Source organism: Melanotaenia boesemani, chromosome 15 (genome assembly GCF_017639745.1).
Source record: "Melanotaenia boesemani isolate fMelBoe1 chromosome 15, fMelBoe1.pri, whole genome shotgun sequence".
Taxonomy (NCBI): domain Eukaryota; kingdom Metazoa; phylum Chordata; class Actinopteri; order Atheriniformes; family Melanotaeniidae; genus Melanotaenia; species Melanotaenia boesemani.
This window is the reverse complement of record NC_055696.1, coordinates 9,139,624-9,357,600: the sequence shown is the minus strand read 5'-3', so window position 1 is coordinate 9,357,600 and position 217,977 is coordinate 9,139,624. Positions and strand designations below refer to the sequence as shown.

At 38.2% G+C, this 217,977-nt stretch overlaps 10 protein-coding genes across 18 annotated transcripts; 7 read left to right on the top strand and 3 right to left on the bottom strand.

Moving 5' to 3' along the window:
* Nucleotides 1-357: 357 nt before the first annotated feature.
* On the top strand, nucleotides 358-15,203 carry zgc:100829 (uncharacterized protein LOC445149 homolog). The gene is made up of 8 exons (XM_042009303.1): nucleotides 358-425; nucleotides 1,142-1,673; nucleotides 4,998-5,142; nucleotides 5,332-5,434; nucleotides 6,154-6,192; nucleotides 6,287-6,328; nucleotides 7,660-7,951; nucleotides 14,050-15,203. Exons 2-8 carry the CDS (start codon nucleotides 1,487-1,489, stop codon nucleotides 14,262-14,264), a joined length of 1,023 nt encoding a protein of 340 aa, XP_041865237.1. The 5' UTR covers nucleotides 358-425; nucleotides 1,142-1,486; the 3' UTR covers nucleotides 14,265-15,203.
* Nucleotides 15,204-59,689: 44,486 nt separating this feature from the next.
* Nucleotides 59,690-84,230, bottom strand: cxxc5a (CXXC finger protein 5a). 5 transcript variants are annotated; one of them, XM_042009348.1, is made up of 4 exons: nucleotides 83,845-84,230; nucleotides 83,154-83,311; nucleotides 71,622-72,631; nucleotides 59,690-60,987 (listed from the first exon to the last, which is right to left on the bottom strand). In XM_042009348.1, the coding sequence occupies exons 3-4, from the start codon at nucleotides 72,414-72,416 to the stop codon at nucleotides 60,943-60,945; spliced, it is 840 nt and encodes a 279-aa protein (XP_041865282.1). In that variant the 5' UTR covers nucleotides 72,417-72,631; nucleotides 83,154-83,311; nucleotides 83,845-84,230; the 3' UTR covers nucleotides 59,690-60,942. The 5 variants fall into 5 exon arrangements, with proteins under 5 accessions (XP_041865282.1, XP_041865283.1, XP_041865285.1 ...); XM_042009349.1 differs by having other exon boundaries at nucleotides 83,879-84,230; XM_042009351.1 differs by lacking the exon at nucleotides 83,845-84,230 and having other exon boundaries at nucleotides 71,622-72,434; nucleotides 72,529-72,631; nucleotides 83,154-83,647.
* An 8,560-nt stretch (nucleotides 84,231-92,790) lies between these two features.
* ppp3ca (protein phosphatase 3, catalytic subunit, alpha isozyme) lies at nucleotides 92,791-125,836 on the top strand. Of its 2 annotated transcripts, XM_042009128.1 has the most exons (14): nucleotides 92,791-93,067; nucleotides 97,990-98,190; nucleotides 106,678-106,802; nucleotides 106,903-107,014; nucleotides 107,426-107,571; nucleotides 107,655-107,794; nucleotides 114,018-114,095; nucleotides 114,232-114,326; nucleotides 115,716-115,841; nucleotides 115,949-116,026; nucleotides 116,757-116,841; nucleotides 117,057-117,154; nucleotides 121,034-121,084; nucleotides 122,885-125,836. In XM_042009128.1, the coding sequence occupies exons 1-14, from the start codon at nucleotides 93,013-93,015 to the stop codon at nucleotides 123,061-123,063; spliced, it is 1,569 nt and encodes a 522-aa protein (XP_041865062.1). In that variant the 5' UTR covers nucleotides 92,791-93,012; the 3' UTR covers nucleotides 123,064-125,836. The 2 variants fall into 2 exon arrangements, with proteins under 2 accessions (XP_041865062.1, XP_041865063.1); XM_042009129.1 differs by lacking the exon at nucleotides 121,034-121,084.
* A 1,199-nt stretch (nucleotides 125,837-127,035) lies between these two features.
* Nucleotides 127,036-134,379, top strand: dnajc18 (DnaJ (Hsp40) homolog, subfamily C, member 18). Its single transcript, XM_042008559.1, has 8 exons — nucleotides 127,036-127,529; nucleotides 128,245-128,413; nucleotides 128,653-128,798; nucleotides 130,811-131,017; nucleotides 131,104-131,216; nucleotides 131,486-131,595; nucleotides 131,715-131,887; nucleotides 132,726-134,379. Exons 1-8 carry the CDS (start codon nucleotides 127,403-127,405, stop codon nucleotides 132,848-132,850), a joined length of 1,170 nt encoding a protein of 389 aa, XP_041864493.1. The 5' UTR covers nucleotides 127,036-127,402; the 3' UTR covers nucleotides 132,851-134,379.
* Nucleotides 134,380-136,838: 2,459 nt separating this feature from the next.
* On the bottom strand, nucleotides 136,839-147,333 carry LOC121654138 (bromodomain-containing protein 8-like). Its single transcript, XM_042008083.1, is given in 21 exon segments — nucleotides 136,839-137,962; nucleotides 138,176-138,220; nucleotides 138,849-139,131; nucleotides 139,254-139,322; nucleotides 139,437-139,529; nucleotides 139,684-139,949; nucleotides 140,066-140,109; nucleotides 140,201-140,654; nucleotides 140,778-140,938; nucleotides 141,206-141,355; nucleotides 141,571-141,661; nucleotides 144,174-144,365; nucleotides 144,595-144,734; nucleotides 145,052-145,082; nucleotides 145,084-145,117; nucleotides 145,234-145,314; nucleotides 145,424-145,546; nucleotides 145,619-145,668; nucleotides 145,782-145,851; nucleotides 146,419-146,515; nucleotides 146,913-147,333. Coding segments are annotated over 21 exon segments (2,577 nt in total). The 5' UTR covers nucleotides 146,956-147,333; the 3' UTR covers nucleotides 136,839-137,902.
* A 3,882-nt stretch (nucleotides 147,334-151,215) lies between these two features.
* Nucleotides 151,216-153,169, top strand: gng8 (guanine nucleotide binding protein (G protein), gamma 8). Of its 2 annotated transcripts, none has more exons than XM_042008085.1 (3): nucleotides 151,216-151,516; nucleotides 152,141-152,263; nucleotides 152,599-153,169. In XM_042008085.1, the coding sequence occupies exons 2-3, from the start codon at nucleotides 152,180-152,182 to the stop codon at nucleotides 152,725-152,727; spliced, it is 213 nt and encodes a 70-aa protein (XP_041864019.1). In that variant the 5' UTR covers nucleotides 151,216-151,516; nucleotides 152,141-152,179; the 3' UTR covers nucleotides 152,728-153,169. The 2 variants fall into 2 exon arrangements, with proteins under 2 accessions (XP_041864019.1, XP_041864020.1); XM_042008086.1 differs by having other exon boundaries at nucleotides 151,501-151,585.
* Nucleotides 153,170-153,315: 146 nt separating this feature from the next.
* tmem45b (transmembrane protein 45B) lies at nucleotides 153,316-156,529 on the top strand. The gene is made up of 6 exons (XM_042008084.1): nucleotides 153,316-153,445; nucleotides 154,207-154,406; nucleotides 154,487-154,699; nucleotides 154,812-154,996; nucleotides 155,175-155,317; nucleotides 156,297-156,529. The coding sequence occupies exons 2-6, from the start codon at nucleotides 154,217-154,219 to the stop codon at nucleotides 156,406-156,408; spliced, it is 843 nt and encodes a 280-aa protein (XP_041864018.1). The 5' UTR covers nucleotides 153,316-153,445; nucleotides 154,207-154,216; the 3' UTR covers nucleotides 156,409-156,529.
* Nucleotides 156,530-156,624: 95 nt separating this feature from the next.
* On the bottom strand, nucleotides 156,625-165,746 carry nfrkb (nuclear factor related to kappaB binding protein). Of its 3 annotated transcripts, none has more exons than XM_042008080.1 (26): nucleotides 165,642-165,746; nucleotides 165,035-165,179; nucleotides 164,737-164,938; nucleotides 163,847-163,974; nucleotides 163,571-163,742; nucleotides 163,206-163,310; nucleotides 163,051-163,124; nucleotides 162,895-162,976; nucleotides 162,614-162,809; nucleotides 162,388-162,499; nucleotides 162,173-162,299; nucleotides 162,005-162,082; nucleotides 161,831-161,907; nucleotides 161,630-161,676; nucleotides 161,452-161,512; nucleotides 161,191-161,365; nucleotides 160,978-161,084; nucleotides 160,663-160,786; nucleotides 160,304-160,383; nucleotides 159,918-160,114; nucleotides 159,534-159,804; nucleotides 159,262-159,441; nucleotides 158,364-159,095; nucleotides 157,747-157,853; nucleotides 157,438-157,576; nucleotides 156,625-157,143 (listed from the first exon to the last, which is right to left on the bottom strand). In XM_042008080.1, exons 2-26 carry the CDS (start codon nucleotides 165,158-165,160, stop codon nucleotides 157,006-157,008), a joined length of 3,837 nt encoding a protein of 1,278 aa, XP_041864014.1. In that variant the 5' UTR covers nucleotides 165,161-165,179; nucleotides 165,642-165,746; the 3' UTR covers nucleotides 156,625-157,005. The 3 variants fall into 3 exon arrangements, with proteins under 3 accessions (XP_041864014.1, XP_041864015.1, XP_041864016.1); XM_042008081.1 differs by having other exon boundaries at nucleotides 157,438-157,573; XM_042008082.1 differs by having other exon boundaries at nucleotides 159,918-160,111.
* Nucleotides 165,747-167,017: 1,271 nt separating this feature from the next.
* Nucleotides 167,018-214,058, top strand: LOC121654588 (ryanodine receptor 1-like). The gene is made up of 107 exons (XM_042008798.1): nucleotides 167,018-167,062; nucleotides 172,021-172,140; nucleotides 172,237-172,359; nucleotides 172,707-172,781; nucleotides 172,879-172,957; nucleotides 173,046-173,158; nucleotides 173,237-173,336; nucleotides 173,426-173,522; nucleotides 174,025-174,099; nucleotides 174,175-174,332; nucleotides 174,415-174,587; nucleotides 174,700-174,821; nucleotides 174,968-175,136; nucleotides 175,274-175,409; nucleotides 175,540-175,635; nucleotides 175,786-175,904; nucleotides 175,989-176,122; nucleotides 176,216-176,457; nucleotides 176,643-176,835; nucleotides 176,958-177,174; nucleotides 177,390-177,494; nucleotides 177,585-177,688; nucleotides 177,772-177,855; nucleotides 177,979-178,138; nucleotides 178,283-178,430; nucleotides 178,541-178,746; nucleotides 178,821-178,995; nucleotides 179,078-179,286; nucleotides 179,384-179,742; nucleotides 179,839-179,968; nucleotides 180,143-180,303; nucleotides 180,383-180,545; nucleotides 180,628-180,714; nucleotides 180,832-181,058; nucleotides 181,147-181,585; nucleotides 181,676-181,907; nucleotides 182,145-182,257; nucleotides 182,335-182,535; nucleotides 182,715-182,826; nucleotides 182,931-183,074; nucleotides 183,237-183,510; nucleotides 183,606-183,720; nucleotides 183,890-184,019; nucleotides 184,078-184,208; nucleotides 184,295-184,430; nucleotides 184,556-184,716; nucleotides 185,191-185,316; nucleotides 185,397-185,517; nucleotides 185,705-185,874; nucleotides 185,980-186,200; nucleotides 186,283-186,373; nucleotides 186,474-186,614; nucleotides 186,695-186,858; nucleotides 186,955-187,033; nucleotides 187,185-187,274; nucleotides 187,361-187,502; nucleotides 187,607-187,668; nucleotides 187,746-187,821; nucleotides 187,905-188,028; nucleotides 188,320-188,435; nucleotides 188,533-188,600; nucleotides 188,692-188,813; nucleotides 188,949-188,998; nucleotides 189,203-189,263; nucleotides 189,357-189,483; nucleotides 189,599-189,710; nucleotides 189,799-189,880; nucleotides 189,965-190,095; nucleotides 190,188-190,508; nucleotides 190,600-190,840; nucleotides 190,976-191,063; nucleotides 191,154-191,246; nucleotides 196,092-196,262; nucleotides 196,374-196,433; nucleotides 196,550-196,684; nucleotides 197,033-197,145; nucleotides 197,228-197,324; nucleotides 197,414-197,523; nucleotides 197,642-197,693; nucleotides 197,788-197,862; nucleotides 200,118-200,217; nucleotides 200,301-200,380; nucleotides 200,479-200,555; nucleotides 200,664-200,737; nucleotides 201,413-201,430; nucleotides 204,726-204,806; nucleotides 204,912-205,000; nucleotides 205,181-205,309; nucleotides 205,387-205,491; nucleotides 208,480-208,561; nucleotides 208,669-209,990; nucleotides 210,323-210,405; nucleotides 210,630-210,789; nucleotides 210,891-210,977; nucleotides 211,087-211,108; nucleotides 211,187-211,359; nucleotides 211,464-211,594; nucleotides 211,677-211,719; nucleotides 211,796-211,929; nucleotides 212,019-212,079; nucleotides 212,164-212,310; nucleotides 212,392-212,526; nucleotides 212,617-212,773; nucleotides 212,935-212,999; nucleotides 213,088-213,188; nucleotides 213,268-213,319; nucleotides 213,421-214,058. The coding sequence occupies exons 1-107, from the start codon at nucleotides 167,018-167,020 to the stop codon at nucleotides 213,514-213,516; spliced, it is 14,928 nt and encodes a 4,975-aa protein (XP_041864732.1). The 3' UTR covers nucleotides 213,517-214,058.
* A 958-nt stretch (nucleotides 214,059-215,016) lies between these two features.
* LOC121654702 lies at nucleotides 215,017-217,595 on the top strand. Its single transcript, XM_042008935.1, has 4 exons — nucleotides 215,017-215,506; nucleotides 215,772-215,805; nucleotides 216,282-216,456; nucleotides 216,559-217,595. The coding sequence occupies exons 1-4, from the start codon at nucleotides 215,346-215,348 to the stop codon at nucleotides 216,897-216,899; spliced, it is 711 nt and encodes a 236-aa protein (XP_041864869.1). The 5' UTR covers nucleotides 215,017-215,345; the 3' UTR covers nucleotides 216,900-217,595.
* The last annotated feature ends 382 nt before the right edge of the window (nucleotides 217,596-217,977 follow it).

The following is a 217,977-nucleotide window of genomic DNA, read 5'->3' as shown; positions in this document are numbered from 1 at the left end:
TTAATGCCTTTGTATTTGCTAAACATGCCTTTTCCTTTAGATGGCGCGTTTTTGGTTTAGTTTTAACCAGTGTTGGTGAGCTTGACCTCTCTGGGCCACCTTACATGGTATGTCAACTCTATGTATATTTACAACGTACTTGAAGTGTGAGATCAACTTCCTGAAGTGAAGTTTGGGTTCATATATGTGTGTGTGTGTGTGTGTGTGTGTGTGTGTGTGTGTGTGTGTGTGTGTGTGTGTGTGTGTGTGTGTGTGTGTGTGTGTGTGTGTGTGAGAAAGACAGAGAGAGGGGAGGGAGTGAACCATGGAATGCTGTGATGTCATCAGCCCAGTCTCACACACACACACAAAGGAGGACCCACAGGCACTCTGACTCTCAGCTTAGTTAGCACACACTGCTGTGGAGCGGCTGCCTACATCCTACTGTGAGTACTTCAGCATATGCTACCTTTTTTTTTTTTTGTGACTCCCTTTTAGTTTCTTTTTGTATCCTTCACTTTCTCCGCTCACTTTCCTCCCTTTTTCTTTGGTTTCCTTCCCTGCAGACTTCAGTGTGTGGCAGACAGCGATCTGTATCCCACTAGTGATAGTCTGAGACAAGCTTTCTTCCCCTTCAAGTGCTGCTTATGCGGTAGCCATTGTTTAACTTACCACTGAAGCCAGAGGAGCCCAGTTCTGTTAGCCTTGTTAGAGAAACTGCTTCACACTTTTAAAAGCTTTGACCCAATTATTATTTTTTCCTTTTTTCCCCCTTAAAATCTGCCACTGGCCATGTCGGGAAAAAAAGCTATTATCTTGTGGTGCTACAGAGACGAAAGAAACATGGGTTTTTGAATGGGGTGTGAAGTGGGGAGGGGAAGAAGTGAGGTCGGGACTGATGACAGAAACAGTCCCATTCCTTTGGAATCTCCTCCCATTCTTGACCACAGTCTATCTGTCAGTGCAGGAACAGAAATTAGGCTCTTCCCTGTCTGTGAAAAAAAGCACAAGATGACCAACTGAAACATGTATTTATAGGAATGACCACAAGCAAAAACCAATTTCTATGATGAAGCTGGGTCTAGAAATATATATGACATTATATATTACTAAAGTGGCAAGGCATAACCTTTCAAATGTCTCTGTGTGTGTTTTCTTGTAGATTAACTCAAAGATGGCCTCCAAAGTCAAAGTAAACTGACATCGTAGTGGGGCGGGAAGCAAAACACAGAAAGGAAACAGGATTTTGAGTGTTTGCCAGTGTGTGTGTCTTTGTGAGATTATACAGAATGTCCAAAGGTGTATGATATTCACACTGATTCATAAAGGTAACTATATAGGTGAATAACATTAGAAAGAAACTGGGAGGATCAAAAAACATGAGGCTATAAATCAGGATAAACCGTCCAGTTCAAGAAGCTGCTGGCTGGAGGACACTACCACCTCCTTCCAACTGCTCAGAGTTTGGCCTGGTGGTACCAAATTGACCCACCACTCAGTTGCCAACATGCTCCAACAGATCTTAAAGGACATGTACATCGAACCTGATGTACTCAATGCTCTTAATGAAGAGCAGAAAAAGACTCTTTTCCTGAAAATGCGTGAGGAGCAGGTGCGGCGCTGGAAAGAGCGGGAGGAGAAGCTGGAGAGGGAAGGGGGGGACACTGAGTCCAAGAGAACAAAGCCAAGAAAAGGTAAGCATGCTGCCCCATCACCTCCACTTCACCTTTGTTAACTTTTCTTTTTCCTGTCAATCCAGACTGACAGGGTGCAGCTTCTGGTTCCTCAAGCATACAAACTGTCACATGTTTAACAACGCTTATGCTAGAAAACCATCTATTTTCTTTCTTTTTTCTTCTTTTAGCAGAGCTGCATTTTGTCTCCTTGTAGTCAAGATGTTTGCACAGCATCCTGTGAATCACCTGAAAGACAGCTAGAAAATAAGATTAATGAGACATATGTACATTGGTAGTGATGGATATGGAGAACTACAGGATGTGCTTTATGCTGCTTTAACTCAAGTTGCTCATTATATCATACACAGAGGATTTATACATGAAATATTATTTATATTTAAAGTCCTCAACAAGTAATGATGAACGATGATGCTGATAAATCAATAACATCACACTCACAAATTTAACAAATAACAAAAGCTGTAAATATTTAGTGTTTTATAAGGGACATGCAGTAAAGCAGATCTCTAAGGGTAAAACATGGGCACTGTTCACAAGCACAAACTTTGTTTTCAGGCTCTTAACTTAGATCATTTGTTCCTGGTCACACAATACAGTGTGAGCCTTAGAGCAACAGGAAATGCTCAGAGATTCCACTTATGTGTGGAACGTTATAGGAAATAGATGCCAGATGATAACATTGGCATGAGATAGGCAACAAAAAAATAGATTTAGAAAAATTCCAGCAAATTGGAAACTTAAAAATACTTTGATTAGTAAACTTGTTTATTAGAAACTGGCTTCTCAAAAGTAACAGTTGGAGTCTACAGTGTGCATGGAGCAAACAGAACAAAGCAGCCAGAAACTCAGGAAGCCACAAATCAGTCTTAAGACTGGTTTGACGTACACAATAGAATGCTGTCTGTCTGCATTTTCTCTTGTGTGTCCTAATACTAGTTCCAGTCTAAGCATGCATTATGTGACAACTCTGGTGTCAGAAACTGTTCTATTTTATTTTAATAAAAACACTCCTAGATTATGACACAACCCAAAATGTCAGAATATGACTAAAATCCAATTAACAACAAGTTGGAGTATGTGCATTAACTCTGGCTGGCATAGTAATTTGATTTGTCTTGTCTTAGTTAATCACAAAGCACTTACTATCAACTGTAGTCCAGAGTGAGAGAACAGTGCCTTTTCTATCTTTTAATGACCAATGCAGCTGTCTTTAGGGGGCTGCTTGGAGATTGCAGGCAGAGATCACATGGTTACAGCTTTTCCACACAAGTTATGAGTTATTTTTAACTTAATGTTATTATAATAAAGAAAAATAACAGGAAATGAGTCAGGACTTAGTGCTTTAAAGAATCAGCAAAAGGCAAAACAGGAAGTGTACAGGAAGTCTTTGTGTTTGGATGAAACCAAAAGAGACTTTTTGATTTCATCCAAACAGCCTTCTGGAAGGGCTAATGATACTTTGTTTTATTTTTTTTATTTTTTTATGTCCACCAAATAAAGCCAATGTACTACTTGTCTGGTTTTAAGAGCTCACTTTTTGCCATAAGACCTCTCTGATCATGGGAGTTGCAATGGTTAGCTGACTTCATGGTAATTATTGTTTATGTGCTGACTATCGCTGAGTTCTGGTGTGTCTCTGTGTTTATATTGTAGGCAGACTGCTGATGAGGCAGAGGAAAAGTATCTAGAACTTTGATCATCTTTTTTCTGAATCAGAAAACAATTGTCATTTTATAAACATTACTCTCTGGTGGCTGAAACAATTTTATCCACAGCTGATAGTGACGCTGTCAATTTCTGTTAAGTGTCTGTTATGCTCTATCTGCTGGTTGGAATGCAATCTACAAGGTTGACTGGCAAAACCAGTTCACTTTGGAAGTTTGTTTCAACCAACGTGTTCTCGCCTAGGGCCTCGTCAGCTGTGTTGTCTCGACAGACGACTTCTCTGCACATACAAACATAATCACAAGGCAGTGACACATGTTTGTGCACATCTAAGCACGTGTGCTTTTGTGATCCAAATTCCCCCAAAAACAGAAAAACCAAAAAGTGGCAAGATTACATTTTTTAAATATAGGAATCTGGGCTGGATTTAGGGTATAAAGTGATACTTCCATGACTTAAATGACAACACAGACTAGGTCAGGGTAATAAGAATTTTTTTATTCCATTTGTATTATCTGCATGAGCACCCTTTCATACATTTGTGTTGTGCTTGGACCCAAACTGTTGATTTAATACTTGGTATTCTGTAAAAAATTCAAATAGCTCATTGAGTTGATCAGATTCACCAATGATGAGGTTTTTTTTTTCTGAATAATACAAATGATAAACTAAAACATCAGAGTACAATAGCAATTAAAAGTTTTCTTATTTCGACAGTTCTTTTGTCTTTTGAATAACTGTGTCTTCAAACTTTTGACTGATCCTATAGTATAATTTTAGTACTTTTCATTTTTTAAGTATAAGTTTAAGACACATGTTGTAAGACTCTAATCTTAGGGAGTATTGCATATCACACATTTTAAAGCAAAAATCCAACTGAATTCTCTGGATTTCTTTTCATTATAATGAAAAGTATAAGCCTATGAAACACTAGGCATTTAACAGTTTCACTCTTTATGTTTTTAACTTCTGTTCTTTCACAGACTTTGCTGTGGTGTTTAAGTAGAAAAGCTTTTATCTCTGTACTGTATAAGACATTAATTAAAACAGAATTTGCAAATCATTCATACCCTATTAACAGAAAATTATCCAGACAAGGGATATCAGATCTGCACATATATATATATATATATATATATATATATATATATATATGCAGAAGAAATCTCACTGAAATTTTAAATAAAGTATAAAAATTAATAACAATAATAATAATAATAATAATTGAATCAATAAATAAGATAAAAAGCATCCCAGGTTTAATTAGTCAAAGGTAAAGATAAGCATAGGTTTATGTCTTTTTAAGGATTGAAGGATGAAAAATTCAAGGATGAAGTTTCTCAACATAACATTACCAGAGATGTAACTTTATCCTCACTTATGGCACACTATATCTAAAATGTTAAGATTATCCAGAAAAAAATATTCTTGCAGGTACAAGGAACACTGAATGTCCACAATTTGCTCAGCAGCACTAATTAAAATCATTTTAGGTGAATCATGGATTCTACATCCTGTTTTTTAAAGAAGAGAGGATAATCTGTGTGGTTATCAGCGCACAGTTCAAAGCTAACATCTGTGATAGAATGAAGGTGCATTAGTCCACATGCTGGTATGTATATATAATTGGAGTACAATAACTATGTTTTTCAACAGCCAACAGTAAGAGTGTGAGCTGGCTCCTCGGCCGTGATGGTGATGTGTCAGTCAATGTGATTGGTGAGGTGGATGAGTTAACCTCCAAATTTATCTGCTCTGGACTTGGAGAAAACAAGTCACCCAATCTCCAGAACAACACATGGTAATTCTCTTGTATAATATAAAAACCGAGATTTATTTATTTGGATTACAAACACTAAAATTTATGACACGTTAAACAGATTGATTAGAACACCAGTTTATTAGCATTAATTGAAATTCATTCTGTTGTTGTTGCATATGATTACTTTACTCTGTGAGAGAATACTTAGAACTTGGTTGTATTTTATAGCCATCAAACTATCCTGAAGAGCAGGAAAATTACCGATGATGTCAGAACTGAGAGAGAGAACCTGCCTCCCAAAACGCACCCTGGAATATCCTTGAATTTTAAGGTATGTTGCTGTTTTGTTGCTTTAAAAATGTGATATTTGTCAAAAACACAAAATCAAAGACAGTTCAGATGATTTTATCATATATATTCAAGGAGGTTAATATGTTGAGTGATCTTATATGTCTTTAACATAATCTCATCACCTTTTTTAATAATTCCGTGGTATAAAAGATATCAATTACACTTGTGAACATAACTCCATTAAATAATCAAATCATTCTAATTTGGGCTTCTTTTTCTGTCATAGTAAGAACTTGATGGAGATGATGTCTGGGTGTGTGATGTTTTGATTGTGAGTGTAATAATTTTTGAGAGGTGTTGGTTGTGTTGCGGGAGTACCTTCTTTTTTTGTGCTATCTCAATAAAAGATTTGCTGTGTTGTCATGGTAACCTTGTGCACACTGAACCACACTAAGCCAGGGTGGATGGTCTCATCTGGCTGACCATGATGGTTCTGAGCTGCTTGCTGATCTCTCAGTGGAAACAGGGATATCACTACCAGTTTACTGGGGTTCCTGCCGACATGTCATTCCAAACTCTGAGCAGACTTGCTTTCAAAATTCTTAAATTCCTGTATTATTAGAAGAGTTGCTGGATTTTTATGCCCGGTCTGGCACCCTTTTTTTCCCCCCTTACTTAGTCCAAATACTGAATTTAAAGTTAACAAGGATGACGTGTCATCTTTTGTAACAATTAACATGGTATCTTCTCTCACAACAGGGTAAATGTGAGGTATCGAGTACTGTACTCCCTCTGCCGGTGAGTTGAAGCAACTGCTTTCCTTACTTGAGCTGTGCACTCTCAGACTGCATCAGGGCCTGGAACTCATGTAGTGTCTATGTTAAACCCACAGGTGTCAGTGAGTGAGCATACACCAGCCACAGCAAAAGAAAAGGTATTTATGAATCTAAGCAACTATAATTTTTTTATGTTTTCTGAAATATATTATTATTATTATTATTATTATTATTATTATTATTATTATTATTATTATTATTATTATATGTGGCTTGTAAAGCAATTTTTTTTTTTTTTTTAAATGTATTCAAGTCTGAATAGCAGAGGAAAAAACTTTCAAATTCTAGAGTAATGTTATTAACATTATAATAATCCACTCCTTAGCTCTTTAAAAATGTGGATTTAGAATGCCTGTGTGTCTTTTCATGGCAGTCCCACCCCCCATGAGTAACAGGAAATGGTGGTTAGGGCCAGCTGTCCCCTCACTCCCAACCTCTCTGCAGATCGTCTTTCTCTCAGCATTTCCGTCTTTGTGCTAAGGCTTGTCTGAGCTGCCACACCCCTTAATGGCTTGCTCTGGTGTTTTTTGGAGAAAATGCTTTCTGTGTTCCTTTGCATCCTTTTTGTTTTTTGTGTTTATGTGCAAGCAAATGCATGTGTGAGTTTCTGAGTGCAGGTGACATGCTCTGCATGAACAACTGAATCACAGACGCAAGGCAGGATTTCTGGACTGCCCTACAACAGATGGTTGATGAACTTGATCAGGGAATTAAAACGCCAGAGATAGAGAATGCGTCAGTCGCAGATGGATGGGATTGTGGGATAGTCTCCTGAGGTTTGGGCGCGTGAGCTCTCCTCTGTTCTCTGTTTTCCTCTTCTCTTTGCCACAGAAGGAAATGGCTCTCCTTCACATCCCTTAAATCTGTACCAACCTCCCTATATTGCAGGCCCAGCACCCTTGCTGATGTGCCAATGAACATCCTCCACCTTAGGAGGTCTGTCCAATCTGGCAGCCAAGGATTCAAAGCATAAATCTCCCTATGAAATTACTCTGTTAAATATCTCTCTTGTAGACTGAATGATTTGTTACCAGGAACAGAAGAGGACTTGGTTTTGGTGCTGTAGGCGTGGCTGTTGCTGGCGTAGGTTTTCTCCAGCTGATTCTGTGAGGAATGGAGTCATTCTGTGAGAGGAGGTGGGAGTAAGACTGTTGATTAAGAAGGCGTAAGATCAGGATGGAAGATTAGCAGGGCAGCTTGATTTTTAAGTCACCTTATAATTTTCTCCCTACACATCCTTAAACTCTTAATCAGTGGTCATAGTTCTGAGTGTTTAATTATGGAACAGCGTTGTCATTGGAGAACTGTAATTTGGTGAATCATTTATCCATTGATTTAATCAAACATGACAGTAATTCCAGTGTATGTAAATTAGTTGTCAACACCGATTGCACTCCTCTGTCCTCTTTTTTTATTCTTCACTCTGCAGCTCGACTTGAAATCAGCCAGCACCACCGAGGAGAAGTCGGATACCCAGTCCTCCATCTGCTCCAGGCCTCCCATGAGAGTTAGCCCTGTCAACGTTAAACCAGCTTCTACAAACGCAACACTAGGCTGTGTCAACACGAGACCTGGCCTCACACATCCAAGGCTGGCAGCCACCACAACGTCCTCTTCCATCAGCAACACTGTCAAAATAGTCTCTGGATCAACGTCTCTCACCCAAGATAGCCTGTGCTCAAAGGAACCCCAAAAGCCTCACGAGTCACAGGGTGGGAAAGGTGAGTGAGCATGACATCAAAGATAAGGGTAAATGTTGGGTCAGATGTCAAATTAAATTTAATGTAAGATTGTTTTGGGCCCTGAATGTGAATGACAAACTGCCTTGGGTATGTCTGACCTTTTTTTCAGATGATATACCAGACCTAAAAGTATATACTAAATATTTTTAAAGTTCCTGGAATATCCTTCTTCATGTATGTTTACATTAGATACTATAAGAGACAGTCACAATTCTGGTGTGAGCTGAAACTGACTCCACAATACTGCAGGCAGTCAGTGCAAGCCATTGAGCCAAGAAGAGAATCCCTTTCTTCTCTACCTCTACTTTTTCTTTAAGAGTAATAATGGCTGTGAGAGCTGAGAAGAACCAGTCTGGACAAAGTTCACACTAGACAGGTTTCTCATTGCTGCAGTAAGGAAGAAGGATTTATTTTCCCCAAACCCAATGTGCTGGCCAAATAGTACCTCAGCTCCTTGGAATCTTTATGAACTGGCAGGGAGAAAAAGACCTGCCTAGAGGGGAAAAAAAGCTTATGTGGCTGAGAGTTGGTCCCTGGTACCATATCCCTCCTGCAAACCTACGTGTTCGGTAGCTTCTTCATTGTCTTGTTAGCTAAGCAGAGGTGCATGGTAATACAATAAGATCAAATTTGCTGTTTAACAGATATTTATTATCAGGCGCAATATTATATTAATTTTAATTTGAAATGGATTGAATGAGTAACAGGAAGTCAGTATTTAATTATTTGTTATATTTAACATGCTATGCATGCTGCATTTACTCAAAATGACATCCTGAATCAGCATAGAACTTATACAAACTGCATTATTTAAAGAAAAATACACACACTGATATTTATTGTTAGATGATGTTGTTATGGCTATCTTTGCAGAGATGAAACCAGAATGAATGAGCAGGTTTGTGATGAACTGGTCTAATGAGAGAGCAGTAGCAGCTCGTTAAAAAAATGAATAAAGAAAATAAGTAAATAAGTAAATATATATATATATAGAAATACACTACCGTTCAAAAGTTTGGGTTCATTTTGCCATGGGATTCAATAGGGAAGTGACCCCAAACTTTTGAACGGTAGTGTATATATATATATATATATATATATATATATATATATATATATATATATACACTGTATATTATTTGGTAGATGGTATATTATATTATTATTTTAATTGGTTGGTTAATTTTTCAAAGATGAACTCTCTCTCTCTGATATCCTGGGCCTTACTAACCCTTGAAGGGTTTTACTGATTTTTATTTTATTTTATTTTATTTTATTTTAATCTTGTTTAAACTCAGCAAACAGTTTTACAAACAAATTAATTTCTTCAACAGTGACTTGCTTCTGCATAGAATTGACCAGAGTTGAGGTGAAGTTAGCACCATCCAGTGGAAATCTATGATACTGTAGAAAAAAAGTCCTGTTGGAGAGAAAAACTCATTTCCATAATATCCCTCTGCTGGAAAAATGCTCATCCTGCAACACAGTCTGTCCACCAACATGTTGCAACAGATCATGGTTGTTAACTTGCACATGGAAACAGCTAAGAAGAAACAAACAAAACTAAGACAATTCAATGATTTTGCCATTGTAGAATATTTCCCTCAGAAAAAGTCAGCCTTGCAGGAGCCTCTCACAACTTAACAGATAGCTCCTCATGACTACGTGTTGGCACATTCTTCTGTCTGCATTTTTTAGCACTTGATAAAGTCAGTTTAATGGGGAAAAAATCCTTAACGTATTTGTTGCTTTCCTTCACTTTTGTTTCTGGTTCATTTTGGACATTCCTAGCAATTCATTGAGGGTAAGACCAAGCACAAGAGCATGCACATAATATTATCATCTAGAGCAATAAACTGTATGAAGACCTTTTCACAGATATTAAATGTTTTTACGTGGACTGAACACAGCATATTATGTTCAAATGATGTTCCAAGGAATTTATGCTGTGCTACTGTCAAGGCAGACATTGCAGAGCTTTTATGATGTACCAGTTTAAACTAGAACAGTTTCACAGAACATAAATGATCAACATCTGAATACAAAGAAGAAAACAAATGTCCATTTCCAATAAAATGTAGTAGCAGGGGGTATGTAGTTCATGTGCGTTTGTGCTTCCACCCACATTAGCAGCTGGATATTAGATCACTGGACGATTCCTGGGCAGCGAATTACAGATGAATGTAGGGAAGAGGAAAGGAAAGGCAAAAGAACAGCTGGTGTAGTGGGAGTTGAGGTGGGCTGAACACAGTGCTGAATGAATGTGCCTTGTCTCTGGACAAGTGTCTGTCCTTGACAATGGCAGGAAGCTTGCTTCACCAGGAGGAGGGTAACTCAGGCTCATGCCTCAGCTGTTTTCTTTCAAATGAGGGTAATGACACAGATTCCTACTACTCATGAACAGGAACTGTGGCCCACGCAACACTTGTAGTAATCTGCATTTGTGACATTAGTTTGTGGTTCATGTTAAAGCTGAACTTAGATTAATTCCGAACTCCTGAATCAAACATTTAAGAAATTATAGTAGGTAATGCAGGAAATTGAATTCATAGCCAAATAGCTTTGGTTAAGTCGGTCTGGGACAAAATAAAATGTGTCCCTTAACTGAAATCAATACATTTTATAGAAGAAAATGACGAACTGTTGTGGATGGTAGACGATGGAAGGTTATTTAATCTGTTGTGATTAATACTATGCTGGATTATAACTAAGTTTTTTTCAGTATAAATGAGGATCATTGAGAATAAAGAACACAGCATGGGTTTAGTGCAAATCTAATCCCAAATCAATGATTAGATTGATTTATCGGTAATAATGTATTATGAAAAAAAAGAGAGAGAAAACTATAGTGGATATTGAGGCCATAAGTGTTTTTGTTTTTAGCTGTGTTTTGAGGATAGGTGCATGAGCAGTCTTCAGCAGCTGGCAGTTTGCATGCGTGTTTGTGTTTATAAACCTTACTCTCTCTGTCCAACGGCTTCCTCTCCTCAATCTTCACCTTCAGAGCAAAGGACAGGCATTCCAGCACTGCTTCCCAACTCTAGCCTTGGGCGACTCTTAGCCAGAGCTGATAAGTGACAGGGGCCCCAGCCCCCATTCAGGAGCCAGCCCCCTCCACGCTTCCACACACATGCATACACTCACCTACTCTTCTCCTCTTCCCTGCCCCTCAGTCCACAGACGTGCTCAGGAATTCTGCCCCAGTTTACCACGACTACCACCACTAACCTTCACTCCCAGCCCTCCCAATCCATCCCTGCCTCTTTTCCAGCAAGAGATGTGGAGGTCTTTAAGGAGATAGATTAGCCTTTGAGTTTTGTGCTAGCATGCTCGTTGACACTGCATCCTGCACCTTCCTCCTTGTCTTCCCTGGGATGAGATGTGATAGGTGCCACCAGAAAGCTCAAATATAGAAGATTAATCAGTTCTGGAGTGTGATTTAATGCATGCATTGTCTTTTATGTCAATGACTGGTTTTACAGGTAGCCTTAATCCGTTTCTGTAGAAAGAGTTTAGGGTGCAGCTGCTGACAAGAGTTCCAGGCAGAAAAGGGTGGAGTTCAAGCATTTTTTGGGTGTGTTAGGACAGGTTCGTCAGGTTTCCCATGGGTTGTGTTAAATTTTATAGTTAATGCCCATAACACCAATACCTCTTCTCCTTCTCCCTCTTCTTCTCTTTCTATCTTTCCATCTCTATTAAGCATTCCACTCAGACCTGCACCAAGGCTCTGAGCAAAAAAAAAAAAAAAAAACCACTCTGACCATGAATGTGTATGTGCCTGTGTTGTGCACGCATCTGTGTGTGCGTGTGTTTGGTGCGTGCCTGAATGTGTGTCAGCCTCAATTGCTGGAGCCTGTCCAAGGTTTCCGTGGTGACCACACAACACAACGAGACAATCAGAGGCAAGCCCACGCAGCGCGGTGAGAGGACATTAACACAGGAACCACGGGTCAGGGGGCAGGAGAAGGCAAGGGAAGACAGGCGGGGAGGAAGATGAGGAGGAAGGTAGAGGGAGGTGTTGGAGCCACAGAGAGATAGGGACAAGAGAGAATAAGAGCAAGAGAGAAAGGAGGGTAAACAACAATAACCAATAAAACAACCTTAAAGGCTACTTTAGGCATCTTCCTTTCAAGCCTGCAAGACATCAAGAGCTTTAAAGGTTTCCTGGCCCCAAGAGTGCCCGTGTGGTTTTGGCTTTACCCCACCTCTATGTGTGTGCTGTGCTGCGGTATTAGTCAGAGATGGCGGCATGCGTGACTGAATCTGTGAGCAGGAGGGGTGTGTGAGGGTGCGTGTTTGAGTTTATGTGTGTGAGAGCATGCACGGACCTCAGTGTAATGTGAAAATGTGCGTGTCTTTTTAAATTCAACTGTTAGAAATGGTGTGTGCGTGTGTGCATGTTTTCTCTTTATTTTCTGTATGTGTGATTTTGTGTGTGTGTGTGTGTGTGTGTGTGTGTGTGTGTGTGTGTGTGTGTGTGTGTGTGTGTGTGTGTGTGTGTGTGTGTGTAGAAATGTACGCGGGTGCTCTCACATATCTCTGTCCCCCGGGGATGACGCTAAAAATATGTGGCTCCTCAAGCCTTCTGGTGTCTGAGCAGCGTCTGTCTGCTCTCCATTGCCGTCCCTGTGGCCCTCCCTCCCCTTCGTTACTCCTGTTCCCTCCATTCCTCCCTCAATTACACCCTCTTCCAAACACAGTACCTCAGCAAGCACGCACACACACACACACACACATACATGCACACACAAACAAACTACACCCAGCTGTCTCCTTACTACACTTCCACTGAGGATGACCTCTGCTCAGCCAGAGTGGGGTAAAGGGAGGCAAATGAACAGGAAAAGAGAAGATAGAAAATAGTAAAGAAAAAATTTAGGTATTACATCTGGAGATGAGGGATAATGGGATTAGTTGAGGAACTAAGTCCTGTTATTGCAACAATAACTTACATGTTTGTTAACATTGTTTACTGATTTGTTGAGATGCATATATGATCCCATGATACTTTGTATCATCAGATCTGTTTGACATTCTTTGTTTTTCTGCTTTTTTGCACTTGCTTTTTGGATGCATGTCTAAAGCAAGGCTGCTTGCTTAGATTTACTGTAAGACCAGAGCTGAGTAAAACAGCTTTTTCACAAGCTAAATTTGGCTTGTTGAACAATGATACAGATGTACACAGTTTATTTTAACCTAACGTGTTAAAAACTGCTGCTCAAAGCTTCTTCTGGTTTTACGTTGGAGCTCATCTGTGTTGATCAGCCTAGTCTCACAGAAACATGCGAAATTACAATCATGACCTCTTAACACAGCATTACGAGGTGAAGACACATACAGTAATGGGTTAAAATTGTGTGTTGGTGACATAAAAGGCAACTAACTTCTTTTCTATTGACTCAATTACCAGGGTGACAAGTTCAGGTGCAGGCGGTGGTGACGAGAACAATAACTTTGATGAAAAGTTAAAAAACTTTGTGTATTTAATTCACAATCAAAAGTCAACTGATGTTGTGGTTCATTTAATTTCAGACTGTAAACCATTAATGATCTTTCAGCAAGTTGTGTAAATGCCTTATCTTTTGTTTTGTTTTAACTTTTTAAGTCTGACTATGTTGCTGGTGACACAAAATGAAACTGCCAGTCATTATTATAGTACTTAAAGGGTTAATAACCGAAACCTAACCAGAAAGCAACTTAAACTGAAAACCTCACTAAGACCGGAAAACAGCTATTCCAGTCTTTGTGAGGATTGGTTGGTTATAAGCAATATTTGCCTCAATAAGTACAAGTAGCCTAATTCCATATTAATAAGAATGTGGATTATGGTCACTTATGAAGTCAGTCTGGTTGGGCTGGGAGTCAGTCATTTGTTGACTTAATCCATTTCTAAGCTAACATTAGCAAGTGCTACACATTCTTGGCATTGTAAGGAGAAGCACTGAGGCAAGGCATATTCATGAAGAGTAAAGCTTCAGAGTTAATTATCCCTCTCCATATTGCTTTATCTCACATAATAAGCTCAAGCTTTTATGATGATCTCTCTCTCTCTCTCTCTTTCTCTCTCTCTTTTTCAGATGTTGGTGTTTTAGAAACATCTCGGACCTCTGCTTCAGGGGAGGTTGGGGCATCAGGGAGGGCAGCAGTCTGTACAGGACGTGGCCGAGTGGCTCAGCTCATGAAAACCTTCAGCGCTGATACCCCAACACAGACCCCTCCCCGTGGTATTAAGCCACCCCTTCCTACCAAGCCTAATCATTTGCATGTAGTGACAACATCAACAGTCAGGTAATCCTTAAACGATGATGGACAGTCACAAAGCCCACTCCAAGTGTCTGTGCTTGGAATAAAATCACCCAAGACGATGTCAGACACCTAATATGGAGCACCAGTTGGAAATTTAAGGGGATAAAAGACTGTAAAGGGGGCTCAGAAATGGTAATTGTTGGTATCTCTCCCAAAGCACAGTGATGAAAATGCTTGAATTCTTTAGTTTTTGGATGCTGCAGTACTGTACTGTAAACACTCTTTATGGGAGAGAAAAATCCAAACCAATTAATTGTATTTGAATATTTGGTTTTATAAGACACAAAAACATAAATTCACGTTGATGCTTCAGTCTTTGTGTGACAAGGAAAATATACTGTTTTTCTAAAACAGTTTTATGTCTGATTTACACAACTTGTGCACACTTTTTGTAGTATTCTAATCAATTATAAAACAGTTTTCATTGCGCACACAGGCACACGCATAGCTGTTTTTTTTTCTTAATTTCTGTCTTCTTGAACAAAGTAGGGCATGGGCAGGCAAAGGGGTGAAGAAGGTACAGAAGGGTCCTCCATCCTTTTTGCTGTTTCTTCCCAAGGAATAATGTTGGGTTTTTTTATTTGTCACAATGCAATGTATGTCTGTCTCTGCCACCTGGCAGGAGTCTCGCTGCGACCTGTTGTGGACCAATGACAGTGCCAAATACACACTCATCTGTCACTCCCAGTGGATCAAATCCTGGCAAGTTAGACAGTCACTGCCAAATAATCCAGCTCTGTGTTGCTGTTCCTATTTTCAGTCTTGTATTTGAGATGAGTGCCTGGATGCTGTTGTTGCTTTTGAATTTTCTATATGGAGACACATTCTTTAATGGGACATTAAACAATCTTATATGATAGACAAGTTTATCCTTGATATCAAGATTAAATGGTGCAAGGAAAAATTAAACAGCTAAACTTGTGAAGTTTCTTGAATTTCTTTGTCACAGTTTTTATTTTGTTTCTGTTTGTGTAGTTAACTTTCACAAAGCCAATTTTCCTAGAAACCTTTTCACATCTTATAACTTAAAGACAACAACTGTTTTAGATACTGATTAGTATATTATTTATTTTACTGTCAGTCGTGATAACTTGCATGTCATGCAGATTGTACTTACTTTAGAGCCAAAGTATATATATTTTTAAATGGCTAGTCTCAGCATATAGACCTTCATGCTGACCAGGGTCAGTATAAAATTTTAATTACAACTGCAGCGCAGCTTCTTGACCATGCTTTTTATTGTTCACATTTTTTTTGCTTAATGTCTAGTAATGCTCTTCAAGCCTGCAATAAGGCTTTAAATCTTTGCCAGTGCTAAAACAGAAACATATTTTTACACATTTATGTGCATTATTTTCATTACAGATAGCAGTTACCTTGGCAAATGTTTGGCAGCTGGTTAATCTGTTTAAAGAAAATCCCCATTATGATAACATCAGTTTGTATTTACTCAGCTTGCTCAGTCGTAATCAGTTGACAGATGCTCTCTTCTTCACTGAAGCAACACAACAAATTCACTTAGAAAGGTGTTTTGCTGATCTGATCTCAGGGAACGTGAAGTCCAATACATAAAAAGAACCGTGTCTGTGTCACAGGAGCCATGGAGGTAAAATAGGGTAGTTTAGGATCAGTGAGTTTATTGTATTAATGAGTAATGATATTAAATGAGCAATTCCACATTGCATAATCTCTCGCTCTGTGGGTAGCTGACATTTTAATGGCCATAAGAATGGAAGTCTAATCCATGCCTACCTACATACTGTATATACATATGTACTCGTATACTGTATGTGCAGAAAGACAGGGAACATAGAAGCAGTATATATGAAATGCAATGCAATGATACAGCATACCAGTGTGCAGTAGTCTCTGTATCCTCTGTAGGGAAGAAAATGCAAGTGTGTAAGAGCTTAAATCACTGTTTTGTAGTTGTTTCACAGAAGTTCAGAGGCCAATGATTCATCAAGCCTCTTTCATTTCTCAACAGGCTGTATTCATAAAAACAAATCCATATTTTTGCTAGTACCCTCAATACTTTTCTGTCTTTTTCTTTTGGAAAGATTTTAAGAAATATCATTACCAGTTATTGTTTCAATTGAGATGAATGAAGTGTTTTGCATCAAGGTCGAAATGGACCACAACTCAGCACTGAAATCAGACATCAACTTCGTTCTAGAAACTGCTACACATGGTTTGCAGCAGCTTTCATTTACTTACATTTAGATTATCACAATAACTGAAGCTGTATCAAAACCATGTGAAACCATTTGCATAAATGCAATCATTTGTTATACAGAAAGGAAAGAAAAACATATTGTTGCATTGTATTTATTAACTGTAAAAAGTTCTAAATCTTTGAATTTCTGAAAATTTGCAAACTAAAAGTGTGAGAATAGTTGCAAAAAGCATCATAACCTAACACATCTCCCAGCACAGAGCATATATTTCAAAGACAGAGTGCCGATGGCTTTGATTAGTAAATTTTCCCTATGTTGCAATATGTTAAGGCAATGCTCAATCCTTTCCAAAACTGTCATTTCACAGCCAAAGTAAGAAGACCTTGATGGGAAAAACATGTCTTGGAAACAAAACTCTGCTGTCCAGATATTCTGTATGATCTTGGATCTTGTATCTGTGCAGGCCCACATAGAGGACAGCAGCAGTACAGTGAACAAAGCACATTGTGATTTCTGCAAGTCATTTACAAGTGTTGTTCACAGTGAAATTTACAGAAGGCTACTCATCTTTTACAACATAAGACATCGTGAAATATATAGCTTCTATTGTGCACACTAAGTTCTCCTGCAACACACTGGAAATGCTGAAGCACGCAACTGTGCTATGCCGCCTAGATCTCCATCTCCAATGAGCCCAACAATGGCTGTAGCTGTTCTCTGATGCGCAGAGACATCGTCGAGCAGTTTCCAGGAGATATCTGTGGCGGGTCCCTTGGTATGCCTCCCTCCTCTTCCTCCCCACACACTTCTCCTCTTCATCCAGCGAGCCTGGCCACTGCCACTGTCAGGGCCCTCTGACGGGAGATAAAAAAAGAGGCTGTTGTTGTCTCCTTGCAGGAGAGATGGACGCCTGCTTCTCTCCCTTTTTTTTCATTAGCTTCAGACTCACAGAAGGGAAGAGAATTGGCGGGGGGGTCAAAAGAAAGAAAGCTATACTACGTGCTGTGGCGTTCCACCACACCACCAACACCCCCCAACACCAGCCCCATCCACAGCACCCCCAGTAGAGAAAAAGAGAGAGGAGAAAAAGAGGGGGGTCGGGGCCATGTGATACGGAGAGCATGCGGGCACAGCTTCACCCCCAGGCAGAATGAACGGGGGCCTGCTGTGTCTCTCCTGCATGATTAATCTGGCTGAGGGGCAGGAGGATTGCCACAACCCTGCCTGCATTAACTCCCTACTCTCCAGGTCCACATTAACACACGCACACACACAAAGTCAGACCAGCAGTAAACCCGTGGTCACACACAGGTCGATGCAGTGTGTGCTTGTGTCTGTGTGTATTATAACTAGTAAAGAATGGTAACTGGCACCAAAATGGATTCCTATCGAGGTATCAGATCCTCAAAGTTTGACTTTAATCTTTTGCCAAGGGCAGCATTTCACTGTCATTTATGCACTGACACGACACTAATCCTTCTGCATGTCGCCAAACTGTGAGGATCTCCATGATGTGAGGTTGTTCAATAGTCTTGGTTTCTAGGTAGTTCTGGGTTTCTCTGACTCATCCTCTCATGTGACCTCTGTCTCCCAGGCAACATTGCGGATGTTTCCTAATGTCGGTCTTCTCTTTTGTGTAATTCATATGAGGCAGATGGTCCAGGAAATGTGGCTTACTCTTCAAAACTCTCCCAGACAACGAGTCTCTGGCATATGATGGTCAAATTTTCAAATATCCATGACAGCTTCTGAAGATTGCACAGCAGGCCTGTCACGTCATATCGACTCACAGTATTGCTCTCTGCTAATGTCAACATCATACAAGAAAATAACTTATACTGTAACTGTCTTCCCCAAAGTATAGAAGATTTAAGCAATGACTTGCAGTAAATCAAGAAGTGCTTTGAGGGATGGGTATAGTGTGAATCTAAAGACCAAGAAGCAAGAGGCAGGCAGAGGGTTAACATCCTGCAGTCCGCTCCACATTAACTGGAAAGGAATGAAGTGTCAAGCATGTTTTCACCACTGTGAGACGGTCAAAACCTCCTCCTCCTCCACCTCCCATCAAGCAGTCACCCCTCAAACCTTTTCCCCGACGTCACCCACATGCCTCCCACTCCCAACAACCTCCCACAGCCATGACCAAATTATTTTCCAGCCTCCCGAGATTTGCCTTGCCAGACAAAAATCTTCGCCGCAGTCCCTGATTCAGTGCACAATCACACTCAGCCTCCCTTGTCTCTCGTTGCCTTTATGCTTTCACCAAGAAAACAGCTCTTTTCCTCACTTTGTGTGGGTTTACTTCCCAGATGTAAACAGCTTTCAGAACAACAAGTCCACATCCTGTGTTTCTAGGTTCTTAATGTGAACATTGACTTGTTGATGCGGTGGATGGTTTTAAATGAATATATCTTTACAGGTATGGTACATACACAGGTGTTCTGATTTTAAGTGTTTGAATGAAAGTATTCAACAGAGACAAGGTGGAGAGGGAGGAAGCACAAGACAGGGCACTCAATGACTGAGAGAATACGTGAAAGGGGGAGTAGAATGAGAGTGAAGAGAGACGGAACGAGGGAGAGAGAAAATAAGCCCCACCAGTGAGCAGGCCACACAGCCCTGCCAAACTGCTTGAAAAAAAGCCCCCTCTGTTTTATTTATAGTGCGCTGTATCCATGGCAACCAGAGAGGTCAGGCAAGCTGGGCCTGCGCTTCACCCTGCTCTGGGGATTAGGATTTCACAGAGGTTCTCAGATGTGAGGAAGGTGGGCTAGAGCAGCTCGCTGCTCGCCAACGCAGCCCTCCTGCTTTTTGGTGATCAAGTCTGGGCCCTTTGAGGGAAGAGGTGGGGGGAGCAGCAGAGAGTCACGGGAATACTGTGGGAACGGCTGTTTGCGGTGATGGAGCTGGAAGCGGTAGACAAGCATAGAGGGGAAAAATACACACATGAAACAGTTTCATGTTACAGTTTTATATAAGTACCTCCTTTAACATTAAGTTTGTTAGTTGTGTTTTTCTTTTTTCTTTTTTTTTTTTTTTTTTTTTTTTTTTTTTTTTTTTGTTTTTTTAAGTCATTTTTAACCTTTATGCAAGTTAATGGGAAGCATGCCTGAACCAAGACACATAAAGTGTCATGCATTAAATGTGTCTGTCAAGGAGTTGTCATAACATATAAGTAAAAGCTAAAAAAGAAAAAAAAACATAATAAGGACAAAAATATTAATTAAACTCAAGTAACAACTGTTAATTTTGGATCTTTGTTTTCGTTCTGTTATGTCTCACTTTGCCAAGCCATTTCTGAGGGCTCGGGCTAATTTTCTCCCCCCTCTTTTGTAAAATATTTTGGGATTGTTGTTTTCATCCCAAGAAAGACTCTTTCCAAAACAGCTTAGTCAGTTGGAATGAAGCATTGTGGACAAAGATATAGGATGAGTGCTATAAGGAGTCAGAGAAGAGATAAGGAAAAAGCTGATTCCCCTTCAGGAAGTGCTTGGTGTGACTATTGTAGAGACCTCCAGATTCCTCATGGGGCAGAGGACCTATGTTGCTAAGAGCTGGTATTTGGGCTGGAGTTGCCATTTGTTGATGTTGTTGCCTGCCATGTTCTGATGTGCAGGAGAATAAGGATTTAATGAACTTTTAGCAAGCCTGTGCAAAAGGATACTGAGGGCCCGCCATAAAAATAAATAAATAAATAAATAAATAAATAAAAATCTGTGCTTCATAATTATCATCAGGTAATGACTTCCCCTGTCTCTAGAGGGCACCCTCAGCACCTGAGTCACAGAACCCCAGAATCCCCCCTTGCAATTGAGACCAATCCAGCTTCTGTGACAGCCAAGAATTGATGTCACCATTCCAAAATCATTGGAGCCTCCTGATACGTGGTCAGTTCATCCACCTTAGTGCAGCGTGTGGCTCATGAGGATGATGGAGGATGAGGAATTAAGGTGCAAAAAAGGCTGCATTGATGTCCTTTAAAAATTGGCTATTCACTTTGAGCCTGGTTGCTGGAGAGAAAGCAAACGAGGCATGACTGAAGTACAGTGAGTCAGGTTTATGGTTTATTTGATGAACAGTTTAAACCTCTGACTGTTTAAAGAGCTTAAAAATCAGGGATCAATAACTGGAATATACAAAAAGCAAAAAAAAAAAATTCTTACCTCAACTTCTGCATAAATATCTGCACAGAGATTATGCCATGCAGAATAGCTCATTTAATGAAAAAAAAAAAAAGATGACATTTCTGCAACTCCAACAACAATGGTCCTCCCACTTATTACCCCCCAAAAATATCTAATAGCTTCCACATTAGATCTTTCCTTTGCTTCAGCTTAGCATTTTTGCATACTTTAATGCATTCAACATACATAAAGCAACCAGCAACTTACACTGAAACAGCCTTTAGTTGAAACTGCATTTGAGCATTTAAAAAAAAGAGAAAAACCTAAAACATGGGAAAAAAAACACCAAATTGATGATTAGAGCTTCTGAGACTGAAAGAAATCTCTATTATCCCCCTATTTGTGTTTGAGCTTTACCATAGCCCTGCTTCACATAATAAGGCAGCAACATAATTACAACAGTGTCATGTTTACAAAGCTCCTATAAGGTGAGAGGTAATATTCATTTGTTTGTAGAGCATCAGACAGCTTGGAGCTAATCTATCCCAAACAAGTAGCAATGCAGATACAAAACAATGCTTAGAGCAGCAAGATGATTATGTACTATGGCTTCTAATGATATTTACACTTACACAGGCTCATTGGAATCAAATTGTATTGCACATTACTCCAAAGAGGTTTTCAGTGAAGTCAGTGTACTGGAGTTGGTAGTGAGACAAGTTCCTCAACCAGAGCAGCCAGGTTCAATCTCCTCCTAGGACTCACAGCCCACCTGGCCTCTTCAGAAAAAAACATTTTACTCTATAGTCATCTAAATTAATTCATCTGGTGATGTAGATTGAAACATAATTGATAAATTACCAGTAAAAGAAGAAGAAAGCAAAATAACAGAAAAACAACAGTTTAACTGAAATCAGTACAAAAACTCAGCAATAGCACTGAACAAATGCCCAAACTGTTTTCCTAACACACATCAGTGAAAACAATAGTTAAACTACACCTGGTTGTTTTAGCTTAGTGGAAACAAAGTCCTGTTTATCCCCCTTTTTACTCAGTGTTTCTAAGAAATACTGGACAGGTTGACAGTTCTATATGTAAATGCTCAGGCTTACAGGTAAATGAGCCATGGGTTTGGTCGTAGGGGCAACAAGGTGAAGCAGATCCAATTACTGAAATACACACAGGGACTTTTGTGCTCTGAGCCTTTCTGATAAGCAGACCTTTTAACATCTGCACCTAGAGAACACACACACCTCTGTAGAAGGAAGCAACCTGATACAGATACGGTCAGAAGTGACTGATTCTCCGCCATAAGCAAAAACCAACCCATCAACAGCTTTTTGATCACTTTTCATTTATTTATTTCTTCCCCAGTAAGCAACTATCATTTGCAAGTTTTTTTTAAATAGTTTTAGTATGTGTTTGATATTTTTAATAATTATAAATAATAAATAAAATAAGTAAAAAAAAAACAAATGTATGGACACAATTATTAGCATCCTTTTAATGCGATTAAATTAGCTCCTCAAACACACATGTTTACCTCGTTTCTTTTCACATGACTGGTATTACCCACTAAAGTAAGCATTGTCTGTTTGTTACCAGTTTTTTATTTATATATTTTTGGTTTTCTCTCAGAGGTTAAGAAATCAGAGTCTCCTAGCACTAGAAAGGCTATTATTTAAAAAAGGGAATCATTTAAAGGCTAAAACACATCAATACACTACAGGCGGTGTTGCTAATAGGAAACCCAGTGGTGTAGCTCTGTGAAGGTGGGTGTGCAAACAGGCAAGACATCTAAAAAGCTTCAGGCTGACCCGAAGCAGTCCTGAGTATTGGTTTTACTCATGCAGGACTGAAGATAAACACCAGAGAAGACAAAACTACTCGAAGAAACTCACAAAGAGGCAAGACTATTTTTTTTTTTCTTTTTTTTTTTTTTTGTTGTTGTTTATAGGCAATCATTCGGAGCTTATTTTACTGCCTATATTAAAACTTGGTGGAGGTTTTATCATGCTGTGTGGCTGCTGCCTTAGGTAGTGAAGGCCCTGACTGTATCAAAAAAAAATGATGAAATCTAAAATTTAACAAAGCATTTTAGACAAAATGTGTCAAAAAACTGGGTCTGTAGTGAAGATTTTGTTCCCTGCTGAAAGTGGGACAACAACCTGGTGCACACATTCAATAACACAGAAACTGTGGCTGAGAAGGGAAGATGGAGCTGTTTCTGAAGATTTTTCAGCCAAATTAGCAACTGGTTCTGATCATATAGTTGGGTGCTGCAAATTCTGACAAGCTAAAGCTGAATCATTTGCATTTATTCCTAATGATACTTTGGATTCTGTGGCAATTATTTGGGATGTCTGTGTTTCTGACTGTATTCTGGACTGTATTTAGATATTTATTACATATTTATCTGACTTTATTTCCAGCCAAAGAATTCAATCAAGCATCCAGAATTTTTGCCTAATTACTTCACTGACCTAAAAAATAAGGAAAATAAGTAATTTACAGATTACTTGGTCACAGTTTTATGTCAAATCAATCATCCTGTCGCTGCACAGCTTTGAGTGAAATGTTCCATTTTTCTGTTGTGGTCTTGGCCACATTTTTATCTTTGCATTTCAAAAACTGCATTGTCCATCTCTCTCTCACACTGGTACCATCCAACCAGTCTGTTGATGTCTCTCTCTGTTTAGCTCATTTTTCTTTTTCCTCTCCCAGCACAGGGTGACTTGGGACTTGTGTTGGTCTGCGGTGATGGGCTGCAGCCAGCACTGTGAGGGACATAACTCAGTTCTCCTCTGGTTCTGGTGCTGGCTGACCAGCAGTCTCTTGCGGCTCAAGCCCAACTCCAGGACAGGCAGTAGTGGAACAGACAAAGGACTTCATTCTTTACAGGGGAGGTGGGGTGGTGGTGGTAGGATGAAGGGAGCGTTAGGAGATGAGGAAAGCAAGAGAGGAAGAGAGCTGGCAAGCCCAGCGCGAGGGGTCTTATCCTCCCGGCTCAAACACATGCCACCAGCTGCTGCCCCCTTCCTGTGCTTTCATTAAAAAGCCTCCCTGTGCTTCACTGGGTAATCCACATGCTTTACTGGAAAAGTGTGAGGTAAATACAGTATGTCTGCCCATTTCGCTGCCTCTAACTCTTCTGTTTTGCCATCTTTCTCCCTTCTATTCTCCTTTTTTCTCTCTTTCTATGATGTGCTCTGCTGGCCAGTGGAGAGCAGACCATTCTCTGCATGTGTGAGTGAGAGTGTGTATATGTGCGTATGTGTGTGTGTGTGTATATACCTGCATGTGCACCCACAGAGTCTGTCAGACTCTCAGCATTTCCAGCACTCAGCCCAGAGCCAAGGCAAGCATTGCCAGAGGGAGTGCCTGCAATGTAGGGCGCCCAGTGAGCTGGACGCAGGTAGAATATCAACGCCACACGGCAGACACTCCTCCCAGCAGCCCACCTGCTGACTTACGTGATCCAAATTTGAGGAGGAGGGGTTGTTTAGTTGGAGAGAAGGTAGTGGGGGGAGGTTGGACAGCAGGAAATTGCCAGGTAGTTTCCAGACCCACTTCCCTGCGTTGCGCCCAATTAATCAAGGCTACATCTGTGTTGGATGGACCTCTACCCCAAAGGGGGGGGGGGGGGGGGGGGGGGGGGGGGGGGGGGGGGGGGCAGAGACGCTCGTGTTTGTGTCTGCTTATATGCACACACATTTCATGTCTCTGTGCATTTGTGTGTGTGAATGTGTGCACGCTACCTGTGAAAGTGAAGGGGATTTTGTGAGGGTTTGCCAGCAGAGACGAAACAGACAACCTTTTCTGGACCACTTTGGTCCTCCATGTCCATATTATTCCTCTGGTTTCAGTGTCAGCTACATGCCTGACCTCCTCTTCCCCTGATGCATCTACACACATAAACAAACGCACACCCATCCATACGTACACACACACACACACACACACACAAACTCCTCTCTACTATACTGGACCTCACTAGGAAAAGGATCATTTTTCAGCACCTGTGTAGCTTTGTGGCTTTATGTTTACCTCGTGAACATTCTGGCACACCTGGACCTGAGCTTCCCCTCCTTCTTTCATCTCTCCTCTTTAGTTTTTTTTTTTTTTTTTTTTTTTGTTATTTCTTCTCCCGTGTTTTGGCTGTTATGTCTCAAAACTCTTTCCAGTTCTATTCATATGACTAACAAATAGAACAATATGGACCAATCGGTGTATAAATTTCTAGAAAAAACAGAAGCTGTTTTCTGGTGCTCCATGTTTTCTCAGTCTACTTGGATTCACACATGATCTTATTCCAAGTTTATTTTAATTATTGGTAAAACAGGCCAAGCCACTCTGTCCTGACATCTTGAATAGTAAAATATTAATTTAGTTTAAAGCATTAGAAAGGTTTGAAAAGACTGAACTGTGATAGTTTAACAAGATGGATATATGAGCTCATGCCACTGCAGGTTGTTTATAGTTGTTAAAAATCTTACAACCTTCATGTCTATAAGTGTACTGCATTTAAACATAGTTTTTTAGAAGATAATGTCTTCAGTTTTGGTTATTTAGTGATCAAAATACTTTCTTAAATCTCTAGCATAAACATTTTACCCTTTTTTAAGTAAAAATATGGTGACATCTCCCACCTTGCCTTCATGTGTATTAATTCAATTGTGTGTGTGTAACTAACTATGGTGTGTGGAGGCCTGGCATAGTGTGGTGCAGTGCAGAGTGGAGAGGAGAGACAGCTGCCCTGACAGATGCCGGGAGGCAGGACCCCACTGGGAAGCAGAGGGAGGGAGCTGGCACTGTCTCACCCCAGCGGAAACACCACAGGCTGCAGAGGAAATGGGCAGGGGGACAAACCAGGGGCTCAGTGTGTGTGTATGTGTGTGTGTGTGTGTGTTGCTGTGTATCTGATCTACTTTAAGAGGACCTTGGCAGTTGGTCATATATGTATATGTTTACCTCTGATGCACCAGTACATACATCCAACCAATCAGGCAGGCCGCACACTTCAAGCTGTGGACATTTTAGGCCAACTGTTTTTAATCAGTAAAAAAAGAATAAAACAAAACATTTGTTTACTCATAGACATACACAGACAATGAATAACCCATTTATAATTGAATGGGCCTAAAAATGTGGAATTCCTGTTTTGCTTAATAACGCTTCTTTCTTAAGACAACATGAAGTATGTGTTCACTCAGGAATTTAAGGTGGGAAACAAAAGCTTAAGCATTCATCAGTTTCCAACAGGTGGAGTTTCCCCTTCAACCTGAAATGATTCCCCACACACAAATATGAACATATTCACTGAGTGCACACAGTGGATTGACGGGCTTTTACAAGGGATAATGAGTATATAGCTGTTCACTTTAATGCGACATTTTGTGTAACAGAAACAGTTTCTCTTCTAAAGTTATTATAGCATTAAAGACATTTTCAATCTACTGTAGCTAGAAAGATAAAGAAAGCAAACTGTATAGTTTTCCTTATACATTCACTGACTTGTAAAACTTTGACTCTCCTATTCTCTTTCAGTGTGCGGGAAAAGCATATAAATTGCATGAGAAGTTACAGGAAAGCAACAATCACAGCCACCGATTCCCAAATATTATAAATGTAAGATAATATGAACAAGACTTAATGTATTTTAGGTAAAGACAACTTTTAAATGCCAGCACTTAAACAACTAACACTGTATTCCTATACATACATGATATATAAATCAATTCACCCGTAAATACAGTAAACATTCTTTCCATTTCCCCCAGAACCAGACATCTGTTTTAGTTCCTGCTGGTTTGATTAAAAAAAAAAAAAACGTAAACTGTTGCTTATTAAATACTATGTTGGCTTTTTATTCTGGATTTGTTTCCAAACTTGTAAGCTGAGGTAGACAAGCTTCCTTTAATTGACAGTGACTCTTTCTACAGCAGAAATTTTCAATGGATTTAATATAAACTGAGTGTTTCAGCTGATTTGAGGCTTTCTGGGAGTTTGTTCCAGACATGTGGAGCATAGAAGCTGAATGCAGCTTCTCCATGTCTGGTTCTGACTCTGGGAACTGATAAGAAACTAGATCCAGATGACCTAAGGGTTCTGGTAGGTTCATACTGGGTCAAAAAGGTCGCTGATGTGTTTTGGTCCTAAACCATTCAGAGCTTTATAGACCAGCAGCAGAACTTTAAAGTCTATTCTCTGGCGAACAGGCAGCCAGTGTAAAGACCTCAGAGCTGGGCTGATGTGGTCCACTTTCTTGATCTTAGTAAGGACTCGAGTTCTGAATAAGTTGCAGGTGTTTAATTGATTTTTTAAGGTAGAACATGTAAAAACACTGTTACAATAATCAAGCCAATGAAAGCATGGACTAGTTCTTCCAGGTCTCAGGGTTTGTGTTGACAGTAGCGAATAGGGCTCGAGCATTATGACATTTCTTGCTAATAATGTCAAAGAAAAAGGACTTCCTTATCTTCCTCAGTTGTAAATTATAAGAATGAAGTTTCTCTTTATACATGTCATAATGAACCTGTAGATTTATTTTTCTCCTTCTCCACCCGGCTTTCTGACTTTCTTTTTTTCATTTTTCACCAGTGTGGAAGTTCTCCATGGAGACTTTTTTTTCTTCCACAGACAACCTTCACCTTCATAGGAGCAATAGCATCCATAATATTTGACATGTTAGTATTAAAACTAGAGACAAGCTCATTGACAGAACCCCCTTAACAGGTGTTAAAGAGAAGGAGTGGTTTAACATCCCACTCGTGTTTTCAGTTATACACCGTTTAGAGATCCTCCACAGATCACAAATGCAGAGGTTAGGCTTTGAGAATGGTCAGTAATCATATAGGATCAGTATCTTTACAAAATTAGAATACTTATGAAATCTGTTGTTACATTTTAACATCTGAAGGTTAACAGCTTAGTTAAATTATCATAAAAAAGTATTCTAGATAATAATCTTCACAGTTCTCATCCCCAAATAAAACGGCATCATATTTTCAGTTGGATAATTTGGTATTTGAACAAGCTACATGCCTGATATTTAATACAATTTTACAGTAGATATAGTTAAATTTATATCTGCCCGTCTGCAGTGTCTATGAAGGGAAACACAAAAATGCAAAACGTTCCATGTGTGCTTCAGTTTATAAAAGTCCCTGTTTTGTGGCCGTAAAAGCTACAGATACCATGATGCATTCAAATGGACTGAAATGTTTGGTTTGCAATTTATTGCACACCTAAAATATCAGTCATGCCTTTATATAGTTTTACTGTATATATTATTACTTTATATATTTTTATATTTTATATATATAAATTTCTTTTTTTATAAATATATCGACTATGCATTGTACAAATCTGTTCTAAACTACTTTAAAACTACATACTTGTCTTTAGTTTCAATAATATTATTAATATTGGCAAAACAGATTCAACCTATAGTTTCTTCAAGTAAACAAGGCATTGTATGATCAGAAAATGAAAGTTTTAACTATGAATTCTTTTATAATTCATTTATTGCCACTTTCTGAGTTGATAAATCTAGCTATGTAATATACAATTTATCTAATAAAAATAAAACCTTTGCACTTCCTAATTAATCAGCAGCAGAATTAGTCATTTTAAGAAGTAGCGCTGTATGTGTTCAGCACATGTATTGTCCCTGGTGAGTTGTCAGTTGTGGCTTTTGTCATGTGAATGCTGAATCTAACTTTTAATATATCTTTTTCTTAAAATTATTGTTATGTTTTATTTGATGCACAGTTTTAAGAAACCCTAAACAGAGGGCATATAAGTGAGGTTAACATTCATGCATAACATTCATTATATGGCATCTTAACAAGAGGGTGTTGATGTATAGTGGTTAATACTCTGGGTTGTGACCTCAGCAAACCTCAGTTCAGCTCCAGGTCATGGCAAACCCAGTCCAGTTTTAATTATTTAAGTTGCTACTTAATGTACTCCAGCTTCATTTAACATGAACTGAATGTGAACAAGTCAGGCATATTTTCCTCCATGAACCCACTTATTTTCCAACATAGTGCGATTTAGCTGCCAATATAGTTAAGGACAGTTTGGTAGGGACATGGTCAAAATGAAACAGCTCACTTAAATAAAATAAAATTTAAACAAAAATATCATTCTAGGAAATAATGCATGAAACCAGATGTACAGTAGGTATCCAGAACAAGTAAAAAAAAAAAAAAAAAAAAAATCAAAGGAAGCTATTTTCTACTCAACATGCTTACAAGCTTACATGTGCAGGTGCAGGGCACACCATATGAATTTGAAAACACCTCTATTATGTAATACATTCAGAAAATTAAAACCAAGTAGATATTTATCTTTTCAAAATGTATAGCATGCTGAAAAAGAAGAAAAAACAGATTATAGAATGTTAATCAGATTTTTATATGCAGATATATTGGATGAGGTTAATTTGCATTATTCAGTCCAAGTAAAATAGTTAAATTTTTTAATTTGAATTACTGTTTGTTTATCTAGACACAAATCAACAGCAGTATAATATTGTACAGTCACTGCAATGCATCACAGCTGATCTGGTAAAATATGCTTTTGAGCAGGATGCAAGATGACATAGCATAGCGTGTAGCAACAATAGGTGTCACCACAGCCAAGTGACTTTAATGGCGCCAAGACTCATAAAGATGTTCAAACACGATCTAAAGGAGCAGATAGATTATAATGATTTTCTGGGCACAAAGCAGTGTGTGGCCTTTCTGGTCTGCAGAGGCAGTGGTGTGGTTTTTGTCATCAAATATATATATAAAAGAAAAAAAATTAAAGTGCAAAGAACTGACACAACCCTATATTATTTGTATACGTTTATGTTTATTTTCTTTCTTTTTGTTTTTCTCTTTTCTTTTTATAAACTAATGTAAATTGATGCAGCTGTTTGGGTGTGATTGTTTATGAGAGGGATGTATTTCTGGATGTGCAAGCACTCTTCAGTGGGTGTGTAAAGGATGTTGGAAATTGGGTTTGCATGCAGTGTGCAGAAAACTAATGCAGCTGCAGGACCACACAGTGTGAAGTGTTGCCATGGTGAGCCTGAACATCGGGACCAGAAAAAGACCATCCTCGCAGTCCCTATGGTCACTGCCGCTGGATTGGCTGGTAATGCGAGTACCTGTGAAAACATGTGGTATTGTACCACTGTGAAAAAGTACAAAAAAAAAAAAAGAAAAAAAATAATAACGATTAAACTCATACAACAAAGTAATAGTTGCAGTGGTAATGAATAGATGTGTTGGCTACTTGAATCCGTGCTCCATTCTTTCCCCTTTTCTTCAGAAACAGCAGCTGACAGAGTCAGACATCCTCTGAGATCATGTCCGCTGGGACCAGTGCTGCAGAGGCAGAGCCCGCAGAGAGGCACAGTGACAATGTCCAAGTACAATGTGTCTGCTAAAGTCATCCATGTGTGACGAGCTAAGGAAGGGGGATATTATGAGGTGTTTGTTACTCAGAAGGGCATTGAAGAAGGCAGAGTGCTGCACAAATATGTGGAATTCCTTGACAATTTGGTTAATCTTCTCAGAAATAGGCACATTTGTATCCCTGTAGAAACTAAGAGGAGAAGAATGATTCTACTGATGTCTTTGTATGTTAAAGCAAGAAGTCTTTTATCAGTACCAAGCAAAACGATTGGAAACAATGCCAAGCCTAGCTCTGTGGACAGGTAACAGATTTATCTGCCAACACTTCTATAGCCCACTCAGTAACCTGTTATAGTTGGTTTATTAAATTTGAAAATCACATGATTTTATAACATTTTGACTATGCCAACTGTTTATTCTTCACAATAACACTTAATGTGAAACGAAACTGTCTGGATGCTCGTTTTTGTTTTATGAATATCTTTGGAGGTAAAAGAAAATGTATAATTATCAAAATGTTAAATGATTAAAGAGCCAGTGAGTAATGATTAGGTTGATCATTTGGCAGAAATGAATAAGAAAATTCATACCTGTGTTTGCATAAGTGTATCACATGGAAATTAAAATAATTGTGGATGTTTTTGTACATTAGGATAAACTATGTATGCCTCCAGGCAGCATGAATCCTCCACTGGGCAGTCAACCATGTTTATACAGAAGCCTGGAATGACTTAATCAACATTTGTATTGGACTGTATTTCAGTAGACAGTTCAATGTGTTCTATGAACTTTGAAAGGAAGGCTGAAGTGATAAACATCACTAAATTCTGCATAAACTTCAAGATACAAGTTATTTTTTAAGCTATAATGATAAAAGTTTACGCATTATTCCAAATTATTCTGCATATGCTTCAAATAATTATGCATTACATTTGAAAAGACATGAAAAGAACCATGATGTACATGAGAACCATGATGTACATGAGAAGATGTGTCTGTCTGACATCTATTATAAACCAATAAAAACTGTGGATGGATCATTGAATGCATCCAGTTCACTGTATATGAAGAGTGAATGCTAGAGTGGAGAGGATTTTGGGGTGATTTCTGCTTTTTTTTAAAAAACATAAGCTCATTTGTGTCAAAATATAAAAGTTTTATTTAAACTTTGAATGATATTACTAGGTGAAAGCAGGCTTGAGCTGTAAGTTTCAAAGTAGGTTGGGTTTTTGGCTCATGTTGGTCAAATCCCACTCATTCCTATGGGGGAAAAAGTTGAACTTTATTGCAAATTAAGTAAACACTGCAATGACTTTTGTACATCAAAAGTCATAACACAATAATCACAATCAAGACGCAAGTTTTGATATAACTTTTGTGGGGGTAGAGTTGAAGCTGCAGGTGGAGTTAGACACTGAAAAAGCAATAGTAGTAGTGGATAGTAATGCTTTCAGCACCCATAATGATATTTTTAAAGATTTTAACTTTGGAGCATGATTACGATAAACACTCCCTCCGCAGAATGTGACAGAAATTGTGATGATTTCAAAATTTTATCCAGTGTTACAGGCCAAGAGTCTAAAGCTGCACCAACGAGGAGGTTGTGACTGACAGCAGGGAGCACTGTGTGTCAAAACAAGAATAAAAGATATGAGAAATGAGAAATGAGAGTTTTGCTGCATGTTTGCACAACCACACATGGCCACATACACTTTGTGAAACTTTGTTAATCCATGACTACTGTCTGAGAACAGAGCTGTGGTACATTTTTGGCAGGTGTTATTGATATTTAATTACAAGAAAATTACACCCACCCAACACACTTTTTAAAAAAAATATATATTGCCATTTACCACAATATGCTATCATCCACCCAGGATGCTCTGTCTCTATATCCATTTAGCTAGAGCTGTGATGTGAAGCTCTGAGGTCACATGAAGTGTCTGACCAACTGGCTACCAGCCAAGTTTTCTGATGCATAAAAGTCAACATGGCAGTACTGCTGCCATTGGCAGAAATCGCACAGTGAGGTGCAGTTGGATGGAGAACAGGTAATGGCTCAAGATTCATCTTCACTGAGGAACATTAGTGTTCACACATAACTGTTAAGCTCAGGAACGTCTTTTTAGTTTCATGTTAATGTAAGCTCATTTAATGATAGATAAGGCATTTTTTTATTAAAGCTTTTTTCAGGAACTGTCATTGTAGAACCTGATCAAGTGGTCAAACTGATTGCAGTGACTCATTTAATTTTAGTTTCAGCCACCATACAGCACAGCTATTATAAAGCAATATTTTCTCCAAGGCCAACATTTGTCTTGGCAGCATGTTGTAACAAGTGGACCCAGTGTTTTCCGTTTTTAATTTAATGTTTATCGTCATTTCAAACTTCCAAGACCCACACTTTCTAATCCCAATAACCCACTGTCAAATTCCGAATGAAGTGCTGATAAATCATTGCTTAGATCTGAATATAAATTCTTGGTTTAAATGACAATTGAAGCTGACTCTTTAAACATATCTGTCCATAGCCTAAATTAAAAATAGGCATTGTATAGTAAAGTACCAGCTGTTATCCTCTCCTATAGAATGGTTTTTATGCAAAATCTTAACAGCACACAAAAAGTTTGTCACCCATTGAAATTTCATACAACCCTGTTGCAAGAGTTAAAATAAACATTGTACAGTAGTGGGCATTGTAATGCACTGTAGGTGTGTGTGTGTGTGTCTGCAGTATTGTTTGGTCCGTTATTAGTGCATCTTCCTATAAGACATTTTATAAGAATGAATGCATCTAGTTGGTATGTGTTTTCAGACAGAATGAAAACAAAAATGAAAACACGAGCAGAACTATCCTGAAAAAAGACCCATGGATGGGTTGAAGTTACTGAATTTGTTTTTTGATATTTTATGACTCGGAGAACTACATCTGTTGTAGGCCTATACATAAGAGTTTTTATGGATCTCAGGGAGTACTGCAGCATATATTTAAAACTCACTTGGGTCAGTATCTGCTGGAGTTTTAGACTACATAGAAGGAAATCTTAGAGATGGGAGTTGGGAAAAGAAAAGCTAACTCAAACTCTGCTGTACTCTCCTCTTCTCTGCTTGAGGCTTGAGGCTACATTAGCTTCTACAAGCATAACACATCTGAACTTAGCTGTAGGTGGTCAAGCAGCGATGTGGGTAATGCATGACCCAAGTTTTGATAAGATAGAAAAATCACATGGAATAAAACTACAGTATCTTTAATTCTTCTGCATTGATAATGCAGTGAAATTAGTGAAGTTCCCTTTTATTAAGCAGTTTAAGGATTGTATCTCATTACATCATATACTTTTCAACATTGTTCCTGGCCTGCTCCTGTCAAACAAAGCCAATTACACCCTGCTGGTAGTCTTTTGAATTAATAGTTTAGACACTTTTGTTTGCAAAAGGCACATTTGTATGCTTGTGAATACATATGCTGCTGCTAGAGAGGACAGACTGCAGCAAAAGTATTGTAGGGACATTCGCACACATCTCCTCCCTGCACTCCTGGGGGAGGATCCATTCCCTTCCAAACACACACCATTGCCTGAGGGGCAGAGTGACCGTTCAAGCAGTGCCTATCTCAACACATACAAACACACCCACGCGGAGACACAAAAATGCATATGTGCACACACAGGCACATTCATGCTGTGCCATTGCAACACTTTGGACAATTGATTAAACAATACTGAATGCCAAATCAAGAGACCACCAATTAATGATCAGCAGCAAACCAAGAAATGTGTGAGATTTCCTGCTCTCAAACAAGGATGACTTGAGTTGAATTGCTGTACTTCTTACTTTTTATTTATTCTTTTGGCATCACAACATTACGCTTATATTCCTCTGTTGTTTACGCCTGTTAAAGTAGGACCACAAGCTTCTTTTGTCTTGATTTTTTTAACATAAAAATAGTAGCCTCACCACTCTCAAAAGCAAAGATCCACCCCAAACTGGCTTTAAGAAGATATGCTTCTCTGCAGTCTCTTAGTGTCCTGCTATCTAGCCTGTGTGTTTGTCTATGCCTTGTCCTTTCCCTGCTTCCTATCATTCTCATTGGCTTCTTCCCTTCTGTCTCCCACTCTTTGTGGGCCCCTGACCCACACCTTCCCCAGCCCTTTGACATGCTCCACTTCATGTTACGGGCATCACATGCTCTAGATTGTGTGTGTGTGCGTGTGTGTGTGTGTGTGTGTGTGTGTGTGTGTGTGTGTGTGTTAGTTGAGAGGGAGGGGGACTATTTTCTGCAGGAGGTGAGTGTGAAGAAAGGATAAGAGAGAATGAACAAGGAAGGAGAGTTTACACATGTAGCCTGCATTTGTTAATAATTAATGTGTCACAGGTTTGTAAAATTGCCTCACGCTCCCTCTGCTCAATCCTCCCTTCTTCCTCACTCCCTCTGGCTTTCCTTTCTCTTGTTCACTCTGTCTTCTTTCTCAACCTCCCTCGTGGCTTGGGCTCCTTCACCCTCTCCATCTCAATCTTCCCCTAAACACAGTGCTCACTCTTGGTATTGCTGCTTGCGTCAAGGGAAGATGAAATGCTAATATACTCATGGGGAGATCAGCAACAAGCATCCAGCTGACGTGTTCACCATGGCTCTATCTTCATGACCAGCATCGTGGGCAGTCCTATTGAGTGTCTGCTAGAATAGTATAGTATATGATTTATTTATTTATGTTTTGCAACATTATCAATGAGAATTTAGTTGTTTTTTCCTGCTTTGCATGTCTAAATTTTGTAGTCTTCTGGTTAAATTTAGACACAAAATAAACCATTAATTTGTGTAAGCCTATAAACACAAGTAAATGTAAGACTTTATGGTCTCCCCACCTCTCCTCCTACTGCAGTGCCCATCACTATGCCAGCCGTCTAATGCTTCAGGGTGCTGGACTGCGCAGGCAGCAGGTGACACGGATTTCAATAAAAGGGATTATAGCTGTGAGGACTGCAGAATGGAAAAAACAACATGTCCGTGTATGAATTTGGGGTAAAACATGATTAGAAAAGGTGGTTTCGACATAGAAATAAGCACTTTTGAGTAAAATTATATCAATATTGTTTTACTGAGACAGCAAAAAAAAAATGTATACACAATCTGATTTGATAATGCAACAAAAGAGTGGCGTTAATTGGTCAAACTGGCACATAATCAGGAGCACCTGTTGTTTGAGTCACAATATTATGTCTTTTGTTCACAATATTTTCTTTTGTTGTCTTTCCGGAAAAAAAATAAATAAATAAATAAAAGATGTCTTCAATCCACAGTGCCAAAATTTTTTATTTAATTATTTTATTGTGCTATTATTCTAGTAATACACTGTCTAAAATACAATTTCACTTCACATTTAATTGACTTCATGAACCTATCATTTAGTTTTATTGTACTATTATACTTGTGCAAACAGTAGGCAAGTGACAGCTATTTAAATAAGAGCTTGTCAAGCTCTTCTTATAATAGCAAGCCTTTACAGTGTGTCCCCTGTCAGCTGCTGGACTTATGTGTCTCAGTAGGTGGACAGAAGACCGCAGAGTGACCTGCTCAGGACAGCTGCTGACATAATGAGGCCAGTAAACAAGCATCTGTCTCCCGCACTGAAACGCAAGCCCACTCAGGCCAGGCCATTTCTTTTCCCTTCTCCCTCACCGTGAGGGTAAGCTGCATATGGTAACTATTGGCCATAAAACCATAGAAACTCCTGGAAGGCTGTGATGGATTTGCAACAAATGAATGTTATTCCTTATGGCTGAGATAAGGCAGATATCTCTAGGATGGATATGGATGATTTTTGTTTTTTGTTTTTTTTTTTTGTTTTTTTGAGCACACACACACACTCACACACACATACACATGCACATATAAGTTAAAAAAGAAGTAAAAAATTCTACCACAAGGGACCTTTTCCTGTTAAATGGTTACGCTTTCAGATAACTCACACAAAGGAAATCAAATTATTACATCTTTTTTTTAACATTCTTGTTTTTAAAACAGATTATGAGTCAAATTATTCGCAAAACATTATGTTTTTTTTATCTGTATTTATATCATAACATTGTCATATTGCTTTGCATCCCAGTTTGCATCATATTTGGGGTTTTGTTTTGTTTGTGTGTGTGTTTTTTTAACATAAATAACAAATAAAAAACAGAATAGTGAAAAAAATAACAGCTATTTTGAAGTCTGAAAAGGAGCAGGATGAAGTAATACATTATTTATTCCTGCCCCTAATATTTCTACTCTTTAAAAATAAAAAGATACCATATCAACATGTGTTATCGCATCACCTGTGTTGCCAGCAGATGTTCTTAATGGCAACGTATGGAGGCATGCGCGCCTGTTTTGAAACAGCTCATTTTAATTGCACATGGGTGCTTTTGCGTCTCAGTGACACCACCCTAGCCGACAGAGGTTGACTCATGGGGTAGCTCTTTTGACCTTCAGCACACATATATGTGAAAGTAGGTGACATTTAAGAATAAATAAAGTAAATATGCACTATACAAATACAAAGTGATTGCACCACTGATCACCCAAAATGAATCAAGTGGAGGGAGGCTGAACTGAAGAGATTTACTGCTGCATAGGACAGTAAAGGGGTTGAGGTTGCAGGGAGAGGGTAAGAAATGTTGGGTTTTTTCATGTAGAATGAGTCATTGCTGGCAACCTTGCTCTCCAGTCTGATTGCCTTGTTGAGCTCGGTTTTGGCTTGGTAAAGTTCTCTCTATATCCTCCACTGCCGAACGCCTGCTCCATAATATTCATGAGGTCTCTCTCAAGCTCTCTACTCATCCTTGTTGCCACAGCGATGAAAGTCACATTCTTCATGTTTGTAATATAACAATTAGCTAATAATCTACCATCATATTATACTTTTAATGTAGTTAGAGTTAAGGACTGGACATCTGCAGAGGGTAGGATTTGAAATTCAATGTGAAATATTTCATATTTGAGCAAGTTAACTTAGTTCATCATGTGAAAGACAAAATAAATAGAAGTATGAAACTGAATAATGGAAAAAAAGATACTGTTTGATGCTTTGGAGATAATGGACTCATAAAAAATGAAGTGTAAGGCAAAAAAGAGAGAAGAAATAAATCTTTTCAGAGTAGATACAATACAACACAGTCTTTGCTAAGACAAAATACGGGTAGTGTCTGCTGCTCAGGATGTAGCGGGAAGGTCATTAAGCATTTGGGAAGCAGGGTAGAAGAGCTAGGGCTAGGTGGAGTGCTGACCAGAGAGGAAAGGGCCAGGCAACAGAAAGAAGCAGAGCATGGCGTACGAGCAGCGTGCAGTGCTGGAGCATTGCCTGGAGGTATGGGGGTGCGGCTCGCTCAGCAGCACTGTATGACTGCACCGGGATTTACAATTTATTACAAACACAGACATCAACAGCACAGCAAGCAGCAAGGTCTATGTTTAATGCAAAATGGGGTTATGCCTTTGCTTTACATGAGTAGGTGTAGGCATAGAAAAGCAATGGTTTCTCTAAATGTGGTGTAGTTTGTAGGCTTATAAGGCATTTGTGACAACTATCCAACTGGTTCATCTATTACATTTATGTGAGATGTAATTTTCATTAATGAATGTGACGATAATCACTGAATCTTTGTTTTATGCTTCTTTTAATTGACATTACTGTTTAAATAAGCTTTAAACTGCACAGTTGATTAAGACCTCACAAACTCACACACTTCTTGTTGTCTTTTTTTCATCGGTACTTCTCTTCCTAATATGCAAGAGAGCAATATGTTATTGCACGAGAAGTTCAATGTTCATACCTGGACTTGTGAAGCAAGCCGTGTTTTTTCTGTAATTCTATAATCTATATTCTATAACTACTTTATAGCAGGAATGCACGAGAAGCATTGTCTCTGTTTAGAACTGAAGGCTGTATTCTGTTTCTCTTGTGTTCATAAAGCTTCACATCATTTCTTAATTATAGGTGAAGATCAAAACCATTGAAATAGTATCATCTCAAGAGTGAAAGAATGGGTTAATGAAATGAAGGTATGTAGGTCTATTATTGCTGTTCATGTACAATGTATTTGTCAAGGTTTGTGTCTGAGATTGCTGTCAGAGAATAACACAATTTACTCATTCCGCAGGTTCAGACGCTTTACTTTATTACTTTAACTTGACAAAGTTGCCAATACAAGAGTAGAGTAACATGCTGTTTGTCTCATGTCTACATGAGAGACCCAACAGAGCTGCTTTTCAATTTTCAATGCAAATCTCACTATACTTATCTTGGTAGGTTAATTATGTTCACACATTTGTCCACTGAATCACATTCATACTCAACATCTTAACTTGATGCAACAGATGCGGAACAGAGAAATTAAGAAGCATTTGCATATTCTCAGCATCTGTTGTTTTCTTATTCACAAACTTTACACATACAGAATTTAAAAAAAAAACTGTTGAAACATCAATTAAATCTTTCATTTTTTGTAAATAAAACTGAAATACAAACTCACAATCTTAACATCTCTTATCAAATATTGTATCAACATTTTTGCATTACACTCGTTTCAGGTTGTATCTTTCCTTTACTCTACACAGATATCCAGGTGTTGGTTGATTTTCACCTGAGTCAGTCTGTGTGTGAGAGAGATGCTGTTTGACACCATTTTATGCTATTAACTTACATAAAAGGTGTCCTTTTCTGCTTTTCATTACTTTGTAGCATGTTATTCTATCCCATCTGCACTGGCAAAGCATGTCTTCTTATACAGGTGCAGACTGTATTTGGGATGAGGGGTGCACTATGTTGTTGCTGCAAAAGGTGGTTTACATATTATCAAAGTCTGAGATCCACTTAGTTTTCCCCTTTTTTTAATGACAGCTCTTAATATTGTTCATCTGTCTTAATATACAAAGCATAGGATTGAAAGAATATTTACTTTCTTTTCTACGACTGGCATGCTTATGTTTAAACTGATCACAGTACACTATAACCCCTTTCAGACATCCATCATGCCAACACATTAACAGACAGGATCTCAATAGCATTCATTTGGTAAATGGTCTGTACTTATATAGCGCTTTTATCCAAAGCGCTTTACATGTACGACACATTCACCCATTCACACACTGATGGCAGAAGCTGCCATGCAAGGCACTCAACCACGACCCATCAGGAGCAATTAGGGGTTCGGTGTCTTGCTCAGGGACATCTCAACATAATATCTCCGGGCCGGGATCGAACCGGCAATCCTTGGGCTACAGGATAACCACTCTACCCACTGAGCCATGCAAAGTATTTCTGAGGAATCTGGCAGATGAAATAATTAAATGGACATATACATAGCAGCATTCAGCATGTTTTATTCAGCATTTTGGACAAAAGAATGAAAAAATAACTGACTGGCAGTATCTTCCACGGTGTTCCAAAGATAGCAGGTCAGTGGGGCTCGACAACATTCAAACAATGTGGAATTAGTTATTAGTTAATGTTAAATAGAACAATATGACTTATGATTTGTAAACAAACATTTTAATATATGATGCTAGTCTCAGGTGTATAAATGAGGGTTGTATTCCACTTTTGCATCTCTACGAAAGCAAAACTTTCTCCAACTGAAATGCAGTCCTCATTAATACATCTTTGCTTGTCCTATTTCAAGTCTAAATGTCATCACAATATTGAAGACATTTAGGGCTGCATTATATTGTTTAATATATTGTGCAATCCTTATGTTTAGCAAGGTAGGTAGAAATCTCAGGTGCAGTGAAAAATAACATTTTTCTAGAGCTGACAGTTGTGCTCGTTACTCTAAGTGCAATAAAACAACTGCAGGTGTCCCTGAAAATGAAATATACAAAAGTGATTTCCGCTGGTATGTTCTACAAAACCACTGCAAGCTTATGGCCAAACTCAACTATTAGGGCTGTGTTATATGTTTAAATCTATTAGTACTCTGGCAGTATACCGATAGCTGATGAGCTGTACAGTCTTAAGCAAATGACAGATAAGTCAAGTGCGTGGCAATGAATATGAAAAAGTTCCTTCAGTCTGAAAGCGTTAAATCACACATGAACTTTACTACTGCTGTAAATACATTGTCTTTTGAAAAGGTCACACTCTAATACTTTGTGTTGGACCACTTTAGCTTTAATTACAGCACTCATTTGCAGTACCGTTCTCTCAATAAGCCTATGCAACATAATTTTTTTTCTGTGCATAGTTGCAATACATTTTCCCCAAGTTTTCGATTTTATGATCTGAGACTTTAACTACTATGTAAAGTAGTCTCCAACACATCCCAAAGATTCTCAATGGGATTAAGGTCTCAGCTCTGTGGTGACCAATCCATGTGTGAAAATGATGTCTCATGCTTTCTGAACTACTCTTACTCAATTTGAGCCTAATGAATACAGGCATTGTCATTTTAGATTATGTCTGTGCCATGAGGGATAAAAAAAATCTATGGATGAACAAAACCTGGTCATTCGGTACATTCAGGTGCTGACCTCTTTTTGGGCACATAACACTTGTAACTTTTTGTCTGTTCACAACAATGCCAACTACAAAAAAGACTACAAAACTATGGAATAAATGAAAGTTTGGAACATTTTTAGGAGATTAGACTTCAATATTTCATGAAAAGTAACACAGTTACTTATTCAAAGTTAACACTAAAGTCAGTATTTAATATGTTTTCCATGTAAATGAAGCATTAACCCCCATTACACACCAATATAATTGTAAGAACACAATGAAAACTGTAGATTTCTCTTTTTGTGATCCCAACATTTAAGCTATCATTGTAGTTTGGGAAAGTACTAAGCTGTTGGTCTGCAACAACTTTATTTACACTGATCTTATACAAGAGGATGTAACACAAAAGTGTTGCATTAAGGGCTGTTTTTAGCCTTGATTTTGAACAATAGTGTCTTCAGAGGCATTCATGCCTTTAAGTGTAGACTTAGCCAATTTTATTTTATTTTACATAACATCAGGATATATATATATATATATAGATATATTTACAACTGCTGCTGTTTTTATGTATTACATGTATTACAGATTAATGTGTTTTTCAGTTAGAGTTTACCATTAAAAAGAGTGTATAAAAAAATCCTGCTCTAAATCGGAAAAGCCAGACCACAAGCTTTGCTGAAAACCATGCTCTTCTTGTCCCTGCTGATCAAATTGACTGAAAATGGTTCTTAGCAAACAGGACTTAAGAAGTCACAATAGTCATGGGATGCTAGTTTCACGCCTCAGTCACAATCAGTGTTACCATTGCCAAACAAAACCTTTATAGGTTATTCTTAGTGAAAGTTGCACTGACATCAAGAGGAGGCCAGAGATGCAACCCAGTGTTTTCCCATTTGACCAAGACCTGGAAAATAAGTCAGACAGAACAAAAAAGAAAACAGTGGACGCAAGATAAAACAGAGTTGAGAATGATAAGACACACAAGGGACAGGATGTGCAGCAGGATGTGTGGGGGGGCAGCTCATCGGGCCATAATTGTCAGTCTTAGTGGAAGGGGGCCCTTGATTTAATAGGCAGGTCTGGTGACTAAACCACTGGAGTGCAAACAGTGAAGAAAGAGCTGTGGCAGATCTGGAGTTTTCGAGCCAGCCACCCCTCCCCCAATGTCTCTGCAGACAACCCGACAACTGGCTCACAGCCTGTTTGCCTGACTGCTTGCCCTCAAGCCACACCACATACCTCACACACTGTGGACAGAGCTCACTGCTACACACATTCACAGCACAGCAGCATTATCTACTCCTTTGCATATTAAGACACCATCTTCTTTGCTAACATGATGGAAAGCTGATGAATAAAATTTCTCTCTGAGCTCTGTAGATTATGTCAACTCACTTCTGATGACTGACGCAGAGCTGATGCTTTACTCGGCTTTTTGAATCAGTGCTATTTATTCTCACCTGACACCTGAGCACACATCAGTTGTTGCACACAGAAACTTATCTGAAAGGAAGTTTCAAAATCGCATACATGTTAAAGAGGCTTGGCAAAAGAACAAAGTTTGAGTACTTGTGGATGATAAGCTGCCCCCAAACTGACCTGGTGAGGTTACAAAACTCAAGCTTTGCTACATTCAACCTCTCTTACCTAACTCATGGATTATAATGAGTGATGTTGTGTCATTGATATATTACACCTTTTGTTGAATCATGTACTTCCCAGGGCTTAAAGTACTATCAGTACTACCTGTAAGTTTTCTATAAGAGTACTATAGCTGCTTCAGGTTATCTCTATATTGTGTCTTGACGTGCTTTGCTGCATTCAGAATTTTAAGTGTTTAAACCCATTTTGCCATCCGGTGCTGCCAGGAAAAAAAAGGGAGCTAAAAGGTGAAACAGGGAGAATGTTGGTGGGGATGTGTGGAGATAAGGGGTGGCAGGGCGTGAGGCTGCGTCAAAGCTATGGTTAGCACTAACCAAGCTACGCTCTTATTGATTGGCACAGTGGAGACACCGGGCTGCCTTCCACCACACTCTAATGAGAAGCCCTGACCTCCACTCGTCAGCAAGGTCACCAAATCCTACTGTAATTGCACTTTCTCTAATGGCGTCAGTCACGCACGCACTCCAACCCCACTAATGACAATTACCATAATGTCACTGGGCTCCACGGGGGCCTTCCAATCATCCGTCATTTTGGGAGATGGGATATTAGTCAACTGCCGCAGGAGATTAAAAGGTTGCAACACTGTGTTTGATTATGATACCTTCTCATACTGAAGGCTGTTTCTTCATCATCATGCTGCAACAGATTTTATACCACACACAAACACACACACACAAGCGGAAACCTGCACTACTAAAGTGGTTTCTGTATGGGATTTTCAATCACACTCTGCTTACTCAAGGACACCATAAAAACTTTATTAAGTGCAGCTAATTATTTTCCCTCTACATTACTTATTTGGTTTTCTCTTTTGTTGAGTTTCCTTCTTTCTGTGACATTGTAAGTGCCCGCCCAATGCTGGACAAGCCTTTTTCATTTTGTTTGTTTGTTTTAAGTTAAAACCTAGTATCTAGTGCTTCCTAATCTTGTTTACACTGGTTTTGATTGAATGCCCGCAGTGTAGAGGCTCAGCTCTCTTACATTTTGCAGGATGCAGGATTCTGATAATAATGCCCATTTAAAAAATATCATAAACTCTTAAGTGTTTTATCGTATAGCTCATCAAAGAGGACTCGTTTGTTCAACTAGCTAGTGAGAAAATCCCAGCAACATCAAGCTTTTTAGGGTCTCTGCATGTTTATTTCATACAAAGACTTGTCGCCTTAGCCGCTGCTCACAAATTATCAGTTTATTTTGTTTTAAGTAGTTTATTTTTAATCAAGTATCTTTTATACTGTTACAGTTTCAGAGGAGGAGAGAGCCATGGGCTGCAGTGAGTTCTTTATGCTGTCCAGTGTTGGAAAAAATCATTTGTTTAAAACTGCTTGACCACAACCAAATAGACTGGAGGAAAAGCTATGGGTTACAGTCTCATTGAAATAATATTAAAATTACTTAATTGTTTTAACTTCTTGTTGAATCTTGATTGAATCTTGTGGTTGGGTTGTGCAGCAAGCCTCTTGATTCACAACATAGTACGGCAGCAGGGGGTTATAATTGTTCTCCTCAAACTTACCTCTAGTAAAAACTAATGTGTGTTACATGTGCTAATCTGTGCTCTTTTGGTCCTTCAACAGGAGAGACACTTTGGGCTGCAGCAACTGCAGTTTTAATTCCTGCATTTCACCACTCTGGCCAGTACAGATGCTGCACCTGTGGCAAAGCTGAGGTTAAAAAGTTTAGTTGAAGGTGATTGGTGACAGTATGATGGGATGGTGAGTGACTTCATTTAAAATGTCAGTTTTAATAGCACTAATAGCACAAAGCAGGGGTCATATGATATCAAGACTTGCATTAGCGCCCTAATGGTCTTCCTGTCATTATATAATTCTTTCTGCAACCTTAATGAAATGAAGTTTGTCTGCAACTGCAACACCAAAACAAAAAGACGGCGTTTGCTTTACTTAGTAGCTATCAGGTTGTTTTGGTGTAGTTGAAATGCTAGTTGAAAAAATTGGACCTAATGTAAAGACTCTACCCTTCAATAACGCCTCTTGGTCAAAACAGAATAAGAAAGAGGGAGAGTGATAGAATGAGATAAAACAAGATTTAACCTCTGGGCTAATCATTAAACAGAAACGTTGAAGACATATGTTACCACCGTGGCAAAGCCTTTTCCCAAGAGGTAAGTGCTTATTTCAGAAGCACAAAGCCAGACCTCATTCTGCAGAACTTACACAAGTATGGCTTCACTCAGTGTGTGTGCTTTACTGACCCACTTGCAGTCCAGTTCTGTCAACTACTGAAAATGTTTGGTACGTTATGAGGAGAATCAGACAATAATAATGGACTGTTGAGGAATAAGCTGATAAAGATGATAGATGGATTGATGGATCTATAAGTAAATCAGTCTTAGACTAACAAGTGTTTGGAATAAATACATTGAGCATTACTGTTCACACACACACATACACACACACACACACATGTCACAGTAACACTATCACCTGATGAACATTGTTTGTTGCTGCATTTTAGAGCTTTAGGTGGTTGCTATTAGTTCAGATTATCACTGAGGAGTCAAATTTGGTCAACATACAGTTTTTTGAAAGTTTGTTTGTTTGTTTATTCCCTCTTGATTTTTTTTTGTGAAGAATATTGGATTTCCAGCCAAACAATGCCAAATGGCTCTGTGGGTGTTTTTAATAGCTTACTGTGTTTAGCTTGTGTTTGCTATTCAATGTTGAAAAATCAATGTATCTTCTTCCTTCTTTTTTTTTTTTTCTTTTTTTTTTCTTTTTTAGTTTTCTCTCTTTTGCTTAGTGAGCTCCGCCATGCATCATAATCATTTAGTTTGTGTATCAATTAAAAACTTTCGGGGCCCTAATATAGGTAATTTAAATTCAAATCTATAGTTGGACCCTTGTTTAATTGTGCAAAACACAAAAACGGTTTCCTTATTTTAAAGCAGATGCCAGATCTTCAATCGTTATTAACACACACATATACATTATATGTTTTTATTTATTTATTCTTTTTTTCCAGTTTAGAGTTGGTAAAGTTTTATTTGGTTATGAAATTGAATAAGCCCATACAATTTCTGTCATAATAATGTTTATATTCATACAAGTTATATGCTACATTTATATAAGTTGGCTAATTTTTCAAGCCAGGTAGCATTATCTGGCATGGCTAACATTAAACTATTAAATGTTAGCATCAACTAAAAGTGCAACATTCATGTAAAAATGAAAAATATTTCTCCAGCTATCCCAGCTAGAGCCATTTATTGTCATGGCTTTGAAACTCGCTCTTTTCAGCTTCAAAGGTCAATGTTGACTGACCAGAAAAATAGTGATGTTACTCTGCAGTCTTCTACCTCAGTAGAAGATAATGAGCCAACTCACTAAGCATAATTAGGTTGGTACTGTGCTAATCATCTAACCAAGAATCATTACAAACTTGGCTTAGCTAATTAGCATGTTTTAAATATTATTATGAACATTAAATATCTAAGAAATTTGAATTTCACCAAATAAACAAACGTTACTTACATGTGGCTCAGAGTTCGACCTCTCATGACCCCTCTCCAGCCAGGCAAGAGTGAAAAGAGCAAACGGATGCAGTAGTCAAAAAGGACAAGACCATTTTTATTTGACTTGGAGTGTTTTATGTAGTATTGTATTTGTGTTTTGTTTTTATCCAAAGCACAAACATGCCCTCACACCAGGAGATAACACATGGACAATCTTTCCAGATTAAAAAATTCAGACTGACACATACCATGTGTCAAAGTGCTATTAATACAGCCATTTGTGTCGTTAATAGTAGTATTATAGTAGTATCTCCAATTATGATTAATTTTAAGTATTTGACAAACCATTATTCCATGTCGATAATCCATAATGCTGCTTCAACACAATACTGCTCCTACATTGGTCTCCAGGATGGAAAATAGCTGGTATGTATGTAACCTTAGGTCTTGTTTACACAACAAGTGGGAATTTGCCATGATGATGTTAAACTGGGACCAAACTGTATAACCAAAACTGTGTTACTGTTTAGAAAAGTACAGCTGTTGCTGATTTGGGAATGTCAGTAATAATTATTGTGCCTGCAAGTTTTGGATCTAAATTAATTATAATGTTGATATATTATTATTATTATTGTTATTATTGTTATTATTATTATTATTATTATTATTAAATTTTAAAATGTTTAAATTAAGTATTTTCTGTCTGACAGTCAGTGATTCGTGCACTAAGGTGTAACATATTGACCCAGTTCTCTGCATTCAGGAAAGAAAACACCATGAACTGTATTATTATTTCAAATTTCTCTGTGGGTCCAGATGGGTTTGGATAAATGTTAAAAACTTTTAGATAAGTTATGTTAAGAACATGTTTTACTGATCTGAATAAAAATTCTATGTTCATCTACAGCTTTTTTGTTTTATTTAAATACATTTAAGCAATTCAAGAAATTTTCCAGAGAAGAGGGACAGACTATTTGTCAGTTTAAGCTAAAGATCAGTGCTGGTACAAAATGCTGGTAGATAAAGGGTGATTTTAAATTCCTTGGATATTAAAATGCAGTCTTTTAAGCAGACCAGATGGCAGATTATTCCTTACAGCTAAAAGTGACTTGAGATTAGACTTGGACTTGAATTGTAAGTCTTGAGACTTGACTTGGACTTGCAAAAATGACTTGTGAACATCTCTAAGAGTATAAAAAACTTGACTAAAACTCACCAGACACCTTTTCAGGCATTAAAAATCAGACCCAGTGCAGGAGAGCAATAGCAGCAGTGGAAAAGTGCTGCAGGAATGAGTGTAAGCCACCTCGGCTTAAACAGAACAACTTATTGTCAGTCTGATAGTAAATTGCCTGCTCATGGTTCAGCTGACAACATGCATGACTATATAAACTGACACAAGCTCCATTCAGAGCTTTCCAGTTCAGACTTTTTAAACTTAATCTAGCCCCACCTACAGGTGATATGAAACCTGTTTAAATGTGTAGGGACAGTGTTCAACTTCCTACCACTGTGATTCATTGTTTCTTTCTGGGGTGAGTGGGCATTATTGTTTGTATTTATGCTAATCACACAGATTAAAACACATTTCCAGCAGCAATAGGCCACTTCACTTACGTGCATCACAGATGATGGGTTGAGGCTTTACAGTATTTAGCAGAAAATCATGCACTCTGCCCTCAAATTCATTGCAACAACTCTCCAGTTTCAGGAGGTTGATGTATTTAACCAAGACCTCTGGGTCATAAAAAACAGATTGAGAAAGAAAATGTAAAAAAAAAAAAAAAAAAAAAAAAAAAAAAGATGGCCTGGGTAGGTGGTAGCTAAATCAGTGAGAGCACAAAGAGGCAGGCGTCTGAGAGGTATTGACCCTCCATTGATCGGTAGAAGCTGTGTGGTGGTATTGACCAGATAGAGGAGAGACCCAGGGAGGCAGCACACAGTTCCACTGCTGAGAAGGAGGGGGGGGGGGGAGAGAAAAACAACCATATACTCTGCCTACTTTGACCTTGTGGGCCATAGCTGTCCTACAGCCCACGCCACTCTACCCCCACCTCTCATACGGAAATATATGTGTGCGCGCATGTTTGTAAGAGAGAGGCAGAGACCCCTGCAGAAAAGCATGCAGGAAGCTCAGCGTTATCTTATTGAGGACATTTCCTATTGTGTCTTCTATGAAGCTTCACAGCAGCACCAGTAAACCCTGCAGCAATTAACACAGGGCATTCTGCTTTCTCTGCTACACATGTACACACAGATACTTCTTGGTCAGTTTATTTGTTATGGCAGTCATTTGATGACCCATTATCTTTCAAACATGTGATTTCATGCTGTAAATAAAAAAAATCAAACCTTCTCCAAAACAAAGCAGTGTTTGTCCAGCATAGTCAAAGATTAACTCAAGGATCTGTCAGCCTGACAACAGGTGTAGGAGATTTTTTCTCAAAGAAAATGTGCCACTCACACAGTAATTGGCAGGAAACACAGGTAGTAGAGAGCTGCATCACCGATGGCAGCTATGGTTGATTGTGGAGGTGGAGGAAAGTGCTGTTGTCTGTTCACAAAGAGGAAACGGAAAGTCATAAAAGGAAAGACAGTATTTTGTCACTAACAACAAACAGCAACAGACTTTTTTTATTTGTGTGAATGCATGTGCAAATATGGAAGAACACAATGTAGTTGCAGGATATTCAGCTTGCACCAAATCTAGGAAAGTCATAGAGTAAAAGATGGGGAGGGGGGGGTCATTAAAGTGAAAACCAGGAGCCACATGGGAGGCAGAATTTTAAATGACTCCCCTTGTAGCAAGACCAGCCCAACAGAAGGACTGAACCTCACTCCATCTCTCTCTATCCATCTCACTCTCTCCCTTGCAGAGATGCAATTAATTCGGATAGAGCGTGCCAAGTGCGCAGAGATAGAGGGAGTGGGATGCACCTTCACACATGCCAGAGGGAGGACAGTTTCACATTCCCCAGAACAAATACAGATTTTGGGATTTCGATCGAGCACAAAGTCACCAAACCTTATCTCATCATTTCCACCTTGTCTCTTCGAGATTTTTGGCAAGTGTTCAATCCTTTAGCAGGTCTTACAGACAAAAAAAACAAAGAAGGAAAGAAAGAAAGAAAGACAGAAGGAAAGAAAGAAAGAAAGAAAGAAAGAAAGAAAGAAAGAAAAAAAAAACCCTCCCATCCCTCTTTAGTGCTGCAGTAACACCACCCAAACTTTTTTACACATATCGCACTCACGAGTCAGCCAGTCAGTGATAAAATACTGCACTAACCCAGATCTGAAAACAAGATGGAAGAATTTGTGTTTTTGAAATACTTCCTCAAGAGGACCGAAACCCAGCTGTTGATATTTCTCAAGGCCAGGATCGGAGGACTGCAGGTGGTGGAGCCGGGGGCTGGGAGAGATGGGCTGGAGTGTGCATCGTGTCATGGTACACAAAGCACGTATCATGCAAAGTGCAGGAGGGACTGTAGCTCAGGGCCAAAGAGGCCATCGATACCAGGGAAATTGATCGTAATCAACCAAGTTACAGAGGCTGAGCAGAGATTGGCCAACCCCTCCACCTCACCTCCTCCTCCCCCTAGTCCCTCCTCCTCTGCCTTTTCCCTCACCTTCCTCCTCCATCTTATACAGCATATCCTGATTCAGTTTTAGTCTAGACTGAAGAGAATTAACTCAGCAATTAAATACAATATGCCATGCTTTGTTACCACTCTAAACAATTTACCATGAATATACATTTCTTAGCCCTGGTGCATAATTTTTGTTGTTTGCTATATCCTAACTTGCCCTAAAAAAATATTTTTGGCCCTATACACTCTGCAAAAGTGTGCTGGATCAAACAAATTCAGCAGAAACCATTTGGGAAGAATTCTTGAAAATTGGTTGCATCCTCTCTGCTGTGGCTCCACTGTAATTTCTCATTTGTACACGCCGGCATACCTGGCAGTGCAGCTGCGCCGTTAGAAACGCTGCCCCAATTATAGCATAACACCTAGCTCCTACGGTTTCCATGGCTGCACGACGCATTTTCCCGCAGGACGCACCGTGGAGAAACGAGTGTCTTATCAACCATCACCTTAGTAATAACACTCCCTCGAGCCTTTGCCGCATGTGTCAGACCTTAACAAGAACCCTGGCTGAAATCTCTCTCTCTCTCTCTCCCAGTCCAGCCACAACCATTGATTTGGACTTAATCTGTTAGTATGTGTCTGCAAGACAGTGTGTCTGTGCGTCAGAAAGCACCTAGTTTGGGGTGAAAGACATATAGAAAGCTTGAGTGTATATCTTTGGGTCTGCTCAAAAGTGTGGGTTTCAATGTAAAAGTTGAATTTTTGTAAGACTAGTGAATGACTGTAACATATATGCAGTTTTGTTATTATACTTACTAAATTATATATTATATTATATTATATTATATTATTGTCCCAATTAGATCAGCTCTGTGTTTTGACCTCATTATACCTGCTATCAGATGACATCAAATGATGTGTAATTTTGAGTAGTATTTTAAGCTAAGGAAGGAATTTCATGGTCTTTGGTTATGCCCTTTTTTTTCACAATGATTTGCAGTTAGGTCCATGAATACAAAATGTATTGCTGGAAATGTTTTCTAAAATGCGCCATAAACCTCTGTCTGAAATTTGTTTTGTTTATTCAACAAATTACATTATTTAGTGTCCTCAATGACTGACTTAATTCTTTTTTTTTAAAATATTAGCAACATCTGCAAATCTTTTAGTGTTCTGGAAGATTATACACTCAGCAGATTAATTGGTGAAAGGTGAGGGTGCCTGTATTAGGTATAAAAGCAGTTTTACCTAAAAGAGTCAGAGCAAAGATGCTGGCTGACTCCTTTCTACCAATTTTGGTCAGAGAATCATTAAGAAGTTAGAAAAGAAAAGTAAAGAACTTTCAACATTTTTCGGTGTCTGTATCATCATCATCATTATCATCATCATCATCATTATTTTATTTATAAAGCACTTTAACAGCTGAACAAAGTGCTGAACAACAAAGATATGTAAAAATTATATAAAATTTACAAGGAGTCTAAAGAAATCTCATGGCATTAAAGTGCTGAAAGTGAGATAGCGCTTCCTCACTTCCATTATTCCATTGCTCTTACATGTATGTGTATGTGCGTGTGTGTGTGTGGGGGGGGGGGGGGGGTGTGTGGGTGTACATGTATCTGTGTCAAGTCTTTTATTTTCCTGTTTTATTTGGATTTTCTTTTATTTTGTAAAACATTTTGTGCTGAATTCTTTTGTATAAAAGTGCTACAAAATTAAAGTTTATTGTATCATATTACAGTGACTAATCTTTCCAGGTGTGTTTTCAGGTGGATGTGGTAGATCTATCATCATGGTTTTTTTTTTTTAATAACAAAGATGTTGCAGTTTGCTGCTCCCAAATTGGTCCCTTTTTATTATGTTTTTAAAACTCAGAAGTTACAATGGCGCTGCAGCAACAGATGTATTCACCGATGCTGCTGTTGCTTCAGTTGATGCAGTTTGCATGCAGACTTGTGTGTGTTTTTGTTTTGTGACATCTAGGAAAATGACAGTTCACAACACAGACAACAGACAGAAGATCAGACAGAGATTATGAAAAAAATAAAAAGCATAAAAAAAAAAAAAGATTGTTCATGAGTCTAAAATTATAATTGAATCAAGTTTCAAGTTTTTTGAGTGTGAGTCCAAGTTGAGTCTGAAGTCACTGGAAATGCAATTTAAGTCCAACACAAGTTCGAGTCCCAGACTCGAGACCCTATCACTGATATGAATAATAATAAAAAAAAATAAGAACAACAGTCTAATGCCCAACAAGGGCTTGACTCTGACTTTCATGACCATCAAACTGCTGTAGTAGAAATCCCAAACAACAGGAGGAAGCCATTTATCAAATCTGCATGGAAATACTACTAAGTTCTTTGTGCACAAACTCATCCCTAATGGACAGAGGCAGTGGACATGTGTTTTGTGGTCAGATGAGTCCACATTTCATCAGCAACATCTTATCCACGTAGATGAGCAGTTATAAGCTCTACAAGTTAAAAGTGTAACTAAAAGCAAAGATGATCTAACATGAGTATCATGCCTCTTTTCAAGCTTTTAGGAATGTGTTGTAAGCCTTTTGTTTGCTGGGGTTGTTCTTATTATTTATTTTTTGTATTTATTTATTTATTTATTTATTTTATTTTATAATGGGGGTTTATACAAAGATGTTGGTCAATGAAGACACTGAGAATATTTTTTTTTGTTTGTTTATTAAAGTCTCAAACAAATGAACAAATAACATATTTAAGTCTTAAAACTTGCCAATTTTTCTTGAAATGGGGTCTATATTTAAACACTTTTACTACGGAGTCATCCAATTGCTTTTGCTTCACACATGAACAACCTATAATTTTTAAACCCTCCATTGTCTTTAGGTGCAAATACCTTGAAATAAAATCTGACCCAACTTTACAAAAAATCATTTAATCTGATTGACAATATCTAAAATAGTAAAAATAGAAATTCTTCAGTATATTCAGGCCTGTATTTTAAATAATTAGGTTTGTCATGATCCATCTCATATAAAACTCACTTTTAAACTTTTGATTTTTTCAAACTGGTCATTTGTTACGTCAGAATTAATTATTATCTAAAGAGGGTTTATTGATAAGGTTTGACAGTGTTACATTAATGTATTATATGGTATTTGACTATATTGTTGTATTTATATCATTGATTATATCTACATAATATCTACATACATCTACATAACAGTACAAATCTGATTATATCTTTAGAGAAGACGTTATGAGTTAGAGTTGGTCGACTGTAGGTTACAATCTGAAACAGGAAGTAGTCCTGCAGCTCTTCACAGCAGCAGCTTTTGTTATTAATTCAATGGAACGGGTGGCATTGACAGCTAATCATTTTTTAATGTAAAATAACAGCCTCCACTTAGAAGTAGAAGTTAAAAATACTGACAGTGAACAGCTCTCCACTAACAGAGACCCACACTAGCTCATATTTGAGCTGAATTTTGTATGAACACCCACAAACGACTGATTCTACCTGTTTAGTGGTTCAGGTTAAAAAGGTGCAACAGATCTTCATGTGAGAGCTCATTCTATCCCTTGTTAAAGACAGATTGTGATTTTTAAATCTAATGTCTTTAAATGAAGAGTATGAGAACTAGCAGGAAAGACCATCTTTCTCCAGTTTATGCCTCTCTTCACTGGCTCTCTGTTAAAACTAGGATAGAATTTAAAATTCTTCTCCTCACATATAAAGCTCTCCATTGTATATCAAAGATATCATAGATCCATATATTTCCAACAAAGCACTTGACTCTCAGACTGCAGGTTTACTTGTGCTTCCCAGAGTCTCTAAGAGTACAATGGGAGGCAGAACCTTCGACTATCAGGCCCCTCTTTTATGGAACCAGCTTCCAGTTTGGTTTCAGAAGGCAAATACCCTGTCTATCTTTAGGATCAGGCTTAAAACCTTCCTTTTTGATAACTCTTACAGTTAGGGGTGATCTAGCCATCCCTTAGTTTTGCTGCCATAGGCTTAGGCTGCCATGTTGCACTTAACACTTCTTTTTTGTCTCTACTCCTTATTTTCCATATGTAAACATATGACAAATATTGGTATCAATAACATATTTCTCCTCTCTCAGCAGGTCTTCCTGGCCAAAAGTTGCAGCGTCTTTTGTTTTCTCTTTTTTGTCCTCTCCACCCGAAACCAGTCGAGGCAGATGTCCTCCCTGAGCCAGGTTCTGTCGGAGGTCAAGATTTGATGCAATCGGTTGGTTTTCCTTAACTCGGTTGTTATTTATTATGAATTGGCTTGAAGTGATTTGTCTGTAAAGTGTCCTGAGATGACATTGTTGTGAAGTGGCGCTATACAAATAAAGCTTAATTTAACTGAAATAATGTACCTTCTGCTCCTGCTGTAATGCTTTAAATGTTTCATGCAAAGCACTTTGAATTGTCTTGTACATGAGATGTGCTATACAAATAAATTGGCCTTGCCTTTACACACCAGCAACCAAAAAGTGTTTTAACTCTTTACATCTCAGCAGCTATTAGAGAGAATGTTGATATTTAGTTTTGTGTGCTTCACAATGCTGTATTTCTATCCACTAAAAATATCAGCTGATCAATAAATTAAGCAAATAGTCACTGTACATTGCAAAATCCCTACACAGTGTAATCTTAATATTACAAGTATGTAAGTGAAGGTGCAAAAGAAAAATTAAATGATGAAACTAAAAAAAAGCAGAGAAATTAAAATGTTAGTGCAGTACATATGCACCAAAGCTAAAATCTTAATTTTGGTGTAATAAAGCTGACAATCAGATAAAGGTAGGTTGTGTTGTGACTTCCAGATTATGTTTCTTTAACATGTAATGAGAGGACATTTATTACTGGAGAAATGATTAAGACACCAAAACCGACAGAGTGAAGGGGGCATGCTGGTGTGTATGGCATAATTAGCTCAGATAAAGTCCATGTTTGACCCCACTGGTAACAGATGTGGAATAGTTGGTTGCAAGCAAAGATGACAGAGTTGAGCCAAGGGGGCAGAGTTTACAAAAGTGGGGCAGAGAGTTCATATTAGTCTTTTTTTTTCTGACTAGACACACCTGAGAGCAGCAGAGGTCTTTGTGTGGTGGAAATTCATATTTGGTGAGGATGAACAGGCAAAACAGTCAAGACAGAAATAATGCCTAATTAGAATGGGACTCCAGCATGAATTAAAATATTTATTATTGTGCTTTGAACAGTTTCTCAGTCACCTGCAAGTCTTGAATGGGAGAAGAGGGCACCTGTGGGTCTGACCAGGTAAATTTATTTCTTTTATTTAACATGTTTTACAATTTAAGTTTTTTCTTTTGTTGTTTAGTTTTTCTTTGTCGTAGTTCTTTTTCAGAAGAACATCAGAGGTGCTAACCACTGTTTTTCCGCTCTTGCAATTATCATCATTTAATGTTTGTTTTTCTTTTAATTCCATGCATGATAGTGATTCAATAACATCACCTCAACAAGGATACAGTATTGACTCACTTTGTTGTTTCTTTTTGTCAATTTCTTTGTTCTGCCAAGTCCATCTAAATCAAAATACTATCCCACCCTTTGTAGAATGTCCAACTTTCAGACCACTGTTTCAAGTTTTTAAAGTATTTTATTCTATCGCAAATAAATTGATATTTTGAACACAGTGGTATCTTGTTCTAGTTTACTGTATTCAGTTTTTTTTTGTGGGGTTTTTGTTGTTGTTGGTTTTTTTTTTTTGTTTGTTTGTTTGTTTTTTGGTGGGGTCATACAAAGGTACCATTAATATCTCCTGCAGCTTGTACAATTGACCATTAAAAAGAGAAGCCAGATTGGGTGTTGTATTATAAATATTTTTTCTAGGTTTTCTTTAGATCTAAGCTGCAGCTTTCTGAACAAGCTCACAATTTCTAGCAGCACAACTAGGAATAGAAAAACGCATTTAACTAATCTACTCGGGATGATACATTGATGACAAATGCAACAATAGAATAAGTTGGATTTTGGCAATATTGTATGAAAAAGAAATTCAATATTAACATTCAATTTTCACACAACTGGTCATATTTGGTTAGTCAGGGGGTGAATTATCACCATAACTAATCCTGATTTTGATTTTTGATATGATGTGAGGCTAACATGTACATGAACGTGATTTCCACTCCTCTTTGTTGACATGAATTGAAACATACTTACCCCCTATAGTCATCTGCATATAAAAATATGTTTGCCCCATAACTAAATAAAGCTTATGCATAAGATTGTTCCCTAATGTCTACTTGTTCTCTGGTATTTGCTATTTTTGCCCCGCCATGTTTTGTAACTTCCATTTTCTGACAGTGCTAAACTCACTTCATTCTTAATTCTGCCATCATGATTCTGGTCTAATCATCTTCTTTCCTGCTGCTTTTCAAACCAGTCTTTCTGATCCCTGTTCTTAAAACTCTCTTTTGTTATGTCATTCCCCTCCAGGCTGACATTTGTGCAACCCACCTCCTGCCCATCTCCAACTCTCACCACAGAGGAGCCTCTGCTAAAGTTTCTGCCACCTCCTGAATTTGTTCCTCTATCTCCAGTTTATAGAGTACAGTGGACCCTATCCTATTCCCCTCATTTGTTCATGTTAACACTCCATGGAAATCATGCATCAGAGTCTGATCATCAAATGAATTTTTTTCAAATTCTATTTTTGTTAAACATTTTCAGTTTTTCTCTTTTTAACTCAATAGGCATAATAATGAAACATACTGGTAAAGAACAGAATGTTAGTGGTTGCCTTTTTCTAATCACAAACAGAAAAATAAATTGCTGCATAAAAGTTGGCAAAGCTATTTGTTAGCTTCTGTTACAAGTAAAGGACCCAGTAAAAGGGAAGGATAAAAAACAAAAAATAAATAAATCATATTACATAGAAAAGATAGTGCACATTAGCTCACACAAAGACAAGAGTGAACAGCAGCAGCAACTTACTCACACAGAAGTGCAGATCACGGTATGCTTTTTTTTTTTTTTTTTTTTTTTACAGACTTTGGAATCATTGTGCAGGGTATAAGATAACCCTGTGACAGATAATTAGAAATTACTTAAAAAATTTTCCAAGGTTCTTCTTGACCACAAACAGCTAAAGGTATTTATAGCTCCTATAGTGTATTGTAGGAGTTAACAAGAGGCAAAATTATAAAAACAAATAAATAAAAATTGCCATACTGCTCAAGCTCTTTGAAATTGTTTTCACTTCTATATTTCATGTTGCCTCTTTTCTCACTTCCACCTCATATCGGGATTACATCACTCTATAAATGTGAGTATGCATGCTCTGAAGAATGTGTGTGGTGCATTAAAATTACCAGTTGGCAGTATTTTTTATAGATACCTGTTTCTGAGAAGGCAAAGATGCATGCATGTTTTGTTGTGTGTAGCATATACATCCAACCTCAGGAATGATTTTGTCAGCCATTATCCAGATATATATTAAAAGGTATTCATGGGGGTATATTTTAAAATCCAATTCGTGCAGATCCTTCAACAAAACCCTCATATTACCTTCCCACTGGTTTCATAACTCTGACCTGCCATTAGAATTGACTGTAAATAAATTTTGTTACCAAATGCAATAAATAAACAAATAAATAAATTGTGATTTAATTTTATTTATTTTTTATTATTCCCATTATAGTAGACAGCTAATCATGAGCACTGCCAGTCATTCGATTTTCAGTCTTGGGGCAACTCCTGATTAGCTTTGCACTCATTATACTGTAACTCCAAATACTTTTTAATTATTGTAATTATTTTGGAATAAGGGTCCGTTTTCTCCTGGGAAAAGTGTCATCTGCTTTCAAGAAATATTTAGGTAATGCATGTTTACACTTCATTTTTACCTGAAGCTAAGAAGCTAATGGCTTTTCTTTGTACACAATATGTGAAGTGTGTGGGGGTTGGTAAATGCAAGCTAACGTTGCTTGAGCTAATGACGCCACATTTCTAAGTGGTTGCAGAAGCAACTTTTGGATACCCAGTGAACTGTTAGCCCTCATGTTGACTTTCAACTTGTTGACCCTAACTTGTGATGTTTGAAATGAAATCATGCACTTAATGCTAACACAAGGTTAGCATCTGAAACTGTTTCACTTGCTGCTTGATGTTCGAACCCTTTAAGTGCTGGAACGCTGACTTCAGTCTTGTTAAAAAAGTATGCATTTTACTGGGACTTATTCATAAGAATTACCGTCTGTGAAGGGTAGATTACTGGATTTATCAAGGTCGCTCAAAATAAAAAAACCTCTTTTTCTCTCTTTCTATCTGCATCTCTCTCTATTTTATTTTTGTAGCTGACATTTAAGATGATAAAACATGTTTAAACTCTGCACATGAAGACATGCACAACATGGGCAATTTAGGATTTAACTGTGTCATCTTTGGTGACTCAGTAGTATATTTATTAATCAAGTAATACCAATTATCTAAACATACTTACATATTTCCCCAGAAAATTTTACAAACTAAAACTAAAATTTAAAACTTAGTATTTCATTAAAAATTTAGTTGCAACTTACAAGACATTAATAAGAAATGGAGTATTAACTGTATTTTTCTGAGTTTTGTTAAATTTTTTTTTTTTTTTTTAACTCAAACCATGCATAAATAAGAGCAATAGAAACAGAAATTTTATAATAAACTTCAGGATGGAACTTATGGAATAAATAATACCTGCTGCTTATCTACCTGCTGCCTATCTTGTGTTTAATTTGTGAGGAGGGGTCTTTATTTACTAATAAAAATTCAACAGAATTCAACTGAATTGTTTTGACAAGACTAATGGGGTGGTAGTGTCCTGTTTGGGCAGTTTGTGTGGCTTTAGGAAGCCAGGGTTTCCTAAATCATGAAATTTCTGATTGAGAATGTGCTTTATAAAAATCTTTCAGAAAACTTGCTTTTTTTTTTTAGCATATACCACCTTGAATGCATCATTATCACTTGGATTCCAAGTAGCTGTCATATAGTAAAACTCGGGTTTCTCCTGACTCTTCAGTTCTGTGCTGTTGACTAGCTTTCAAGGCTTGTTTTTCTTCCTGCTACTCACATTTTACAAGCAACATTCCACCCTCCTCAACAATTGAACTGCATCAGTTCCTGCTATCTCCCTGCTCGAAGAAGGTGGCGACGGAGCTGCGAAGGGGCCAGCCTGTGCAGGGGCATTTGGATGGGGGGAAGGGCCATGTCTGCTGGCAACAAGGGTGAGTAGATCAGTGCAGCTCAGTGTCTGTGAGGCGGTGATAAGATTCCAGGATTTTCCCAGTGTGACAGGCCTGCTCACCAGCCATACACCCCACTGAACTGGAGAGAACCAAAACCACCACCACATGACCCCTCCCTGCCTTCTCAACCCCCCTGGGCTTCTAAACCTCAGCAGGAAGGATCCACAGTCACCTGCAACCACACCCAGAGCCTCCACAGTCATTCTGAAGATCTCACTCTGGAATATTCAAACAGTTTTAGAAAAGTGTATGAATCACACTCACGTGCTTCTGTTACACTATACTGGTCATCCTGTCTTTTTCTGTCTCTCCAGCTCACTTCTCTTTCTTTATCTCTGCCTTCTCAATCCCCCCCTCCACACACACACCCCCACCTCTTCCTCTCCCTTGGATGGCAGGTCAGGCAGTGAGCTGTGCAGGCTCTGAGGAGGTAAGGATGCCGCGGTGCACATTAATAATGAAAGGCCTTAGCCACCACCCCCAGACACACACACACACACACAAACACTCCCCCCATCGCCATGGCGATGGCACTAGCCCAGCGCTGTCACTGAGGGGGAGGTGGGGGTGGGTGGTGGGAGGCTTGTGTACGAGCTGATCACAAGCTCTTACACAAGCCCACCGTACTGGGCCTTCTACCGCGATGGTCGCTAATAAAAAACCCCTCTGCTCTTTGACTGTGGCAAAAAATTTGCATCTGCTTTCCTACCTGGACAAAAAAGCAAGTGACCAAACAAGAAAAAATCACTGAGCGTCATCACTCAGCAGGAAGTAGTGATTCTTTCTCATGTCACAGGCCTGAGTTGCTGGAATCATTAATTACATATGAGAGTGACCACATATTTGAGAGGTTTTAAAATCACTGCGGCTTGTACTTATCTGTGTCTCCATCCAAACTTTGCCACACATTCAACCCCAAACACTCAGACCAGGGTTTTTCTTCAACAGAAGTAGTGACACAACTTTCCATCAGTAATGATTGACTATCACTAATATCATGCTTTTTATAGCATGTGTTTTCTAACTTTAAATTTAAATTTAAATTTACTGAGTGGCGTGTGTCTCAAAGATCTCAAAGAATAAGGATTTTTGGGAGCTTTCATGCACTATGAAGATACACCAATCAGAATTGTTCTAATTCAAACATTTTTTAAATCACTGATGTTATATTTTAGCATAGTATAGCTCCGTCATTCCAGTATAGAAGGATAGTACATCAGCACGAAGTGAGAGATCTCAGTCAAACCAAGGACATCCATACCACCACCTGCTTTACTTTTAATGACTTCTGCTGGAGTAGGAATTTTTCCATAGCATCCATTTATAAAAGAAAAGGGAACATGTCTCTTAACCAGTGGGAAAATGTATACTTAATATTTTAGTCAGTCAAAACAGCTGTTTAAAAAAATACATGCAGATAGACAACTAGACAAACATCAGAACCTTAAATTTTGACACAAATACATGCATTCCTTTTTATTCACAAAACCAGTCCAATTTTCTAAACAAATACAAAGATTGGTTATTTTTCAAAGCTGTAGCTACCCAGCAACATAACAAAATCATGAAAATATAACAAATAAACAAACAATCTTTTAAAAAATGCAATCTTTTCTCAGTGCGTTCAGTAGGGTAGACTCAGCGCAAGTGCTGTCTCTTGGTGCTATTGCCCTGAGCAGTATTGGCACTTGCTCAGTAGGGCCACAGTAACATAAGGCTGCCAGTTTCACTAAAAAGGGAAAGTTTAGAAATGCAGAGGAGGGCTTATTGAGGAGATTACAGTAGTGACGGCTCTGGCAAAAAGCAGCTTCAGCCCAGTGAAGGCTCGCTGGAGCTCTGCCCATTAATAATCTTGTGTTGCATTTCAATCTGAAATTGACAGCATCACAATTTGAAACATTTTCCTGTCTTTCAAAGGACATCCACTGATCTGTCAGGAAACTATACCCTTCGACAGAATAATCATAAAATAGACAAGGGTTTAAGTAACATAATGGTGAGGAATTACAATAACGTTTGCCATTAGCCACTAGTTTTAAAATATAGCTGTAAATTTACATTCTCTACACAAGTACTGTATCTTTCCACACATGAACAACATTAACACCAAACACAGAAATAAGTTGATTGTCCACACTCAGTCCGTCATTTCTGTTTCTGGCAATGAGCAGTTCCATGTTCAAGCGACAGAAAAAAACCTGCTGGGGAAAAGGACAAAAAGTACCAAAATGGAAACATAGAAAAGGGAATGAAAGTTGCCATAGATGCTTTTCTTAACGCTTCATTTTTGGTTCAAGGAATAAGTAGGTGCATCCATTATCTGATTGATTTTTTTACTGCTTTGTTTTCTTTTTTTTTTTGTGTTTTGTTTTTTTGTTGGTTTTGTTTTTTTCTATAATTTTATTTCTTGCTATTTTGTCTATTAACCAGTGTCTGTTCCGGACACAATCCAGGAGTTGGCATTGCACTTGATGGCAGAGCTTTGGGTAGGGAGTGGAGGAAGAGTCCTACTGGAACCACCGGAACGCCGCTCCTGTGGGAAGCATCACCTTCTTGGAGAAACACAAGAAAACAAGGGAGAGGAGGGGAGGAAAGACGAGAGAGAGGAGAAGGTTGTGCTTGTTAATGAAAAGTTTGTGTTTGCAAATCTAATTCTACATCGAGTCCTTAGCATAACTTGACAAACAGGTATAAAGTTAAACTGCTGATCCTACAGTTAGTTTATTTTAGGGCTACAACTAGCTGGGTGCTTAATGTTTAAAATATAAGGTTTTCCTGCTTGTCTTGTTCAATCAATTAAAAAAAAAAAACAAAAAAACAAGCACTTTCAATTTGTAACACAATACAATAACAACAACAAAAAATATATTGAGAATGTGTTAACATGAGGAATTTATAGTGGACAAATTAAATAAATGATTAATGTCAATCAACTAATGAATTAAATAGCTAATCAGTTCAGCACTAATTGTATTCGACTCTTTGTCCCCAGGTGAGCATGTGTGAAACCACTATAGAACAGACTTCAACCCTTGCCTCACAGAAAACCCAATATGCCACATTTATTATTTAGCGCCACACACGTTGCTCTCCCACACCATTGTCAATGGCTATGTCGCTTTCCGTCCCCCACCTCTCTATTGCTGTGGTTATCAGTGTGCCTGGTTGCACTGAGAAGGAATAGCACACATGCATGCAACTGCAAGGCTCAGCAGTAGCCTGCCAGTCAGGAGATAGAGAGCAGCTCAGGTCCCCAGAGCCGCAGCAAGGATGGCGTCCTGCAAAGTGCAGCTCGATTCTGCAGCACAGATTCTTCCTTTGCCAGCTCTGCCTGGAGCGAGGCAGGAGGAGCTCGGCAAACATTTATGCACCCACACACACTCTCACACCGAACCAATATGTATTCAAGTGCAGTCACACACCTCCACACACAGTCGCATGTTAACTGACTCTCTCAGTACACCCCCAAAATCACACCAAAATGTGAGATTGAAAACTAAAATCCTCATACACACTGGAATCAGATTCAGTTTTATACCAATTCTAAACAGCTGAAGTTTTAATATGAAATCATAGTGTGAGTGCAAACAGGTACAATGCACAAATCCATATTGCCACCCCGAAAACAGAAGGCATTGACATTAAACTTATATTTAATTTGCTCTGAGCCGATACTTTTTTTTTTTTTTTTTTTAGGTGAATTGTTGCACAGCTCTCTAATGCAGCTGGGGTAAAATTATCATTTTTCCACAAAGGCAGTTCTGAGTCATAAGGCCAATTATTTCAGTGAAGTTAGTTAGAAACTAAAAACAATACCAACCTTAATTACTTTTTCAGGCCCACTTTAACTATTCATCTACTCTTGAATCAACACAACAGTGTTCTTATGGCTGCTATTGTTCACATCTGGACATGAAACTGAATGACAGCAGGATTCAAGCTCTGTGGGTTTCATTAACTTTCATTCTGAAAGTTAACTCCTGCTGACAAAAATAAAACATTTTTGTTCAAAGAAAAAGCCATCGAACAAGGTAACAACTCTACTCATCAGCACCAAACATAATTCATTGGTGCTTTATTTGTTAAATTGCCTCAATCAGGAATAATCTGACAGCTAACACGCTGAATACCACAGTGCTGTTTGTAGTTTCTATGCATGTGCCAGAATATGTCAATAGTTCAAATGCAGCAGTTTTTTAAAGATGTTTAAAAGATGTAGATGTAGAAAGTGTGGATTTAATATATTTTGCTGGTGCTGCTAAATGAATTACTTCATCTCACGTGTCGTACATAAACAACTAAAGCTCTTCATACATTGTATGTTCTAAAAATAAATTTTTAGCTCAAATGACCCAGAGGTTAACAGCCAACATACTGCCAAGTTGATTTGACAGTCTGTGTTAAGTTGTGGTAGCTTCTCATCCATCTCTGCGATGACCTTTCTGCAGCAGCACTCAGCTGTTAAGACAGTCAGAGGACGGCAACATCTGCTGCTGCCGCAGATGTTGAAAAGCTGGTAAAGGCTGGACTGACCATGACGTAATGTGTGGGAGGAAAAACAGCACAACTCTTGACTGAGCAGTAATGCTGTTTTTCCTCATTATCAAACATGTGCAATCAATGGAAAAATGGCAGCATTTCAGGAATAAAAAACCTCCTTCCTTCACCAACACTGATTGCAAGAGTTCACACAGATGGGATCTGTGGGTGTAAAGTGGCCAATCACTAAAATCAATGGTGTTTTTTTTTTTTTTATTTATTTATTTATTTTTAACAAAGGCAAGCACATTTGTTTTAGCATGCTACAAACCTTTTCTGGGTAATACACAACAAAAGGAAAGAGCATGTTGTTAGGTGTTAGTGATGCAAGTTCCTGTAAGCTACTTTAAGCCATCCTGAATTTGGCATGTGCCTCAGGGGTCCGCTCAGCTTTTTGCTTATTGTGTTCATGGAATTGTCAGGATTCCCTAAAAATAAAGAAATAAACACAAACCAAGACAATGAACTCAAAGCATCTTCAGATACAGTAGCGTATGTGGGATGTAACATGATCTGCTGTTCACAAAAAGAAAAACAAAAGCAACTGGATCAAACCACCAGTGACTTCCAGCTGGCATAAACTTTTGATATTTATTTGCCAAAGCGCTCTGATACCTTTTCCAAAGCTCGTTCTGTCCTCCAAGTGTTATCTGTCACTAATATTTTATGTATTGATACATTTTATCTTACTTAAACACATCCAGCCAGGACAGAAGGCAATAATATGCATATTCTGATCCATTCGTTTGACCCATACATGCTTAATGGCATAAGTAGAAATTCAACAAATATATTATTTTGCCATTGTTTCACCTCCCTGTTGTTATGTTTTTATCTTCTTTTGTTTGTTTGCTCATTTTGGCCATGAAATATAAAAGCAAACTTAGTTTCAGAGAAGTCACAGCATGTCTTTAATTTTCTCATTTCATCTGCTTTCATATACATAGTGAAACACATGTTAATATCCATCCATCCAGTCATTATCTAGACCCACTTATTCCAATGCATGGTTGTATGTTAATATGTCACCAAAAAGAAAAGAGAAAAAACACAACTGGAATCAGAAAATGTTCACTAAATGGATGATTAGTTATCTAAATACTTTCATTTTCTGCTGGTCAACTAATCCATTAATGAATCAGGTGAGAGAGCTCTAGGCGTAACTATGACAGTAATGATAAAGATATCTGTACACTGATAAAAGCTAAAAGCTACAAGTCCAAGCATTCCAGTCTAATCCTTGATATTTATGCCAAGTAACAACTGTTTTATAGACATGAGGTTGAACACTGAAGCAGATGTTTTTGTAATAACTGTCTTTAAAAACTACAGCATGTCAGGGGTTTATGTTTGTTGAAATGCTGTGAAATGCTTCTAAACCTACTGCTGTGTTTAACATAGGTGTCTGAGAGCTACTCTAAATCAGTTTGAATATTTTTTGAAAATGCCCAAACCAAATTAGGTTTGAAAGATGATTCAAACCTTCAACGTTTTATACATGTAATGCAAAAGCAAATTTGTTTATGTTTACGATAAACTGTGTGTCATGCTGCTCTCTATAAGGAAAGATATATCATTCACATGTAGATGCTTCCCTTAACTAGATTTTTTTCCTGTTTCATTTTTGCAAAATTAATTTTATACATTTAAAAGTGTCCATTTTATCTAAAAATAATATTTTTTTGCAGGCATAAGCAGTTGCCTGTAATACCTTATTAAATAACTTGGTGACATAAGCTGTCACTAGACGTGAATAGCCTTTTCCACCAGTGAATTACCAAATCAGTTTATTATTTTTTTTTAATGAAAAGTCTTACTTTTTCTGTTCAGGTAAGTATACAGTGACAACTTGGGAACCACAGTGTCATCTCGCTCTCTGTCTGTCTCCTTTAACCTTCCCTGTTCACTTCAACTTGTCCCTCTGTCTGCCCAGCAACTTGCCCACACATCTCTGTATCTCGGCGTCAGTCTGCATGCCTGTCAGTTTGTATGAGTCTCCGCTGTCCTGACTGTCTGGTGTACAGTGTCTGGAAGGCAGCAAAGACCATGAGGGAATACACTGCTCCCATATCAGCATCTGACGCTGGCAAAGTGGGTCTCAGGGGAAAAGAGAGTGTTCAGGTGTTAGAAGTGTCTAATGACAAACAAGCAGAGTCGTGAACACAACCTATACATTTAATAGTAAAATATACTACTTTATGTAGGCAAACCTCAGCTCTTGTCTTATTGTATAATATCTTTATAACGTGTATTAGCCACCCATCAGAACATCCTCAAAGTACGGTGACATTCAGGTAAAAACAAGGTAGAGTACGACTTCCAAACCTTGACTTTCCTTCTTTCTCTGCACTGAACAGCAGTGCTGAGACTGACACCCCTGGAGGGTATTCAGACATAGAGCAGAAAGGAACTGCCTTCCCACTTATTCCGCTCAAATGTAGCATTCCCAGAATAAATCCAGACATCTTCAGCCAGTGAGCTATGAGGTGGCAAAGGCCTCAGCATGCTAACTCCCCCTCACTTGCCAATTTTACGCTCTTCTTTGAGCTGTCGTGAGCTTTCAATGGAAACCATCAACATCCTTAAAATAAGCACACTGCTGCTGGACTGCACTTGTGTACCAACGTGCATATGCTTGCAGACTCGTATCAACAATTGAGGGGAAAAAAAAACTTTCAATGCAAATACAGTAAAAAAATAAAAAGAAAAGGAAAGCTGAGATATTCCTTCATGTTTTCTGACTAACAACTGCACATATATAGATATGCTGAAAAGCAGCCGAAACTGTCCAGCAAACTGACCACGAGACACAGGTTGAATAGGAGATCATGCCCCTTTTAAAAGTGCACACTGAGTATAATAGTCACAACAGATGGGGATGTACCCTTCCATCTTTGATTGGAGGGAAACATGACACTCAGGGGCTGTCTTAGCTACAGCTGCGACTCACTGCAGTTCACTGTGATTCTGAGAGCCAGGAGATCTTCAGCTTTGGCACAGGTGGTGCCTAAGTTGCACTGAATATGCATTAAACCCGTTGATAGGAAGCAGAAAACCTTCAAACATCATGTTTTTAGACTAAATAATGATAAAGAGCAACCGACAGGTGAATTGTTAACGTAATAAGTTTATCAGTTTTGGCATTTGTGATTTACAGCCGATTTTCTGCTCTTTGCTCTCACTTTTGACATTGCTCATTCTCTATAAATCTCACCCTCTGACATTTAGCGTGCACAGATGACATCACATTCGCTAACAGTGTGGCCCAAACGCCTGTATTCTCTGATCTAATCACCTGCTGAACAAGAGCTGTTGACGTAATAAAGCCTTTTAAGACTGCTACTAGATTATTAATAGAGTTCATAACAGGAAAAATAAGGTGGCAAAATTGAAAAATTTCTTTTCCTATCACAACTCGTTTGCAGAGAATGGAAGCTGCTCCACTGGTTTACTATCAAATCACTGCAGATTCCTGCCTGATAAAGAATATACATTCCACACTAAGTTACACCCTATTTCTAAACTAGGATTGTAATAGATTTTATCAGCTGACAAATCCAATCTTTAAAACAGTCAAAATTAACATTCTAAGACAAAACAATAACAAAAAGAAGTTGTTAAAGACATATACTGTATATATATATATATATATACTGCAGGTGACTGAGGTTAAAGCCTGGTTCATGCATTAGGTAGATGTTCAGGAGTGGCCCACACTGGTTTCAGTGTTGTTCACCTTTCTCTTGGGAATCTCATGCCAAAAACTTTCATTGTATCTGCAGAATTACTCACACCTCCAATCTGGCACTCTATCACTTCCATTTAATGCCCCATTTAAATTATTACAACGTTACAGTGCTGATCTGGTACTTCACTTGTTTAATATGTTATAGATAGACCTATTCTAGCCTAGCACAATCCACTTTCAGCCAGATAAAGATAATAAAACCTCAGGTGTCATCTTTTTTATTCCTTGATGGATTTATTATATGAATTAGCAAGCAGAGGAGAGTTTGAAATGCCAGGAGAACGAAATCTGCCATGTTATTACAAGGCATACACTTACCAAAATCGGCATCAGTAATAAGACTGCTATTTTAGCTGAAGGCTTTGAAAGTTAATACTTGAGTTAATATTATATGAAATGGCCTTTGGCAACAAAGAAGCTCAAATCCTATAAGCAGCATAGGCAGCATAGTGACCTGTTTAATTGTAAACTTTCATGAATATGAAGAGCGCTTTAGTCTGGCATCACTGTTATGAACAACTGCTTATGGGCTAACTGCCACAACAACATCAAATGCAAGTGAGTGATTAAAATCAAACACCTTTCTATCACAGATATGTAGTCATACCACCTGTAAAAGACACTTTTTACCATTCTAGTGAATTTTTAACAGAGACAAATAAAGTGCCTTATTAATTTGCTACTCATGAGTACAACACTGTTCTAATTCTTAGCAAGTATGAGAACAATAATATTTTCTATGTATGCTATATAAGAGGGTTATGCATTTCAAGAAATACTTTCATCCAAGGTTTCAGTATATTTAGTATATGAAATGGTTTTTAGGGCTATCACTTTGTTACAGTCAGCCTTAAAAAAAATAAGTAGGACGATATCTGTGATTTGTACATTTTTGAGTTCTTAACATTCATTCTGACAATCAGCTGCCACAAACTTCTCTAATTAACTGCACGTCCTTGGTTTTGTAATGGATGCCCACAGAGAAAATACAAGGTTATGAGAAGTTAGAAAAGCGTATTCAGGTTGCAGTTTCCTTGGTTAGTATTAACACAGGGCATAGAAGTTGAATGTGTACCACCATTAGTGTCTGTAGTGACTGGGGGCCAATGCGTGAATGAACCTTTAGTAAACTCTGTTTGACTCATTTACTTCTGTCTCTACCTCATACAACATTACACAGCATTACTCCATTGTGAAAATTTGGAGAGCTTAATATCACTTGAGAGACGTAATGAAGTTTGAGGCAAGCTTTCTGCCTCATGGTGTCACAAACTTGATGTTCATTTATTTTAAAAATGCAAACACTTGCAAATATTGTCATATAATTGATCAAGTTGTACACGTTTATCACTATAAATGAAGTTTTAATAATGATTTATAGATCTTTTAAAGCAAAAAAAATGACCAAGTGGAATGCTGAGTCATGGTAATTACAGACAATCATATAATTGCATAGCATCATTCCCACAACAGACAGCAAAACTGGCTCTGAAAAGCAGGTTGAGCACAAACACAGAAACAGATTTCAGAATAGAAAACTTAACGCATTAGCTAGAGAAGAAACCAAAAAGAGAAGACAATATAAGGACCTGTCTGCTGAATCTAAAAGGATTTAACAGACCTCTTTGCAGATAGTCACCTGTAATGTAAGTCGAACCTGTGTTTTGTGTTAATACAGTACTGCAGGCTGCAGCCTCGGTGTAAACCATACTATTGTTTGCATGTAACTCCAATGTCACCAACTCTGTTCTCATCTGTGTCACGCACTGACAGTATGTATGGTTTCACCTGTCATGATGCACCCACTCCACAGTTTGTCAAGCACACCAACATGCTGTCGTTTGGTTTAGTGATTTGTTGAAGTAACCTTATTTTTGTCTGGTTTAGTGAGATGACCTGGATGTCTCTGGACCTCTGCTTGCTTATATTCTTTTTTTTATCACATGTAATGATGACTGACCACTGTTAAGACAAAAGGCAAAGAGAACGTAGCTGAAGACTGAAAAGTAAGAAAACTAAGACTTTGTATTTTCATGCATTGTAATTAGGAAGGCCTATTTTGAACATCTCAAAATCAGGTCCTGGCTCATTATGTTTATTGTATTTACACACTGACAGAATTAAAAGTAATCGTGGAGAAACAGTTAAAGTCTGAATAGCTAAAAAAACTCCTCATCGGATTGAGAGAGAGGCAAATGAAAACCTAATCTAACTCTGCAAGACTGTCAGAAATACTGATCAGATGTCGCAGTGTTGGTACACAGTTCCACTGTGCAAATCTGAAAAACATATATATACAGAAGAAGCATTAGATGGAAAAAAAATCTGTGTTCTTACTACAAAATTAAATATCTAAATACGCCTGAGGCATTTTGGTAAAAAAAAAAAAAAAAAAAAAAAAGAAAAGTCCTGCAGACTGAAAACAATATTTTCTGAAAAAGAAAAGACAAAATGAAAGATTGCTGGATGGCTTTCTCAATTAAATATTAAAATATTCTGTTGATCTGTGCATCCAGAGGAATGTGTGTTACGAAGTGACAGCGTAAACAAAATTATCCAGCCAGTATTAAAGAGTTTAAGACCTCTGTGAGCAACTATTAATCAATCTACATAAACTGTGCTACTAAAGCATTTAAAATCTCAATAAATCTTTTGTTGAGGTTGAAAGAGGCATTAAAAAAAAGCCTGCCTTACTTAAATTCATCTAATAAACACACTGAGAAGTATCTCATTATGGAAGGCTAAACTCAGCACATTGGGACTGCACAACTAACCTTTTAGCTTGCAAACATGAGGCCAGGCTGTCACTCTCAATCAACATCAGAAAGAGATCGTAGTAAAGCCATTAGCAGTTTGAAGTCTAGATCCTGTTTGTGTCAATTACACCAGCGGCCTCTCCGCTAGTTTATGTTCACACAGTGTTACATGTCTATCAATTTATTATGTAATGACAAAATTACACTATTATGCATAAAAGTTTGTTTCCTTTAAGATGGAACATCTGCTGAGATTGATTTCATGATCGGGCAGCATGTCACCACAGCCAGGGTTAGTTAGGCCACAGAGGGTGATGGAGGTAACGGACAGAAAGTATGGAGGGCCATTTAGATGAGCAGGAGTGTCAAAGAAGAGAAGGGCAGCAGAGGCAAAAGGGGGAGTGGGGGAATGAAGGGGGGGGGGGGGTCCATGTGACACACTGACACCTGGTGCTCCAGATGATGCTCTGTAGCCAGATGGACCCCATTATATGCACACACATACACACATACTCACACATAAATACTAACATACAAGCACATACTGTACACATATATGCAATTACTGCCACTCTTCCCCAACACAAACTTTTTTCTTTAGATTTCCTTTAAAAAAAAAGAAGAAGAATGCTCAAGGAGGTCTCAAAATACCACTATAGAGAGCACGTCATCAAATGGTATCATCTTTGGAAAAGTACAGACTTGTGTTTTAGGAGATGAATCATCATTCCAGTTGATAGATGTGGCCGCGGTGCATGTGTGGTCATGTGGTCAAGAGACCCTATCATGTATCCTGAACATACCCACCAATATAGACTAATCCGGGTAAATACCGTAATTAGACCCTCCACCATTGCTGAGACATATTTTGTGCATGTGTAAGCAGAACAGATGAGAACTGGACGATTGTCTAAAAAATGTAAAGGAAATGTGGAAGGACTTGTGCATTTCTTGGCTGTTTGAACTGCAGTGAAAAACTATAATTATGGTAAAAAGTGAACACGAAAATCACAGCTGTTTGTGAGACTCTGAGGGGGGCAGTAGTTTACACTCTTTGTCCATTGATGGCAGTGTATTTGCATCGAGGAAGAACACCAGACATACAGACAGCAATGGAGAAATTACATACTGTCATGGCAGAGGAAATACTGGATTTTATTCCAGCTTAATGTGGAGCAACAGGTAGCGTTTCTTATGCTAGTTAATGTTGCTAACGGGTTAAAAGACAAGAGGTTGCAGTGTTGGTGAGTGTAAAGGACTAATTTGGGAGATATTGTTTAAATGTAACATTATTCTTTTCAGGGGAACATTTTGACCAGAAAATAAAATTCATTCAGTCAATAACTGGTAAATGTCTGACAAAATACTAAACTAACAGCCTTTGCAAAAGTTTGAAACGATGTCTTTACCAACTTTTGATCACGTATAATATTGAGATTTCTTTTGTTATATTCCAGTGTGGATTGTCAGTTATCAAAATCAGGTTCTTTCAGATGAATCATATTTTTTATTAATGATGATGATGATGTCTAACTGATATTAAAAAAACAGAATAACTTTGAGATCTCCAGATAACATACCCATATTAGTAACTGTCTGACACTAACGCGACTAACTGACACTGTCTAGCGTTATTAGTCCAGATATTCATACTGCTGTCTGTGTCGGCAGATATAAGGTAATTACAACTTGCCACCTCAGTAATGGTGGCGCCGCAAGATGGAGCAACACACAAAATAGCTGCCAGATTTGCCTATAACTCACCAAGTTTGCTTGTGCAGTCCCTTCACCAAAAGACACCCTATACTATTTCCTTTAAGTGAGAACAACATGCAGGTTTCCAATTTGTGCTTCCAGGTGGTAATCTTTGTTTTTAAAAGTCCAACATATTCAGTCCTTCCTTTTAGATCTACTCAACATATTGCATATACAACTTAAAGGGAATTTGTGCTTGTGATGAGACCCAACAGACATGATGCAGTCATACAGAGGTATGGACAATGCTGATTCTTCTGATCTAGGAAAGTTGAGGATTGAACAAACTTAGAATTAAAAGAAGCACTAGCCACTATACACTATACATAATTAAACCATACAGAACAGTTCACAAAGTAATAGCACATCAAAATGGCCATATTCTTACCTCCAGAGCAGCAGAAGGCTTCTTCTTCAGCTCCTCACATTTGCGAAACTTGCAGATCTGGTGGCCCGTTTTTCTATTCCGGCAGCTGCTGCATTGCTCGCAGTTAATCCGCCTTCGGCAAGGTGGACACATGCCGCAACGTTTTCGTTTCTTTTTACCGGAGTTGATAGCAGAGGCCAGCTCACTCTGTGCTGGATATTCGGCAAGGCCGGCCATGTGTAACGCGCTGTCCGCCAGAAACACTCCAGCCGGCGTCATGATGAAAAGCCCTGGGTTGAAGGGGAAGCCACCTCCTACTCCATATGGGAAGTCAACAGGACCACCTACGGCGTCCGTGACAGACGTACCCTCCAAGTCGCTAGCCCCCGAGCCTGCCTCTCCACCGCCAACTCCCACCCCCATGCCCCCAGGCAGTAGCATGTGCTCCATACCGGCTCTCTTTAACAGTGCTGCTGCCTGAGCAAAGTGCAGCAGGCCATTCTGTCCCTCCAGAACCTGCTCCAAGGTTCGGTCCAACTTGGCTGCTGTCAGTGCAGAGACAGTGGGTTGGGGCGGTGGGGGTGGCTGAGGCTTAGCCGAGTGGCTTTTAGTCGCATTGTTGTCCGTGTGTCCATTGGTGTTAGCAGAGGAGACTGCTGTGTACTGGGATAGGGTACGAGAGTTCTTAAGGCTCTTACTGAGGGGCTCGCTGATGATGCCACTGCGATTCCTGCGCTCTATGACAGGAGAGTCCTGTTTGCAGCTACTCCGCTCCAGGTCCTCTGTCTGGCCCCCTTCCGACAGCCCGTTAGACATGGTCCAGAGCGTACGTGCCTGGGTTGGGGGTGAGGGTAAAAAGGGGGCAGGGGTAAATGTGGAAGGACTTTCTCCCGGTCCGTTCTGTGCCCCGATGAGAGAGGTGTCTCACCTGAGTGGACCAATCAGACAGCCAACGACAGGCAGGCCCCGAAGCCTTCTGCCCCCTCTACAGCTCAGCCCTCATCCACGCTTTTCCATTTGCCATTAGGAAACTTTACACATAGAAAAAAGAAAAGAGTGTATGTTACACATTAATGATAACTGATAAAAGAAAAAAATATTTTTTTGACCAAAATCATCTAATTCTAAGCATAACTAACATTCATTTCATCATGAATCATGGTTAAGGATTTACTAGGGATTTACACACTTCTAAACTTCAAACAGCATATTTAAGTGCATAATGCAATAGAATAGAATAGAATAGAATAGAATAGAATAGAATAGAATAGAATCTTGTAAATCTTTGCAGCTACTGCTTACTCAGTGGTACTATCGAAACGGACCAGTTCTCTAACTGGTGTTTCCAAGTCAGTTTTTACATCAAGGACCATTTCGTTTACGCCACAGACACCATAATGCTTAAACTGGAGGTTCAACAATGATAAATAAACATACAGAACCTATAACATTAATCATTTCTAAAACTTATAGCCTATCTACATCCGCGAAACTGGCTAAAAAACTGCTAGCACTTATGTGTTCTAACTCTACTGCAGCCTCCAACAAATGATCAGATCCAGAACTGTCGTTAGCGAGAGAAGAGATAGGTATTCTATTCTATTCTATTCTACATTCATTTAGCAGATGCTTTTATTGAAAGCGACTTACATTTGAGAACACAAGCAAGGATTTAAACAAGATGGGACATCATAATTAAGTGGTAGTCAGACTGCTGTGGGTCCAGTTGGACCCGGGTGCTGTCATGTAGCATGCTGCTGTATACATTAGAATACATTAGAATTATGATTGAATAACTGCTGTGAGTCCATGACATCACTTTAAATAAGAGTCTGCAAAGTACCCATAAAGTACATATAAACATAAATAATGTTTGCTTTCATATGAGCTGCCAATGTGTGTTCACCATAGGTCACTGTGGCCAAAAACTACCGAGCCAGCAGTGACACTGAGTACCGCCTGGAGCTAGGACGCTGCTGTGGAGCAGAGGGGAAGGCAAGAGAGAAATATTTTAATAAAACGTTTCAGTATAAAGTTTTCTGCATCCTTCCTTCATTTTCACAAATGCACATTGCACAAATGAGGCCTTTTAAAGGCGTTTGATAGCATAAAGTATGATGACGTGCAAAAATGTATTATTTTGGATTTAGAGTTTGGAAGAACTTAGATGGACGGATTGTCCCTGAAAAGGTAGTAACAGAGCTGGGCTGCCATTAGGCACGCATGTAGGACCGTTATATTCCATTGCCATACATTCCAGTGCAATCACGTAATTGCGCTGATTGAGACACACCCTATGTCTTCCTTGCTTATAAAATCTAAATGAGCTTTTCTGCCATTAGGCAGCAAGCAGTTGGTGTACAAAATATTTTTAGAGCATTTGACTAAAAACTGCCTCATATATCTGAAAAAAACATTATCTGAATGATGAGAATGAAAAACACTTCAGATCGGACATTATACAAGCTGTAATTCAACATGAAGGTTCATAAAATTGGACAAATGTAGAGATTAATGGAGCATGTCTAAAGGTTCACTAGTAAACATGTTTCCAATGCCAATTTGTTTTACAGTTTAAACGTCCAGTAATTCTAAGGGCTTCAAATGTTAAGACTCATAATCAGTCATTAAATAAGTAAAGTTGGTAACCCAACAGTCCAATCTAATTAAATACATTTGACTAAATTTATATATAATCTGAATGCATCTTGTTCATCAGAGAATCTGTCAGTTTAGCAGGCCTTCAGATACCTGCAATTAGCATTTATTGAATAATAAATAATAGCATTTTAATATGAACATAAATAACTGAATGATTGAATGACTTATAAAGGGTGTTTCAGTATCCAACCAGTGACTCATTTATGAACACAAAGCCTTAGAAAATCAGTTTTTATAATAGCTGTAATTCTTTCCTTAACACATCAATCCAACAATCAAACTTTATACACTGCTAACTCTCAAAGCAAACCCTGTTCCCCGCAGGTTCTATGATTGGTTAGCAAAGTAGTAACAAGGTGGGGAGCCAAATCCCTGCTATAATAAAATTTAATTAATTAAGTTGTAGTGAGGGCAGAAATTTCTTTGGTAAAAGAAAATGTGCTACAAACTACAGGGTAATGTCTGCTGTGCATTCTCACCTGAAAGTCAAGTTACAGCTATGAATACATGAAATTATCTATTTAAATTCTTTAGACAAGTACACATTCATTTAAAATTTGGCTATCCAAACCTTTCACGGGTACAGTAAATCTTTTTCAGATTAACAAAATAAGGGCTTTTATATTCAAACACTTTCATTTGTTCACATTAAGGTTGAAGTAGACATCTTTGACCTCTCCAGTTGTGTGCTATGGGTCTCTGTTAGGTGCACCTCTGTTGAGATTTGCCATCCATCTCTCTTGGGTGTAACTTGACATGGCATCAATGCCAATTAACTGTTTTAAACTGAATGCAGTTCACTCATTTGAAAAAAAGGTTGTATTTATTGAGTACCAGTTTTATTCTCATTGATTTGATTATAAAAAATATGATAGAATATAAATAAATGTCCCTCATTAAACTCTCAAAAAGTCATTTGTGAAGCCTACTGACACGTCACCTTTGGTTTGATTCAGTTGCTCATTCATTAGATTGTGTCAGTCATTTGTTTTTCTTCCTTCCTTCTTTTTTTCAGTTTTAAAGACCAAAGGGGCAGCACACCTTACTTTGGACAAATATTAAATGGGGTTCTTGGGAATATGAGGAAGTCCCAAAATGAGCGAAAAGTGAGAGAGATAATGTGCATCAGCGTGTTATAGCATAACATCCCTGAGATTACTATAAAAAGAAAAACTATGTTGTTATTCTCTTGACCTGTCCATGTTCACAAACAAGCACCCCACCTCCCACAGAAAAGCCGAGGAAATGGCCGGGCAAGTCCTTATAAGGGAAACAAAGGGAAAGGGAGGGGAAGAGGATGGAGGGGGGTGAGGGGTGTGTGTGTGTGTGTGTGGTGGTGGTGGTGAGGAGGGGTGTCTGTGCAGTGTGTGGAAATTGGAAGGCCAGAATTAGTGGGAGGTAAAGCTTCAAAGGCAAGAGAACAGCCCCCACATTCTCACCAGCTCAGGGGGATGTGGCGCCAGCGAACCAGAGCCAGCTCCGCAGCCCCTCAGCCCCATAGTTTCAGTTTCTCCCACTGCAGCAGTGACCAGGGTCCGATTTCCCAAAACCATCTCAACGGTAAGAGCATCTGTGCTCAGTTGTGGGTGAACAGCACTGGAACCCATCACAGTGATACGTGGAAGCTTTGTGGTTTCATGGGATACAGGATATGAAAAATCATTCACCTAGTGGTTTACTGATTTCATAAATGTAATGTTATGTGTTGTCTCAATATAATTCTATAACTTTTATTAAATCAGAGCTTAATACTTGTAAAAATAAATTATTTTTTGGTTAATCGCAACCTGAAAAAGGATCTAACTGCTTCATCAATGCTCTAAATAGAGCAAATATGACAAATGACTCAAGTATCCCACATAATTAATGAACTGCCTCATTATCAATTGTTAGAATAAATGAGTTCTCAACAGCTCATGAAAACAGTTTCAAGTGTATGGATGATTAGCTGTAGTATAGCGATTCAGGAAGAACACCATTATCCTGTTCACATTCAACAGCTGACCTGCTGATGACACCAGTGGCTTAAAAAATAAAAAGATCAACTTTCAAGTAAAGATGTTGATGGCATTGATGGCACTCAGTACTTGACATGGATATTTCTGACTTCTTTGTGTCAGTCCTCAAGCAGCCACAGTATAATACAGTGAGACTTGCATTTCTTTTGTGTCTTCACTAAAATATTGATGTTTAGACAAATTGTTGGGATTTTAACAGGACTATTGTATAAACACTCCTTTGACATGCATTTTTACCTATCAAGACGCACTTTTACTCAAAACATTATCACTCCAAACTCATTGCATATTGTCATTAAGTAAGGAGCCTTCAGCATCATTTTTCAGCATGCAGTGCAGTAATTTACATCAGCATCATTTAATGAGCAACTATGACTTCATTTGGTTGGTAAAAAAAAAAAACAAAACAGAGGGATTTATACCAGAAGGTTTAAGTTTCAGTCCCATCATTATATTTCAAATTATTGTGGTATTTCTGTTGTCAGCTGCTGCATTGTTAGGTTTAGGCAGCAAAGCTAACCTGCCTAGTTAGGTTTCAGAAAATACAGAACTATCCAGTCAGGAGGAGAATATGCACTTTCGTGTTTTTGGAAACTGCAAATATTTGTTTTATACAGTTTTTTGTTTGTTTTTACATTTACCTAGTATCTACATGCCTGATCAAATTTTTCAAATATACTTTGTTTTTTTTTACTTATAGAACACATACACAACTGAATGCCAAATGGGGCTTTATTAAGAAGTAGGATGGGGGTTGCAGATGGTTTTAGTTGATAGACCCATGTTTGACTCCATGAATCTAACTGCTCTTCTCCTCTTGTTTAAGGTGACAAAAAATGCAGACAAAATGCATGTGTTAAAAAAATAAAGAAATAAAACACCAACATACAGAAAAACATACATATTGCACATATCTCTGGTTTCAAGAAATAGAAAATAGCAACATATTTTCTGGCGTCTGGGCTGGAAAGCACTATAACTTTAGATAAAACAGACTTTTTGACAGTTATAGCTCTGAGTTAGAAAACAAAACCTTCCTCTCTCCAACTAAATGTGCTAAACGTGGAATGGATGAAAAGGGGTTGATTTTGACCATCTTCACCCAAACTGTGACATAGACTCTTCAGTCCACTACATCATATAATATCAGCTTAAAAAATTGTGAAAACTAAACATCACTGTTTAATTTCACTATTAGATTGTTTAACTGGGACAAGACAATATGCATTGAGTAGGAGTCAAATGTTTCAACTTACAAAGCCATTCCCTTAAAATAAAGAAGTAAATTTTAGCACAAACGTTTCGTTATTTCCTTTTATCTTAACCCTAAACAAACATTAGCTGCAAACAAAAAGTGTAAAACAAAAGTCCAATCTAACTGACCGTAAACTGGCCCCAGCCTCCTGTGTGACCTAAAACTGACAAGCTTTATTCATAGTTCATTATTATAAATTCATGCTTTGTTTATTAGAGAAAACAAATTTGAAAACAAGCATTGTATACGTCTTAGAATGGACAATGGATGTCCTAAGTTTTTTATGGATTATTACTATAATTATGTGCTGGATATCTATGTAGTTTTTTATCAAATGAAAACTATGGCACTTGGGGTTCTTAAGTTTTATGGTCAGTCACTTCTGCTTGGTGTACATCTTCCTTAAATGCGTCTCCCTTTTGTCACATTTTCATAAATCCTGAGCATGTCATGCAGTCTTTGGCAAATCACCATCCTCTACTTCAAGCATCATGGTTTCTCAGACTCATTCACATCATACAGAAGGTTTATGTCCTCATGTGAACTGTCTCCTAAACCACAACTGCACCTCTGCGAGAGTACTGATGTCATTCTGCTGAAAACAGATCACTGATATTATTTACTCCTGGAAGAGTGTTCACTTAATTTCTTGTTATATATAGACAGAATGGAGTGACTAAGAAGGCTTTACACTAAAGGTTTCTGCAAATTAGCCAAAGAAGTCCCTGTAGTTAGTGATTACATATTAAAGTCAACAGTCTGTTGACAGATTTATTGCACTTTAAGGTGCTTCAGCATAAAAACAGGTGTAAATATAAGATGTATTTGATACTCCCCTAGGTCTTTCATGTTTTTTCTATCAGCACACATGTTACACAGGATTTGTGAACAGAGATAAAGACAAAGGTATAAAAGGTCCAAAAGATCAATATAGTCCAACAACTGAAAGTGATGCATTTAACAGGCATAAAATAGCATAGCTCAATTTTAGATTGTGGAACACAGATTCATCCTGATAACCTATAATCAAAGCATCCACAAATATAATTGATGTTCTCTTTTTTGACAATTCAAATCGCAGCAGGGTAAACTGTCACAGTGTAGAGGTGTGACTTTTTCTATTTTTTTAAGCCTTACCATCATGACAGACAAAGTCTTTGCACTTTAAATGAAGCACACAAAGAAAGAATAAAGTTTAGTATGACTACTTCCATTTTATGGAAAATAAATCAGTGTAATTAGCAAACTATGCTGCATAATGAAAAACGGTGCTACAGTTATAAATGCTGCTGGTCATTAGAACAGATGGTTGGAGAAAATCTCAACATTGACTGAAGCTAGTCTTGTTGAATTGGCAACAGGGTGTCAACTCACTTACATACAATGAAGTTGGTGTCAGTGCATGCACCAATCTTTTGAAAACAATCTTATGAAATGCAAAACTGAAAACAGCATATTTCTTCAATGTAAATCATATATGCATGATATATGTATATTTTTTCCCCAGACATTGCTGCGCTACAGAATACTGAGGAAACTAATTCTTCTGTCTTTGGCTACACTGAAATTATTCCTCACTGCACTGTGTAGGTTTGTATTAATAAAATAATTTGCATGAAACTTGCAGCTTAGTGTCAGTGACCTCTGATTGGCATACAGTCAAACTAAACATTTTATGAAGTTAGTTTCTTGCATTAAATCGGAGAGTTAGATGATAAGGTCAATTATCATTTATGTGTGCTAAATAAGAAGCTACAGCAACAAAATGTTTAGCTTAGCATACAGGCTAGAAACAAGAGGAAACTGTTAGCATTATTTGATCAGAGATCCCTTATAAGCAAAATATTTGCTTATTATTTATTTTATCTGTACAAATGGGTTTTCATGCTCCATACTATGAGTTAGATCAGGCATGTCAAACTGGTCCAGCAAAGGGCCGTGTGGCTGCAGGTTTTTGTTCCAGCCAGCCAAGAGCACACAGTTTGACCAATCAGCTGTCTGAAGACTGAGATCAGTTGATTGAATCAGTCAAATCTGGTGTGCTGCTGCTTGGTTGGAACAAAAACCTGCAGCCACACGGCCCTTTGCTGGACCAGTTTGACATATGTGAGTTAGATGATAAGATATTTCTGCTTCATGCTTAATATTAAGCTAAAGCTACAAAACTGTTAGCTTGGTATACAGGATGGAAACATGAGAAAACTGTTAGAATTTTTGTCCAAAGCGCTCTTCTAGGCACAATATGTGACATTTATTCTATCTGTAAAAACAATGTAAAACCTAACCACAGTTAAGTTCAGTCAAACGAAAAATTTCATGCTTCATACTGAGTTAAATGATAAAATGTTTGTTAAAGATAAAGCTGAAGCTAGGTTACTATGAGCTTAGCATACAGGTTGGAAACCAGGAATACTGTGTCAATTTAGTCTAAAGCTCCCTTATAAGAACTGTGCATGACCTTTTTTTTTTTTTTAATCTGTAGAAGAATGTAAAAACATTATTGGCTAATATATCCATCACCTTTTGCTTTTGGTTAACTTGCCAATTCAAATTATCTCTGAAAAGATTATTAATGTAATCAAGCTGTAAAAATCAATAGAAATTACTTCACTATAACACATTTTTCCACATCATTGATGAGAAGTTAAGATTATCTTGAAAAAAATATATAAAATAAAAAACAGGGGTGCAGATGAAATAAAAATGGTCTCATCGGCCATTTTTTTAAACACTCCATGCCACCCCACAAAACGTTTTTTTCTGTTTTATTATTGGAACAGAAAGAAGAACATCATGACCTCAAGGATAGATGTGCAGAAGAAGGTGTGAGGATTAAAGAAAAACAATCAAGCTGACACTTCCTTGCCACATGGGTCTGCTGGTGAAGCTACAAGTGTTTCAAATATGCACTACAAGCACATTAAAATACCTTGGCTGTTTTAGGCATGCTCTTTCAATCAATCTCTATAAATCAAAACAACTCTGTGAAAAGATTTCTTTTTTTAATCTAGGAAAAAAACGTTACATAGAAATTACATATGGTGGTTGTCACATTATGACTCATATTTATCCTCATGTCCTCACATTTATATGCTTCCAATTAGTATAACTGTTCTTAAGCCATAAAATCATGCAGCTTACACACATCAGTAGTGATGAAACTATGAACGAGAATAATTATAACTTTGAAAGAGGGATGACACATTTTTTTTCTAGAAAGGATGCTTCAGTGTGTCCTTGGCTAAAGGAAATACAAAAAAAAAAAAAACAAGGAATCTTCTTTCCTCAGCATTTAGACTTTTCACCCCACTTTAGAAACTTCTGACTCACCTCACTCAGTTAAAAGTCTTTTTATACATAAAAAAAACTTATTTGAGCACACATTAAGCATGTCCTAGTCTGCTGTTTCTCCTTCAGGCTGTTTGCAGTGCATCTCCCTATTTACACATTAATTTGCACAAAAAAAGTTGTCTATTTGCACATGTGTATTTTCAGCCCAGCTGTTGTCAATATACAAAGCCTATTAGAAGTTTATTTAATCAATAAGCTAGAAATCTAGTATGAGCAAGTTTCTTGAGTACATTCACAAAGAAATCTTATATAATCAACAGTGTGAGTGAATTTAATAGCTGTAACACAGCAGCCGTATTATTAATTCCAAACAGCCACACTGCTGGTAAATGTTGTTCAGTACTCATTCACACTCACATGCTGCTGTTATCCTAATATATATTTAAACCTGTCTTGTTATCGTAAATAGACAATCAGATGTTTTCTGTTTGATTTAACACCAGTTGTTGTGCCTGAATGCCAAAGAAAAATTTGTTTGTGTACAAATGAATGTGAGCCCACAATATAGTGACAGCTGACTGATGGATGGTTGGTTAGCTCAGTCATCGATTTTAGTTTAATCAATAGCTGATGGAGGAAAGAAGGGGAGCATTTAGGACCACTGTACGTTTACTCTTTCACTTTGAGCGTGTAAGCCTTTGCCATATTCAAAACAAAAACTAAAAACTAGGAAAGAAAAAACACTTGACATAAATCTGGGATGATATGATCGCTTAATATTCAACAAACATTGAGTTGGTCCCAACAAGTTTGACTCTTCAGGACATTTTTCCCCCAATAAACTATTATTCCTCGATTACTGATGTGAAAAGTCTGGCTAACTGAAATCACAGCTGAGTCAAATAAGACAAAATTGGGGGGAGAAAAGTGTCATGAGCGTTTGTCAATTAGGCTGCTTTCAAATGTCAGGTGAATGAGTCCATGTGTGAAGTCTTGAATCAGTTTCGACACTGACGTCACTTCATGCGCAGGTGCCAGGTAACAGCTTTTTTTTTTCTTTTTTTTTTTTATTAACAGACGTGTGTGTGTGTGTGTGTGTGTGTGTGTGTGTGTGTGTGTGTGTGTGTGTGTGTGTGTGTGTGTGTGTGTGTGTGGTTGTGGTGGGAGGGGTGGGGGGTGTTGCCTGATTTGCTGCATGCTTGTGAATCATTTGGTCCGGAGCAGCTGACAACACCTCAAGAGACGCGAGAATACCAAATGCATTAGTTCACGCGATGCGAATCTGAGGCGCGTTGCCTGCGGACTTGGTAATTGTCTACGGTGAGCTCCACGTTCACTGATCCTCCAGCCAGCTTCCAGTCGACTGACGCGCGCACGCACAAACGCAGAGGAGGTTAGAAAGCCTGGTGGCAGTAATTAGATTCTAGGCTTCATCTTTTGTCCATAACCTGCTGCGTCTTCTTCCCCCCCTAATTAGGCTATGCACACAAAAAGTTAGAGTAGAAAAACAACCACGCCGTGCATACTGTGACTTCAAATTATTCGCATACATTTAGAGCACTTGGAGTTGCTATAGTGGTGGAGGATTGCAGAGGGGAGGGGGGCGAGAGTAAATCTGCGGGTAGCGCGTCTAAAGCTACCTGGCAACTTTCTAATGATGCCCGGTGGGAGTAAAACATATAGAGAAGGGGGGGAAAAAGTATTTTTCTACTTGCATGGTAACCCTTGGTCAACCGATTTATGTTTATGTGTAAGGCACCATAGTAAAAGTTTCCATTATAACGTAAAAAGGTTGCTCGACCTCATGTACGTTAACCCCGACGTTAAATGAAAGCGTAAACTTGAGTAATTAACAGATAATTCGTTTAAAAAGAAGAAAAAATACTGGGACTTTTGGTCTCCTTGCGATCTGTGCTTGACTATATGCGTGTAACAATTTCTCTGAAAAGATGAAGAGCATGAAAGACATCCTCACCCCCGCACACAGCAAAAACATCAGTGCCTCTAGACGACGGTAATCGGTAAATGTATAAGATTTTTTTTTATTTTTAATTTTTATTTTTTTCCCTCCCTAGTTAGAATAAGTAGATCAAAATAGGAACTGGGCTGGAGCACAGTAGCCAATCTGCCGTACCAGCATGGTCTGCAGTTGCACATTTCTGAATACACAGATGCACCCTGCTATAACTTGATCCTATATGAAGGTGACATCCCAACTTTCAGCAGACTTCAACAAAGTATGATCCCCCCCTCCATTCCAACCCCTCCTCCCTCCTCTTCCATATATCTGCATATTTGCAAACACGAGCCAATTTTATTCGCACCTACCAAAGCTGATCCGAGCAGAGGGGAGGGCTCCCACAGTCCGAGCGGTCCGTCTCTCAGCCTGCCGTGCCGAATGGTGACCAAAAAAAAAAAAGAAAAAAAAAGAAAGGGGCAGGAAAAACAGCTTCTCCTCTGAGAAGACAATCCTGTAGAGTGTCTGTCTGGTAATGACAAATGTAAAAAGAAAAGAAAAAGAAATTACCGTCAGTTATTTTAGAAAAGCGTACTTTCTCAGAGGCTGAACGCGTGGGTTCCCAGAGCTTTCTCGGTCCTTGCAATCCCACCTCTACATCCCCGCTTGCAGAGGAACATGCAAACACATTTCATAGATTTTTGGAGCTTCGCAGAAAAAGCGAACTGGATTTTTGTGTTAGGCGCGCGCTTCCATGAGTGTGGTTCAGACTGATTTCTGGACAGCTGGAAAGGATAGTGAGCTGCTGTTTCAAAGTGAAACAGTGGGACGACAGGAAAAGAATGTATAATTCTAAAGATATTGACGTTAGAGGCTATTGATCATACTTTGTTTATTATTCCGACTGCGTGAGCCACACAAAACTGCCTGGATGAGGAGCGATGATTTAGCTTTCTAAATACAAAGGTAAATGCTTGTGAATGTGTTATATGTAAATCAATGGCCTCTTCGTACAGACCGCTGCAGCGTGGTGGAGGATAAACCCAGGTAAAGCAAGTTTACCCATCAATGTATGCGGAGAATGGAGGTTATTTACGATGCAAAGGTTACAAAAAATATCCGCCTCAGTCCCGGTTCCGCCTCCTCTCGCTCAGTCCTAAAGTCCACTCCATTTCTTTCGACTGTCCTGTCTGCTGGCAGGCGGCCAACCCAAGTGTGTGGAAATGACACCGCCAGGGCGGCAGAGATTTTCCTTCATTTCTCTCCTTCCCGATCGCAGACTGGCTGACATTGGCTAGAAAGTGGAGCAGCTCGTCAGGGACAATCAATGCGAATCGATCGAGCTGTGCGGTTGAGGCTCCAGAGCTGGAAAATATCGCGGCAGCTGAAAAGAGAAAGAGAGGGAGAGGAGGGGGTGTTCAGCCAACTCTGCCCGTAGCCAGCCAAGCTCCCTGCAAATAAATGCGCTCTGGCTTTCATAAACATGACACTCACTTCGTAAACACTGAAGTCAAAAAGCCACCAAATGCGTAATTACGCACGGGTTTGACTTCCGTACGCACAATCAGTGAAGGCTTATTCCTTATTTGCAGGCGCATTTAAAACCACGACTTCGATAAAGCATCTTAAAATAAAATCAGTATGTTTGAATCAGCGTTCTATTACGTATTCCACATTTAATTTAACAATGTATGAACAGGTGGCATTGTACTGAAAACGTGACTTATCTCGCGAACAAAACTGGAATAACCTGGTTCATATTTAATTTATTTTTAATTTGCTTGCTAAATTTATTTTGGACACTTATGTAGGCTAAGTGTGTATTAGAAATAGATACCATCATAAGATACTGATGATAGATAATATATTTTATCCTAAGACTTGAAGAAATATGTTAAGATTGCATCTTTTACTGCAAACAATAATAACAAAAATTTATCCAGCTGTATAAAAGAAACTCAACCTTTTAGTTACATAGTTCAAAATCTCACATCAAGTTGTAAATGAGCACAGAGCAAAGTTTGACGTTTATTATATATATATATATATATATATATATATATATATATATATATATATATATATATATAAATAAAATGAAGAGTGAATGACCACTGAATACAATGTTAACCACTTTGAGTGCCTTCAATAAATCTAATCAGTTATTATTATAATGTTGTATTCTCTGAAATCACCACCCAACTGTCCTGACATCATCACAACCAGGAAGTGTTAGGCACAAGCTAACAACAAGCATTAAATATGTGATTGAAAGTCAATAAATTAATTACGTTTACATTAGATCATTATCTTCAAATTTAGCTACATTTTAATTCATAATATTGTTTTAAATATATTTCATACAAAAATTGAAATCCTCTTGTATAGATATAGACATCTTGTTCTTGTTGCCTAATTTTTGTGTCATGATTTGAGCTTCATCTTCTGCTTTAAAAATACAAATGTAAAATGTAGACCATTCCACTTTCATACACTCATGAAGTGAAATGATGTGACCATGTTCTTGTACTCTTTTGGTGCATATGTCTTTTTAACCTTCTTAAGTTTCCTGTGTCAGCACTAGTAAAGGAAGAATATTACATTGCTGCCTGCAATCCTACGTGCTTTTCTCGGGTTGAAAAGAGGGTCAGAGAAAAAGCGGGGCAGAGAAGGAGAGTCATGCATGGATAGATGGGTAGGAGGGAGCAGCAAGCTGTGACTCTTGGACATGTTCTGGTGGGTGCACTGAACCCCACAGGCTGCAGCCACACTCAGCCCTTTGTTGTTTTCTTTCTGCAGAGGGAGGCAGGGTACTTTCCTGAGCTGGGGAGGAGGATTAGCGTTGCATGGCCTCCATCCCTAGCTGCACACATGACCAGCACTGTAGGAAAGCCCCGCAAGATGGCCCAAAAAAATGGTACGTAAGGAATGATGGAAGCAAGGAGAGACATGAAACATCAGTTTTCGCCAAAACTGTAGAAAGCTGCAAATACTGCAAACTTTATAGACTTTCACAGTAAATTTAGAAAAATCTGTCTATTTTTGAGATGCTTGTTAAATTATGTTACTTTATTTTACTATATTTTACTTTATTTACTTAAAAAAATTAGCCGCAAAAACAAAAATTCACCTCTTAACTTTCAATAGTTGTCCATCTTTAAATGTCCTCAGGTCATCTTGTCAACTATGCAAAAGTCACAGAGAAAAAGTTGTTTTTTTTTTATATAAGAATTATAAGTCTTCTCCAGACCATTACTTCGGTGTTAGTATGGGTGGTCCTCTAATGGCAAGGTTACTGGTTTGATCCTCAGCCATTCTACATTCTGAAGTTTCATTGGACAAGACACACTGCAGTGATGCCAGTGATGAGAGAGCGCCTGGCAGAGCTCTGCTACCACTGATGTGTGACTGAGTGAATTGGAAACACACTGTGTGTTTTAGAGAACCAAGTTAAAGTTTTTATTTTCTTGTCATTTTTACATTAATGCGCTACTTTCTTGTGCTATTTCAAAAGGGTTTGATTATCTTATTAAAATGTAGTAATTGTTGTCTTTGAGTGAATATTTGGATAGTTGTATTGGCATCTTTACATCTTTACATTTGTCCCTTACTTAAACAGGCATTGCAACCATGGTCTGAAGAATAAAAATAAAAAAATTAAACTGAAATGACTTTGTTTGATTGTTTTTTTTTTTAATAGTTTTTTTTTCTCTTTTCTATTTATAAACCTTTTTCTTGATACCAAAATTGATAACATTTCAAGTGAATAATTCTAAAACTTAAACTTACTTAAATTCATAGATTATTAAATATACAGTTACACAGTTAAAGTTTTTTAAGTTTGTTAATCACTTTGTGATCAGAGTATTATGAAGAGAAAGACAGGTTTATTTAAGTTTCCATATACTTAAATTTTGTATTAATGAAGTGCAACATTTTTCTATGATATAACTGATCCAAATACAATATAGCTTCCAAATTATGTAGGACCTTAGAAATAGATGAGCTACAGTAAATTGTTTGAATCGGTCCTTTAGTGGTGCTTTTTTCCCTCCCATGTTGTGCCAGAACAGTATGCCAGTAAAAACGGTACATAGGAGTGGTCAACAACTATGACAGCCAACAGGTCATTCCCACTCAAGAAATACTCTGCATAAAAAATAAATGAGTGCATCTTCCTTTAAAACTTGTTTTGCCTGTTTTTCCTTATGTAGTAGCTCTGACATCACCTTCAAGAATATGTCATTTGAAGGCTATATTTTTTGTGGTAATATGTGTAATACATCATGGGAGCTGACCAACAAATACTTTACTAAACAGAGAACAGAAGCATTGACAGAAGTTTGCCTCAACTTTTATCGCCACTTACTGGTTTATCGTTCCTTGCAGCATTGGCAACTTCAAGGCCAGACCACAAGCACATGGGATGGGTGTTATCACCTAAGTCTCTGAAGTGTTATGGATTTTTGTGCTGTTACAGGCAGTACCATGGAATAGTCCTGTCCCAATGAACTGCCTTGATTCAGTCACACCTTGTGTAGGCCTCACAGCTGCAGAGGCTTACAGTCTGATGAGCAACAATGGTTCCATTTCTAGAAATCTATTACTCACCTTGTCACTCATAACATGTTCAGCTTTATATGTCGGCACGGAAGTTGTTAGGTTTTACAGAATGACAGTACGAGGACAGAAAAGCAAAAGCACATGAACCACTGTTTGTACTGCCAAATGAATAGTGTCACTGCCTTCTCAAATGATCATGTCTCACTATGTGAAGTAGCAAACACTGCCCTTCATGTGGCAGAACCACAGACCAGCTGTTGCTGCTGCTGTTACAGTAATATCAAGGTTAGGTTGCCATCTTGTGGCAAGTCTACGAGCATTGCATGTTTTTTGGTAATGAAAATTACTTGGTTGTCCATCTTCATAAAAAAGCAGCCAAGTGGTTTCTAAGTTGATGAGTTTAAGTTCAAGTAATGAACTGTGTTGCATCAATACTTACTCAGTTCAAAATGTTAAAAATCTGCAGGCAAGCATGCGTATGAATTTTTTTTTTTTTTTTTTTTTTAGCTGCCCAAAAATATCCAACCAGCTAACCTGCTGCCTTTGCTCCAGCCACCACGTTACATTAAATAGGAACATTCAGCTCCAGTTTATATCTGTATGTTGGTTCAGCATCAAGTTTCCTTTCAGCTGTGTGTAACTATCTAAATTTGTCTGCTTTGGTTTGCTCACTATCTTTACCGAAAAGTACATACACTGATTTTGTCATTACTTTCCCTTTTTGCGCCAGCTGAAGTGAGCCTGTGGTCCCAGTGTCTGCTGCTGGTTTAAATTTCCCCTCAACTACTTCAAAAATAGATAAGGAAAATTTGACCGAACGGTTTGATTTTCAATTTTCTTTTCTTGTTTGTGTGTGTGTGTGTGTGTGTGTGTGTGTGTGTGTGTGTGTGTGTGTGTGTGTGTGTGTGTGTGTGTGTTTATAAATACAAAGTTCTACTTGTTGCAAAAGAAAAAAATTCCTTAATCGATTTTAAGAGCTGTCCAAGATAAGATAAAGCAGGGGGAAACTTCAGGAGGGCAGTGCTGCGAAAACACGGGGTTCTAACTTTCACAAAAACAGCTTTGTGATAATTGCCAAGAGCAATAATAAAGATAAAAAAAAAAGCCACCAAGCATCACAAGTGCTGAAAGAAGTCATTCCCTTTTTTCACACCAGCTGTCATGTGACTGGAAGTTGAGATGATGCAGATGGACAATTGTAACACCAACTTAGTTCAATCAGCTGAGGGAACAGTTGTGCAAAAGTATGTTGGTAAAAATTAATTCTATAGATGTCGTTGTTGTTTTTTGTTTGTTTGTTTTTTGTTTTTTGTTTTTTTTAACATAAGGAAATGATGGGATAAAAAAAATGGATCTAGCTTTTAAAAGCTCTGTTGACATGATTGTGTTTTATGGAAAGGGCACATGCTTGCTGGAATATCTATTTAAAGGAAAAACAAAAACACATCATTGTTGGGTTTGTTTCCTTATTTATTTTTTATCAAATTAATTTTTTCATGAAAATCTGGTCCTATACTCATAGTAATGTTAAAGATAAAAACTGACAGCAAATAAAGATTTTTCAATAATAATAATATTAATAAGAAGAAGAAGAAGAAGAAGAAGAAGAAGAAGAAGGACAAGCAGATAATGACATCTGATATGACAGACAACCTATATTGTGGATATAACATAAAACAACCCATGTACAAAAATATGTGGAACAAAACCCTGAAATCACTCCAAGTCTGCATCTGTAGGGGAGAACATAAGCCACATCAGAGGGGAATAAATGTGATGTTGCTGTTTCATCAGTTTCTTTTCAATATTCTGACTTGTGGGGCCACCATGTCTCTTTTCCTTTCATAAAAGATCATTCGGTGGAAAAGGAGATAATAAAAGAAACATTAGAGCTCCTTCTTGAAACATGTAGAGAATTTAAAAGAGTGCTGAAATTTACCCTTGTTTTGAAATCTACTTATTTCTCTTTATTTTCACCCCTAAAAATGATTATGGGTTTAGAGACATAAAACTTTATGATGGTCCCAAACTAGCCCCACCTCTCCAAAACTTTAGCTACTGCAAAGGTAGTGCGCTATTAAGTCTGTGACAATCTAAACTCAAAATTCATTAATCATTCCTTCATCCCTGTATTCTTTCTCAGTTGCTCTTGTTTTTAATATGGTCTCTGAAAAAAATTTCTTCACCCTCTAGACAACAGTTTTCCATCTCTTTGTCAAGAACTGATGGAAAAACCAATGCCATACTATGTTTGATATACACATTTACTGCAGCTGAATTTCAATTACCTTAAAACAATTAACCTGCAAATGGGTGTAACTGACAGGCCGTAGAGAAGAGACAAGTCAGGATGTTCTTACAAAGGTAAATTACATAATTATTATTTTTGTGTAATGAGTATTATTTGGACAGTAATTGTAGTTTACGTATTTAATGTATTTCCAATTAATTTTAATCACTTTTAGTTCACTGGGTAACACTTTACAATAAGGGCTGCAGATTGTGCTTAGTTACCAAGCAACTAATGAGGAACAAATCAAGGCCCAATGATTAATTAACAATTACCTAAGCTTTTGCATTCCCATGAAATTTGATAAATAAATTAGCCAATTGTTACTAAATAATTAGTTAATGGTCAGTTAGTCAAAAAATTACCAGAAACCTATATTGAAATAAATTGCTAAAATAATAATTAAATAGGTAATGATTAATGTTTCCTTAATGATGCATATCTTATCTCTTTTCCAGTGAGTGCTTCAGATTAACCAGCTGGTCAACACTATGAAATCTATAACAACTCCTTCTTACTATTCAGATCAACAGTAGTTCTGCAGTACTTCATCGGCCCCTGAAGTAAAGTGAAAACCCATACAGAGTACTTTATTGAAGTGAATCATTTTTTTAAAGTCAGGAGCAAATTCCAAACTATGTACATTATAAAAAATTTTTATCAAATCAAAAGTGGGGAATGAGTCAGCTGGTGTTGGTGTAGATGCCACAGCCTGAACCTGAAGCTACAGCATGTGCTGGGGTGCTGCTCATTGAAAGTCTGGTAGTACCTTTACAGTTTATGAATGTTTTTCTACCTGACTCCACTCGGTTCAAGGTTTTCTACTAAGGGTTTCCGGGGCTGAGTAGATACCTTCTTGACCGAGATTCAAACAAAAAGTTGTTGTTACGTGTTGTGCTGTGCTTGGACTTAAGTTGTGCTTGTATTTTGTAGTGTTAATACAATTAATAATAATAATTTAAAAAAAAAAAAAAACAGGGCACCACCTTTTTTATAAGGAAGATTTTTATAGCTTATATAATTAAATAAATCAGTCTCACAGACTACTTGTAAAGTTCTCATTCATCTGCCTTGCTCAAGGACTGCATGAGCTCACCTGCTGCTGCTGCCCCACCAGCTGTAGCTTTGACACTGACAGCAGTACAGGCTGCGGCTTCAGAACTGGAACAGATACCTGCACCGTCAACACCAACTGAAGCCGCTACGCCGGCTGACCCATTCTCCATTTATGATTTTATTTATTTTGCATAATAGTTTGGAATTTCCTTCTGGCTTCAATTATTCACTTCAATCAGGGGCCACAAAAAAAGCTAACTAATGGTTCAAGGTTCAAGGAATTTTTATTATCCCGTGAGGGCAATTTGTTGTACAGCCAGCAGTCAAAAAACAATCAGTCACAAACACACAATAACACATGTTTAAAAGGACTATAATAAAAAAATAATACGTTTAAAAAATAAATAAATAATTAAAAATTAAAACTCCTTATTCAACAGGGCAATGGCTGCAGTGACAAAAGAATACTTGTGTCTGTTAGTCCTACATCTTGGTAGGATGTACCTGCGCCCTGATGGAAGTAGCAGAAATTCATGAGCCAACGGGTGGCTTTGGTCTGTAAGGATTAAAGAGCCTTGGAAGGTTAAAGATGGTTAATGATTACTCATTAAGTACTTTGTATGATTTTTCACTTTACTTCAGGGAAGGGCTGGGAGATATGAACCAAATTTGATATCTCGATATTTTATCTGAATTACGATATATGATATATATTTTGTTATCATTTTTAAGTAACCAAAGAGACAGTTCTAATTTACAGCCTTGAGTGTTTATTAAAGATCAGCAGCACATGTGCATTAAAACAGTTGATTGAAATTAAAGTAGCTGTATATTGAATTAAGTGCTCTTAAAACAAAATGAATGAAGAATACTTTTCACTGACCATAACAAAGATACAGCTAAGCAACATGCCAAAAGAAAAGATACTTTTAACTCAAAACAGTTTGTCTCAATATAAATCATTTTCCCTCATATCGCATGTGAAAAAGTCTCAATATATTTAAAAATCTCAATATATTGCCCAGCCCTACATCGGGGGCAACAAAAAGGTTAACTAATTGTATTCCCTGATTATTCCCTGATTAGTAGCTGAGCAACTAGGCTAATTTTGTGGCCCTTATTGTGAAGTGTTACCAGTGATTCTTAGTGTGTTTATTTTAGCTTTTACATCCATCTTTTCTTCTCAGTCTCTGATTGTGCTTAAACTCAAACTCAAACTCAAAGCCAAATTAAAGAGATGTTCAGAAAATGTCACCCAAACGATGCAAACATTATTTTCTCTGCAGAGATCAAGGATGAGAAGTGTTTGCATTTTTCAAGCTTTGAGGTCCACAAACGCAAATGAAGTTTGTGCTGAACTTCCTCATGTGTTGTGAGAAGGAATAGTGTGTTGCCCCATCAGGTTAACGTTCTTCAAATCTAAGAGTATTTTGGGTTAGGGATGCTTCTTTTTGTTAGCTGAATTAATCTTAAGTGAAGATCATTTCTGACGACTGGATTACAACTCGGTTCGTGTAAATTTGACATTTTGTTTTATCCATGCACAAACTGATTTGGGTAAAGAATGGTCATCAAAAATGCCTTTACTGACGTTCCCTGTGGCACAAAAAAAGCATAATTACATCCTTATGTTCTTAATATCAAAACATTGTCTTGGAAAATGTCTGCAAAATGCTCACTTTTCGCAGTTCAGTTTGAATAAAATCTAATGGTTTGTCGCCACCAAGTGAAATTTTTCTGCCAGCAATGCAACAGTCTATAATGCTCGCGTGCAGGTGTGCGCGCGATCAATTAAAACCTGCCTGTCTCCTGTAACTGTTATCAACCAGAACACTTCCAAACTGAGGTCCATGCGCACTCATCAACAGGCGTAACCAAATTTCCAGAATACCAAAATGTGGCGCGCCGTGCGTGCGTGGGGGCAACCCCAACTCAGCCTCCATCTGATGGCAGCATCAGGCAGTCCCGTGAAACATTTGCGTGGGAGTTCCCTCCACCGCCATGTCGGGATAGTGCACATCTCTCTCTTTCTCTCTCTCTCTCGCTCTCTCGCTCAGTTTCTCTCCTTCTCCCTCTCCCTCTCTCCGCGCATCCTCCCCCACATTAACAGCTTAGCACAGCAGAAGCAGCTCCTACTGCATCCAGCAGCCAGCATCCATCCCTGCCTGGGGAGCAGCAGTCCTACCCGGCGCAGCACCGACGCACGGAGGGGGCGCATCATCTGAGTGATGCCACAGCATCAGTCGCATTTCGACGAGAAACACTGACAAGATCCAAAAGGAGGAAGAAAATCGCTTCAGCCTCGAAGACAGCAACTGCTCATGAAGATGTCTAACGCTGACATCGTCTTAAACCCCACCGATCGGGTGGTAAAATGTGAGTTAGCCTACATTTTCAGCTTGGTTGTGGCTGTATTACATAACATCTCAAGTGTTGCAGTTTGACAGAACGTGGCCTTTTTGGTTTTGTCGTGCTTTAATGGTGTATATGTGGCTATTAAGTTGTGTTCGTGGTGATGATATTGGGTACCTGAAGCTTTGATGTTGATAAACAATCCGGTTTTCTCTGCTGCACGGCCCCCACGGAGAACAGACAAAAAGCTTAGAAGCAGCAGCAGCATACAGGGAGATGTGCGGCGTGTGATTTAATTGTGCCAATTTATACATGTATTAATCTTGTTTGGGTCGATTTGACTGCATCTTGGCTTCGGCTACAGTAGGCATGAGAAGTGAGAAGGAAGAAAATCTGAATTGCCGAGCTTTGTAGCAGAAGCGGGGCAGTGATGCAGCAGGATTTCATGGGCTTTGACGGGGCCAACAAAAGAGGAAGGCGGCATGAAATTGACATTTAGTGGGGTGTACTTTACCGAGAATGAGTCAGGTTTTAATTTGATTAGAAAAAGGTTTATAAGGAATTGATCAGCGTAAAATGATGATGTAGGCTGCTCACAGTTGCCATAACTCACTTAACCCTGCTCATTCTGACCATGGATCAGCTAACTGACAGCACTGTGACTGAATATTTCTACAATTAGTGTATTATTATAATGGCTGAGCAACTCTGTCCTTTAGGCCCCAGAGTTGGAGAAACATGAACAAATCTGCACTGTGTGATATATTACATGATACAACTGCAGGTGCAGTAGATAAACACTTCTACACTTGAATTAGCTTAATTTAATATTTAAGGATAGTTTGTCAGGATTGAAAATTAACTGTGATATATAAAAAAAAAGTAGCCATTTTCCTTTTGTACGCCTTTATAATCTGTTCTTTGTTGAAGCGCTTCTGGGGCAACTCATATTTCATTGTAACATATCAAATACTGTGCATCCTAAAGCATGTTTTTTTGGGGGTTTTTTTCGCCTTGCTGACATTTTATTGTCACCAGATCATCCCAACACTAGCCTGTACATATGCTATACCTATATCATACAAATATTCACCTTAAACTGTTCTGTGCATCCATTTGATGAGCATTTTATCATTTGAAAGACTGTGGCATCAGTAGGAAAAGAAAGAAACTGGTTAAAAATGACATTACAAATATATCTAAGAATTTACAGAGTTGAATGATTGAGGCTTTTCTTGGCTAGGCTTCATCAAAGAATTAAAAAATACATAAAATAGAAGGTTCATATCAGAAAGGGTAACACAGCCAAGAATTCTGACTCAGTTTTTTGCTTTTGTAACATGATCATGTAACACCAAGCATTCAGGAGTTTGAAACATTCATAGTGTTATGTATTTGTTTCATTTCTGTTGTTCACTTTGCCTTAGGCTTAGTATATTAAAAACCTTATTAGATAGACTACCTCTAACATTAAATATACGTTTCTTTAATCTCTTAGGCTATTGAAAATAGGTTATCGTTTCTCCAAATACTCATTTGTCTTGTTTGCCAAATGTTCTTATTTATGCTAATATGGTTCGTGAATGCTTGACAGGTATATGGATATTCCTTTTTGTCCTTTTTATTTGTTTTCCTATTTTTGTACTCTGCTTTGAAAGGGAAAGTCTTTTTTTACAATCCCCACAGGGCTGAAAAGTGAAAAAATAGTAATGAGAAATAGAAACATGCAGCCATCAGGTGATCAAAAGAAGCTATCAGTGGCAGTGGCAAATTTGATGCTGAAACTGAGATTTCCTGCAGTTATTGTGTGTCTCATGTACCAAGCACTGACACTACAAACTACTCCAAGCTATTTTTACTCCTATATACATAGCTCTAACCTAAACCATAGCAGGTTTCTCTTTAGTTATTTTTCTCCTGCATGTTTTGACCTGACAGAGCAAAAAAAGGTACAGTATCAGCTGGCCAGAGCAATTTGTTTTCCACCGCACTGTCAATACTGTGCTGTAAGCATCAAGAGGCATGAGGCCATAAAGCCACCTGTGCAGTGTCTGTCTGTACCCTGAGACTTAATCTGTCAGACCCTGTGACAGCCACACTTTCCTTCATGCTCCAACAACATGGATAATGACAATGTTGTGTCTTGCTGCAGAAATGGTGATGTGTGACAGAATAGACTTGGCTTTACAGAATCCATACATTGACATTATTCAGAAGGTTCAAACAGTAACAGATCTAAAATCTTACACGACAGATCATAGCAGGTAGAGGATTTGTGTCAGTATGATTAAAAGCTTGACACATGGGCCTGCATATTTTAATTGGGTTTCCTGTTAAAACACAATGCATTGTGAGTCCAATCAGGTGAAGCCATCCAACATTTCCTGACAGAACCCAGGGTTGCTTGTTAGCACAATAAACCAACCATGCACATAATTTTGTCAACCCTTCAGAGTGGAAGCTTGCCTTAAGAGTGTGTTGGGTAGTTAAAGAAATACAGTCTGACCTTAATTCAGAGACCTCTCAAAATATTTAGAACGGTTTAAGCATGTGTAAAACATTACTGTATCTATGTGAACCTCCAATGCAAATTGCAGTTTTCCAAGGCACCACTGGCTAAACTCCAACAGTCAGCTACTGCTGCTGTTGCCCGGCAACATACAGCATTTCATAGTTCAGCTGAGCTCGATGCTGAGCAGTAGTCAGCTTTTCATCTCTGAACCATACACCTATATCGGTTTGCTTTACCCTGTCTGTGTCAACATGTTTCTTTAAAATGTGTAGCAGAAGATCGTTTTTAAAAAATAGGTTTGTTTTTTAATCACCAGTGTTGGTAGCATTACTATTTAGATGTAAGATTACAGTTATCCTGTTAAAGATTAACTTTTACTATTACATAATCACATTTAACTACTTTATCACTTCTTCTCTATTTAGTGTTTTAAATTGGGCCCTAAAACCGTATGCTAGTAATCAAGATTTTCACTTTCCAGGACTGCTTGAGCCTTTTTCTGATTTTAGAAGGAAAATAAGACAATTTTTTTTTTAATCCACTTTTTATCCAAAGACACAGCCAAATTATTTTGTGTGGTAAATTAGTCACATTTGAGATTCAGTTAGATATTTGGTAAACTTATTTCCAGAATCTTAAATCTTGACACCTGCTGACCCAGAAAATCCAAACTAATAACTGAGACTGTCAGTCTCACTAATATGTTTTATGACAACTTTATTATTGCATGGCAACAAGAATGGATGGGTCTCAGTTCCCAGCTTCCCTCAACATATCTGATATCTAAACCTTTTTTTAAACTATCACTCTGTTTAAGAAAAAAAGAAGAATCATAAAAAGAAAATAAAAATTCAGTCCACATGTAGAGATGATTACTTTAAAAACATAACAACTCTGACAGAATTGCACTCAAAACTGATGTCTGGGAAAGTTCTCATTCAGGTCTCATTGAGGTCAGGGATCTCAAACACTGTCTTCCAGGTTTCATATGCTTCCTTTCTCCAACACAACTCATTCTAATTAAATGGATCCAACAGTTTGTTCTGACAAATATTGTTTTCTGACCCACATTACCAAGCACGCTGACCAAAAATGTATTATCTCCATTACTGTTACCAAAAAGAATACATAGAACCCCTTTTTGAAATCAGCCAAATTTAATTTAACCTGAAATTTTCTCAGTGACTGCAACTGATTACAATTATTTTTAATTTGGTAAAAGGGATTCTTCAATGGTTACTGAAAAGGCCAAATATTAAACATTTTCAGTCGACATAGACATGGTAAATTACTAGTTATTTTAGTGTTAAAATTGTGCTGACTGCTTAAAATCAGCTAAAAGATCACTTCCACAGTCATTTCCATATATATATATATATGTATATATATATCAACCAAGGTCCGTTTACGTCAGGTCTACACATTACCTTTTGGTAATTGGCGAATATAAGACACTTTCACACAGTGTTGTTATGCCTCGTGAGTTAATTTACTTTCTCTTCATTCTGACAGTGCTGAGTTTGTACTTGCTGGTTAAGTGTCAAAGCACACATCACCATCACACATACACACTGCGCTCTGTGAAAAATTTTAGTCGCATTAACTACACTCTCTGGGGCTTGCCTCATTATCCCAGGAGCAGCGACTTTGAGATTTTTCTAGTCTAGCATTCATTATTAAAGAGCATCTTGATCATGTGCAGTTAAAGACTCTTCCTTTGTCTTCTCCTCATTTGGCACTGCCGACTGGACCTGTTTGCTATATGCACTGCACGAATCTGGCAAGCATGCCCTCACTCCTAAGTATAATTCTGCTGTCAGCTTGTGTTATATGTGCATGTATAAAACTGTATGTGTGTTTGTATCTAGGTTTTATATAGCGGAGAATTTGCAACTGGACTTGATCTGATTTTTTTTTTTTCTTCTTTTTTAATGTGAATTATTTAAAGCTCAGACACTTACAAAAGAGTTTTCTAGATTAAGCAAGATGATCTGTAGATAAACGTCAATTCAAGGGCCCCAAAAGCTTGTAGTCATAGCACACAGAGATCAGCACCAGATCTGAAAAATAGCCTTTGCTGCCAAAGAGGTAATGATCTGTGGTTGTTTTTTTTTAGTTTTACAGGTCGTCTGGGGGTAAGTGACTGGTGCATTTTAATAGCTACAGCCTTAAGCAATTTGGGGAGAGCGAACAGATGACTTTGATGTTTTATGCAGATTAAGAAAAAGCAAAACTTTAAATTTCAATGGAATGTTATTAATTGACAGCTCTGGTAAAGCAAAATGTACATTATGTATAAGTTATTTTTTGATACTTCACTAAAGTCGCAAAATACTGCCAAGAAATGGATTCTTGATGACATTAATGGGGGCACAGTTTCTGTAATATCCCTAGTGTTTAAATGTAATTAGGTGCCTTTGTGCTCTGTCCTCAGCTGTCCCCTTCCCCTTGAGCCACCGCCTTACAATGAAGGAAGTGTTTGACTGTGAAGGAAAACCTCGTGTTGATCTCCTGAAGGCTCACCTGACAAAGGAGGGCCGCGTGGAAGAAGCCGTGGCTCTTCGAATCATCAACGAGGGAGCAGCCATCTTACGTCAGGAGAAAACTATACTAGACATCGAAGCCCCAGTCACAGGTATATAATCCTTCAGAGGGATTTACATGCCACATAAAGTCCAATAAAGGACAGTTCTGAAGTTTGATGTTTCCGTGCTGCATATCATTCATTTTTTTAATCAATTATTTACATTTTTTTTCATTAAAAGCTACAATAGCAATATATAAATATATACTTATGTCCGTTTTAAACATAACAATAATATAGAGCCTTTTATTAAAAAAATCAAAGTAGCAGCAGCAGTTACATAAATATCAATGGTTTTGACAGGAATTTAGCTTTCACCACATAAAAATAGATGTCACAAAATATATTTATTTTCTGATTTGGTAAAATAGTCCAAACATTCTAAAGGTTGCTTACATCTTAGTAAATGAATATAGGTCCAATTATAAAGTAGCAAATAAATTTAACTTTATTGGTCTAATATTCAAAAGGGACTAAGTAAAATGATTGCTTCTTTTCCCTAAATTGATCTTTTTCTGATGCATATGTTAACTTTATTCCAGTTTCTACAACTTTATGAGTATTACTAATCAGTTTATGCTATCCATAAGCCAAAATTGTGGAAAACTGAAAATGCTAGCTCAGCTAAAAAGTCACTATTCAGTAGGCAGATATTCTACTGTATTCATGAATACATATGCCAAAATATGATTTTCATGATGATTATTTTTCTCTTAAAAAGAAGATGATGGTGATAAAGACGCATTGTGCTCAAGAAAGTGTGAGAGGATACGGGTTTGCAATAGTGTCTTTTACAACAGGATAAAATAAACAAGAAAAATTTATATGAACACAGCAAGAAATTGTCACTTTCAGACTTATTAACTTTCCCAACTGTCCATCCAGTGGCTATATCTACTTATTTCAATGTACTAGGTGAGAGCCATGGTACAACCTGGACAGGTCACCAGTCAAAAAGAAACTCACTCTCACAGGGAGAATTTAGAAACGTCTGTCAACTCATCATGCATGTTTTTAGACTGTGGGATGATGCCGAAGTACCCAGAGAAAACATGCAAACTCCACACAAAACATAGCTGTGAGGGGATGATGCTAACCAGTGGTGTAGCAAGCGTTCATATTCTTGCAATGCTTTGTGTTTCATTATATTTGCCAGCCATATATGTTACATTTTATCCTTTTTTACATTTTACGGTAAACTATAAATTCTTCACAAAGGACTAAATCCATGTCAACATATCTTTAGGACACTGCTTCTTCCTCTTTCTCAGACACATCTTGTGTCCCATCATCATCATCATTATCAGCTCGGAGAGCTTCAGGTGTGGAAATGATCTGATGTTTTCAGATACTTTCAAGGCAAATGTATTTGTATGGCACATTTCATGTACAAGACAATTCAAACTGCTTTACATGAAACATAAAAACATTACAGCAAGGTGCAGGGGAAGGAAAAAAATACAAGTGCATTAGAAAAACAAAGATTAAAAAAGATCAAATTGATTACATAAAAACAGCAAGAAAAAGCTCAGATAAAGAAATAAAGTTAAGATTTTAGTGTAAAAGAACCAAATGCAGATCTGGACTTCTAAATAAAAACTAGTGAAATGCAGCAGAGAACAGGTGGGTCTTTAACCTGGATCTAAATAAAATGTTTGATAAAGTGTTTCAGCTGATTTGAGGCTTTCTGGGAGTTTGTTCCAGACATGTGGAGCATAGAAGCTGAATGCAGCTTCTCCATGTCTGGTTTTGACTCTGGGGACTGATAAGAAACTGGAGCCAGATGACTTGAGGGTTCTGGTAGGTTCATACTGGGTCAAGAGGTCACTGATGTATTTTGGTCCTAAACCATTCAGAGCTTTATAGACCAGCAGCAGAACTTTAAAGTCTATTCTCTGACGAACAGGCAGCCAGTGTAAAGACCTCAGAGCTGGACTGATGTGGTCCACTTTCTTGGTTTTAGTAAGGACTCGAGCAGCAGAGTTCTGAATAAGTTGCAGGTGTCTAATTGATTTTTTAGGTAAACCTGTGAAGACACTGTTACAATAATCAAGCCACACCTTTCAGTATGATGGCGCAGATGAACAAAAATCAGGATAGAAGACAGCTTCTTTTTCTAGTTAAATAAAACTTCATGTAACTTACCTTACTAAAGCACTCATTTTGACATTTGGACAGAGGATTTATAACTCTGAATGTTAGAATGGAAATATAAACATTGGCAAGGAAAATCGTGTTACAGTAAGACCCTGAAGTGTCAGCATATGCAGATATATGAGTTTCATTTTCTTTTAAAAAAAGGAACTACAATATGTTGTCGTTATGCTGTACAACCAGACAGTGTCCAGTAAGTTATTTTCTGTATTCAGCCATAACGTCCCATCAAGACAAATTAATCAAATGTATTTTAAAGGGCTGCTTGATTATGGAAAAAATCCTAATCACTGCAGCTCACTGAGAGTAAGAATGATACACATTTTCACATCATTCTCCATGAGTCTCCAACTACAACTGAAAAAGTCACTTGATTATCGCTAGTTGCTTTTTTGAAGCAGAGGCAATAGAGGGGTCTGAATAGTTTCTAAATAAAGCGGCAAAGTCGCTAAGTTGGCAACAGTGACTGCAGCAATGGCGGAGAGTCTACTTCCGGTATTTTCCCAGATTCCCCTTCGGAAGCGGCAGAAATGTGCTTGTCATTCGGAACACATGACAAAATAGCAAAAATATTTAAATAATGGACAATTTTTGTTGACATTCCTGTTTATGTGTTAATTTGGAGCGGAAATAAAACATTTGATATATTCCACAGCCCTAGTATTTAACCTGCTAATTTTTCTGTAAACCTACTAATTCAAACCTTTTTTCAAAAGAAAAGGTACTATTACAGGTGGATAGTTATCTTTTTTTATCTATACTGTGTGAAACACATTTTAGGTTAGGAATGCCAATGTTGGAATTTTAATTCCTTGTCAAAATTTATAGCTGTGTAGTATGATTTGTGTTGATGTACAAACCAAAAGGAGCTGCATGGTGATGCGGTGGCTAGCATCCTTTCTGGTTGGAGTTTGCATATTCTCCCTGCACATGGGTACTCCAGCTTCCTTTCACAGTCAAAAAACTTGTATGCTGGATCGATTTGTGCTTCTAAATTCTCCCTTGGAGTGGGTGTAAGTGATTCTTTCTTCTCTGTGTTGGCCCTTTGATGGACTGGTGACCTGTCCAGGGTGTACCCTGCCTCTTGCATAATAGATGCTGGGATAGAATGATTGATAATAGAGTATAGATGTTATAGAGTCAACATTGCAGCTTTAAAGTAGGACAATCAGTTGTTATCAGGCATAGCTCCATTGTCCAAGACAAATCAACTGATGTGGTGCCATATGGGGAGTAACACAGGTGCAGAAGCTAGACTAATCTACATTTTTGGCAAACATAGAAAACCAAGACTAATGCACAGTACGTACATGGCATTCGTGCGAGGTAACTGTCTTCACTGGAGTCTGTACCCAAAGCTCACTGCAGACTTATTTATACCAGCCTGTTACTCAGAGTAGATAGCAAACTACTGAGCCTTCTTGAAAGGTGGTCCAAAAACTAGAATTAAGGAGAGGAGCGCTCAGATGGATATTATAATACTGCAGTCCACCAGATTTTTTTTAAGAGTTGTGTGTGTTAATCCTTTAGTTGTGGTTGGAGTGCATTAATAATAAGGGCTGAAGCTGAGAATTTTTTTGAATTAACATTGTTGATCATATCTATTTGCTATATAAAGCATGAAAATATCTTAACATGACACTTTAAAAATTCCTTACAGTAGCATGATATAAAATCAAGAAAGTTGTCAATAAAGACTAAAGGTTTAGGTAAAAATAATTTTTAAAATCTAACTTTATTAAATCGAGATATTGTCCCCAGTGCCCTAATAATTCCAGATACCTGTGTACATTATTGAACTAGCCTCTATGACGTTGATTGTGTACACAGAATAGACCATCCAGCTATCCAGAACCGTTAGTTATTAATCTCAAATGATTGGTACTTTAATGTCTCTGCTAGTCTAACATGAACACAAAACAGAAAATGTGCATTTTCATTTGCTGTATCTGCAAACAATGTAAACTGCAGCACCAGTTTTAGTAAAAGTCTAGCTTTGCATAACCAGATCTCCAAAGCTGTGTTGTAGCTGGAAGATGACTTCCAGCTGTAATACTGGTTAAGACGGAAAAAGTACTTTAATAATTCTGTGAGTCAGACAAGAAAAAGTGTGGACTCAGTGCCCTGGCAGGCAAGAGTTGATGAAACTGCTTCCTTGACATTGTTTGGGTAGATGCTGGTATGTTAGCAAGGTCTAGTATAGAGAAAAACAAGTCATGTAAAAGCACAGAGACATCAAATTTGATTTACTGGAAACTTTACCTCTTCTGAAGCAGTTTAAGAACAGTTACAGAGCAGTTACAAAAGGTAAAGCGCACTGCTCAGAAATCCAACTTTTTTCCATCTAAAATTTTCCCTTTAAAACTTGTAAAGAATACATACATTAACTTCCAAAAGAATAAATACTCCATATGTTTACTGTTAAGTTTAGCTACAATTATAATTTGACCAGACTATTTGATTTCACATTTGCCCTTGGCCCAATATACAAACACAAGATGAAATTTGGTATTAAATATTTAGCTGGTGGCGCTAAGGAAACCTCTGAGGAGTTAGACTGGTTTACAGCTCTGTGCACTTCACACTTCTCTGCTTTTTAATTCGACAATGAGATTTTTCAGCCTGCTTTTTCTGCAACGTCAGTATTTAAGCTGGTGACAGAAACATCTTGGCCAGTTTAGGTCCAACTGAACGTATACATGCAGGCGAAATTCAACTAACAGCAACATTATCCTTAATATGTCACATTATGTGCTATGACTTATTATATTATATGACTTTGTGACATGATTTGAGGAGGAAGTGGACCAAATGCAGGACGAAAAGGAATGAGGCAGATGATTGCAGGAATAAAGGTTTTAATTAACAGAGGAGACATGACGGATGATCTGACCAAGAGTAACAGCAACCAAGGGGAATATATATTGAGGATAACTAGTACGGAGCAAGTGAAGCAGATGAGCAAATCAAACCTGGTGTACGAATGACAGGAAGCGGAACAAGAAACAATACACAATGGGAATGAACTACTAAACAAAACAGGAAACCAGACAAGACAATGAACCCATCTAAGCCAAAAACACAGATCTTGATATTGTAAAATTCAGTAATGTAAAATATTAATCAACAAAAAAATATGCAAATATTTTTAAACTGCAGTAGTACCTTTGTCCATTTTTCTCAAAAAGTTATGTTTTAAGAGATTCTGGTGGTTTGCTGCTTATTACTAATAGTATTTTATATTTTTTTTAATCACAAAATTTGTTCCCTTCGAAAATTTGCTACACAACATCTTTCTCTTTCTGTTTTCTTTCAGTGTATTTTGTATTTTTAGCTAAATCAATATGCTTGACATGACTGTGCGTCAGTGTACATTTGGCTAGCTTAAGAATTAAAATGCATTATTATGATTTTTTTTTATAATTATTGTTTCAGATATTTTTTAGATCTTTTCTAAATACATTGCTGTGTGGACATTTGATACGATCTCACTCCCTGTGTTAATTCTTTGTTTACTTTTGCATCTATTTAATAACAGAGGCTGTATAATATGAAATATGTACTAACCAGTATGCATTTAATTAGCATCCCATTAGCTTAACTTTAATAACAGACAGCAAATGGCATCTTTAGGTAATGGATAGATGAAAAGTACATTGACCTGAGTAAAGGTCTCCGGCTCCTTGTCTAAATGGAGGTTTTAAGTATTGAGTATGAAATATGTACGATGAACTAAGCATTGTATATGGTATTTGTACATTTGTTTTGTATCTTTGTCAGCTCGGGTGATGTGATGCTCGGGTGAATGTCAATGCAGCTTGCATGCATGGATTCCATGGGTGTTTGTGTTCGCTCTTGTATCTATGTGCGCATGTGTGCATTTGATTGCTTTAGTCACACAAGCAGTCTCCCACTCACATTGCTCTAAGCTTTGAGTGGGCGAAGGCCACTGTGGAGCTGATAGGGGAGACGGAAAAGCGAGAGGAGATGGAGGATGAGTAGGAGAGAAGGAGACAGCGAGAGATGATAATGAAAAATTGAAGGCAGCAAGGAAATGAGATGTAGGTTTCCACTTTAGAGCCATGGTGCTCACTGTGAAAAGTATATATCTCACCAGGGGCTTGAGATTCTTCTACCCCCATTGAGGTGAGCGCTTCTAATTTCTTTGAATCAAAGGACAGAGGCCTTTTAAACAAAGACCACAGAAATATCTTATTACTATTCTGAAAACTACCACTTGCATCTGAAAACCACCACTTGCTGTCTTGACACCCTGCCAACCAGGTTTTTAAAGAATGTTTCAGGATGCATGGCCTTAGGTATCTTACAGACTGTAAACACGTCTCTGCTTTCAGGTGTCTTCCCTCAGTCCCTAAAAACAGCCTTCATCAAGCCACTAATGAAAAAGACAAAACCACTCATGAGCAGCCGATATCAAACCTCTACACAACTTCCTGACACTAAATAACTGTTTTGATGTCTACCTGTCAGGTTTTTGGCCACACCACAGCACTGAGACTGTTCTAGTTAAGGTCTTTGAATTGCACTTTGAATTGTCTTGTACATGAAATGTGCTATACAAATAAATTTTCCTTGCCTTTCCTTTTATATTCTCAAAACCAATTGCTCAAAGTACTTCCATTATTCTTCATTTTTTATGGTTTGTCAGCTGGTTAAATCATCCTTATACTACAGTCAACAGGCAATGGGATACATGCAAAAACCCAGCTTACTTCATTGTGTTAACATGGCAGTGTCATCAGAATGAATAGTCCTTTTGTCATTGTTTGTCATCATGGTTAGCCATGTTGTAACAAAATGATACATGTATCATGGGTATTGTGTGTGAGTGATTGTTTGCCAGAGACTGAACATTAACATTTACATTTAGACCTTTACTGTTTGAATTGCAGTTTGTTGGCAGCCCATGTCGGTGCATTACAGAGGAAAAAGACAAAGTTTTTTTTTACAACACATCGCACAAAGGGAATGTAATCCATCACAACAGAAGCCTGCAGAGGATGGATATGGCACTCCTCAAAAAATATTCCCACAAAACATTGCAAAGGAAGACTGCCTCGTGATGTGGATGAGAATCTATCACCCAACAAACAGAAAGATGAAGAGGTGTATACGAGAAAGATCGCCTTGTAATTTGCTTTACAACATTGCATGTGTAGTTCTGCCTCAGAAGCGTTTCCAATGTTTAATTTTTTTTTTTTTTACTATTTTTATGCTACGATGTGCCATAAAACAATCTCAAGTGTTGCTTTTCTGTGTTGCAAAGAGACACGTTTACAAGAAGAAACTAACAGAAATGGATGGAAAAGGGTATACTCGACAGAGTATTGCAACTAGTTCAACCACAGTTCATTTCTTCACTTCTGCAGTGAACAAAGGTGTCATGCAGTGAGATGGCTTAACAGAAAGACTGTTTGATGCTTTTTCTTGAATCAGTATAACAAAGTTGCTGATAGAAGTTATTGACAGTGATTTGTGTAAATGTGCTGAAACATTTCTTTGATGGTGTACATGTGTGTCGATGATGGGGAAGTTTTTCAAGTGGTTTTGTGAACTTTGATTCTGGTTTGAGAAATGTACCACTAGCAAACACCAAAATACTTGGTACATACATTTGATTGTGAAATAGATGTGGGTTCTACAATCCAGTCATGTGACAGATTATAAAATGCATGCAGTGGTCCAAGAAGAAAATGTAGTGGTACAGTAGTTCCATTTTCCTTCTTAAGTTCTCTAGTGGAGCTCACTCCGCATGACTGATGACATTATCACTCCTGTCACCACTTAAAAGACAACGACATTTAGAAAATACTTGTGTCAGCAGTTGCTGCTATTGTCTGGCATAAAATTCCAATGTTGGGGTAAGAGTAGCCGGTGAGTGAAATCAAACTTTTGCCTGTATTTTTTTGCTTCTGCTGTATTTCCATACCACATTCTAATGTTTATAATTAGGGCATGGTTTGAGTCCATGTACATGATTAAGTTTAGATATTCATAAATACACAGTAAGGGTTACAAAACTACATAGTGTGACAGACAAGGTTGACACTGGCTGGTCACAGTTCCAGTCACCTGACACAAAATTACAACTGCCTTCCAAAACATATTGTTAAATTAATATTTTAATTATAGACACAGGGATAAATGTGTGCTTCTGCAGAAATGTTATTTTCAAAACTTAAAATGTCTTGCTGACTGTGCAAGATGAAGTGCATCTTTTCTTTCAACTGACACATTTTATAACATCTAAGAACTTAATCATAAAAATGAAAACAGAAAGTGACACTGTTTCTAATTAAACATTCTGAGTTGTAAAAAACAGTAACATGCATGTAACACCTGTTTTACTTGGTTGTTTTCCAGTCTGTGGAGACATCCATGGGCAGTTTTTCGATCTTATGAAGTTGTTTGAAGTGGGAGGATCACCAGCCACAACAAGGTACCTGTTCCTGGGAGACTATGTTGACCGTGGCTACTTCAGTATTGAGGTAAAAATATCATTTTTTTTTTTTAAGGAAGGAAACAAAAAGCAAAATGCAGCCTGTATTCATCATAAGTAATACTGTGTTTGTGTGTTTATTCTTACAGTGTGTTTTATACCTTTGGTCGCTCAAAATCCTCTATCCAAAGACACTATTTTTACTTCGTGGAAATCATGAATGTAGACATTTGACAGAATATTTCACCTTCAAACAAGAATGTGAGTACCTACCATCATATAGCATTGTGTTTTCTTGTTGTCATGTGTAGCTTTGAGCATTTCTGATTCAGTTCAAATGTAACTCATCCATTCGTTGGCTGCCAAGTTTAACATGTGTGATAACACACATCACTATTTTCATGTTTATCATATTGAAATGAGGTGTTCTTTTAATATTTTTTTCTCTCTTATTTGCACAAGCCCTTAAAATAAATGAAGAGGATATTTTATATTTTATACAAAAACTGCAGTGGACTTGTAAACATTTTAATATGCTTATTTGTGATGTTAATGTTTTTGCATTTCAAATATGACATAAGAACAAACTGGCATGTTAAACCATCTTATATGCAAACATATGTATCAACCACGAGCGCTGATGCAGTGGTTCATATTTCTATCTCCTGTCAGGTAAAATCAAGTACTCAGAGCAGGTGTATGACTCATGTATGGATGCATTTGACTGCCTTCCCCTGGCTGCTCTCATGAATCAACAGTTTCTGTGTGTCCATGGTGGACTCTCACCTGAAATACACACCTTAGATGACATTAAAAAGGTATCAGCCACTGAACCAGCATATAGCAAACTTCATAACCTTTGTACTATATCTAATTCAAGTTTCTGTTTCTTCATTTTAAGTTGGATCGGTTCAAGGAGCCACCAGCTTTTGGGCCCATGTGTGACCTGCTGTGGTCCGATCCTCTGGAAGACTTTGGTAATGAGAAAACCCAGGAATATTTCAGCCACAACACAGTGCGAGGCTGCTCCTACTTCTACAGGTGAGCTGTTTCTTTTCCATCCTGCAGCAACATCAGCTTTCTGGATTGTATTATTTTGACTTAGTTACTATCTTTAGTTATTTGCTTTGGTAACTGATGATCTCATACATATAGAGACTAAAACTTTGTGTTCATGTTTTCATGTATGTGGCTCATTGCATGTCGAGGGCTGAAGCTTAAACTACGAATATCTTTACAATAAATCTCAGCAAATACAAAAGGGTTACAATGGAAACAAACACTGGCTAATCTTAAGAGGGGTGGCTAGTTATCAAGTTTGATAGGAGAAAGAAAAAGAGTGAGAAAGGGAGAGAGAGAATGACGTGCATATAAGTTAAACACTAATTAGATCTCATTTAATCTATCAAGAGAATTTGACTGTTACGCAGAAGCTTTTCAAACAAGCACTTGATATCAAAAATAGATGTTAAGATCATAAATTATTAATAGATATCAGACATTTGTTGAGGCCTGAGTAAAAATAAAAAAGAGCAAAAAGTAAAAAAAAAACAGAACACATAACGCAGAGACTGTATGATTCAGTGTATGAAAAGGTAAACATCCATAGAACTGTATATATTATAATTTGTGTGAATGTGAAGTTACAGCAAGGCAAACAAGAAGTGAGCACTGTCCCAATACTGTTGTGGGATGGAAGAGCGCTGTGGAAGTAGGTGGTGGTGAGGAGAAAAGATTAGGTGGCAGTTTTAGTGAGAGTTTTCTTAATGAAGGCTCAGAACAGCACAGACCCCTGCGTGGGAGCTGCACTTCTGCTCAAATCAGAAAAAACTCTGAACGACTTACAGTATTCCTCAGCAGAGCAGGAAATGACATTATGGGCATTGCGTGCAGGGTAATTGTAGCTTAGAGTCACATCACCACTCAACCGTAAGTCGCATGTCTGTGTCTTTGAAAATGCAAGTGAAAGTGTCAAAGTGTCATTTGTTTTAACTTCTATTAGATGAAATACTTCCACTAAAGTGTTGCGTGCAGTGGAGACCCAAACATGCTGACAGCTATGCATATTTTAGCCAGTTAACTTCTCCATGTGCACTGCCCATAGCTGTTCCGATCTTTACCCAAAGTATAGTGTTCCGCAATGTGATTTTATACAAGCTGATTTAGTTACCAAACTGAAATGAATTAAAACTTAGAAAATGGTTTTCTAAACATTAAAGTATTGAGTTAATAAAAGGCAATACAGATGCTTAAAAGTGATTAAGACAGTCTCCTCTTTCACTGTGAAATGGCCACCGTTTGCTGCTCTGTGAAATAGGAGCTCAGTGAGGATTATTCTGTGTATGTGTGGAGGATGCTGCTATTATAGTCATCTATCTCCCTGTGGCTTTGTTCTGCCTTCACTCTTAAACTTACCTTTCCATCATTATGACTCTTGCCAACCATACAGAATGCATGAAGCACAGAGTACCACATTCTCCTGGGGTTTTCTGGGAAATGCAAGAAACTCTACAGCAGGTTGAGAGATAGATGGACACTTAATCAAACGCAATACTGTTATTTGATGTAAAGCTGCACACTGGTGGTGACTGATTTGTTGAAATGCATGCATGCAAACACGAACTAATGTAGTGGGCAGTATTATCTGTTTTCTTAAAGATGTGTTTTTGTTTTTTGTTTTTTTATTTAGTTATGAGTATTTTTGTAAGTAACCATAAGGGTAATTGTCGCTCTGAAACCAATCAGAGAATCAAGAGCTTACACATGTTTGTAAAATAAATTCTAGGTGTGCCTAGCTGGTATATATGTGAAACCAAGAGCAAGATATCTGCCCTCTTTCATTCCAGTTACCTGTTTCTCCATGTCTCTTCAATGCTTTCAGTAAACCCTGATCTCTGTGCTGCAGGTCTTCTTCTTCTTTAAATTTTTTGACGGTTGGCAAAAACATTTTTCCAATTCCATGCACCCCCTCTGTCATACCCTGTTATAATGAAGCTGTCGAATCAATCCAATCATATCTCAATCTGTTTTTAATTCTCATAATGAAATATTAAATAATGTTCAAGAAAAAAATGTTATGAGTTTCAGTATTGTAAAATCTACAATGTACACGCACTGCTACATGTATTTTAAAGTATCATAATTAGGTTACTTAAAACAATTTGTCAAAAATCTATTGAGGTTGTTAGATTTCGGCACAGTACTAGATTGTTAAGTAGCTCTTTGGTGCAAATAAATTACACCCAATACAGCCATCTTATTTGCTCCTTTTTTCTTTCACCATCTCTTACAATCTCTACTATGTTTGACTGTTTATGGTTAAATTACAAGAAAACAACAAAAACACTATTAATTGATTTTAAAAAATAGAAAATATTACCAGGAAACAGTGGTTGTAAATGGGAGCAATGGGAGAGCATTCCTTACAAGCAGGGATTCCCATCCCAGCACTTCACTTCTCCATAGCAACAAATCATGGACAAAGTCATCTTTGGGTACTATACAAAGATATGAAACAAGATCAATTCGAGTCTGATTATTCATGTTCAGTTCAGTTTGGATTTAATCCAGTTCGTTCCTGCTCAGGGCAAATTCAGTCAATTACATTTGAATTTAGTCATTACAGTCCAATTCATCTTGATAGAATTGTAATATTTATTAATCTAAAAACAAATCTCTTGTGATAAAATGAATGAATTTCTTCCTATGAGAAATATAGAAAAATCCGTAGAACCTACACAGTATACACCATATAGCATTGACTTGGCAAATGATCCTTTTCAGTAACATCTTTTATTGTTGCAGACTTAAATACATGTAGCTTTGCATTAGTTCATTTTTCCTTCATTGCTTATTGCCTCCTTTGCTCAGGTTTGTTATGAAGGTATTGAAACGATACGATTGATTAGTAATAGGTTTATTAGTTTTTATATTGTGGAAATGATAATCCACAAGCTTCACAGAAGGATTAGCCTAGGTGAAAGAAAAAAAACCTCTCAGCTTCACACTCACAGCACAGCACTCCCATCCTGCTCTGTCTCTTTCGCTCATACTCACTTGTCAGATTCCTCACTCATTCTCACTCACAGGCTCACGGACACATTATTGTGCGTTTTCACAAAGGAGAGATGGAATGATCCACAGGCAAGCACCAAGTGTGCACTGTGTTCTCTCGCTGTGATCAATAGATGCATTTAAACCTGAGTACAATAGCATATGAAGGGATGTTTATCTGTGTATCATTACATGATATAGACTGTGAAGCAAAGTGTGATGGAAAAGTTGTACTTTTGTCTAAGATAGAAATGCATTGTAGATGTTTTTAATAGCAACAGTTACATAATGTCTTTTTTGAGAGAAGCATTCTGCTGTGCTATTAGGTGCAAATGTCAATACTGTGGAGGAAACTGAGCATGTACCTACTCCTGTAATTTGCAACAATACTGGCCACTAAGGAAAGATTAGGCATGTGGTCTATATAAATGAGAAGGGTAGCACAGTTTTGCCAGGTGCTCGGGGTACAGCGGTCTCCTTGTTTTTCTTCCAGCACAAACCTTTGAGCACTTAAATATTTTAAATGCTTCTGAAAGTTTGATGGGTCCAAGGATCGCAGTGACTGCAAGGAAGTGCAGGAAGAGAGGATTGTTGCTGGGGAGGCGTCACTGGGTCTTGCTGTGGGTTTAATCATAACTTTAACTTGGTCATTTAGTTGCAGTTTTTTAACTGTAAACTTTTTTGTTTGTTTTAGTTCACTGGTGAGTCAATTGATTCAAATTTCAATTTAAAGACATCACCATAATCTTTGGGAAACTATGATGAATATTTTTATAGTAAAACATTTAATCGTATTATAAAAATCATAAGTGAAACAAAAATATAACTGACAGAAGAACTGATAAAATAATCGTTAGCTTCAGCCTTAGATGCAACCCTTTAATAAGAAAGAATGGGAAATTGGTAAAAATAACAATAAGAGATTGATTATTATTGGTAGCAATGATATACAAAAGTCTCATTAAGATCATAATTTGGGTGTTTTATTCCAGCAGAATTTCAAGTGTTTACATTGAAGTTTTGGACATGTGAGATTTTTATTTTTTATTCGGTGCTTCTCTTTTATCTCTTACCGTTGTCATTTATGCCTACTTTAATATAATTACCAGAGACACAAAGCAGTGAGCTGTCAAAGCGATGGGATATCCTGTTAAGACAGATAAATAAATTACCTTATAAGAAAACTTTTTTTGTATAATAAACAAAGTAATCACAAGCAGTGTTTCAAAAGTCATAGCATGTAGTAAAGTGACAGACTAAGGTTGTGTTTTTTAAAAAGCTAATCGAACTGTAATCTTTTTAAGCTTACAAACAATGGAGTTTCTGCCTGACAAGACAGCCTTCTAGGCATCTCTTAATAGTTTTGATGAGAGCTGCTATATGCTACCCCACAATGCCAGGTGGACTAGAGGACATTATTTGTCTCTCTTGCATGACACATGTATGATGTTTGCTGTTCGAAAATCATATGTGTTTTTTTTTCTTTTGTTTGTTTTTGTTTTGTTTTCTCATAAAACATGCTGGTCCAAATTAAGTTTCATTTGTGATTTGTGGCTAAGCAACTCTACTTTAAACTGTCACAAAATAATGTTGCTTTTATGGGGCCGCTCATTGTTTATCTGGCCAGAAAAACCAACATGGAGGACATATACGGTGTGTAGGTGGTTCAGGAAAAACAAAATTACAATTAGTCTCTGAGAAATTATTCTGGAATATGCAGCAGCACAGAAGTTGCACTACAGTTAACTCAGTGACTGGAACAAATTAGCATCTTTAATAATAAATAGTTATTTACATAAAGTCTACCCATTTAATATTCTGCTGGTTCTTAAGGTGCTGCAAGAAGAGCTCTGTCCTGCAGAAGCATAGACTTCTCAAGACTTCTGTCACCAATATATTAACAGCAGATTTTTTAGCCTTACACATTGCAAGCTGAGGCCTGTACAGATATGGATTTTAGATTAACTACTAGTCAAAGGTTTGGTGATATTTTCCCATTTGATTTATTGAGAAAGTGTGTCTAAACTTTTGACTGGTATTGTACATCTGATATTAATTTTCAATGCTTTATTGGGGTATGGTGGTTCTGATAGCATTGTGTCCTGGAGCTACCCACATCCAACAAGTTGACTAAGAGAAGTAGCACATTGTTGTGATTTAAAAAAATTTTTTTCTTAACCAGATAAAACCCATTGAGATCATAATCTCTTTCACAAGGGTGACCTGGCCAAGAGGTCAGTAGCACATGTCAACATGAACAATAAACACCCATCCATCCATTTTCTATACTGATTAGTCCAATTCAGGGTTGTGGGGAAGCTGCAGCCTATCCCAGCGATTAGCAGGTGAGAGGCAGAGCACACCTCGAACAGGTTACCAGTCCATCGCAGTGAACAATAAACAATAAAGACATTACAACCAGTAGACAAGAGTAACAAATTAAATGGTTAAAAACAGAAGCACTACCCAATGCTTTCACATTGTCTGTAGTTTAGGATTAAACGTAAGGCTTCAAGTGAATCAGTTTAGACAACTCTGAGTCATTTTGTAGTCTGTTCCATGCTGGTGGGGCGGCAAAACTAAATGTTCTTTTTTCAAGCTCAGTGCACACACAACGGACAGTCACACTACAAAAATCACAAAAGCATAATGGCTTTTAGTCCTGTGGAAATATTTTCCAAAATAGTAAGAAGAGCTTGAAGTGCTTTGTATAACAAAGATAGCCGATGTGTTTCCCTGCGTACATTTAAAGATGGTCAGCCAGTTTTGGTATATAGATCACAGTTGTAAGGAAAATGCAACTTTATGAAACTCAGAGCACAGTTATACACAGAGTTTAAAGAGTATAGATATGTTTTTAAAGTCCCTGTAAAAATTATATCACCATAATAAGGGAAAGGCAAAAAGGTTGTAGAACAGTTGTATTCAATTTTTGATGCTTTCCTTGATATGGAAGATGTGAGTGAAGTTTGTTCTTTTTTTTTTATTTGTTTATTTGTGTTATGAAATCCTACTTCAGGTGTTATAAATCACCTAAAAACCTTTCTTTGTTCCTCGAATTTGTAGATTTAAAAGTTTTTGCAGCAAAAAAAAGACAATAAAGTTATATTGTGTTTCTGTGATTTTCATTCTCTTATGTTGCTCTTCTCTTCTGTTTACAGAACTTTATAAGAATTGTGTCTAAACAAAGATTGTATTTACTCTTTTACAGTTATCCAGCTGTATGCGAGTTCCTACAGAGCAATAACCTATTATCAATTATCAGAGCACACGAAGCGCAAGATGCTGGGTATGGTATCACTACAACACGCATAATTAGACACACCAATTGACTCAAACAAAAATAAATATATATTTATAATTATAGATTAAAAAAATATATTTTTTTAATTTTCTGCCTGTACCTTTACCCAACTGCCTTGAAGCTACCGGATGTACCGTAAAAGTCAGACCACTGGATTCCCATCCCTCATCACCATCTTCTCAGCGCCAAACTACCTGGATGTTTACAACAACAAAGGTCAGCAAAGCTCTTGTTTCATTTGTTCATTGCAACTCTTTGCAGCTCTCCCTGTTCTTTTTTTAATAGCCTAGTATGATGAAGAAAAAAAAAAAAATATATATATATATATATATATATATATATATATGACTACAGTATTAATTTATTGTTAAATTAACTGTTAAAACAATAAACAGTGGAGCCTGGTGATGTGACAGAGACGCGCCTCATCCCACTGTTCTAACATCTGTAACCCTGGAACTAAAAGTTACATATCAGAAAATTGAAAACATGTTTTCAATGCAACTGTTTTTAAAGCACAAACTTGTGTGCACTAGTTAATGTAAGTGCATTTAGCTGTGAGCAGGCATAAGTAAGCATCAGGGAGCCCCCGTTTGTTTGTGTTCTCAGATCTGTGTCTTGGTTGCCATCGGCTATGAGAGATGGGGTGCGTGGGAGGGACTGTCAGCATTGCTGACTATCTCCATGTGGCTTTATCCCTTTTGATGTAACAGTGTCAGCAATCTCTGGCCTCAGCTGGGCCACCTAGTGGTAAAATATCACATTTAGTCTCTTCCTGTTCATGGTAGGGAAAAAATCAAAAAGAGTAATGTCACTGAACATTAAAACATTTAAATAGAGCATATGACATGCTAACTAAATGACTATGATCCACAGCTGTATACTGTCTCTTTAAGGATCACATTATCTTTTCGAACCTACCATAACAAAGATAACATTCTATTAAAATTGTTCAGCTGTGATCCTTTTGCATCTGGAAATGTAATAAATAATGTAGCCACTGAGGCTATTCAGAGTTTATAAATGTTTCTACTACAGGCTTGTTTAAATAAAATAAAACAAAACATTGGAGTTTTTGTAAAGAGTCAAAACTAAATACCTCCAGTCCAGCCCTATTAACTGAAGTCGAAGTGTCAGGATTCTTCATCCTAGCAGGTCCTGAAGTGTCTGTTCCTCTATATTACAGGTCAATGCTTTTTCATCGTAGTAATTCTGTTGTGTTGATGTAATTGCCAGTATGCATGTATAGAATGCATCATAATGAACCATCATTTGTTTTAAATAACAGATTTATTCATTTCAACCTCAGTTCATGATGCTGTCATGGCTCATCAAGCAACAAGAAAGACTTGTTTTGGCTCTATAGACATGTAATGCTTTAAGTTTATCGGATACAGCAACAAGTTGCTAAATATGTGTTTTCCTTCACTTAAACTATCGAGTATTTTACACTTAATAATTATAAACAATTATTGAAGAATATATTAAAACCTGTATTTCATACAAAGCTTTGTCTAAATTCATTGTGTGACTATAATATCAGGCTATAAAATGCAGGCAGAATTAAACAGTTTCATTCTTCTGTCTCCGCTGTTTCCCCAACAGCCGCTGTGCTGAAATATGAAAATAATGTCATGAACATTCGACAGTTCAACTGCTCACCACATCCCTACTGGCTTCCCAACTTCATGGATGTCTTCACTTGGTCTCTGCCATTTGTTGGAGAAAAAGGTAGAAAGCCCTTTGACATCTGACAGAAGATTTGAAATTCTTTATCACACCCTGATTTATTCTATCCACTGTTTCCACCTGTTTCCTCCACACTTTATCCTTCACAGTCACAGAAATGTTGGTGAACGTGCTAAGCATCTGCTCTGATGATGAACTCATGAATGATGAAGATGAGATTTTTGATGGTGAGAACTCTGCAAAGGACATTCAACAGTTCACTAATTACTGCATATTTATCATTGGTGTATTGTGGGTTCAGTTGACCCGCCACACTGAGCTAGATCACATTCATATCTAAACTTTGATGAGAAAAACAAGTCAGGAAAATCTCTAAGAGGATTTTGTGTGTGTGTGTGTATTACAGCGGGGAGGTCTTTACAATCATTTTATCACTAAACATAAGACTACTTACACAACTTTAATTACAACAGAGAAGTCAGTAAGGGCCACTGTCCTACAGGTTTTAGACTTTTCACTGCTTTAAAACACCTTATTCAAATTAAGGGTCATTGTGCAGAACTTGATAACAAGCTGTTGTTGTCAAGTTCTTTTTCTTTTCTTTTTATTTGAATGGAGGTGTGTTGGAGCAGGGAATCAAATAACACATGTAGGACAGTATGGAAGACAAAGGACCGGATTTTCAGATCCCTTATGTAGACTATAATGACACTATGTATTGTATATAGTCCAATGGGTACAATATAAAATTCAGTGGCTTACATTAACGATCCATTGCAGTTTATCACATAAACACAGTATCCTCTGCACATACTTACACACATCTATTTTATATACTCTAAAACACTACAAATGGTTTTATGTTTAAATAGCTTGTGAGAGCATATGTAATTTCTGAAAACTTGGGATGCCTTTTTTGTTTGTTTGTTTGTTTGTTTGTTTGTTTGTTTTCTGCAGCCAATGCAGCTGCAGCACGCAAGGAGGTGATTCGAAATAAGATTCGTGCTATTGGCAAAATGGCCAAAATGTTCTCAGTTCTCAGGTAAGTTTTTTTATTTGTGTACATATGACTATGTCTAGGTGTGACTGCATGGTATATTTTCAAACTGTATAAGGCGTGTGTGTGTGTGTGTGAGCGTGTGTGTGTGTGTGTGTGTGTGTGTGTGTAGAGCAACAGGCACAAAGTGTTTTTCTTTGGTTTGATAAAGGTTCGGCTCAATTTTCCAACCCGTTTGTATGTCTCTGGTGTTCCTGCAGAGAGGAGAGTGAAAATGTGTTGACACTTAAGGGCCTGACGCCCACTGGCATGCTGCCAAGCGGGGTTCTTTCTGGAGGCAGACAGACACTGCAGAGTGGTGAGTACAGGGCTCAGACTAAGCCTGTTCTCTACAATTTATTCCCTTTTTTGTGTTTCTCTTCCTCATCACCATCCTTATCTGTCCCTGTATGTCTAAAGTCCCTTTCACACAGTCGCAAATTTCTATTAACCTTGTGGCAATTGAATGTGTTGGTGTTACAAAGCTCCTCTCAGTACTTTTACATAACATTTTGAGACTGTAATTTGACTAATTGACATGATACACAATTTTCAACATGGCAAAAAAGTAAGTGCTGAAGTCACATCAACAGACACACACCAACAGGGGTGGGTTCACTTGATATATGATCAGTTATTTAGGGGAATCAGGAAGGTACCGATATCAAAATAAATAACAATGCTGTTAAAACTGTCCTTTTCCTCAGTTTTACCCTGTGCAGCACCAAATAATTTTTATCTAAATCTGAGCCGTATAAAGTGTTTAAATTAAAGAAGCTTCTCCTCTCTATCTGAATATGTATCAACTGCTCCCATCCACTGCCACTTTTTTTTTAAACAATGCTCTGTTTTGTTTTGTTTGGTTTTTTTGTTTGTTTGTTTGTTTTTTTACACTAACACAGTGCACTTGGCAAGCTTTAGCTTCATGTTAGAACATGGATTTTTATGGCAATGTGATGTGTTGAATTCAGTAAACTGTGACTATAGTATGATATACAACATTTCACATATTGTCCAGTCTTACACAATGTGGGAAATGGGCTTATTTTTCCTCCCTGAATTATAATATATTATCGCCTGCCTCTTATGACTATGAGTTTTAGCTTTTCCCTGGTGCTTCTTTTGCATCCTACAGTAGGACCTGACCAGCTGCTGGTTGGCAGAACTGTCATCCAAGATTGCAAAACCAGACAGACAAGCCTGTGCACTGTTTGGATTGATTACAAGGAAGCCTTCACTGGAGAGCTTTCATTGAAAACCCAATGAGGCTATGGAAAACCACCCTTGAGGCCAACTTTGAGGCAATTGCACAAGTGTCCATCAAATGTGGCATATATCAAGGAGAAATGCCTCTGTTCTGCATAGGCCTAGACCCCCTTAGTTAATTAATCAACAAGACTCAATATGGATACCAACTCAGGAATGGGGCCACCATCAGTCACCTCCTCTACATGCATGACATCATGCTGTATGCTGAGAGCAAGTGAAACATCGACTCACTGATCTACACCACCAGCATCTACAGCAGGGAGATCAGAATGTCATTTGAACTGTAGAAATGTAGCCAGCTGATGACAAAGAGAGGGACGGTAGTCCATACGGAGGGCACTGCACTCCCAGCAGACAGAATAGAAGATGTTGAGGAGAGCTACAAGTACCTTGGCAATACCACAATACCACAGGCAAATGGCAACCATGAAGAGGCCACAAGGGAAGCTGCAACAGTTAAATACAGTATCTGAAACAAGTAAGGCAATTCCTGAGAAGTAAGCTCAATGGCAAGAACAATATCTGGGAAATTAACAGCTATGCCCTGCCTGCCAGTGATCAGGTACCTGCTGGGATAATAAGCTGGCCAAAGGAGAAAGTTTAGACCACAGATGTTAAAACATGAAAGTTGCTCACCATGCATGGAGGGTTCCACCCCAAATACAGTGTCCAGAGGCTATTCACTAAGCACAAGGAGGGAGGCAGAGGAATAGTAAGCATTGGAGCCATTGTACAAGATGAAACATCCAAGCTTCATGAATACATCAGGAAGATGGCCTCAAGAGATGAAGCACTTTGTAAATGTCTCAGGCAGTGGAAACTGGAGTGAAAGAGTTGGAGGAACCATCATGGGAGGAAAAAAACCTGCATGGGATGTATCACCGACAGATAGCTAAAGTGGCGGATATGAACAAGTCCCACCAATGGCTAGTGAGGGCTGGACTGAAGGACAGCACAGAGGAGCTAATCATGGTGGCACCAGAGCAAATCTTGAGCACAGTGCAAAGAAGCCCCTAAAACAATCCAGCACATAACAACAGGGTGCAAGATACTGGCAGGAAAGGAATACATGAATAGCCATACCAAGTAGCCAGCATAGTGTTCAGAAAAAAGAATGTCAGGAAAAAAGAACATGAGAAACTGGAGAAAGCCTGGAAGGCGAAAACGACCATAGTACCAGTGGTCATCAGAGCACTGGAGGCCGTGTCCCCCAAACTGGAGAAGTGACTCCAACAGATACCTGGAGAAACATCAGACATCTCTTCACAATCATAGGAACTGCTAAAGCTCTGTTTTCACCACTGGGTGCAAGTCGGGGCAGGGCGAGCCAGGACACATTTTTTAGTGTTACCACACGCGAAAACTGGGAAGGGTACCCTAATGTCCAACCCGACACGTCTTACTTTGTTGGGACACTTCTGTTGGGGTACCATTCTAACCGACCTGACAAGAAAGAGTGGAGTTTGACACATTGCAATCAGTTGATTGGTTGAGACAAAAAAGTCACGTGGCATAAAAACAAAGCAGAAATAGTTCCTTGATAAGCAACACATTTCCTTTTTTTTTTTTTTTTTATTAAATCTCCATTTATAATGGCGTTACGAAGCACCGCCAAGAAGAAAGAACACAAACAGTTGGATGACCGCCATTCTCCTCCTTTGTTTCTGAGTCATGTTTTGGTTCCACTAAGGCTTTGTGCCATGATGACGCCATGCTATTACATAGCTGAGGCATCTATTACTATTCGAAAGATACTCCACCTCTCAGGTAAGGTTACTGTTGGCTGTGAAATGCAACAAGATTACAGTTTACAAACCATATCCACACCCTAACCATCCCAACCTGCTCCCAGGACTCTGGTAGAGGAAAACGAGCTTGAGAGTGGCTCAGTTGGTAGAGCGGACTGTCCAATAACTGGAAGGTTGGCAGTTCGATTCCCACTTCCCCTAGTCATCTGTTGTTGTGCCCTTGGGCAAGACACTTCACCCTACTTGCCTCCAGTGTTGGCATCACTGCTGGTATGAATGTGGATGAGCATTCGGTGGTGGTCAGAGAGGCCGTAGGTGCAGATTGGCAGCCATGTTTCCGTCAGTCTGCCCCAGAGCAGCTTTTGGGGCAAATATTGTTAAGTGATTAAAATGTGTAAAATATAATTTATTTAACCTTTATTTTACCAGGAAAAAAATCCCATTGAGTTTAAAAACCTTATTACAAGGGAGTTTATATATAAATAACAAACAATTATGGAGTGTTTTATGCTCATTTACACATTTGTAATTTTTAGTTTTATTTACATGCTTAAATATTTAAAACAGACACACAGATGCACACACACTGTTTTCCCAAACTGTACAGTACTGCAGCATCTTTTGGTATTTTCCTTCTGAAAAACTGTTTAAGCTCTTGTCTTGATTGACTGCTCCAAAATGACTTCTTTCTCTATAGAAGGTAGTTCATGGTGATGCCGTTAGGTAAAGAAGAAAGTCGCAGATAATCAGGAGCAGACATTTTCAGTACCAGAGTGTTGCACATGTTAAAACAATAAATTAAAAAAATAATTAAACCTGTGTGTAACACAGAGAAACAAAAGGAAAGATAAACCGTGGGAAGTGCCAGTGCAAATTATTCTTATTATTTTTGTGGTCTTAACTAAAATGTGTCACTCATGTCAGTCCGCCACTCCTTCTCATCTCATATCTCTGTTATTTCTTCTTGTTGATTTTCCTTTGTTATCTTTTTTTATGAATTATCTAACCCCAGATGCCAATTCTCTCAGTATTAACACATGGCGCTCCTCTGAGTTTGGCTGCATTGACAATGAACATCTATAGCTCATCTGACCAAAACATGAGTTGCCTTCTCCCTGGGGCTGCATTGAACATTTGCATGGCTTTATCAGGCGTAACCTGCTCCCCTCCTCCCCCTTCAGCCACCATTGAAGCCATTGAAGCCATCGAGACGAATGATGAGGACAGAGAAGGTAAACTGGTGCTCCTTCTCCCACCTCTATCACTATGTTTTCAGGGTATCCTGCTGTAGAGGCCCCATGTGAAGTTCATGGACAGTTCACACAACAATAAGCCCACTCTTTGTACGCTTTTAGTTCAAGACACATTACTTTGCTGTACAGCAGTAGAACAAAAGAAACCCAAATAGATAATCTGATTTTAAATCATCTTTAAATAAATAAAGTCAAATATACATAAAGAGGATTATTAAGGAACAATTTTCCAATGGATGTTTAGGTGATGAAGAGGAAAACATATCACAACTGGGGGTAAATGCATTGTGGAAATATGGTGTGAGATCATGTTTTTATTACTAGCACTCAAACTGGAGGGAACTAAGAAGGTGATATGTCAGCTTGATGCAACTCTCACTAGCATCTACAGCCTAAACCAAAATGAAAATGCTTTTGCATTTTAAGGTATCAAGGAGTGTTCATAATTATTTAAAATCCTGCAAAGTGAAGTGCTGCTACAAGATGCATGACTAAAGCACATTGTTTTGGGTCTGACTTGTAAATGGCCTCCATCTAGTTCAAAAGATTGTTGCATGCACAAGAACAAGAAAAAGTCCAGAGCATCAACATTAAATACTTATTTTGACTGTTTCTGAGGTCATTTATACTCACGAATCATGAAGCTGAAGTTTGAGACAACAGTTTCCAGCACAAGCAATCTTTTTCTATATGTATCTACTATTTATTCATGTGTCCTGTTTGGGAGACAAGTAAAGCTATGACATTGTGTAGAAATGTGCTTTGAGTAATTTATAAAAACTAAAATTAACACAAAACCCCTACCTCATAAAGCTACTAGACTATATAGGCATCATTCTTTTTTATTAATATATTTTTGGAGGAAACTGGATGCTGGAGGGACGTGTATATTGCAAGACTACCATTTTAGTCAATGGGTAACTTTACTTTATGGGAAACAAAAGAAAGGCGGTGGTGGAGCTGGGCATCCGATCCACCAGATTATGTAAAAGGGTGCCAAATATGTGTACAAGACACATGCACAATTCTTACTTCAGTAAGTTTATACACATTTAATCACTCATTAAATTGTTGGCTAGTTTAAAATTAAAGTCAAAATCTACCTTGATTTTAATTTGTTAATTGTTCTTTATTTAACCACTTTTAGTACTTCATAAAAAATACATCATTTAAATTTTCCCATAAATAACTTGGAAATTCCCACTTCTGAGTTAAAAAAAATGACCATCATGCTGCATTCTGGTCCAATCAAAACTACTACATCTATGTCTCAACACAGTACCAGCTGCTCACTTTTAAATACAACAACTCAAATTGTTTCCTTTCTTGTTTTATTTCCCCACAAGATGTAAACACATATCACCTTAGTTGTAAAAAGTGCTTAAAGTACCGAAGCTCATCATTTTTACTGACTGTAAGGGGTCAAGCCATCACTGACTGGGAAAGGGCACTTCAAGGGGCAGACAGACTTGAACAGGGGCCAGTGCCCTACTGACCTTCCACCTGGATGAACCCATGGCTTTTGTGTTACATTACTGTGTTACAACTAATGTCCCAATTAATACTTTGAGTTAAATGATAGATGTTTCTATTTTAAAAAGTATGTATGAATGATATGTGATCATGAGGACTTACAGACTGAAATCACGTGTTATCTATGGGCATTTACTGGGAAGTGCCAACAGCATTTGATATAAACAACATGAGATATGAGTAGAAAAACTTAAAGATGGTGCCTTTACATGATCTTGATACCTTTATATGTGTTTTCTTCTTCAGCTATTCGTGGATTCTCCCCTCAGCACAAGATCACCAGCTTCGAGGAGGCTAAGGGCTTAGACCGCATCAACGAACGCATGCCACCTCGCAAGGATGGGGTGAACCATGTGGGTCACTCCATGGGCAAGATGAATATGTCAGAGGCAAACGGCACAGAAGACAACAGCAACATCCAGTGATGTGCTGTCTGAGCCTCACAACCGTGCTGCTGTTGCGCTGTGCAGCAAGACTTTGCTAAATCGGAAATTCAGGCCTCAGAACATAGAACTAAAACAGGCCCACAGGTAGAACATGAAATCTGCAGCAAATCTAAAAACGGGCAAAAAGGTCATTTATTTTATGACAGTATGTCATTGCACAGTTGGGGGAGGGGGAGCTGGGGTTCACAGCAAAGGGCAGCAATAAAGAGAGACCCACAGGCTGCAGCTTGACTGCAAAGAATTGTGGTTGAAAGTTGTCTCTGACTGTTGTTCCCTTTCTCAATTCAATTACAGACTGAATTGTTGGGGGTTTTGTTGTTTTTGAGTGCTGATATGCGTGCTCCTTTATTACAGGGCCTGACAGAAGACATAACTGCAGTATCCATGCCACACAAATCATTTTACTGTTTTATAAAGTATTTATTATTAATAACTCACAAATTCACTTCAAGAGGAGGAGGATCTTCTTTATCTACATGTTTTGATAGTTTTAGATCACATCACTTTGTGAGCGAAAAAGCAAAAAGAAAGGAAAAAAGCAAAAATGAAAACGTGTCCATCTTCAAACTTGCAGCATGCTGTCTTACCAGTGGACTTAAAATTGATTGATTTACTTTTTACAAAGACATTGTCATTCTGCAGGAAAAGAGGACAGGGTGCACATATGTGCTCACAACTCTAACAGCCAAAGCCATTGTTGTCTGAGATCAAACTCCACCTCGGATATGTCTCAATAATCCCCAGCAGTGCATCTATTCATATTCTTCATCATCAGCCATCTCCCGGAAAACATAACCTGGAGGGGATGAAAAGAGCATTTGGGAAACAGTTCAACTCCTTACTGAAAGTAATCACAAATTAAACACCAAGATTTGACATCTAAAAATGTTACACAGTCCCTTGTAGATGGGCAAATTAATCAATGTGTGCAGCTGAATCTCAGTGGGTTTTATTTCTTTCTAGATCATTAACAGTTATTTACCACAATTTTAGTAACAGTTTAAATCAGAATGGCATCACATTTAATACAGATTTACCTCACATGATCAAACATCTGTATACATTTAATTTTTTGGGTAATATACATTTTGCTGATGGCTGTGGATCATTTAATTTCTTCTGCATGAACACCAGTTCCTGGAAATTGACTAAATGATTTTGAATGTTGGGACATACCCTGCCATCAGTACACTAAACTATTATTTCTCACCTGCTTCTTGCTAAATATATAATAAGAATATGTGCAATCACTCCAGTGTACATCAGCATCCTATGAGGTTTTGCACTTTTTGCTGTGCTGCAAATTCAGAGATTTTATGCTACACAAAGCACTCTTATCAGATGGAGGAGGACGTTCTAGACATTTGTGAATTCATTAAAGTCATTTTTAAACAGGCTATTTAGCAACCACATCTGTCATCATAACAGCTGATCTTTTCCGTGTCTTACAGACTTTAATTTCTGATTTTAGTCCAAGCCAGAATTTAGCTAAGCAAAACTACTGAGACAAAATGTGTTTTCATTTAAACTAAAATCTATCAAGGTTTAATGCAAGGCTATCAAAAGAATTTCAGTTATGAAAACTGAACACAGGCTTATGAATTGATTATAAAATAACATATGGGTAGTGTTTAACATTTTAGTCTTTGATTCTTATTTTTGAATACATTTCTGTCATTTAATCTAACTTCACTGTGGAATACAGTGCAGAAACTAGATAAGAAAAAAACCTTCCCGACAGGCGAAACCACACTGTGATCCAAAAAGAGCATCAAAATATTGTAACATACGTCTAGTAGTAAAACGTCTTTTTTTGGTTTGATGAAGTAGGAAAAAATAATTGAAAATTGAAAACATTTTGGCTAGTTCAAAAAATATAATATGGAAAAGGTTAATGTCCATGAAGCTGTAGTATAAACAATGAATTTCTAGAATTTCCTGTCATTCTTTAATATTTTTTCTAGCTTATATTCCATCTTTCTATTCAATGACAAACGTATGTGAATTCAGGATGGACAAAAAGTGACTTCTAACACAGCATCTATGGTATGGAACGCATCAATGCATGCAATTAAGTTCCTAATTGTTATGTGAGATTATAATCGTGATAGTTGTGTTTCAAATAGTAAACTTGAATTAATTTATTTTTGGAATTATATTTGTAGTTTTATTTGTCTTGTTTTATAAATTTTATAAATAGGCTTCCTTTACTTGTTTTAGTCCATTTTTTTCTTACGTTATTTATTACCACTGCTTTTAATTTTATATTGATTCATTGTATGCAGAGATGCCCTTCTAAGGTGTGAAGCCTTGTGTTTCTATTTCTTCTGTTGTACTGATGTACAGAAAATGTTCAATAGTGTGAATGAATATAATCTCAGTGAAAAGCAACTTGTCAGGCTGCCAAAGCATGATAGCATGATTTTCAAATGTTAATGAAATGGACACAAAGAAAATCAGGTGTCACACTTACATTTAACAGGAAACATTGTATTCTGGTTATATTTACTGCTGATATTATTATTGTTACAATTAAGCTTATGGTTATTTTCCTTCCTCCGTTACTGTTTCTTGTATGGTTGACATGCATACTTCAACAAAGAAATATAATGGATTTTATTTTGCAACATCTTTTTTATTATCTATGGAAATATGTTTTGGCATTTGACTTCCTAAATAATACACACATTGTAAGCATGCCCTATGGGACAAATCACATTTTTTTACTCTTGAATAAAATATGCATGAACAAGTTGCGTGGTATGGTGTCTAGTTCATTAGTTTCGCATTCATTTTATAACATTCTACTGTTACATGCAGAGACCAAAAAAACTGCCTTTTAAATCTTTACAATATGACAAATATTGTCAATAGGTGACAGATTTAGTCTTTATTTATTTGTTTATTTATTTATTTTTAGAGTCATGCTGATGTTATATGAAGTTATGAAAGGGGGTGGAGCCTATCCCAGCAATCATAAGGCAAGAGATAGAATATATAAATGCATACAGTCACCCTATAATAAATTTAGGATCACCAATTAACCCAACACACATGTTTTTGGACTGTGGAAAGAAACCGGGGAGAACAATGGATCTCAGAAATGAAGACAGCATACACAGTTTCTCAAGAGTAAATAAAATTTTAATTCGTTAGACCACCACACGGTTTTGTACTTCATTTAACTGAAATGAAAAGTAGAACTTCTTTTTTGTTCACAAATGTTTATGAGCCCATAAAGTGATTTCTACAATGGAACATTGTTTTTAATGCAGTTCTGCCCAAAAGGACTGAAGAGCACAACCATAAATATTGTTGTGGTTTATAATTTCAGCTTTGTTCCTTGTTTAAACAGATTTTACTAAATTTTGTGACCTTATTTTTAAACTGTATGACCACACAATCTTTGCATAGAGGTGGAGCCCTCACCATCTGTATTTCTGTGTCTCCCAAGATGCTCTTTTTATGTTGGTGAGTATCTATCTTTTCACTTTCAAGCATTACACAAGCTAATTTTTTGCTGTCCCTCTCCCAACTTTGCAGCAGTGATTAATAACTCCTTGGTGGAGATATTGTTTTGTTTCAAATTGTCGGAATGTTAATAACATTAGACAAAAGATGTCAAGCTGAAATGTATTATCCTTGCTGGAGAGGTGAAGCCTGTAAGAAAAATCATGACTATTTTTGAACTACACTTGATCCAAGTACGTGATTGCGTCACAAATGTCAGTGGGGGGCCTATAAGATCTTGACTTGAAGGTGGCAGCAGCAGCTTCATAGAACACCTGCCGATGTAAACCCAGACATTTGGATACATCGCCTGCCGTGGTACAGAAAGTCGGTTGTAAAAAAATTTATTTTGTTTATTTATTTATTTATTACAAACACATTTTGGTCTACGGATTTCAGCGCTCTGACACCGGAAATGAGATCACCATGCCCTCGCCTCCGCCTCTTGTCTATCACAACACAAGGGGCCGACATTAATTTAAATGGTGTCCCTTTAAACACCGCCAAAGCCCAGGCAACAAAAACAATCAAACCTGAGACTTCAAGTCAATAATGGCCCGACTCCAGGCTCGTTTGCAGCCTGGTAGCAACCGCCATCGTCTGCTAATATAGCGCGAGGGACTGAGTGACCGCAGACTCGCTGCTAGTTAACATTACGCAGCTGTCTGTAATCGAAGCTAATCGGCTATCCAACGATAGCTGAAGCTGCGCGTCTTCTCTCCCTACCACATGATACTGACGCACACTGTATAGGGACGGACCTTTATAGGCAGCGATTGGATCCGCTAAAAAAGCCCACAGCGCAGAAATGGACAAAGACGAAGCAGACCGGCTCATAGAGAAGGCGAAACTGTGTTTACGGTCGGGCCGAAAAGACCGGGCGTTGCAGCTGCTATATGAGGCGCAGAATATTTACCCCAGTACCAGGGCCAGAGGTAAAATTAGCTGACGCACATTCTGCAATGACAGTCCGACTTGCTAACGCTGCAGAATTAGTCAAGTAATTCAAGCCTATAGAGTCATGGGAATGTATTTTCATACTGCTTTCTGGATGCAGAATTGTCATCTAGCTTTAATACTGATGTTGAGTTTTCCTGCAAAAAATATGGGTCTGTTTTTTAGGGCTCCCTCCCCCATTGCAATTCATGGAGAGTACCACAGACTGAGACAGCGCTGTATTAAAATCTGAGTATATTCAAGAGCTTTAGTTTGCCTTTTGCTGTAATAGCATCATAACCGAATAATTACGTTGTGTTGATTCCTTTTAACAAAACACGTTAAAAGGACCTCAGATGCACGAAGGCCTCTAATACAACATGATAAACAGTAATAAACATGATGTATACATGGCAGAGGGAGGGTGGGGGGTTGTAAAGAAATGTAAGTAAATCTTTTCATGCCAGACATTGGTAATGGTGCAAAGGTCTGAGGTAAATATGAATTCTAACATTGTGGCTGCCAACTTTAGGTAAACACCGGTGGAAGATTTTGGATAAAGATTTGACAGCTTCTCAGAGCTTGTCATTATCTATATGTTGACTATAACCATGAATGCTTTTGTTGGCCAGTAACAATTAACTGTCACTATGATACCAATTGTATTTTCCTGGATTGTCAGTTGACTGTACACACTGTTGTGGCTGTTTGTAGTGTTGATAGATGCCATACTAAGAAATGGAGGCAGCACTTCCCATGAAGCGAACCATGTGCCTCCACCAACAGGATGGAGAGACGAGGATATAGGAACCCATGAAACCAGTAACGTAAATGTTGATGAAAAAAAGACCTATACTGAAGAGCAACGCCAGGGTGTTCTCAGGTGCACAGTTATTATTTACACTTTCAACTATACACATATCACAATCATAGCAATAACTAAGTGGTTTTGTTTTAGCTACAGGTGCATTTGCATCTGTTGACGAATACCTTTAGGTACAACTGTGACTGACTAAAGTAATCTATTTGAATGTGCATCTAACCAACTACTAAAAAGAGTGTTTCTGTTAGCTGTGGCGCTCGGGGTTGTGTTTTGACATCCAGTATGATTTGTTATTGCAGGATAAAGAATTGCAAGGACTTTTACGAGATCCTTGGTGTTAACAAGAATGCCAGTGATGAAGATTTGAAAAAGGCGTACAGGAAGCTGGCCCTGAAGTTCCACCCGGACAAGAACTTTGCCCCAGGAGCCACAGATGCATTCAAAGGTACTAATAAAGGACAGGAGAAAGGGAAACGTAGTCGGTCAGATATACAGCCCCTAGCAGAATTATTTATAACTTTCCTGGTAACTTGGTAAAACAGGGTTTACCTCTATTATACATGTACCCTGATAGCATGCTTTTCATGCTTTTTTCTTTTCTACAAGTCAGATGTAACGGACAGTTCAGCAATTGCACCCAAACACTGGTAGTGTCTAGTTTGAACAAGCCTAAATAGGACAGATTTCTTAACCCCATCCCTCCACTTTTATTATCGGATTAGCTTAGCATGATCCACAGTTTAAAAAAACACTTCTTTATTCCATGGAAGCACCCCAATTCCTCAACTGTCTGAAGCAAGTTATTTCTCTAAAGCTCCTTTAAGTAATAACCCACATTCCTCTGATTAGGAAGCTTTTGTGCCTTTGCTTGTGTTGCCAGTATGTAAATTCCTAGAGCAAGCTGAACATCCTCCAATGCCCAGGCTGAAATACAAGAGAGCTGTACCAATTTAAATCTGATTCACCGTTTAGGCTTTAGGAGTTGAAATCTATTCCAAAATCTCAATCTGTACCAATGTTCTGCCCAGATAATTATGTAATTTAAGACATCTACAGATCCTGATTTGAACATCCAAACCAGCCCCTGAATTTATCAAGACTTCCCTTCATTATATAAAACAAGTTTAGACATTTGGGAGATAAAAGATCTGGATGCTTTTGCCTTGGTCTGTATGTTTGTATCTGTCCACTCCATCTGGTGTTTGACTTAAGATGTTCACTTATGTTCACAAATCTATTCCAGTTTCATCTATTCATTGTTTTTGTACTCTCAATGCCATTGACAAACGAGGAAACTTTCTCACTTGTTTTTCTTTGCCTAGCTCCTTAAACTCTAGCAAGACGCACATATTGGCACAGGTGACACTTCTATGTTGACTCAAGATGGTGTCACATTAAGGCAACTATGTTCGCTTGCTGTGATTGGTTAGGGAAAAAGAACTCATTCCCCCATGGAAATCATTTTGAGTGCAGGCAGTGTCAGATTTGAGCTGGAAATATTTTAATGTGGTGACAGTTTTGCCTTATATCACGCAATGAATGCTGTTTCTGAATAAGGTGAGTAGCGCAGTTAAGCTTAACTTTATGGAGGCTTTGTTTAGAAGAGTGTAGTCAAGCTTTCCTCCAGTTTTTACTGAAGAACAGACAGCTATGATTACTGCATTTTCCAAATCATTGTTGTTTGGGGGAGGAAAAAACGACAACATTACAATTTCCCTTTGAGATTAATAAAGTATTTTTAATCTAATTTAATTTGCACTTTTAACACATCCATACAGATTCATTTCAAGTAAAGCCAGAGTCACATTCAGAATATGGAAAGGTGGCACAAACATTTGTTGTAAAATAGAAAACGATGTCCAGTAGATAGTCATTACCTGTTTATTTTATGGCAACAGTTGAGCTTGTCTTCAACTATAAGACATGGAAGATTTCTTCTATATATGCGTACTGGGGTAACTTTTACATTTGATTCCTTATTATTGCAAACTGGTTTATTACAATCGTCTAACGATGTAACAAAGCTCCTTTATGGGATGGGTTTTAAACTATGAAGTTAATCTTCCCTAGGGACCCAAAGGAGTGCTAGAAGATGGGATGCTGAGGTAAACATGAGGCAAAAGATACTGCATGAGCTGAAAAGGGCAGGATAATGTCAGTGTTCCTTAAACAGAAAGTTACACAACAAAAGGGGTTTGTATATTTTACCAGCACAGTCAGCAGTTAAATTAAGTGAAAGTTTCTTCTGTATCGGAGTAATCCTGTGATGCAGTCATGGACACATGGCAAGCAGAAATTACTAATGTGATTCAAGATACTTTCAGCAGCCAAAAAATTAACCAGAATGGTGTAAATGTCCTTTTTGTTGCAGCCAAGAGCTAAAGCAAGTCACATTGTCAGACTATGCTTTGGGCATCATGTATGTTACAACTAAATATTCCCCTTTATTCCCTACAGCAATAGGCAATGCATACGCAGTGCTGAGTAATCCAGAGAAGAGGCAGCAGTACGATCAATATGGAGATCAATCTACAACTTTGAATGCACCTCAAAACTCCAGCCACAGTCACCACCGACACTACCGAAACTTCCACAGAGACTTCGAAGCTGACATTTCCCCTGAGGAGCTCTTCAATATTTTCTTTGGAGGAAGGTTTCCCACAGGTTTGTTTGATAGATTTATTTGTGATATATAGTATTGATATGTTATTATTTCACTTAATGGTATGCACCACTGTTTGACTATGCAGGAAATATTCACGTGTACACCAACCAGGGAGCCTCCTACTCGCAGTTTTATCAGCCTCGTCGTCGACGTGCGCATGAAAGGCGCGAGGAGGTGGTGGAGGAAAACCAGAGTCAGGTCAGTGACTCACTAAACATAATTCTGAATCCTTGATAAAGAACCACATTGTCATGTGTTTAATCTTCTTGTAGAGATGCAGCAATAATCACTAATAGGCACTGAAGAGGCACAGTAATATTTGGGGATGCATTTTGAAAATATTTGCTGCACCTCAAGTGACTTAATCTCAGCACACAGCAGTACAGTGCTGGTGTGAGTATTGTGGGATCAGCCTACATAAAGTATTACATGCTTTATAATCTTTTTTGATTTTTATCTTCCCACAGAACACCTTCACAGCTCTTCTGCAGCTTCTGCCTGTGCTGGTGTTAATCCTCATATCAGTGTTTACTCAGATGATGGCCACTAACCCACCCTACAGTCTCTTCTACAAGCCGTGAGTCTGAAAAATCATCAGTCTCATTCTTGAGGCATTCCATAAAATCTCCAGGTTCCACCACGATTAACCCACTCAGTCCACCGAATACATTGAAATCATCTGTTTTTTGGTATCAGGGCCATGGGACTGGTGGTATCAAGAGAAACACAGCACATGGGTGTCCAATACTATGTGGATAAAAGTTTTGAGAAGGAGTACCGTGGAGCTGCACTGGAAGAACTGGAGAAAACCATTGAGAGTGACTATATTGAACACCTGCAGAGCAGCTGCTGGAAAGAGAAACAGCAAAGTAAGAAAACAACCTGCTTGATTTAGTGGTAGAGTTAATAAATTATTTTCACAAAAGTTGCATTTTTGTTTTTATGTGGAGTATTTTATAGTTTCCTGACATAAAACCATTTTACATTGCATTCAGTTTGTCTTTGTTAAAGAGGACCTGTCATGCTTTTCTTCATTTTCTGTCATTTATTGTATTGTATTTGCATGGTATGATGCTAAATTTAATGTTCATATCAAAGGTGACCCTTGGGGAAAAAACAAACAAACAGGAAATTAAGTTAAAATGTGTTTTTCTCTTTTAGGTCTTGGCTGAATTAATAATGTGGAATTTTATGTGCTAAATGTATTCACACATGCAGTAGCGTTATAGGCATTTAATCTACAAGTGATTGGTGTGGGTAGTTATGATTAAATTGTTTAATCTCTATCAGGAAAACATTTATTCTACTTTTGGTGTGTTTTTAAAGAATGTTATTTCAACTAAAGTGTGCATTTTATTGTATTGTCCAAGTGCTTTCCATTGATAATCTGTTTGATGTTCATGTTGACCACTCTGCTGTTCCAGGTTGGATTTGGGCTCAATCACATATCGATGGATTTGAAAAGTTGCTATATTCTGTCAAGCATTAAAAACAATCATGTTTGTAGTTTTACAATGTCGTGCATGAATGGGCAGTGTAGATTTTTGTAGAAATAGCAAGTAATACAAACCTACTGATGTGGAATCCCACGATAAAAACGTAGAGCTGGAAGTGACCAAATTTATAACTTTAACTTTTATGAAATTAATGTAAAAAAGCTTATAAAATGAGTTAAAATGCATCTCTTTTTTGGTATTCCTTTTGCAGAGTCAGACTTGGCAAACCTCGGACAACTTTACCGCGATGAACGGTTAAAGCAGAAGGCGGAGTCAATGAGGCTGGACAACTGTGAGAAGCTGCAACGATTGGTTGGGCGTCTGAGAGTCAAATGAGGACTGTTTGAGAGGAGAAAATGTTTCTTTAGCAAAGTGTGTAATCTGGCCACTTTCTAAAGAAATTTCTTTGGGTACAGTGAAGTCAGTGGAAGAATATACCGCTGGAAACAATGTGCCTTCTCTCCTCAACGATGGTAGAAAGTTGCGTGTTAGCTGCCAGGCGCTAGCTATGACGGTAGCAGCGTCAAGCGCAAACTCACTGTGGCAGTGTGTATGATGTCTCAGAGCCTTCAGAGTTTCTTATAGAAATGGCACAACATATGCAGTGTCCCTTTGGGGTTACAATATGTTCACATATTTGTTTTATCTGTTCAGGTTTTGTAGTTTATCTGTATTTATTTTTGGATGTTTTTGTGGCCTAGCAGAAATTTTAGATGTTTTATTTGTTAACTAATGGAGTGAATGCTAGTTGAGCAACTTGGCTCACAATTTTCTGTGGGAAATAAGTAAAGTGTCATAAATTATACTGTATTGTTGGACAAATCAAAGCGCACCTGTACTGTTGACTGAGTACAGCCAGAGAACCTTTTATACGTGATTTGAACAAACAAATCTGACATTTGGTTTCCTTACTCATCCGGGGGGCACAGTCTAAGTTTCACTTTAATCTTTTGACATAATATTACCACAATGTTCCAGTTGTGTGTACTTGTCTGCAAGACCAGAGCCTCCAACCTCTTCACACAAGTGTTTAATGCATTGACTATTTAGCTTCTGAGGCCACATTTTGAATATGTTATGTTGAAGTCAAGTCCAACTAACTTCCCATTTACACTTCTATGTAATGACAGTGTTTCTTGCTGGATAGCGAGAGCTCAGTTGTGGGCATGTAGGAAAGATTTTAGGGGATTTAATGAAGAACCATGCACAAGCTTAATTTAGTTTTTAGATAGTGGTTTTCCACTTAAATCTGTATTTTCTAAACCCAGCACCCTTACTCTGTATTGATCTTTTATAGAGGTTTTTTTTTTATATATATTAAATCCAACCTTAGATGGATGTAACCTGATGGATAAAAACCTCTTTTCCCTGCCACAGGTAGAAGCCACCATTTTGACCTTTATGTTGTCTAGCCAGGGCATTGTGAGTTGGATGTTGGCTTTGAGAAATTTATTTATAACTAAGCCAAGGCCTTGTACCATTTACAGGAATTAATTTGCATTTCCGTGCATCAAGTCTGCCAAACTGCCTTAGCTGTTCTGATATTCAAATTCATCTGAAGCAATTTTAGGTTAATATTTACTCCTGTGTTCCGTATCGTTTTACTTGCATGCACCCTCGTGAGTGTGTTCTAATTAGGTGCACATTTATTTATTTGGCAAGCACATCCTCATGACCTCCTGACACTATATAATGTAAATGGATGAGAATATTCAGGTACTAAGTTAAAAACATGTAAATCCTTTTCCAGTGATTAATGACACAAGTCAGGCTTTGGAATCAATCAGTGTGGAAGTACACTTGAGTTACACTGCAGAATTAAGCTTTCAGCCAAATATACCAGAAAATTAAAGCTGTAACAAGAATATATACTTGACTTGTCTGATTAATTTATCTATCCATCCATCCATTTATTTTCGTCATGTATCCGGGGTCGAATTGTGGAGACAGCTGCCTAAGCAAGAAATCCCAGATTTCCCTCTCCCCGGCCACATTTGCCAGCTCATCCAGAAGGATCCTGAGTCATTCCCAGGCCAGCTGCCAGATGTAGTCCTGCCACCGTGTCCTAGGTCTTCCCCGGCGTCTCCTCCTGGTGGAACATGCCCACATCACCTCACCAGGAACGCATCCAGGACCATTTAATGGCGATTTGAGTCTTCCTATGATGTCACACATTTAACTGTTTTAAGTCTGTTTTTATGTGACCTTAGCAGTAGCTTTTAGGCTTAAGACATTTTGCTTTATCACACCAGTATTGTTGAAGTCATTTTAAACAGATCTGAGCGATTACAGTTACCTTACCTTGTATACGTTTATAAACCTAAAGGGCCACACTATAAATCAAAGTAAAAACCAAACAAGAAAATACAACTGTAGAATTTTCTGGTAAAATTCTAGAGAGCCACAGATTGATTTTTCAAAGGTCACACAAGCTCAGCGGCTTTAGTCTGTTCTTCAGCTGCCAAAGCTGAATCCAAATTTATACCTAGGAATGTAGAGTAACCTGAGGATGGCATGTCAGAGACACTAAGACGAGCTTGATATGATTTGTCAGGTAAAATAGGAGAAACTGCCTAAAGTAATGTTTGCAAAGCTTGCACAGGTTCAAGAAACCACCAAAACAGTTCTATAAAGGATGCTATGAAGTTTTATCAAGAAGTACAAATCTGAAAAATAAATTTGAGATACTGATTTCTAATTCTGCAAACTTAAAAGAAATTCTGTGAATTGATGACAAAAACATATTTTATTTAAAACTGCACCCACAACTTGACCAAAAAGTGAAGAATTTTTGATATGAAGAAAGTTGAGTTAACTCCATGCAATTAAGAAACAAAACTGATCTAAAGAGGACGCACTGCATTCAGCAGATCAGATGCAAAACTGTCAGTTTTTTTTTTTTTTTGGTCAACACTTTCCTCCGAAACAGACCAACTTTTGTTTAAAAGAAAACAATATATATTTGCACAAGTAACAGAAATGAGAGAAAAAGGTGGGGGCTCGCAAGAGCAACAAACAGAGTAAGTGATTTCTGCCCACATTTTTTTCGTTTCATGGTTTAACATCAGAGTTAGGCAGCAACAATTACTGCTATAAAGACTTACAATTTTATTGTTTTAACACATTTAAATTCACAAAACAATTTATAAATGTGGCATTTTCTCAAAAGCACTATTGTTTCCTGGGGAATGTTACATTGACAAAATAAATTCAGCACAAATAATACAGCCATAATTGAAAATAACCTGAAATTCATTCAATTATATTTCATAAATCAAGAGTTTTACACCAGCAATGAAAATGTCTCCAAGACAGCTGAAACCAGAAGTTTACTTGCAGTGTAAAAAAAGATATGTAGACCTTTTTTTTCACTATCGGAAACTAAATGAGACTAAACCTCTTCCTTTTTAGGTCAGTTAGGATTACTAAAATTATTTCTATTTGCTAAATGCTGCAATTATAGGAGAAAATATATTTTAGTGAAGCTTTTATTACTTTCTTCAAAGTCAAAAGTTTACATATGCAGGGATTACTATGTCTACAAACAATGTGGGAAATCCCAGATGATAACATGTTAAGTGACAATATCTGAGTTAATTGGAGGCACACCTGTGCATGTATTTTAAGGCCACACTTCAAACACACTGCCTCCTTGTTTGACATTGGGAAAATCAAAAGAAATCAGCCAAGATATCAGGAAGAGAATTGTGGAGCTCCATTAGTCTGGTTCAACCTTAGGTGCAATTTCCAGATGCATGAAGTTGCCACGTTCATCTGTTCAAACAATTATCTGCAAGAACAGACAACATGGGAACATCCAGCCATTATACCGCTCAGGAAGGATTCGGTTTCTGTGTCCCAGAGATGAACGTATTCTGGTCCGACATGTGCGAATCAACCCCAGAACCAAAGCTAAAGACCTTGTGAAGATGATGGCTGAAGCAGGTAAGAGTGTGTCATTAACCACAATCGAGCGAGTCCTGTACCGACAAGGGCTAAAAGGCCACTCAGCCACGAAGAAGCCATTACTAGAAACATAAAAAAGCCTGATTACAGTTTGCAGACGCACACGGACAAATACCTTAATTTCTGGAGACATGTCATATGGTCTGATGAAACGAAAGTGGAACTGTTTGGCCATAATGACCATCTTTACAATTGGAGGAAAAAAGGGGAAGCTTATAAACCTGAAAACACCACTCCGACTGTGAAGTATGGCGGTGGCACCATTATGTTGTGGGGCTGTTTTGCTGCAGGAGGAACTGATGCAATTCATAAAATAAATGACATCATGAAGAAAGAACATCAGCCAAGAAGTTGAAGCTAGGGCACAAATGGGTTTTCCATATTGACAATGACCCTAAGCATACAGATAAAAATGGCTTAACAACAACAAAGTCAATGTTTTGGAGTGGCTATCACAAAGCACTGATCTCAAACCCATAGAAAATTTGTGGGCAAAATTGAAAAGATGTGTGCGAGCAAGGCGGCCTACAAACCTGTCTCAACTACACCGGTTCTGTCAGGAGGAATGGACCAGAAGTCCAGCAAACACTTGAGAGAAGTTAGTGGATGAACACCCAAAACGACTGACCCAAGTCATACAGTTTAAAGTCAATGCTACCAAATACTAAGGGAAATGTATGTAAACTTCTGAGTTTGAATAAAGTATAAACAGCTTCACTGAAATATTCTTTCACCCATTATTGCAGCATTTCACAAATAGAAAAAACTTTAGTAATCCTAACTGACCTTAAAAAAATGAGAGGTTTAGTGTTTAATTTCCAACAGTGAAGAAAAAAAGGTTTATGTATCTTTTTTTTACACTTAAACTTTTGGTTTCAATTATATATGTGAGCTTTTGATCACTCTGCTGGGCTCAGACTTTTACAAAATGTTAGTCACTCTGACTCTTTGGCCTTTGGCTTTACATTTTTATATCATTCTGCAGTAAAACCACCAAATATATTCTGTTTTAGCCCAGCTTTAGGCAAGGTGTAACTTTAATCCACATGTTCAGTACTCATCAAAGGTTTAGACACACCAACACATTCATTTTTAATGTGTCCAAGCTTTTAACTGATACTGTGTGCAACCTGAAGAACTTCAAAGCAGGTTGAGTCTAAGTGATCTGTAGTTATATCTAGGATAGATCTGACCTAGTCTTACAGAACGCACCAGTCATCTGAGACTATACAGTATGTAATCCATGTCTGTGGTGTTGTCTCTGAAGAAAGCTTCTCCACATGACGGTATACCCAATCGTTCTGGAGTGCAAGCAAATGTTGGATTGCATTGAGTTCAGACTTGGACTCTGTGCAGCCCACCACCAATAATCTTGTTTGCTTCTCATCAGGGTCACTGTTGGTCAAGATTTTCATACTGACTTCATTTCTTCATCTTGAGGTCAGCTTCCATGGCACTACGGCGCCCTCTGGTGCCACCATCCTATAATCAGAGTGGAAAGAAAATTATTTTACCTTGCTGACACCAGTGTTTCACTTTAACAAATAAGTAACAAATCACTTTAACCTGCACATTTATTCAAGTCCAGCTCTACACTTTTATTGGTTGTTTTAAGCAGCAGCAGTTTTAATTGGTTGTTTCAGCTTGTTTAATAGGAAGACAGAAAATTTTAAAAGGAATAGGATGGGTACTTACAAAAAGTGAAAGGAGGAAGGCAGGTGATGACATGGACACAGTGTCCTGTAAGAAGAAAATGATGCACACCAAAGCTGTGACTCAAAAGCTTGTAATTCTCTAGAAGCAGCTAAATAATGCTAAGAGATATAACCATAATAATCTATCTTTAAGTGAACTATAAGAACACATTTCTGCAGAAACTGGCACAGCATTTGAACATTTGCAGCTTTCTTCTATGCCTCTCACTTACATCTTTGCAATACTTTCTCAGGCCAGTAATTTTCTAAGGAACATGCCAGCAAGTTTGACTCAGCAGCTTCATACCAATTACACTGTTCTGCGCATCCACAATATTTTGGCAACATTTTTTAAAAAATATTATAAGTAGACAATATTTGGGGAAAAATTTGATCAATTATTTTCCAGTCCAGTTTTATATTCTGTTTGTTTACATGGAAAGAAAAAAAGAGCTATCTTTCTGGAAGGATATTACCGTTTGCTTCAATTAACTACTTGTGTAAAGTTTCATATCCAATTCATGATAAGAATAATTGCCTGAAATATCATGCTTTGGAAAATGACTAGCACATTTAGTTCGGTATCACTTTCTTCTACCTTAACATCAGCCCAATGCCTCACCCTTGTCTCTTCTTCTGTAATCTCTGCTTTTGTCAAAATTTTAGTCAAGCACCTTGTCAGTAGAGTCCTGTTTGCGTGTGCTCTCACGACCCCTCAGGCTCTTAGCGCTGATACCAGATTCTGACGTCTCCATGATGAGCTGGGTTGCTAGAAACTGTTGTATCTGCTCCATGACATCACGTTGCATCTCCAGAGCCATGTGGTACACATCATGGTCCAGGCCGTTGTACATAACGGCGTTCTGAAACATCAGCATGATGTCTCTCTGGAACTCAGCGGTGGTCCGAATTAAACCAGTCTCAATGTTCTTTTTAATGGTGGCCAGGTCCATGGGCCTGCAGAAGTGAAGAACAATGAGGGTGATGGGCTGTTGATTGAGTTATTCTGTGCTCTCAGATGTTGTTTTTTCAATTCTTCCACTTAAAAGTTGGCATTTTACAATTTATTTTCTGCTTACCTGTGCACAATACTATGGTACCCAGGTGCAATTTCATCTGTTACTGGTTGAAGGAAGACATTTGCATACCTATAACAGGGTCAAATAAGATCTGTTCCAGTAATAGCATAAAAGGGGGGACAGGAATCATAAAACAAGCGCTGCATCAGTTGTTAGTGTGGAGGTTAAGAGCCACATTCTGACCTGTGGTTGGCTGCTGCACGCCACACAAGCATGATGGCTTTTTTCCAGATCTTGTGCGCCTGTAGAGCCTCCAGGTCTTCACTGCACACAGAGCTGCACATTGATGGTATGAAAGAAGGAAGTAGAAGAAACGCAAATGTAGTAAGGAAGCAGAACCTGCAGCGCCATCTAGGAAGCACCTTTTACCACCATCTCACACAAATGACAGTCTTTCCTTGCAGGGTGTGCCTGAATGTGTGTCACTCACAACTGCGATGAAGCAGGGCTGCTGGGGATGGAGTCTGCGGTTGTATGGAGCTGCAGAGATGAGGATGCTGTGTGGAGACTGTATCCATCCTCACTCTCACTGGCTGCAGGTTCTAGCTCCATTTCCCCATCTGGTTCTGATAAGAACTCCTCCACCCCATCACCCTCTTCTTCTCCACATACTTCTGAACCGATGATTTCTTCTGCTCTGGTTTCCAAGGTGTTCTTTCCTCCCTTCCCACTAGTTCCACTTTTCACTTTTGTCTCCTAGAACATAGAGAAATGTGCAGAAACTGACATAAAGGTCCCACTTTAGTGCCACTGTGAAGCAACACTGGTAACCACATGCATCATGTTTGCTTTGTTCTCATTAGGTGCTATACCTCAGGTTGCCTTTCTGTCTGTGGGATATCTTCTAATACTGAATCTGCCAAGATAGAGCAGACAAATAAGGAGATGGTTATTAAAATGTATTGTCATTCAAATTAAAAATAATATTTAAGCATGAGTGTTTATACCTTCATAAGATTTTTTAGGTCTTTGCTGTGCCTTCTTATCCTTTTCACTTTTTATCGTACCATCATTTGAAGTCTGCTTTTTTAGGTCTTCCATCACACCAGTCTGTCTTAGTGCTTGAGGCTGTGGAGGTGTTGAATTGTGGCAGTGATCTAAAGTGTTTGAGTGGCACAAGGATGAGGAAGTAGGAGGGAGGCTCCTCAGGTCCATAGGAAAAACCGTCAGACTAGTATCGTGACTGCTGTACAGAGAAGAGAGTGAAGCTTCTGCACCTCCATCCAGGCTAGGTTGAAGCGATGAGGTTTGTGAGGCCACGGTGGGCACTCTATGGTCAGTCTCGTGGGGCTGGAAAGGCCCAGTATCCCAGGCCTCAGATAGAGCATGGCCATTCTCCTCACAAAGAGATAGAGCAGCCTCAACTGCAGCTGCATCCAGAGCCTCTGCAGCTTCATCTGCCTGTGGAGAACATAAATATGACTCCATTTTAAAGGCATCTTTTCAGTAAAAATGATTAAACACTAAATTTTTCAGTAGTTGATCTTAGTACTGTAAAAATCTAAAATATTTGTTTCTTTGAACCTTCTCTTCAATAATGGCAATAATGTCCCCCACTGTCTTCAGGTCCAACTCATCTCCCATGTAAGACACAGTTACATCCTCCTCGCTGACCTCTGACACCTTCTCATCTGTAGAAAGAGGCTGGCATCCAGGAGGCACAGATGGCACTGTCTCATCCACTTCTGCACACAGGCGACAAGTCATTTCAAACTGGAAGTAATAGCCTTGCAGCACACAGTTACTATAAATCTTTTTTGGGATCTTCAGTTAAATTAAAAAGTTCTGAATCTTCTTCTGGACAATGTAAAAACAGTTTAGGTAAAGCAATATAGTGAATCTTTGTTTGTATGAAATGCTCAAGTAACAGAGTTTACAGTTAAATTTTCCAGCCATTGTTAGGAGTGAGAGAGGGTTTGGTCTGTGGATTGCATGGATGGAAGTGGACGGACCTGTACTTGCTGTTTCAGTGGACTCAAGAGAAACAGGAGTGGCAGCAGAGAGAGGAACACCGGAGGCAGAGTCTGTAATAACCATAAAGCCCAACGGAGGAGAAAACTGGGTGGGACCTGCCTCCAGGAGACGGGACAACATTGGGGCACCTGCCATGCAAGCATTTGCACACACAAACACAAAGTGAAGACTAAGCACATGAGCAAACAACAGCAGCACTCCAATACAGACAGCAAACACATGGTGCATTTAAAATTCACTAGTACATCCAAAACAAGTTCGAATACACAGTGATTCAGAAACCAAAAAAAACATTAAATACTACATTTATCAGTTGTTAATGATGATCAAATAGAGTTTGTACCTGTTGCTTGAGAGAGAGGTTGACAGGCTGAAGGAAGCTGTAATTCATGTGCTCCTGTTACATTACCGGTGGACACATCACCTTCCCCAATCTGGAGCACACACAAAGGCAAGGCAAGGCAAGGCAGTTTATTTGTATAGCACATTTCATGTACAGGACAATTCAAAGTGCTTTACATAAAACAAAGACATTACAGATATTTAGAAATAGTAAAAGGCATCAACACATAATCACAATAAAATAATAAATTACATTAAAATGATTAAAAGCAAGATAAGTTAAAAAGTTACCGTGCAGATTTCATGCATAGGCGCATGAGAAAAGAAATGTGTTTAACTTGGATTTAAAAATGTCTACATTTGGTGAAAGTTTAATCTCCACTGGCAGTTTGTTCCACTTGTTTGCAGCATAACAGCTAAATGCTGCTTCTCCATGTTTAGTCTGGACTCTGGTCTGGACTAGTTGACCAGAGTCTTTGGATCTAAGAGCTCTGCTAGGTTTATATTCTCTGAACATATCACAGATGTATTCTGGGCCTAAACCATTCTGGGATTTGTAAACAAGCAGAAGGGTTTTAAAATCTATTCTGTGACTGACAGGAAGCCAGTGTAAAGATTTCAAAACTGGTGTGATGTGTTCAGATCTCTTAGTGCTGGTTAAAGCTCTAGCAGCAGGGTTCTGGATGAGCTGCAGATGTTTAATGCTCTTTTTAGGAAGTCCTGTTAAAAGACCGTTACAGTAATCCAGCCTACTGGACATGAATGCTTGGATGAGTTTCTCCTGGTCTTTCTGGGAGACAAAACTTTTAATTCTGTTGATGTTTCTGAGCTGGTAAAAAGCTTCTTAGTGACAGCTTTGATGTGGCTGCTGAAAGTCAGGTCTGAGTCTATCAACACTCCAAGGTTACGAACTTGGTTGGTGATTTTAAGAGCCCGAGTCTCCAGGTGTTTGCCAATGCTGCTACCAAACAGAATAATCTCAGTTTTGTCTTCATTTAATTGTAGAAAATTCTCCTTCTTCCAGGTGTTTATTTGCTCCAGACACTGACACATTAAGTCTATTGGACTGCAATTGTGTTTCTGCTTTTGTAAAAGTTGTAGGAAATTTTCTGGTGTGTTCATGTACAAGTGTAACAGTTTGTTGTCTGGTGATGGTGTGGATTGAAGGGTCGTTTCCTTCTGTCTGTGATCTTCTTGTCTCCTTTCTTCTTTCCCTTTTGCTCTTTTTGCTATTTTCCATCTTTTTCTGTCCCCTCCGGTCAGGTCCAGCAAGACTACATAGATTCCGTGATTCAAAGTAAATAAATAAATAAATTAATCACATTATCAAGAGGAGCCTTACCCATAGGCCTCCCCTTGGCAGAGCAAATATGTTCAGCACGATACAGCAACCAGATTATCATTTTGCTTGCTATGATGCTGGACAGGACAAGTAAAAAAAAAAAAAAAAAAGTCTATTGGACTGCAGTCATCTGGTGACAGAGACACATAAAGTTGTGTCTCATCAGCATAACTTTGATAATTAATGCTATAGTTCTGTAATATTTGACCCAAAGGGAGCATATACAAGTTGAACAGAAGAGGTCCAAGGACTGACCCCTGGGGGACTCCACAAGTCATGGCCACTCGCTCAGATTCATAGCTGCCGATCGTAACAAAATAACTCCGGCCTTCTAAATAGGACCTGAACCAGTTAAGGACCGCTCCAGAGAGTCCAACCGAGTTTTCCAGCCTGTGCAACAGGATTGTGTGATCTAAGACAAAACACTTCATTTTCTAAACAGTGACCGATAGGTTTGTGTGTGTGTGTGTGTGTGTGTGTGTGTGTGTGTGTGTGTGTGTGTGTGTGTGTGTGTGTGTGTGTGTGTGTGTGTGTGTGTGTTACAGTCTGAAAAAATGTGCTCCTGGTTCACACACATTCTGTCAAAGAGAACTTTGTATGTAGTGGCAATGGGTAAATGTCTTGATGTCTGTTGTTTTTATGTTTATACAAACAGCTTTATTCCTATATTATCAGAGGAATGTAAGAGGGTAATGATCTGATTCATCATTACATAAAGTATAATTGTTTTGGTATTTTAAAAGAACTCATCTGTCAGTACACACATCATAGCAGAGGGGAAGAGTCCTCTGAGGGCATACATTGAGGAAGCTAAAAAGGTAAAGGGCAGAATGTCTGAGTAAGAATCCAGTAATTAAACTAGGACTAGCTTTTAGTTATTGTCAGTAAAAGATTGTATAACAGATGCTTAGCTGGTCTTGTAGCAACTGTACTAGTGAGTTATGTTAGCTTGCTGGCTATGTACATGTCCACTGTATGCAAGTGAGGAAAGGATCAAAGTACTATTAGCAGTTAGGAAAACATTTTTTAAATAATTGGGCTATAATATATTTGTAACATAACAAAACTTTGCAACAAAATACAAACAAAAAAATGCAATATTTTGGCTTATTAGTCAACAGCAGATAAGCTGAGAAAATTTACCCGCCATTTTTTCCCCCCAAACCATAGAAGATTATCTCCAAAATCATCTTTACTATTTTCTCTAAAGAAAGATTTATGAGTAAATAACATCCATTTTACATGTAAATCCACTGACATACCAGTCTGGAGTTTGTAGCCAAAATACTGCCTTTCTTCAGTAACTCTGACAGGAGAGGTGATGGTGGTGGTGTGACTTTCTGGTTCAGGAACTTCTTTTGAGTGGGGTCCTCAAGAAGTGCTCCAGGACTGCTGTCATCATTACCAGGTCCACAGGGCTCAACAAACGTCATTAACCTGGCTGTTCCTGAAGCCTAAAGACAGAGAGAGTGAAACAAGAAGGAATTCTTTCACTGATGTGTTCATTAGAAACTATATTGTTGTGTTTCCCGTCTTCTAAGGGAATGACCATCTTTTGGAATCATTTTTTTTAGTCAATACACAAATGGTTAAAATTCTATTTTTAAATGTCACAAAAAATCCAGGATATTGTTATAATTTTTTTAACAGCCCTTAAGTTTAATTGAACCTTTAGAAACTTACTTTTGTGGATGCAAGATCCATCGTCAAGCACTCGAGTGGGTCATCTGGTGAGAACTCCTGGCTTGGAGAGCTACAGGCTGAGGGTGAACGCATGGTAATGCTGGACATCCGCTTAGGTGTGCTCTTTGCCACCTGTCTGGCTGAAAGAGGGAGAAGCAGCTTAGAGAGAAATTTTCTTTTTTGTTTATTTTACTAGTCATACAAAAGCTGATGGTCGTCGTTCTTCTTTTTTTGCCTTCTTTTTAAGAAGAAAATGTGTCATGATTCTCTTGTTTTTAGCCATGCAAATAACATTGCTCTACAAAGGCTGGTTTATTTGTCCAAAGGTTTGGTGGTTTCCTGGGATAACTTCTACTTTTTCTGAAATATATACTTATACTTAGTTAAATAACTAAAGCCCACAAGATTTATATCTTGATGTCATCAAACCAAAACACTATGGAGTAAAAGAAGATACCCTGATAAGCAGCTTCTGTGGTTTTTTTTTTTCAATTCTGCTTCCTCCTCTTCCAGCTTCTTCTTCCTTACAAAAACACAAAAGATTGTTTTGTTTTTACACATCATCTTTTATTCTAAGCTTCACAAATACAAAAAAAAGGAGGAGTAAACAGGTTTGATAAAAGGTTTATTGCTTCTTACTGCAGAATTTCTTCCCACAACTCCTCCAGTTTGGAATCTAGATGTCCTGTTTGAATCAGTTCAGCTTCTTTCTTCAGCTTCCTGTGAAAACAACATAAGATCAGTCAGTGTCGCGTGTGATTTACATGAGATGAAAAATATACATTTTTGGAGGGGTATTATGATGATGTGTTCATGCTGTTGAAGTTACCGGTGTTTCTCCTGAGTTTCTTTGATCAACCTCTTAAGTTCTTCAATCCTCTCAGCTGTCAATCTGCGCACTATGACATCCTCTACCGTCTCCACCACGTCGCCTTTCTCACCACGCTTTCGCCTGAAGGTAGCAAGTGTATTAGTTTACAAATACATCGTTTACACATGTTGTTTACACACACTTTCAACTTACTTTGGGGCCTCTGTTGTTTCCAAGAGCTCAGAGTATTTGGAGGCACAGTGCTGTGAGGATGTAAAGAGGGATCAAAATCAGCTTTGTGATGGGTGAAAACATCACTTGTCAAAGGTACTTTTTGTTTGTTTTTTCAAGTTTTTGAGCTCATAATCTGTGTTACCTTTTGAGAGAACCAATCAGGTGGTCTTCCAGGCTCTGCAAATGGTTTGATGGCTCGACTGACAGACACCCTGTTGAGATGATGGAATTTTGTAAAACAATCCGAAATTTATTACACACACAAAGACTTTGCATCCAAACCACTGTCCTCTTCTTGTCATGAAGAGGACAAGGGTTTAAATTTAGTTAAATCTATATTTCTGGTGCCTTCGAGCTTTATATTCATGAAAAATGTATGCAAACTTAAACATGATGCACTGAGTTGCGTCACATATAATATGCTGGTTCATCACAGGATTAACATACATAACAATGCAGTAATAGTAAGATGCTACTTTAAGCTTAATTTGTCATGTGTTAATGAAAAAAGTGCGTGTGCACACCCACTCACATGCACACATGCACAGCAGCCAGCATCTCAGTGTCTACCCTTAACACCCTTAACATTGACAATATCTTAACTAAAACATTCTCATATGTAAAGATGGAGTGTAGAAATAACACTGCTATTTGAACACTGTCATATAGCAAATTTACATACATGACTATATCATACACTATGACACATACTATTTTACACACATAGTGCACAATATGATTTGCACTAGCTTTAGCCTAAGTGGAAAAAAATGCATTACCAGTTCTGGTCTCCACTCTTCATGACAGATGTGGCCAAACATAGCTTCTCTCTCACTGACCATGGCTCTGTTGGTCCAATCACAAGCAGTTTGTGCTCTACAGATGTGGGCAGGATGCGGACAAAACATGAAACACACTTTATGTTGTACATTTCAAACAAAGCCTGCTGATTGCCTGTTGTCGTTCTCAGGCCTGGCATCGACAGTACTCTTAATCACACCATTTCTATGGCATTTATGAGCGAACTGCCCATCGTGGAAGCAGGACACTGTAGATATTTAACTGCTGTGAAACTGCACCCAAAAATGTCTTCTTTTTTTAAACACATGGTGTTAATTAGAAACCACCACTACTGTATGCAGAACTGTCAACAAATGATGACAAGCATTAATCCTTGCAGCAGGCTCCCCTGTAGGGACCGAAGGCTGCCATGAAGGGAAGTTGGTGGTGGTAATTTCAACGCTAACGTTTGGTGTGCACCGGTGTTACTCACTTCCAACCCCGTTTGCCATCTTCCTGTCATCCCGACATTCCATACATCTTGTTAGATAGAAACTCGAGGAAAAAAAATCGCCGGGGATGTCCGTAAACGACACACAGACAAGTGTGGACGTTAACGTCAGTGGGGTGTTACGTTCTGGGTGTTCGGGATGTGAAGGTTTCTCTTTAGTAGCTAGCACGCGGAATAACCGTTGTCTATCAAAGTCCCACTCTCGTGTATCTTAGCTATTGGTAACTTCAGGACTAACCAGCTAGCTCAGAAGCTACGTTGAACTCACTCAGTGAAAAGTCGCAAAACGGTTTAATTTCCCCTAAACCTCAACAAACTCTATGCTGTCAAGCTACATCTAGTCTAAGCAGAAATATTTGGACAACTAGACCCAACGTCATTTTTCATTCTAGCTAGCAGCGAACTGTTCCTACACGCCCACCTCAGTTATGATGATGGTACAACCCTGGAGGCTGCTGAATTTTCATAATTGCTAGCTTGATTTGGTTTCATGCATAGATTACCTTTTTATAGCAATAATATGAACAACATATGTTAGCTCAACTGATATTTATATATACTAAACTTTATTAAACGTATATGTTTTGAGCCGAACTGAGGTAAATTTTAAACCACAAAGTGTGTTGTTTGCCACAAATCCAAGTTATAACCCGTGTATAGCAGGCTATAATGTACTATTTACCCATGATTACATCTGGGGAAGTACTGTAAAACGTAGAAAATATATAACAGATAAATATCCTGCATAGTGTGTTGGTAACTAAACGAAATTAACAGTTCATATTTTGATTTAGTCTCATATGTTCATAACTGATCAAATGCATGTGAGTAACATGCTATTAGCAATCCTCTACAATGAATACCGCTGAAAGTGAAGTTTAAATTGCTCTTGTGAGTCTAACGTAGATCTTAAATCTTAAAAATATATAAGATTAATAATGGAAAGATGAAGAAGAAAAATAGTATTGTGTTTTTATTAGTTACTGTACCATTCAAGACATACTTCAGCAATACAACATCTCCATAATGCCATCAACAAAAAACCAAAAGTCACATAAATGAACAAAGAAGTTACAAAAACAGCCACGAGGGAGAGTAGAGCACAAGTATTTCTTTTTAGATGCAGTAGTTGTTGGGATGTTCACAAACACTTCAGTGATTTTGCTGCAGCAGTCTACAGTTCCAGTTTCACCTGTCCAAGCATAGGTTTTACGGAAGTTATTTATTTATTGATTTATTTGTTTTTGTTTGTTTGTTTGTTTTTTACCAATCAGAAATAAGTTTTTAGATTAAGCAGGAAAATATGGCCCAACATAGGAGGGCTCTGTAGCTGTCAAAAATTACTTGAATATCCACTTTCATTTGTATGGTGAAGTGTCTGATCCTCAGCATTTTATTGGTTTATAACAAAGCCACCACATCACAGAATCAACATAATGGCATCAAGAATGAGAAGAAGGAAACAGCACAATGCCATCACAAATAAAGAAAACTACAGTGGGGGTATAAGTAAACATTTATTTGGGGGGGCTGAAATTACAGGCATGTGAAATGTGATCCTGAACACACCCTGTGTTTTGGAAGTTTCTGTCAGAGCCAGAGACTGAACAAACTGATTGAGAAGGCTGTGCTGGAGATAACTCTGGAGCAGCTCGAGCTGATTGTCCAGAAAAGAATGCTGCACAAACTGCTGAAAATAATGGACGATTCCTCACATCCTTCAAACAACTCTGTGAGCAAACAGCAAAGTGTGTTCAGTGATTCGTTAAGTCAAATGCAAGCCAGAAAAATACAACATTGCAGTTTCCCTCTGGGATGAATAAAACATTTTTCATTTCATTTCAATTCACAAATATTACTGTCTGCTGGGAATTCTCTCATTGTCTGTGAATATAGTTATTATATAAATTATATCTTCATTTTTTTACTTATTTATGTGTGCCTGTTATATTTCCATTTTCTTATGTGTGCTAGCCCGAGAGACTCCTTAAAATTTTGTTATACTTGCATGACAATAAAGTTCTTGAATCTTACAAATCATAAGAGGAGGAAAAAAAAAAGGGGGAAAATTAGAGATTAAATTATTAACAATGTGTTGAATTTTGAAAGATTGTTTTATTAGCCACAGTTTAAAATATTAGTCTTAAAAGTAGCTAAATCTGTCAAATATATGTAGTGGTGTAGAAACCTTATAAATTTCTCTAAAATGTCTCTAAAATACATCAAATTAAAATAGACAAAATGCACCTGCCTCAAAATTGTAATATAATGTTTAAGGAGCTAATGATTTTGTTTTGGGATCTACAAGATGTTTATACAATTTAATGTTCAAAGGACAGTTTTTAAAAATATATAAATTATTATATATATATTATATTATTGTTTTTTTTTTGTTGTTGTTTGTTTGTTTGTTTTTTACCTTACTCCTTAAAGGTAGATTTATTTTTATGTTTTATTAAAAGTTACCACCACAAGGGGGCAGAGTTTTATCATATGTATATTGTATGTTAACTTTTTTTTTTTTTGTCTATTTTGGTTTTGAGTTCTTGAGTTGTTTTGCCCCCATGTCTTGTTTTCTTTCAGACTAGTGGAATGAAAACATGTAAAAGACAAATGTAGTTGGTCATTCAACTGCTTTTGACCTACTACATAGCTGTGGAAATTAGTAAATCTTTAATTAGATAGTATAAACTGCTATATTTAAAAGTGACATTTAAGAACACCTGAATAATTCTCTAGTAATTAACTCGAAAAATTTAAATGTGATATGTAATTGTTCATTTTATTGTAATGTTTATTCATATGAACCTGTATACAAATTTGTAGGAGCACCAAACAAAAAGCTGAGTTTATATATATTTTTAAACCCTGTAACCTAACAGTATCTTATTTCAGACTAATGTTAAGGTGGAAGATATTTGTTTTACCTTGACATGTTTTAACTGGTGACTGTAGTCTTCCTCAGCTGTGATGTTTCGACCTGTAAATTATGGCTATGAAATGCGTAGTAGCAGTTGCATAAAAGACATATACTGAAAACTAGAAAAACGGGTTTGTGTTTGCATAATGTGGCAAAATATGTCACCTGGGATGCTTAGGTAGAGCAGGGTCTCTTGCAGTGAAGACTTTTGGCTGTTATGTTCAGGTTGGGCTTTAATATAAAACTAATATTTTTAAAATAGAACATTTTAAACCAGAGGTCTCATCTCTGGTTGCATCAACCTTAAGATGCTGCATCAATAATGAATTAACATTATGAGAGAAGAGTCATGCTGGTTGGGTAGTTACTTGGAGTTTAATATCAATATTAAGCTCTCATGAGAAATTCTCCACGTCATTTACAAAAATTATACAACACAACTGAGCAATTTAGATGTCTTTGTAACAGAGGTGGTGCAGCAGCTCCTTCCTCCCATAAAGTCTTTCATAAAGAGAAACCAATTACTAGTGGGAAACAAATGTTAATGAGGTCCCTGGCATTTAACTCCATAATACTGTTGCATTGCCCCCTGCTGCTCACTGAACTAAGTCAACTCTACAGGAAAGACTAGCAGCCTTTTAGAGGATAAAGGGAGATAAATTATGCTGTTGCCAGAGAAAACTCCCACCGTCACAAAAAGCCCATCCACTTACCCTTAAAATTTACATTGATACGTCCCTGTGCTCTTTTGTAATTCTTCAAGGAGAAAATTAGGCTCTTAAAATACATGCTGTGCAAATAAAATGGTATTTTTCTTTGTTTATGAAAACAAAAATGGTAAAACTTGTTAATAATGTAAATCTATTAAATGTTCCATGTAGCCTTAAAGAATCCCTGAAGGTTAAACAAGTGATAAATGTAAAAATTTAAAAATGTATAACTCATTGGACAAAGAAGAGTTAGGTGATATTTCATTGCTTTAACATCAATACATTCATGGAACTATCTGAAAACATTGCAAACATCATGAGACTTACAAACAAATATAATATTTTAACATAAGTCTCCTAAAAAACTCTTGTTTTTATTATTGCTCTTTTGCAAAACAATTTTATTGCCCCTGAAACAAATGAACCTTTGAATTTTACTCCCAAATATGTTAGATATAGTAAAAATTAAATTAAAAGAAATAAAATTAAAATGAAAAGTGGTAAATAAATTAAATGAATGGATAAAGCAGCCTTGTCAAATCGCTTTATATTTTTCTGTTCTATTGTGTTTTAAATCTGTACTCTCTAGTGTTGCTTTCTTATTATTTTTTAAATATTTTAATCAAAACTAAACAACCAGTTATGTCAGTTGCATCTTTGTGTATTTTAAAGCTGTTTTTAGTTTTCCATTTCAGAACATTAGCCTTGATATTATCTCAGGTGAGTGACAAATAGAGGCTTCAGAGATGAAGGTCACACCACATGTTGCCTTTTACTGCTGCACTGAGCTCATCCTGGAGGCAGAGCCACCGCTAATTATTTGAAGGAGGAAGCTTTCCTCCCCATCTTTGCTATTAATCTCACCTCATTTGTTTCTGGAAGTTGGTGTAGCAGATCCTGTTGAAGATAAGCCCGCTTTCATTCCAGGAGCCAAGAGGTTGCTATCATTCTTTTTGGTGAGTAGGATAAATCTTGTAAGACGGAACAGTTTCTTTTTTTCTCACCTACTTTTATCCAGATTTAAGGTAAGTGTTTATTTAAAGCATTTATCTCTACTGTGTCTTTAGATGTTTAGGATAACTACAAGTGTATTATTTTAAAATGTGGAAATTATTCAGATTCCTCATGACTCCCATAACAAGGATGAAATAAGTAAATGGTATTTTTTGTTATTGACAGAATACATTTCATTCACCCTTTCAGGTGGGAATCAATGATAGTTTTGCACAATGTCTTTGCAAAACAGCAGCCATGAAGGAACATATGTAGTAAAAAAGCAACGATAACAACTTTACGTTTGTACTGTGTAACATGTTAATATTAATATTAAGTGTATTTACACTCTTGGTAGGCGGATGCCCCCCCCAGAGAGGGCTGCTCTGTCTCCGCTCCCCTGCCCTCCTCCTTTGAGACCCTCCCTACACCACTTACAGCTGAGACCCAGGGAGCAGAATTAACAAGCAAATTGAAACAGACTCCATAGATGCTTTCAGTTATTATGAAAGCCAATATGTTTGCTTTATAGCAGATTTTTTTTTTCCCCCCTAAAGCATTTTTTTGTTGTTTGTTTTTTTCTGTAGTTTGCTGCAGACTGACGGACTTTAGTAGTAAGGGGCAGGATGTCCAACAACATGGCTAAGATTGCAGAAGCGAGAAAAACAGTAGAACAACTGAAGCTGGAGGTCAACATTGAGAGGATGATGGTAAGTCAACAAATTACAGAAGTTCAAAGCAAAAGTTGATTAAAACATCTCAACGTGTGATTTTTTTGTTTTCACTTAGGTAGGTCTCAGGATTCTTTATCTTTCACATACTGTGTTAAATGCAGCTTAAAAAGTACAAAACTGAACACTGGGACAGGACAACATCCCTTTTCAGTCAAATGCCAGAAAAATATGTTACATTTTCTTCAGTATGATTCAAGTTAGACAGGCATGTTGTGGAGTTTCAATCAATTTCATCAGATAAGCTAAAATTTAAGATATTATCTTCCCCTCTTTGGCTTACAGTCACACTGTTGCTCACATTTTATGTATAGGTATCCAAAGCAGCAGCTGAACTGATGGCCTTCTGTGAAGCTCACGCCAAAGATGACCCTCTGTTGACACCAGTACCTTCATCGGAGAACCCGTTTCGAGAGAAAAAGTTATTCTGTGTTGTACTGTAACCCTATGCATGTGCAAGACACCTGTGAGTTATATAGCTGGGCTTATTTCAATGTGGAAAATCAGCACAATGAGCATATTTCCTATTTTACACAGCTCTGTTTTCAGTTGAAGTAGTTCTGTGGTGATATGAGAAATAATTGCCTTTTGAACTTGATAATGATGGTAATAAAGTTTTATTTAAAAAGAAGTACAAAGGTCATTGAAACAGAGCTGCTGCTTTTCTTTGTGCACTCAGTTTAAATATTAACTAAATCCTACATCTAAGCTCTCACTGAGTCTTTTTGAGCTCCAGAGCCTCAAGAGAACAGAAGTCAGTGACATTTTGAGTTAATTTAACAAGTTTACTAAAGTTATTGAATGAAAAATGGACATGAACATTTGGAAATGCTATATTCTCTTAATATTACATACTTTTTAACATTATATTTGCTCAGCAGGACAAGGGTGCTCAGTGTTTGGCATAGCGTGTGTACTTGTCTTTGTTAAATAAATATCTGAATTAACAACGTGATCTAAACAGGCACTGCTTGCCTGCTTCCCAGGGGGATGTGGCTAGCACACTTAAACAACTGCAAATGAGGGGTGGGGCTATGTGTTTTGTACAGGTTAGAGAAGAAGGCAACAGGTGTGCTCAGTTTACACAGGTCAGAGTGCTCTCACTGTGACACCTGCTGAGTGTCAGGGATTTCCTTGGGGATTTAAACAGCTGAGAATAAGGTATGTATATTTTGTCAACCATTTATGTGAACATTCAGCTTCTGTACATGGACCAGCTTACCTTGTGTTCAGATGGATATGCATTAGATATCCAGAAATGATGTTTGTAGTCTTTCTACACACATACGGACATCTAGACAGCATGTGTGGAAGTATTTTAAAATATATGAAATGATGAAAGAAGAAACAAGAGGGCAGTGACATCAAGTCAAACGGGACTAATCAAGAAAAACTTGTCTGACTGAGCAGGTGGTTTCTTAACACACCTCTACCAAATGCCCACACTGTCATGCTTCAACAAAACGAAAAGCTCAGCAATAGTGACTAAATGGTGACAGAAAAAGTAGTAAAACTGAGTTACAGATCGTCTTTTTGAATTAAATTATTTTTTTTTGACTTGGATGACCAATATGTTCATATCCGAACAAACCTGTTCGATTTGAATGTCAGGTTTGCAAGACAAATGAGTTACGATTGTGTGAATTCAAATGCAGTGCCTGGTCTGTATGGTAAAATCCATATATGCTTGTTTGGATGTCATGTATCTCACTGTCAGCTGCTGTCTTTGGTCTATTCTCATTTAACAGTTTATTATCTGGATTCATTACAAGGATGACATGCCATGTAATAAAGTGATTAGCCTGCACTCTAACCCCAGTGTTTAAACTTTATACATGTAGAGGAATAAAGACAATTAACCAAAACAGTTACTGTTATGTGTATGAGATCACTTAGCTATCTTGTACTTCTTGTGTTTTCAGGCCAAAAACAATGGCCAACTTCGGAGGACATGCCATTCCTGGCACATTTTTTCTGTTTTATGGCTTTTGGCTAACAGTGAAACACATTCTCCAACACTACTGGAGGACAAGACAGCCTAAAGGAAGGCAGATTATACCACCCTTCTTTAAAAAAATGGAATACCTTGAAGGAGGATTCAAAATCTTTGCCTCATTTGTTGGTTAGTTCTCCTTTAAATCCATCTTCATCACTTAAAGCTTGTTGCCACCTCACCTCACTGGTGTGACGTCCTGATTACAGGTATTATGGTCGAGCAGTTTGTGGTGGATGGACCACACGCCCACCTGTATGACCAGACGAGCAGGTCATGGGTTAAGCTGATGAACTGGCAGCACAGCACGATGTATCTGTTCTTTGGAATTTCGGGAATAGCATTAGTCACCAGTACTGCATCCAAACTGGTACCAGTTGGAGTTGACCGCTTTGCTCTCTCCTTGGCTCTTTTTGTTGAAGGTGAGCTGGAAAGAAGCACTTTTAGTTATTGTTCTTCTTCATCACTAATGCATGTTCCCCACTCGTATTTATTTGAGCCGTGTCATGTGTTTGATTCTTTACGATTCTCCAGGATTTCTGTTCTACTTCCACGTGCATGCTCGGCCTCCTCTGGATGCTCACGTCCACTCCTTGCTGCTGGTGGCTGTGTTTGGTGGATCAGCCAGCACCATGCTGGAGGTGTTTAAAAGAAACAACATTACTCTGGAGCTGCTCAGGGCATGCCTATTCATCCTGCAAGGTTCATGGTTCTACCAGGTGATCAGAAAGAACAAATATTTTTATATTGGTGTATTCTTTTAGTTGTTTCTCTACACTTTTTCATGAACAGGATGGGTTGCAGGAGGGATACTTTGGCTGTTTCTGCAAGTTTGCAGAAACACCAGGGGGTTAAATGCGTCAGCTGGCTTTTACATTCAACTATTTGTGGTTTCAGATTGGATTTGTGCTTTACCCCTTGAGTGGACCAGAGTGGGACCTGACACTACATAACAACATCATGTTTGTCACAATGTGCTTCTGTTGGCATTTAGCTGTGGCCCTGCTTTTAGTTGCTTGTACCTCCTGTGTGGTTTGGTTGTAAGTATCCCATCCTCCACATCAGCAGGCTCTGAAATGAATAGTTAAATTAGCATTGTTCTAGATCTATACAGAGCAGGGTAGACATAAAACATTTGGATAACAGGTTGACTTGAGCGCAAAAGCAAGTTCAACTGGTACAGGAATGTAGCAATAAAATGTGTTTCTACCACGGCAGAGCAGAAACTGTTCTCCATCCAATGAAAGGAACAGACATTCTATATTGCCAAAGCAAATCCACATGGAGCTGAAAGCCTTATTTAATTCATACATAGGGGTCATCATTTGAACTGTTTTTAAGAATTTATAAAAGAAAAAGTTTAATTAGTTCAACTTGTGTGAGCGCTCTATATTCAAATTCAAACGTTTATTACACACTTTTGCTGTATTTCAGTATTATTGCTGTAATTCAAAGTGAAAGCATGAAAAAAAAACATAAGGTCTACATGCCTAAAATGTTCTGAAATCTATGCAATTTTTAACGAGAGTGCGAGAGATAGGGGTGTATGCAGCATTTTGTTCATACTGATTTTAGCAAATACAAATCCGCTAAAACATTTGATTGAGCTGCCTTAAGTGCATGTCATGCTGATAAAGTGGCTACATCCCACCAGTAGCATATATGCTAATCAGATATTAACAGAGGATACTTTGGGTCGTGGTGGTTGTTAGATGGGGATACTGAGGATCAGGTTACAATCTAAACATCCCACAGATGTATGTGTGTTTTATATAGAATTATATACACAATTCTCTTATTAGGATTTTTTCACTTTCTGACCTCTAATCTTGTAGTTTGATAGAAATTTAGTGAAATTTTATTTTAAAATAAGCAAGAGCTCTGCAACACCATTAATGGTTTAAACTTCTGTCTTTGGAGTGCAATTTTACTGCTTTTTTTCCCCTCACAAAATGTGTCAGATTCTTGTAGCAGGATGCATTTAGCATTTTTTCTAAAACTTCTGTCTTCTCCCAACAGAACAGTGACACGATTCTCGAACAGGGGACAGGACATAGAAATTGGAATGAGAAACACATCCTCCAAAGAAAGCTCTCAGAAGGCTTTGCTTGAAGAGTCTGATGAAGAGTGAAGGCATGGTTACTGTTCTTTGCAATTTTACTAAAATGTAATATCGTTTACTATTAATAAGAAAACCATGCTGTATAAGCCACTCTGCTTTAGAGATTTTGTAAATAAACAAATATAACAATCTATAAGAATTTGTTATTCTTTGTAAAAACATTTTATAAACACAGAAATATAAAATATTTGAAATATCTGGTCTGCTCGAATAAAATACAACACCTTGTAAGTGAACAAATATATTAAGTCACAACATTCAAACAAATGAGATCAAGGTTAATTAACTCCACATTTGTTAATATTACATAAAATAAAACATTAAGTACAGGACAAAAACAAACCCATTGTCATATTCAAGGAGGTGAACCTGGTAACTTGGAAAAAGGTCAAAACCTTTTTAAAGAGGATGTGTACATCTTGGCACAAGCTCAAAGCATTTATTTCAAGGTTTCTCTTTTGGATGTTATTGCTCAACTTACAAAAAGTTGGATACAATCACATAAAGATGATTAAAGCCTGAGAGCAACAGAGCTCTGATGAGTAAATACTGACACTTGTGGTGTACTGGACCTTCAATTCATAGCTGGCTGGAAAGATGAGATTACTACTGAGGAGCAGGTGGAGGATCAGGTGCACATTTGGGTGAAGGTGCTGTTGTGACAACAACTGTAGAAACAGATTTTGGAGACCCTGCTGCCATGTGCTGCTGAAGCTGTTGTGCCTGAACTGTTTGGATCCGAACCTTAAGAAAAAAAAGAAAAAAAAAAGCTGAAACTGATGGTGCTCTATGTTTCTGTTAACCATAAAGCTTAAGTACAAGAGATGTTATTTAGATTAAAACCAAAAATGTTAATGGCTAGAGTTATATTTGCATTTTTTACAACATCAACCATCTAAATTAAAATCCTTTCAGTAGTTATAACTTAACTGTGACTTGTAGGATCGCAAAATGAAAACTTCTTTAGACTGATAAGGTTTTGTGAATGGTTTCAATGGCCTGATAAACTTGAACAGCATAACAAATATGATAGAAAACCTGTGTGGCCTGTCCCTGCTGCTGAAGCTGCTGGAACTGTTGTGCCGTCACAAAACTGACTGGTTTGTTCCCTGCGATGAGCTTTGTGCCTGCAGGCATGGTGGTCAGGATGATGTTCCTACCCAGGCTGCTGATACTGTTAAAAAAAACCAAAACAAATCAGTCAACTAGCATAGCTGACGACAGTATATTAATCCTAAATGGGCATTTTTAAGGTTAAATCTTAATACATAGATTTTTACATAAAATTTAAATTAAATCATCTTTATGATTAAAATCTCAATTAATTCAATGTCAGCACACACTTACTTTGTATTAAGACTTCCTTTTACAATTGGTGTTGTCATAACACTCTTGCTTTTCAGTGGTTGGTTGAGCACAGAGAGGGGCACAGTAATCCGTGCAGGTAACTTCCCCTACAGTGTCATCAAAGGAAAGTGTTATTTCTGAGTCAGGTAGTGCAGTTAAAAGTACAGAGACAGACTTGCTGAGAATTATTTGAAAGTGCAGTAGGGATCAATATATATTATAACAATTATTTAACCTACAGCAAATTAAAATGTGTTAATACAAATCCATCTGCACAGCAAATGACTGAACATACAATATTTACAGGCCAGTTGATTGACAACAGTAAGAGGAAGTAGACTTAAAGAATCAGGAACAAGCTGATGAATTCCTCACCTGAAAGCTTTCTTGAGGAAACTAAGCGAATTAATTATTTAACTAGTAATAGATGTTTTAAAGTAAGAGAGTCTCTGTTAAAAACTAATAGGGTTGTTAATGTCTATAGCCACTTGAAAGATCACAGCAACATCAATCTGACTCTTACACATTACGTACGTCCTGAACATTACCTGACTTCCTTTGTACTTCATCCATAAACATAATCATATCAACAACTTGCTAACGAGTAACTCTCTCACCGTTTGTGTTGTCACAACTGTAGCGGGGACCTGTCGTACAGTAGCAGTAGCTGTTCCTATCGTCAGAGGGGAGGCAGAGGCTCCAGGAGGCACTGTGATGCCCTTGGCACCGGCGACAACACTAGCAGCCATGGTCACAACATTAGCACATGTAGACCCTGTGAGTGGTTTACTGCCTGTGGTGTTTGTCATTGTGATAGTTTGACCCTGTTTTTGTGGAATAACACCAAGTCCTGGCATTATCCGTATGGTGGCGGCACTCTTGTCAGGGGAGGTTACGGTTGAGAAGGTTCTAGATTTTTGGTCAGCAACAGTAACAGCCAGTGTGGGCATCAAACGTATGGCTGTGTCTCCAGTAGCTTTCAATAGGGTTGGGGTAACCGTGCCTGCCTTTGTGGTCTGTGATTCCACTGTACAGGATGCAGCGCTGGATGCAGAAGACGGTGATGGGTGGGGTGGGGTGACATGAAGCGTGGCAGATATGCTCTTGCTGCTTGTTGTGGCAGTTCCCAAAAAGTCAGAGGTGAGTTTGACAGTTGCAACTGGGGATTTAGCAAGAGTTGCCATCATGTCAGGGGTGATCCGCAACACCGTCTGGCCTTTAGCGTCTGTGGTAATGGAGGACGGTGGAAGACGGAGGACATCTTTTCCCTGGATGCGCAAGTTTGTAGCCGTGATTGGAATTCCTCCCCCGCTTGCAGTCTTCATTCCTAGTTGTCCTGTGATAGAAACCTGCAGAGATGGGACATTCAACATTCTGAGATAAGTGCTCTGGGATTTATGCACTGCTAAACACCACAGTGCATAAATCCTAAATCATTTACTAACTGCTGGTTAGTATTTAAAACATTCAGAAAAGGTTAAGCTGACTATTGATTACTGAGACCAAATACTTTACCTGTTTGATGTTGGAGCTGGTGACACCTTGCAGCACAGCTGGAGAAGTAGGGTTGTTTGCTGGGCTACCAGGAGATCCAGTTTGAGGTTTGGTTACAGTTACAGCTGACACAGACAGGGTGGTTGGAACCTGGACTGGACTACTACCTGATGAACTTCTTAGTGGTACAGAAACCACTGACTATGGATTCAAAATGAACACAAACAGAATCAATTAAAGACTTTCAATATACAAAGAAGATATACAATTTGTATGCCAAATTTTCAGAGTACCTGTGAAATGCCCTTTGCTGCCATTGAAACTGGCATCCGGATCTGATGCGGGGTCTGATGTACCAGAGTGGCCTGCTGACCTGCTGCTGAAGAACCTAGACCAGGCTGAGCAGGAACAACCCGCACTTGAGGGAGGGAGCCCGCTGCCAGGTGACTCACTATCCGAGCTGTGTGTTGGGATGTAACTGGCTGGGATGTGGGCGGACAAGCTTGACTACTGGGTAAGATGGCTCCCAGTTGGGGCAGTGAGGGAGGGGACACAAGAAGAACACTGTGAAAGAAAGAGAGGGTGGAAGCAACAGACAATGGAAGAGTCATATTCAAATAGCATGGAAGAAAAAAAGAGGTAGGTACTGAACATAAGAAATAACATGGTTAACTGACCCTGGGCTTGTTTTGATTGTATCTGGGACTCCAGTCTTTGTTGGTGTGGTGGCTGTGCAGGGTAAGGGTGACTTCGGGATTCCAGGTGTGTTTGGGGTGGGCGTTGTAGGGACTGGTGACATGGGATTAGAACCTATATCCTGTCCTGACTCCAGACATCCAGGGGTTTTGTTGCTTCCATCTTTACTTCCAGACTTCTGAAACATTAACACAACTTGTAATTCATTATCAACAACACAATTATTTAATTAAATACACTACAAAACAAATTAGAACTTCAAATAATAAATGTTCATTCCTTCTACAGCACCACAAATCTGATAAAATCCTCTGAACACCAAATGGAGCTAATTATTTGTGTTGTAAACTAAAGGTATTGGACTCACAGGTTTTGATGCTGGTTTAGGCTTTTGCTGCAAAGCTTTTCTTGCTTTCGCAGCTGCAGCTTGAGCCTGGTGGATCCTCTCTGAATGGAAAAAAAGAACAGAACTTTGTTTTTATGCCATGCAGTGATCAAGAAATGTTGTTTTTAAACATAATGGTTGAAAAATATACGCTGAAAAGCTGAAAAATGTTCTAAGAAAATTTACTAGTCTTCTTTTCAAAAATTATACATAGTTACAAAGTAGAATATTTTCCTGTTATTCATTGATCAGTTATGGAGAAACACTTTACACCACTGGACTGAAAAAATGTATGAACTGTGAAAAAATGTGCAAGAACTGTTAAGCACATTCTTGCTTACCAAATTCCTCTTGGCTGCGATGGCGGTGAAGGTAAATCCACAGTTTGCGACCAATATCATACTTGACACAGGGGTCTTTTTCATAGTGGAGTCTATCCAGGGCCCCACTGACAACTGTGTTCACCTAAATGGAAAATACAGCTCTTTACAAACAGGAAATGCCAACATAAGTCCGCTTCTGCCTTTTTAAAGGTGGAAGTAATGTACAGAAACAAATCATTTTTAAAGATAACAAATTAGTTAAGTAAAAAAAAAAAAGCTGTAATATAAAAATAAATACAAGATAAATCCAAGAGACAAAAAAAAAGTTCATACTTGTGCACTTGTGACATCTGGAGCAAGAAACTGTGAGTCCTTCAACAGTTCACAAATCTCTGCCCTTGTTCCTTCTCCATTAGGTAACCTGGCTGCTGCATCCCGTACTAAATACATAATGAGGATAAAAGCCAGAATTGTGTTAATGGTCTCCCAAAACACTGGGTAATGCCCATGGCTAAACAAAAATCAGAGTAAAATAAGAATTCTAACCTAGTGACAGAATGGTAACATATGGCGGCCTGTCTGAGCGAAGCAGTGTGTGCTCCCTGGCTTTGTTCAGAGACATCTCCTTATCAAACACCCCTTTAACAGGCCCCACCACAGATTCAAAGCCATGCATCCTGAAGGTGAAAGCCTTGTGTGGCTGGTTGTATCGTTGCTGCTCCTAAGACACACACAAAACTATTATAACTTAAAGAGATTGTGTCAGGCGAAGAAGGCAAAGTGGTATTAATACAAACACAAACAAACCTGGACTTGAAACACTTGTCTTTCATCTCCAGTGCTGGGCCGCACCACATAATCAGTTGATCTGTTAAAGAAGAGATATTAATCGTCTCAACAGTGACTTGATATCAGGGAAACAAACAAACAAACAAACAAATAAATATATGATATTTACAGCATTTAATGAATCACTAAAACTTACAGTTTTGGTATGGGAGAAGTCATCTCTAACATGTCTTCATTTTCTGTCTGTAGGTGATAAACAAAGTCTTCTTAAAATATTGTCACAAAAAAAAGAAAAAAAAAAAACTGACAAGGTTCAACATCAAATATTACAATCCATAATATCAGTGCAGAAACTTTATTAAAAAAAAAAAAAAAAAAAAAAAAACTTTCATACTACCTTGACAACGAAGTCTTTGGAGTCCAGCCACAGCTGACAGAGTGCACTGAGGTCCTTCTCTGTGTCCTGAGTGGGACCTAAGAGGAGTCCTGAATGTTAATCTGCATGAGCACAATTCATTGTCGACATCACACAATACACCAATCAGATATTTTAACAAATGAACCATCTCACCAATCCATCTCCATTGTTGAGATTCATCAACAAATTCCACAAATGGAGAAAAGCCACTCGGGAGCGCCATCATGCCATCTTAATAACACACAATAAGGGGAAATATCAAACGGACGTTTAAATACAGTAAAAATCATCATCTAAGTAAGAGTGAGCTCTGCTGCTTACCTTTAGCATCTCCTGCAAGAAACTGCAGAGCTTGAAGGACCAAATCGGACCAACATGAAGCAGATGAAAACCAAACATTGAGGGTACTAGCTGGAGAAGACTGCCACATCTGAACCTTTTCCTCCAACTTTGAGATAAAAATGGTGGTGTTATAATAGTTGGCAATGTGATTAGTTAGATAGTAGATAATGTGAGATTCTGACATGAGTATATACCATTAAAGTGCTGGCAAAGCCTTCTGCTCTTAAGATGCTTTCCAACAAACTGAAGAAACTGAAAGCTATTTCTTCAACTGCAACTGGGCTGTTCTGGCGCTCCTCTACAATCCTGCAATAATAATATTTTTTCACATTGGCATCAGAGAACCAGAGACTCCAGGCCATAGATTTTATCCAATCAACATTGTAAAGATTCTTGACAACTTGAGGGTACTCGACTCACTCCTCCTTGATGTTGGTTTGAGGAGTGGTTGGTGCATCTGGCTGGCAATTGATGACGTTTACTGGAGGGGCTGATGAGGCGTCTGAAGGTGGAAGAGTGTCACTAGGATCCTCAGACTCCACTTTTATTGTCCTCATTTTTTTCTTCCTTCTCTCATCTCTTATCTTCTTCTTAGGCAGAGACAAATCGAAGAGGGCTGGAAGATGAATACGAAAGATATCATGTTTATCTAAATGAAATAAAGAAATGTGAAATTTTAACTAGTTTACTTATTTACTTACGCACTGCCCCCTTCCGACCAATATTTGTTCTTGAAATTATGTCTCCAAGATGGATATCAGAGGTCATCAAATCTGGATGGTCCTGAGGAAACAAGCCATTAGTGATACAGTGAACAAGTAAAGACAATCATTTGTTTTTCTTCTATCATAACTTACTGGCTGACGCTTCCTCTTCTCACGATGATTTTGAAGCATGACTTTCAAATCCAGCTCATCCAGTTCTACTTTTTCTGTTACAAAATGAAAGCTCTTCATGCATCATATCCCATAAGCTTAAACATTAAAGCAGCATACATGAAACAATCACTGACCAGTAGTCTTCATGTCTAGGGTAGAGAGGCTGGGAAGAACTCTGAGTGAGACGGTGGGCGATGGAGAGGAGGGAGATTGAGGTGCTGGAGTCCATAATGACATGTCTACAATCACATGCAAATAAGACAGGCAAAAGAAAAAGTAGGGTCAACTTTACAAAATTGCTCAGCTACACTAATATGATATTCTAATATTCTTGGAATGTTTCAAATTGGGTTCTCAATCTCATTTTCTCTCTTTATTTTTCTGTGTTTTACTACAAGTTGTTACTATTATTAAATCAGCTTGCAAATCCACAAATCAGAGAAGTACATCAGGAGGAGAACAAAAACAAATCATAACCGATAAAAATCATGACACTGACCATCATCATCAGATGAAGCATTGCTGTCTCCACACTCAGTTTTGACCTCCTTCAGTATGCGACTCAATCTTCTTCGCACCCTCGGCTCCCGCATTTCAGCTTGAGTCTTGTTCGGCAACCTTCTTTTTGGAGGAAAGTCCAGACCATTGTGAGCTGCAAAATCCAGCAGCTCCTACAATAAGAAGACAGAACAATAAGACAAATTAATAGGATGCAGATCAGATACAATAAATGTATAACTATAGATGGAAAGAAGAAGAAAAAAAAAAAAAACACCTTTCTGGAAACAAGGATCTCCTTCAACAGTCTGTGGTAATACTGCTGAAGGGAGTACAAATGGCGCTTCCTCTGGGACTTGGAACACAATTGTCTGTACTTGACCACCTCAGGATTGAAGAAACCATCTAAATTAAAATAATGACAGTCAAAATGTGAGAGGGATTCAAAAATCCATCCAGCTTTATACAGTTATGTGTTCGTTTAGAGCAGGGATGGGCAACTACAGTCCTCGAGGGCCGCAGTCCTCAACAGCTTGTTGTCAAGTTCTGTCAAAGAATGTTGAATCATTTATCTCATTAAGGTGTGCTGCAGCAGAAAACATCAAAAACCTGCAGGACTGCAGCCTTTGAGGACTGACTTTTCCCATCCTTGGTTTAGAGGCAAGCAGGCAACTAGAAACATTTATAAACACGAGACACCGAAAGCAAACAGCATCACTTCATATTTTAAAGCAATAACATTCTGTCATTAACTTTTTCTGTAAATATTTCAGACAGGATCATATTGACATTCTTGTACAGAGTCCAGGAAGCTTTTGCCCTCCAAGCAAGATTGGACAGCACACAATAAAAAGTCCTAATAAAGCCAAAGTCTTTAAACATATCATATGACCACACATGTTTTGTGTAAAACATATGATGGGATTAGCTGATAAACATAGCTTTTCTTGTTGAACACCTGGTACAACAATACAGTTTGGCTTCTTATTCTAGTATTTTTTGTACCTGCTACAAACAATGTGGTGTTTCACAATGCTCACAATTCTTTCTACCTAGGTTTATAATTTCCACTGTGTGTTTCAAGTGTCATCTGTCAGACAGAAAATGAGGCTGCAGATGCCACACTGATGAGGAAAAGTGAATGTCTGAAGGAGTTCGAGAAGGTACCTCTAAATAGCTTCTGTGCAAGATGAAGAGGGTTTCCAAAGTTAAAATTCCTGTTGTTGAACAGGTCACTGATGGTACGGTCTTGCTCCTCAACATCCTTGTCAGGAAACTGTGGCAAAAACTGGCGTAGGTGTTGTCTCTGGCTATCAGTCAGTACTTCATTCCAGGTGCTCTCACTCATCACAGAGAAGAAAATTTCAGGCTGGTGAAAACACAAGACCGCAAACATAGAGGTATGACCTGCATGGCGTCTTTGCAGATAAACAACAGCATTTCATTAGAGTGCCAGACAACTTACATCCTCAAGCAGGTCCTCTGGAAGGTTCAACCTGCAGTTCCCAAGCAAACATTCCTCTGTGATTTGACCATCGTTTTCCTCTTTAGGATCTAGAGGCTCTGTAAGCATGCGAGCGAGAGCATCCATTCTTCTCCTCTGTACCAGCCTTCCAAGTATTTAAGAGAAAAACACATTACTGTAAAGACTCGTAAACCCTTCATAGTCTACCAGTATGAGCTTTTCTTTGAGTATGCCAACATAAAAACAGACAAACAAAAAAGTTTATTTATGGTTTGAGGAGCTTTAGCAGATTAGCAAGTTACTATCAAGGAAGTGTCCTCCAATGTCAAAACGTGAGCCACTCTGCACAATATCACGACACTGCTTTTTAAGCCGAGGACGTAAAGTTAGCTAGCCGTAAGATCTTCGGCTAATGTAATGATACTTAGCTTTTAGCTTTGCGACGAGCTAAGCTAACATTAAATAGACGTTGTATCGTTTGACTTGTCTTTTAAACAACGGAACGCAAATGCAAATATGTTTTCAGACACTGTTAATTTTTAACTACACATGATATTACTGATTACTTACGGCTAATGAAAATATAAAAAAAGCTCGAAGGGCTTACCTGACACTATATCATTTTTAAATAAAAAGGGGACTGTTTGAACGGTGGACAGTTTTCTTCTTCTAATCAAACTGGGTGATAATGTTGCACTTCTTGATTGCTACTGCCCTCCACAGGAAAGACAAGAGTATACACACAACTTAATCCAAAAACATTTAAATCTTGTTTCTATGAACATTTTAAATTCGATGTACAATGCTAAATAGGTGCTTTATTATTCCGACATAATTCTTTGTATTAATATCTGTCCCTCACCGGCCTGTGATTGTTGCTGGACAACCGTAGTTACCCGTTACCTGCTCAGTTAAATGTTAGCCGAACAGCTAAGAAGTGTCACCAACACATAATTTGTTTTAGGTATATATTTCTTTTCAGTTCTTAAAATTCTCCTGATATTTTCTTCCCTTTTACGGGGAAGCAGATCGGAACATCAAGGAAGAAACTACAATGGGTGCAAACTTATTCCTTTAGGTAAATGGAATAGCTAGTCATATGGACAATTTTTTCTCTTTTTAATTTTTATTTACATATCTATCAGATATATACATTTTATGCAGAGAATATATCTGTTTCATTAGTGATTTTATTGTTTCATTGTTAAATGTTATAAATTAACTAAATGACTTAAACTAAACAACTGTTTCAGTTATGTAGTGTCGTTTTTAAACAGTTGTAACAACACAACTTAGTATTGGTAGGTAAAACATTATTGCTTGATCAAGACTAATTTATTTGAGAAAATGTGGCAATTAGATTGTGTTTGGTAGAGGATGGATGGATTGTGTCCACAAGTTAGTTCCTCTTTGCTGTGTTGGGTAATTAGATTATTTTGTCATGATCTTCAGTTAGAAAACATGGGAAAATGATAATTAAATCATGAACTTGTTACCTCATCATATACTGGTTATATATTTTAATAAGTGGCTAGTATATATCATCAATACGGAAATGATGTACATGTTAGCAACATAAACAATGTGTAGTTTGTGAAAGCACTTTTTTTTGTTTATTTGTTTCTTTCATTATGAAATAATATGGTATCATGAAAATAAAAACAGGAAAAACATAGATATTTTCATTTTGTTTGATTAGGTATGACATCAGAGCAGGACATAAAGGTACAGAAACTAGTGTGTGAAACACTGCTTCGGTTTTGTCAGCTTGCTCCACCTTTCTATGATGCTGTTATGAACAGCTGTAAATAATGAGCAGTCAATCCCTGAGCCTTATAACACAGCCTGGGAGAGGCAGGGGACACACTTTGCCCTTCAGACAATTTCCTTATGTAGCACACACACTGGTACTGGGAGACACAGAACTGTGAACAAAACTGCTTTCCATTTCTCTCGAGGTTTTGCTTTTAATACCTCAGGAGGATGGCAGAAGGTGCTGACGAGGAAGAGATCCAGTTCCTGCGTACAGTAAGTGATGCTGTTTGACTGTCTTCAAAAACTTATGCCATTAACAGTGGAGAGTAACGAGTCTTGTGAACATGAAATAGTTTAACATTAAGTGAGGAGTGAGTTTCTTATACACAGAGTGAACATAGATTGGCATGAACAGGTGGCTGCTTTTGCCAGCATTGTTTCCTATTAATATCCAAGTGGGGATTTGATTTACTGCTGTTTTGTCAGAGGAGAAAACCCCTGGTACCAGGTGTCACCTAACACATAAAACTGCACAAACATTTTGAAACGGACACAGCCATTTTTACTTTAGTTTGACACTTTAACCTTACTCAAAAACAGATCTCCTTTTTTCATGTACAGTGTGTTGTTTCTGTAGATGGTATTTGGCTGCACTGGTTTCAAGCAAACATTGCACCTGAAGACCTCATGATGAAGCAGCCTCACCAAAATAAAAAAAAAAATAAAAAAATGGAGAAATGGAGACCCACTTCTGTGTAGATTTGTAAATCTCAACACTATTCTCAAAGAATATAGTTGGCGATTGAATGGTGGCAGGTTGGCTTTTGAATTAGTGTGACCTGCTGGATTTAATTGTGCCACACTTGACACCAGTTTCATCGGAATGTGGATTTTTCTTTTTTGGCTTATGGTTTGCAAAAACACAATTGCTGACATAGATATGAAATAAAATGCTAGTCCTTTCCTTTACCTTATGAAGAAAACCACCTATATCCATCTGCAAAACCGGTACTGACACACTGCAGCCTTCTGTTTAATTTATATTTACTATATCATGTTATATGATGTCATGTTTTAATTTTTTCTTATAAATAAATGTCTCATACTGCTAACATGCCCTGAACTAAACTCCTAAACTGAACTCACGCTGTTTTGTTTTATTCTCAAGTCATTAGTCTTTCTTTATTATGAACATTTGCATTTGAAGTTTTGTTTTAATTTGTTTTGCTTTATTGGAAATAATGTGTGTATATATATAAATATATATAAATACATATATGTAGGACATTTAGTTTATTTTTGCTGCGTTAGTCGCAGTCAGGCTATCAAGTTTGCTTATTAGGCCTCCGTGCTGTGGACTGTGGAAGGACATTGTGGCCTTGCAAGTAGACAGCTGAAATGTAACACTCTTTATTTGGAGGGTCAGTGTTGATACTACTATGCATATTCAACATTGTGTCACTCAAGTGGTTTTTTCTAAATCCTGGTAACTCTATCCCTTACATTAGCCTAAGCATGATGCTGAATATCTATGGACTACATTTCAGCATTACTTGAGAGTGATCACTGCTTGATAAAATTTTCTGAAGCATGGCAAAAGTAATCCATTTTGCTTAAAGAAACAAGTGTTTAAAATGTGGATGAGCATCGATGTGACGGAATTCAAATTTGTTTTCTTCTCAATATCAAATCTTATTGTCTCCGGACTTGAAACACAGTACTATATGGAATATGTTAACAATGTGTCGTTAGGTTACTGTCAGTCTGCTGCTGTTCACTCTGAACTCAGCTGGGTTCTATATTTACTGTGTGAGGATTAGCAAGTTCAAAGCTTGGCCCATTTCAACACCTGCTTACTTCAGTCCATGTGGAAGTCTTACAACTTGATCAAATACTATGATGCTTCTTCTCAGATGTTATTTTCAAAGTATATTGTCAAAAGTTCTGACATAAATCTGAGTCATTAATGCAACTTGTAAGATAGGTAAGGAACTATTTTACCAACTTTTTCAGCTGTCTGATAATCCTGATTGAGACATACCTGCTGTCACCCAGAATGTGATTGTTGCCATCATGACCATACTGCTCCTCTGCATAGGCTGTAAAGGACGGATGAGGCCTCTTGGTCTGAAAGAGAAGCTTGTATGAAAGACCATTATTCTAAAATCCAGCAGGGGGAGCTTTTTGTCAAAAGAAATTCTGTTTACCCATTTTTAAATTTTTTTTTTTTTTACTTTAATGGTTTCACTTTTGGGTCATGGAACCAGTTGAAGCAATTATTGATCCAGTAAAAGCACCAGCTAAGAACTGGTTTGCTTTTCCACAGCCATCAAGCTACCAGGACCACACCATTACATCACCTTAAACATTGCTTCCTGTATGTGTTGAGCATCTGATTCCCACTATTACAGAAAGTATTCCAGATTTATGTGAAGATACACAGATGTCTTACTTTTTCCAGTGTAATTTATAAGTAATTTTTAAACAATAGTTGGTGTTTGTGAACATCCTAAGCAATACACGCCTTTCCAAATGCTAAACTCTATTTATTAACAGCATTGCAAACAAGATTTATACAATCTGTCTCAATCAGTTGAAAATGGAGATTGTAAATGGTCCTGTCTGGCACATTGGTCAGTGTACAAAAACACAACTGGTGATATTCAAACACTGAACATCAAAAGAAGGAAGAGAACAACGAACTGTAATCACCCTCTGCTGCTTTGACTTTGCTTTCATGTTAAAATAATATGTTTTGCTTGAATTTAGCAGACTCGCTGCTACCTTGCAGTTCCAATATTTAGTTGGTCTAGCTGATCTCAATAATCCTACCTCCAGCACCTGAGATTAACAGTCCTTTGGTTTCCCCAGCAAAGAGTTGATTCTACAGTAGCATGTGTTTCTACATAGAGCTAGTGTGAGAGCTTTAGTGATGATAGTGGAAAACCCCACCTTGTATTGGAGCCCAGAAAAAAACTCTACTGGTAGCTTATTTTTTTTTTTTATCTTAGTATTTATAGTAAAATTAACTAGTAGTTAATAGTCATTTAGTAAATGAAGGTCTCATTTACAGATAAATAATATACTGTAAAATAGGGCTACTTGGAATCGGTAACTACCTTTTTATAAATCCGTATGCAGTGCTAGCTGATTTCACAGTGCTCAATCTGTTAAGTACCAAGAGGATGAGTGCCAAAATACAGAACATGAGGTTCAGAAACCAGCTGGTGACGCCATGGCAACAAAATCCATCTTTTAAAAAGTCTACATGGCTATAACACATTTGTTTATTTATAAAGTACTAAATATATGCAGCAGTTGTGTGTAGAGGAGGATTGAAGTCACATTATTCCCTAATTTCTGCAGCATGCTGTCAATAAATCTGTTTAAAGTATCTTTAATGTCTTTATAGCTATGCTATTAAAGTCAGAACTATGTCTACACAAAACTACACAGTGCTGTTTGCTGTTGTAACTTGGCCCTTTCATTCCTACTTTTATAGTAGTAATGAGCAGTTAATGTCTCATATAAAGTGTCAGATAATGTTTTTATGATTGGAATTTAAGAGTGTTTGTACCTGTTGCAGTGTGTTGTAAATATACAGGATCACCACACCACCATATATAGATCAGTGGTGGGAAAACCAATAGGTCACTTCCACTTGCGTCACGACAGGAAAAAGGCCATTCATAAAACACATTTTCTTTAAATGATGTTAAAGCTCTGTTGATTCCAAAAATCAATAAATGAATAGATAAATCACTTGTAACACACTCCATTCAGTTTATGTGTCATGTTACGAGCATATTAACACCACTCAGTGATTTCAGATAGCATGCTGGCGAAGCAGAGTTAAAGGTGTGACACAGCAACATCAGAGTCTAATGCAAAGTTTTCTACCTGGTCAGCTCTTCTCTTCATCTGTTACCACCGCCAGCTCAAAGGGAGCTTTAGCAACCAGTGACTGAATTGTGCCGTGGAGTATTTAATCAGTTCTGTTTTATTCATGAAGCTCTAATTAACAACACAAACTCATCTCAGATCACTTTAGGCAGTGAGAAAAGCAAAATTCTGTTGGAGCAGAACTTGGCACAGTGGGTAGAAAACATAAACATTTAACCAAAAGAAATTTCCAGCAAAACTAAATAAGGGAAGGCCCTCATTTGTTTCATCTAAATGGGTTGAGGGGATGGCTAGAAACAAAAGCTTAGCAAGAACCACAACAAGACAGTACACATCTGTGCAAATTGAAGACATATATTTATTTTGTTTATATAGTTAATGTACAGAAAATTATGTTTTCTATCAAATTAGATTATTCAATCAGTCCAGTGCTGGGATTTTTTTTTCTCTTGGCTGTCAAATCCTACATATATGCTTTCCAGAAGGCGAAGTGTGAACAGCAGGTGCAGCAGCCTGAAATAGAGGGCTGAGTGGGGTCTTGGAGCCAGATAGGCGGGGGAGATTAGTGCAGTGACATGCACTGAGAAGTATAGTTATAGGACATAGAAGTGAAGGTTAAAGAGTTGTGTACAGAAACAGAAGGTTTTCCTGGGTGTTATATATGGGAGTATTTCTAGTTGTGTATTATTTTTGCTGGCCACAATGATGTCAGTTTGATTTAAGGGTAGCTACAAACTTCATCATTTTCACAAATGTAATCTTGTGAGACATCTAAACTCTCTGTGATCTTTCCTAATTCCTTGGTATATAAACACATTTAATTTAGGTCACAAATATGTTAGAGTGTGGATTGGCATAGGTGTGTGTTGCAGGAATTAAATGCCAGATCAGTTGAGAGCGGCATTTGTGTTTAGGAGGATTGCACCAGAAGATGTACAGCTTTTACATTTAAAAATTAGAATATACACAGTCAGAAGTGGTTTTACATTTTCTTTTACATAGAAAGAATTTTATTCGGGTTTTCTTCTGTCATTTTGAAATGAAGTCTTAATGAAACAAGCGCTTTAACTTAACATTTCAGTCAGAAAAATGTTAATCAGAGGTGTAAACCAGTGTATAGTCGGTGAAAAGTCATTTGTTTCAGCAATAACACATGGAAATCTTTCAAGTAGACCACCAAGATAAAATGATTAGCTTCAAATGATTTGATTTACTTGAATAGTTCTTTTAGCTGACAGTAATATTTAGTCAGAGATGTGACAGGGAACTTTCATTGATGTCACTCTCTATTTAAATGTCTCCTCTTTTGACTTATTTTGTTTTTGTAGGATGATCAAGTGGTGCTGCAGTGCACTGCATCTATTCTTAAGGAACAGATCAAGGTGTGTCTGTCATGTGAAGGATTTGGCAATCGGCTGTGTTTCCTTGAGACCACCTCAAATGCTCAGGTAGTGAAAAGCAGCAGCGTTGAGGCTCTTATCTCATTTCTGGTAGAATTTGCATTACCTCTGTTCACCAGGTTTGCTCATTGTTCTGTGTTTCAGAATGTCCCTCCAGACCTTGCCATCTGCTGCTTCATTTTGGAGCAGTCCCTGTCCGTGCGAGCGTTACAGGAGATGCTCTCTAACACTAGTGTTGATGAGGTAGGACACAGTGAAACAAAGGTAGTTTTGCTTTGTTAAAAAAGGTACATATCTTTTAGATGTGCTATACCTGTGATATAATAAGCAAATTAAATGTTCATTCAGCAAATAAAATATTGTTGTTTCTTGTCTTCCTTATTGCATCTTCAACCTGCCTACAAAAGGCGGTCGATCTGGATAAATGGGTAAGTCCTTTCACTGACCTAGGTATTTTTCTTTTCTCTACTTCTCCCTTAGTCATCACTTTGTCAAATCTTGAATGATGCTTTTTTTATGACCTTTTTTTTAAAATAATAATGTAGCTCAGCTTATCTGTTGATGTATCAACCCTAACTCATTTAGCTGACTCTGTCTCTTTGGCCTCACTCCAGTCGTCACAAGGTGGAGGTCATCGAACCCTGCTGTATGGACACGCCATCCTGCTAAAACACACTCACTCCAGCATGGTGAGCTCAAGCACCAGCACCAAGCAGCAGCTACCAGCTGTACAACCTGGCGTGTCTTCTCTTGATGTTACCTTGTTGTCTCTGTCTTATGCTGCAGTACTTGAGCTGTTTGACTACTTCACGCTCACTGACAGACAAATTGGCTTTTGATGTGGGTTTGCAGGAAGACTCCACAGGTGGGTATGAATGTTGTAATTCAACATCATCAACACACACCAATTTAGACATCTGTATTCTTAATTGTCCTCTGTTTGTCCTCTGTAGGCGAGGCCTGTTGGTGGACCATACACCCAGCCTCCAAGCAAAGGTCTGAGGGTGAGAAGGTCAGGGTGGGAGATGACCTCATTCTGGTCAGCGTTTCTTCAGAAAGATACCTGGTAACCATGATTATACCATCAAATAAATGTTTGCTTGTCAATTATCATTAACAATATTACCATCTGCACTCTGTTAAGCACTTGTCCTATGCAAGTGGTGACTTGATGGTAGATGCTTCCTTCATGCAAACACTGTGGACCATGACCCCTGTGATGTCTGGGTGTGAATTAGCTGAAGGTCTGTAGACTTGTTTTTGCAAAAAAAAAGAAAAATGGGCCTTTGTATACAAACATTTTTAACCAATCCTAAAAATGGTTGCCTTTCAGGTTTTCTGACTGGAGGATATGTGCTCAGGCTCTTCCATGGTCACATGGATGAGTGTTTGGCAATCCCAGGAGCTGAACAAGGAGACGACCAGCGCAGGTTATTAGCATTTTTCATTTAGTGTGCACAATTAGATAATAATTGGCATTCTGATGAATCTCTGTTGTTTAAACTTTAACTATAAGTTCTTTCTCAAACACTTTCCCCTGAAGTTACCTACACAGTTTAGAAAATGCCTGTGGTTTTTGTCTCATGATGCACAATAATGTCCATATATTACTGGAAGTACTTAGAGAGTGCAGACCTCTGCCAAGCCATTTTTTTAAACCAATGATTGTGAGCATTATTTTTGAGTTTGATGCTCTAATGACAAAATTATCCCTATCTCCCCATTGTAAAGAATCCTTAAAAAATTCCTGGATCCAGGTGGTGATCCGGATCACCTCCAAAATCAAATCACTTGTTCCTTTTTTCATCAGTGAGATTTCCTAATAATGTAATCAAAATCCATCCATAACATTTTGAGTTATGTTGGGAAAAAAATCTGAATATTTCCAGATTTTTCAGATGCATAAGAAATATCCTTTTTTTTCTTTTTCAGAGTTGTTCATTATGAAGGCGGGGCCGTGTGCAGCCATGCTCGGTCCTTATGGAGACTTGAGCCACTGCGTATTGGGTGAGTGTAGATTCTTGTTGCTCTTTTAATGACTTTTAAATTTGCTGAAGCTCATTTGTTTCTGTGTTTTGGTAGCTGGAGTGGGGGCCACATTAAGTGGGGCCAGTCTTTCCGGATACGCCACATAACAACGGGCAGATACCTGTGCCTGGAGGAGGAGAAAGGACTTTTGTTGGTGGACCCAGAGAAAGCCAATTCCAAGATGTCAGCCTTCTGCTTTAGAATTTCTAAGGTCCAAATTGAACTATACGAGGCTTGAGATGCTTGCTAAAAACATAAATAATACTAAAAACATTAAAAAAATTGTTTTGTTCAAACTACAGGAAAAAATTGAAGTGACCCAAAAGCGGGATGTGGAAGGAATGGGCATACCTGAGATTAAGTATGGAGAGTCCATGTGCTTCGTACAGCATGTCTCAACTGGCCTCTGGCTTACATATGCTGCTGTTGATGCCAAATCTGCACGTTTAGGCCCTCTGAAGAGAAAGGTAAATCATCAGGATTACAGCAGAATCTTTAATAATTGCTTGAGCAGCATTTATTTAAAACAGTTGCTGTATGAGTGTAAGGTGGATGATTTAGTCTGTGTTTGATTTTTAGGCCATACTCCATAAAGAAGGTCACATGGATGATGCTCTCACTGTTGCTCGATCTCAAACAGAAGAGTCTCAAGCTGCCAGAATGATTTACAGCACTACAGGCCTCTTCCACCAGTTCATCAAGTAACTCGTCTTCAGTAACATTTTATTTCAATCTTGGATAATAGCCATGTCTTGGTTTTTATAATTATTTCCATTTTTTTTTTGCAAGCCATTTGCTTTTTTCCTTAGTGTTCTTTTCATGTCTCCAGAGGTCTTGATGCACTGAGTGGGAAAAACAAATCTGTCAATCCCCCATCTCTGCCCATGGACACAGTGGTACTATCTCTCCAAGACCTTATTTTCTACTTCCGACCCCCTGAGGAGGAGCTAGAGCACGAGGACAAACAGTTCAAGCTTCGCTCCCTCAAGAACAGACAAAACCTTTTCCAGGAAGAGGTTGGTTGCTCCAAATTGACGGTTTATAAAATAGCTCAATACTGTATGTAATTTTGATCAGTTGTTGAATTTCCAGATGGTATTATCTGTTTTTGGGTCTCTTTCAATTTATTTAATTTGTTTGTTTGTTTTTATAGGGCATGATTACACTTGTTCTGGATTGTGTTGATCGGCTTAATGTGTACAACACAGCCGCGCACTTCTCAGAGTATGCTGGGGAAGAAGCTGCAGAGTCATGGAAGGAGATAGTAAATTTACTGTATGAGTTGTTAGGTATTTCCTTTTGGTGATTTGTCCTATGCATAGGCTCACCAGTTATATTCCACACAGAGATACTAGATACTCTTCCTATTTATGATTATGCTGCATTACTGAAATTTTCCACTTCTCTTTTTCTGTGAAGCCTCTTTGATCAGAGGAAACCGAGCTAACTGTGCTCTGTTCTGTGACAACCTTGACTGGCTGGTCAGTAAACTGGATCGTTTGGAAGCATCTTCAGGTACACGTATATGAGTGTCTATGCTGTACTTTATACAAACCATATTAAAATGATAATGATTAAACTCTTGAGCTCATCTTCCAGCCCATATAAAAGTCATGGACCACCTCAGCTTATTATTTATGCTGCATGTTGTCATTTGTACGATAGGAATCCTGGAAGTGCTGTACTGTGTTCTGATTGAGAGTCCAGAGGTGCTGAATATTATTCAGGAGAATCACATCAAATCAATCATCTCTCTTCTGGATAAGCATGGACGCAATCACAAGGTCAGAAAAACATTTAAATCTTTTGCTTACGACGCGTTAGCTGACCGTTGCCTTCATCCACATATGTCCACATTTTCCTTCCAGGTCTTAGATGTGCTGTGTTCTCTCTGTGTGTGTAACGGGGTGGCTGTGAGGTCCAATCAGAATCTCATCACAGAGAATCTTCTTCCAGGTCGTGACCTTCTACTTCAAACCAGCATTATCAACTATGTAACCAGGTATGCTGGTTTATATGAGTACAAGCTTTTTCCTCTTAGGAGAGGCCTTATTTAAACAGATTCTCTGAGTTTTTGTTTTTTTGCCATTTTCAGCATGAGGCCCAATATTTTCCTTGGAACCTGTGAAGGATCCACTCAGTATAAGAAGTGGTATTTTGAGGTGATGGTAGACCATGTGGAGCCATTCCTCACAGCTCAGGCGTATCACCTGCGTGTGGGGTGGGCTTTGACAGAAGGCTATAGTCCTTACCCTGGTGGCGGGGAAGGATGGGGGGCTAATGGAGTCGGTGATGACCTCTACTCCTATGGTTTTGATGGCTTTCATCTCTGGTCAGGTAAAGTAGACATGGTATGAATTAGTAGTATGTTTTTGCACTTGACTAGAAACCATACAAATGTACACAGTTAAGTTTATTATCTTTTAACATCTTTATCTATATGTAACACGTGAATTGGACCTTAAATAATTTGTGAAATCCAAAAGACGGAATAAGATTTAACTTGTTTTATGTGTCTGCAGGACGTGTTCCACGCCACGTTGCTTCTCCCAGTCAGCACATCCTGGCAGCTGAGGATGTGATCAGCTGTTGTTTGGATCTAAGCGTTCCCAGCATCTCCTTCCGAATCAACGGGCATCCTGTTCAGGGAATGTTTGAGAACTTCAACCTGGATGGCCTATTCTTTCCTGTTGTCAGCTTCTCTGCCGGCATAAAGTGGGATATTAAAAGTTGAAAAAAAAAAGAAATATACTGAATGTATTCTATTTTTTTTTTTATCAAGTTTAAACAAAATTGGAAAAAACTCACTTGTGTTTATTTTCTATTTCAAATTTAAGGCTTCGATTTCTTCTTGGAGGGCGTCATGGAGATTTCAAGTTCCTCCCACCTCCAGGCTATGCTCCCTGCTATGAGGCAGTGCTGCCCAGGGACCGTTTGCGGATTGAGCCCATCAAGGAGTATAAGCACGATTTTAATGATGTCCGCAATCTGTTGGGTCCAACCCAGTCTCTTTCCCATACAGCCTTCACTCCTTGCCCTGTGGACACTATACAGGTAAAATCCTGTTTTGTTTCATTTTATATCACAGCAGTAATTATAATCTTCAGGCCTGTGACTTGACATTAAAGTTGCTGCAGTTTTGACCTCTACAGTTATTTTCTCTGCTCTTTATGCACCTCATTAGTTAGTAAATTATGCCAGAAAACTTAACTCTTAACATATTTGCACCCTAATCTCTTACATTGCACTGATCCTTTTCACTGTTTCAGATTGTGCTTCCTCCTCATTTGGAGCGCATTCGAGAGAAGCTTGCAGAAAACAGTCATGAGTTATGGGCTGTTACTCGCATTGAACAAGGGTGGACGTATGGATTAGTGAGTGTTTTTAGTCGTTGTTGTCTTTCCTACAGAAAATGAAGTTGTGCGCACTAACATTTTTATTTAAAAATTTTTACTTTTTAAAAGTTTCGTGATGACAACAAGAAGCTGCATCCCTGCCTGGTAGATTTCCAGAGTCTGCCTGAGCCGGAGAAGAACTACAATTTAGCAATGTCTGGAGAGACATTGAAGTACGCCAGAGTCTTTACTTAATTAACAGCATTGGGCTTTTATCTCTTTGTACTTCTAATGCCTTGTGTGTTGAATTTCAAAGAACTCTGCTGGCTCTTGGCTGTCATGTTGGAATGGGAGATGAGAAAGCAGAGGAGAATCTGAAAAAGATCAAGCTCCCAAAAACGTAAGCTGCAAAACATATACTCATTTAAGTTTATTATGAGATTGTTTCTCTTTTATAAAGAATGATGGAAGGGTCTGCATAAAGCTCTATATGACCTACTCTGATGAAGTATGATTTGCTTAGTTACATGCAGATTAACGGATACAAACCAGCCCCTTTGGACCTCAATCATGTCAAACTGACTCCTAATCAAAACACTCTAGTAGAGAGACTGGCAGAAAATGGACACAATGTGTGGGCAAGAGACCGGGTTCGTCAGGGCTGGACCTACAGCATTGTGCAGGTATCAGTTTCTGTTAGGGGAGTGATCACCACGATACCAACAATAAATAAGTCAAGATATTTTCATTGATATGTGCTCTATGAAAAGCCTTTTTTTAATGCTTATATAACTCATGTTTATATTTATTATGATTTTCCTAAATAGGATATAATGAGTAAGCGCAATCCCCGTCTGGTTCCGTACAACCTGCTGGATGAAAAGACTAAAAAGACCAACCGAGACACAGTTTGTGCAGCAGTTCGCACTCTCATTGGATATGGTTACAACATAGAGCCGCCCGATCAGGAGAGTAGTAAGTTCATATTGCGTTTCTTAGTAGGATAGAGATGTGTGAATTTTTTTTTTTTTTTCCTGACAATATTTCTTTTGAAAACATTCATTGCCATGTTTGTTGTAATCTAGGTGGGCACGGACCCGGAAGCTCCCGGGGAGATAAAATCCGAGTTTTCAGAGCAGAGAAATCATATGTCGTCACACACGGGAAGTGGTACTTTGAATTTGAGGCTGTGACCGTGGGAGAGATGAGAGTAGGCTGGGCCAGGCCCAGTGTTCACGCAGACAAAGAACTCGGAACAGATGAGTTGGCATATGTCTTCAATGGATTCAAGGTGCAAAACACACTGTGTTTGTGTGCTAGTGAAGGATAACTAGGCCTATGTAATCCTAATCAATGTCTTTACAGGCCCAACGCTGGCATGTGGGAAATGAGTCATTTGGCCGTCAGTGGCAGTCCGGTGATGTGGTTGGCTGTATGATTGACCTCACCGAGATGAACATCATGTTTACACTCAATGGAGAAATGTTGATCAGTGACTCAGGCTCAGAAATGGCCTTTAAGGATATCGAGATAGGAGAAGGTAAGACATTTATAAGTGAGGGTAAATTAACTTTTCAGAGATGAAGCATGCCCATATTCATGCACATGTTAAATATTTCTAGGCTTTATACCTGTATGCAGTCTGGGCTTGTCCCAGGTTGGCAGGATCAACCTGGGTCAGAATGTCAGCAGTCTACGTTATTTCACCATCTGTGGCCTGCAGGAGGGATTTGAGCCGTTTGCTATTAATATGAAAAGAGACATTACCATGTGGTTCAGCAAAAGCCTTCCCCAGTTCATCCCTGTTCCGACTGATCATCCTCACATTGAGGTATTATGTTCTTGTCTTAATGCTTTTCTAGAAATGTATATTTGAATCATGACTAATTATCTTCTAGGTTACAAACTGACTTTTATTCATCTTCCAGGTGTCGCGTGTTGATGGAACTGTGGATACGCCTCCTTGTATCAAAGCAACCCACAAGACAGTTGGGTCTCAGAACGCCAACACAGATTTGCTGTTCTTCAGACTCAGCATGCCGATTGAGTTTCATGAGTTCTTCAAAGTCCCTGTGGGAACAACTCTTCTCACTCGTGCTCTCACCATCCCCGAGGATGAGGTTTTAGAGGTGGACCCAGACTCTGACTTTGAAATACTCAAGAAGTCAGCTACTCGCAAAGAGCAGGAGGAGGAGAAGAAAGAGCCTTCCGTGCCCAAAGAGACTCCTGCCATCAAAAATGGAGAGAATGAGAAAGATGCCTCCACTGAGAAAAGCAAGAAGAAAGGGTAGGCAATCAGGCAGTGTGATTTGAGAAGTGGTGTCAGAGATTTAATTAGGCCACAGTTTCATTTATAGTAAGTAACTGTTACTGTCATTTATAGTTTCCTTTTCAAGGCTAAGAAAGCTGCATTAATAACCCCACCACCTGTTGTTCCAACCCTGCCCCGCTTAGTGGAAGATGTCGTACCAGATGACAGGGATGACATGGACATAATCCTCAATACCACCACGGTATGACTGCTACTTTACATTTTTAGACCACATTTGTTTTTTTTTTAGACCTATCAATATACACACAATGTTTCTCACTTAACAGTTGTTTATGTTTTATTAGTTTATTATTGTTTTTACCCCATACTTTGTCATACTAATGTGTATTTCCCATCCATCTCCTTTTGTCACCAGTACTATTACTCAGTGAGAATATTTGCAGGACAAGAACCAGGAGGTGTGTGGGTAGGCTGGATCACACCAGACTATCACCAGTATGACCTTCATTTTGACATCAGCAAAGTGAGAAATGTTACAGTCACAGTCGGTGATGATAAAGGCAACATTCACGACAGGTACTGTATGTTGTTGTAGAAAAAAACAAACTAAAAATTTTGTTATTTAAAAATGAGTATTTTTTTCCTTGTTCTTTAGTATCAAGCGCAGTAACTGCTACATGGTTTGGGGAGGAGAGTTCGGCAGCTCCCAGCAGACTCGCGTCAGCCAGGAGGACTTTGTGATTGGCTGTCTTGTTGATCTGGACACAGGACTCATGACTTTTACTGCTAATGGAAAAGAAATAAACACATTTTACCAGGTTAAATAAACATTACTCTGCTATTCACGCTGTTCCTTAACAGGTTCTGGTTATTTACTGCGACCATGTCATCTTCTTTCAGGTGGAGCCAAACACAAAACTCTTCCCAGCTGCCTTTGTTCTGCCTTCCTATCAGAATATGATCCAGTTTGAACTTGGCAAGCTCAAAGTTAGTCACTAGAAATGACTATTCAGTCTATAGAAAGCCTTAAAATCCTTCCTATAGTTGCTCATTAACTGTTATGTAATCTCCTTTCTCTAATGTCTCACTTATTTATTTATTTAGAACATCATGCCAATTTCAGCTGCCATGTTCCGGAGCGAACGTAGAAACACCATTCCCCAATGCCCTCCAAGACTGGATGTTCAGATGTTAACCCCAGTCATCTGGAGCCGAATGCCCAACCACTTCTTGGCTCCTGAAACCGGGCGTGTCAGTGAGAGACTGGGCTGGATGGTTCAGTGCCAGGAACCACTCACTATGATGGCCCTTCACATTCCAGAGGAGAACAGGTCAGCCTCTTCATTGTGAGGAGACGGCTATTTTTTTTTTTGCTGTGTAACTTTTTTAAAATTAAACTAATCTCCTAATTTCCTTTAGATGTATTGACATCCTGGAACTATCTGAACGAATGGACTTGCTGAAGTTTCACTACCACACTCTGAAGCTGTATGGCTCAGTGTGTGCTCTGGGTAACAACCGCGTGGCACACGCGTTGTGTAGCTATGTAGATGAATCTCAGCTTTTCTATGCCATAGAGAACACCTACCTACCTGGACCAATGAGGAGTGGCTTCTACGACCTTCTCATCAGCATGCACCTAGAGTCTGCTAAACGGAATCGTCTGGGAACCAACAAGGAATTCATTGTTCCCATGACAGATGAAACACGCACTATCACTTTGTACACTGCAAAATCTCATGCTTTGCCAGGTGTTGGTCTCACTACATGTCTCCGTCCAAAACTCCATTTCTCCCCTGTTGGGTTTGTGGGAACAGATCCAAACATTTACACCCTGAGCCCAGTCATTCCCTTACAGGTGAGACTAAGCAACTTAAGCATTTTACATGAACTCTTGATTTCACAGATAAACAACTTAAACAAAACATATACTTGCTTGTATATCCAGGTCCTAAAGACCACAGCCTTGAACATGCTGATTGAAGCTGTGCAAGATGGAGGCCAAGCCATGAGAGACCCTGTGGGAGGCAGTGTTGAGTTTCATTTTGTTCCAATCCTGAAGCTCATCAGTACTCTCCTCATAATGGGCGTGTTTGATGATGAAGATGTTACACACATCCTAAAAATGATTGACCCCACCGTCTTCAGTACTACAAAAGCAGAAGAGCTCACTGAGGAGAGTTCCAAAGTGAATGAGGAGAAGGAATCATCAAAACCAACAGCAGTCAAAGAGAAAGAGCAGGATGCTGTCGGGGAAGAAGAGGAAGAAGAAGAATTTGAAGATTATGGTTTGGGTGATGAGGAAGAGGAGGAGGAAGAAGAAATGGGGGGAGAGGAAGAATTAGAGGAGACAGAATCAGCCATGCAACACAAAGAGGCTGTGGAGGAAACTGACCAAGTAAATGGTGAGAAAGGAGCTGAGGAAACTGAGAAAGAGTCAAAGCCTGTAGACATTGGAGGGGATGCTAAAGAAGAACTACTAGAACAAGGACTTTTCCAGATGAAACTACCAGAGTCTGTAAAATTACAGGTACTACAAATCTTTTCTATTAAGTGTTAAGTATTTGCCAGGTGTTATGAGTGATTCGCTTTTCTTTTCTCTTTTAGATGTGTACTCTGCTGCAGTATTTCTGTGACTGTGAGCTGCGTCACAGAGTGGAGGCCATCTCTGCCTTTTCAGATAAGTTTGTCAGCCAGATACAGTCCAACCAGAGGCAGCGCTATAATGATCTGATGCTGGCTTTCACTATGAGTGCTGCTGAAACTGCTCGCAAGACCCGTGAATTTCGCTCCCCACCTCAGGAGCAGGTACACCCACACATAGGCAAAGAAAAGAAACGAGCTTACTAAGTTTATAGACTTATTTGATCAAAGACACAAAAATTTTGTCTTAGTTTTTAAAAAAAATTACAATTGGTAATTCTGAGCTTTTAAAAATAAAATTAAAATAATAACTCTTGATTGCCCCTCCTCTCGCCGTCTTGTAGGTCAACATGCTTATGAACTTCAAGAACTGCCCTGAAGATGAAGAGTGTCCTGTCCCAGATGAGGTTCGAGAATCCTTGCTGGTGTTTCATAATGCTCTGCTGCTCCACTGTGGTCAGTTTTCATTTGCAATATCAAGTCTACAGAAATTAACTTTTCAAGTCACACTGTAAATGGTACAGAAATTCAAATTTCAATGTTTTATTTAAAATCTTTAGGTGTTCACATTGAGGAGGAAGAAGAAGAGGAGGAAGTGGATAATTCTGTCCGTGGACGGTTGCTTCGTCTGTTGGAAAAGGTGAAAAAATTCCGTGAGAAGAGGGTAGAAGTGGATCCTGAGCCACAGGAAGACAAAAAACCAAGTGAGTTAGCCATAGCTAGAACTGTAATGATTTATTCTTTGATTGCACAGTGATAAGTTATGAGGAAAAAGTCATTTAGGCTACTTCTCTACAAGATTTTCCATTGTGTGACCATGAAAAAAAATCCTTTTAATTCTTTATCTGTATGAATTCTTGCACCAGGCACATTACAAGAGCTGATTTCCCATACAATGATCCACTGGGCGCAGGAGTCATTCATCCAGAACCCTGAGTTAGTGCGTATGATGTTCAGCCTCCTTCACAGGCAGTATGATGGGCTGGGTGAGCTCATGCGTGCCCTTCCCAAGGCTTACACCATCAATGCAGTGTCAATTCAGGACACCATGGACCTGCTGGAGTGCTTAGGCCAGATCCGCTCACTGCTTATTGTGCAGATGGGTCCAGAAGAGGAGAGGCTTATAATTCAAAGTATCGGGTAAAGATAAGATTGCCTTGAAGTGATGTTTTTTTTTTTTTTTTTTTTTACAATTGTTTGTGACAAATGCTTATTGCAAATTTTGTATTCTGTAGGAACATCATGAGTAACAAAGTTTTCTATCAACACCCCAACTTGATGCGAGCTCTGGGCATGCATGAAACTGTCATGGAGGTCATGGTTAATGTACTGGGTGGTGGGGACTCTAAGGTATTTCTTTTTCTTAATCTATTCATTTGCATTGCAAGCCTTATTGTTATTATTATACATTTAGTTCATGTTTTGTTACTTCCACCTGGAAACAAGCAGTTGTTGACTAGAATGCAAATCTATTTTGATATTTTATTTTAAATATTTTCATGATTTCTTTCAACAGGAGATCAGATTCCCTCGAGTGGTGACAAATTGTTGCCGCTTTCTCTGCTACTTTTGTCGTATCAGTCGTCAGAATCAGCGTTCCATGTTTGACCACCTCAGCTACCTTCTCCAGAACAGTGGCATTGGCCTTGGTAACTGTCCTTGTTGAGTTTCAGTTTTAGTCTAGATGATTTATTTTTGATAAATCAGCTGTAGTAAAGCTAAACGTTGTATGGGTTTCTCCAGGAATGCGTGGCTCTACCCCCTTGGATGTGGCTGCAGCCTCTTGTATTGACAATAACGAACTGGCTCTGGCTCTCCAAGAGCAGGATTTAGAAATGGTATGATATAATGACATAAAACAACTATGCACCAGACAAAACGTGCACATAATAGTTATTAATTGACTACACTGACATCCTTCCAGGTGGTGAAGTATTTGGCTGGATGTGGACTTCAAAGTTGTCCCATGCTGCTGGCTAAAGGCTACCCTGACATTGGCTGGAATCCTTGTGGTGGAGAGAAATACCTTGACTTTCTTCGTTTTGCTGTATTCGTCAACGGTCAGATTACTTTCTTTTTATTATTACACCCAAAAATATAGCAAAATTTGACTCTAATGTTCACATTATTTCAGTTCTTTCAATCGTAACCATAAATAAGCTTTTTTTTTTATCTCTTTCTGTAGGAGAAAGTGTAGAAGAGAATGCCAATGTGGTGGTACGCCTTCTCATTCGAAGGCCTGAGTGCTTTGGCCCAGCTCTGAGAGGAGAGGGTGGTAATGGTCTGCTTGCAGCAATAGAGGAAGCCATCAAAATATCAGAGGACCCTGCAAGGGATGGTCCTAGTGTTAAGAAAGACAGACGTTTTCCCATGTAAGAGCCTTTAGCTTAATTAAAAGAGCTTTTTGTCCCTGGAAAGTTTTCAACCCTTGTCAAGTTTTAAACATTTTATAATGTTTCAAACTCATTTGTAAATAATGTAGTGTTTTTTCATTCTGATGTCCACACTACCATTTAAATTTGCAAATGGATTTCTTTGGTATCTTAATGTAAAATAAGACAGATTTATTGCTTTGATGCAAGTATTAAAATGAAGAATGGTAAAACTTACAAAGGAAGGTGGACAAAGCCTGTATAGCTAAGAAGAGTTGAGGCTACCAAAGGTACTTTTAACAAGTGCCAACTTTAGGGTGTGAATACTTTGTAACTGTGATGTCGCATTCAGTTTCGGGCTGAAATGAAACATAAAACTTTAGCTCTCAAACTATCCAGCAGCACATATGTTTTAGTGTTGCTTTGGAAAAAGACTTAGACCAAACAGACTTTTTTTGGTAGGTTTGGAGGAGAGGAACAGCATGAGGAGAACAGGGTGCACCTGGGAAATGCCATCATGTCCTTCTACTCTGCTCTAATTGATCTACTGGGACGCTGTGCCCCAGAGATGCATGTAAGATCTTTTTAATGGTAGCTACAATATTAGAACTATCCAACAGGTTTCAATGATAAACACAACTTGTGTCTCTGCAGCTAATCCAAGCTGGTAAAGGTGAGGCCCTGAGAATCAGGGCGATTCTGAGGTCTCTGGTTCCCATTGAGGATCTGGTGGGAGTCATCAGCCTTCCTGTTCAGATCCCTTCTTTTGGAAAGGGTAAGATCCAGAGAGATAGCACTGAATTCAAGCAGTGTTTGTTACTTATTTAGCAAAAAACAATGTTATTATATTGACTAATACCCATGCAAAGTTTGGTGACAGCTGTTTACCAACAGACTACTTCTGTGCAGTTTTGCATTGTGTTACTGATTTTTCCTGAATATTTTCTTTATGTTATGCTTAGACAATAGCATCATAGAGCCAAAGATGTCAGCCAGTTTTGTGCCAGATCACAAGGCCCCCATGGTGCTGTTCCTAGACAGAGTTTATGGTATTGACAATCAAGATTTCCTGCTTCATGTGCTTGAGGTGGGCTTTTTACCTGACATGAGGGCTGCTGCCTCTCTGGACACGGTGAGTAGCAAACTATTTACACAGGTTTTTGGATTTTATTTTTCTTGAAAAGTTCAGAGCATCTAGTCTGTTTATACTTTATGAACTGTAATTTCTTGTCAACAGGCTGCATTCAGCACCACGGAGATGGCCCTTGCTTTGAACCGCTACCTATGCTCTGCTGTGTTGCCACTCATCACCAAGTGTGCGCCACTTTTTGCCGGCAGTGACCACAGAGCCATAATGATTGACTCAATGCTGCACACAATCTACAGACTGTCCAGAGGACGAGCCTTCACAAAGGCTCAGAGAGACATTATTGAGGAGTGCCTCATGGCTTTGTGCAAGTGAGACTGATTTTATAAAAAAGACTTTGCATGAATCTGATATTGACAGATTAATAACTAAAGTGAGCTTTTTTTTCTTCAGGCATCTACGTCCATCCATGCTTCAGCACCTTCTAAGAAGGCTGGTGTTTGATGTTCCCATTCTCAATGAGTATGCCAAAATGCCACTGAAGGTATGATGATCTTCAATAGGTTTCAAATTTTAATTTGACTTCAGTTGTTCCCTTATTTTTTAATTTCTTTAATCCATATTTATCCCCTTGCATTCTGCAGCTTTTGACTAATCATTATGAGCGATGCTGGAAATATTACTGCCTTCCTAATGGTTGGGCTAACTTTGGAGTTGCCTCAGAAGAAGAACTACATCTGACCCGCAAACTTTTCTGGGGGATCTTTGAATCACTGGCACACAAGGTAATCGCCCTAAACATGGTATTTTTTTAGGTTAAGTAGATGATGTCTGTACTCGTGTTGTTTTTTTATTTCAATTCCAGAAATTTGATGCTGAAATTTTCAAAATTTCAATGCCATGTATCTGCGCCATTGCTGGAGCCATTCCTCCGGATTATGTGGACGCCAGCTACTCCTCCAAAACAGAGAAAAAGGCATCAGTGGATGCAGAGGGAAACTTTGATCCTAAACCAGTAGAGACCACAAAGTGAGATGACATTTGTCAAATATCTCTTAACAAACAAAGTATGTGTGTGTTCAAATAATAAACCTAAATGTTTTCTAATTCTTCCTCCAACCAAAGCACAATAATTCCTGAGAGACTGGATCCCTTTATCAACAAATATGCTGAATATACACACGATAAATGGGCCTTTGAAAAGGTAGAACTTCCTTTTAGAATATCTAATATCAAAATCCAGCAGATTCAGGAGTAGCACATTGGGTTAGTTTGGTGGTCAGTTATGTGGTTAAAATGTATTATTACACGATTAAACATTCTGTACCATAATTCATATTTTTAATGCATTTCAGATTCAGAATAACTGGTCATACGGTGAGGTGCTGGATGAGAATGCTAAAACCCATCCTATGCTCAGACCATACAAAACCTTCTCAGAGAAGGTACGTTCACAGACACCTTCTGCATTTAACCGTGTTGTACATTCTTATTGTGTGTCTACTTCGCATCTCACTCACTTTTCTTTAAGGACAAAGAGATCTATCGATGGCCAATCAAAGAGTCAGTTAAAGCCATGCTGGCGTGGGAATGGAATTTAGACAAAGCTAGAGAAGAAGAGGAGTCAGAGAAGAAGAAGGCAGCAGCTAGAAAAATCTCTCAGACTGCTCAGGTAGACATTGATTAGACAGCTTTATTGATATTAAATATTGTTATCGCAGCAGTGCTTTTTATTTTACAATAATGATCTTTCTCCTCCAGGCCACCTATGACCCAAGCCATGGCTACAGTCCACAGCCCATTGATATCTCACACATGGGTCTTTCAAGAGATCTGCAGGTATGCTAATAAATGTTTGAACCTTCTGTGCTATATTCTTCATCTCATAAATATTCACTGTTAATGTCTGTTCACAGTCAATGGCAGAGCAACTTGCAGAAAATTACCATAACACCTGGGGACGCAAGAAAAAGTTAGAACTGCAGGCCAAAGGTGAATATTTTTATATAAGAAAATATGAAGAATTAAAGATTTAGTTTTTTTCTGACAGTTTTGATAAAAATTTGTTTGTGCAGGAGGAGGAACACATCCTCTGCTGGTGCCCTACGATACTCTGACAGCAAAAGAGAAGGCGCGAGACAGAGAGAAAGCCTATGAGTTGCTCAAGTTCCTGCAGCTTAACGGATATGCCGTCACAAGGTAACACATGCAAGAGAAAATTTGGACTTGATATTAATTATCTAAGAATGATATGTTTCATGCTAGTTTGTCTTTTTTCATTTTATTTTCATTTACAAAATACATTTAGAAAAGCAGATAAAACTTAATATTTTTTATATATTTTGTTCTGTTTATTGTTGCAAACTAGTAAACTATTATTAAAACTGGAAGTGGCAGTTTATTTTTAACAAAGACATGATATGATCAGCAAAATTATTTTATTAAAACTTTTTTTAAAAGTGTAAAGATTTTAACTGTGTTTATTTTCAGGGGCCTGAAAGATATGGAGTCAGAAATATCGTCTATTGAGAAGAGGTTTGCCTATGGTTTCCTGCAGAAGCTGTTAAAATGGATGGAAATTGCCCAGGAGTTTATTGCTCATCTTGGTACTGAGGGGTGAAAACAAAAAAAAACAGATTGTGTTACATTTTAAAGAATTGTGTTTATGAAAGATAAAGCCTGTGTTTTTGTAATGTTTTGCAGAGGCTGTGGTGAGCAGCGGACGAGTGGAAAAGTCTCCTCACGAGCAGGAAATCAAATTTTTTGCCAAGGTGAATCTATAGTGTAAAACGAATAGGGAACAATTTCAAAGCTCCAACTCAAACTCATTCCTGTATTAAGTCTGAAAAATATCTCTCATAGATTTTGATGCCTCTAATAAACCAGTACTTCAAAAATCACTGCCTCTACTTCTTATCAACACCTGCTAAAGTTCTGGGCAGCGGGGGACATTCCTCCAATAAGGAGAAGGAGATGATTGCCAGGTGAGCCCGCTCTGTTGTTCGTTTCACCATGTATTCTTTTAACAAATGTAGTTTTCTGTTTCATAAGTGTTTCCTTTTTCTTGCATGTTATTTTCCTTGCTTTTCTTTCGCTTTTCTCTTTTCTTCTTATTATAGTATCTTCTGTAAAATGTCTGCTCTGGTGAGGCACAGAGTTTCTCTCTTTGGTAAGATGTCACTTTCTCAACACTCTTTCTGAATCTTTTAACTCTTCTCTTTGTCCCTTTTATGTTCCTGATAAAACAGACATGTCTTGCTTTCACCTGGATATCTGAAAAATTACAGCCAACACAAAACAATGCAAATACAGTGTTTGATTATGTAGTTTCTATGCTACACCCAGTGTTAGCAGGCTGTATTTATATGTGCAGGAACGGATGCTCCAGCTATTGTTAACTGTCTTCACATTCTGGCACGGTCACTGGATGCAAGGTTTAATACTTTTTTTTTCATAACATTGTTAATATTGCGGTGTGTTTTTTAGTTTTTCATTCCTACTCTATTACTGTCTATTTAATCTTTCAGGACAGTGATGAAGTCAGGGCCTGAGATTGTGAAAGCAGGGCTGCGGTCATTCTTTGAGAGTGCTGCTGATGATATAGAGAAGATGGTGGAAAATCTCAAACTGGGCAAAGTATCCAAAGGCAATCAGGTACATAATGTTTTAAATGACATTTTACTATCACCAACAGCTGCTAATGGTAAAACAGTGGATTTTAAACATCCAGTCCAAGCCCATAATTAAGTACTGCTTCTCTTATTTAAAGCAAGTGAAAGGTGTCTCCCAGAACATCAACTACACAACTATCGCCCTGCTCCCTGTGCTGACCTCCCTGTTTGATCACATCGCTCAGCACCAGTTTGGAGATGATGTCATCTGTGAGTTTTTTTTTCTTTTTAATAATGGTCCATATTATTCATATATATTTTAAATTGACTTTGTTCTGTCTCTGATGCTTCCATACAGTGGATGACCTACAGATGTCATGCTATCGCATCATGTGTAGCATCTACTCGTTAGGAACTGTCAAAAATCCACATGTTGAGAGGTAACTTCATACCTGCATACATTAAAAGCTGTAAAATAGCTTTAGAATGAGATGGTGACAGGCATTTGACCTTTATTTTTACAGACAGAGGCCAGCTCTTGGAGAGTGCCTGGCTCACCTTGCAGCAGCTATGCCAGTTGCCTACTTAGAGCCCAATCTAAATGAGTTCAACGCTTTTTCTGTCTATACCACAAAGACACCAAGAGAGAGAGCTAGTGAGTTCCAAACCTCTCCTCAATTCTGTTTTATTTCTAGCAAGACCTTGTCTCTCAATTTCTTCATGCTATTTCTCATGTGAACCTTAAAGTCCTGGGGCTTCCCAATGAGGTCCAGGAATTATGTCCAGACATCCCAGAGCTGGATGTTCTGTTAAAGGAGATTGGGGACTTGGCAGAGTCTGGGGCTCGCTACACTGAGATGCCTCATGTGATTGAAATCACTTTGCCAATGTTGTGCAACTACCTTCCACGCTGGTGGGAGAGAGGAGCTGAAAACGTCCCTGAGATGGAAGATCGACTCTGCACGGATGTCACATCAGAACACCTAAACCAGCTGCTGGGAAGCATCATGAAAATTGTTGTCAATAACTTGGGTATTGATGAAGCCTCGTGGATGAAGAGATTAGCTGGTGAGCACTGTTTAAACTTTATTTGACCTTGTACATCTACATGAGTTTTTTGTTTTTTAAAGTGAAATAAAACTAACTATTTTTGTACTAGTGTTTTCACAGCCCATTGTCAGCAGGGCAAAGCCAGAAATGCTTAAATCCCACTTCATTCCAACAATGGAGAAGCTAAAGAAACGTACCTCAAAGGTGGTGGCTGAGGAGGACCATTTGCGAATGGAGGGAAAATCAGAGGGGGATGAAGAGGATGGCACTATACGAGATGAATTTGCTGTCCTCTGCAGAGACTTGTACGCCCTCTACCCTCTGCTGATCCGCTATGTGGACAACAACAGGTACAACAAACTTAAAAACACGTTAAATGTTTTGAACAGGGAATCTTGTCTTGTATTACCTTAACTTTACGTGTGCTATTAATGAACTAAATTCGTTGTGAATTTAGGAATACTCAAAGTAACAATTTCCTACAGAGCAAGATGGCTGACATGTCCTGACCCAGATGCAGAAGAACTCTTCCGAATGGTGGGAGAGGTCTTTATTTTCTGGTCCAAGTCTCATGTAAGTGTGTTTGGCTGCTAAATTCAATCACTGGTAGAAGTAAATGGATCTTTTTTTACTTATGTTTCTTGGTTTTTCTCTTTTTTGTAGAACTTTAAACGAGAGGAGCAGAACTTTGTGGTGATGAATGAGATCAATAACATGTCATTTCTCACTGCTGACAGCAAGAGCAAAATGAGCAAGGTGAGATAGTTATGTGGTACAGTTGTGCTTTTCTAGTGTCTCAAATTTACATCACACATGTTGTTTAGAGGAGACATATTAGGCCCCTTTTTCACAAGCTGATACGATTTCCTGATGACTAAATAAAAGGTCTGCGACAAGCTTTCAGCCATATCTGTACACCTGCTGTACAGCTGCTATGGGTTGGAGTAATATGACTCCACTCTACCCCACTCCTTCTTCTGCGTGTTGTACTTCTTCTGAGGTCAGCAACACAACTTCGCCTGACCATGCAAGCATAAATTTAGATATAATTTCCACTCAATAACTCTCGAAGCACATTATACAGTATTAGAAAGTAAACTGAGAGCCCACACAAACAGACACAACAAGCTGATACATGACTGGCAGTTTGATTGAGCAAGGACAGTTGGTGCTGATTCCTGCTTTTGGGCACACTCCTGTCCCAAGTCATGCATTGAACTGAGCCAGCTGACAATAATTCTTCTGGGTCGTTGAAGCTTAACTAACTTCAGTTGTTGAATTTTTGCATGTTTGTTGATGTTGCATTTGAAAGAAAATGGAAACTTGTGCTTCCTACTGGGAAAAATAAAAGAAAACACAAGCAAGGATGATTTCTTGGACTGGGTAAGGTCAACCCCCAATGTCTGTACCTGACATAGGTCAAAGTACTGGTAGAGCATTATAAGTTTATTTATTTAAAAAAAAATAGCTATATAGCTTGTTATTACTGATGCAAAAAAGCAAAACCCACACCTGTGATTAAACATTTGGTTTTAAATCAGAATGTCAAATTAATTTTGTGGCCCCAAACATAGTGATGGTCAGTAAGTATTACCTCCAGGAACTAAACAATAGGCTCTTGTGCGCAGAAAGAGGGATTTTTTTTAGTCATAATATGTCTCCCTTAACAAATACATGTGCCCTTTCCTTTGAGTGCTGTTCTGTTACTTTTGTACGTCACTGACTATTTTTAGCCTCTTATAAATAGACATTTATACAACTGTATTATAATAGCTGAAGAAAACATTACAAATATGTCTCAAATGATTACCTTAGTGCCTATGTTTAGTTTTTTCTGTTTTGCACAAGTTTTATGTGATAGTATTCTTGTTTACAGGGCTTGGTTTAACATGGTCTAGCCTGCTGTAACGTTTTGAGGTTTGCTTTTAATTCCCATTTTTTTCAGAAGAATAGCAGTCATGTTAACAATATTCTCTTTTTGGCTGTCCGTTGTCCTCCTCTTATTGGTTGCGGCTGGGTTTCCAGGGCGGGGACACAGAGGTTAGACTTTGTTTCTGCACGATCGCTGTGCTGACCGCATGGCACCTCACTCTAAGGGAGCTTTTCATCAAACTCTCCAGCACACTGGCACATCTGATCCATATGCATTCTTAAACAAAACAAATATGCAGACAAGATTTGCTCCGTTGCACACACTGAAACACATACAAACACTTAGACATCCCAGACACATAGACATGGCTAAACTGTGCAGATGTACGCATGAGGAAAAATTGTAATGTATGAACACATATAAAGATACTTTTAATGTGCTCATGAAGGATCACATGACAAATGGGCAGGCCCTATGGGCAATTCCCAGTACTGCCAGTGTTTAAGTGTGGGGGGTAAAGTCTGGAGGTGCTTGATGAAAGTATACAGCTATAGAGTTGGGCTCATGGCACTGGGCTTTACACAAGACCCAAAGTGGCAGTGAGAGCACAGTGCCATCATCTGTCACTGAGTTTGCTCTTTTTTGATCATAGCTGGGTTGGAGTCTTCTAGTATGCTTTATTTTTCTTTTCACGGAAGAATAGTTGATCTGTTGGCCTTTGTAATGTCTCTTTTTGCTGCTAGGGGATGATGTTAGTCTTCTCTGTGCTCTTTCTTCTCTCCTCCCTTAAAATGCCATGCTACAGCATGGTTTAGCTTCCTTAAGACTCCCTAGTCTCCACACTAACACGTGGTTTGATTCTTAATGTCACTGAAGCAGATTTCCTGAAACACTTGTTGGGTTCTCTCTTAAGAAGTAATCAAAATGACTGAACCTAACCTGAAGATTAATTCACACTTATTTTCTGAATTCCCCAAATTGCTTTGCACCCTCTAAACTACTCTTCCGTAACATACACACATCTGGCACTGATAGTTTGCTATTAATTGAACAGGACTCGTAAGGCAGCTGGGATTGACTTAATTAAAATATAATTTTGTTTTCTATTTCAGCCTTAGTGATCAGATTTACTGATACAAATTCTCTAAAGGGAAGACAAACGTTTACAACCAGCTGAAGCACCATAAATGTTAAGTTTGTAAGAGTCACTGGACCATGTCTGCCTACCTTAATACCTAGCTGCAATGCATCTAATATCCCAATGGTAAAAGTATAGTACTAGTATCACTCATCAATGCAGACTAAAGATCCCTGAGTGAGATATAAATCTTTGTTCAGTTACTTTTTTACAGTGATGTGTGGTAGCAGTTTCTATATACAGAAGATGCTATCTGACCTTTTCATACAGCATGCATTCAGTACATATAATCATTTTGGGAAGTACATTCATACATTATCTGATAAATTCTCACATCCATTTGCACATTTTGGAGGACCCCAGAAAGAGCAGAAAACAGAAGGACTGAACTCTCACAGTAATACAACAGGAGTTCAGAAGTGAGTATAGAGACATAAGCCATAGACAGATTGTTTTACTGTGGTTGTGTGACTTCAACAGCATGAACTAATGGTCTAATTTAAAGTTTTGTTCTTTAACTTCATGTAATGCTTACATTTTTTTACAGTTAAAGAAAATGAAGTTTGATTTGGCTAGTTATCCTGTTCGTGGAATGCTGAATGGGTTCTTTATTGCATGTTGTAAATGTAATTAAACTGATTTGCTTTCTTATCAGACCCTTTCCTTTCAGCTTCCCCTTCCCCTCTTTTCCCTTACATTTTCACTACACCCTTCTACTTACCTCTCTGAGCTCAGAGAAACAATGATTTTATGCAACTCCTGGCAAAAGTTATGGAAAAATTATGGAATTACCTGTGATGTTACTGTACTCTTTACTCTTTGCTTTTCATCATAACATCTTGTTATCTCCTTGTTTAGATTCATGATTCATTACTGAATATTACCTTCATTTTATCATCCAGTCTATGACTATAAACACTATAACCTTGTTTTCTTCCTTATAGGTGTTAGTGTTGGTTTCACTTTTCTGTATGTGAATTTCCTTCTCATTTGTCTTTCATTCCTTTTGTTGTGTACTTTAAATTTTAAAAGCATATTGGTCTCCAAATATTTTGTCAGCCTGTATGTTTTTCTAGTATAACCTTTCCCTGGTGTTTGTTTGACTGGAAATAACAAACATCCTCCTTCCACATTTTGAGTTAAAGGTCCCATATTATACACTTTATTCCCAATCTGAGACCATTCATTAATATCTAAATGAAATATTTCCGCCATGGTATGGACAAATCGACCCTCAGTTTGAGTGCAGCGGCTTCTCTTCACCTCCCTCTTTTTAGCAGCTTCAGAAATGTGCCGTTTATGGTGGGCGGAACCCTGGTGGAGCAGCTCAGCTGTTGGCTCCGCCCATCGCATCGCCCGTCATGAGGTGATTGACAGGTTAATATATTTTCAAGCTATCAGACTAATAAGGCCGAAACGATAAAATAACTGCCAGCTCTTACCTCTCCAGCTGTGTCACGGACAGTTGGTATTGAACCTGGCTTCAGCTTCAAACGGTTGGCGAAGCCTGCTTTCCATGCCCCCATGTTGTGGAAACAGTCCTCTTTGAAATGCTGGCCACAGACATGCAAAACCTTTGGAAGTTTTCCGGGTACATTTCCTCCAAAAATAAAATTAATCCACTCAGTCCTCGTGGGTTCAGTGGATGGAAGTAAAAAAACGTTTTCGTGTTCATTTATGCAGCCACAAACAGAACAGTGCTTCTGTCGCTTAGCCATGTCCGCTAACGAGGGTTGCCGAAGAGGGAAAAACACTGGGCGCTAGGTGATTTTTAGAGGGCGGGCTTTGAGAGCCGGTAGACGGGTCCATCGCTCTGTGGGGAGTGGTTATTGTCCCTTATGACGTCATAACGTACACGCTTTCAAACAAGCTCATTTCAGCGCTTACTTCCCTAGAGGTGGAGCAGGGGGGAGAGAGAGCGCCTGAAAGAGTTTCACACTTACGGGTCTCCTACACATGCGGGGGGACCAGTATGACTGTTCCAAAACCATTAAAAAGTGAATTTTGCATAATATGGGACCTTTAAATGATTCTTCTTGAATGATCCTTCTCTTGTTGGGATCATGTTTCATGTTAATCAGCCAGATGCAACAGCTGCTTAAGCTCTGCAGGTACTCTCTTTGGACTGCAGACTCATTTGCATATATACAAGTCGCCCCCCCTCCCCCAAAAAAAAAAGAAAGAAAGAAAGAAAGAAAAAAGCTTTTTCCATAATTTTTACCAGGTGGTTGTATCAAAGTAGTAACTGGAAATATGTTTTCAAATTAAGACATTTGTTTTCACTAGAATGAAATGTTTAACAAGAATCCTCAGTCACTGTAGGTGGGGATTTCTACTTTTTCGCAGCACTTTTTACCACTGTATACATTTCTATTATTATAATAAATAAGGTAGGATGATTGTTTGCTCACACTTTGCTCACACACAGATTTAGTTGAAGAATTTCTGTTGTCTAGATGAAAAATAACTTGTTTTAGTGTCATTTCCAGCATAATAGGAAACAGTGATTGTCAGCTTGAAGGGCTGTTGCAAGGGGAAATTTCTTGGGATGCTGTGAATGCTTTTGGTTTGTTGTCGTCCCTGCTCACAGGGAGGAAGTTCCGATACTGAACGCACCAAGAAGAAAAAACGGGGAGATCGTTACTCTGTCCAGACTTCACTTATCGTTGCCGCCTTGAAAAAGATGCTCCCCATAGGCCTCAACATGTGCTCTCCCGCTGATCAGGAGCTCATCAACCTGGCCAAGATCCGTTACTCTTTGGTAGTTTTTTTTCTAGCTTTAAAAAGGATTCTGGTAAAGAAATCTAGTGTTGTTTGTGTTGTACCTTGCAATATTGAAGAGGTCAGTGTTTGCTAAAACTTTACCTTGCAGAGAGATACTGATGAAGAAGTAAGAGAGTTCCTGCAGAGCAACCTACATCTTCAGGGCAAGGTAAAATATCCACTAATTCCTTAGTGTCATATTTATGTACACAGGACAGACTTTTGATTAAAGACAGTTAGTCATGGCGTATTTCAGAAAGGCGTGTATCCCTCTGTCCTGGACAGGTGGACAACCCATCCATGCGCTGGCAGATGGCTCTGTACAAGGAGATGGCAGGGAAAGCCGAAGACGCTGATGCTCCTGTGAAAGTTGTCAAGAGAGTACAGGAGGTTTCTGCAGTCCTCTACCACCTTGAAGTGGTGTGTACTGGTGCAACTACAATAATGCTGCAAGAGTTTTCAACTTCTTAAATTGTGACCTTTTCTTTTTGTCTCTGCCTCAGTAGTCTCTCCCCTTGTTTCATTTTATTGCACTGTTGACCTCATCCTTACCTTTTTACATTCGTGTATTCGATAATGATTTATAAATTAGCTTACAGTTTCGACATGACTCAAACTGGGTTAATGTTAAAGCAGCAGCAAGCTGATAAAACACTGACCTGTCAAAGTGTGAAACAAAAATGTGACTAATTCCTCATGAACTAAAATGTGGGAAGGGGAAAAAAGTAAATGTAAAAGATAATTACCAATGCCTGTTTTTTCTGATAGACGGAGCATCCTTTTAAATCCAAGAAGATGGTGTGGCACAAACTGTTGTCCAAGCAGAGACGCAGGGCTGTTGTCGCTTGCTTCAGGATGACACCACTGTACAACATACCGAGGTGAGAAAGCTGCATCTGAGTCAAAACTTTAGCTATAAATGCTAACACTGTCTTTGTTTGTTATGCATTCTGTTCTTCACAGACATCGAGCTTCAAACATGTTCCTTGAGGGTTACAAGCGTAACTGGCTTCATACTGAGGGTTTTTCCTTTGAAGACAGGATGATAGATGACTTATCTGTGAGTAACATCTGCCCTCTGGATGTTTTTTATTTATTTATTTATTTTTTTGTGCTATTATTCACCTTTCATTTTCCCATACAAATCAGAAAGCAATGGAGCAGGAGGAAGGTGATGAAGAAGAGGAGAAAGAAACTAAACCAGATCCCCTTCACCAGCTTATTCTGCATTTCAGTCGAACAGCTCTAACAGAAAAGAGGTTAGAAATGCCCACTCTGACGGCACAGTTGTGAAGTAGAGTTATTGGACCTGTGGCAAAAAAAAGTTGTAGTTTAATCACTAAATCATCAGACTGTCTTCTCTTCTCCCCATTTCAGTAAACTGGAAACAGATCATCTTTATATGGCTTATGCAGATATTATGGCAAAGGTAAGTCATCACAGAGGATTTTAGGCTTGATAAATGACATCACTGAAGCACTCGCTGAAACAGTATTTTTCCCTCCTGCTCTCTATTTGTTTAGAGTTGCCATATTGGTGAGGATGAAGAAGGGGGAGAGGAAGAGGTGGAAAGTGCTCAGGATGAGATGTCCTTTGAGGTGCGACAGTCAGAACTGGTAATGGGCGGCCAGGGGCTGGGGACAAGGAACACAATGGAGCGGTAGCTCTCGACGCATTGAGTGACCTCATCATTGGAGCATTACGTCACACCTACATCTCTCTCGTGTCTTTGTGTTATCTCATCAGCTCTCTCTGTTTTGTCTCCTGTGTTTGTGTTTTGTGCTTTATTAAATGTGAGTTTCTTGATTTTGAAAGTCAAAGCTCCAATCCAGATGTTTTTCTTAATCGTCTTAGTTATTACGTGCTCCCAACAACCCCAAAAAAGTTATTATATTTTAAGCAGGATTGCATGTATATGAATATGGCATTTATGATATCAAATCACCTTTAAGCTCCTGTTTACACTTTTTTTGTGTGATGACTCTGGATTGGGTCTGTCTTGATTCAATTATTGTAAAAAAATAACACAATAATAATAATGACACTAATATTAATAAACTATTTTCAAATCAGCAAAAAAAAAAAAAATGTAGCTTAAAGATTTTGTAGTTACACAACAAAACTGACAAGTGTTCATTCATCTAGTTTTACTCTGCACAGCCTAAGGGTTACAATGGGCTGCTCATATTTTATAGTTTACATTGAATGGCAACACCAGCTGGCTCTGCGCTTCATCACGATATTTCATATGCCAAGTTTCAGACACTGTTCTCATTTATACACACAGTGCTGACTGTACTAAAATAGCACTTGTTCATTTTGTATTTTGACCAAAAAAATTCCTTGTGCTTTGTCACTGTGCTTCATTGCTTTAAACTAAAAATATTTGTGAACTGAAAAATGCCTTCAAAATATTTTATGAGGGCTCATATCAAACTGGGGAGTTGGACATGCGGAAACTCCTGAAATTGCTTTGGATTTATTTTTAAATGCTTATCCAAATTCCAACCTTCATGTAATATGTATCGCAACACTTTACAGCACACTCATTTACTTGTGATGTCATTCCTCCCAGTTTATATAGCTGTGCTTCTCATCATTCTCTGTCTTTTTCTCCATCACTCCATGTAATTCTTCTCACCCCCTTAACACCAGTCTTTATTAACTGAATGCTACTGATCAATGGTTCTCTCCCCCACTCACATAGGATACTGACAGACTACAGTGAAAGCCAGTTTAGAACATGCAACACCTAAAGGTATTTATTAATACACATGGTGATAGTTTGGAAAGCCAGTTCACATACATTTTAGAGGATAATTCATAATCAGATTTCATCAGGTAATCCATGACTGCAGCACAAGTTTGACGTTCGGTTGCACGACACATAGTGGGTAGAAAACGCCCAGGCATATGTGGGTGGGGGGAGGGAGGGTGGGTGTGGGAAGGAAGGGTGGGAGTGGGTGGAGGGATGGTTTTATTATGTGGGATACTAGAAAGTCTTTGTTTTGTGGCTGAGAAACATCGTCTGAATTCACAGGTTATTGTTTATCAGCCATTGTCCTTCTATAAATGTCATTGTTGACTCCAAGTTGGCTTTATCTGACCTAAAAAAAAAATCGATTCTGCATGAATTTTTTTAACCATTTCTCAGAGCAAGTACAAAATTCTCTGGGTTCTGGGTTATAGCTTTTGTCCAAAGTACCTTATTTGCAGGACTGCTGCAATTAAGACATTTTGGAAAGTTACGTGGCTGAAATGCTAAGCCAATGAGGCTGTTTCCTGTAGTCTAACGCTTGCTCCAGTCAGCAAACGTGAAGAAGTAGCATAACGACTCCATGACTAATGTAATGAGGTGACAGAATGTTAATTGACAATAACCAACAATGCAAATGCATGTAAAAAAAAGGTTATTTTAGATTAAACAAAAAAAAAAAAAAAAAAAGAAAAGAAAAGAAAAGAAAATTAGCACAGAACAGAATACTAGAATATTTTCATCTAGACTGTAGGGTAAAATGCATTATGTATGGTACATAAATACATAAATACTTTAATTGGTAGATTTACAGAAGTTAACAGTTAATGTATAGATAATGTAAGATGCCAAAGTTACAGACCTTTTGAAGCTATGAGGTAAAAACTCAAAGGCTTGTGTGAAAGGTGTGTGAATGGAATTCAAATAAAGGATTTAAATTCATAGAATGGACTTACTCAATGAATAATTTAAATGTAAAAGTTGCCCTGATGGATATTTTATCAAATATCTGAGCTGGCAGAGTCTGTTCTATCTATTTAAAATTTCTTTTTAAAATGTAATAGTACAAAAAGCTCATAAAGTTTGCATCCACCACAGGAAAAAGAAATGGAGAAACAAAGGCTTCTGTACCAGCAGTCCAGACTTCATAATCGTGGCGCTGCAGAGATGGTCCTGCAAATGATCAGTGCATGCAAAGGTAGTCTCACTTCATTTCTTTAGTCAACACATTTTCCCTCCAAACCTCACTGCATTGTGACTTGAGCTTTCTGTTTTCTGAAGGTGAAACTGGCCCGATGGTATCTACAACCCTCAAGCTGGGTATTTCTATCCTTAATGGTGGAAACAGTGAAGTTCAGCGAGTATGTTTTTAAAGATAACCCTCTTTGTGCCATTTCCAATTTGAAGTCAAATTAAAGTAGCACTTCCTGTGGATTTGTTTTACTTCTCACCTTGTCAGAAAATGCTGGAGTACTTAAAGGACAAGAAAGATGTGGGCTTCTTTTTGAGTCTCCAGGCATTGATGCAGACTTGCTGGTCAGTTTTTAATCAAATAAACCCCCTTTTTTTTACATTAAATGCCTTAACTGTACATGTTTGAAGAACGTAGAGTGCACAAGTCAACATGTGTTATGTTCTGAACAGTGTCTTGGATCTAAATGCTTTTGAGAGGCAGAACAAGGCAGAGGGGCTTGGCATGGTTTCAGAGGAAGGCACTAGTAAGTCTCTTAACCCTGTTCTTAAGCATTTCAATTCACACTTAGTATACAGCAGCCAAAAATGTATTATTTAACATAGTCAGTGATAAACTGGATTATATATTTGAATACTATTAACTTGCCCATTCATCATACAATAATGTGTACAAACATGAGTGAAGATGGTCCACATTTTGTCTGAATGAGAAATCAAATGTAAGTACATACTGCTTTGTCGTTTGCTGACTAAAATAAGTGAGTACCAAATGACACCTGAACCATATCAGTTAATGAAGAAATACAGAAATTTTAAGTGTCTATTAATTCATTTTCCTTTACAAGCTTACCATCTGTAGTATTACCGTACACATTATTATTTAATTGAATGATCAGTTTCCTAACATAAAGTATTATTAACATTTACAAAAAAATTCCATGTATGTACTTTAGATTTAACTTAATTTAGTTCAAGTTTTCCCTGTGAATGTCTAGTAGTTTGAGATGCCTATTGGACTTCACCTACTGTTGTCATCTAATTCTGGAGGTCTATTTAAAATTGGATGAATTTGCCATGGAATGTTGTTAATCTCCCCCTCCTCATCTCTTAGTCCTCTACTGTTGTCAACACACTGATCCTCTCTCCCTTCCCCACGATCACTGCCACCTCTCCCCTGTCCCTCCTTTCATGGTCCTCAGACTTGAACCTAGATCGGGGTAAATCATGTTTCTCTCCATCGGCCTCTCTGCTCTCTCATCCCTTCATCTCTCCCCTGTCCCTCTTGCTCCATCACTTCTTTCCTCTAACAATGTTATTCTACCAAGAGAGGATTGGAAGCTTCTGTCCATCTTTCATGTTCATAGCTTGTGTGCCCTTCTCACATGTCTTTTCATTTTAAAATGCATTGAATGGAATCTGACTCTTTCTACACATGAAAGTCAGAATGAAAAATCATTTTTATTGTGAATACCAATAGAGTTCATTGTGTTTCAACTCTAATAACGTCTTGCACATTTTTAGCCATCATTAATAAATGCTGCTTTTATCTTAAAACATGAAATCAAGGCTAAAAACAGAATTAACATAGTTGTTCAACTGTATCACTTCTTGCACTCAGTCTCATCGGTGTTAAAGATTAATTAGATTATTAAAAAATATTGTCTACTTAAGTGTAAGTCAGTGGTTCAGCTCTTTTCATAGATGAATTTGCCTAAAAAATGTTTGGGGCCTTTCTCTGATGTCATCTATCTATCATTGGATTCCCTTCGGCATTTTGATGGACAATGTCCCAACCTCTCTGACATCTAACCTGATATGTGCTGCATTAATATGTTTGTGTGTGTGTTCAGTGGTGGACTGTCACTTAAAAAAGGAAAAGAAGAATTACAATTATATATAATAATAATAAATATACAAACAATTTTAAATGATGCAGTTTTTGAACATAAAGAATGATTCAACCCATTTTTCTCCCAACTTACTACATAAACATGCAAACATGCTGCTGGGTCAGACCTCCTTGGTCACACATTTAAATGCGCAATTTATTAAGCGAGTATCATTTTCTAGCATGCAGGATTGACGGGTAGACTTAAAGTTTCTCAGTAGGATGAAAAATAAATGTTTTTTGCTGGTGTTTGAATTATTGTAGGTCACTTTAACCCAGACCAAGAGGAAATACAGAAGAAGAAATATGCTGTTCAACATGAACTGCATATTATCAGCAGGTGGATTTAACCCCACCATGTTCTCCTAACTCTAAGATATTTTCATGCATATACCAAACAGTAGAGCAAACACATTCCTCAGATTTAGGTTAAATTCTTTGGTTAAAGTGGGCCTTTCACTGTGTTTCAATTACCAGCACATCATAAATGGAGATTGAGGCTGCTTAATGTTTTTTACATTATATCATGTTAGAAATTTGTGTTTATACCATATTTATCTGTACATACCCACAACATTGTCAAAAGAGTAAAATGCCTCATACAGGTCAGCAGAAAAACAGCAACTCTCACAAACACACTTTCTCTCTTGCACATTCACAGTTAAAAGCCTGGAAGATTGACTGATACACTCACAGGTTCTCTCTTTTGGCAGTCTTACAGAGACCTTAACGACACTGTGTTGGTTGTAGCAGAAAGTCTGATTAAAATGCTTTATATGTTGCATTCTCACATGCCAACATCTCAAAAATTTCTTGACTGCAGTGCATGTGTGAAACTAGTCTATGTGGTGGGTTGGGAGAAATCATTTCTCAAATGATCTGACTGTATTCATCCAAACGATTGATGGCTTTTTTCTGATTATTTTCCATTTTCTACTTACCCCGCTTAATTTTGGGTGCATTGTACAAATTCTGCCTTAAATTTGATAAATTATTAAATTATTTGCCAAAGAAAATCAATATTACAATTTCATTGAGCATCTTGTTTGCCTAATTAATCTAAGAATTCAGGAAGGCATAATTATGATAAGAACTGCCAAACACACCTCTTTTTGAGGAGAGAATCATTAATATGGTCTCAACAGGTCCATCAACTCATGGACCATAAGGGAAAAAAAGTAAAGGTAATTGCTTCTCATGATTGATGGATAAAAATGATTAAGTCAGTATTTAACAAGAGGAGTTTTCTGTTTTGAGTGGGATTCCTGTGGAACATTTTTTAAGTCAGCCCACAAAGAACGTCAGTGGTAATACACCTTAAAGGGGCAAAAAGCGAAATCGTTTGGCAGCAAGGCTTGCTGTTGTGCACTGCCTGTAGACCAAAACAAGGTGTGTCATGAGCCACACCTTCGTCTACCTCTTCCCCCAACCCAACTCGCCTTGTCTGCAAACAAGTGTGTAAAGTGCAAACACACTGAGGAAAACAATATCATCACTTTGTGGAACATGTTGAAGTAACTTATAACATTTATGTTGTTACTTACTGTCCAGGAGAAGCTAGCTCCAGGTTAAATTGTAGCCCCTGCTCTTCACTTTGGAATACATAACAAGGCCAATGTTAATCCGGGTTATGTTCCATTCTTTTTCCGACAGCTACCGTAGTTTTTTTTTTTTTTTTTTAGAGGTAATGTTGGATCCTGGTCATCTGCAGATGAACGTTTTGTTCCACTCTCTGCTATTTCGCTTTGAAAATATGAGCTGGCATTGCTTGCTTGCTGCGGCCTTTTATAGGGAGGGAGGGCCAAGGGCCCAAAAAGAAGAGAGGAGGTGGCGATTCACATGAGAGTACATGAACACACGGCTGGACCAACTGGTAAACACTGGAGATCAACACAGAGAGACGGTGTGTGACGTCATGCTATACTCAAGATGAAATTACACATTGAGTTCTTCATATAGCCATTTTTTAAGTCCTTCAATTAAAAAAGGAGGAATTTCCGCTTATTGCCCCTTTAATGCACCTAACAACATCCATACTTTTCTATATAGTCACTGGGAATTATATACATTTAAGAATCACACTTTTCACCATGTATATGTTTTTACATCTTTCAGTTCATCCCTGAATACTGTGAGATCTTAACCTTGTTTCTGTCTTTCTCTCTGTGTAGCAGCACTTTATTACTGTCTAGTTAGTTTATATATATTGTTAATGTGACTGTGCGCCTGTTAATGTGTCAGTTTTTTACTGCAGCTTGTTCTCACTTGCATGCTGTACTGGCTGTCATGTATGTTGTTTGACATGTGACCGTATGTCCGACAATTTTCTGACTAGTTAAATGTTTTCTTCAATTAATATTAAATCTGCAACTTAGTGTGACTCATTCTTTAATTTATCGTAACAAGCAACACTGTCAGAAGTGGTAATTGCAGTGTTGGATACTAGAATCCATTTACAGATGATGGTAAGTTGAGAAGTGAATTTCATTTATTATCCTCACACTGCTTAAACTCAGGCAAACTATTTTAGTAGTTACCATAAAAAATTTAGCCTTTTTATGCAGTATACTCAAGCATAAATGGTGCATTCTGGCAAAATTTTTTTGTTTGGGTTTTTCTTTTAGATGAGAAAGTTATGGCTGATGATGAGTTCACCTGCGATCTCTTCCGGTTCTTGCAGCTGCTCTGTGAAGGCCACAATAATGGTAGGAATCACCCATGTTTCAAGTTTATGTTGTACTGGATTTAAACCAATGATAAATTCCATTAAAAGTGAATGTCACATTCTGGTTAATTCTGTTTTGTGGCAGATTTTCAGAACTACTTGCGGACACAAATAGGCAGCACAACTACCATCAATGTAATCATCTGCACTGTGGATTACCTCCTCCGGCTCCAGGTCCATTTTTGACTGTACTTTTTTCTGTAGATGAGACTCTTCATTAAAATGGGATTTCTATATGGTCTAATATTTAAGCCACTATTACTACAATAAAAAAAAAAAGTATATTAATCTAGTATCTACTTAAGTGCTGTATATTTAAAGTCTACTTCCCTCTCATTTTGTTTTTCAATCAAGGAATCTATAAGCGATTTCTACTGGTATTATTCTGGCAAGGATGTCATTGATGAACCAGGTAAAAAGAACTTCTCCAAAGCAATGACAGTCGCCAAACAGATTTTCAACAGTCTGACTGAATATATTCAGGTAAAATTAGATCAAATCGTGCATTTATGCGAGCTGATTGGTAGCCAACATGTGTGACAAACAATGTCTCTCCTCAGGGTCCATGCACTGGCAACCAGCAGTCCCTGGCCCACAGCAGGCTGTGGGATGCTATTGTCGGATTCCTTCACGTCTTTGCACACATGATGATGAAGTTGGCACAGGTACACATGATGATTCAATTAAGTCATCAAGGCATGTTCAAACATATGAACACAATGTTCCTGTTGCCTCAGTTTCAAAACTTTGTGTCTCATGATTGTTTTATTTTCAGTGATCAAGACACATGTTAGTGGTAATCATAAGAGCTCTGTAGAGACTGATGTTTTTCCCCAGCCATTTTGGCTCTTGGTGGTAATTGTTATGAAAAGAGGTAAAATGGGTAAATATGCAAACAGAGTTTAAAGATAACCTCCATTATTACCAAGCTTTAGGAGCATCTGAAGATAATCAGTGGAATTTGCCTCTAGTAGCAACATAAACAATGGTTCCATTCAGCTGGTTGGAAACCATGTTTTGTTGTCAGCTTAATAGTGAACATGCTTGCAAACTTTATGATGTGTTGAGAAACAGTCTGCTTGAATATTACATGTGCAATATTTAAGCTGGATCATTCTGCATAAAAAGGGTACAAGTCTTACTGGTAATTACTAAAACATTTTGCCTTAGTATAAGCAGTAAAGTCATTTTAGATTTCTTGGAGTATTTCCACTATAACGAAAATAAGTATAAAACATAATATGTATGATGGCTAAATTCCAATTAGCTGTAACACTTAAAGGGTCTTAATATGGTGCAAGCTGCCTACTGTCGGGGCAACTGACTAACTTGTTTGTGGATTTAAAACTTTTTCCTTCTATTATAAGTAAAATCATTGACTGTGAACATGAATTTGTTATAGATTTAATGTACAAACAAATTACAAAAAAATGCAAATTGTTTAAATCTATTTCATTTTTTGTAAATTAAAGGTCATTGAGCTTTTTAAGAAAACAACCCGACTAAGCTGATGTTAGACGATATCTTGATGTGTGATTTTTCATCAGATTGGCAAAGAATATTTGTGTGTGTTGCGACCCCTTTTGATTCCTTGAAAATATTTAAGTGGCTTTCATGTACTTATCCTGTATAGTTTGCAACTATGTGCAAGAAAAATGCTTCTTCAGCTTTGGGCTGAGAGTTCTGCATCAGGGATTAAAAACCTTCCCTTGTGTGTACACATGTTGAATTGATGAAGTCCATGCTTAAACTGGCAGAGCTTAGTCAAATACTGATTATTTTGTGAGCGGTATGTACAGCCTGATGTAATTAGATCCAGTGAGATTTATTTGGCATTTGTACACAGACATGTGGAACAAGTACAATGGCATTTTTGTACAAATCTCCTTTTGTTCTACAGGAGGCGTTTTCTTTATCCAGAGTAGCATGGCATATAAATATAGTCAATCTGATGTTAAAACATACATGTTATAATTTGTGGTGCTAATGCTATAAAAGAAAGGATGAAGTACTTTCAAAGAAATCATATGACTTTATCACTCTATACAGTGCAGTCATCCTCTGTAGGATGACTGGGACTAATTATATGCCTTTATTATTAGCATAATGTTTGCATGCATAACCCTTTCATCATAACTTTAAGTTATCAGAGAAGCAATACTTCACCTACAAAATGAGCACACGTTTTCAGATGATACATACAACACAAAATATTACTATTTTTTGTTTGCTGGTCGTCTTGATCCAATACTTTTACAGGTATTAGCTGTTCTGTTTGTACAGTAATCATTGCATATGAATTACTATGGTACCACAGTTAACAGGATATGTTAAAATCAAAAATATATTTGGGAATTCTGAAAAAAGATGTGATGTACATTTTCACATCACACATAAAAGTATTTTTAAAGAAATGTGATTTTGTTTCAGTTGTTTAACAAGTGAGTAATTGATTATTTAAACTGTCTCCCACATGGTCAATGCAGGGTAAAGTATGTATTCTTTTATTTATCTATTAATGTGATTATTGTCTTAACTAGTTTCCAATTTAGTCCTTGTTGTTTTCTCTTTATCAGGCTGTTTTATACCCACCTGCTTTAAAAGTTTAAATAACCATATCTTAATTCAGATGTAATAATTAAAAAAACGCTGTCATTTTTGTGTTTTGAGTGATGCAACATGCTTTCACTGATTGTAATAAAAACAATGCATTCTCTATTTTGACATGCAGGCTAAAGCCTTGGCATGTCATACAGGGCATTAATCTGCCTATACTGTATGTCCTCGTCTTTCTTTGTAATGTGTTCTTTTTATATATCCATTTTTAATTCTCTCACCAATCAATTATTGAACAGTAAACCTCCTCCAATTTAGATTTTGCACCCTGCACCACATTAATAACATTCCCATATTCTCCTCACATAAAAAGCTTTTACGTTGTTACATAACTGCGATCACTACGTGCAGCACCGCAAGTCTTAATCTGGCAATATTATAATGACGAACAAACATGCTTTGTGCTGAATCAGTTCATTCTGAACAAACGAGCAGGTGGCTAAAAAACTTCCTGAAAGAGGGACTGACTTTTAACCTCCGCTGTCACAGTATTCCCCTATAATCATGAATTATATGTTGTTGAAATATACATTTTCACTGTGACACCAATCCCGTGTGAACATATTTAACAGAGATTATGATTTTGTTGCCATTGTTTATTTGTGGTGTGCTGCTTTGTGGCTACTGTGTTGTTTTGAATAATTAAAATAAATAATGTATATTTATTTTGAAGCTAGAAACCTGGAAGAGGTTGGTTAAATCCATGCTTTGACATCCATGTTTTGTTTAACCTTTGTGAAGTTTTGTTACATCCTGTCAGCATGAGGGTTTGATTAACGTCTTTTTGCAGCACCCTCTTTGGTGTGAATGCGACTGTATGCAACACAAACTATCCAGAATGTATACCTCCTATCGTAACAAGTATTTGGGTCACTATATGTTAAAATAATTCTGTGTGATACTTCTTGACACTTTTTACCTGTGTTTTCAATGTCACCGTTGACTGTTGCATCTCTTTGTGGACCCCTGATGCTCCAAAGTAATGTAAAGTGTGATGTTTTTACTGTAAGATTTTGTGCACTGTTTTATGGTTGCAGGACTCCAGCCAGATTGGTCTGCTGAAGGAGCTGCTTGACCTACAGAAAGACATGGTTGTCATGTTGCTCTCATTATTAGAGGGTAAAATGCTTGTGTTTGTTGTTTACTTTAAAAGTTTTCCTTTATATATATATATATATATTTTTCAAATATGATCTTTTGAATTTCACTTTTTTGTTGGTTTTTAGGAAATATTGTAAATGGTACAATCGCACGCCAGATGGTGGACATGTTGGTAGAGTCCTCCAGCAACGTCGAAATGATTCTCAAGTTCTTCGACATGTTCCTCAAACTGAAAGACATTGTGGCTTCGGATGCTTTCCGTGATTATGTGACGGACCCTCGAGGGCTCATCTCCAAAAAGGACTTCCAGAAGGCCATGGACAGTCAGAAACAGTACTCTCCCTCAGAGATCCAGTTTCTTCTGTCCTGCTCGGAAGCAGATGAGAATGACATGATCAACTATGAGGAGTTTGCCAGTCGCTTCCAAGAGCCTGCCAAAGACATTGGCTTCAACATCGCAGTGCTGCTCACCAACCTGTCTGAGCACGTCCCCCATGACACCAGACTAAAGAACTTCCTGGAACAAGCAGAGAGTGTGCTGAACTACTTCCGCCCATTCCTGGGTCGTATTGAAATAATGGGCGCCAGCAGGAAGATTGAGCGCATCTACTTTGAAATCAGTGAAGTTAACCGCAGACAGTGGGAAATGCCACAAGTCAGAGAGTCCAAGCGGCAGTTTATATTCGATGTTGTCAACGAGGGCGGTGAATCAGAGAAGATGGAGATGTTTGTCAACTTCTGTGAAGACACCATCTTTGAGATGAAGATAGCCTCACAAATTTCAGAGCAGGAAGAGGAGGAAAAGGGGGAAGAGGATGACGAAGGAGATGAGGGTGGGGGTGAGGGAGGACCTGTTGTGGGAGCAGGTGGAGGAGGAGATGAGGATAGTAATGGCGAGGAAGGGCAGCCTGAATCAACCTCTGCATTTGCGGACTTTATAAACAGCATGTTAAGCTTCTTCAACATTTTTACCTTCCGTAACCTTCGCAGACAGTACCGCAGAGTGAGGAAGATGACCTTCAAGGAGATTGTTGTGGCTTTGTCCATTTTTTTCTGGACCATCCTGATGAGTATTCTCCACTTCATTTACAATGTGTGCAAAGGCTTCTTTATGATCATCTGGCAAGCTCTGTTTGGAGGTGGTTTGGTTGAGGGAGCTAAAAATATTACAGTAACAGAAATTTTAGCAAGCATGCCAGATCCCACGCAGGACGATGTGCATGGAGATGGACCAGGGGAGACAGGAACGGGAGAAGAACAAGACACGGGGGGGATAACGGATTCTGGTGAGACTGGGAGTGGTGAAGAGGAGGAGGAAGATACCCAGGAAAAAGAGGGTGGAAGGATACCAGGTGCTGATGCTCCAGGTGGTCTTGGAGACATGGGTGTAGAGGAACCTGTTGAACCTCCAACTCCTGAGGGAAGTCCCATAACAAAGAGAAAAATGGTGAGTTTACAAAACAACAAAAAGAAAAATTAAAAAAAAAAACTTTAATAGTGAAATCAACTTAATTTATATAGCACATTTCCAGCACTCTTGCATCACTAAGAAAGATAAAAAAAGGCACTTGCAAAATTGTTTGCAAATAAAAATAAAATCTATACCTTTACAAGCTAAAATATAAAAATGTAAATAATAGTTAAGGGTTATTTAAAAAGTTTTTATGAGATGTGGAACCTTTTAAACATTGTTTTTAATTACAAACATCCCCCATAAATGAAGATAAACAAGCAAACAATTTAGTCTTCTACACTAGATGTTGATTTGTTTCATTTCAGTCACCAGAAGAGGCTGATGCTAGCCAAAAACCACCTGAGCCGCCTCCTGTTGAGGAAACTCCTCCAGAGCCTGAAAAAGCTGAGTAAGTCTCAAGTTGCTTTATGTTATAATCAATTGCTCTTACTCTTAGAATTTTGTATTCCTTTTTGCTCTAAAATACCACATCTTTGGCATTCCTGTAATACAACACCGCTGTACTCCCGGTGCGGGGCTTTTCTTTAAGAGATGTGGGTAGTAAATCCATAGCTTTATCTGTCTATAGGCTAAAAAAAAAAATCACCGAGTTTCACAATATTTGGGTTTTAGTGATGAAGATGGAGAGAAAGCTGAGAAAGAGTCCCCAAGCAAAGAAAAAGAAGAGCCAGAAAAACCAAGGAAGACTTCAGCGAAAAAAGAGAAGAAGATAAAAAGGGAAGGAGGTTTTCAAATTTGGACTGAGCTGGAAACCCAAAGGAATAAATTTATGGTGACACATGTTCTGCTCTCTGTTTCAGAAGTGATTTCATGGCATAAGCCATCATATCAACCATCCATATCAGCGGATTTACATTTTTCTCTCTTTGCTAGAACTACCTCTCCAGAAACTTCTACAACCTGCGTTTTCTGGCTCTGTTCCTTGCGTTTGCTCTCAACTTCATCTTGCTTTTCTACAAGGTAAAAATATAATAATGTGTTTGTATTTGAATGGTTGGGGTTGTGTCAAATTTACTGCTGGTAAAGAAAATTCCACTGTTCTGCCTCGATGTGGTCCTGTTCTGTTCAGGTGTCAGAAACTCCACCCAACGGTGAAGAAATTGAAGGATCTGGACTGTCGGAAGGAAGTGGGCTGTTCGAAGGCTCTGGCTTGTTTGAAGGCTCGGGAGAAGAGGCCGAGGGATCTGGAATGAATGAGGGAGTAGATGAGGATGAAGAGGACGTCCCACTTTATTTCTATTTAGAGGAGAGCACTGGATACATGCAGCCCACACTGGCCTTCCTTGCGATCCTTCACACAGTCATTTCATTTATCTGTATCATCGGCTACAATTGTCTGAAGGTTTGAGGGACTCATAGTGAGGGAAACTGCCTCAGCACTAAATAGACTAGAGTATGCTTTGCTATAATAAACAGTTGAACAGCATTTGCATTTTTTTCTGTTAGATTCCACTGGTGATCTTTAAAAGGGAGAAAGAACTTGCAAGAAAGTTGGAGTTTGATGGCCTCTACATCACTGAGCAGCCCGAGGATGACGACATTAAGGGCCAGTGGGACCGATTAGTCCTGAATACACCGTATGTAGAGAGAGAAATTACAGGTCTCATGTCGGATCATTTTAAATGCTATAAAAATAATTTATATCCTATTTCTTCGCAGCTCTTTCCCAAACAACTATTGGGATAAATTTGTCAAACGAAAGGTGAGTTGTATTTGATTCTGTTATTAAAACGGTCATAGTAGAGCATGTTGGTGCATTGTCCAATGTCCCTGTCCAGGTTCTGGATAAGTACGGAGACATTTATGGAAGAGAGCGAATCGCCGAGCTGCTGGGTGTTGATTTGGCCTCTCTGGATGTGAGTCAGCAGCATGAGAAGAAACAGGAGGAACCAGACAACTCAGTGTTTGCATGGTAGAGTACAGTTCTACCATTAAAGATGAGCAAATGAATCCTTAAACCTGAAATAAGTCATGGAAAATGCTTTTTTTTTTATCATTTAGGATGACCTCTATAGACATCAAGTACCAGATCTGGAAATTTGGGGTTGTGTTCACAGACGGTGTAAGAAAACTTTAATTAGTTTATTTTTACATATTATTCGTTGGTATACTGTAGTATAATATACTCTATTATGTTTGTTCGTAGACTTTCCTTTATCTCTGTTGGTACCTGATCATGTCCTTGCTTGGGCATTATAACAACTTCTTCTTCGCCTGTCACTTACTGGATATTGCTATGGGTGTCAAGACTCTTCGTACCATCCTGTCCTCAGTCACACACAATGGCAAACAGGCAAGAGCAGAAAAATACTCCATAACACAACTTCTGTTTCACTTTGGCTCTTCTAATTACTTTCTTTCTTGTCTCTGCCAGCTCATGATGACGGTGGGCTTGCTGGCCGTGGTGGTGTACCTTTACACTGTAGTCGCTTTTAATTTCTTCCGCAAGTTTTACAATAAAAGCGAGGATGAGGATGAACCAGATATGAAATGTGATGACATGATGACCGTAAGTCACTTAAAAAATAAGAGCTATAACTCTTTCACATCCACGCTACCATTTTCCAATTCATGTCTCTAATTTTTTGTCTCCTCACAGTGTTACCTGTTCCACATGTATGTGGGTGTGCGCGCTGGTGGAGGCATTGGGGATGAGATAGAGGATCCAGCCGGAGATGAATACGAGCTTTATCGAGTGGTCTTTGATATCACGTTCTTCTTCTTTGTCATTGTCATTCTGTTGGCCATTATTCAGGGTAAAGACGTTCTCCTGGAAACTGCTTTTCAAAAGCTTTCTTCAGTTTAGTATATTAAGGAAAAAAAAGAGTAACGTGAGGAGCTTTTATAGACTTGCCTGAAAGGAGGTTTTTATACTTGCTAGATTTTTATGAACAACTTTTAATTATTATGTTATCAGGTCTGATCATTGATGCCTTTGGAGAGCTCAGAGACCAACAAGAGCAGGTTAAGGAGGACATGGAGGTACTGTATAACAATTTTAAATAGCTGTGTTCATCTAATGTATGAATAAGTGGCTGTAATCCTCATTATTGATTGTTTTTTTATGCAGACAAAATGCTTCATATGTGGCATTGGAAGTGACTACTTTGATACGACACCACATGGCTTTGAGACCCACACTTTTGATGAGCACAACCTGGCCAATTATTTGTGAGAATTTTTTTTTTTCTCAGTGTTACAGTTTGTATATTTACTAATGAGAAAATATTCATATTTGAATCTTTTTCAGGTTCTTCCTCATGTACCTTATCAACAAAGATGAGACGGAGCACACGGGTCAGGTCAGTCTGAACGGTTCTGTTAAAGGTTTATTTCTTTTTTCTTTTTTTTTACTGCTACTCTCAGGTTCTTGATTTTAAATTCCTACGTATGTCTATTTTAGGAGTCATACGTGTGGAAGATGTATCAGGAGCGTTGCTGGGATTTCTTCCCTGCAGGAGACTGTTTCAGAAAGCAATATGAGGATCAACTTTCCTAGCCAATAAGGGCTTTATGGAAGGGGACAGAAATGATCGTTATTAAACAGCCACTTGACAAAACCTTAAAGAATTAAATTTTTTATAAAAGTGCTAAATAATTTTCTATTTCACCAGAATGACACTTTGCTTGTTCCCAGTTATGGACATTTTAATTATAAAAGTATTATGAATAAAAATGATAATAAAAATTATGAAAAAAGCTATATAAATGGGAACGTGAACGATGGTTTAGCTGTTGTAGTGGAAACTCTTTACCAGAAAAAGTGCCTGAAGAGTAAAACAAGATGCATTACCAAACAAACACTTTACAGCATGTAAAAGGATGCAGTTCTCTGGATTGAACACTACATTTTATCTAAATGCCCCTGTATGTAATCACAGTTTTGTTTATTTTTTATTTATGCATTTATCCTGTTTTCATTCATAGCAGTTGGGTGCTCTTCAGATACTCCATTAATGTTTGATTTAAAATAACTATATTTATTTATCAATATAACATCAAATCTGGAATTATGAATAAAATCTGGCAGTGGATAAATGTGACTGAGTTGATCTCGTAATTTATTTTGAAATAACTTTAAGTTTTCTATATGATCTTTTAGGTTAACCAAACCATTTAGTGATCTAAACTATGGTCTGAATCTAAGTCCTAATGTGCATACATCTTTTTTATGCATGCTTACGTCTGTTTAGGTAAAAAATAAATTGATATTAAAGAGAAGCATCAAAAACCTGTTGCTGTTACATCATTTTATGTAGTATTCCCCCGCACACATCGGCGGTTTGTGTGTAGCATCTCAACTGAACCCTTTTCCACATCAAGCTGCTGAGCTATGGCTCTGGAGCGTCCCAGCTGACTGGGGATTAAGGATGAGCATTAAAACTCACATTGAACCTCATGTGCTCTCCAAACATCTTTCACTCATACATTTTGTTCTGAGCCTGTTAGACTGCGATACGCAGGCTGTGAGCATGAACATGTCTGGGATACACCATGGGGTGCTCAGGATGCATGGTGAGTAGAAGCATTACTACAGATATAGTGATTTCTTTTTTTCCCCCCTTTTTTTTGTTGAAGCAAAAATGTTTCACTTTTATGTGAAATAGTTTTGTTCTCAGTAGGTTTATTGGTATGTGATGAAGTTAAAGTCAGAATGTAATAAATGCAGAGCTTGTTTATATTTGTAAGGATTTAAATGGAAATGAAGTACCAGGAAGTTGTGAACGTGTTGGGTATAATTTTAAAAAGTCCATCATCAGCCCAGGTTATGATTTTTTTTTAAGAAGCATCTAAGTTCATAGCTAAAAATACACAAAAAGAAAATCTGGCAAGTTGCCCTCCTATCTTTTTTTCCTTTTTAAACCAGGTATTTCAGCTCTGCCATGTATGATAATTTATTTGCATCTGCTGTTTATTGTGTACAAATATAATGAGCTAACTGATGAGAAACTACTAGATGATGAGCACTCTGATTAAAACTGTCTGATTGATCGCGCCCAACATCCGTAGCCTCTTGATCCCCAACCATCTGACTGCCTCTGAACTAATCTGTTGGGATGATGCGATGACACAATGTTCAGTTTTTAATCCACACTTACATTGCTCACTGCAACTGTGATTGCTGTGGCCACGCCTAATACTGTCAATATGCTTTGAAGATCATTTCTCCAACTGCCACCGTTCCTGTTTTATTGTTTGTTTGTTTTTCCAAACCTGCCTTCTTATTTAGGTGGATTTATATTTAAACAGTGGAAGAAAAGGTTTCTAAGTCTGACGGCTGAAGGAAGCCTCCTTGTGTGCCATGATGCATTATCACCCCCTGACCAGATGGTACAGTTGCAAAGCAGTTGTGAAGCAATTGTGGAAGGCAAAGAGATCCTGGATCTGCCCAAATTACCGTCCGGTGCATGCAAGAATTGCTGCTTTGCTCTGATCCTACACCAGAATAAATACCTGTTGTTGCTGGCTGAAACCCCTGCAGACTGCAGGTCAGGTGGAGTTTGTATTAGTTCACAAACACTTCTTTAAATATGGTGGAGTAACTTTAGTGAAGTCAACAACATATTTTCCATTCCTGTTCATCTTTGTCTCTGTATATCTCACATATATTTTCAGAGACATACTGTGTAGGAGAAACATTTTAGCATTCTATTCCTGTAAACTTTTCACTTATTTCATTTTGAATTTATTGTATGTGTTGACGATTGTTCGATTTGCATGAAGGTATAATAGAATCACTTTTTCACCTTTTAGTCAATGGCTGAATATGCTGAAGAAAGTGAAACAGGTAGGTTATTACATTTTTTAAAAGTACTTATTGTGGGAAATGCATGCCTTAAAAAAGGTATTTTTAGCTTTATGACTTAGTGAAGCTGTTAGTAAACACAAGGCTACATGCTAATGGCATGCTTTAGTGTTAACATGCCATCTTTTTAGTCACTTCTTTTCTTTTATGTTTTGTTCCCAAGATTTTATTAAGCTGATAATAATTAATGCTTGTTATGGATTAACATTGGTAACTCAGATATGAGTTACCTATTTAGTTACGAATGATTTGATTTAATCACTACTAAGACATAGATTATTAAACTGAAAAAAAAAATGCTGGACCATCCAACCAACTTGCATCAGCCTGACTAAAACCTACAAAGATGACATGACTTAGCATAAATGTTAGAAGGCAAAAAATACAATTTAATGTTGATTAACTAAACTTTTGGCACTCCGTAACTCTTGCTTTTCTTTTGCTGTATTTTTCTTTAGAGTCTTTCATCACCCCTCACCCTGTGTAAGCGGCATCATGTGCCACCATCACACATTATACTCCGAGATCTGGTGCCTGAGCAAATTCTGGAAAAAGATCCACCAACTCCACCTGTCAGTGACACAGAGTCATCCTCCCCGGGGCCTACAGCCCGTGCTTCCCCAAGGGAGAAATGTGAGTTTAGGTGATTGTTTTTGCTGTAAATAAGATGCGCTGGAAACTTAAAAAACATGTTTATATTTTTGTTGATATTTTTCAAACTGCTCAATTTAACAGGCAGGAACTCTCCCCGAACAAAGAATTACAGAGGAGGTGCACAGTCAGTGGGATGCCTGCGTCATGGTACTATCAATAATGCCCAAGCGATGAGGGCGGTTTATCTGCTGATGGGTGGGGCTGCTGCTTCCTCTGCCATGGGTTACCTGGGAGCATGCTCATCCTCTAATCTGGAAGTCAAAGCTGACCTGCCACTCAAACTGGATTTTTCTGGCACAGGGCAGTCAGAAGCATACCATCTTGGAAGCGCTGCACTCGACACTCCTCATTTTAACAGCTTTGACTTTGAAGTGTCTGACTCTGATTTTGATGCTTTTGATTGCGGTGGATTTACTTTCTAATGATGTTCTGCCTGGAGGGTTTCAGTGCAGGCAGCATGTTTCCACATGATTTTTCAAACCGACAGAACAAAGACAAGCTTTTCATTTGAACTGTTTGTTGTTCATGAAAAGGTTGCTAGCCCACAAAAGCAGATATGATGGGATTGAAGGGAACAACTGTGAAAGCAAGAATCGAATTTGAGGATCTCTGCAGATTTAAATGACTATTCTGGTGTATCACAGCTAGAAAGCTTTTTCATCATCAGTTTGCTTTTGTGTTATTGTATATCATTATATTGTAAAAATGCTCATTGCAGCAGCTTTTAAAAGACAAGTGATACCTATTCTATCACTGCATTACTGTTTATTTTTATTCATCATTTAAACTGAGGTTTTCTCTATGGTGAGATTAAAGTTATTGCAATTCTATGTTGTCTATTTTATTAGTAACAACATTCTTAGCTTGATAACAGCTTCCATTTTTATCAAAATATGTAAGGTCACACCTTCAATCCTACTTGAAAAAAATGGCAATGTGTTGCACACACACAGGCAATACATAATGCATGATAGTATAGTATATGTTATGGCAAATTGCATAATGACCGGACTCTGACTGGAGACCAACAAACCACTGGGCTCCTTTAAAGTTATCTTTTCTGTGCATGTGACTGCGACCCTTCCAGACATGTTACTTAAGAAACAAATGAACGTCTTTTACCCCATTTTGTTTGCATTAATAAAGCTGATGTGTGCAAATGGATTTTGTTTTTTGTTTCCTCCTTCTTCCACACACGGTTATCCACAGTATTCACATGCAATCATAGCAAAGCCCTGAAGCAGTGCTAGTGAAACTATGCAGCTGTTTGCAAAACTGGTTTGTGTAAGAAGAGCAGGAGTGAGGGCCCGTGCAAAACAACCAACCAAGCAGGCAGCAATCATTTAGGAGATTTCTTCAGAAGTACTAATTAGAAGGTTAATGTAGCTTATATATATATATATATATAGCCCACAAAAGCAGATATGATGAGATTGAAAGGAACAACTGCGAAAGCAAGAATCGAATTTGAGGATCTCTGCAGATTTAAATGACTATTCT

What these genes read in the sequence shown, in the direction of transcription:
- tmem45b (XM_042008084.1), top strand. Translation starts at nt 154,217, where the DNA reads ATGGCCAACTTCGGAGGACATGCCATTCCTGGCACATTTTTTCTGTTT. An exon ending in AATCTTTGCCTCATTTGTTG is followed by an intron (nt 154,407 to 154,486) that starts GTTAGTTCTCCT and finishes TCCTGATTACAG; the next exon opens with GTATTATGGTCGAGCAGTTT. An exon ending in AAGGTTCATGGTTCTACCAG is followed by an intron (nt 154,997 to 155,174) that starts GTGATCAGAAAG and finishes TTGTGGTTTCAG; the next exon opens with ATTGGATTTGTGCTTTACCC.
- LOC121654588 (XM_042008798.1), top strand. Translation starts at nt 167,018, where the DNA reads ATGGCAGAAGGTGCTGACGAGGAAGAGATCCAGTTCCTGCGTACA. An exon ending in GGATATCGAGATAGGAGAAG is followed by an intron (nt 178,996 to 179,077) that starts GTAAGACATTTA and finishes AAATATTTCTAG; the next exon opens with GCTTTATACCTGTATGCAGT. An exon ending in GACAACTCAGTGTTTGCATG is followed by an intron (nt 211,930 to 212,018) that starts GTAGAGTACAGT and finishes TTTATCATTTAG; the next exon opens with GATGACCTCTATAGACATCA.
- ppp3ca (XM_042009128.1), top strand. Translation starts at nt 93,013, where the DNA reads ATGAAGATGTCTAACGCTGACATCGTCTTAAACCCCACCGATCGGGTG. An exon ending in CATCGAAGCCCCAGTCACAG is followed by an intron (nt 98,191 to 106,677) that starts GTATATAATCCT and finishes GTTGTTTTCCAG; the next exon opens with TCTGTGGAGACATCCATGGG. An exon ending in GGATGTTTACAACAACAAAG is followed by an intron (nt 114,327 to 115,715) that starts GTCAGCAAAGCT and finishes TTTCCCCAACAG; the next exon opens with CCGCTGTGCTGAAATATGAA.
- dnajc18 (XM_042008559.1), top strand. Translation starts at nt 127,403, where the DNA reads ATGGACAAAGACGAAGCAGACCGGCTCATAGAGAAGGCGAAACTGTGT. An exon ending in TGGAGGAAGGTTTCCCACAG is followed by an intron (nt 131,018 to 131,103) that starts GTTTGTTTGATA and finishes TTGACTATGCAG; the next exon opens with GAAATATTCACGTGTACACC. An exon ending in TGGAGGAAAACCAGAGTCAG is followed by an intron (nt 131,217 to 131,485) that starts GTCAGTGACTCA and finishes ATCTTCCCACAG; the next exon opens with AACACCTTCACAGCTCTTCT.
- cxxc5a (XM_042009348.1), bottom strand. Translation starts at nt 72,416, where the DNA reads ATGTCTAACGGGCTGTCGGAAGGGGGCCAGACAGAGGACCTGGAGCGG. An exon ending in AGCCTTCTGCTGCTCTGGAG is followed by an intron (nt 60,988 to 71,621) that starts GTAAGAATATGG and finishes TGTTTCTCCAAG; the next exon opens with AAGGTGATGCTTCCCACAGG.
- LOC121654702 (XM_042008935.1), top strand. Translation starts at nt 215,346, where the DNA reads ATGGTACAGTTGCAAAGCAGTTGTGAAGCAATTGTGGAAGGCAAAGAG. An exon ending in GAAACCCCTGCAGACTGCAG is followed by an intron (nt 215,507 to 215,771) that starts GTCAGGTGGAGT and finishes TTCACCTTTTAG; the next exon opens with TCAATGGCTGAATATGCTGA. An exon ending in TGCTGAAGAAAGTGAAACAG is followed by an intron (nt 215,806 to 216,281) that starts GTAGGTTATTAC and finishes ATTTTTCTTTAG; the next exon opens with AGTCTTTCATCACCCCTCAC.
- zgc:100829 (XM_042009303.1), top strand. Translation starts at nt 1,487, where the DNA reads ATGCTCCAACAGATCTTAAAGGACATGTACATCGAACCTGATGTACTC. An exon ending in CAGCCACAGCAAAAGAAAAG is followed by an intron (nt 6,329 to 7,659) that starts GTATTTATGAAT and finishes TTCACTCTGCAG; the next exon opens with CTCGACTTGAAATCAGCCAG. An exon ending in CGAGTCACAGGGTGGGAAAG is followed by an intron (nt 7,952 to 14,049) that starts GTGAGTGAGCAT and finishes TCTCTTTTTCAG; the next exon opens with ATGTTGGTGTTTTAGAAACA.
- nfrkb (XM_042008080.1), bottom strand. Translation starts at nt 165,160, where the DNA reads ATGGATGCTCTCGCTCGCATGCTTACAGAGCCTCTAGATCCTAAAGAG. An exon ending in CCTAGACATGAAGACTACTG is followed by an intron (nt 163,125 to 163,205) that starts GTCAGTGATTGT and finishes ATTTTGTAACAG; the next exon opens with AAAAAGTAGAACTGGATGAG. An exon ending in CCAAAGACTTCGTTGTCAAG is followed by an intron (nt 161,677 to 161,830) that starts GTAGTATGAAAG and finishes TATCACCTACAG; the next exon opens with ACAGAAAATGAAGACATGTT.
- gng8 (XM_042008085.1), top strand. Translation starts at nt 152,180, where the DNA reads ATGTCCAACAACATGGCTAAGATTGCAGAAGCGAGAAAAACAGTAGAA. An exon ending in TCAACATTGAGAGGATGATG is followed by an intron (nt 152,264 to 152,598) that starts GTAAGTCAACAA and finishes TTTTATGTATAG; the next exon opens with GTATCCAAAGCAGCAGCTGA.